The sequence below is a fragment of the Capricornis sumatraensis genome, chromosome 9, assembly GCF_032405125.1.
Source record: "Capricornis sumatraensis isolate serow.1 chromosome 9, serow.2, whole genome shotgun sequence".
Taxonomy (NCBI): Eukaryota; Metazoa; Chordata; class Mammalia; order Artiodactyla; family Bovidae; genus Capricornis; species Capricornis sumatraensis.
Genome location: NC_091077.1, coordinates 21,561,901 through 21,779,256, shown reverse-complemented (window position 1 = coordinate 21,779,256; position 217,356 = coordinate 21,561,901). Strand labels below are relative to the sequence as shown.

General features: G+C 42.8%; 5 protein-coding genes across 7 annotated transcripts; 3 read left to right on the top strand and 2 right to left on the bottom strand.

Moving 5' to 3' along the window:
• The first annotated feature begins 39,618 nt into the window (after window positions 1–39,618).
• Window positions 39,619–41,590, top strand: IL13 (interleukin 13). Its single transcript, XM_068981278.1, has 4 exons — window positions 39,619–39,792; window positions 40,730–40,783; window positions 41,026–41,130; window positions 41,483–41,590. The coding sequence occupies exons 1-4, from the start codon at window positions 39,619–39,621 to the stop codon at window positions 41,588–41,590; spliced, it is 441 nt and encodes a 146-aa protein (XP_068837379.1).
• A 17,315-nt stretch (window positions 41,591–58,905) lies between these two features.
• IL4 (interleukin 4) lies at window positions 58,906–66,589 on the top strand. Its single transcript, XM_068980881.1, has 4 exons — window positions 58,906–59,040; window positions 59,318–59,365; window positions 64,108–64,233; window positions 66,491–66,589. Exons 1-4 carry the CDS (start codon window positions 58,906–58,908, stop codon window positions 66,587–66,589), a joined length of 408 nt encoding a protein of 135 aa, XP_068836982.1.
• An 8,152-nt stretch (window positions 66,590–74,741) lies between these two features.
• On the bottom strand, window positions 74,742–154,949 carry KIF3A (kinesin family member 3A). The gene is made up of 19 exons (XM_068981022.1): window positions 154,932–154,949; window positions 154,146–154,325; window positions 154,030–154,095; window positions 150,602–150,875; window positions 134,425–134,569; window positions 134,202–134,286; window positions 118,305–118,410; window positions 94,938–95,077; window positions 94,348–94,545; window positions 93,648–93,822; window positions 88,731–88,827; window positions 81,854–82,021; window positions 81,432–81,612; window positions 80,890–81,000; window positions 80,273–80,398; window positions 78,794–78,847; window positions 78,214–78,282; window positions 77,519–77,643; window positions 74,742–75,143 (listed from the first exon to the last, which is right to left on the bottom strand). Exons 1-19 carry the CDS (start codon window positions 154,947–154,949, stop codon window positions 75,095–75,097), a joined length of 2,367 nt encoding a protein of 788 aa, XP_068837123.1. The 3' UTR covers window positions 74,742–75,094.
• A 4,137-nt stretch (window positions 154,950–159,086) lies between these two features.
• CCNI2 (cyclin I family member 2) lies at window positions 159,087–164,230 on the top strand. The gene is made up of 6 exons (XM_068980529.1): window positions 159,087–159,527; window positions 159,934–160,065; window positions 160,556–160,630; window positions 162,226–162,366; window positions 163,306–163,536; window positions 164,168–164,230. Exons 1-6 carry the CDS (start codon window positions 159,087–159,089, stop codon window positions 164,228–164,230), a joined length of 1,083 nt encoding a protein of 360 aa, XP_068836630.1.
• A 5,180-nt stretch (window positions 164,231–169,410) lies between these two features.
• On the bottom strand, window positions 169,411–177,399 carry SEPTIN8 (septin 8). Of its 3 annotated transcripts, none has more exons than XM_068980526.1 (9): window positions 177,290–177,399; window positions 176,098–176,293; window positions 175,576–175,756; window positions 174,376–174,537; window positions 173,713–173,809; window positions 173,348–173,516; window positions 173,007–173,139; window positions 172,730–172,920; window positions 169,411–169,992 (listed from the first exon to the last, which is right to left on the bottom strand). In XM_068980526.1, exons 2-9 carry the CDS (start codon window positions 176,262–176,264, stop codon window positions 169,950–169,952), a joined length of 1,143 nt encoding a protein of 380 aa, XP_068836627.1. In that variant the 5' UTR covers window positions 176,265–176,293; window positions 177,290–177,399; the 3' UTR covers window positions 169,411–169,949. The 3 variants fall into 3 exon arrangements, with proteins under 3 accessions (XP_068836627.1, XP_068836628.1, XP_068836626.1); XM_068980527.1 differs by having other exon boundaries at window positions 175,576–175,762; window positions 177,290–177,390; XM_068980525.1 differs by having other exon boundaries at window positions 169,411–170,256; window positions 175,576–175,762; window positions 177,290–177,376.
• Window positions 177,400–217,356: the final 39,957 nt, after the last annotated feature.

Below are 217,356 nucleotides of genomic sequence, written 5' to 3'. Positions count from 1 at the left end.
GCTCTTTACAAATCTAGGTAAGTGACCTCTTCCTCTTGGGACCGCAGTTTCTCCAACTAAAATTTGCAGTAGTCAAATGGGGGCTTCAGAGTTTGAAAGGAATCTTAAGTAATTTAATTTCAGTGCCCACTCTATTCCCTCCCCACATATCCCTACCAGGTAGTCCCCAAACCTGGGCTGTCTGAAGATAGGAAGTTCCCCACTGTGCACATCCATTTCTGGAAAGCTCTGCACAAAAGCAAGGCCTCCTCCTCACTGGGGTCCTGACCTGCCTTCTTGCAAGATCTCTAACTTTCCCATATCAGCTTGGCCTTACCGAGTGTCCCAACTGCTCTCCCAGTGTGCAGCTCTGGTGGGGACAGGAAGCAGGGCTTGCTCAGAGTCAACAGTTGCTCCTGACGGGATCCAAGCAGCCCTGGGAAAGCCAGCCCCGTTTTCATTCTAGATGTTGTTTCTAATACGAGCCCAGTCATAGCCTGTCCCTGGAACTACCAGCTGACAACTTGAAGCCTTTCACAAGCAGGCCACAAGAGTGCTACCAAATCACGCACTTGTGAATTAGACTGTCAGCGTCTGTCAGTCACGTGGCACAGTCACTTTTGTGCCATCTGCAACTCTAATGAGCATATGGTACAGACAGCCTTTTTCAACACAAGTCTAGAAAAGAAGCCCTAAGGCTTTCAGCTATCTGTGATAGGCTGAATAATGGCCTCTGAAGATATACTAAGGTTCTAATCTCAGGAACCTGTGAATGTTGCCTAATAATATGGCAAAAGGAACTTTGCAAATATGATTAAAATTAAGGATCTTGAGGTGGGGAAATGATCCTGGTGGGCTGAATGTAATTATGAGTATTCTAGTAAGGAGGGGCAGCGAGGGTGGGTGGCAGAAGAGAAGTCCTGACTGTATTGAGAGGCAGAGACTGGAGTGATGCACTTTGAAGGTGGAGGAACAGCTATAAACCAAAAAATACAGGCAACCAAAGAAGCTGAAAAAAGGCAGATTCTTCTCTCAGAACCCCCAAAAGTAACCATCCCTGCTGACACCTCACTTTCAGTCCAGTAAACTGATTTTTGGACTTAATGGCCTTCAGGTTATGTAAGAGAATAATACTTGTTTTAAGCTGCTAAATTTGTGCTAATTTGTTACAGCAGCAATGGGAACTAATACAGTATCCACTGTATATAACCAGTTTCTGTGCATCCGATGGTGATTATGTACCACCTTGAGAAAATTGGAAAAGGGTTCAGTTTTCAGACGAAAACCTCATCGTTTTCTGGTTCACATAAAGAACCTTGTTTGAGGAAGTCTGGACCAGATCCTCACGTAATCCCTGGAGGAAAGGGCCAAGCAGTAGAACCACCACTCCAGCCACCTGCTGCTTGTCCACTGACTATGTTCAGTCATCCCGAATAGCGCCAAAAAACTAAAATTGAGAGAAATGCAAATCAAAACCACAATGAGGTACCATCTCACGCTGGTCAGAATGGCTGCTATCAAAAAGTCTACAAACAATAAATGCTGGAGAGGGTGTGGAGAAAAGGGAACCCTCTTACACTGTTGGTGGGAATGCAAACTAGTACAGCCACTATGGAGAACAGTGTGGAGATTCCTTAGAAAACTGGAAATAGAACTGCCATACGATGCAGCAATCCCACTGCTGGGCATACACACCAAGGAAACCAGAACTGAAAGACACGTGTACCCCAATGTTCATCACAGCACTGTTTATAATAGCCAGGACAAGGTAGCAACCTAGATGTCCATCAGCAGACGAATGGATAAGAAAGCTGTGGTACACATACACAATGGAGTATTACTCAGCCATTAAAAAGAATACATTTGAATCAGTTCTAATGAGGTGGATCAAACGAGCCTATTATACAGAGTGAAGTAAGCCAGAAAGAAAAACACCAATACAGTACACTAACGCATATATATGGAATTTAGAAAGATGGTAACGATGACCCTATCTATATACAAGATGGCAAAAGAGACACAGATGTAAAGAACAGTCTTTTGGACTCTGTGGGAGAAGGCGAGGGTGGGGTGACTTGGGAGAATAGCATTGAAACATGTATATTACCTTATGTGAAACAGATCGCCAGTCTGGGTTTGATGCATGGGACAGGGTGCTCTGGCCCGGTGCACTGGGATGACCCTGAGGGATGGGATGGGGAGGGAGGTGGGAGGGAGGCTCAGGATGGGGACACATGTATACCCATGGCTGATTCATGTCAATATATGACAAAAACCACTACAATATTGTAAAGTAATTAGCCTCCAATTAAATAGATAAATTTTTTAAAAAAATAAAATTATTAGCCAGGCTAGCATGATACCAAGCGTGGTACCATGAGGAAAGAACAGCAGACCAATCCTCACTCAGGATACATCCAAGAATTCATAAGAAAGAACAAATCAATTCCAGTCATCTTTTAAAATAAATGTAATAACCAAGGTGTCTTTATCCCCAGAATGTAGGAATATTTCAGAGGATAACTCTGTCACAAATCCTTACCATAGTAAAGCCAAAGGGGAGAAATTCTGATAAGATACCCAACATTGACCATTATTTGATAAAATTCAACACCTAGCTTTAGTAAACTCAGTTTTGTAAAGAATAAAAGAATATTTTCTTAGTGTAATTTGTCTGAGTTAATTTAGTCATCTTAATAGTAAAAGATGAAATATTTTCCATTAAATAAAAATACCAGGTAACTTCCATCAACATATTTTTGAAAGCTCTAGTCACTGAAATAACAAAAAGGCAATACAAGATAAATACAGCCAATGAAACAGCTACTTACAAATTAAAACAGTACTCCCAGTTTCGAGTCTGGCTTCTTCTGAGGATGTGACTTCCTTCACAGCCCTTTGAGTGACTTTCTCTCCTGTTTCCCTCATGTCACTGGGCTTGGAGGTCGAGTAGGTGCCTTTTCTAAGCGCTTCCCCGCTGCTTCTACATTGTCCCCCACCCCTTACCCGCTAAACACACACACACACACGAAGATGGATGGACATCACAATATGGAAGTTAAGAATGCGAGCCAGACTGGCTTTAGGACCTTGGGCAAGTCATTTGTCCTCTTTTGCTCCTGTTTCCTCATCTGTAAAAGTAGCTAAAGTGGTGCCTATCTTGTGGTAGTGGTGTGAGGATTAAGTGACTTTTAAAACTGCTTAGAACACCCTGGCACATAAGTAAGTGTGTATGTATTTAAGAAAAGCATCACCTCATCAGTTTACTCTTTCTTGTTGCAGTTATCTTTAGGCCCCAGCCTGGTCACTCCCACTTAGTGACAATTTTAGCTCTCAGTTGAGAATTATTCTCCAAACTAATTTCATGACCACTGGTAATTTCAGAATCCAAATGATGGTGTAACATATTTAGACCTCTCAGCTCCTTGCTGTTTCCACCAGTGAGGAGACACTCCATAGTTTTAGCCAGAGTTCAGTCCTTTAACAACAATAACCACAACTCTCCATGTTTCCATTCTCAGCATCTACAGTGACCTCTGGTATCTTTACAGTTCACTCCTGGGATCTCCAACTCCAGCAATTCTTAAGCCCACCAAGATTTCTTTTTCTGCTATCCATAAAAACATTTATTAGCAAGCATGCACAAATGAAAGAGGTCACATGAAACTCTTCATGGAGCTCCATGAAGTCCCAGCTGTTTGTCCTCGCCAGCATTCTTAGCAAGCACCGTGCTGGAAAGGTGCACTGGAAGCCCACCACGATTTAAATCCATTGATTCTACCGCTTGTTCGGTTCTTCACTTCCCTCATGCCTGTAATTTCATGGTCTTCAAATTCCATGATCCATACTAGTATCACTGTCTTGCATAAAAACTCAACTTTCTTTTCCCTCTTCGTTCACAAGTTTTTCTCACAGAATCCAGCCCTGCCAAAGTAGGACTCTCCCTCACCCCTGCACATGCAGTTTCTTCTGCTGGTTCTGTATTTCCTTGACCTTTTGGTGTTGCCCTGCTTTAGAGCTCACCCTTCATCTGCATCTCTTTTCTTATACTGACTTATTTGGTGACATCATCCAGTCCCACAGCTTTAAAATTATCTTAGTTTGAGCTCTCCCAGAAGTAAAACCTGACACAGTGATTCAAGCGAAAGTTAACAGTAGGAGATCAGTTCAGTCGCTCAGTCGTGTTCAACTCTGCAACCCCATGGGGTGCAGCACTCCAGGCTTCCCTGTCCATCAGCAACTCCCAGAGCTTGCTCAAACTCAAGTGCATCTAGTCGGTGATGCCGTCCAACCATCTCATCTTGTCATCCCCTTCTCCTCCTGCTTTCAATCTTTCCCAGCATCAGGGTCTCTTCCAATGAGTCAGTTCTTTGTATCAGGTGGTCAAAGTATTGGAGCTTCAGCTTCAACATCAGTCCTTCCAGTGAATATTCAGGACTGAGTTCTTTAAGACTGACTAGTTTGATCTCCTTGCAGTCCAAGGGACTCAAAAGTCTTCAACACCACAGTTCAAAAGCATCAGTTCTTCGGCACTCAGCTTTCTTTATAGTCCAACAGTAGGAGACGGGGAATCACAATATATAGTGATGAGAAAGCATCCAATGAATAGTGTGTTCTTAAACCAGCTACAATCGTAGGCAATTTGGAGTTTAATCCCACAGAGAGAGTGGGAAATTTGGCAAAGCGTGCACCTCAGAATTATCCCAACCCAGGAGCAAGAGAGCTAAGGTATTTATATACCAACTCCCAAGAATCACTAGCTGACGGCTATTTCAGGGCCTGTTAAGCTACTGGCTTTCCATATGCATCTTCGACAGAGCTGCCTTCCACAGTTTAAAAAAAAGGGGGTGAGAAAAAAGCTTTCTGACAGAGATACAGAGAACAGCAGCATCTGGAAGCGGCCGGAGCACACTGGGCGCTCCTGGCACAGAGGACGGGCGCTGGCTGCCTCTTTTGTCGTCTTGTAGAGCTGAATCCTCAGATGTGCCTCCAGTCCAAAGGGGTTTAAACTCCCGACTCACACATGACCAAGCAGCTGGACAACAACTGGATATCTGGTTGCACCTGCATGGACATCTAATAAACATCTGCAACTTAAAATGGCCCAGTCTTTCCCTGAGAACCTGCACCTCCCATAGCTTTGGAGGAATGACCACTCCAGTTTTCCAACCATTCAGGAAAAAATCTTGACATCTTCTCTTTTCTGTTTATCTCATCTCACATTCAACCCATCAGCTTAATACTATGGATTCAACTTTAATATTATATCCAGAATCTGACCACGCCTCATAATCTAAACCACCACCGCTCTGGTCCAAGCCATCCTCAGCATCTAACCCAAATAACCAGGAATCACTTAGCTGCTCTTGCTGATCAGTTCTTCGGCACTCAGCTGATTCGGTCCCTCTCCTCACAATTTGTTAACAAAGCAGTCAGTCAGTCATCTTTTTAAAAGTAAATGCATTTCTCACTGAAGTATGGGTTGGCAATTTTCAAACCACTTTACATATGAAAATAAATACATACACATTTGTAGATAATAACTGAGTTTCTCATTGTTAGAGAAAGATGTTTGCATATCAAGAAAGGGGAAAAGCTATAAAAAGAACCCTATAGTGCTGGATTGAATCCGAAGTATCAGTATAAATGTATGGTTTTACTAAGTAAAGGAGTTCTGCTTTCTTCAGGGATGTAAGGAAAGGGGAAACTGGGAAGGAAGTAGGGAGAATAATGGAAGAGTAAGGTCTGCCAAAACTCTGCTCCTCCATAAAACCAATGAAAACCCTATCAAAAATTGTCAAACTTTTTCAGAATTTTGGAAGTTAAGGCTTGCAACAAGCCAATGATTGTTTGTTCAAGGAAAACAGCTGAATTTCAGGGAGAAAAGCCAGTGGCATTTTAACTTGCCCTAAACCCACTCCCTTCACCCTGTCTTTGTGGTAGCTTTGAAGATCAAAAGCCCCATAACTACAGTACCTGTGAAAGCAGCAACTACCGGAAAGAGCAGAATAGATAGGAGTTCCCCAAAATCTTCAGCTGAACACAAGTGCCAGTGTTTGACCTGTCTGGCAGCTTACTGAAAATCTCCATTCTTTATTCGGTCTGACTCCAGCTCATTCTGCAAACAGCCCTACCGGCTGTAGTCAACCAGTGATGATTGGCTGACACTGCAGCTGCCGAGGCAGCATTACTAATTGGGACCAAAAACAGAGGAACCAAAAAACTTACAGGAGATGTCTGTGGGGGCTTCAACAAGCTTGAACATAATTCCTAGGAGTTTAGAAGTTCATGTGTATGTCAGAACTTTGTGCATACTCAGGAAAGACCTAAGAAGACCCTAAGCTCTGACCGCTGACCTTGAAACTACTTATACAAGAAGTGAAGGCAGTGGGACTTCCCTCACGGTCCAGTAGCTAAGGCTTCACACTCCCAATGCAGGAGGCCTGGGTTCAATCCCTGGTCAGGGAACTGGATCCCACATGCTGCAGGGAAGACTGAGGATTCCATGTGCTGAAGCTAAGACTTGAAGCAGCCAACCAAATTTTAAAAAATTTTGTAAGATACATGTATTTTACAAAAAAGAAGTGAAGGTGAGGTTGCTGCTGTTTAGTTACTCAGTCATGTCCCACTCTTTCGCGACCCCATGGACTATAGGGTCCTCTATCCATGGGATTTCCCGAGCAAGAATACTGACCCAGTTGTAATTTACTTTCTGCAGCACTGAAGACATGACTGAACAAACCGTCTCATACAGACAAAGCCCTCCAACAAAACCTTGGAGATTTATTAGTTCAAGGCATTAAAAGAAATCTCTGTCAAATCATCAATATACCACTAAGCTAAGTCTTCTGTGACCACACATGAGAAAGAATACAGCTTTAAAGAAAAGTAAAGTCACTAATGTACTAATTAATGTCAGTAATTAAAAGTCACTATTTAAAATCCAGAATTCCAGAAAAACATCTACTTCTGCTTTGATTACACCAAAGCCTTTGGCTGTGTAGATCACAACAAACTGGAAAATTCTTCAAGAGATGAGAATACCAGACTACCTTACCTGCCTCCTGAGAAATCTGCGTGCAGGTCAAGAAGCAACAGTTAGAACCAGCCATGGAACAATAGACTGGTTCCACACTGGGCAAGGAGTGCGTCAAGGCTGTGCACTGTCACCTTGCGTATTTAACTTCCATCCAGAGTACATCATGGGAAATTCTGGGCTGGATGAAGCACAAGCTGGAATCAAGACTGCCGGGAGAAATATCAATAACATCAGATAAGCAGATGACACCACCCTTAAGGCAGAAAGTGAAGAACTAAAGAGCCTCTGATGAAAGTGAAAGACAAATGTGAAAAAGTTGGCTTAAAGCTCAACATTCAAAAAACTAAGATCATGGCATCTGGTCCCATCACTTCATGGCAAACAGATGGGGAAACAATGGAAACAGTAACAGACTTTATTTTGGGGGGGGCTCCAAAATCACCACAGATGGGGACTGCAGCCATGAAATTAAAAGACGTTTGCTCCTTGGAAGGAAAGTTATGACCAACCTAGACAGCATATTAAAAGGTAGAGACATTACTTTGCCAACAAAGGTCCGTCTAGTCAAAGCTATGGTTTTTCCAGTAGTCATGTATGGATGTGAGAGTTGGACACTAAGGAAAGCTGAGTGCTGAAGAATTCATGCTTCTGAACTGTGGTGTTGGAGCAGACTCTTGAGAGTTCCTTGGACTGCAAGGAGAGCCAACCAGTCCATCCTTAAGGAAATCAGTCCTGAATATTCATTGAAGGACTGATGCCAAAGCTGAAACTTCAATACTCTGGCCACCTGATGCAAAGAACTGACTATTGGAAAAGACCCTGATGCTGGGAAAGATTGAAGGCGGGAGGATGAGACAGACAGAGGACGAGATGATTGGATGGCATCCGCAACGCGATGGACATGAGTTTGAGCAGGCTGCAGGTGATGGACAGGGAAGCCTGGTGTGCTGAAGTCCATGGGGTCACAAAGAGTCGGACATGCCTGGGTGGTTGAACTGAACGGAAAGTCACTAAACTTAACTTTTCGTGGAAAGTCACTAAACAAACAGTAACAATTACAAACCCTGGGGATTAAGGTAAACTGATTTTCAGAATCAACACATTATATTTGTTTAAATATCCAATAGGAAATTATAAGACACGGAAAGAAACAGGAATATATGGCCCATACCCAGGAAAAAAAGCAGTCAGTAGAAACTGTCCCTCAGGAAGCCCAGAGCAAGACTTTAAATCAGCTTTATAAATACGTTCAAGGAACTAAAGAAAACCACGTCTAAAGAATTGGAGGGGGGACTTCCCTGGTTGGGGGGTGGCTAAGACCCCACACGCCCAAGGCAGGTGGCCCAGATTTGATTCCTGGTCAGGGAACTAGATCCTGTATATGCTGGAACTAAGACCCAGCACAGCCAAATAAATAATTCGTTTTTAAAGAATTAAAGTATGAGAATGAGATTTTCAGAGTGCACGCTGGGCAAGTGTGGCGAGTCTTGTTTATCTGCTTGGCTAGTGGGCCCTGTGCTTTTTCCTCTTAAGGACTAAAGACTTTCCTTTTTTTACTAGGAGGGAAAGGCTGCTGACTTCAGAATCAGCCGGAACTTCAGCAGCTCGAACTCTGTACCAGACAGCGTGGCCCATCGGCTGGAACAACATTGCTACTGGAGCACTTTCTTGAGAGCCTCCACTCGCATGTCCCAGGACACAGGCGATCAGCGGGTTACAGGGGCGGCTGCGCGGCGCTGGGGTGGCGAGCGGCCGAGAGGAGCTACCCCACGTCCAAGGGGAGGAGCGGAGGCTGTGAGGAGCTACCCCACGTCCAAGGGCAGGAGCGGAGGCTGTGAGGAGCTACTCCATGTCCAATGTCAGGAGCAGAGGCCAGGAGGAGATACCCCAGGTCCAAAGTCAGGAGCAGAGGCCAGGAGGAGATACCCCACGTCCAAGGTAAGAGAAACCCCAGTAGGTGCTGAGAGAGCATCAGATGGCAGACAGACTGAAACCACAATCACAGAAAACTAGCCAATCTGATCACATGGACGATAGCCTTGTCTAACTCAATGAAACTAAGCTAGGCTGTGTAGGGCCACCCAAGACGGACGAGTGGAGAGGTCTGACAGAATCTGGTCCACTGGAGAAGGGAATGGCAAACCACTTCAGTATTCCTGGCTTGAGAACCCCATGAACAGTATGAAAAGGCAAAAAGATAGGACACTGAAAGATGAACTCCCCAGGTCAGTAGGTGCCCAATATGCTACTGGAAAGCAGTGGAGAAATAACTCTAGAAAGAATGAATGGAATAGAGCCAAAGCAAAAACAATACCCAGCTGTGGATGTCACTGGTGATAAAAGCAAGGTCCAATGCTGTAAAGAGCAATATTGCATAGGAACCTGGAACGTTAGGTCCATGAATCAAGGCAAATTGGAAGTGGTCAAACAGGAGATGGCAAGAGTGAACGTCGACGTTCTAGGAATCAGTGAACTAACATGGACTGGAACGGGTGAATTTAACTCAGATGAACATTATATCTACTACTGCGGGCAGGAATCCCTTAAAAGAAATGGAGTAGCCATCATGGTCAACCAAAGAGTCTGAAATGCAGTACTTGGGTGCAATCTCAAAAATGACAGAATGATCTCTGTTCATTTCCAAGGCAAACCATTCAATATCACAGTAATCCAAGTTTACGACCCAACCAGTAATGCTGAAGAAGCTGAAGTTGAACGGTTCTATGAAAACCTACAAGACCTTTTAGAACTAACACCCAAAAAAGATGTCCTTTTCATTATAGGGCACTGGAATGCAAAAGTAGGAAGTCAAGAAACACCTAGAGTAACAGGCAAATTTGGCCTTGGAATACAGAATGAAGCAGGGCAAAGGCTAATAGAGTTTTGCCAAGAGAATGCACTGGTCATAGTAAACCTCTTCCAACAACACAAGATATCTCTACACATGGACATCACCAGATGGCCAACACCAAAATCAGACTGATTATCTTCTTTGCAGCCAAAGATGGAGAAGCTCTATACAGTCAGCAAAAATAAGACTGGGAGCTGACTGTGGCTCAGATCATGAACTCCTTATTGCTAAATTCAGACTTAAATTGAAGAAAGTAGGGAAAACCACTAGACCATTCAGGTATGACCTAAATCAAATCCCTTATGATTATACAGTGGAAGTGGGAAATAGATTTAATGGACTAGATCTGATAGACAGAGTGCCTGATGAACTATGGATGGAGGTTCGTGACATTGTACAGCAGACAGGAAGCAAGACCATCCCTAAGAAAAAGAAATGCAAAAAAGCAAAATGGCTGTCTGAGGAGGGCTTACAAATAGCTGTGAAAAGAAGAGAAATGAAAAGCAAAGAAGAAAAGCAGAGATATACCCATTTGAATGCAGAGTTCCAAAGAGTAGCAAGGAGAGATAAGAAAGCCTTCCTCAGTGATTAGAGCAAAGAAACAGAGGAAAATAATAGAATGGGAAAGACTAGAGATCTCTTCAAGAAAATTAGAGATCCCAAGGGAACATTTCATGCAAAGATGGGCTCAATAAAGGACAGAAATGGTGTGGACCTAACAGAAGCAGAAGATATTAAGAAGAGGTGGCAAGAATACACAGAAAAACTGTACAAAAAAGATCTTCACAACCCAGGTAATCACGATAGTATGATCACTCACCTAGAGCCAGACATCCTGGAATGTGAAGTCAAGTGGGTCTTAAGAAGCATCACTATGAACAAAGCTAGTGGAGGTGATGGAATTCCAGTTGAGCTATTTCAAATCCTGAAAGATAATGCTGTGAAAGTGCTGCATTCAATATGCCAGCAAATTTGGAAAACTCAGCAGTGGCCACAGGACTGGAAAAGGTCAGTTTTCATTCCAATCCCAAATAAAACCAATGCCAAAGAATGCTCAAACTATTGCACAATTGCTGGTCAAGAAGCAACAGTTAGAACTGGACATGGAACAACAGACTGGTTCCAAATAGGAAAAGGAGTACATCAAAGCTGTATATTGTCACCTTTCTTATTTAACTTATATACAGAGTACATCATGAGAAACGCTGGGTTGGATGAAGCACAAGCTGGAATCAAGATTACCGGGAGAAATATCAATAACCTCAGATATGAAGATGACATCACCTTTATGGCAGAAAGTGAAGAAGAACTAAAGAGCCTCTTGATAAAGTGAAAGAGGAGAGCGAAAAAGTTGGCTTAAAGCTCAACATTCAGAAAACTAAGATTATGGCATCTGGTCCCATCAATTCATAGCAAATAGATGGGGAAATGGTGGAAACAGTGGCTGACTTTATATTTTGGGGCTCCAAAATCACTGCAGATGGTGGCTGCAGCCATGAAATTAAAACACTTGCTCCTTGGAAGAAAAGTTATGACCAACCTAGACAGCATATTAAAAAGCAGAGACATTACTTTGCCAACAAAGGTCTGTCTAGTCAAGGCTATGGTTTTTCCTGTGGTCATGTATGGATGTGAGAGTTGGACTCTAAAGAAAGCTGAGCACCGAAGAATTGATGCTTTTGAACTGTGGTGCTGGAGAACACTCTTGAGAGTTCCTTGGACTGCAAGGAGATCCAACCAGTCCATCCTAAAGGAGATCAGTCCTGAATATTCATTGGAAGGACTGATGTTGAAGCTGAAACTCCAACACTTTGGCCACCTGATGCGAAGAGCTGACTCACCAGAAAAGACCCTGATGCTGGGCAAGATTGAGGGTAGGAGAAGGGGATGACAGGGGATAAGATGGTTGGATGGCATCACCAATTCAATGGACGTGAGTTTGGGTAAACTCTGGGAGTTGGTGATGGACAGGGAGGCCTGGCATGCTGCAGTTCATGGGGTTGCAAAGAATCGGACATGACTGAGCAACTGAACTAAACTAATGAGAATGATGTCTCACCAAATGGAGACTGCTATTAAGGATGTGGAAATTAGTTTTAAAAGAACCAAATAGAAATTATGGAATTCAAAAATATAATAACTGAAATAAAAATACACTAGAGGAGCTAGATGGCAGATTTAAGCTGACAGAACAATCAGTGAACTGGAAAACAGCTCAACTGAGATTATCTAGTTTGACCAACAGAAAAAGAATGAAGAAAAACGAACAGAAAGTTAGAGACCCATGAGACACTGTCAAGCATACTAACATAGCAAGCCCACCAAGCTTAACAGGAATCCCAGAAGGAGCAAAGAGAAAGGGGCAGAAAGAACACTGGAAGAACTGGTGGCCAGGAAGTTCTGACCTTTTATGATAATCATTGATCATCATGTCTGCGAAACTGAACAAACTCCAAGAAGAATAAACTCAAAGACCCAACAGCTAACATCATAACAGTGAAAAGCTAAAAGCTTTTCCTCCAAGATGGGGCACAAAATCACTCTTGCTGATTTTTTTTCTACATAGTACTGGAAGTCCAAATCTAACAGGAAAAAGTAAAACTGTCACTATCTGCAGATCATATAATAATAGAAAGCACTAAACACCATTTAAAAAAACTTAGAACAAATAAATCAGTAAAGTGCAGGATACAAAAGCAGTAAACAAAAATCTGTGCCATTCTTATATACTGATAACCAGGCTTCCCTGATGGCTCAGTTGGTAAAGAATCCGCCTGCAGTGCACAAGACCCCAGTTCAATTCCTAGGTCAGGAAGATCTGCTGGAGAAGGGACAGGCTACTCACTCCAGTATTCTCGGATTCCCCTTGTGGCTCAGATGGTAAAGAATCTGCTTGCAATGCGGGAGACGTGGGTTCGATCCCTGGTTTGGGAAGATCCCCTGGAAAAGAGAAAAGCTACCCACTCCAGTACTCTGGCCTGGAGAATTCCATGGACTGTATAGGAACTATCAGAGAAACTAAAATAATCCAATTTGCAATTGCAATAAAAAGGAATACAATGCCCAGGAATAAATTTAACCAAGGAGATGTAAGATCTTTACAGTGAAAACTGTAAGACACTGGCAAAACAAAGTGAAGCTGACACAAGTAAACGCAGCAGTACTCCATGTTCCTCAACTGGAATTAATACTGTTAAAATACTACCTAAAGCAACCTGCAGAGGCAATGGATTCCCTGTCAAGATCCCAATGGCATTCTTCATAGCAAAAGAACTAACAATCCTAAAATTTGTATGAAACCATGAAAAACTTTTAATTGTCAGAGCAGTCTTTAGAAAGAATAAGGCTGGAAGCATCATGTTCCTCCTAATCTCAAAATGTATTACAAAGCTATAGTAATCAAAACAGCAGTATGGTATTGACAGAAATGGACATATCAAGGGACTTCAACCAGTGGTCCAGTGGCTAAGACTACACACTTCCGATGCAGGAGACATGGGTTTGATCCCTGGTGGGGGAACTAGGATCCCACATGCCATGTGGCATAGCCAAAACCAAAAAAGATGCATCAATCAATGGGACAGAATAGACAGCCCAGAAACAAATGCACACATATATGGTCAGTTAATTTATGACAGAAGCACCATGCATATAAAATGGGGAAAGGACAGTCTCTTCAATAAATGGTACTGGGAAAATGGTACAGCAACATTCAGAAAAGTGAAGCTGGACTCTATTACACCATACAAAAAATGACCACCAAATGGATTAAAGAACAGAAGACCTGAAACCAAAATCCCCTAGAAGAAAACACAGGCAGTAAGTTCTCTGATATCAGTCTTGGCAATTTGGATTTTTTGGATTTGACACCAAAAGTGAAAGCAACAAAAGTAAAAATCAGTAAGTGGAGCTACATCAAACTAAAAAGCTTCTGCACAGCAAAGGAAACCATCAACACGATGAGAAGGCAGCCTAGTAAATGTGAGAAAGTATTTGCAAATCATGTATCTGACCAGGGTTAATATCCAAAATATATAAAGAACACATAAGGACTTAATAGCAGTAAAACAATCTAATTTTTTAAATGGGCAGATAATCTAAAAAGACATTTTTCCAAAGAGCAGATGGCCAATAGGATCATGAAAAGGTTCCTAATAGCCACCAGGGAAGCCCTTCATTAACCAACAGGGAAATGCAAATCAAAAACACAATGAGATATCACCGATACCTGTTAGAATGACTGGTATTAAAAAGACAAGAAAAAACAAGTGTTGGTTGGCAAGGATATAGCGAAAGGGGAGCCCTTGAGTACTGTTGGTGGGAATGTAAACTGGCGCAGCCACTGGAAAACAGTATGGCAGTTCCTTTACAAATTAAAAATAGACTACTGTGTGACCAAGCAATTCCACTCCCGGGTATTTATCTGAAGAAAACAAAAACACTAACTTGAAAAGATATATGTACCCCCACTGTTCACTGTTCACTGTATTTACAATAAAGACAGGGAAACCTAAATCTCCATCAACAGATAAACAGATACAGAAAATGTGTGGGGGGGGGAGGGGTGCGTGTGTAATTCAGCCATAAAAAGATGGAAATCTTGCTACTGCAACAACATGGATGGATCTTGAGGGCATTATGCTAAGTGAAATAAGTCAGAGACAAATACCGATCTCACTTACATGTGAAATCTTAACATGTGAAAACAGGCACTTCGCTGGTTGCCCAGTGGTTAAGAATCTGCCTTCCAATGAAGGGGATATGGGTTCAATCCTGGTGAGGAACTAAGATCCCACATGCTGTGGGGCAACCAAGCCCACAGCAGGAGAGCCCCCTTCAGCTACTGAACCCGCACACTTGGGAGACTGAGTGCCAAAGCTAGACAACCCCGCATGCCACAAGAACCAGCACAGGAAAAAAAACTTTTAATAAAATAGAAGAGTCTAGTTTAAAAAAACAACAACAAAAATTAATTCATAGATTAAAAAACCTGATTTCAGGTTGACAAAGGTAGAGGATGGGGGTGTGTGTGAAATGGGTTAAGGAGATTCTAAGACAAAAAGTTCCAGTTGTAAAATAAGTCATGAGGATGTAAGATACAGCATAGCCACTATACTTAATAATACTGTATTGCATATTTGAAAGTTATTAAGAGACTAGATCTTAAAGGTTCTTGTCATAAGAAAAAATAACCTGTAACTATATATGGTGACAGATTTTAACTGTCAGACTTACTGTGGTAATCATTTTGCAAAATACACAACTTTTGAATCATTATGTTGTACACCTGAGACTAATACAATGTTATATGTCAATTATACCTCAAAGAAAATAAATAAATAAAACCCTCAAAAGATCTAAGCTTAGATGCATCATAGCCAGTGTCAAAAAACAAAAGACAGAATCTTGGAAAGAGAAGAGAAAGCAGTGAAGAAGCCTCAGTAAAATTAACAGTTGATTTCTCCTTGGAACAGTGGAAACCAAAAGTCATACTGGGATGACATACTAAAATGGCTAAATGAAAAAGACTGTAACCAAGAATTCTATATCCAGTAAAACTATCCTTCAAAAAACACAAGGAAATAAGACATTTTTAGATAAACAAAAACTAAGATCATTTGTCTCCATCAGACTTGGCCCAGCAAGACTAACAGAATCCTTTGGGCTGAAATGAAGTAAAACTAGACTGAAATCCACATGAAAAAATAGCTTCAGTAAAGGTAAATACACAGGTAATATAAAAGTATAAATGTACTTTGGTTTATGATTCAGTTTTCCTACTTGATTTTTAAAAACTGAAAGAATAAATTAAGACACTGTGTTGATGGACTTACACTGTATAAAGATATAATTTATATGACAATAATTGTACAGGGGAAAGGGGAAGGACTGAGCTATACAGAAGCTATTGAAATAGAAATTAAGTTGGTATTCATCTAAACTAAAATTCAAGCTGGTTTTAGAAAAGGCAGAGGAACCAGAGATCAAATTGCCAATATCCGCTGGATCATGGAAAAAGCAAGAGGGTTCCAGAAAAACATCTATTTCTGCTTTATTGACTATGCCAAAGCCTTTGACTGTGTGGATCACAATAAACTGTGGAAAATTCTGAAAGAGATGGGAATACCAGAACACCTCACCTGCCTCTTGAGAAATCTGTATGCAGGTCAGGAAGCAACAGTTAGAACTGGACATGGAACAACAGACTGGTTCCAAATAGGAAAAGGAGTACGTCAAGGCTGTATATTGTCACCCTGCTTATTTAACTTCTATGCAGAGTACATCATGAGAAGCGCTGGGCTGGAAGAAACACAAGCTGGAATCAAGACTGCCGGGAGAAATATCAATAACCTCAGATATGCGGATGACACCACCCTTATGGCAGAAAGTGAAGAGGAAGTAAAAAGCCTCTTGATGAAAGTGGAAGTGGAGAGTGAAAAAGTTAGCTTAAAGCTCAACATTCAGAAAACGAAGATCATGGCATCTGGTTCCATCACTTCATGGGAAATAGATGGGGAAACAGTGGAAACAGTGTCAGACTTTATTTTGGGGGGCTCCAAAATCACTGCAGATGGTGACTGCAGCCATGAAATTAAAAGACGCTTACTCCTTGGAAGAAAAGTTATGACCAACCTAGACAGCATATTCAAAAGCAGAGACATTACTTTGCCAACTAAGATCCATCTAGTCAAGGCTATGGTTTCTCCTGTGGTCATGTACGGATGTGAGAGTTGGACTGTGAAGAAGGCTGAGTGCCGAAGAATTGATGCTTTTGAACTGTGGTGATGGAGAAGACTCTTGAGAGTCCCTTGGACTACAAGGAGATCCAACCAGTCCATTCTGAAGGAGATCAGCCCTGGGATTTCTTTGGAAGGAATGATGCTAAAGCTGAAACTCCAGTACTTTGGCCACCTCATGTGAAGAGTTGACTCATTGGAAAAGACTCTGATGCTGGGAGGGATTGGGGGCAGGAGGAGAAGGGGACGACTGAGGATGAGATGGCTGGATGGCATCACTGACTTGATGGACGGGAGTCTGAGTGAACTCTGGGAGTTGGTGATGGACAGGGAGGCCTGGCGTGCTGCAATTCATGGGGTTGCAAAGAGTTGGACACGACTGAGCGACTGAGCTGAACTGATAATCCCCAGGTAGCCACTAAGAAAATAATTCAAAAAACCCATAGCAGAAGAAAAAAAGGAACTTTAGTGTACTTGAATTTATCTACCTAATACCAAAGAAAACAGTTAAGGAAGACTAAGAAAAATAATAAAACCATGAGACAGAAAACAAATATCAAAATGAAAGACATAAATCATATATTATCAGTCATTACACTAAATGGACTAAAGACTCCAATCAGAAAGCAAAGGTTAGCAGAATGACTTTTTTAAAATAACTATATGGTGTCTGTAAGAGACATGCTTTAGATGTTTTATATAAATAGGTTGAAAATAAAAGATGGAAAAAAATTCCACACAAACAGCACTCAAAATAAAAAAATAGATTAAAAAAAATTTTTTTATGTAAACCATTTTTGAAGTCTTTACTGAACTTGCCACAACATTGCTTCTGTCTCATATTTTGGTTTCTTGGCTGTGAAGCATATGAGATCCTAGCTCCCCAGCCAAGGATCAAACCTACATGAAAACAAAGTTGTAACCACTGGATTGCCACGGAAGTTTCAGGAAAATTAAATTTTAACATAAAAATTATTACTAAAAACAGAGAGGGGCATTCTGTAATGATGAAAAGTAAATCCATCAGGAAAAGGTAAAGTGTTAAGTCACTCAGTCATGTCTGACTCTTGGCGACCCCATGGACTACAGCCCTCCAGACTCCTCTGGTCCATGGAATTCACCCGGCAATAATACTGGAGTGGGTAGCCATTCTCTTCTCCAGGGGAATCTTCCTGACCCAGGGATCAAACCTGCGTCTCCTGCATTGCAGGCAGACTCTTCATCTGAGCCACCAGGGAAGTCCTAATCCATTAGGAAGACACAGCAATTATAAAGATATGTGCAGGTAACAATAGATGCATGATGCAAAATGTATGAATAAAACCCGACAGAATTAAAGTGAAAAGTAGACCATTTCAACAGTAATAGAGCCTTCATTAACCCACTTTCAATAATGGATAGAAATAGAAGATCAACAAGGAAACAGGATTTGAACAACACGATAAACAAACTAAACCTAACAGACACCTATAGAATACTCTATCCTACAGAAGCAAGATACACATTCTTCTCAAGTGATTCAGAACATTCCCCAGAATGCATCATATGTCATGTCATAAAACAGGTCTCAGTAAATTTGAAAAGACTGGGGTTGTAAAAAGTATGTTCTCCTACCACAGTGGAGATTAGACATCATAAAGACATTTGGGAAAGTCAAAATATGTGGATATTAAAAGACACACTTAAATAATTAATAGATCAAAGAAGAAACTGCAAGGGAAAAGACAAAATATTTTGAGATGAATGAAAATGAAAACACAACACCCAAATTTATGAGATACAGTGAAAACAGTGCTTAGCGGTAAATTTATAGCTGTAAATGCTTACATTTAAAAAAGAAAAAACTGATCTCAAATCAGTGATCTAACCTTCCTAGTAAACACTGAGTGTTTGAATCCCTCAAAACTTTATGTTAAAACTTAATCACCAATATGATGGTATTTGGAGGTGGTACATTTGGGAGGTTATTAAGTCATGAGGGTGGCGCCCTAGTGAATCCGATTAGTGCCCTCATATAGAAGATCCCAGGGTGCTTCCCTTGCCCCTTCCACCATGTGAAGACATGGCAAGAGGATGGCCATGTATGAACCAGAAAGTGGCCCTCACCACGTACCGAATCTGCCAATTCCCTGTCCTTGGACATCCCAGCCTCCACAATTTTGAGAAATAAGCTATTCTTGTTTAAGTCACTCACTAATGTTAAAAATACCAGTCTATGGTATTTTTTTTTAACAGCAGCGCAAATCAGTTAAGATAGAAATAAGTACCAAGAGTAGGATGCTTATATAACAACCCATAGAATATAAAAATGGCCAATAAGCACATAAAAAGATATCCAACATCATTAATCTTTAGAGAAATGCAAAGCTACAATGAGGTATCACTTCACATCCATTAGATGGCTATCAAAAAAATAGAAAATGTATTGATGAAGATGTGAAGAAACAAACACTTGGGCAGTATTTATACAAATGTAAAATGATGTAGCCACTACAACAGTTCCCCAAAATTAAAAATAGAATTATCATATGACCCAGCAATTTCACTTCAGGATCTATATCCAAACGAACTGAAGTCATGAGGTCATACTGATATAAAGTACTTAACTAGATAAATGAAAAGAGGAACAAGGGACAGCTCTTCTTTACAGCAGAATTACAAATGACAGATGCAGAAGAAGAGAAGGAAACAGAAAAACCACCATTAGGCAAATACCACAGTAAAAATTATTTCAAACAAGATCTTGACTCACTGGAAAAGACCCTGATGCTGGGAAAGACTGAAGGCAGGAGGAGAAGGGGATGAGGTGGCTGGATGACACCCCTGATTCAATGGATATGAGTTTGAGCAAACTCTGGGAGGTAGTCAAGGACAAGGAAGCCCGGCATGCTGCAGTCCATGGGGGTCGCAAAGAGCCAGACACAACTGAGCAACTGAACGACCACAACCCAGTGACTGATGGGTGCTAATATTAGTGGACACAAATTTGAAGAAAAATAATTTATACAGTCTCAAACTATCTCAGTATATTTATTAACCAAGGAGAGAAAGTAACTTTATAGTGGAAAAACCTGGTAGAAACCAGTTTAACCAAGTGATCAAGGTCAACACCACCATAATAAGACATACTGGCATTATGAACTCGATGACATGTACTTAAGAAGGACACAATTTCATTTCTGTGATATTCTTGCCAGAAATGTATAACTTTATTTCAGTTTTGAGAAGACATCAATAGTGGTATTGAGGAACATATGGACAGTACAAATTGACGGAATAACTGATCAATACTGAAAAGCGTCCAGATTATGAAAAGAAAAGCTAAAGGCCTGTCACAGACTGCAGAAGACTAAGAACTAACACTAAATGCAGCGTGGGCTCCTGGCTAAGTCTTGGAACAGGAAAAGAACACTAGAGAACACTGCTGAAATTACAATAAGGTCTGCAGTTTCTTGGTAATAGTAAACCAATGTGAATTTTTGTTACAGCTGCACTATGATTATTCTGTACAGTATGACACACACATACACTGTTGTGTGAACTATATGCTTAAAACATGTCTTCCACACTAGGCTGAATATTTACAAAGGCGAAGATTTCATTTTTAGTTTAAGAGTGAGGTACTCATCATATACACATACACCCCCTAGAATGACTACAGTGATGCTGGATGCTGAGATTATGGGGGACTTTTCTTTCTTTGCAGCCTGCACTTTACACAGTAATACTCTTCATATATTTTGGGTGAAAAAAAGTGCAAAAATTATATAATCCCATTTTTGTAACAAAATATAAATGTGCACAGAAAAAGGACTGCTAATAGATACTGAGGTGTTATCAGTGCCAGGTCAAAAATGTGCAGGGTTAGTGTTTCCTACTCATTGCTTGTGTCCTTACTAAATTCTCTATTTTAAAAACATATTCCAAATAAAAACTGTGCAATGAACACCTAAAACTCCCACCTGATAATCCAGTAAGATGACAGTAACTGAATTTTTAAAAGGTTTAAACCCATGAAAATGGGAGATAGTAACAACAACAGCATTTTGAAGGTATAAACCAAACTGAAGCAGACACACTACTTGGCTGACCCCAAAATACTGATTCCTAAACCAGCCACAGAGAGGATGAGACCTACTCTGATGTATGGATTTCTCAGATGCTCAGAAACAGACAGAAGACCAAGTACCTCTGGACAGGGAGTGGTGAAAATAAGTCAGAACTTGGTTAAAGAAGCAGTTAAATTCCCATTTCTACTCCTCAAAGTTGAGTGATGCCACTCCAGCAGAAGATGGAAGAATTTTTTCTCTGGAGAGAATATCTAAACCAAGAAACACTAGGCACAGCTGAGTGTGGCCTAGCTCTGCTGAAATCAGGGCATTAAGTGAAAAATTAACAGACGCTGGGACCCCCTTACAGATGCTGGAACCTTAAATCTTTAAACAAAGTTTTAAGTTTGGCTTAAAACTCAACATCCAGAAAACTAAGATCATGGCATCCAGTCCCATCACTTCTTGGCAAATAGATGGGAAAACAATGGAAACAGTGACAGACTATTAACTTGGGCTTCAGAGTCACTGCAGATGGTGACTGCAATCATGAAATTAAAAGATGCTTACTCCTTGGAAGAAAAGCTATGGCCAACCTGCTGCTGCTAAGTCACTTCAGTCGTGTCCGACTCTGTGTGACCCCATAGATGGCAGCCCACCAGGCTTCCCCGTCCCTGGGATTCTCCAGGCAAGAACACTGGAGTGGGTTGCCACCTAGACAGCATATTAAAGAGCAGAGATATTACTTTGCCAACAAAGGTCCATCTAGTCAAAGCTATGGTTTTTCCAGTAGTCATGTATGGACGTGACTCTAAAGAAAGCTGAGCACCAAAGAATTGATGCTTTTGAACCGCGGTGTTGGAGAAAACTCTTGAGAGTCCCTTGGACTGCAAGGAGATCTAACCAATCAACCCTAAAGGAAATCAGTCCTGAATATTCATTGGCAGGACTAATGCTGAAGCTGAAACTTCAATACTTTGGCCACCTGACACGAAGAACTGACTCAATGGAAAAGACCCTGATGCTGGGAAAGATTGAAGGCAAGAGGAGAAGGGGATAACAGAGGATTAGATGGTTGGATGGCATCACCAACTCAATGGACATGAGTTTCAGCAAGCTCCAAGAGTTGGTGATGGACAGGGAAGCATGGTGTGCTGCAGTCCATGGGGTCGCAAAGAGTCAGACTCAACTGAGTGGCTGAACTGGGACCCCCAGGTGCAGCCCTCTACCCACCCTTGGCTGCCAAAATGCTGTCAGCCAAGCTGGAGACATGGTGAATTTTCCTGGGGAAGCTGCCCCACCTCCCACAAAATGACGTTAAGAAGCTGGTATGCGAGGGCCCCCAGTGAAACAAGCCAATAGCCCTCTAGCGAACACTGCCACCACCAGCATACATACATACACACACTCACACACACACACTCTGAAGGCTTTAAATCTGCTCTTAGACCTCCACTCTTATTAAATATGATCAGGGAATTCTATAACATGAAAGAAAAAAATCAAAACACGTTTAAAAGAAAAAACATGGAGGAAATAGAGACTACGTATGGAGAAGGAAACTTTAAAAAAATACAATTATCAGTCAACATTTCAGACTGCTAAGAAAAGATAGTCATCAATGAAAATAAGAACTTAGTGCTATTAGACATACAGATATTCAGAGAAGAGTATAACACCCTTGACAAGGAAGATAATGTTATGGAAATACCCTAGAGAAGAGAAAAATTTTGAATAAAAAAATAAGAGAAAGATAAAATTAGAGTACCAGTCCAAGAGGTATATCATCAAAAACTTGTAGTTCCAATAAGAAAGAAGAGAGATAAGAGAATTATAAAACACTAAAAAATATCCTAATCTAAGTTTTAATATAGAAATATATTCTTATAAAAAGTGAGAAAAAGCAAGGTGCAAACGTTTTGTAGGATGCTACCTCTTGCATACAAACAAGAGAAAAATAAAGCCATATATTAATAGTTGCTTATATTTATGTAAATGCACAATACACCAAAAAACTAATGAAAACTAGTTATTTGTGGGGCCTTAGGAAGTACTGGTGCCAATACAGCTAGTGAAGGTGATAGAATTCCAGCAGAGCTATTTAAAATCCTAAAAGATGATGCTATTAAAGTACTCCACTCAATATGTCAGCAAATTTGGAAAATCCAGCAGTGGCCACAGGACTGGAAAAGGTCAAAGTGAAAGTTGCTCAGTCATGTCCATGTGACCCCATGGACTATATGGTCCATGGAATTCTCCAGGCCAGAATACTGGAATGGGTAGCCATTCCCTTCTCCAGGGGATCTTCCTGACCCAGGAATCAAACCGGGGTCTCCTGCATTGCAGGCAGAGTCCTTACCAGCTGGGCCACCAGGGAAGCCCCAGAGAAAGTCAATCCTTACCCCAGTTTCCAAGAAGAGTAGGACTAAAGAATGTCCAAACCACTGGACTGTTGCACTCCTCTCCTATGATAGTAAGGCTATGCTTAAAATCCTTCAAGCTAGGCTTCAGCATTATGTGAACCAAGAACATCCAGGTGTTCGAGCTGGATTTAGAAAAGGCAGAGGAACCAGAGATCAAATTGCCAGCATTCACTGGATCATGGAGAAAGCAAGGGAATTCCAGAAAAACATCTACCTCTGTCCCACTGACTATGCTAAAGCCTTTGTCTTTGTGGATCATAACAAACTGTGGAACTGTTACAGAGATGATAATACCAGACCATCCTATCTGTCTCCTGAGAAACCTATATGTGGGTCAAGAACATGGACCCGCATGTCAGTATGGAACAACTGACTGGTTCAAGATTGAGAAAGGAGTACGATAAGTCTGTTTATTGTCACCCTGTTTATTTAACTTGTACATAGACCACATCATGTGAAACGCTGGGCTTGGATGAGTTACAAGCTGGAATCAAGATTGCTGGAAGAAATATCAACAACCTTAGATATGTGGATGATACCACTCTAACGGCAGAAAGCAAAGAGGAACTAAAGAACCTCTTGATGAGAGTGAAGGAGAAGAATGAAAAAGCCGGCTTAAAACTCAATATTAAAAAAATTAAGATCATGGCATTCAATCCCATCACTTCATGGCAAATAGAAGGGGAAAAGGTGGAAGCAGTGACAGATTTCCTCTTCTTGGGCCCTAAAATCACTGCAGATGGTGACTGCAGCCATGAAATTAGAAGGTGACTGCTTCTTGGCAGGAAAACTTTGACAAACCTAGACAGTGTGTTAAAAAGCAGACATCACTTTGTCGACAAAGGTCTCTATAGTCAAGGCTATGGTCTTTCCAGCGGTCATATATGGATGTGAGAGCTGGACCATAAAGAAGGCAGAGTGCTAAGGAATTGATGCTTTCAACTGTGGTGGTGGTGAAGACTTTTGAGAGTCCCTTGGACAGCGAAGAGATCAAACCAGTCAATCTTAAAGGAAATCAACCCTGAATACTCAATGGAAGGGCTGATGCTGAAGCTGAAGCTCCAATCCTTTGGTTACCTGATGCAAAGAGCCAACTCACTGGAAAAGACCCTGATCCTGGGTAAGACTGAAGGCAGAAGGAGAAGAGAGCAACAGAGGATGAGATGGTTGGATGGCATCACCAATTCAATGGACATGAATTTGGGCAAACTCTGGGAGACGGTGAGGGACAGGGAAGCCTGGCGTGCTGCAGTCCATGGGGTTGCAAAATGTCGAACACAACTGAGAGACTGAACAACAACAACATTTGTGGGGAAGTATGAGGCAGTTCACTTAATTTTTTCATATATTTCATTTTGAGTTTTGAGCCATGTGAATGGAATGCCTATTCAAAGTTTCTGGGTTAACCAAAACTCATTTGAGTTTTTCCATAACATCAAAGCCTAATCTGCTGGAGTTTTATCAGAGTCTAACTGGCCTAACAGAAGTGAAATTCCCATCTCCAGCTGGCTCTAGCCATTCTGTCCCACTGAAGGATGAGAGGACTGACAGGCACATGTGAAGTTCCAGGGGCACAGGCTCACTAAAAGACTAAGGCACTACTCTTAGGACTACAGAGAACTACCCAGCCCCGTACATACACAGCTTACCATCACATTACTAAAGGCCTATTTGCAGCAGCTCTTTTTACCCAGTACATCATGTCTGGCTATCAAGAAAAAAATTATAAGACATACTAAAGGCAAAAAACACAGAAGAGACAGCAAGCAAGAGAACTGGACTCAGATATGGCAGGGATGCTGTGATTATCAGATCAGGAATTTAAAACAATTATGATTAAGATGTTAAAGCCTTTAACGGATACAATAGACAAGATGCAAGAATGGATAGGCAGTGTAAGCAAAGAAATGGAAATTCCAGGAATGAACACAAAAAATGCTAGAGATAAAAAACAATACGAAAAATGCCTTTGTTTTGCTTATTAGTAGACTGGACACAGCTGACGAAAAAATCTTTGAACTTGAGGACAGCTCCGTGGCAACCATCAAAAACTGAAAAAATCAAAGAGAAAAAAAGAACAAAATATCCAAGAACTGTGAGATAAATACTAAAGGTGAAGCATATGTATAATCAGAATTTCAGAAGAAGAAAAGGAGGAACAGGAGAAATATTTGAATAATGAAGGAAAAATTCTCCTAGATTAATGTCAGACACCAAACCATAATTCCAGGAAGCTCAGAGTACACAGAGCAGGATAAATGCCCCATCCCGAACTCCTCTCTCCAAATACCCTAGGCATATCATTTTCAAAATACAGAAAGTCAAAGATTAAAACCACTATTCACAATAGCCAACAGGAAAACAACATGAAATGTCCACTGACAGATGAATGGACAAAGCTGTGGTACATTTACACAGTGGAATACAGCTCAGCCATGGAAGAACGAAACCACGCCATCTGCAGCACCATGCACGCAACTAGAGATGACCATACTAAGCGAAGTCAGAAGGACAAACACCATATGGCCTCACTTAGGTCTGGGATCTAAAATAGAACTGATGAGTTGCTGGAGGCTCACTATGGTCAAATCTGAGAGACTAAAACTCTAGGGGACCCAGTCATGGGGAGCACACACAAATGAACCTGCCTATGAAACAGAAACAGAATCACAGACAGAGAGAACGCACTGGTGGTTGCCAAGGGTGGGCGTGGGAGAGGGATGGACTGGGAGTTAGGGATTAGCAGATGCAAACTGGTATATATAGAATGGATAAACAACAAGATCCTACTGTGTACAGCACAGGGAACTATATTCAATATACTTGATAAACCATAATGGAAAAGAGTATGAAAATATATATATATATACACATATATGTATAACTAAGTCACTTTGCTGAATGAAAGTAATTAACACAACAACGTAAATTAACTATTGTTATTGTTTAGTCACTAAGTTGTGTTCCAACTCTTTCACAACCCCATGGGCTGTAGCCCGCCAGGCTCCTCTGTCCATGGGATTTCCCAGGCAAGAATACTGGAGTGGGTTGCTATTTCCTCCTCCAGGGGATCTTCCTGAGCCAAGGATTAAGCCCACATCTCCTGCACTGGCAAGTGGATTCTTTACCACTGAGCCATCTGGGAAGCCCCAAATCAACTATACTTCAATAAAAAAAGAGAGAAAACTCGAAAAGAAGCGGGGGGTGGGGGAAGGATGCCTTACCTATAAAAGAATAAAGATAAGAATTACACCTCTTTCTCTTCAGAAATCAGGTAAGCAAGCAAAGAGTAAAGTGAAATATTTTAAATGCTACAAGAAAAAAACCCCACCAACCTAAATTCTGTACCTTGCAAAATTATCCTTCAGAATTGAAGGATAAATTAAAACTTTCTCAAGTGAAAACTAAGGCAATCTATTGCTAGTAGACTGAACTTGTAAGAAATGATAAAAGAAATCTTTAGTGAGAAGGAAAATGATAAAACTCAGATCTACATAAAGAAAGAGAGCATCAGAGAAGGAATAAGTGAAGGTAAAATAAAAACACATTTTTCTTACTCATAATTGATCTGATAACAATTTCTTCAAAATAATAGCAACAATGTATTTGATTATATATGGTTATATATAAATAAACACACACACATTCACACTCCATATCCATGAGTTCTGCATCCATGAATACAGAGGGCTGACTGTAAGGGACTTCAGCATCTGTGAATTTTATTATCTAGAGAGGGTCCTAGAACCAATCCCCTGTATTGATGGATATCGATGGATAACGGTATACATACATAAGCATACAGGCTTATATATATGTGAAATGAATGACAATGGTGAAACAAGAGATGGAAGAGATGAATCAGGATTATTTTGATATTTGCTGTCACACTCCCCAGGAAGTGGTATAATGTTATTTGAAGTGAACTTGGAGTAATTGTTAATATATACTGCCAACTCTAGGGCAACCACTAAAAAAGTTTAAAAGTATAACTAATTTACTAATAAAGGAGAAAAATTTGAACCATCTGAAATGCTTAATTAATTAAAAACCATGAAAGGCAGGAAAAAAGTGAAAGGCAAAAATAGCAACAAAAAGCAAGGGTAAAACCTAGAAAACAGTAACAATTATGATAGATTAATTCAACTATAATTCAACAACAATTCATTCAACTGTATCAATAATCGGGCTTCCCTTGTAGCTCAGCTGGTAAAGAATCTGCCCACTATGCCAGAGACCTGGGTTTGATCCCTGGGTTAGGAAGATCCCCTGGAGAAGGGAAATGCTACCCACTCCAGTATTCTGGCCTGGAGAATTCCATGGACTGTATAGTCTATGGGGTCGCAAAGAGTCAGACATGACTGAGTGACTTTTACTTCACATGCATATCAATAATCACTTTGAACATCAACGCCCTAAATGCACCAAATATTTCAGAGGAGGTCAAGAAACAAGGCCTAACTATAAATCCATTTTAAACATAAATATATATATATAGAATAAAAGTATATTGATGGAGAAAAATGTACTATGACAACACTAACCAAAAGAAGGAATGGCTTCATTAACAGAAATAATGTATTAATTTCAGAGCAGACTTCAGAAAAAGGAAAGTTATCAAGGATAAAAAGAGGCATTACATAATGACTAAGGAGTCAATTCTCTAAGAAGACATATCAATCCTTAATGTGTATGCCTCTAACAACAGAGTATCAAAGTGCATGGGGTGAAAACTGTTAGAACTACAAAGAGAAACAGATGAGCCCAGTATTATAACTAGGAGTCTTCAATATCCATCTATCAGACATAGAAACATTCAGCAAGTAACACTTCAATAAGGACATTCAACAACACCATCATATATTAAAACATCTATATACTACTTCATTCAACAACAGTAGAATGTATATTCTTCTCAAGCTCACAGAGGAAGTTCACCAAGACAGACTACCATTTCAGGCCATAAAATACCTTAACAAATTTAGAATAGAAATCATACAATGCCTACTCTTCTTAAACTACAATCAAATTAAAAGTCAGTAACAGAAGGAAAGCTGGAAAACTCCCCCCAAATATGGAGACTAAACAAAATACATCTTAATAACATATGGGTTAAAGAAGAAACCTCAAGAGAATGTTTTGAAACAAAAATTAAAATATAACGTCAAATTTTGTAGGATGTAGTAAAAGCAATGCTTAGTATATGTATAGCATTGAAAATATACATTAGAAAAGAAGGGAAAGATCTAAAATCAATCATCTAAGCTTTTACCTTAGAGAACTAGAAAAAGAGCAGATTAAATCTAGAGTAAGCAGAAGAAAAGGAATATTAAGAATTAAACAGAAATCTATGAAATTGAAAATAAGAAATCAATAGAGAAAATAAAATAAAAAGTTGTTTATTTGAAAAGATCAATAAAACTAATAAGCCTCTAGTCAGGCAAACCAAGGAAAAAGAGACAACTCAAATTACTAATAACAGAAATTAAAGACAGACATCACTATAGAGTCTATGGACACTAAAAGGATAATAAAGGAACAATAGGAACAATTCTATGGCTACAAATTTGATAATCTAGATGAAATAAACCAATTCTTTAAAAGACACAATTTGCCTAAATTCATACAAGAAACAGGCAATCTGAATAGGCCTATATCTATCAAAGAAATTAAATAATATTAATAACCTTCCAAAACAGAAAACACCAGACCCACATGGGTTCACTGGTGAATTTGACCAAACATTAAGGAGGAAATGTAGAAATTCTCTTCAATAACTTTCAGAATATGGAAGCAGAATACTTCCTAACTCATCCTCTGAGGCCAGCATTACCATAACAGAAAAAAAAAAACAGACAAAAATATTAGACAAAAAGAAAAGTACAGGTCAATATCTGTCATAAACATAGATGCAAAAATTTTCAACAAAATACTAGCAAACTAAATTAAAAATTTATAAAAAGAATTATACAGTACCACCAAGTGGGATTTATCCCAGATATGACAGGCTGGTTCAATATTTTAAAAAATCAATTAATCCATTACATCAACAGGCTAAAGAAGAAAAATCACATGATCATAGTAATATATACAGAAAAAGCATTTTACAAAATCCATCACCAATTCATGATAAAAAAAACTCTTAGTAAACTAAGAATAGAAAGGAGCTTCCCTTGATAATGAATGTCTACAAAAACCTATACTTACATCATATATCATGGTGAGAAATGAAGCTTTCTCACAAAGATCAGAAACAAGACAAGGATACCTCCACTTACCACTGCTTTTCAACATCATAATGGAAGTCCTTGCTAAAGTAATAAGACAAAAAAAAGGAAATAGATTAGGAATAAAGAAATAAAATTTTGTCAATGACATGATCATCTAAGTATAAAATTCAAAAAAATTAATAGGAACTCCTGAAACAAATAAGTGATTATAGCAGGCTTGCATGATACAAGTTTAATACACGAAAGTCGATCACCAACAATGAACAAGTAGAATTTGAAATACTTTCACATTAGCTTCCCCAAAATGAACTACTTAAGTATAAACTTAACAAAACATGTACAAGATCTATATGAGGGAAACTACGAAATTCTGATGAGAGAAATGGAAGAACTAAATAAAAGCAGAGAGAGCACTCTAATGGCAGAAAGCAAAGAGGAACTAAAGAGCCTCCTGATGAGGGTAAAGGAGGAGAGTGAAAAAGACGGCTTAAAACTCAGTATTAAAAAAATTAAGATCATGGCATTCAATCCCATCACTTCATGGCAAATAGAAGAGGAAAAGGTAGAAGCCGTGACAGATTTCCTCTGCTTGGGCTCTAAAAATCACTGCAGATGGTGACTGCAGCCATGAAATCAGAAGACAGTTGCTTCTTGGCAGGAAAGCTTTGACAAACCTAGACAGTGTGTTAAAAAGCAAAGATATCACTTTGCCAACTAAGATCTGTACAGCAAGGTTATGGTCTTTCCAGTAGTCATATACAGATGTGACAGCTAGACCATAAAGAAGGCTGAGTGCCAAAGAAATGATGCTTTCAAACTGTGGTGTTGGAGAAGACTCTTGAGAGTCCCTTGGACTGCAAGGAGATCAAGCCAGTCAACCTTAAAGGAAATCAACCCTGAATACTCATTGGAAGGACTGATGCTGAAGTGCCAATACTTTGGCCACCTGATTTGAAGAGCTGACTCATTGGAAAAGACTCTCGTGCTGAGAAAGACAGAAGGCAGGAGAAGAGGGCAACAGAGGATGAGATGGTTGGAGGGCATCACTGACTCAGTGAACATGAACTTGGGCAAACTCTGGGAGATGGTGAAGGACAGGGAAACCTGGGGTGCTGCAGTCCATGCAGTCAGAGAGTCAGACACGACTTGGCAACTGAACAACAACAAAAAGTCCACGTTTATGGAGAGGAAGACTCAATATTGTCAAAATGTCAGTTCTTCTCAACTTGATCTATAGATTCAAGCAATCCCAATCAAAATCCAACAGGTTATTGTGCAGATATCAACAAACTGATTATAAAGTTTATATGAGGAGGCAAAAGCTTCAGAATATTGAAGGAGAAGAACAAAGCTGGAAGACTGACACTACCCAACACAAGGACTTACTGTAAGGCTACAATAATTAAGACAATGTGGTACTAGCAAAAGAATAAAAGAGATCAATGGGACAAAACAGAAGGCCCATAAACAGACATGTCAATACAGTTAACTGATCTTTCGTAGAGGAGCAAGGGAATTCAGTGGAGCAAAGAAAATCTTTTCAATGAACAATGCTGGTACTGGACATCTGCAAGTGAAATTAGATACACACACACATATATATATACATGGATCACAGACCTGAATGTAAAATACAAATTTATAAAACTTCTAGAAGAGGAGAAAGCATATGACTTTGGGTTTGGTGATGACTTTCTACATGCAACACCAGAGTCATGCAGAGGCAGGAGCCACAAAAAAAAATGAATAAACTGAACTTCATTATAATTAAAATTTTCTTCTGTGCAAAAGATGACTGTCAAGAGAATGAAGACAAGCCACAGACTAGGAAAATATATCTGCAAAAGATGTCAGATACAATAACCCACGCACCTACTGACATCTTATTTTTGACAAAGGAGGCAAGAGGCAAGAATATACAATGGGGCAAAGATAGTTTCTTCAATAAGTGATGCTAGGAAAACTGGACAGCTGTGTGTAAAAGAATGAAATTAGAACACTTCCTAACACCATACACAAAGATAAACTCAAAATGGATTAAAGACCTAAATCTAAGACCAGAAACTATAAAACTCTTAGAGGAAAACATAGATAGACTACTTTATGACATATCACAGGAAGATCCTCTATGGCCCACCTCCTAGAGTGGAAATAAAAACAAAAATAAACAAGCAGGACCTAATTAAACTTATAGGCTTTTGCACAGCAAAGGAAACTATAAACAAGGTGAAAAGACAACCCTCAGAATAGGAGAAAATAACAGCAAATGAAACAACTGACAAAGGATTAGTTTCCAAAGAATACAAGTAGTTCATGCAACTTAATACCAGAAAAACAAACAACCCAATCAAAAAGTGGGCAAAAGACCTAAACAGACATTTCTCCAAAGAAGACATACAGATGGCTAATAAATACATGAAAAGATGCTCAACATCACTCATTATTAGAGAAATGCAAATCAAAACTACAATGAGATACCACCTCATACCAGTCAGAAGGGCCATCATCAAAAAAATCTACAAATAATAAATGCTGGAGAGGATGTAGAGAAAAAGGGAACTCTCTTGCACTGTTGGTGGAAATGTAAATTGATAAAGCCACTATGGAAGACAGTATAGAGATTCCTTAAAAAACTAGGAATAAAACTACTATATGACTCAACAATCCCACTACTGGGCATATACCCTTAGAAAACCAAAACTGAAAGACATATGTACCCCAGTATTCACTGCAGCACTATTCACAATAGCTAGGAGATGGAAGCAAGCTAGATGTCCATTGACAGAATGGATAAAGATGCCATGGCACATATATACAATGAAATATTACTCAGCTATAAGAAGGAATGCATTTGAGTCAGTGCTAATGAGGTGGGTGAACCTAGAGCCTATTATACAAAGTGAAGTAAGTCAGAAAGAGAAAAATGAGCACTGTATATTAACACACAAAAATGGAATCTAGAAAGACAGTACTGAGGAACCTATCTGCAGAGCAAAAATGGAGACACAGACATAGAGAACAGACTTACGGACATGGGAAGGCAGGGAGAAGAGGATGGGACAAATGGAGAGAGTAGCATGGAAACGTATTCAATACCATACGTAAAACAGACAGCCAGTGGGAATCTGCTGTGTGACTCATGGAACTCAAACTAGGGGTCTGAGACAACCTAGAAGGGTGGGATGAGGGGCAGGAGGTTCAAGAGGGAGAGGATATATATACACCTGTAACTGATTCATGCTGATGTATGGCAGAAACCAACACAATATTGTAAAGCAATTAGCCTTCAATTAGAAAAAAAAGACATCAGATACAAAAAACTCTTGAATGTCAACACAGGAAAATGAACAACCCAATTTTAAAAAGAGGTCAATGCTTTAATAGACACTTCACCCAAGATGAGCAAGTAAGCCTGTGAAAAGATTTCCACATCATATGCCACCAAGAAAATGCAAATTAAAACAGGGAGATACCATTACATTTTAGTTCGCTGATTCCTAAAATGTTGATGTTCACCCTTGCCATCTTCTGTTTGACCACTTCCAATTTGCCTTCATTCACGGACCTAACATTCCAGGTTCCTATGCAATATTGCTCTTTACAGCATCAGACCATGCTTCCATCACCAGTCACACCCACAACTGGGTATTGTTTTTGCTTTGGCTCCGTCTCTTCATTCTTTCTGGAGTTATTTCCCCACTGATCTCCAGTAGCATGTTGGGCACCTACTGACCTGGGGAGTTCGTCTTTCAATATCCTATCTTTTTGCCTTTTCATATTGTTCATGGGGTTCTCAAGGCAAGAATATTGAAGTGGTTTGCCATCCCCTTCTCCAGTGGACCACATTTTGACTCTCCACCATGACCTGTCCGTCTTGGGTGGCCCTACATGGCGTGGCTCATAGTTTCATTGTGTTGGAATAACTTCAGATATGCAGATGACCCACAGAAAGATGAACTAAAGAGCCTCTTGATAAAAGTGAAAGAGGAGAGTGAAAAAGTTGGCTTAAAGCTCAACATTCAGAAAACTAAGATCATGGCATCTGGTCCCATCACTTCATGGCAAATAGATGGGGAAACAGTGGAAACAGTGTCAGGCTTTATTTTTGGGGGCTCAAAAATCACTGCAGATGATGACTGCAGGCTTGAAATTAAAAGACACTTTCTTCTTGGAAGGAAAGTTATGACCAACCTATACACATATTAAAAAGCAGAGACATTACTTTGCCAACAAAGGTCGATCTAATCAAGGCTATGGTTTTTCCAGTGGTCATGTATGGATGCGAGAGTTGGACTCTAAACAAAGCTGAGCACCGAGAATTGATGCTTTTGAACTGTGGTGTTGGAGAAGGGTCTTGAGAGTCCCTTGGACTGCAAGGAGATCCAACCAGTCCATCCTAAAGGAGATCAGTCTTGAGCGTTCATTGGAAGGACTGATGTTGAAGCTGAAACTCCAATACTTTGGCCACCAGATGCAAAGAGGTGACTCATTGGAAAAGACCTTGATGCTGGGAAAGATTGAAGGCAGGAGGAGAAGGGGACAACAGAGGATGAGATTGTTGGATGGTATCACCGACTCAATGGACATGATTTGGGGTAACCTCTAGGAGTTGGTGATGGACAGGGAGGCCTGGTGTGCTGTAGTCCATGGGGTCACAAAGAGTCGGATACAACTGAGCAACTGAACTGAACTGAACTATTACATAACCATAAGAAAGGTCAATATCCAAAACACTGATACCACCAAATTTTCATGAGGATGTGAAGCAATGGGAATTCTCATTTACTGCTGGTGGCAATGCAAAATGGTACAGCCACTTTGGAAGACACTCTGACAGTTTCCTACAAAATTAAACATACTCTTACCATATGATCATAACTTCATTCCTCTGTACTTATGCAAATAAACTGAAAACTTGTGTCCACACAAAAGTCTGCACATGGATGTTTATAGCAGTTTTATTCATATTTAGCCAAACTTGATGCAACAAGATATTCTTCTGTAGATAAATGGATAAATAAACTTGGAACATCCAGACAACAGAATATTACTCCATGCTAAAAGGAAATGAGCTGTCAAGCCATGAAAAGACTTCGAGGAACCATAAATGCATATTACTAGGTGAAAGAAGTCAATCTGAAAAGGCTATATATTGGATGATTCCAAGTATATGATTCTGGAAAAGGCTCAACTATAGAAACAGTAGAAAGATCAGTGGTAGCCAGGGGTTAAAGTGAAGATAGGGTGAATATTTAGTGCAATTAAACTACTATCTGTGTGTATGGCAGTGAATATACAACATTACACATTTGTTAAAACCCATAGAATGCACAACACAAAGAGTGAACCCTAAAGTAAACTCTGGACTCTGTGTGATAATGATGTGTTCATGTAGGTTCATCAACTGTAATGAATGTACTCTGATGGGGATGTTGGTGATGTATGTGTGAGATTAAGGAGTATACAGAAACTTTCTATACTTTCCACTCAATTTTGCCAAGAATCTAAAACTGTTCTTAAAAATAAAATTATTTTTTAAAACAGCAATGGCTTCACAATAATTTTTAAAAATAAAATAAGAAGAAGTTTAAAATTTCTTATCAGAATGGCCATCATCAAGAAGTCTACAAATAAATGCTAGAGAGGGTGTGGAGAAAAGGGAACCCCCTTCTACACTGTTGGTGGGAATGTAGATTGGTACAGCCACTATGGAAAACTAAAAATAGAGTCACCAGATGATCCAGCAATCCCACTCCTGGGCACATATCCAGAAAAGACAAAAGCTAATTTGAAAAGACACCTGCACCCCAATGTGCATGGCAGTGCTATTTACAATAGGCAGGACATGAAAGCAACCTAAGTGTCCACGGACAGGGAATGCATAAAGAAGTTGTGGTACATGTACACGTGGAATACTACTGGGCCATTAAAAAGAATAAATAATGCCGTTTGTAGAAACATGGAGAGACCTAGAGATTATCACACTAAGTGAAGTAAGTCAGAGAAATATAAATGTTATGACATCACTTAAATGCGGAATCTCAAAAACAGTACAAATGAATTGTTTACAAAACAGAAACAGACCCACAGACACAGACAACAAACTCATGGTTACCTAAGTGGAAGGATAGGGAAGGATAAATTAGGAGTATGGAATTAGCAGATACACATTGCTATACATAAATTAGATCATCAACAAGGGTTTACTGTATACCACAGAGAACTATATTCAATCTTTAAATATAGCATAATGGAAAAGATTTTTTTTAAAGAGGTTATATGTACAACCAAATCACTTTGCTGTACATCTGAAACTAACCAAATATGGTAAATCAACTATATTTCAATGTTTAAAAAAATTTTTAAAGAAAGAAAATTTCCTAAAACTTAGCGACATATTTGTTTGAAAGAGCCCACTATGTCTGGCATCACAGATGAAAACAGAGCCACATCAAGAAACATCATTGTGAAATTTGGAGCATGGGAACCAAGAAATTTTCCTACAGATTTCCAGAAGGAGAGTTAGGAAAGATCTGGATTCAAATGTTATTGGACTTCTGAACAGCAATATTGGAAGCTAAGAGACAATAGCACAGGTATTCAAAATTCTAAAGGAAAATTACTTTTCTGAAATTCTGTGTGGTTTTTTTTGTTTTTTTTTTTTTGGATGTGTTCCTCCCAAGAAAGAGGACGACCAGGGGAACAAGGAACAGGAGAGCCACAAAGGAAACAGGAGAAGGGAATTCCCACGGAAGATGCCAGTGTCCATGTCAGGGCAGGTCAGCAGGCTCTAGGGGAGGCTTTCTTGGGAAGATGAAATTGTGAGAATAACTGATTTACCCAAATCTTTTGCAAGGAGATTTATGTAAGTGGCTGAGAATTTAAGACTAAATCACTGAGAGGGACATTATGCAAACTAAGCAAATGGACAAAGACTGTTATTATTAGAAAAAAAAGTTTTGAAGAAAAAATTAATCTTAATTATATGCTTTAACAGAGAATATATTAGCATAACTATGTAAACAATAGAACTTTTGACCAACCCAAATTATGATCTATGTATCCTGGTAGAATGAGAAAAAAAAAGAAAAAAGGAATGATGCAATGGAAGAAGGATGGCAAGGAGGAGAAAGAATTAAATATTCATTGTAAACCAGATAATGCCTGCATCTGAAAACCAAGAAATCTAGAAACATGCAGGAGGTAAACACCAAAAGAAATAGTTAAGGTCACGGTTCCTCTGGAGGCCAACGAGGCGGCGGGGAATTACTTGTCAAAACTGATGGCTCTGAGATTTTTACCCCACTTGCATGCTAACCAGTCAGTGTGCCATGGTTTCATGGAGGCTGGCAGAAGACACAGGACTCCCAGATCAGAGACAAAGAACAGTTTATTAGACAAAGTGCAAGTATTAGAGTATTATCTTTTTTTTTTTTAATGTGGACTATGTTTAAGGTCTTTATTGAATTTGTTACAACATTGCTTCTGGTTTATGTTCTGGTTTTTTGGCCACAAGGCATGTGCGCCCCCTGCAATGGAAGGCAGAGTCTTACCCACTGGACCACCAGGGAAGCTCCTAGAGTATTATCTTTTTTAGGTTACCTGAACCCCAGTTCTCACAGAGTAATGTCAAGAGAGCCATATGGTACCTGTACACACAGTGAGTTGCATTACAAGATAAGAAGTCTGAGCTTAGACAACCTGAATTGCTAATAATGGATACTTAAGCCTGCCTGCTTTTTGCTTCAGAAGATGCTATCTCTTCCCAGGCTGTTAGTTATGCAAACACTTCTAAACAGACTGCAGGGAACAAAGTAGGGCACTCAGTGCCTCACTCACCAGACATGCAGACCAATGGGGGAATTCTCAAAAGTGCTATTTTTCACAATAAACCTCCTCAAATTGTTTGATTAAAAAAATTACATGCACGTATAACTTTCACTAAAAAGAAAATCTATTGTTAGGAATTTTACATTATTAAAACTTGCCTAACCCTCATTCCTACTAACGCAGAACCAAAATTGGGGGTGGGGATTGTTAAGGGAAGTTTTTCAAAACTTCGCGCAGGGTAGGCTGGTCCCAGTGAAGGGTGTCCCGACACCATTAGTCTCATCTGTGGTGAGAGCTGGGCAGTGAGGCTCGTGAGCCTGCCCTTCCCTGGCCGCAGATCTGGGCTGGCTCCTACACGCTCCTGTAAGAGCCGACCTGGCGGCCCAGCGCAGCAGTGGCTGGTGGAGAGTTGCAAGCCACATGTGTCAAGTGCCCGGAGCAGCACTTGTGTTTATTGCAACGATTCGGGAAGTGAACCGAGCCTCACTGAAAACAAAACAGCATTACGGTCCGACTGACTAACCAGCAGGGGCTCGCTAGGGGCTGAGGGCCAGCTCAGGAGGGAGGGGCAGCTCGGTTGTGTCCCCGCAAGATCCCGGCCCCAGGGACATAGGCGCCATCCCCTAGCTGGTGCGCTCAGGTACCCTGACCCAGCCTGGCGCTCAGTCCGCTTGCTCCCACCCTTGCCATTCTCTCGTCGGGCCTCCAACACGCGTGGATCAGGGCCAGGGGCAGGAGTGGGTGCTTCGCGGCTCCGCGGATAAGCGAGTCTGCACTCCTTCCCCTCCCTCCTTCGCCGGCTGACGCCTGCAGCCAGAGGGGACCCAAGCTGCGCGGATCCCGTTTATCAGCCCCATCTCCCATTACATAAGGCGGTGCCTATCTCCAGGGCATCGCTGCGACCGCGGGGCCTTCTCCCACGCGCGGGGGCGCTCCTGCCCACAGCTCCCCGCTTGGTTGTGCTGTTCGTAGCGGGGAGGGGGCATTCCACTCATCCTGGCGCAGGCCATGGTGGTTCCCCACTCCTTCCCCCAACACAGAGACCCCCCCCCACCCCCTCCGCCAGGACATGCTACTGACCCTGTTCTGCAGACGGAGAAACTGAGGTCTCACAAGCAGGTGGCAGCACTCCAGGCATGGGCAAGCCACAAAAGGCAGGGCCTGGCTTCCGGCCTTAGGGTCTGCAGTTATGTCGGGAAGCCTGGGCCTGGGAGAGAAGAGGGTGAGCACCATGTTACCAGTGAGAGGAGAGGGTGGGTGAGGCTGGGCTTTCTCTTCTGAGCAGGAGCGGCAGCCCCAGTGTCCCTTAGAGGACACTTGTGAGGAGGTTAAGCCCCACTGGCATAGGACAGAGAGGCAGCCAGAGCAGACAGAGAGGGGGCCTCGTGGGGGAGGCACTGGCTTAGGGGAGGAAGTGGGTGAAGGAGCAAGCTTGACATCAGCACCCGATAGGCAAATACTGGGGCCTCGGTTGCACAAGTTTCTGAAGGACTTCTAGAGAAATGAGGGGAGAACAGGGAAGTGGCTACCCTTCCAGTGTCCCTTCAGGGGGTGGGCTGCCCACAGAGGACCCCAGAGTGGGGGCAGACCCAGGAGTCACCTACAGCCTTCAGTCTGCAAGGGAAACTTGACTCAGAGAGCACAGGATGGTCTCACAGATACTGAGAGGGGGTCGCCCCAGGTCTCAGTGGCAGTGGGGACAGCTACTCTCCAGGGTGAAGGCTGGGTCCACCTCTTGCCAGCGCTGCCCTCGGAAGGTTTCCCAGAGAAATGAACCCACAGTGAAGGCTGGGTGTGGCACCCAGTGTCCAGGCTGCACATACTGAGAGTTACCAGCAAAACAACCTTCCAAAGGAAAGCTCCTGCAAGGATCCCCGAATCTGACTGGATCTTTCAATGGAGACCTGGGAATCTGAAATTCCACAGTCCTTCCCACACTGGGGCAACAGGGAACCAGATGGGTTAAAAAGAAATGAACATCACTCTCTTATCCTGTTTGAATTTTGTGTTCAGAGCAAGCATTGTTTTGGTAATGTAACAGAACTGTTCAGTGAAAAAACAATCCCTCCAGATTCCCACATCTGATAGACTGTGATCAGAGCACTGTCTCTCCAGCATTTCTGGTGGCCCAAAGGGATCTGCGGACAGGAGCTGGGTGGGCACTCGCTAAAAGTGCTGGAGTTCCAGCTGGCATAGTTGGCATCAGACTGCCCTCGGGGTCCTCTCGTTCACCCCTGCAGTAAGTTCATCCAGATCTCGAAACTGCCCTAGACCCTTCTCAGTAATAAGTCCACAAGAAATCAAATTCTTTCCTTTATGCGACACTGGATTTTCCACAAAGTAAAATTAAGATGAGTAAAGATGTGGTTTGTAGATAGTGCCCAACAAAGCGGAGACCAGGGTGTGAGGCGTTACCACTTGGGCCTATAAAAGCTGCCACAAGCGCCTAAGGCCACAAGACGCGCAGCTTAGGCCAGCCTATGCATCTGCTTCTCAGTTCTTCCTGTGTTGTTCTAGGCTCCATGGCGCTCTTCTTGACTGTGGTCGTTGTTCTTACCTGCTTTGGTGGCCTCGCCTCCCCAAGCCCTGTGCCTTCCCCTTCAGCCCTCAAGGAGCTCATTGAAGAGCTGGTTAATATCACCCAGAACCAGAAGGTAAGTGCCTGTGGGCCCAGCTCTGAGGGTGCAGGGGTGAGGGGCTCTCAAGGAAGAAGCCCTGAGGACTGCAAGGTGAGTCTGGCCTTGAGGGAGAGGAGCCAGGCTAGGGGTGAAGTGCAGCAATATGGACGGACCCATGAAGGGATACCGCAGAGCCCCCGGGACCACTTGCTCCCCTGGCCTGGCCCTGCCTGCCGTGGTCAGCTCCTGCTCAGTGGTTTTGGAACAGAGGAAAGAAGAGAAGAGCTGGCACCCTCCTGGAACCATTTGGCATTTGCCAACTAGATCTGAACACCATAATGGAGCCATTATTCACATCTTAGTTCAGCCCATTCTTATGGAAGAATCCATTAGTGGGGTCAGCTCCTCTCCCCATTGGTGACAGCCCACACTTTCTGAGCACTAATAATGTGCCAGGCCCATTCCTGGGGCTTTACATCTTATAACATCGCTGCCAACCACCTCAAGAGACAGGTACGATACCCCATTTTACTAAGCATCAGTGAGGTTAAATGACAAAAGTCAGATTCAGGCCAGTACTGGGTGACACCAGAGTGCCCATGCTCTGAACTGCAGTATCCCCAATTCCGAAGGCAGGCTGTTTCCAGACTAGACTCCCATCACCTCCCATCAGACTGGCCTGGCCACCCTGCCCTCACCCTCCCCTGCCCCGGGCCTTCCCTGCAGGCCCCGTCAGCCAGTGTCACCTGCCCTCCCACTCTGGCTCTGGCAAGCTTCACACAAGGCTCGTCCCTTACTGGTTGTGGCACTCAGTATTTCTCTCTCAGTTCTAAGCCCCTGGACAGTGGGAAAGGAGGCTCGGGAACGCTGAAGGTCCCAGCTCTGCCCCTGCTGTCCTGGGAGTGCCTGGTCCCTGTGGAGGCCTGGCCTGAGACCCTGCCAGCACTCAGCTCACCGTCCTTTGCTCCCTCAGGTGCCGCTGTGCAATGGCAGCATGGTGTGGAGCCTCAACCTGACGAGCAGCATGGTGAGGACCCCCCAACACCGCAGGGACGTGGCCAGGGCTGCAGCCCTCTGAGGTCGTTTCTGAGCCTCGCTCACACGACTGGGGGGTTCCAAGCAAGCTTCAAGAGCCACTCTCTGCCCCCTCATAATCTGGGCTCCCCCCACCACCCAGACCTGTCTCCACCGGGCCGCTCAGTTCCCCTCCTCCTACAGACTCACTGAACGCGCCGCCTGACTCCCTGGTGTTTCCCCCCGCCCCCACAGTACTGTGCAGCCCTGGACTCCCTGATCAGCATCTCCAACTGCAGTGCCATCCAAAGGACCAAGAGGATGCTGAGTGCGCTCTGTCCTCACAAGCCCTCAGCTAAGGTAAGGCCCCCCCTGTCCTTTGACCTGGCACCCACTTCTGCCAGCCCTGGGCTCACCCTGGGAGCCCCAGAGGAACCTGGCTGAGCACCTGAGGCATGTGTCCACAAAGGGGTGGGCCCACTGTGGAAGCAGGGACATGGCTTTGGGATTTCCAAGACATGGGCTTGATGGCTCCCAACTCTTACCTGAGCTTCATTCAGTCCCACATCTGTAAAGTATGGGTGATAACAGTACACACCTCATGGGGGCTTTTGTGAAGAATGAACCAGCCGGTGAGTGGAAAAGCCCCTGATGGATGCTGATCGTCCACACTCTGGCGTCCCACCAACACACTGGCCTCTTTGCCTTGCAGCATGTTTCCAGTGAGTACGTCCGAGACACCAAAATTGAAGTGGCCCAGTTCTTAAAAGACCTGCTGAGACACTCAAGGATCGTTTTTCGCAATGAAAGTTACAACTGAAACATGAAAAGCTAGCATTATCATCTGCAGAGGCAGACCCTGACCACCTAAGTTGCGGATTTATTTTTCTTTCAGATGTCCAAAATTTCTTGGGGAGACTAAAGGAGGGTTAGGGAGGGGGGATAAGATGTCTGTAGCTTAGACTTGAGCCTGCGCTGCCTGCCTTGAGCCTAGCCAGCTTCAGCTGCCCTGTGCCTTGATATCCGGGACTCAGCCCGGCAGGCCTCCTCCATCCAGGACTCCGAGCTCACTGGACAAGGGTGGACCTTTGCCCACATGACCTCCCCCTCCTCAGAACAAACTGTAGTGTTTATCAGACACCTGGTGGAGGAGACACCTGCTTTGCACAGGGGCAACTGAGGCAGAGAGCAGCCCAGGCACATTCCTTCCTGGCCTTATTTATTATTATGTGTTATTTAAACAAGTGTTTTTGTCTGTACTGGGGTTAGGAGGGACTGTTGCTGCCGGAACTTGGAGCCACGGGCTTGGAGACTTGGGGCTCCAGCACTAAAGCAGCGGGCGTCAGGAACCCCTGGCAGTAAGCGCTGCATGCAAACTTCTGCTACCTCACCAGGGCCCTGGGGCCAAGGCAAGGGACAGGAGAGAGGGCCAGAGTAGCCACTCTTGTCTGACAGCCAGCAGTGGGCCCTCAGCCAAGTAATTTATTATTTTTCCTAGTATTTAAATTTAAGTATTAAAATATGTTATCAAAGAGTTAATAATATATAGACGTCTAGAACACTGCATATGGTATGTGTGGACGTGGGGGGGGGGTCACTGAATAAACTGTTTCATCGATTTTGTCAAGCTAAAAGCTAAAATAAAGATGATGACAGATACCTGATGGTGTTTGCATTTTATTTTGGCCTTTTGGGGATACTGGCCTGTGTTCTTAAAACTCCAAGGAGCTCTCTGGGAGGCAGGCCAGCTGGAGGAGGGGGCCTAGGATAGAGTGGAGGGGGAGTGAGGGACGAGACCTAGGCTGAAAGAAAACAAGCAGACCCCTTGGGGAGAGGAGATCTGGCCAGGAGGAAGTTCCCCCACCATCACCCACAGGAGGCGGAGGAAGCATGGGCCAGGGTGTCGGGGTTCAAAGAGGATGTCTGGAGCAGGCAGAGACCTCGGAAGTGGTCTCATGACCACAGCTCTTGATGGGTGGCCACCCTGTGTCTGGCACCACCCACTCGCCTTCAGGTATCACCCTATGATGTTCAGGGAGGAGCAGGTGGCTTACCAAAGGTCCCACAACTGGTCAGGAACAATGCCAGGGTGTGAACCCCAAATTCACTCCAACTCCATAGCTCACACATTTAACTACCGTGCCTTCCTCTGTTTAAATGCCATCTGGCCTGAATCCACGACCTTTATGATACTGTCAGCAGCCTGTGTGGGCCCCTCCCCTACCGGTAATTCACTCCTTACGCTCTGGGGGCAGCCCACTCAACGTCTGGATGCCTCTCGGCATGAGACAGTGCACACTCACCACCTCTGTGAACAGAGCACCACTGGCTTGTGGCCCCTGGACTGTGGAGGGGCCGGGGTGGAGAGCTGAGGTCGCAGGGCCAGGGTCAGACTGCTCCCCTGAGCAGGTCTGTTTGCTTCTCCTTCAGTCAAGGCCAGCACACGGAGGGCAGGAAGCAGCCGGCCACAGCAAACCACAGCTAATGGGCATACCCATCAGCCATGGTTTACACTGTGCATCTCTGGAAGCACAAGATGCCTCTTGCAATAGGTGGTGGGTCATCAGAGACCAGTCTCAGATGCTGAGTGGAAGGCAGGCACACTTCCTGCGCAGCCCAGAACCCTGTGGGGACATCTACAGTGATGCTCACAAGTCAGTGGAGACAGTCAGTCACTCAGGAGCAGTGAGAGTTTATGCCATGCATGATTCAGGCAACAGAGACCATGGCAGGACCTGTCCAGAGTGCAGATGACCACTGCTCTGGGGACCACTCTCAAATAGAGTGAACCCCTCATTTTCACTCAGACAGAGGTGAGGGAGGAAGCCACAATCAACTGTGCAGGGACCTGGGGATGCTCAGCCCAGAGAGGGAAGACCTGGGAGTGGCCTCGGGAGCTGAGTATCCCCTGGGCTGTCCAAGGTGGGAACTGACAGTCTCTGCGCCCAAGAGGTCTCAGCACCTGTCAAGTGCCACTGCATCTGCTGAGGACTGCCTGCGGCCTGCACCTCCCCAGCCTGGGACAGTGATGACCAAGACACCACACATACTCAAAGCTCAGCAGCAGAAATAAGTCTTTAAAGAATGGGGTGCAGACCATGGAGTTGCAAAGAGTCGGACACAACTTAGCGACTGAACAACAACAAAACAGTGGAGTCTGGAGAAGGGTGCTCTACCCTGGGAGCGGGGAAGCGCGAATGTCAGGGTGGGAGTAGGCGTGAGATCTCTGCCATCCTCCTTCATTTGAAGATTTTAAAGTCAAAAGAGTATTATTTATGGAAGGTTGACCTTTTTAATGCTACATATTTATTTAAAAGTCAAAAGTTTAAAAAACACTAAACATATTGGCAAGGGTATGGAAGAACCGGAAGCCCCAAACTCTTCCGGTAGGAATACAAAAGGAAACAACCATTTTACATCACAGTATGTGCTGATATGCTAAGTTGCAGCCTACTCTTCGCAACCCCATGGACTGTAACCCACCAGGCTCTTCTGTCCATGGAATTTTCCAGGCAAGAACACTGGAGCAGGTTGCCATTTCCTTCTCCAGGGTGATTTTTTTTTTCTTTTTTAACACAACACTTGGTGATCCATTCTCTGGTGGCATCACGTTTGACCCACATCCTCCCTGCTCAAGCAGGACATTGAACTGTCTGTCCAAAATTAAGATGAAAAGACTTCCAGTGAAAATTCCATGTGAATTTTTTGAGAGCAAAGGCTGGAACAGAGGCTGACGTAGGGGAGGACCCCTTAGGGTTTCCCACACCACATAACTCAGGAGGGCCCGGCTGCAGGATGCACAGTCCCGATAGGGCTGCCTAGACCCCACCACTAGGGGTCCACAGTGCACCACATCCTCAACCGCCGCAGCTCCCTGCCTGCACCTCCTCCGAGACTGTTCCCAGAGGGGCCTGTGGTCTCCAGGGGTGCACGGTGAGCCGGAGGGTGTTGGGGGCTTCCAGGGATGACAGACCTCACAGAGCCACAGAATCAAGTCTCTGCTGCTGGCAACAGGAAGGTGGGCTGGTCAGGAATGAGATAAGGAAGAAAAGGGGAAAAAAAGGTATGTGTCAGCTCTTGCGGCCGGGAGCATCACCACCTGGGGACTGACCCGCTGGGTACTTGCTGGAAGTTTTCTCTAACCACGTGGTCTCACATCTTTCATGCATAAGGTAAACCCCAAGCAGGGCCCAGAGAGAAGGGGCATCAGAAGAGACAGAATGCTTAGTGAGTGGGAGGGAGATGTAGTGGAGGGGCCCAGGGTGGGGAGCCCCTTGGCACCCCAGGAACCCCAGGCCTGGGAGGTTTCACTAGAAGAGGGGCTGGGACTCAAGTGAGAAGTGAGACACACACTCAGGTTTCCAGCGAACTTGGTGCCAAACACCTCTGCTGCTCAGATGAGGTGTCAGAGAACATTCCGAGTCACCTCGGGGGTTTCTCTGAGGCTGGCCGTCTGAGCTGCTCAGGACCCAGGAGGACAAGGGCCTGCATCTTGCTTCCTTGTGACCAAGCAGCTTGAAGGCTGGGGTCTATCAAACCCATCAGCTTATCATTTTTTCATTATAATCAGTGGGGAAGTGCCTTCTGCTCTTGATCTGAATTTGCTGGTCAGTTTGAACAAACTAAAACCCGCTCCTCCCCTGAGCTGACTCCCTTCTAAGAAGACCCGGACAAGTCCAGGCTGACTGTGTCCAGCCAGGGCGGCCTGGCCTGGCATACACAGGCCAGGGAGCCAGCCTTTCCAGAGGTCCAAGCTGGTGTCAGAACTGTTGGCTCTATCACCCCTCCCACACATGCTGCCCACTCCTACTCTGAAAAATAAAAGTCATAAAGCCTCATTATCTTCACTCATTTCTCGGCTCCACCCAAAAGCAACAGAGCACAGGGTTTGCAACAAACTTTCCCAGATCAACTGATTTCTCGGCAGCAAGGGAGGGCCCCATGACGAAGCCATTTGAAATCCCAGAAGCAATTTTCTACTTACGACCTCACTTTCTGTTGCGTTCTCTCCCTTCCCCTCCTGAGTGTCTTCTCTTGTGGAAAGTGATTCTCTCAAACCATCGTTCAGAAACGCCCCCAGCCCGCGCTGCCTGGGCAGATGCTGCTGTGTGGTCACCAGTGACGCAGACGCCAAAATTAAATATAGCAACTCTCATCAGCTCTGCTCTCTGCATCACTTAGACCAGTGTGGGGGCCCTAGGGCTCTTCCTGAAACCTACGAGGGTGGAAAGGCCTGAGCTGGCTGTAGCGACCCCTGTAGAGCTGAGCTGATGGCCTCTGGTGGGCCAGAGGGCCCTGGGCCAGAAGGGGTTACCATACTAGAAAAGCAGTTTCTCATTCATTGCCTTTTCTTTCTTCTAATCTGTCTTCCCACATTTTCTATGAATAATGAGCATATGTTCATTTCCCACTGGGGGACAAAGACAAATATATTTAGAAAAATCAAGCAACAGAACATGGAATTGATGCCACGTCCATGAAGGAGCTAATCAAAACTGGGGCTGGGAAGGGCCAGCAGTGCACATGAAAGGCAGAGCCCAGGACCCCTCAACTCAGGTCTAACTGCTCCCTGGGATCAGCTGACTCAGGGGAGGAGGGGCCCTTCTGTAGGGGCCGAGACCCAGGAGGTCCTACACTATTGCCCACATAGGCCAGATCTTCTTGAACCAATCAGATCCTATACTGCCAAACAGAGAGGAAGATGTCCTATTCTTGGGAATCTTCACCTAGCCCAACCTGCCTGGAGGTGGGTCCAAGGGGATCAGAGCAGGAAGAGAGAGGAAAGGGTGGGTTGCCAGCCCCGCACTGAGACTGAGGTGCCCTGGGGGCAGAGGGACAGCTCCTGCAGACTCCTCAGCCGGCTTCCCTCTCTTTCAGGAGAAGGGACTGCTTTACATCTGCTTGGCAAAGACCAAGTCCACAGCCTGCTTCCCTCCTTTCCTCCTTGTCAGGGGTCCTCCTGGGTCTATACCCAGAAGCCCATCCCCCTTACCTTCTCCAAGGGTTCAGGGCAATGACTTCAGCATCCAAACAGCCCTGGTTTCAAGTCCCAGCTGTGCCCTTGACTTCCCCTGTTGTGACTTAGGCAGAGTTTCAGCTGCCCCTGTGTGAAATGGAGCTCCATTCATTCAAGGATCTCCTGAGGCCTTTATCAGGTGCTAGAAACTTTTCCAGGAGCTGGGGACTCATGGTGAAATACACAAGGTCACTTCTACTGGAGGGACAGGATGCACAAACAAGAGAACACAGGATGTGCAGGGGGCGGTGAGTGTTGTATGGGGCAAAAGAGTGGTTAGGGGGCAAGCAGGGGCTGCCATGTTGTGAGGGGAGGTCAGAGTCAGATATATACTGATATATACTTATTTGTGTATATCATTTACATCAATATTACATATGATACAGTAATTATAAATACATGTATATTATATAGCACATAAATGTATATACTAAATATATATTTAATTTTTCTATCCATATAAAGTTAAAAATCTTTTACTATAGAAAATTTTCAAATATGTACAAAAGTCACTCTCAGATATCCATTGCCCAGCTTCACCACTTAGCAATGCATGGGCTCCTCTAGTGGTCCAGTGGTTAAGAATCTGCCTTGCAACACAGGGGACACCAGTTCAATCCCTGGTCTGGGAAGACCCCACATGCGGTGGAGCAACTAAGCCTGTGGACCAGAACGACTGAGCCCGCTCTCTAGATCCCACAAGCCACAGCTACTGAGTCCACACACTGCAATTACTGAGGCCCGTGGGCCTAGAGCCTGTGCTCTGCAACAAGGGAAGCCACCAGAATGAGCAGCCCACGCATCTCAATCAAGAGTTGCCCCCACTCTCTGCAACCAGAGAAGGCAACACACAGCAACGAAGACCCAAGACAGCCAAAAAATAAAATAAATAAACCTTAGAAAAAAAAGTTAGCAACTCATCTATCTCTGCCCTACCTGTCCCATTTCTGAGCCAGCACACCATTCAATGCTGACTGCGGTCTGAAGGCAGAGATTTTGGTGGCAAACTGGGTGTAGGGCACAGCAGGTTTGCACCATGGTATGAGCACCCTGGGGGCGGTAAAGAGTCTGGCTGCAATGTGGGAGACCCGGCTTCCACCCCTGGGTGGGGAACATCCCCTGGAGAAGGGAATGGCCTGGAGAATCCCATGGACAGAGGAGCCCGGCAGGGGTCACACAGAATCGGAGATGACTGAGCAACTCACACACGTGCACACTCGCACGCGCGCGCACACACCAGCACCCTGAAGAATGGAAGTGCCGTTGACAAAGGAGGCCTATGCTTGTGGCCCCATTTAAAAAAGTGACTACTGATCATGTGTTGTCCCCCATCCCTTGCAGCTAGTACCTCAACATAGCTCGCCTTCCAGAATGTGCCCATGCCGCTGTTTCCATTTCATGAGCCCACACACTCCAGAAGCCACCTCCATGATGTCACTGACTATCTCCTATCACTAAATCTAGCAGAAGCCCTTCTGCCCTATCTCATCTGACCCTGAGGAACACGCGACACTGCTGACCTCTCACTTGTCCTCCAAGGCTCTCACGCCTGGGTTCCCTCTAGGGCGCTTGGTTGCCTACCTTCTCTTCTTCCTTCCATCCCTCCAGTGTCACTGAAGTGCCACAGTCATTTCTAGTTCCCTCTCTTCCGTTTCTGCCCACCCCAGGCAGGACTGTTCCCTTGGCATCCCCTCACTCTCTGTCTACCATGCAGCCCCTCCTCGGGTCAGAACTACAGACCCAGCAGCAGGGGCTGCCTCCCACCCACCTTCCCTCCCTCAATGACCATCTCTGCAAACCGTGGTTCCCCAAGCTAGAATCCTGGGGTCCTCTTTCTCTTCCCCATATTCAGCCAATTCTAAGTGCTATTAATAGTAATGATGATAACAATGATAAAGGTTACAATGATAGCTGGCATCTATGGGTTTCCCACATGCAAGGCACACCAAACACTTTATTACCTCAGATAATCTTCCCAGTTTGACAGAGAAGCCTGGACAGGGTCACCCTTTCCCAAGGTCACCCAGAGAATAAGTGACAGAGCTGAGACTTGGGTCCCACTGAGTCCAGAATATTCTGTTGCTGCTGAGTAACTCCAGACCCACAGCACTCCGTCTCACCCTCCATGCCGGCTCCCTCCCTCACGATGACGGCAGTGTTCTAACTGGCTCCTGGCTCCCCCACCCCACCCCCCCACCCCCCCACCCCCCCACCCCACCCCACCCCCCCACCCCCCCACCCCACCCCCCCACCCCCCCACCCCCGCCCCCGGCCCGCTGAAGGCCTCTCACTGCTACCCCGCCCTAGCACCCTCCCCTACTCCAGTCCCCTATGTATTCCAGTCTCTACTAAGCACCACCCCCTTGGAGGAGTATCACCTGTCTCCAGGAAGAAGCCCATGAGGAGCTGGAAGGGCTTTTGTGGGCGTTGTCCGGCACAGCTGACAGAAGAGGAGCAGGGCTTGGGGTGGGATGAGCCATGCGGATGGCGGGCGAGGCAGGAATCACCTGCCAGAGTCCAGAGAGACCGGGCTACTCTGCTCACCCTCCATGCCTTTCCCCTGAATGTTCTACAGCTCTCAGACGCATCTGAAGTTAGTGATAGTCTGGGTGTAACTGCTCTCCTAGAGGGAGGTGGCGGGCGGGTATGTGCAGACACCATTTTCCATTCCCGTGGACTAGGGGTGGGGAGGTAAGGTTCCCCCCTGGAGGAGTTTGTGGGTGCTAGGAGGCAGTGGAGGCTGCAGTCCTAGGATCCCTGGATGGCAGCCTGAGACATTCTTGGGCTCCCGGCCTGTAATGGCAGCCTCATGGGTAGTGGTCCTCCCTGCAGGCCATCTCTCTAGAGTTCTGAACCCAGCCTGGAGCCTTCTCTCTAACCTCCTAACATTTTTATAATACCTACTTTCCTGCATTCAAAGCTTTCTGCTTAAGGTGCCACTGCAGTATTTGTTTCCTGTAATGAATCCAGATAAATAATCAGAAGGGCCACAGTGGAACAGCTAAGAGTGACTCTCCAAATGGGAATGGAGCCTCAAAGGAGGAGATGCATCTACGAGGGACACGGGTGGGGAAGTGGCCACTGGCAAACCTCCACTGGTGCTGCTTGGACTCAAGTTTGCCTGACAGGTAAAAGCACCACAGCTTCCCAGATGACCAGAGATATGGCTAATGTTAACTAACAGCACTCACTAGGCGCTGGGCACTAATCTGACTGCTTCAAAAACGTTAACTTAGTTATTCCTCAGAACAACCTCAGAGACAAGTTCCACTATGATCCCCACCAGACAGAGGAGGCTGAGGGGCATGCCTAAGCCCACACAGCACGAAAGCAGAGCAGCCAGGACCAACAGGACTGGAGCTGGCCCACTGTGTGCCCTGGGGGCTCCAGAACAGCCACCCTCCGTGGAGTTGATTTCGGGCAGCCTCAGCCTGCAGCGGCTTGAAGCAGGGCTTCGGCTCCCTGCCAGAGACTGGGGCCAGGTAGCGGGGTAAGAGCACCGAATCCTAGGCACTAAACCAGGTTACTGACAAGGCCCTGGCATTCGATTTTGCAGAAAAAGAATTCCCACAAAGACCCAAAGTAGTGAAACGAGTAAAGCACTTACTAGGAGGACAGCAGAGCGCAGCACCACAGGTGCGCTCAGAGAGCCGCCGAGCTGTGCCCTTGTGGCAGCTTCAATTGCTCTATGGGGCCTTCCTTCCAGGTTTTCTTTGGCCAATTATTTTGATTTGCCTGGGTCACAGCCCATATTTGGCATATCTCAGGATCCTCCCACGAGTGCCTATGCATCTCTTAGCCAAGATGGATTTGACCAAAGAGGCCTATGGGTAGCCTAGGCATCACTCCCCTTTTGACCTCCAAGGAGCCTTTCTGCCCATGTGTAGTTTGGGAGGTCTCCTGACTCTGAAAGTAATAAATATGTGACCTGGGCAGGACCCAGACTCCTCTTTAAATTGCCCTGCTATTCTCATTGAGGAATTTCAGTCCACAGGAGATGAACGTCCTATCATTTTTCCATGGAAGTGGGGCCCATCTACCTCCTGCCTCAGGGTCGTGGTACTCCCTGCTGCCAACAGCTCTCTTAAGGGTCAGGGCAGCTCCTAAAATAACCACCAAATTAACCCCTTTCAAAATGGCATACAAATGACCATTCCTTACTCTGGATATGCTGACCCAGAAACCAAGGCTCATCTTAAATACATTATAAACTTGGCCAGGTCCAGAAGGCTATATAGGAATATGGCAGAAGTGCACTAAAGCCCTTTTCAGATGACAGTCCTAGCTACCCTGCTGTAAAACCTGGAGATTGGGCACTTTTAAAGATCTTGAAAAATGAGTCCCCAGGTGACCAGCGACTCCCAAAATGGAAGGGTCTTTACCAAGTCCTGCTGAGTAGGAGTTGGTAGACAAATTCCAGGGGGTCACCAACCGAGTTCATCCATCCAGGATTAAACCTGTCTCCACTGATATGTTACACGAACCTCAAGGCCCACATTCCAGTCATCCCTGTGAACTCACCCCTCCCTCCAAGTCTCTACAGGATCCAGAGGACCCAGAAGAGCCTGAAAGTTCCAGGCAGATGAGTGAGCCCCTACAAGACTTGAAGCTACTATTCAAAAAGGATAAAAAAATACTTCTGAGACCCTAGGCTAAGTACCCGTAGCTACTAACTGACTGACTGACCCTGACTGGTGCTATTACGATGCTACTAACTGCCTCAGCATCTCGATGCCTATTTCTCTTAACCTATAGGACGGACATACAACTCTCTACTCCACACTGCACAAACTCACGCTTCCTCCACTTGGTTGACTGCTGGATTTGTTTACCCAAGTTAAGTTCATCATGGGCCATGGCAACCTGTCTATCCCGTGAGGAATTTTAGCCAAGTTCCTGATGGAAATTGGTTCTACCAGAGACCCAAGGCTCGAAGCAGTAATGTATAGGATTAGAACTGTTCATTTTCCTACTAAAGAAAATTCTAATGCCTCTTGCCTAATCCTCCCCTTAGCAACAGAAGGAGAACATGAAATCAAGCTGGGAGGATGAAGAATTGGCATTAAAGCACCCCAGCACGTTATAAAGGATCCTCCTAAGTCAGAATTCCAGCTACCTATTTGTGCTCAAATTCTAACTCGCTACCTGAACAAAGGAAGAAGGGTCCACCTTACAGGAACAGGTACTGGGATGGACGTGGATGGAACACATTGAGTATATGACTGGAAAACATTTCCATTACAATAGAAATGGATGTTGCTCCGTCGCTAAGTCGTGTCCAACTGCTTGCAGCCCCATGGACTGCAGTGTGCCTGGCTTCCCTGTCCTTCATTATCTCCCAGAGTTTGCTTGAACTCATGTCCACTGATTCAGTGATGCCATCCAACCATCTCATTCTCTGTTGCCCCCTTCTCTTGCCCTCAATCTTTCCCAGCTTCAGGGTCTTTTCCAATGAGTTGGCTAGGTCCAGTTAGATGGCTAGGTCTTAAATTCTTAAAACCGTTAGTCAGTCTGCTGTGCCCTGCCAGCAAACATATGCCAAATAGATAAGAAACCATGGGCCACTAATTGCCTACACAGTAACTCCATGTCCACACAGTGTATGCTGGGAGCCTTGATTACTCCTTTCTCAATCCACTCCTTAAATGAATCCAAGCACTGGGCAAGTTCATTAAACTGTATACTCAACTAACTCGAGATTTACCTGTTGGTATCCCAGATGGACATGTCTATCTCTTTGGGTACACCTCATTACCATGGTGGGGAGTAGACGCTCACCAACATGTTCTTCAAAACATCTCTTACTGCTACAGCTAGTTCTCTTACTAGTTTACAGAAGTCTCTAGATTCGCTGGTCAAGGTGGTACCTGACAACCGTCTGGCCCTGGATTATCTGTTGACAGAATGAGGAGGAGTATGTGCAGCTGTCAACACTTCTTGCTGCACATATGTTAAGACTCCTTCCCAGGTAGAGATCGACATGTAAAAAAACTGACAGCAAGCTACCTGGCTTCAACAGACAATTCACCACCAATCCACCCAACGAATATAGGTGGGGAAATTGAAAATGATTTCTCTAACTTGTTTTCCTGGATCCCACAAGGTATTAAAAACTTTCCAAGAGGAGGTTTCCATTCTCTTATAACCCTCCCTTTTCTCAGGCATCTGCAACTAAGACCTTTCAGTCCAAGAATGAGGTCTGGGACCAATAGGTTCAGATCTTCCATTATAGAAATAGAGAAAGATACTAAATTTTAAAGCCTGAAAGTAACAAAGATATGCTTACCTTGTAGAACCAGATTCCCACCCATGCTTGAGCCTTTGATTATAACAGTCTTTTACTGGTCTTAAGTCCTTGCTTCTCTAATCTAACTATTTAGAAGCAGGAAGATGGGCATCCCCCCTCACCTCGGTACACTGATAGGAGATTCATTCCCCATAGACCAAAACTCCAAGATGAGAACAGCAGGACAATTGAGAGAGGAGGCTGGGCCCTTCCAAAAACACTTTTCTCACTCGAAGTCAGGAGACCTCCCCAACTACACATCAGCAGAAAGCCTCCTTGGAGGTCAGAAGAGGAGTGATGCTAACTGATGCCAGACTACCCATAGGCCTCTTTGGATAACTGATGTGTGTGCACAGCTGGGAAGATCCTGAGATATGCCAAATATGGACTCTGAACCAGACAAATCAAAATGATTGGCCAAAGAAAACCTGAAAGAAATGCCCCATAAAAGTAATTCAAACCGTCTCTGACGGGGGTAGCTCAGTTTTGCAGGTAGCCGTAGAAGTCCCAGTAGGGGACTGCAGATAAGAGGGGAACCTAAGAAACTTTGGGAGACCACTGTAAGTTAATGATCTATTGGAATCTCACTGAATGAAGCAGGCTTAACTGTAAAAGCTTGCTTATAAATAAAAGTATGAGATATGCCCCAGGTCATTAAGTGAAAGAAAAAAAGTCACACCACCCCACCATGAAGCAGGCTTAACTATAAAGACTGCTTATAAACAAAAGCAGGAGATATGCCTCAGGCCATTAAGTGAAAGAAAAATGTTTCCATCTCTTTACTGATTCAAATAAATGCCATGATCATCCTAGTTTGACCTCACAGGGTCAGATACTCTCCTGCCTGATATGAAGGAGAAGCTAGCAATTTAAGCCTCACGTCTACTCAAAGAAGACTATCTTTTCCCTTCCCTCACTTTCCTTTGACTATAAAATTTATTCCTGGGTTGGGAAGATTCCCTGGAGGAAAAAAATGCCAACTCATTCCAGTATTCTTTCCTGAAAAATCCCATGAACAGAAGAGCCTGGCAGGCTACAGTCCAAAGGGTTACAAAGAGTTGGACTGGACTGAGCATTAAGCACGCACATAAAATTGTAGCTCATTTAATCCTCAGGGCATAGCTCCCTCGCCTGCCCCCTTGCATCTCTTACAAGCATCCTATATTAATAAATCTACTTCTTGCCTATCACTTTGCCTCTAGTTAAATTCTTTATGCACTAAGACACAAAGAACCTGAGCTTCATTAAGTCCAGAAACCAGGTGTGTGATCTTCGTTGGAAGATTGTGGGTTGTGGCCAGGTTCGAGTCCCAGTCATGTGGATTCAAGTCCCAAACTGGATTTTGGCTGGGCTTGAGTTCCAGCACGTGGGTTCAAGTACTAATCTGAGGTAAATGATTTCACCGCAAGGGCAAGACTCAGCGGCTCTCTCTCTGAGTCCGACTGTGTGTCTATCTGCACATACTATACTTCTTTTCCTCCTAATCAGTACTTTACCCGTTTCACTACTTTCCATCTTTGTGGGAATTCTTTTTCTGAAAAGCCAAATGGCCAGGGCCTTGTCACTGACCACTGGTCTAGCGGCTAGGATTTGATGCTTTCATTGCCAAGACTGGACCTCAATCTGGTGGGAAACCGAAGCTTGGCTTCAAGCTGCTGCAAGCCGATGCCACCTGAGATCATATTTGGTGCCGAAACCTAGGAATTCAGGAAGTCAAGGTAACCTGCAGGCGCCACCCAGTTTGGGCTTGAGGCAACCAACTTTCACTCTTGCTTGCTTTCTCTTGGTCTCGACTTTGTTTTCTTTCTGAGACCTGCAAGGCACACCCTCTGTCCACTCGGAGCCTCGTGGCCCCCCCAGCACTGGGGTAGGCAGACACACTCCCCAGCCTGTGCAGATTCAGATGCTGTCCTTTGGAACATGGCACTTCGGTGCTGCCCCACCTGCCTCGCCATCCTGGCCCAGAGCTGCCGCAGGCTGGGAAAGGCTCCTTTGTCTCACAGGCCTACGGGCTGGCTGCTGTCTCCGACATGCAGGTCCCCACCTCCCCAGCTTCTGAACACCCAGCCACATGCACAGCTGCCATGGTTCCACCCTGCAAGCAGGGTGACCATTTTTAGCTGCTGCCACTCTTTGAGGGGACCTTCTGGTCACTCCTGACAGTCTGGAGAGTTTATCCTTTTTTCTCTGGCCTCATCCAACCACTGAAACAGCAAAAAAGAAGCTGTATTCTGCTTCTGAGCTATGGATACCAAATTATATTCCTTTTCTGACTCACATCTTTAACCCCAGAACCCCAAGCCCAAGGTTTGGCCCTCAGCAAAGGTTAAAAAAACAAACAACTGTTCAATATGTAGACAGCTTTTCTATTGCCTCCCACACATGCTGGGATTCTGGTGAACTCTCCTCCTCTCCAGCTCTGCCTCAAACCTCAAGTCTTCAGAGGTGCGCTCTACACCCCTTGAACCTTTTCTTTAAAAAGGACTACCATTTTACTCCAAATGACAGCTACTCTGGATTTGAAGTCTCTATCTATTCTGGAAGGAAGTCTGCCCTTCTCATTAACTCCCCCTATTTGTGTAGCAAAAAATAAACATACCCTAGCAAAAATCACAAATAATCAAAATTTAAAATGTCTAAAATTTGTATAGACACTTTTCCAAAGAAGATATATGAATGGCCAACAAGTTCAGGAAAAGGTATTCAACAACACTGATCATCAGAGAAATGCAAATCAAAACCACAATAAGATAATACCTCCCACCCATTAGAATAGCATCAACAAGAACATTGGCAAGGATGTGGAGAAAAAGGAACTCTCATGCACTGTTGGTGGGAATGCAAACTGGCAAAGCCATCATGAAAAACAGCTATACAGGTTCCTCAAAAAATTAAAAGATAAGAACTACCACATAATCCAGCAATTTCGCTTCTGGGAACGTATCCAAAAGAAACAGAATCATTAACTCAAAAAGATACCTGCATTCCCATATTCAAAGCAGCATTATTTACAACAGCTAAGGTATAAAAACATCCTGTGTTTATCACAGACAAATGAATTTTAAAAGTTGCAGTACATATACAATGGAATATTATTTACCCATAAAAAGGAAATCCTGCCATGTATGATAACAGAGATAGATGCTGAAGTGAAAACTCTAATGCTGTATAATCTCACTTATATATGAATCTAAAAAAACCCACAAAACTCATAGAAAAAGGGATCAGAGTTTTAGTTACCATAGGTGGAGGGAGGAGGGGTGGGGAATTAGATGAAGGCAATCAAAAAGTAAAAACTAGGGACTTCCCTGGTGGTTCAGTGGCTAAGACTCCAAGTTCCCATGCAAGGGGCCTGGGTTCTATTCTGGTCAGGGAACTAGATCCCACATGCCAAAACTAACACCCAGAGAAGCCCAAAGAAAGAAAGAAAGAAAGAAAAACAATTTTTTTTTTTAAAAAAAGGTACAAACTTTCAGCTGTAAATAAGAACTGGAGATATAACATAAAACATGATGACTATAGTTAATACACTAGAATGGAATATTTGAAAGTTATTGAGAGTATAAATCCTAAGAGTTCTCATCATGAGGGAAAATATTTTTTCTTTTTTTGTATCTATATGAGAGAACTGATGTTAACTAAACTTACTGTAATCATTTCACAATATATTGATATATATAATTTAAATCATTATGTTATACAGTGACATGTCAACTGTATCTCAATAAAACTGAGGGAAAAAAGAAGTATTATAAAAAATAAAAGAAGAACTTACCTAGAGAAGTTTGACCTTTGTCCTGGCTCTTGGGAGGTGACCTCTAAAACCTTTGAAAAAAGAATTTGACAGGTCTTTGTCACCAGTTCCTGGAGGTAGGCCGTAAATGCTTGGGATCTTCCAAGTTACAGGAATGTCTTTGCTATCTGTGGCAGAACCTGACGGTTCATGCTAATAAGGCCACTCAAGATGGAGACCAGTTACACTATTAAGCTGTTGCATCATCAGCCCATCCTCCAGGGAGGCAGTTGGAGGGTGAGGTCAACCAAGTGGCCATGGATTCAATCAGTCACATCTACTGAATGACACCCCAGTAAAGCTGGACACCAAAGCTCTGATGAGCTGCCTTGGTTGGCACGATCTGTGTGGAGTCACACATCAAAGTGCTGGGGAAGCGATGTGTTCTGACTCCAGGGAGAGAACAGAGGAAGCTTCGTGTCTGCAACACTCCTAGACCTCAGTCTCCATGTCTCTTCTTTTGGCTGAGTCTGACTGGTGTCTTTTTGCTGTAATAAAACTATAACCTTACATATAGTGCTTCTCTGATTTCTGTGAGTCATTCTAGCAAATTATGAATCCAAGAGGATAGTGGGAACTCAACTTTGCAGCCAGCTGGACAGACGTGAAGGTGGAATGGGGACCCCTGAATGATCAGCCAGTGTGAAGTGAGGACAGCACTGTGGAGGCGGTGCCCTTAACCTGGAAGTCTGGCCCAGCGTCATGCAGTTGGTGTCAGATGTCACTGCACTGAGCCCGGCAAATTAGCTGCACAGTCCCAATGGAAGGATCCTAAATATGGTCCAAGGACCTTCCTGTTACAATTGTCCAGATTCTTTCATGGACTACAAGTTACCACAAATAAGAGCCCAAGTGCAGGAATGACCTTAGCAGTCATCATTTCTGTATGACCTTCCAGAGGAAATCACTGGAGAGGAAGTTGAGAGGAAAGAGAAGGAAGGGCTCAGGGAAGCCTAACCAGTGGTGTGCTGGGACGCAGGCATCTGAGTCAGTGGTATGGGTGTGCAGCACCCACAGGAATTAGACTGAGGTGCCAGGGCAAGTGGTGGCACCTTGACCGGGACAACTGATTTGCAAATCTGTGAAAATATCACTCTTTTCCCCTAATTAACTGAGGTGGTATTTCAAATCCATTTTCAAAGTGATCATTCCTTTTTTAAAAATTACTTTTATTTTTTATTTTTTTTTGCCACACAGTATGTGGGATCTTAGTTCCCTGACCAGGGATCAAACCCATGTCCTCTACAGTGGAAGTGCAGAGTCTTAACCACTGGACCGCCAGGGAAGTCCCTCAAAGGAGTCATTCCTGAAACCTTGGGATAGGCATACTTTGCCTAGAGCCTCCTTGCTGTTGAAGACCTGTGGACCTGACATGGTCCTAATGAAGCTCCACCACATATTACACGTCCTTGGCCAAAATCCTAACTGTGGAAGAAAGGCATGTTTAAATGCTACAAGAAGAGAGAATCTGTGCCTGTTACTTTCCTTCTACCCAGAGAAAAGAACCACAGATCAGCTTTTCCACAAAAGGAGAGTTTCCCAGATGCCACCCATACTTGGAAGAAGCCAAGGTGAAATACTAATCAAGTCAAACTTTCTTGATATTACTCTCTCTTTCCCCAGGAGGGCTGCACTAAAACAAACTCGGACACCTGTGGCCTCTTCCTTCTATGCAAAGTAAAAAGCCAGCAGCAACCCCAAGCTGATAAGATTAATCTAAAGAGAAAATTATGGTGTAATTTCCTATGCTGATACTTTGTAGTTAATTTTAAAAAAAGGTTTCATTTTCCTACTGGTCTGATTTCACAGGAACATTTTACCTGTTTTTGTGAGGCATTTTTTCTCCTGGAAGAGAGGTGCTGATTGGCCCCAAATGACTGACAACCTGGTGTAATGAAAATTTCCAATGTAAACTTATTTTCCCTCAGTTTCAGCAATTTTAAAATCTATATATAGAGATATCTTTATCAGAATTGCATTGTTGGCGTCTCCTGGTAAACTAATTGTCTCACACTGTCAGTGCAAATAGAGATACTATTAATGGGTCTCACCTCCCAGCTGATCCCAGCGCTGGTCTGCTTACTGGTATGTACCAGCCACTTCGTCCATGGACACAAGTGTGATATTACCTTAGAAGAGATCATCAAAACGCTGAACATCCTCACATCGAGAAAGGTGAGTAAGCTATCTGGCACCATCTCTCCAGATGTTCTGGTGATGCTGTGCCTATTTCTTAGACTGTGAAAAGAACACAACAGCTCCTAGAGACTTCGTGGTTGGTGGTAGGATGGTGAGCACTGTGGAGATTTTTCCCCTGGTGTTTTTTTTTTCCCCCCCGAGGGACTATAGGAAGTTTTCTTAGTTTGAGATTGTCAGAGCTGTTCAGCAAGGCTTACCCTGTGCAGTTGAAGGTAACTCACTCTCTTGTTCTCTTGTTCCTGCCTGGGCCAAGAATTCATGCATGGAGCTGCCTGTAGCAGACGTCTTTGCTGCCCCAAAGGTAAGAGCTGTCCTGGGTCTGCTTTGGCAAATGGGTGACTTAGTGAAGAAAGCCATTCACAAGTGTTTAAACAAATTTAACAGAAAGCAAACAGGCTCAAACTAACTATAATGTATGAAATATTTTCAAAGACTGAGAGTTCTGATCTTTATTCTCGAATGCATTTTAGTGTTTCTGGTTTCACTTGACTTAGAAGATATATAGTAGAAAGCTTGGGTTTTATAATCATAATTTAGACCTCAATCAAGGAAAAGCTCTTCAAGATTTTACCCAACCCAGGTCTAGTACCTGGAATATAGGAGGCACTCAATTAATGCTGCTGAAGGAGAGAATTTTTCTGGCCCATACATTTCTGAAAAACCAAATACTCTCACAAGAACAGATATTGAGATTACAGGTTGAGAGAGCTTTCATTTTGTCTAAGAGACTTCCTATAGCAACAGAAAATGTATCGCCAGAGCCCCTCCTCTTCCGCAGCCTGGTCACCTAACAGCCCACCAGCTCCGGGCACAGCTGTCCAGAGACCCTCAGCTTTCTCTGTCCAGCAAACTCCCCTCTGGCCAGTCCAGAACCATCCTATCAGACAGGGGCCAACGTATCCCTGCCTCCAGCTGCTCCTGCCAGGGCATCTCACCTTTCCTCCTCCTGCGCCTCACCCCCGCCCCCCGATCTTCAGTGGGAGGAGATAGATTTGACAGCTGATAGTGTATTTTCTCTGACAAACACATGACTACAGCCATATCAATAGCTTTCAGCACATCAGTTCCTGTTTTCATGGAAACACACAAGTGAGAATGAAAAACCCAAAGCTTCAATTTACCAGTGGTCTCCTAACCACCTGCTTTCCATGTATACCAGTGGGTAACTTGGCCAGGGCCAGAGCGTAGGCCTGTCCTGCTCATGAGCAAAACTATTCTTCAGGCCTTTATCCAGACTATCTCATTTTGCATTAAAGATTATTCCAGGAGTCAGAAATGTAATAATTATGTAATAGCATATAATATAAACATATGTACTATATAATACATATATAATTTTATCCTTCAGAATTTTATCCTGTATCAGAAATCCTGTAACAGCAGGTTGGAAGGATTTTATATATATGTATACATAAAATTTCATATCTAGTGTATAATACTTTATATATTTAATATTTTATGTATATATCTTATATATAATACTTCATCTATCTTAATATTTTATATAGAGAGAAATAAAATAGCCCAGAGTCACTGAGTCATGCTCTGGGTTCTCCAGGGGGTGGCTCACTGCTGAGAGGGTGCTATCAAAGCCAAGGGCAAGGCCCAGCAGAAGCACTGTGAGGCTGGAAGTGAGACAGTTGGTGGCTTTAGCCCCAGCTCTGCTATTCACTATGTGGCCTTTGACAAGCCTCTACACCTCTCTGTGCCTCAGTTTCTACATCTGAAGATATGAAAGCAATTTTGAAAGTTGGTTGGAATCCAACTCTTGAGTTAGTGGAAAATGTTACTATATAACTCTTGATTAAAGGCAAAAACTGGTTGTAGAGAAGGAATCATTCTGAGAGAGAGGGGCCAGGGGTTTCAAATCATCAACCCTCCATGACTGCGAGCCCAGGGCAACCCCACTCTGGGCTTCTCTAGAAGACAGCCAATCCTCTCCCCAGCCGAGGTGCAGGTCAGTTCCCACTACCTTCCTTCTCTCTTACCTATCTCACGCCTTCCTGAACTGCTTTCCATTCCTCCTGGATTAACAATCTCGTTTCTCCATTCTCTTTTCCTCAAAGACTCAGCACTGTTTACTTACCTTTCAAGATACTTCAGAACAAAGAAAGGTTGTTATTTTCAAAACCCACAAGGGTGCATATGGGAGGAGAAGTTACTTTCTTGTGTTCTCAAGAATATCTTTCCAAAATCAAGCATACTAATTTTAGTGCTTTTAGAGATCCAGAGGCCCATGAAGCTCCAGTTAGGTGGCATCCTGCTCTTGGCAGATGCTGGAACAATGTGCTGATCTAAATGCTGGGTTCTGCAGGCAGGGCTCCCAGTGTCTGTGAAGTAAGGTGAGCGAGGTAGAAAGCAAGCAAGCTGGTAGGTCTAGGAATGACTTCTTTGGTGGACTATTAGTTGGAGGCATTTGCTACTACCAAAAGGTGCAAAAGTCCATAATTTTTCAGAGAGCTCTATGCCAAACCTCAAATGTTTTTTCAAAAGTGAAAGCAGAGGACTTTTTTCACATATAGCACTGGCTGATTAAATTTGTGCATAAGTGGAGATAATGGATACAATACATACAGGATAGATCTGTCTGTCCCAAAGAGAAGCTAGTCAAGACCCTAGTCAGAACTCTGGCAGAAACCCTGCACACAAGTCTCCCGAATGGTGTGCCACCAGTCGTACTCCCAGGAAGGGCAGGCTTCTTTCTGGCAGGAAACCAGGTCTCCCTTTTGAGCCTCTTTCCTGAGCAGTTCTGAACTGTAGAGTACACATGGCTCCTGAGAGCGTGCCCCCTGAGCCACGAACAATCTACTCCAGGCAGTGAAAGCTGGACACGCAGATGAAAATCCAGGCGGTACAGAGTGTCACCCTATTGCTACAATCCCAATGGAACTAAAACATTAAAGCCTTTAACTAAAACTGCCTTTAGAATTTATTTTCTTAAAGGTTTTCCATTTGATTCAAACTCTTTTCTATACTTATCCTAATCATCTTTAGAAATCATTTGAAAGTTCTTTAGAAGATGTTTTCTCAAAACCGAGGCAGTGTAAGTTCTAAGTCCCTAGTCAAAGAAGTCAAAGTTTTAGAAAAGTCTCATTAGATTCTGATGGAAAAATACACAAAGGATCTCTTCTCCTTTTGACATTCTTGAACCTCACTGTTCTGTCCCAAACAGCACAGGCATCTGCCTCCATCTGCATACACAGCTGGTGTCTGTCCTCTTGCCTCATCACCTCTGTTCACCCACAATGCCCCCCAGAGATATGGTGATTTATGGGAGGTTTCTTGACTCCCAGAGCCCAGAGACACCGGTGCTACTCTTAAACTTCCAGTTAGAGTCAGGACCCAGGAGGGTTCACAGCTGTTCATTATATACACGTCCTTCTAAAGGCCCTGACCATGGGCCATCAAGCTCCACAGTGCAAAGAGGAAGCTTTTGTAGTCTGGGATTCTGGTGCCTCGGTCTGGGTCAAGGTTTTCCTGGAAAAACCCTAAAAAAATCAACAGCACTTCTAGAATTCAGCCTGAAAAAATAAGAGATGAATTCAAAGATCTATACAGATGACTTGAGGCTACTGTAGTGATATAAGTAAAAACAACGCAAAGGTAGGGGACTGATCAGCTGTGGCACAAATATGCCCTACGTTCCTCCACAGCTCTCAAGCTCATGTTCTAAAATACTACTGAAGGATTTAAGGAATTGCTAGTACTATATGTGAAGCGTAAAGAGGTTAGAAAAGAATATCACTAGTTGGTCCCTATTGAAAAAAAAAGTATTAAAGAGAATCTGGAAATATAGTTACCAAGATTGTAATAGTAGTTCTCTCCGGCTGATGGTTAATGAAAAAAAAAATCCATTTTTGTTGAATGCATATAACTTTTACAGTAAAAAGCCTTGATAATCAGAAAAAATATGGGAGAACCCAAAGAGCTGCTTGGACAGAGCTCCTCATATAAATCCCCTGGAGATTCTGTGAACACAGATTGATTTAGCGGGTCCAGAGGGAGGCCTGAGATTCTGCATCTCTAACAGGTTCCCAGATGACGTCCGTGCTGCTGCTTCACGGACCTCACTTTGAGTGGCAAGGGATGAGAATAGGTCCTGGCAGAGACTGAAGACAGGTTTATCTGAGCTGGATTGGGCTCAAGCTTAAGACATACCATCCAGGCTCCATGACTCTGTCCTACAGTAGAACGAGAGGACACACCAGGCCTGACCTGGCCGAGACATATTCCCTCTCCCAGGTTCATAAAAAAGAGAAGAACCACGTGGCCAGACTCACATCAGAGCTGTCAGCATTCCAAAGAGGTTCTGACCCTGCACACTCAAGGCCAAAGGCCCCTTAGAGAAACTCCGTCCAAGGGCCAGCACTCTCAGAAGCTGCCTCTCATCTTCCCAGGCCCACCTCCTGGGGCACCTGGCCCTGATCCAGGAACTCACCTCCAGCTGTGAGGGGACATGTCTGTCTCCTCACACTGCTACCTTCCAGGAGGAGGGCTAAATGGGAGAGTGCTGGGGCGAAAGCAGCACTGTCCAGGCCAAAGGATGGACATTTATTTTCTCAATAAGCATGTGGGATTTCCAGGGAAACCTAGATTCAAAAACTATAAATTATAGGAGTTAAGAGCAGACTCTGATTATGAGCTCATGTACCTAAGATTCCCTCCACAGAGAGAAGAGCTTGCACAGGGTGAAGAGATAGACACGGGCTGTAGACAGGTAACCCTGCATTCAGACCCCACTCTCTCATTAACTTAAGTTGAGTGACTTGCTTCAGGTACCCTTTCAATAAAACCCTCCAACGGAAAAGACATTGGGAGGTTTCGGTAAAAGGCTACTGCATGTGCAAGTAACTGGGAGAGGCTGTTTACTGTGATGAGCAGCCTCCATTCACATGGCAGGAATACCTGAATAGCTGGACCACAGGTGAGCAAACTCACCTTCTCCACTTGTCCCCCTGGAAAGAAGAAATCAAAAGGAAATCTCTCTCTCCAGTGTTCAAAATCGAGCTGGCCAGTGGCTATCTGTAGCATTTCTCTTTCTAGAACGCAACTGAGAAGGAAACCTTCTGCAGGGCTGGAATTGAGCTTAGGCGTATCTACAGGAGCCACATGTGCTTGAACAAATTCCTGGGCGGACTTGACAGGAATCTCAGCAGCCTGGCAAGCAAGGTAAGCTGTGCTATGCCAACAGCCTGCCTTCCAATGGATGGCAGTACTACTTCTTAAAATATTCCTCCTTATGACTACCAGTACACTTTTAATCAGCTTGTTCATTCATTCGACAAATTTTATTTGTTGAAGAGTGTTGGCTTATAGGTACTGTTCTAGGCACTGGGGATACATTTTCTGCTCTCACAGAATGCTGTAATGGGTCAGTGAGAAAAGCATATAGCATGATGTCCAGTAGTGATAAGTGCTATGAAGAAAAAGGAGTAAAGAACATAGGGGTCAAGAGGGAGAGGGCTGATTTAGTAGCTGGCGACATCATCTAAGCAGATATTTGAATTAAGCAAGAGAGCTGGTCACATCACTAACTTGGAAGGAACATTCCAGGCAGAGGGAATGGCTGTAACAAAGGCCCTAAGGTAAAAATGAACTTCATGTGTTCAAAGATCAACAGGAGGGCCAATGTGGCTGATCTGAGCAAGTGAGGGGCTTTTAGGAGGAGACCACACAGGGCCTTATGGATTCTGCCCCACACATGGTGGGAAACTCCCACAGGGTTCTGAGCAGGGCAGAGACTACCACCTGATTTATGTGATTTTAAATGATCATTCTGGCTACTGTGTGGTAAACAGACTGAGTAGGGGTAAGCACAGAAGTAAGATGGCTTGTTGGGAGGCGACCACAGTACTCCAGCTGCAGACGATGGTGGGTGTTGCAGAGTAAGCGTGGCAGACATTGTTGGATTTGGGCTATGATCAAAAATAGAGGCAGGAGGACTTGCTGACAGATCTATGGTGCAGGGTAATGGAAAGAGGAGAAGATGGTCTCCTGGTTCCTAACCTGGGCCCCTTGGTGGATGGTTGGCGCTGTCTACAGATATGGAAGACGAGGGGTGATCAAGGCTGGAGGCTTGTGAAGATACTGACAGGACTGTTGAAAAAGTCTGAAGCTTAAGGGAGAGGTCAGAACTTGTGGTATTAAGTGAGGAGTTCTCAGAAAGATCTTTAAGTCACAGACATGAATGACACAGAGAAAGGACAAGATCCAAGCACTGAGCCCAGAGGCACTCATATAGAAGTCAGGAAGAGGAGGGACCAGCAAGAGACAGAGTAGCAGCCGGTGAAGCAGGGGGAAATCACAGAGCGAGCGGTATCCCAGAAGGCAGAAGAAACTTGTAAGGAGGGAGTGTGTCGAATGTACTGAAAGGTCAAGTAAGATTAACACTAAGAATGGTCATTGAACTCGGCGTGATGGAGGTTACTGATGGTGCTGACGCAGATAGAGATGTGGGAATGAAAGTCTGAGAAGAGTGGGTTCCATAGAGAACAGCTGTGGGGAGGAGTGAAAAGAAAGCGGTACTGAGTATGAAAAACTGCTTTAGGGTATTTTTCTATAGCGTTGCACAGAAACAGAACAATAGCTGAAGGCAGGTATGAAGTGAAGGAAGTTCTTTTAAGATGAGGTCTATACGGAGCATGTCAATATACCAGTGGGAATGACCTAGTAAGAGGGGAGAACTGATGATGGAGAGAAAGTGGCAGAGCCAAGAGCGGATGTTACCTAAGGCCAAGTAGAGGACTGGGGACGTTCATCCTCTCTCTGGGCACGCTGCTTGATTTATAAGGTAACAGAACAGGGAGCAGACATTACACTCATTGTCTCTTTTGACCCTCCTAATGATCTTAGTAAGTAGGCACTATTGTTGCCATTTTATACAAAGGAGAAAACTGAAGCTTTTATAAACTAAGCAGTTTGTCTTAAGCAATACAATTAATAAACTAGAGCTGAGATTCAAACTGAAGCAGTGGCCAGGTGGTAGGCAGCAGGAATCCTTCCCAACTTAAGTGCTGCCAACCTGTTATGTTGCTGTTTAATGGGCAGGATGGCAAATGGACTGAATCTGTCTCTCAGCAGTCCAGGTGGCCACAGAGAAGGCCCAAGATGGCAGTGGGCAGGTCTGAGCCTCCACATCCCTGCTATGCCCCTGAGCAGCACCTAGCTTTGACACACCTGTCCAGGGATGGCCACACCCTGAAGGCAGACAGTTACGGATTTACAGTGGCCATTTCTGGAACATAAGCAGCATGCACGAGAAACAGCTAAACCCGGTTAGCCTAGCAGCAGAGTCAAGCCAGACTGGCAGCCTTGGTTTGATCACCATTCAAGTGGCAAGTGCAAGCGCAGGCTTGACCTGGGTAGACTGGCACGAGCAAGATTCAAATACTTAGCAATGCAAACTAATGAAATATTTCTTTTGTAGACCTGTTCTGTGAATGAAGCCAAGACGAGTACAAGTACGCTGAGAGACCTCTTGGAAAGGCTAAAGACTATTATGAAGGAGAAATACTCAAAGTGTTGAAGCTGAATATTTTAATTTATGACTTTTTAATAGCCTTATTTTAAACATATTTATATATTTATAACTCATCATAAAATAAAGTATATGTAGAATCTGATGCATGATGTCACTTTAATGGCATAGGCTATATGTGCTTGCCAACTGTTGGGAAAACCCATTTACTGAAGGGACCAAAATTGGTGTGAGAGTCAAAAATGAAACACTCCTTCCCTCTCAAGTTTTCTCATTGGGGACATAACGCATGGTATGATTAAAGAATACAAGGCCACGTAAGATGTAAATGATGATTAAAAGAGCTTGCAGATTAAGTCCATAAGTCACATTGATTATCGAAAAATTCTGAATTGAAAAGGTGTCAACTGGATGCTTAGAACATTCTTCTCCTATTGCCACAAGGGTTGTTATATTTAGTCCACGAGCACGGGGGTGGGAGGAATAATTCTAGCACACTACACGGCACTACAGTAAACAAGGGTTAAAGTCCTAATAATGTAAATCCCTTTGATTATCAAGTCTTAGAACCAACCAATAGACAAAGCATGGAAGACTTAATTATGCTTAAAGAACAGACTGTAAATGATATCAAACTGAAAACATAAAAATAAGCTGAAAATGATTAAGAGGTAAAGAGTAAAAGAAGAGAAAGAGAGGTGCGGGCACCAATACCCCCCACTCAGGGAGAGGTCAGCAATATTGTCAAAGGTTGATGGAACATGAACAAGTCAAACATTTATTCAAATTGCAAAAGTAACAGAAGATGTAAAAATAGCTTACTACAAAAATTTGGAAAAGGGTAGTATAAATAAGGCAGACTCTCATTTTTCAATGGAGAAACCAACACAAAATATCTAAAGTTTGATAAAAACAGTTGGCATGGTGGTCATGCGTTGATGAACGTTGTAGTTGGAGAGAGGTACATGAAGTTTGGTTGCATTACTCTGCTTTTACATGTTTGAAAGTTTCTACAATGAAAAGTGGGGAGGGGAGAACAATAGTGAGTAAATCAAGAAATCCTTGGAATTACAATGGTAACCACCAGAGAAACTAAAAAAAGTGGGGGAAGGTGGATTGTTGAGGATGGGACTTGAAATAAGGAACAGTGAAAGGGCAGGAGATTCTTGGCTTTCTACTTGAAGTCTGTGTGTATGACCATGTGCACAAGTGAGAAAATGCTTTTAGAAGTTTAAGTTAGGGGACTTCCCTGGCAGTCCAATGGTTAAGATCCTGCACTGCCAACGCACAGAGTGTGAGTTTGGTCAAGGAACTAAGATCCCACATGCCATGAGGTGCAGCCAAAAGATTAAAACAAATTAAAGTTTAAAAGTTAAAGCACTAAAATTAAAAAGATAGTAACAAACATTGGTGCCGATGTGAAAAAACTGAACTATCGCACATCGCTGGTATGATTGGAAAATGGTACAGCCATTCTGGAAAACAGTATGGCAATTCTTCAAAAGATTAAACATAGCTACCATATACTCCAGTAATTCTAATCCTAGGTATCTACACCAAGAGAACTGAAAACATGCCCACAAAAAAATCTCCACACAAATGTTCACAGCAGCATTATTCATTTATAGCAAAAAAGTAGAAATACCACAACTGTCAATCAACTGATGAATGGATAAACAAAATATGGTATAGCCATACAAATATTACTTGGCAGTAAAAAGAAAAGTATTGGCATATGCTATGAAATGGATGAAGCCTGGAAACACTATGCTAGTTCAAAGGAGCCAGACAATAATGGCACATATGGTATGATTTCATTTATAAGAAATGCCCAGAAGAGGCAAGTCCACAGAGGCAAAAAGTAGAATACTGGTTGCTAGAGGCTGAGGGGATGAAGGAAGACTGAATGACTGCTAATAGATACAGGCTTTGAGAGTAATGAAAATGCTTTGATATTAGATAGTCATAATGGCTGTACAAGTCTGTGAAACTACTAAAACCCACTAACTTATATACTTAAAAGGATGAATTTTAGAGTATGTGACATACCTCAACAAAGTTGCTATTTTAAGCAATTAAAGGGCAAAAAACAAATGTCAAGTCATTGAAATGTGCCTTTAAAGACATGTCTGCAAGAATATGGATCTAGTAACAGTGAATGAGCATTCTCTTTTCATTCTTGCTCACACACATGACAAAAATTAATACTAGTACTAAAATTATACCAAAACATGTAACATCTTTTTAACCCTTTCAAAATAAGGGAACAAATCAAAAGCTTAAAGTCTCACCCTGACCACAGCCAGTTTCACCCTGCCCACATAAAATACCAGCATGCCAAGGGCAACAAGTAACTAAGAGAGTCATGGAGCCTTCTAAGGCCACAATGAAAACTTTTAATTCATTTGCATTCAATGGCTAATGTGAGCTGTAGTCTGCCACAGGATATGACTTGTGGGTTATAGTTTGTGTATGAGGCCAGGATGGTAAAAAGAAAGGCAGTCGGAACAAAGAGAACAGGCCACGGAAGGATCGTACGTAGGCTCCAGGCACGTCTGTCTGTCATGGATGGAAATATCCAACAGTAAGCGCTGGGGTTTAGCAAGGGAGTGAGAGAACATGAACCGAGGAGGACACACGTAAGGGCGAGCAGAGAAACGTCAGGATTAAGTGAAAGCTGAGATGCTAATCGCTTAAGCACGCTCGCTTAGGAAACTTAGCTACAGCCCACACCTACTTCATGGGACGTGCGTCTTGTCTACACTTGGAATGTGTGACACGGACAGCACAGGCTGACCCTACCTCCACCTTTTACCTATGAGCAGACTATCTCTAACTGGCATTTGTAGATAATAAATACTTACTGAATAAGCAAATGAAAGAAAAGGCAGTTGCTCAAATCTATAGCTGAATGATCTTCATTGAAACGCAAGCTAGAAATGCCAGCCTCTGATAAAAGTGCACCAAAGGCTCTCTTGTTGCTATTCGCCAGTGCCCTGTCTGACTTTTTCCCACCCTTCTCGGCAGGTCCTCTTGGTCAGCTTATTAGGGTGCCCAAATCACCTGAGAATGCAGAGTTTCAGGGCAAGGCGCAGGGCACAGTTTTCTCATGGCCTGGCCTCTCAGCATACAAGGTTAGCCTTGCAATTCCTACCACCTTCCACTGAGGACAAAGCAAGCACTTTGCCTAGTCTCGGAGTTGATTTCCCAGTTCAAGTGATCAGTGCAACTGGAGCTCCATTCCCACGTGGAGTTTTCAAACCTCCTAGTTAGCTGCCTTTGCCCTTGAACACTCAAATTTTCTCCTCAGCTCTAGTGTTTCTTTTGATCCATCCTTCATGTCACCTTCTTCCTTGTTCAATGTTCAGTCTCTAGGCTGTCTCTTCCTTGCTTGCTTCCTATTAGCCAGCATTAAACCAAGCATGTTCAGATGTTTTAGGTGGTGACTGCATACCTGGGTACCTGCTATGCAAAATCAGTAAAGAAAAGTAAAGATACATAGGTTCCCTCAGCCTAGGGACCAGTCTTGAGGGCAAGACAGCCAGCAAGGAGAGGAAGACATTGGCTCCTCTGGCCCATGACTGTCCCAGCCTCCAAGGCACAGGTGTGTACATCATCTGCTCTCCCAGCTCCTCCGAATCTAATCCTTCACAATCTTTTCAGCAGTTGCTTTTCTAAAACACAAACAACGTGAGTCACCCCCTTAAGATCCTTCTGTGGCTTCTCACTGCTTAAAGAAAACTCTTCGACAGCTGGATCCTGGCTTGTCTCTTTCCTCTTCAGGATCATCAGTCCCTGCCTCTTTCGCCTTACTTCAAGCAGGCCCCCAAGGCACATAAGACTCACATTACTCCTTCTGCCTGGAATGCCTTGCCGTTCCACTGCTTTAACACCTTGAACAGCACTTCCGGGGCGAACCTTCTCTGACCCTCCAGTCAGACAGACATGTGCTAGGCATTGGGTCAGTTGCTAGGGAGGAATGCTGTGCCTGGTAGCTCACCATTCACCCTCCTTCACTACAGCCCTTGACATGTCATTCTCCACTCATATGGACATGAGCCCTGCATAGGTCCACAGCAAATACAGATGACACCTGGTGATTGAGCGGCATAACCCACGATGGAATAGAAATCAAGGTCAACATATTTCTGTAATGACTCTAGCAGTTTAGGTTGGGTTAGGCAATATCCTCTTGTTAAGATTGGTATCAACTCTGAGAAATATTCTATTCAGTTGTAAAGTCCCAGTTAAATTCCTTTGTAAAGCTGGAGAAATAAAGTCTTTGATTAAAAACTAAAATTTCCCCAGGCCTCTAAAAAGGAGTGGGGGAGGGGAGCAGGTGTAGAAGAATGTCTGATCTGTCATATTCTTTAGTCAGAGCCATAAACGTGTTTGGGTAAGACAAAGTGATGTTCTGATAACATTGATAAAAGTAACTTTAAGATTGGGTCACAGGAAGCCCAAGATAAATGCTGAGAGGAAACAGGTTCTTTTTGAAGTAGCCTCTTCATAATCATTTTCCCACACATGTGTTCAACTTCCGAAGGAGGACTGAATACTTGATTTGCTTTGCAAATGAAACAGCTTAAGAATGAGACATTCAGATAATCTTATAGCTTGTTTAGAAGGCTCACTTTAAGTTTAGGCTGCAGCTTCAGAACTGTGTTAACAGTTCCTGTAGGCACATGTGAACTGAGGTACCTTAGGCTGGTACTTGGGATTTTTATTTTGCTCTGTTTTTAGTACTTGAATTTAAAAGAGACTCTCGATGGTCTTCATAAGGTGGGATGAACAATGACCTCAGCAGCATCCTGACAACACAAGCAGCAACAGGCTCCCTGAGCGTGTGCCTTAGTGGTGTTGCTTGGTGAAAGTGAGTATCTTAGCTCCAGAATTCAACTGGGGAGGAGGGGCAGCAAGTACTGATTCTCTTGCTTACACTATGGCAGGCCTCTCATCTTACTTTCATATTCTACACATGTGTAGCAGTTTTACACCAACAAGCAGTTGGGAAGAGCGAGAGCAAGATCTGAAATGACCAGAGGAGTCCCCTCTCTATACAAAAAGCACAGGGAAATCCTTTGAAACTTGGCGACAAATCAAAACTTCGTAATGTCCACTGTGAACTTCTTGTGGCTGCCTAATAATCAAAAAGTGTTTGTGAAAAGAATGCATGATTAACAATAATTCAAGCAATATTATGGCTTGAGATATTTTGAGCAAATTAAGTTTTTGAAAGAGATGATGATACCATTACCACTAAGATATGTCTTTTACCTTTTAGCGAGATACATTTTCCATACACACTTTTTTAAGTTTCTGTTCTCAAATACCTAATGACAAGGATAATAAAACTTAGATTAAATTTTTTTTTGGTGAAGATAAATTTTTATCAATGAAAAGCATTTTTAAAAACATCTCTCCCAGGTTTCTGTATCATGATGACTTCTGTTTAAAGACCCGCAACATTAAGAGTTCCTGGTACAAAACTACACAGGCTTCTCTTAACCTCATGAAATTGAGATGTCAAGCACAAAGAACCTGCTTATTAATTATTAAGATCAAGATGGACGCAAACACAAAAATAGTTGAGTAAAGAAGCAGACCACAATTACAGGCATTAGGCTAAAGATTTTTATTTCTTAAGCATGCTGTATGTATACATACAATATCAATATATACAACTTGAACAAATACAATTTATACATAAAATACAGGGAAAGTGTGGCTTTTGAAATTAATGCAACAAATTCATCATACAATTTGTAATTCTGGCCAGTATACAGTATTGTAGTAATGCTATTGAAGTTACTGATGATTAAATTAGACTACAGTAGAAGTTCAAAGGCACTAGGAAGATCTATGTTTTCTTCTAGCATTTATATCAAAGAGTAACTAAAAAGGAACACAGATGCATACATTAATAAACTGGGCAGACATTGATGTACTTAAATGTAAACTCTACCCATCCTTTAATTTACAGCCCTGCAGGAAAGAGGGGGACTTTCCTTATGATAACAGTTAAGGGAAAAATATTAAAAGATGAAAAAGAAATACAACAAACTTAAGCTATAATCATAATTTTTAAAAATGTTACAGTTGAAGTAGCACCACCCTCTCCCCGAAAGTAACCTTAAATTTCTTGCGGCAAAAAAAAGGTCCCCTCTTCACAAAAAGTAAATGACACAGCATGTGAAACTGATTCTACTTGTGGGACGAACACATGGATGTAAACCTCCCACCTTAATTACCCCTACACTTCACAAGAATCTACACAAAAATGGGGAATACTATCATATTTTAATGTCCCAGTTATTACTACATTTATTTGCAAGGTTTACTAAAGAACATACCACAAACAACATTCTACCAAGGCTCCTCTTAATAAATATTACTTTTTTAAATTAAAGAGAAAAAAATCGCCATTCACATTCAATAACCTACTTATATGTGACACTCATTTTAAATGTTTCTTATTTCAAATAATAAGCACATTTATCTATATCTTCCCATGAAACTAACACTGAAGCTACAAAATATTTCATTTGTGGACAATGACACAAAGTAAATATGAAGAAACCACAGGACTGCTATGATTGGAGCTAAGTGAACAGCTTTAACATTAGGTTCCTATGCTTTCACATGGATATTCAGGCCTGGCTCCAATATCTAATCTTGATATCAGTTCTAAAGTAACGCTAAAGCAGCCTATTTTTAAAATTTCTCAATGTTTTGACTTTTTATAGCTTTCTTTTTGTTACTGCAGTGACATGGAAAAGAAAACCTCTAAGATACTGATTTAAATTTTCCTTAATGTTTTAAAGCTTAATGCAAAAGTTATCCCTTTTCTATTAAATGGATGGTTAAAGGCTAGACCTGTGGACTTTTAAAAAGAAGACATAGTCATTTTTTTTTACTGATAAAATTAAGATTTCTCTAGAGTAATTACTAAAAGAGTTAAATGTGCATCTATAACTGCCAAGATATTCTGCTTACACAAAGCTTTTACAAGACATAAGTTCACCTCAAGTCTTCACAGTATCTAAACAATGCCCCACAAAGATAAATGTCTAACTATCTTGCACATCACAAAGAAAACGCTGTTAGTTAAATCCAATTCTTCTTACCTAGAAAATATTCACCATACACAAGATATTTAGTACATTACCTCTGAAATGTACTTTAAGTTTATGGACACATTTTTACACAACTCACAAGTATGCTACCTTCACTCTCATTCTATACATAGCTTTATAATTGTAAAACAATATTTAACCAAACTTACTAATTTATGCAGTCTTAAAACGTGTAGCCAATGTATTTCAGGGGTGACTACATAATTTTAAAACTCCTAAAAGATAAATATATATATATAGTGGTTTTAGAGTAGCATAACTTAAAAAAATAAAAATTTTTCAAGCAGCCAACAAAAAAACAGTAATTCTATCTATGACAAACTTTTCTTTTTTACTATAAAATAAAAATAATTTTTATTTTAGAGGTATGGTCTAATTGGAATTGTCAATGGAAGAAATTCAGGGAAGACTTTTTTCTTTATAAAATAAGAATAAAGACAAAACAAAGTGTTTTAAAGGCAAAGAATTAAAAGGTATTTTTCCTGCTTTGGTTGTATTTTCCAGAAAATGGAGATCTTTCTTAATTGGGAGAGACAGAGCAATTTCCCTCAAAATTTAGAAGTCAGACACAGGAAAATATCTGTTAATCAAGCTTCAAAGTGAATTTAAAAAATAATACCTACAGAGGCAAATATTAGTGACCAATACTTAGCTTAATTTTCTGTAACTGGGTGACTCCTTTATATTTAGTTACAAATTCAATGTTTCAAGAAACATGAAATCAAAATTTTTGACCTGAAGTTAAAGTGGCAGAAAAGGTCAAGAGAGGTCCAGATGAAACATATTTTCAGCTTTTGTTTCTTAAACATGTATACTTCTAGACTATCAAATCACAAAAGTGTTCTATAGATCAATAAGATCACCCATCTCATACATTAAATGCAATGAATGTGAGTATAAAAATTAGAACATATTTTAGAAGGCCAGGTGGGTGTTAGGATTCCATCATCTCTTAGCTATGCAGCCCATACATTCATATCCAACAGGAAACCACAGGACAACTAGACCTGCAACTTTCTATGTGCGAAACAGGACTTTTTCTTTTTTTTTTCTATTTTGAATATCTGTCCAGTTATCTAAATAGATAGTAGTTGAGTAAATCACTAGTAGACTTATGCATACATTTAAACTGCAACTCTCTATAGCATGAACTGCTCCTTCAACTTCCCTGCTCAGTATAAGTTGAAAAAGTAATTATGACAATTTGAACAATTACCAGTGGTACAATTTTAATGTTATATTAACTTAATATATATGGACTAAAAGATATTAGGCAAATTATTAGTTTCAGTCTTACTCCATGATTTACAAGTTGCATTACTGGAAATTACACAAAAGTCTTCAATGTTTTAATTAAATATTTTATCCAGGCATGAGAATATCACTAATTTTTATTCTGACTTTAAGTCTGTAATGTTTACTGAAGTAAAGAGTCAATTACAGTTTCAGGCTTTGCAGAACGCTTTCTGTTTGGAGAAGAGAAAAAGAAAACATGAATGCTTCCCTAAAAGACAAAAGTACAAACACTTTACATCATGCAGCAGATAATATTAAGCACCCAGAGAATCTAGAAACCAGTCAAGGTTTGACATGCTATGTTAAGAGATCAATTAATGCCTGCCTTTTCAGGCTAGGGAAAAGTCAGTTAGAGAGAGCCCAAGAGCATGGCACTGCTCTCCACCACCCACAGTGATGAGGGAATGAGTGAATGATAAATCAGACTAGACAATGTGGACAGGCCGAGTGGTCTGCATGCCTGCCAGATTTGAACTCCTTGATTATCTCTTCTGGAGTGTGCTAAAGGTTCCAGCTTATTCAGTGAAAATCAGAGCCACAAATTACCTGGAGCAACCCCTCATAGATGACTGTGTAGGAACTGATGGAAATGCTCCATTAATCTATCATGTTTAGTGCAGTTTTGCTTAGTACACTGAACTATGTGTTTCTAATGAGGAACATCACACTGAACATTATCAACTAATGTAACTTAATATCAAAAACCATTTAATGTGTATATTTGTCTATATTTATGACCATTTACTGTTTTCACAATACAGCAGGCTAATTCTGGTACACAGAGGTGCTGGGTTTGGCTCATCTAATGTTCACTCACATTTTTCTTTTTAGATTAACAAAAAAGTACATTATTTTAAAATGAGCATTCTGAAATCTGTATCCAAATACCTTATTAAATTATTTGCTTGGCTGTTTTAGGTCCACATAGTTTCTTAAAAGTGACTAAAAACAGAGACTTCATATAAATAATTCTTATTTCTGGTTTCTCCTTTGATACAGGGAGATCCAGAAACAATGGGCCCTCTTCCCCCAAACTCACTAGAAACAGGGCAGCAGCTACTCAGAGCACGCTCTGTTCCATTTTACCCCAGCACATCAATGCCTATTTTTCTCCTGCATTGAGGCCAACTGTCTTACCATTTATCATCACACTTGTCTGTTACTTTTTTTTTTTTTTTTACTAACTGCAAAGTTAGGAGGAAAATACCTCCATTAAAAGTGAAAAAGTTAATGATCTAGAGGAATTTGTATTTCTTTGAACCAATTTGCTTCATTCATTAATAATACATGCACAGCTTCCTTTGGCATATGAAAAGCTTTTCATGTCTGACATCTAAATGCTGGAGAATGTAAAAATTTGTATACTTTTAATATGCTGATTTCTCCTTCCAAAATTTATAAAAGTTAGGTTATGCCTATAAGATTATGTAACACAAAAACATTAAAACTTAAGACTTTTGAGTTACATGTAGGGTGAAGGCTATGGACTCAAAGTAGGGAAAAATAAAAGCTTATTATTACCTATCATTTTTAGGAGCCCCAAAGTCTTACAGTCAGTTTAAATAAGCTGAACAGTATTTGATGTAAGGAAGGGAGAGAATAAACAAGCTCCAGCCCAGGACTTTTATATCCTGGTTTCCCTGGGCTACATTACAATATGTTTAAACTACTCAACAGTCAAAACTAGACCACAAAGGAGAGGGAATGGTAGTCAGAGGAGTTTTCTTTAACTGGTAACTGAGGAAATCAAGGTTCTTGAGGCAATATTCATGACAGAAAAAATGAATCAGTTGAATACAATACCTTGAGAGTCTAACCTAGGCAAATTAATTGGCATCTCACCAGAAAAATTAATACAAGATTGAGGAATTTGCCTTATTACACATTTGGAAAGAACAAAGTAAATTAGAAATAAATTCTACTAGTCAGGAGGGCTAAAGAAGTTAGAAGACCTTATTTCTTTAGCCAGATCTTTATTCACTCAAATCCAAACTATATAAGGACTTGAATTATTTAGTTAAATAGTTACCATGTTAACTGGGTTTCCCTTGTGACTCAGCTGGTGAAAAATCCACCTGCAGTAAGGGAGACCTGGGTTCAATCCCTGGGTTGGGAAGATCACCCACTCCAGTACTCTGGCCTGGAGAATTCCACGGACTGTACAGTCCATGGGGTAGCAAAGAGTTGGACACGACTGAGTGACTTTCACTATCATGTTAATTAAATTTCCCTTCAATTCTGTTCAGTTGCTTAGTCGTGTCCGACTCTTTGCAACCCCATGAATCGCAGCACGCCAGGCCTCCCCGTCCATCATCAACTCCTGGAGTTTACTCAAACTCATGTCCATCGAGTCGGTGATGCCATCCAGCCATCTCATCCGCTGTCGTCCCCTTCTCCTCCTGCCCCCAATCCCTCCCAGCATCAGTCTTTTCCAATGAGTCAACTCTTCGCATGAGGTGGCCAAAGTACTGGAGTTTCAGCTTTCGCATCAATGTACCTAATTTGAAAATCTCATTGCCTTTGGCTCATGGGACCCAGTTCTTACCTTCTCCCAGTCTTTGGCCTTGCTTTTCCCTTTGAAGTCCGTGGCCTCTCTAATTTCATCAAGGACTGCCGAAGGCTCTCCTCAGTATAGGCAAGATACACATGAGAAAGGTCCACTTCAAAGGGCTATATAAAGGAAAGGAATAAGACATTCTAACACAGATTTGAGGGAAGATTTAAAATACTGAATAAACTCCTAGAAAAAAGCCAGAGACAAAACCAAATAAGTATCTACAGATATATTTTTCTAATGCCATATATTGCAAATGTATTCACCAATCATTGGTGAAGAAACCCTGACCCACTATAAATTCCTCAGTAGTAAAGAGAAACTCTTGGTTTTTCCCTAAAGCTGTTGCTTTCTCTTCTTAACCTAAGATTAGGACCAGCTTTGAGAGGGACAGACACATTCTAATCTCTAAACAAATCCCCAAGACCCAGAGAGGTGGTAAAAGAGTTTCTGAAGAGGACTCCATGCCCCTCTTGTGATACAGAAATGATAAGCTGCCCCCATGACTGCAGGTAAGTAGAACTGTCCTAATAATCACCCGATTCTAGAGCCTCTACTCTCAAAAGATTAGCCTATTTTTCAGCAGAGCTGATTTACAGATATCATGATAACACAATCTAGTGACCACATTCCTTATAAAGAACCAATTGTAATTTGTTTTCTTTAAAAAAAAAAGGCACTCTTACATCTTTCTCCTTTTTATCTGGAACTGGAGTCTGCTTTCTCATGTTATTTCCTGTGTAGGCAACACATTTCTCAAAAAAGAGAAAAAAGACAGGGAGAATTATCTTAATTAGCAATTAATACTATGAATGAGGCAAATCACTATGAGATATTCTGAGGGTACACTCATAAAACATGATTTGAGGGATTTCCCTGGTGGTCCAGTGTTTAAGAATCCACCTGCCAATGCAGGGGACGTGGATTCAAGTCCTGGTCAGGAAACTAAGACCCCACATGCCACGGGGCAACTAAGACCCAACACAGCCAAATAAGTAAATAAATGTTTTTTAAAAAAAGAACAAAACATGACTTGAATGCTGGGACACAAAGGGAGACCCAGAGGTCATTCAGTCCTACACACCAACCAATAATACCATCTCTCCTGAATATTCTGTGTTATAACCTTTAATCATCTTATCCATCCTAGTGGATGACCATCGGATTCATCCTCTGGACCAACCTCCCCACTGTGGCCAGCACAACTCCGGTCTATAGGAAGTATTCCATTAACTGTTTCATAAAAGGATGAAGGTTAATACTCACTAGCTGCCATTCTCCTATGTCTTCATTCCAATGGACATAGTTTTCAATCATTTCCTTTTAAAAGAGTCAAGGATGATCTACTTTTAATATTTAGTAACATTTAAAATACTGAGTTAAACATGGAACTAAAATCTTAATATATTAAGTGAAAAAAGTTAAGTTTCAAAACATTATGTATTGCATGATGCCCTTTTTGGGCTTCTCAGATAGCTCAGTGATAAAGAATCTGCCTGCCAATGCAGGAGACACAGGAGAATGAGGGTTCAATCCCTGAGTTGGGACGATCCCCTAGAGAAGGCAATGGCAGCCCACTCCAATATTCTTGCCTGGAAAATCCCATGAGAAGAACAGACTGCCAGGCTACAGTCCATGGGTTTGCAAGGAGTTGGACATGACTGAGCAACTGAGTAAGCACATGCGGTGCCTCTTTTATAAATTTAAAAATATATACCTTCAAGGAATATAAGTAGATGCAATTAAACTATATAAAAATAAAAAGCAAGGAAACAAAGAATTTAGGATTCAGGATGGTGGATACCTTGAGTGTGAAGAGGTAAAGGGATGAAGAGGGGAGAGAGAAACCATTTGGTTAGAAATAGGTCACTATAATGGTCCTAGATTTTGTTCTGGGTGACAAGTTAACTACAAAATAAGTAAATAAAAGAAGGCCATCCAAGGACCATCAAGGACAGTGTACCGTGAACCAAATATTAATTCTAAAAGAAAGAAAGAAAAGAAAATTAAAGAGAAAAAGAAAAAAATATTAAGCTTATATTTAGACAAATTTCTTAAAACTGTACACAAATTTAAAAGAAAATTTAAAAGGAAAAGATAAAAAATTAAAGCTTATATTTAGACAAATTTCTTAAAACTGTACATAGATTTAAAATAAAATTTAAAAATCAATGTTAAAGTCTACTAAAATGTACTAGAAAGAGATATTTGGTGAAAAGAATAATAGAGGCTCTGATTTTAAAATTATTCTAGTATTCAGAGTTAGCATCTATCTAGAGATGGATGGTAGTGATCATTGCACAATATTGTGAATGTACTCAATGAAATGTACTCTTAAAAAGTTAACATGGTGAATTTCATATGTCTATTTTACCACTTCACCTCAAATGCACAGAATTAGCATCCATAAACGGGAAAAAAAAAATTAGCACAGTTCTGTTTATTCTATTCAAAGGTAAACAATGTTGAAAAAATAAATAGGACCTATGCCTTTACATGAATTACATGAATCTGGCCTTTCTCCTAAGGAATGACAAATTCTTATTCAGATAGTTAGTTACTCAAATGGAGAATAATATATTAAGAAAAGTTAACAGCTGGAGTGAAATGTGATGGAATTAAAGAAAATTTTATCAGCAAATGACATGTAAATATTTACCACTAATTAAATTAGAAATTGCATTTCTTTAGTCCTTAACCCCAGCCAAGTGACCTAATATTTAAGTCAGAGAACTTCCCACTTACTTGATAATCCTGAGGTATAAAGTTATCAATAATAAGCATCTGAAGTCTCAGTTCCCGGCTAAGTTGTCGAATGTTCTCCAAGAGGCCTTCAATTTCCCTCTGATGTTCTTGTTGGAGATCAGCCATCTACCAGAATCAATGAAAATACTAAGGACAAGTAAGATTTTAAATACAAAACAATTTCATCTGACAGGGCAGTAGTCTAGGAAACCTTGTAAAAGCTTACCCAGTTCTCTTGCAAAAACAATGGACAGAATAATATAACACTATCACTGTTTACTCCACCACATTAATAGTTAAGGCTGAAATAAACTATTTTTACTAGCTTAACAGATGAAATTTAAAATTGCACGAAAGGCGAAAATTTCATTTCTGTAAAACTGTAAGCACACTTTATGACTCCTTTAGGATTCTTAATCATACTTGCTGCTAAGTCGCTTCAGTCGTGTCTGACTCTGTGCGACCCCATGGACTGCAGCCTACCAGGTTCCTCCGTCCATGGGATTTTCCAGGCAAGAGTACTGGAGTGGGTTGCCATTGCCTTCTCCTGTATAATCATACTTAATCAAAGCTAAAAAATTCAAACAACAATAATAGGTAATTTCTAAGAGATCAACCTCTGACTTTGCAGCCATCAGCATAGTCCAAACTTTCTTTAATTTCTTGGTCTTTCCTTGTGCTTCTTCTTGCAAACTGGTATACTTTTCTTCAATATCCAAGCGTTCTTGCTATGACAAAAAGTGGTGAACTTCAGAATAATTTTCTTCATTAAAACTTAATTATTTAACAAATGATATAAATGTTTAGCAAGTATTATCTTTCAAAGTGAAAGTGAAGTCGCTCAGTCGTGTCCGACTCTTTGCGACCCCATAGACTGTAGCCTACCAGGCTCCTCTGTCCATGGGATTTTCCAGGCAATAGTACTGGAGTGGATTGCCATTTCCTTCTCCAGGGGATCTGCCCAACCCAGGGCTCGAACCCGGGTCTCCCGCATTGTAGACAGATGCTTTACCATCTGAGCCACCAGGGAAGTCATTATCTTTCAAAGCAATCCATAGATATGCTTTAAAATTTTATTAAGATTATAGACATTCAGCTTTTCACTATAAAATTAAATACCTCAGATGAAACATCAACCAACAATAAAAATTCACATTACCTCTTTTTCCTCAAGTTCTCTACGAAGTTGCTCTGCTCTTTTTCTCCTTTCTTCCAGTTCCATGTTGGATTCTTCAAGAAGTTTCTCTTGTTCCTCAGCTTTTGCCAACAAATCAACACCACCAACAATTACCTTCTTCTCCAGTGCAGATAATTTCTCTAGCAAAGACTGATGCTCCTGTCTGTTAATTAAAATGAGAATACACAATATCCATCAATTATGTACTATTCTACTAAATTTACCCAAATGTAACAAAAATTTAGATATATAATTTCAAAATAGGAATGTAATTACATCTCTCTCAAATTACACAACTGGGTAGTATTGCTTTTAATTACAATTCAATTTTCTTGCTTATGAATACTGTAAGAAAAAAACCAGAAATTTAAATCACAAATTCATCTCAATTCAGTAATACTCACTGGGCCTTAAGAAGATCTTTTTCCCGTTTCTCTAACTCAGCTCTAGCCTTGTTTCTTTCTTCTTCTTCCATGTCAAGCTTTGTTTCAAGTGCTTTTCTCTCTTCATCAATTTTTGCTTGCATTTCAACCATCTTATCTGGGGAAACTTTCTTTTTACCTGTTTGAGTCATTTAATTGCAACAATCACTTCAGAGTCAGTATTTCAGATGTACACATTATGTTCAAAAGATACACTCCTCAAGAATACAAAATCAAATCTCAACATTTTAAGGAAATCAACTGAACAGTATTTTTTATTTCTACTTATTATGTTCCTAAGATTTTTAACTGCTAAATTCAAACTGTTGTCCAACTGTGCAATGATAACTAAGAACAAAAGTAAGTAAAAGAGAAACATGAGACGAGTAGGAAAAAATAAGAGAGAGATTAACAGGAAAACCAAATAAATAAAAAAGCAAAGACCTCTGTATCTCCAAATAATATATTTCATCAAAAAAGCAATATCATTATTTAGTTACTTTTTTCTGATAACCAGGTACAAAACCAAGTTGCTTCTCAAAACACCTTCCCACAAAATTTATTAAAATAAATGAATAAGTAAAAGTCACACACAAATAAGAGAGAATTTATATCAAGTAGTTTTTAACATTGAATATATCTCCAGAGGTTTTTAAAAATTTTACTTGATAAAATTACTTGAAAATATTTTATTTCATAGCATACTTTTAAAGGAAGTAATGCTACACTAATTATGTAACAGTTACACAGTAATTAACCAGGCATTTTTTAGTTGCTGAGCTGTTATGACATATCATCAAATCTTAAATGAACAACTAAATAACTTATTATGTCAAATTCAGGATCCTAAATCTCCCCAAGTCAGATTAAACATTTCAAGTGTGAAATATAAGTAGAAATATTATCAAATAATACAGCTAGAAATACAATTTCCAAATGACTATTTTGATTATAATGCCTAACACAATGTTTTATATATATGTATAAAATAAATGTTCATTAAAGATTTAATGAATTTCAAAATCATGAAATTAAAATGAAAAATAAAAAAAGAAAAACCAGCTTATTAAACTCGTTATGAAACCGAATTAAAGATAATTCATTTCTGGTAATACAATTTCTTTGAAATGTACTTTCCTTCAGAAAAAACAATCAAATTTTTCGTAGAACTGGTCTGAGGCTCTCCTGAAAGCTTTCTGTCATTCTTAACTTCCTTCCCAAAGGACCACAGAAGAGTGTAGAAGAATTTATAAACTGTTAATGTCTCCACCCAAAAACTAACCCCACATGCTGACAAGGAAAGAGAACTGAAAAATAAAGATGATGGAGATATATCTATCTGAATAAACTCTTTCAGGAACCACAAGATGATGAATCATTCACAGGCTTTAATTCTTTGGGTTAAAATCATATAAAACCCCCAAATGTTTAAAATACATTACCCTTCACTTCTTCAGAAATATAAGTCCAAAGCAAACTAAAGCCACAAGATGAATAAGTTAAATAAAAGAGTAAACAAAAGCACTGATCCAAATTCATGCTTTGGTGTGGTGTGATTCATTGCATCCCAAAGTCAGGATATAGACCTGACTCTATTGGCTTTTTTGGCACAATCACCTGTATTGAACACACTGAACTATACTGCTAAAAAGTAATATTAAAAAGTAATTTAACTCTTATTCCCAATGAATTCCTAGAAAGAATTTCCCATCAGTAGTAACTATTTCTCAGAAATTTGAGGGGGGAAAGTGTAAGTTCAGGTATAAAGTAAGTATTCTAAAACTATGGTGAAGAAAAAATGGCAAATACATTAAAAATTGTACATGTGAAAACTGTATGTGTATAGAGGAAATGGTCCCGTCAACACACGTACATTCCTTTTTTAGGCTTCTAGGGTTGCAACTGTGTTGTTAGTTAAAAATACACAGTTTCCAAATGCATTAAAAAGCACCTAAATAAGAAAATATAAATATGTGTAGAGATACAAAAGCACATGCCTACTGATGAACTACTACTATGCCTGAACTGCCTCACTTATTCAAAATCATTCAGGTAATATTTTCAAACTGATGTTTTAGCAGCAAAAATCTTACTGTGTTCTCACAGCATTTCATAAAAATGACCATATATACATAGTTTCAGTTTCAAAAGTCTGATATTTAAGTAATATATTATTTTAGTCAGAATTAGTCTGATGAATTGTATTTATTGTAAGCTAAATGTGGATATGTACCAACTCCACAAGGCACTTAAAAACATGATATTATGAAAAGTTACGTTTGGATTTTTTTTTTTAAGATTTAAAAAAATATTAATGAATCAAACCAACCAACCAACCAAAAAAAAAAAAAAACCTTCTAAAATTATAAAAATTTAACACAAAGTTTCAGGTAAAAAAAATCTAAAAAGAATGTTAATGCCACAGAATATTTAACTGAGCCAAAGAGGAGTGATAATACTTTAATTCCCATCTACCACATCCTCTAACCAAAACTGAGGTGGACTTCAGCAAGGCAAAATTAAAGCGAAGAATTTTAGGAACTGTTAATTGAATTAACTTCATTTCCATTACATGAGTATTCATGGCCATATATAACCAGGCATTTGAGTCCTCGCTTTAAAAAAAAGGAGAAAAATGCTCATATATGAAATCATTTATATTTCTAAAATTTGGCTTACTAGGTCTTTAAGAATTTAGAGAAATGATTATGCCATGTGGTTCTGGTGATATATTTATTTTTATTGTTTATTTTGTTAATTAGGTCTAGAATATACAATGCGTTTGTCAATGTAAAGCTTGTAGTTCAGAATTGTTTCCTTAAGAAGGTAATTTGGAAACTAAAATGTTCCTAATACCTTCGTTAATAAAAACTGAAGTAAGTTTTTTAAAAAAGAATTTAATAAAAAAGGAATTAAAAAAAGCTAAAGCTGAAAGATACTTTAAAATACAAGACAGATACTTACCTTGTAAAAAAATGAATTAAAAAATTGTAATGTGGTTAAATAACAAAGTTCTCTATAGTTTAAATAATTGTACCACGTGGAGTGCAAATCAATCACACCAACCTGCTTGATCTTTCAACAAGTAGTAGTAAGCAAATCGGAGACAGGAAGCATATGCACAGAGATGAAGAGGAAAAAAGAAAAAAACATTATTTCTTTTGTAAAACAAAGAAAAATGTATTATAGCATTTATTTATAGTTTAAGTATAGGAGTAAAATTATATACAAACTGAAATAGAGCAGTTTTATGCAAAAAGAAAAGTATATTCAACATAATCAGAGATGATAATTTAAGCAAGGATAGTAAGATTAATTTAGTCATATTTCTAATCAACCTTGACTCCCAAACTTGCAAATATAACAGCTGAGCAACAAATGGAGGACATGGAATTGGGAACCTGCTAAGACCTGGCCAAGTAATATAAAGAGCAAAACAGGAAATAAAGCCAATTTTAAAAATTAGTAAGTTAAAAGTAGCAAAAGTCACACTGTCCATTTTCAAAATTTCCCAATTCAATGACCTCTAATAAGGATACATTACAGGTGTGCCCCCCTTTAAGAAAATCGAACGCAAAACCTTCAACCAACTAAACAAACTAGAGAAATTTGCAGTGATCATGTGACTAACAAAAGCACTTAATAAATAATTTTTAAAGACAGCAATTCTCCCAATACAACTGATTTCCCAACTTGATTTATAAGCATTTTCAAGAAATGCTTATTGCATAAAGTGAAGTACACCTGTACAGTAACAAACTTGCATTCAATCTATTAGTAGACTGTTAAGGGTAATTATAATGATTGTACAGAAGTAAATGATCAATTGATTCAAGCAAACAACACCTAAAAAAAAAGGGCCATTCATATTTTTAAAAAGGAAGGTACATACATGTTACACACAGCAACCACATGCTGGGGCAACCATCTTTCCACGTCATCAACATACCCACAGTGCAACAAAAGAACTTAACATTATACACTAGGTACACAAAGAGTAACTAAAACTGCTTGAACTAGAATTCATTTCATAACAAATTTTCATGTAAATACTTTTTAAGAATTAAGGTAAAATTTTAAAACAGAAAATTATAGTACCTCCCACTCAGATATTTTCTTACATTTAGCAATGTATAATATACAGAATGAGACTTCTATGTGGTTTCTAAAGCAACGTCATGTCTTTTGAGTTAGCTTATAAAATTAATTGCCTTTAAAAAATATAAGAACAATAGAGAAAATAATTCCTAATATTCTGAGAATTCTTCCTCTAGAAAGCTAAAAGCATGAGAATAACCAAATGTTTTTGTTATTAGTTTTGGAAAGGTAAGAATATATAGATAATGCTTTAAAAAGCAGTAAGCTGCAAGCCAGTACAAGAAAGCATCAATTCTCTTTTCTTCTGAAACTAAAATATAAATAAAATTAATAATACTTTTCAAAATAATCGATTAAATTATGGTTTAAGAAAAAGCTTTAGGTTTGAAATAAGTCAAGACAGATCCTGCACAATTTCTTGTGGATCGGAATTCTCTAATCATAACATAGAAAGTTTCTTAAAATCAATCAGGTCATTCTGAAATAGAGATAAATGGTCATTTGATATAAAATACCATTCAATTTATCTTTACTTGCTTCAAAGTTTACATTTTTCTTTATTTGGGAGCTTTTGGTCTTAAGTTACCCCTAAGAATAGGACACCAAAGCATAAAATCTTTTTAACTACAAGATATATTACAATGGGCACCATTGTACTTCCAAATATAATGTGTACTGTATGAAATTCAGAATTTTGTTTTTATAGGTAGGTCCCTTGCACTGACTAGGATGTATGATGAAACACGAAAAGGAACCATAAGTTATTCTCTTATACAGCTTACTAGCTCTCTTTACATTATCTCAACTGCAAAAGCATGAATCTCTCTTCCATTGTCTCAAACATAAGCTTAAGCATATGTTTTAACAATTATGGTTAACGGGAAGCAATGAAGAGGGGAGGAAAAATCACCACATGCTTTGTTTTACTCAGAAGTCCAACATATATTCTTTAAGTCATGACAGGGAGCGGTGCAGCATTTCTCAAATGAAGCCCATGAGTTATGGAAAAGCCAAAGCTCTGTTAGAGAATTTAAGAGCTACCACTCACTAGGCAAGAACTTATCCAGAGGTTTCTCTATGACAGAACATGTGGAGTCTGAACTACTGCTGCTGCTACTGCCTGGAAGACAAAGAAATGAGCCCAACGGGAACCAAAGAAAGAGGAGACAAGAAAATGAACACATACACAGAGAAAGAATTTTAAAGGACAATCAAGTTTTGTATTAAAGAACCAAAACTTACTTTCCCTTAAAATCAGTCTTGGCAGTCTATGTAGTATTCTCTAATTACAAAGCCATACAGGGGAATTAGAAACTGTATTCCTTCAAGTATCCATTGTAGGCAAACCTCACTACTCACTTAAAGTATAGTAATTCAGAGGTTTGGAATGACAAGAATAAAAAACAAGTCACTTGGTGACAAGTAAGTCTATTTAAACCATTTACGTTGATAAACTAAAAGAACTGAGCTTTCAAGTCCTGCACAATTAAAGTCATAGGAATGATAAATTACCCTTTAATACAAACAGTTTGGGTATGTCTCCAATTTCACTCTTTCATCTCCAAAACATCAAACTAACAGATATACATGTTCAAGGTTTCACAGCAGAACTTTAGAAGGCTTACTGAAATTTTGAAAATTTCTAAGCCTGGAAGGAAGAGGTTACTATTAAATGTTTTAATATACTAAGTAAGCAGTAGCATTTTTCTAAATTCAAATTTTCATTTTTAAACAAATCTATTATCTGTCTTAGCTTTGAATAGCTTACTCTGAAAAAATAGGTATGGACACAAAACCGTTTCTCTGAATCAGGGATCAGCAAACACTTGCTGTAAAGGGACAGAAGATAAGTGCTTTAGGCTTCACAGGCCATACAGACGCATGTGAAGACGGCTGTAGACTGTATGTAAACAAATGAACATGGCTGCTTAATAAACTATATTCACAAAAACAGGTGGTGGGCTGATTTTGGTCAGCAGACTACTTGCCAACTCTTGCTCTAAATTATATTTTTCCTGCCTTTTGAAGGATTCTCTATGGCTTTTAAATTTGGGACACCTGATCAAACAGTGATGAGTTCTTTTCAGCAAGAACATTTTAATAAGACAAGCAAAATATGCACCAGCTCGAAAACAATGATCCACATTAATGGAAGAGAGTTCTGAAATAAATATTCAGATAAAAAGATCTGAAATGTAGGCCATTTTAATGTGTCTCTCTCTTTTGCACTGTCATCTATATCTTTATCACAATATACAGCTTTAATTGATACTTGGAAACAAACACTGTTAACAGATCAGTACATTTTATAAAGAAAATACATTTTACATGCTATTATATAATAGAATCCTTCTACAAATTTATTAAAAATTCAATAACTTCTAAAGCTTAATCATATTTGAAAAAAATTCACAGTATCTTAACTTCCTAAAGTATTCAGATTTCTAACACAGATAAAAGTCCCACATTAAAATCCCACATGAAATTTAAAAATGGAATATACACTATCACAGATTTTTATAATTCTAAGTAGTACAAAAAACTAGAACATACTGTATGCTGATTCATCTAGAAGTAACAGATCAGTATAGGAGGAAAAAATAATGCAAAGTTAACCAGGTATATGGCAAATCCTCTGTTCAAACTGCTACCACAATTAAAAAATGGCAAAATAAAAAGCATGTACTCAACAGCCTTAGGAATGTTAAACCATCATTAGGCAGCAATCTCATTTAATTTCTAGAACACTGAAATGAACTTACTCCTTTTTTTCCTTTTCTCTCCATCTTCTCCAACCTCACCCTCTTCATCATCCTCTTCCTCTGAACCGCTGATATCAGAGCCTGATATTTCTTCCCCTTGAACAGAAATTTAATACAATGATATTTATTCTGTACCAGGTCACTGCCTATTCAGGAAACGCCTATATCAACTTTCTTCATTAAGTTTTTGTGCCCTAAACAAACCTTATTTTAATATTCCTAGAGAGTATATCAGATATGTTAGCCTCAGAAACAGATATGATATACACAGAGGTTTTATTTTTAAAGTTCCTAAAGAGAAGTAAGACCTAGACCTATTTAAACTTTCAAGTGATTAGTTTACAGTTTTAAATGTTACATGTTAGAGGTATTATTTCAATGTTTGAAAAATATGATCACTTTTGGAAAGCATTTTTTCCTCAGTTTTCTATTTAAGATTTCATTTATTTATTTTTATAAATGCCACATCTCACTGGCTCATTTCTTTTGCTTCTTTATTTTTTGGCTGCACTGGGTCTTCGTTACCATGTGCAGGCTTCTCCAGTTGCGGCTGGCAGGCTCTAGAGCACGTGGGCTCTGTAGTTATGGCGCACAGGCTTAGTTGCGGTACGTGGGCTCTTAGTTCCCTGATCAGATATTGAACTTGGACCCCCTGCATTGAGAGCATGGAGTCTTATCCACTGGACCACCAGGAAAATCTCTAAGGCTTTAAATAATTTATTCAACCTTTTTATATTTTAAGAGCCATACAACTGTCATCTAACACATGATCCCACTCTTAGGACTATATCGCATCAAGTAATAGAAGGGCTTATTTGTACAACAAATATGTTAATTTAAAAAAAATTTTTTTAAAGGAAATTATAAAGCTAATATTAATGCAAATCAGTACTATGGCACCTTCAAAGTAGTTATTTAAAATTACCACTGTCCACATATGAAATGTCTAGGAAAATAACAATAACTGGGTGGGAGGGAGTAAAATATACACTAATCCTAACAGTTGAACCTAAAAACCAAAAAGTGGAAAGAATTCACAGTCTTGGGAGAAGAAATTCATTAAACATATATTTCTTCAGGTCCAGAAACAATAACACCCTGGCAGCAATGAGTACACCCAATGCCTATATCTTGGTTTCTAAATACCATTCTCTGATGAAAGGAACCAGGGAGAAACAGATGATTTTAAGAACAAGGTAAGGAAAATATAAAAATGAGCCCCAAACACCTGTGGTGCCAGAAAATGAAGAAGTGATAAGCAAGCAAACTGATGAGAGCATGCTGAAAGGATACAGGAACTACCCTGAAAGATCTCCTAATGGCCAAAGCTGGAACAATTTGAACAACGAAATAAGTAATATTACTGTATTATACACCCACAGACTAAAATAAATACCCATGAATCCATACTGACATTAAAAAATAATCAAACAGGGGAGAGGAGACTGATCTTCCTTACACTAAAATTCAGAACACTAAACATTAGAAAGAAAAATGGGAAGAAAACATTATCACTGAACAAATCCACAGAACTACTGTTGGATGCTAAAATTAGTGGAAGAAAAGTATGATGAGAAACAGAAGTTTTGTATAATGTCAAAAGTATATCTCCACAAGATATAAATTAATTACAAAGGAAATAATAAAATAAATTTACAGTGGAGAAAATCTGCAGCATAATTATGAGAAGTGAAAGTCAAAGTCACTCAGTCGTGTCTGACTCTTTGTAATCCCATGGACTATACGGTCCATGGGATTCTCCAGGCCGGAATACTGGAGTGCCTAGCCTTTCCCTTCTCCAGGGGATCTTTCAGTGGTGAAAATTTGCAGAATAATTATGAGAAAACTACAGATAAATTCAAATTGAGGAATATTCTACAAATATATGACCAATACTCTTCCAAAATGTCATGATTACAAAGACTGAGGAATCAGAAACTGAAGGAAATTAAACAGACATGACAACTATCAATAAATGCCATGCATGATCTATAACTGGATCCTGAACTACAAAAAAAGGGCAGTAAAGAGGAAACTGTCAAAATTCTAGTAAGAATCTATGGATTAGTTAATAAGTCTGTATCACCGTAAATTTCCTGGTGTGATAATCATCTTACATGATTATGTACGATGTTAACATCAGGAGAAGCTGGGTAACAGGTACATAGGAACTCTCCTTGCTATACTCGTGAGTTTTCTATAAACCTAAAATTATTTTGAAATAAAAGTTTAAAAGTTATTCTTTTAATATTTTTGCCTATTTTTAGATTACTCCTATGATCAACTCTATTAACTGGATTATAAGAAATGTCCTAAGAGTGTAAATAAAATGAAGTTTATTAAAAATAAAGTTAGCATTACCATATATCTAGCAACTTCACCTCTGGATATATATCCAAAAGAACTGAAAGCAAGGACTCGAACAGGTTATTTGTACACCCACATTCATAACACCATTATTCCCAACAGTCAAAAGGTAGAAGCAACCCAAGTATACATCAACAGATGGAAGGATAAAAAGAAACACGGAAGAAAATTCTGACTCACGCCACAATATGGATGACTACTGAGGACCTTATGCTAAGTAAAATAAGCCAGACACAAAAGGAGACATTGTATGATTCTACTTATATGGGGTACTTAGAATAGTCAAATTCATAGAGACAGAAAGTAGAATAACAGTTACCAGGGGTTGAGGGAGAGAGAGGGATGGGGATTTAGCATTTAATGGGTACAGAGAGAGGTTCATTTTGGGATTATTAAAAAGTCCTGGAGATGGATGGTGGTGACAGCTGCAGAACACTGCCAAATGTACTTAATGCCACAGAACTTCACACAAAAATACTTAAAATGGTAAATTTTATGTTATGTAGTATATATTTTACCACAATTTTTAAAATGCAAAAACTGGGTCAGAAATATAAAGGTATGAACTCAATACTAACAAATCTAAGAAATTTTACATCTTTGAAACATACTGACTATAAATACCACCTAGTGGTCACAGTTAAAATACCAAATTCCATTATCTAAGAGGCAGCTAAATTATAGCTCTTCCTCAATAATCTTACTCAAATTTATTGAATCAGCACCTTCTTCAAATGTTTGCGATGTCTGGATCTGGATTTTACATCTGATTTAACCAGCTTCCCCATAGACTGGAGAGAGGCAATTTCAAAGCCCTTTATTCACCAGGTATGTAAAGGAGCCCTGTGCCAGCTAGTTCATAGCATGAAGATTCAGGGAGTTACTGACCACCTAACAATGGTTGGTAAATTTCTCACCCTCATGACAAGGTCTTCAAATTTTCTAAACATCTAACATTATATCTTGTCAGAAAAGGATTTCCAAAATAGAATCTCATGTTCAAATTTAAATATGAAAGCATATTTTCAAGGCCATGCAATCAATTTTTACTTACAGCAAACTAGGTTTACATGAGCAGTCAATGCACCGATTATGTTAGAGCCTTTGTCTGTGTGGATCACAACTGTGGAAAATTCTTAAGGAGATGGGAATACCAGACCACCTTACCTGCCTCCTGAGAAACCTGGATGCAGGTCAAGAAGAAACAGTTAGAACCAAAACAACTGACTGGTTCAAAACTGGGAAGGAAGTACAAGGCTGTACATTGTCACTTTATTTAACTTCTACGCAGAGTATATCATGCGAAATGCTGGGCTGATGAATCACAAGCTGGAATCAAGATTGCTGGGAGAAGTTTCAACAACCTCAGATATGCAGATGATACCACTCTAATGGCAGAAAGTGAAGAGGAACTAAAGAGCCTGTTGATGACGGTGAAAGAGGAGAGTGAAAAAGCTGGCTTAAAACTCAACATTAAAAGAACTAAGATCATGGCATCTGGTCCCATCACTTCATGACAAATACAAGGGGAGAAAGTGGAAACAGTGACAAATTCTATTTTCTTGGATTCCAAAATCACTGCAGATGGTGACTATATCCATGAAATTAAAAGACACTTGCTCCTTGGAAGGAAAGCTATGACAAATCTCAACAGCATATGAAAAAGCAGAGATACAAAAGCAGAGGTATCACTTTGCCAACCAAGTTCCACATAGTCAAAGCTATGGTTTTTCCAGTAGTCATTTATGGATGTCAGAGTTGGACCATAAAAAACTGTGGTGCTGGAGAAGACTCTTGAGAGGACCCTGGACTGCAAGGAGATCAAACCAGTCAATCTTAAAGGAAACAAACCCTGAATACTCATTGGAAGGACTGATGCTGAAGCTCCAATAATTTGGCCACCTGATGTAAACAGCCAACTCACTGGAAAAGACCCTGATGCTGGGAAAGATTGAAGGGGGCAGCAGAGGATGAGATGGTTAGATAGCATCACTGACTCAGTGGACAGGAATCTGAGGAAACTCCAGGAGACAGTGGACAGGGAAGCCTGATGTGCTGCAGTTCATGGGGTTGCAAGGAGTGGAATGCAACTTGGCAACTGAACAACAATAACAAACAACAAACTAGGTTTACACATAACTCTGTGATTGCTTTATTTACTTCAAATAATAGTGCCTGACATCTATTACAAAGAACTCTGGTCATAATAACTAACTACATGTATGGTAGAACTCACTCATATAGAGAAAATCAAAAACTTGTTTAATAAGTGGTCTTATGAAATCTTTACAGAAGATCATGAGGACTGAGATGGAGGTTTAAATCAAATGAATTTTTAAATCACTGCACAAATATTACACAATTTTACTTGAGCTTAATGTGAAAATGCTTAATAATGTTAAGTAGCAAGTTACTTTGCAAAAATATTCCCTTAAACATCAGTATCAGAGGTTCAGAGAATTTTTAATAGGTGGTTTTATTAGAACACTTATTGGTTAAAAACACATTTTTAACCAACATTAAGATTAATATTTTCAAGAAAATGTTACCTTCTTCAAGCTTTTTTTTCAGTTCTTCTATTTCCTTCTGAAACTGACGAAGCAAAGCATCCTTTGGATCCTCATTAATTCTAGCTTTATTTTTAATATTCTTAGCACGATTAGCATACCGCAACGTACTGATGGTTTCATCATAATTGTAATCTGCTGGCCCAATATTTGCACACTGTTGAATTAGGAACACAAAGCATTTTGCTGTACACATGATACAGTTTAAAAACTTTAATTTATTTTTATAAATAAATAATATTTATAATATTATTTTTATTATTACATTTTAATTTTTAAACTTTATTTTTATTTTGGCCACGCTGCATGGCATGCATGATCTTAGTTCCCTGACCAGGGATGGAAACTGCAGCATCCCCTGCAATGGAAGCACGAAGTCTCAATCACTCACTGGACTACCAGGGAAGTTCCAACACACTTAAAATCGACACTACCACTACGCATATACCAAAGAATTCTGGAACATACTTCCACTCTGGCTGTGAAAAAGAGGGCATCACCCCATGGGTTTCCAAACAATCCAATTATAGGCTAGCACACATGGTGTGCTAACAAAAATAACCATAAATTTTAAAAAGTAAAATAATCGACAGTTTTTAAAATGTTATGAATATCAACTGCTGGCATCAATCAGAATCTTAAAATTTTCCTGATGGTAACTAAACCACCAATTAAGTCTTACCATCATGGTTTTTGAATTTCCTCCTAAGGAATCCTGAAGAAGACGAGTCAACTTAGAGTTACGATAAGGCACATGAGTGCTTTTTCCATCAACCAAGGCAGAAATAACATTACCAAGGGTGGAAAGCGAAAGATTGATTTTTGTAGCTTCTTTTAGGCGCTGTCCAGTAGCTCCAGTTTTTGCTTGTCTTTCTGAACCCTAGCAATAAACAGAGACAGAAGTAAAGCTAAAACAAAAAAATACAGAATATTCTTCCCAAAGTTAAAAAAAAGTATTTTAACAGTAAAAACTCTAATGATATCTGGAATTCACTTCAAAATAATACTGGAAGGGAAGTGGCTGAGGGTAGAGAAGAAATAGAACTGGACATGAACTGATAACTATTAAAGTTGAGTGATGAGTACATGGAAAATTATACTATTCTTTGTTTGTATAGGTTAGAAACAGTCCATAATTAATAGTAAGTTAAACACACATATAAAACATATATATATATATAAAATCACTCCTAATAACTTTTGAGTTATTACTCATTTATAAAATAAAAAGAAGCTACCAGAGTTATTCTTAACTAGCATCCTCTTACTTACAGCAAGATCTACAAGGTGAAGCTTCCCCATCCTGACATGCATGTTACCATCAACACCTTTCTCACTGCATTCTATAGTGATTGTGAAGATGGCATGGGAACGGGAACTATGTTCATTCATATTAGTTGCACCAACAGAACCTTGAATAAAAGAAGGAATCTCTTTAAAACTATTAACAACAGGGAATGCCTCTAAAAATAATATCCAAAATACTAAATTTCATCACAGCCAAAAGCCAGAGAACATGGTTAAACACAAAAGCTTAGGCGTGTTTAGCTATGAAATTTCTGACATTTATGTTGCTAACAAAAAACTAATTTTTTCACATTAAAGAAGTACTTTTAGGACAAAATACTTAATTTCATGTATTACTGGCTTAAAAATTAACTGACTTTAAAATATATGTTAAATAGTTCAAAAAATAAACTTCTATTTCAGCTGTCTCTAACAGGTATATTCTGGGAAACAATCACAGGAATACTTTCATATATACATTAGATGATTACAAAAATTGTCAGGGTAAAACCGTTTGCAACAGCAAGACATCAAAAACAATCAATAGGGCAGCAGTTAATCAATTATGTTAATAGAATAATCACACTATGTATGACGAAGCAGTCTCTTAAAAAAATAAAGTAGATCTTAATGACATGGAAAGATACCCAAAACATATGAACTAGAGAGAAAAAAGTTAGAAGTATAATCTTATTTCTGTAAAACAAAAGCATCCATTCAAAATATAGTAAGAATTTGAATGTGTATAAATGTTTTACATGAATATATTGTGCAAACAAAAAGATGCTTTCCATATGACCCAGCAATCCCACTGCTGGGCATACACACCAAGGAAACCAGAATTGAAAGAAACACATGTACCCCAATGTTCATCACAGCACTGTTTATAATAGCCAGGACATGGAAGCAACCTAGATGTCCATCAGCAGACGAATGGATAAGAAAGCTGTGGTACATATACACAATGAGGTATTACTCAGCCATTAAAAAGAATACATTTGAATCAGTTCTAATGAGGTGGATGAAACTGGAGCCTATTATACAGAGTGAAGTAAGACAGAAAGAATAACACCAATACAGTATACTAACTCATATATATGGAATTTAGAAAGATGGTAACAATAACCCTGTATGCAAGACAGCAAAAGAGACAGAGATGTATATAACAGTCTTTCGGACTCTGTGGGAGAGGGCGAGGGCGGGATGATATGAAGAATGGCACTGAAACATGTAAAATATCATACGTGAAACGAATCGCCAGTCCAGGTTCAATGCATGATACAGGGTGCTTCGGGACTGGTGCACTGGGACGACCCAGAGGGATGGGATGGGGAGGGAGGTGGGAGGGGGGTTCAGGATGGGGAACACATGTATACCCGTGGCAGATTCATGTCAATGTACGGCAAAAACCAATACAATATTGTAAAGTAAAATAAATAAATAAAAAAGATGCTTTTTTTCCACAGTGGGCATGTGTGGGTTTTTTCCTTAAATTCCAAAGTATTTTAAAAGCAATATGTTAATTTCATCCAACACCAAAATTATTTTCCTACTATACATTCATGTACAGGCCAGCTGTGATTTTAGAATTTAAACATTAAAAGGGTACTCTTTATCAGCAAACAGCTATATTAGAAGTCAGATAACTAGAATGTAAATTGCATAGATAAGGAAAAGTAAAGCTCAATGAAAGAACATAAACGGAAATCAGTGAGGGAAAATGGAAGGATTTGTGACTCCTTGTACATAATCTTTTCCTATTTTCTTTCAAATCATGAATTTTTAAAAATCAAATTTATGAAATTTTCCACAAGATATAAAAAAACAAATAAATCTAACATCACTTTGAATCATCTAATCAGAAGAAACACACTATACATATTTCCACAGCGTCAATTCAGTTCAGTCACTCAATCATGTCCGACTCTGCGACCCTATGGAATGCAGCACGCCAGGTTTCCCTGTCCATCACCAACTCCCAGAGCTTGCTCAAACTCATGTCCATCAAGCTGGTGATGCTGTCCAACCATCTCATCCTCTGTTGTTCCCTTCTCTTCCTGCCTTCAATCTTTCCGAGCATCAGGGTCTTTTCCAATGAGTCAGTTCTTCACATCAGGTAGCCAAAGTATTGGAGTTTCAGCTTCATCATCAGTCCTTCCAATGAACACTCAGGACTGATCTCCTTTAGGATGGACTGGTTGGATCCCCTTGCAGTCCAAGGGACTCTCAAGGTCTTCTCCAACACCACAGTTCAAAAGCATCAATTCTTCAGTGCTCAGCTTTTTTTATGGTCCAACTCCCACATCCATACATAGCTACTAGAAAAACCATAGCTTTGACTAAACGGACCTTTCTCGGCAAAGTAATGCCTTGCTTTTTAATACACTGTCTAGGTTTGTCATAGCTTTTCTTCCAAGGAGCAAGCGTCTTTTAATTTCATGGCTGCAGTCCCCATCTGCAGTGATTCTGGAACCCAAGAAATAAAGTCTGTCACTGTTTTCATTGTTTCCCCATTTATTTGCCATGAAGTGATGGGACTGGATGCCATGATTTTCATTTTTTTGAATGTTGAGTTTTAAGCCAACTTTTTCACTCTCCTTTTTCACTTTCATCAAGAGGTTCTTCAGCTCTTCACTTTCTGCCATAAGGGTGGTGTCACTGCGTCTGAGGTTATTTATATTTCTCCCCCCAATCTTGATTCAAGCTTGTGCTTCATCCAGCCCAGCATTTCACACTGATGTCTGCATCAAAGTTATTAAGCACACTGACAATATACAGCTTTGACGTACCCTTTCCCAATTTGAAACCAGTCTGTTGCTCCATGTCCTGTTCTAACTGTTGCTTCTTGACCTGCATACGGATTTCCCAGGAGGCAGGTAAGGTGGTCTGGTATTCCCATCTCTTTCAGAATTTTCCACAGTTTGTTGTGATCCACACTGTCAGAGGATTTGGCACAGTCAATAAAGCAGAAGTTTCTCTGGAACTCTCTTGCCTCCTCTATGATTCAACAGATGTTGGCAATTTGATCTCTGGTTCCTCTGCCTTTTCTAAATCCAGCTTGAACCCCTGGAAATTCTCAGTTCATGTACTCTTGAAGCCTTGCTTGGAAAATTTTGAGCATTACTTTGCTAGCATGTGAGATGAGTACAATTGCGCAGTCTGAACATTCTTTGGCATTGCCTTTCTTTGGGATTGGAATGAAAACTGACCTTTTCTAGTCCTGTGGCCACTGCTGAGTTTTCCAAAACTGCTGGCATATTGAGTGCAGCACTTTAACAGCATCAATTTTTAGGATTTTAGGGTTCCACAACATAGGTCTTATTTTATCTTATTTTTTTTTGCACTTAACATTATCTCTACATATATTTCCATGTTAAAAACAACTTAAAATTTTTACTAAAATTGATTGTTATTGTCTTGCTGAGAGATATTTGGAATTGCATCCTAGTTATATTTTATAAAGGAAACTATTATGAGCATCCTTAAGCAGATACCTTTTTTCTCTTTAGAATTATATCCATGGGATGTATCTTTTAAACTGGAACTACCTTATGAAAGGATAGGAACAGTTTTATAGCTATGTAATTATCCAATCAAACTATAGCAGTGTTTTAATTTAGAGAGGAAGTCTAATTTGAAAAAGTCATATTTAATATTTTAATACCTACTGTTTTTGCAATGTCAGTAAAGCATGCTACTTACGATTATGATTTTTCTCTCTTTCCGGTTATGAAAACAAACCAATGTGACAGACATTGTATCAGAAGTGACCTACATTAAATTTTACAGTGATGCTAGGAGAGAACAGCTTGCAGCAACTCAGTAGATTCAGTACCCAACCTAATGATACGGCACATAATGGAAATAAAACTAAACACCTCCATTGCTGTAATTTTTGTCAAAATGTTTAGTTTAGAATAAAAAATGAAATGTTTTTTGTTTTTCAAGATGATACAAAAAACTGATCCCAATCCTCCTCCCCACCACCCTCTCTCCTCCTCCTCGGCAATCACTAGTCTGTGCTCTCTATCTATGAGTCTGTTTCTGTTTTCACAGATAAGTCCATTTGTGCTGTATTTTAGATCCCACATATAAGTCATATTACATGGTGTTTGTCTTTCTAACTTACTTCACTTACTATGAAAATCTCTAGGTCTATCCATATTGCTACAAATGGCACTATTTCATTCTTTTTTGTGTCTGAGTAACTGAGTTTCCCACATGGCATTAGTGGTAAAGAACCCACCTGCCAACGCAGGAGATATAAGAGACACAGACTCAATCCCTGGGTCAGGAAGATCCCCCAGAGAAGGACACGCAACCCACTCCAATATTCCTGACTAGAGAATTCATGGACAGAGAAGCCTGGCAGGCTATGGTCCATGGGGTTGCAGTCAGACATGACAGAAACAACTTAGCATGCACATATGCATTATATGTACATACCACATTATATGTATATATGTATTTATATTAATATGTACATACTTTATGTATTAATGTGTACATGTGTGTTATATATACATACATGTATTACTTTATATACCACATACATATATTAGTATATACATACATATATTAATTTACAAACACACACACCCCACATATCCATTTATCTGTCAATGGATATTTAAGTTGTTTCCAAGTCTTGGATATTGTGAATATTAATGCCATGAATACTAGGTTGCATATATATTTTTTTTTTCTTAAGTTGCTCAATATATATTTTTTTAATTGAAGGATAATTGCTTTACAGAATTTTGTTGTTTTCTGTCAAACTCAACATGAACCAGTCATAGGTGTGTGTATATATATATTCCCTCCCTTTTGAACCTCCCTCCCATCTCCCTCCCCATCCCACCCCTCTAGATTGATACAGAGCCCCTGTTTGAGCTTCCTGAGACATACAGCAAATTTCTGTTGGCTATATTTTACATATGGTAGTGTAAGTTTCCATGTTACTCTTTCCATACATCTCACCCTCTCCTCCCCTCTCCCCATGTCCATAAGTCTGTTCTCTAAGTCTGTTTCTCCACTGCTGCCCTATAAATTCTTCAGAGCCATTTTTCTAGATTCCTTACATGTGCGTCAGAATGCGATATTTATCTTTCTCTTTCACTTCACTCTGTATAATAGGTTCTAGACTCACCCACATCATCAGAACTGACTCAAATGCGTTCCTTTTTATGGCTGAGTAATATTCCATTGTGTATATTTACCACAACTTCTTTATCCATTCATCTGTCGATGGACATCTAGGTTGTTTCCATGTTCTAACTATTGTAAATAGTGCTGCAATCAACAATGGGATACATGTGTCTTTTTCAACCCTGGTTTCCTCAAGGTATATGCCTAGGAGTGGGATTGCTGGGTCATATGGTGGTTTTATTCCCATTTTTTTTAAGGAATCTCCATACCATCTTGCATAGGGGCTGTATCAAATTACATTCCCACCAACAGTGCAACAGCGTTCCCTTTACTGCACACCCTCTCCAGTGTTTATTGTTTGTAGATTTTTTGATGACGACCATTCTGACTGGTGAGAGGTGATATCTCATTGTGGTTTTGATCTGCATTTCTCTAATAATGAGCGATGTTGAGCATCTTTTCATGTGTTTGTTAGCCTTCTGTACGTCTTCTTTGGTGAAATGGCTGTTTAGGTGTTTTCCCCACTTTTTGATTGGGTTGTTTGAGTTTCTAGCATTGAGTTGTATGAGCTGCTTGTATATTTTGGAAATTAATCCTTTGTCAGTTGTTTCATGTGCTATTATTTTCTCCCATTCTGAGGGTTGTCTTTTCACCTTGCTTATACTTTCCTTTGCTGTGCAAAAGCTTTTAAGTTTAATCAGGCCCCACTTATTTACTTTTGTTTTTATTTCCCTTACTCTAGGAGGTGGGTCATAAAGGATCTTGCTTTATGTCATCGAGTGTTCTGCCTATGTTTTCCTCTAAGAGTTTTATAGTTTCTGGCCTTACATTTAGGTCTTTAATCCATTTTGAGTTTATCGTTGTGTATGGTGCTAGGAAGTGTTCTAATTTCATTCTTTGACATGGAGCTGTCCAGTTTTCCCAGCACCATTTATCAAAGGCTGTCTTTGTCCCATTGTATATTCTTGCCTCCTTTGTCAAAAATAAGGTACCCATAGGTGCATGGGTTTATTTCTGGGCTTTCTATCTTGTTCCATTGGTCTGTATTTCTGTTTTTGTTCCAGTACTGTCTTGATGACTGTAGCTTTGTGGCATAATCTGAAGTCAGGAAGGTTGTTTCCTCCAGCTCCATTCTTCTTTCTCAAGACAGCTTTGGCTATTTGGGGTCTTTTGTGTTTCCATATCAATTGTGACATTTTTTGTTCTACTTCTGTGAAAAATGCCATTGGTAATTTGAGAGGAATTGCACTGAATCTGTAATTGCATTTGGCAGTATAGTCATTTTCACAACATTGATTCTTCCTACCCAGGAACATGGAATATCTCTCCATGTTTATGTTGTCTTTGATTTTTTCATCAGTGTCTTATAATTTTCTGCATACAGTTCTTTTGTCTCCTTCAGTTCAGTCGCTCAGTAGTGTCCGACTCTTTGCGACCCCATGAATCGCAGCACGCCAGGCCTCCCTGTCCATCACCAACTCCCAAAGTTCACTCAGACTCATGTCCATCGAGTCAGTGATGCCATCCAGCCTTCTCATCCTCTGTCTCCCCTTCGCCTCCTGCCCCCAATCCCTCCCAGCATCAGAATTTTTTCCAATGAGTCAACTCTTCGCATGAGGTGGCCAAAGTACTGGAGTTTCAGCTTTAGCATCATTCCTTCCAAAGAAATCCCAGGACTGATCTCCTTCAGAATGGACTGGTTGGATCTCCTTGCAGTCCAAGGGACTCTCAAGAGTCTTCTCCAACACCACAGTTCAAAAGCATCAATTCTTCAGTGCTCAGCCTTCTTCACAGTCCAACTCTCACATCCATACATGACCACAGGAAAAACCACAGCCTTGACTAGACGGACCTTAGTCGGCAAAGTAATATCTCTGCTTTTGAATATGCTATCTAGGTTGGTCCTAACTTTTCTTCCAAGGAGTAAGCGTCATTTAATTTCATGGCTGCAATCACCATCTGCAGTGATTCTGGAGCCCCCCAAAATAAAGTCTGACACTGTTTCCACTGTTTCCTCATCTATTTCCCATGACGTGATGGGACCGGATGCCATGATCTTCGTTTTCTGAATGTTGAGCTTTAAGCCAACTTTTTCACTCTCCACTTTCACTTTCATCAAGAGGCTTTTTAGTTCCTCTTCACTTTCTGCCATAAGGGTGGTGTCATCTGCATATCTGAGGTTACTGATATTTCTCCCGCAATCTTGATTCCAGCTTGTGTTTCTTCCAGTCCAGTGTTTGTCTCCTTAGGTAAGTTTATTCCTACATATTTAATACTTTTTATTGCAATGGTGAATAGGATTGGTTCCTTAATTTCTCTGATTTTTCATTGGTAGTATATAGAAACGTAAGTGATTTCTGTGTATTGATGTTGTATCTTACAACTTTGCTAAATTCACTCATGAGCTCTAGTAATTTTCTGATACTACCTTTAGGGTTTTCTATGTACAGTATCATGTCATCTGCACACAATGGGAGTTTTACTTCTTTTCCAATCTGGATTCCTTTTTTTCCTTCTCTGATTGCTGTAGTTAGGACTTCCAGAACTATGTTGAGTAATAGTGTTGAAAGTGGACACCTTTGCCTTGCTCCTGATCTTCGGGGGAATGCTTTCAGTTTTTCACCATTGAGAATAATGTTTGCTGTAGGCTTCTCATATATGCCCTTTACTATGTTAAGGCAGGTTCCTTCTATGCCCATTTCTGGAAGAGATTTAATCAAAAATGGGTGGCGAATTTTGTCAAAGGCTTTTTCTGCATCTATTGAGATTATAATATGGTTTTTAGCTTTCAATTTATTAATATGGTATATCACATTGATTGATTTGCATATAATGAAGAATCCTTGGATTCCTGGAATAAACCCAACGTGATCATACTGTATGAGCTTTCTGATGTGTTGCTGAATTCTGTTTGCTAAAATTCTGTTGAGGATTTTTGCATCTATGTTCATCAGTGATATTGGCCTATAGCTTTCTTTTTTGGTGTTGTCTTTGTCTGGTTTGGGTATCAGGGTGATGGTGGCCTTGTAGAATGAGTCTGCAAGTGTTCCTTCCTCTGCAATTTCTTCAAAGAGTTTTAGAAGGATAGGCATTAGCTCTTCTCTAAATGTTTGCTAGAATTCGCCCGTGAAGCCATCTGGTCCTGCGCTTTTGTTTTTTGGGAGATTTTTTGATCACAGCTTCAATTTCAGTGCTTATAATTGGGTTGTTCATAATTTCTATTTCTTCCTGGTTCAATCTTGGAAGATTGAACTTTTCTAAGAACCTGTCCCTTTCTTCCAGGTTATCCAGTTTATTGCCATACAGTTGTTCATAATAGTCTCATAATCCTGTGTGTTTCTGCATTGTCTGTTGTAACCTCTCCTTTCTCATTTCTAATTTTGTTGATTTGAGTCTTCTCTCTTTTTTTCTTGATGAGTCTGGCTAAAGGTTCGTCAATTTTGTTTATCCTCTCAAAGAACCAGCTTCTAGTTTTATTAATCTTTACTATTGTGCCTTTCATTTCTATTTCATTTATTTCTGCTCAGATCTTTATGACTTCCTTCTACTAATTTTGGGGGAGTTTTTTGTTCTTTTTCCAGTTGTTTTAGGAGTAAAGTTAGGTTGTCTGGTCTATGTTTTTGTTTCTTGAGGTAGGATTGTGTTGCTGTAAACTTCCCTCTTAGGACTGCTTTTGCTGCATCCCACAGGTTTTGAGTTGTCATATTTTCATTGTCATTTGTTTCTAGAAATTTTTTGATTTCCCTTTTGATTTCTTCAGTAACTTGTTGGTTATTTAGAAATGTGTTATTTAATCTCCATGTGTTTGTGTTTCTTACAGTTTTTTCTTGTAACTGGTATCTCGTCTCATAGCGTTATGGTCAGAGATGTTTGATATGATTTCAATTTTCTTAAATTTACTGAGGTTTGATTTGTGACCCAAGATGTGGACTATCCTGGAGACTATTTCATGTGCACTTGAGAAGGTGTATTCTTCTGCATTTGGATGGAATGTCCTGAAGATATCTATGAGATCCGTCTCATCTAATGTATCATTTAAGACTTTTGTTTCCTTATTAATTTTCTGTTTTGATGATCTGTCCATTGGTGTGAGTAGGGTGTTCAAGTCTCCTACTATTATTGTGTTACAGTCAATTTCTCTTTTTAGGTCTGTTAGTGTGTCTTATGTCTTATGTATTGAGGTGCTCCTACGTTGGGTGCAAAGATATTTACCACTGCTATGTCTTCCTCTTGGATTGATCCCTTAATTGTTGTGTAGTGTCCTTCCTTATCTCTTGTAATCTTCTTTAAGGTGTATTTTGTCTGATAAAATGACTGCTACTCCAGCTTTCTCTTGCTCCCCATTTTCATGGAATATATTTTTCCATCCTCTCACTTTCAGTCTTTATGTGTCTTTCAGTCTGAAGTAGGTTTCTTGTAGACAACATATATATGGGTCTTATTTTTTATCCATTCAGCCAGTCTGTGTCTTTTGGTTGGAGCACTTAATCCATTTAAAGTAATTATTGATATATATGTCCCTATTGCCATTTTCTTAATTGTTTAGGATGATTTGTAGATCTTTTTTCTTCCCCTTTATTTCTTGACTATGTAAGTCCATTTAACATTTGTTGTAAAGCTGGTTTGGTGGTATCACATTCTCTTAACTTTTGCTTGTCTGAAAAGCTTTTGATTTCTCCATCAATTGTGGATGAGATCCTTGCTGGGTACAGTAATCTTGGTTGTAGATTTTTCCCTTTCAGTACTTTAAATATATCCTGCCATTCTCTTCTAGCCTGCAGAGTTTCTGCTGAAAGATCAGCTGTTAAGGGTATGAGGTTTCCCTTGTATGTCACATGTTGCTTCTCCCTTGCTGCTTATAATGTTCTCTGTTTCGTCTTTGTTAGTTTGATTGGTATGTGTCTTGGGGTGTTTCTCCTTGGGTTTATCCTGTACAGGAATCTTTGTGCCTCTTGTACTTGACTGGCTATTTCCTTTTCCATGTTGGGGAAATTTTCAGCTATAATCTCTTCAAAAATTTTTTTATATCCTTTCTTTTGCTCCTCTTCTGGGACCCCTAAAATTCAAATGTTGGTGCGTTTGATATTGTCCTAGAGATCTCTGAGACTATCTGCAGTTCTTTTCATTCTTTTTACTTTATTCTGCTCTTCGGAAGTTATTTCCACCATTTTATCTTCCAGGTCACTGATTTGTTCTTCTGTTTCAGATATTCTGCTATTGATTCCTTTTAGAGTATTTTTAATTTCAGTAATTGTGTTGTCTCTGCATGTTTATTCTTTAATTCTTCTAGGTCTTTGTTAATTGTTTCTTGCATTTTCTCCATTTTCTTTCAAGGTTTTTGGTCATCTTTACTATCATTATTCTGAATTCTTTTTCTGGTAGTTTGCCTATTTCCTCTCCATTTATTTGGACTTCTGTGTTTCTAGTTTCTTCCTTCGTTTGCGTAGTATTTCTCTACCTTTTCATTATTTTTTTTTAACTTATTGTGTTTGAGGTCTCCTTTTCCCAGGCTTCAAGGTTGAATTCTTTCTTCCTTTTGGTTTCTGCCCTCCTAAGGTTGGTCCAGTGGTTTGTGTAAGTTGTGTATAGGGTGAAATTTGTTCTGAATTTTTGTTTGTTGGTTTTTCCTCTGATTGGCAAGGCTGAAGTGAAGTCGCTCAGTCGTGCCCAACTCTTTGCAACCCCATGGACTGTAGTCTGTCAGGCTCCTCCGTCCATGGGATTTTCCAGGCAAGAGTGCTGGAGTGGATTGCCATTTCCTTCTCCAGGGGATCATCCCAACGCAGGAATCGAACCCGGGTCTCCTGCGTTGCAGGCTGAGTGAGGTGGTAATCCTGTCTACTGATGATTGGGTTTGTATTTCTGTTTGGTTTGTTGTTTAAATGAGGGTTCCTGCACAGGGTGCTATTGGTGGTTGGGTGATGGCGGGTCTTGTATTCCAGTGGTTTAAATCTTTGTGTAAGCTCTCACTATTTGATACCCCTGGTTGGGTGATGCCAGGTCTTGTATTCCAGTGGTTTCCTTTGTGTAAGTTCTCACTATTTGATACCCCTGGTTGGGTGATGGCGGGTCTTGTATTCCAGTGGTTTCCTTTGTGTAAGCTCTCACTATTTGATACCCCTGGTTGGGTGATGCCGGGTCTTGTATTCCAGTGGTTTCCTTTGTATAAGCTCTCACTATTTGACACCCCCAAGGGTTAGTTCTCTGGTAGTCTAGGGTCTTGGTAGACCTGAGCCTTGATTTCTGGTCAGAAACAAAGATTCCACAAGTGGTTTGTTATGGCATTAAGTGAGATTAAAACAAATATCCAAAAATGAGAAACCAAAGATGAGCCCCAGACAAAAAGCAGTTACAAAATCAGGCAAATAATAATAATGGAGTATACACATATACATATATACCCATGAGCAAAGTCAAAACAGTCCAACAAAAATCAAGTACAACAGACTGACCCAGCAAACAAAGGAAATAAAAAATTATATTTAGAACAGTGGGAAAAGCAAACATGGGAATAAATGCAGAAAAATAATAACAGATTTTCAAAATCAAAATAAAGAGAAAAGGAAAAAAAAAAGGAAAACTCCCCAGAACTGCAAAAGCCCAACATAGAGGCAGAGATTTACAACAATAAAAAAAATGTGATGAGAAAAAAAAGAAAAGGAAAAAAAGCTCAAAAGCTTAATTAGATTTCATAGTGCCAATAAAATCGACAACTACAATGGGACGGGGAGGAATAAAAAGGAAAAAAATCCAAAAGAATATACAGAACAAGTCAAAACATAAGAATAAAAAATATTTTTCTTGAGTAACTGCTGTCAGAGTCCGTTCCCTGGCTGGGAGTGACAGTCCACCTCACTTCCCTAGGATGCCCTCTAACACTGTGCTGATCTCTGGACCTGCTGTAGGGGCAGCTCAGATCCTAATCCGGTCCTACTCCTCTCCGTGTTCTTGCCTCCAATGTCCACAGCTATCAGAACTAGTGTGTTTTCTTTTATGGAACCTCTCAATGACCCTTTATATATTTCACGGACACAGAGTCTGCCTAGTTGATCATGTGGATTTAATCTGCACCTTGTACAGCTGGTGGGAGGGTTCTGGGTCTTCTTCCTTAGTTACACTGCCCCTGGGTTTCAACTGTGGTTTTATTTCCACCTCTGCATGTGGGTCGTCCACTGGGGTTTGCTCCCAAGGCTGCCCTGGAGGACTTGGGTCTGTCCCAGTGAGGACCAGGTGTGGAGGTGGTGCAGTTGCTTGGGTCACAGGGGTTCTGGAAGCACCAGGTACTCAGGGGAGTCAGCGGCCAGGGGAGCAGGAAATATAGTGCTCTAGAACCGTGAACTTCCAGGTGTTCAAGCTGGTTTTAGAAAAGGCAGAGGAACCAGAGATCAAATTGCCAACATCTGCTGGATCATCAAAAAAGCAAGAGAGTTCCAGAAAAACATCTATTTCTGCTTTATTGACTATGCCAAAGCCTTTGACTATGTGGATCACAATAAACTGTGGAAAATTATTCAAGAGATGGGAATACCAGACCACCTGACCTGCCTCTTGAGAAATCTGTATGCAGGTCAGGAAGTAACAGTTAGAACCGGACATGGAACAACGGACTGGTTCCAAATAGGAAAAGGAGTACGTCAAAGCTGTATTTTGTCACCCTGCTTATTTAACTTATATGCAGAGTACATCATGAGAAACGCCGGGCTGGAAGAAGCACAAGTTGGAATCAAGATTGCCGGGAGAAATATCAATAACCTCAGATATGCAGATGACACCACCCTTATGGCAGAAAGTGAAGAGGAACTAAAAAGCCTATTGATGAAAGTGAAAGAGGAGAGTGAAAAAGTTGGCTTAATGCTCAACATTCAGAAAACGAAGATCATGGCATCTGGTCCCATTACTTCATGGGAAATAGATGGGGAACAGTGGAAACAGTACATACTTTATTTTGGGGGGCTCCAAAATCACCACAGATGGTGACTGCAGCCATGAAATTAAAAGACGCTTACTCCTTGGAAGAAAAGTTAGGACCAACCTAGATAGCATATTGAAAAGAAGAGACATTACTTTACCAACAAAGGTCTGTCTAGTCAAGGCTATGGTTTTTCCTGTGGTCATGTAGGGATGTGAGAGTTGGACTGTCAAGAAAACTGAGCGCCGAAGAACTGATGCTTTTGAACTGTGGTGTTGAAGAAGACTCCTGAGAGTCCCTTGGACTGCAAGGAAATCAAACCAGTCCATTCTAAAGGAGATCAGCCCTGGGATTTCTTTGGAAGGATGATGCTAAAGCTGAAACTGCAGTACTCTGGCCACCTCATGCAAAGAGTTGACTCATTGGAAAAGACTCTGATGCTGGGAGGGATTGGGGGCAGGAGAAGAAGGGGACGACAGGATGAGAAGGCTGGATGGCATCACCGACTCGATGGACGTGAGTTTGAGTGAACTCCGGGAGTTGGTGATGGACAGGGAGGCCTGGCGTGCTGCGATTCATGGGGTCGCAAAGAGTCGGACACGACTGAGCAACTGAACTGAACTGAGAAGGGTATGACAATACCCTTTGGCCAATATGCTCCAGTATTCTTGCCTGGAGAAGCCCCCTCACTGCCAGAGAAGCCTAGCAGGCCACAGTCTACAGGGCTGCAAAGAGTCAGACACTACGTAAGTGACCCTGCACGCAAAGGCGCAAGATTTTTTTGCCTGTGGCAGCTTTGTCCCAGTGAGAATTGAGCGTGACGGTGGCGCAGCTGCTTGGCTCGCGGGGACCCTTGCCGCGCCAAGTGTGCAGGGACAGGGACTGCCTCTGCCCGCAGGAGTTATGGCCCTACCAGAGTCTTTTTTCTAGCCTCTTGCAGCTGGCGATCAGAAGCCTTCTTTGGCCAGTCTCTCTCCGCACAATCAGGCACTGAGAGGCTTGCCTGGGGTCCTTCTCTGTTGTTCAGAGCAACAGGCACATAGAAGGGCCCCCCTGGCTGGGGTCCTACTCTGTAGTTCGGTGCATCAGGCGCTCGATGGGCCAGCCTCTCTACTGTTCAGCGGCACATGCTGGCATGGTGGGGGGAGAGAGGCTCTGGTAATGGCTCCACCCCCTACGCGAGACTCAGCAGCATGACCTTGCTTCTGTAGCTGCGCCGCTTTCCTCCACAGGCGTTTCCCACCTTAATCTCCTCCCTCACATCCCCTCTGTCTCTCCGCAGTCTACAGCAGCGCTCGCCGGGGGGGAAAACGCTCCACAATCCCTAAACTCCAGCCCCCAGCCGCTGCGCCATCTGGGGTAAGTTTGGCTGCAGCAAGGACTCTCATTCCATTTAGGCTGCCACAGATCAGCTGTTTCACTCTCAGCCTTAAATGTTTCTCCTCTGACTCAAACAGTTGCCCCGATGTGGGGACCGGACCTCTGCTTCAGCTCCCCCACCCGCCGAAGGCAGGTCCGGTCCTACTAACCCTCCTGTTTTTCCCCCTAGTTCCTTCCTCCTACTGAGTCTTGCGTACTGAGTTTTGTGTGAGTCAATATATCCTTTTCTGCCCGTCAGGTACTCCTGTCCACTCTCAGCTGGTGTTCCGCACACGCTTCTGTGTCTGAAGGTGTATTCCTGGAGAGAGATGTACGCCACATATACAGACTCCTCCACCATCTTGTTCTCTGCATATATCTTTTCACATTATACTTTTGTCTGGATATATTCCCAGGAGTGGGGCTGCTCAACTATATGGCCGACTCTAGTTTTCTAAGGAACCTCCGTACTATGTTCCATAGTGGCTGCACCAAATTTACACTGTCACCAATAGTGTGGGATTCCCTTCCCCCCTCCCACTCCACCCTAAATATTTAATTTTTGAACTCAATCTATTTATTAAGATTATTTTCCTTCCTGCTATCTTAGGTGTTCAAACCTCTTTACCTTCCTTTCATTTCTCTCATTAGAATTTTTTTTCATTTTCCTTGGACAAACCTCACATCTCAAGTTAAATTAATTTTTAAGTAGTTAATGGACAGTTTTGGTCACTATTATGAATAAATTATGTTAAATTTTTTAATTAAATAAGCAATACATGAACATATTCCTAATACAAAAAGTCTAAAAATCCAAACATACATACAGAGAAAGCTCCCTTACAGCCCTTTCTTTCAATCTTATTTCCCTTCTACTAAATGTAACCACTATTAAATGTCTTTTCATTCGTACTTCACATACACACATGTGCACACACACACACACACACAATGCCTAAATATATAATAGTTTAATAGTTTGGCTTTCTTAACACATACATAAATAGGATAATGCAGTACATACTTTGCTAGTTAGCTTTCTTTCTCACTTACATCTGTAAAGTCTTTCGAGTCTCTACATGTAGATTTAACTCAGTGTTGTTTTTTATAGCTTCATTATAGTCCATAGTATTTTTGCACCATAATTTACATAACCAATATTTCACTGATGATTAGATTGCATCAAACTTCTTGCTCTTACAAATAATGCTGCAATAAGGAATTTTTTATTCACATCAAAAAAATCTTTCTAGAATATATTCAATATATAGAGATAGAAACAGTGGGTCAAAGGACTGCATTCTTAAAATTTCAACAGATACACTTATATTACCCTTCAAAAAGGCTGTATATTTCCATCACCACTGACCATTTCTTCAGAGTATCACCAACCTGGATATCCTTTCATCCAAACTGATGAGCAAAATATCTCCCATTGTTGTTTTAATATACATTTCCTGATTACTTGTGAAGTTGAACATCCTTTCATATACTTACTGCTGTGGATAGTTCTTCTGTGAACAACATATTCACATATATCTTTTGCTCGTTTTCCTGTAAAAATTTTGGTCTTCTATTTTTCTATTATTTGGCTTATAAGAAGGCAATTGATTTTTTTAAATTTTTGCTTCATTTCCCTGAATTTACTAGATTTTAGTCTAGTCACATTATTTTTTTAAAAAAAATGTTTACCTGAGACTGGTTCAAGATGGTAGAAGGACGTGCACTCATCTTTGCCTGCGAGAGCACCAAAATTGCAACTAGCTGTTGAACAAACAACAGGAAGACACTGGAAGGCACCCAAAAAAAGATACCCCCACATCCAAAGACAAAGGAGAAGCCTCAACAAGACGGTAGGAGGGGTGCAATCATGATAAAATCAAATCTTAAACCCACTGGGTGGGCAAACCACACACTGGAGACCAGTAATACCTAGGCCCCACATCATGCTTTCCAGCCTGGGGATCCAACAAAGGGACTGGGGATTCCCCAGGTAATCTGTCTTTGAAGGCCAGCAGGATTTGATTACAGGACTCCGGGGAAACTCCACTCTTGGAGGACACAAATAAAACCTTGTGTGCACCAGGACCCAGGGGAAAGAAACAGTGAGTCCACAGAAGACTGAGCCAGATCAACCTGTGAGCGTTTGAGGGTCTCCTGCAGAGGTGTCAGTTGGTGGTGGCCCGTCACAGGAACAAAGGCACCAACAGCAGCAGTCTTGGGAGATGCGTCTCGGCCTGAGTCCTCTTGGAGGTAGCCAAGAGCCCTATCATAGAACCTACAGACTCCAGGACTGGGTTGCCTCAAGCCAAACTAACAGGGAGGGAGTGCAGCCCCCTCATCAGTAGACAACTGGATTAAAGTTTTACTGAGTATGCTCTGCCAACCAGAGCAAGACCCCGTGTTCCCCAAAACCAATCCCTACCATCTGGAAGCTTGCACAAGCCCCTTATCCTCATCTACCAGAAGGCAGACAGAAAAAGCAGTAACTATAATCCTGTGTTCTCCAGAACTAATACCATAATCACAGAAAGCTAGCCAGAATGAAAAGAAATAGGATTATGTCCCAGATAAAGGACAAGATAAATCCCCAGAAAAACAACTAAGTGAAGTAGAGATAGATAACCCTCTAGAGAAAGAACTCAGAATAATGACAGTGACAACAATTCAGGATTTCAGAAAAAGAATGGAGAAGACGCAAGAAATGTTTCCAAGACCTAGAAGAACTAAAGAACGAACAAGCAGAGATGAACAATACACTGCAAGGCATCAACAGCAGAACAACTAAGGCGGAAGAATGGATACGTGACTCGTAAGACAAAATGGTGTGAATCACTGCTGCAACAGAAAACAGAAAAAAGAATGAAAAGAAATGAAGACAGTCTAAGAGACCCCTGGGACAACATTAAACGCACCAACTTTCACACTGTAGGGATGCTAGAAGGAGAGAGAGAGAGAAAGGACCTGAGAAAATATCTGAAGAGATAACAACTGTAAACTTCCCTAACATGGGAAAGGAAATAGTCAACCAAGTCCAGGATACAAAGGGAGTCCCAGGACAAACCCAAGGAGGAACATACCAAGGCACATAGTAATCAAACAGACAAAAATTAAAGACAAAACTAATAAGGGAAAAAAGACAACATACAAAGGAAATCCCATAATGTTATCAGCTCAACAGAAACTCTACAAGCCAGAAAGGAATGGCACAATATATGCCAAGTAATAAAAGAGAAGAACCTTCAACAAAGAATACTCTACCCAGCAAGACTCTCATTCAGGTTAGATGGAGAAACCAAAAGCTTACCAGACAAGCAAAACCTAAGAGAATTCAGCACCATGAGACCAGCTGCGCAGCAAATGTTAGGGGATGTTCTCTAGGCAGGAACACAAGAGAAGGAAAAGATCTACAAAAATAAACCTAAAACAATTAACAAAATGGTAACAGGATCATATATATCGATAATTACCTTAAATGTAAATGGATTAAATGCACCAACATAGACTGGCTGGCTTGGTGGATACAAAAATAAGACCCATATTTATGTTGTCTATAAGAACCCACCTCAGATCTACAGATACATAGAGATTGAAAGTAAGAGGATGGGAGGAAGTATTTCATGCAAACGTCAATCATAAGACATCTGGAGCAGCAATACTCATATCAGAGAAAATAAGCTTTAAAGCAAAGATGGTTATAAGAGACAAGGACACTACATAATGATCAAGGGCTCAATCCAAGAAGATATAACGATGATAAATATATATGGACCCAACACAGGAGCACTTCAGTATGTAAGGCAAATACTAACAAACGTAAAGGAAGAAATAGACAGTTAACATAACAACAGTGGGAACTCGAATACTCCACTTCTATCAATGGACAGATCATCCAGACAGAAAATCAGTAAGGAAACACAGGCCTTAAATGACACTACAGACAAGTTGGATTTAATCGATATTTATAGAATATTCCATCCAAAAGCAGTAGACTATGCATTCTTCAAGTGCACACGGAACATTTTCCAGGACTGACCACATGCTGGGCCACAAGGGGAGCTTCAGTAAATTTAAGAAAATCAAAACTGTATCAAGCATCTTTTCTGATCACAATGCTGTAAGATTATAAATAAACTACAAGGAAAAGACTCTAAGAAACACAAACCTGTGTGTTTAGCTAAATAATATTCTACTAAACAACCACTGGATCACTGAAAAAAAAAAGAAGAAAAAAAATACTTAGAGACAAACGAAAATGAAAATACAACAGTCCAAAAAATAAAGGGATGCAGCAAAAGCGGTCCTCAGAGGGAAGCTGACAGCAATACAACCCTACCTCAAGAAACAAGAAAACCTCAAATAAACAACCAAACTTTACACCTAAAACAACTAGAGAAAGAAGAACGAACAAAACCTAAAGTTAGCAGAAGGAAGGAAATCATAAAGATTAGAGAAGAAATAGAGACGAAAACAGTCATAAAGATCAATGAAACTAAAAGCTGATTCTTTGAAAAGATAAAAAAATGGATAAACTTTTAGCCAGATTCATCAAGAAAAAAAAGGAAGAGGACTCAAATCAGTAAAATTAGAAATGGAAAAGGAGAAGTTATAACTGACTCCACAGAAATACCAAGGATTTTAGGAGACTACTAGGAACAACTGTATGCCAAAAAAATGGACAACCTGGAAGAGATGGACAAATTCTTAGAAAGGCACAGTCTCCCCAGACTGAACCAGGAAGGAACAGAAAGTATGAACAGCTCAATCCCAGGCACTGAAGCTGTGATTAAAAATCTCCCAATAAACAAAAGTTCAAGACCCGATGGCTTCACAGATAAATTTTATCAAACATTTAGAGAAGAGTTAATACCTATCCTTCTGAAACTGTTCCAAAAAGTTGCATAGGAAGGAAAACTTCCAAACTCATTTTTTGAGGCCACCATCACCCTGATATCAAAACCAGACAAAGATACCACAAAAAAAGAAAATCATAGGCCAATACCACTGATGAACACAGAGGTAAAAATCCTCAACAAAACACTAGCAATTTGTATCCAACAATACATTAAAAAGATCATACACCATGATCGAGTGGGATTCATCACAGGGATGCAAGGATTTTTCAACATCCACAAACCCATCACTGTAATATACCACCTCAACAAACTGAAGAATAAAAACCACATGACCATCTCAATAGATGCAGAAAAAGCTTTTGACAAAATTCAGCACATTTTTATGATAAAAACTCTCCAGAAAGTGGGCACAGAGGGTATATACCTCAACATAAAAAAAGACCATATATGACAAGCTGACAGCTAGCATCATACTCAATGGTGAAAAGCTGAAAGCATTCCCTCTAAGATTAGGAACAAAACAAGGATGTCCACTTCCACCACTTTTATTCAACATAGTTTTGGAAGTCCTAGCTACAGCAATCAGAGAAGAAAACGAAATAAAGGGAATCCAAATTGGAAAAGAATAAGTTAAACCATCATTGTTTGCAGATGACATGATACTGTAAGTAGAAGATCCTAACGATGCTACCAGAAAACTACTAGAATTCATCAATGAATGTGGTAAAGTTGCAGGTTACAAAATTAATACACAGAAATCTGTTGTATTTCTATACAATAACAATGAAAGATCAGAAAGAGAAATTCAAGAAGCAATTCCATTTACCACTGTATCAAAAAGAATAAAATACCTAAGAATAAACCTAAGAAATAAAATACCTAAGGAGACAAAAGATGTGTACTCTGAAAACTATAAGATGCTGATGAAAGAAATCAAAGAAGACATAAACAGATGGAAAAATAAACCATGTTCACAGACTGGAAGAATCAATATTGTCAAAATGACTATACTGCTACTGCTACTGCTACTGCTAAGTCACTTCAGTCATGTCCGACTCTGTGCAACCCCATAGACGGCAGCCCACCAGGCTCCCCCATCCCTCGGATTCTCCAGGCAAGAACACCGGAGTGGGTTGCCATTTCCTTCTCCAGTGCATGAAAGTGAAAAGTGAAAGTGAAGTTGCTCAGTCGTGTACAACTCTTAGCGACCCCACAGACTGCAGCCCACCAGGCTCCTCCGTCCATGGGATTTTCCAGGGAAGAGTACTGGAGTGGGGTGCCATTGCCTTCACCTAAGGCAATCTACAGATTCAGTACAATCCCTATCAAATTACCAATGACATTTTCCACAGAACTAGAATAACAAAAAAAAAATCTCAAAATTTGTATGGATTACAAAAGACCCCAAATAGCCAAAGCAACCTTGAAAAAGAAAAACAGAGCTGGAGGAAATCAGGCTCCCTGACTTCAGACTATACTACAAAGCCACAATCATCATAACAGTATGGTACTGGCACAGAAACAGAAATATAGATCAGTGGAACAAGACAGAAAACCCAGAAATAAGCCCATGAACCTATGGTCAATTAATCTATGACAAAGGAGGCAAGACCACACGATGTTTGAAGTCGGTCTCTTCAACAAATGGTGGTGAGAAAACTGGACAGCCACATGTCAAAAAATGAAATTACATCATTCCTTAACTCCATACATAAAAAAAAGCTCAAAATGGATTAAAGATCTAAATGTGAGAAGGGACACCATAAAACTCCTAGAAGAAAACATAGGCAGAACACGCTCAGACATAAATCAAGGCAACATCTTTTTTGATCCATCTCCCAGAATAATGGAAATAAAAGCAAAAATAAACAAATGGGATCTACTTAAACTCAAAAGCTTTCACATAGCAAAGGAAACAATAAACAAAATGAAAAGACAACCACAGATTGGGAGAAAATATTTGCAAATGATGTGATCTATCAGGGATTAGTCTCTAAAATTTACGAACAGTTTATGATGCTTAATAGCATCAAAACAAAGAACCCACTCAAAAAACGGGCAGAAGACCTGAATAGAGATTTCGCCAAAGAGGACATACAGATGGCCAACATGCACCATAATGTTCACTGCAGTACTGTATGCAATAGCCACGACATGGAAGCAACCTAAACGTCCATCAACAGAGCAATGAATAAAGATGTGGTACATGCATACAATGGAATATTACTCAGCCCTTAAAAAGAATGGAATAATGATATTTGCAGCAACATGGGTAGAGCTTGAGGGTGTCATACTGAGTGAAGTAGTCAGAGGAGAAATCTCATATGACATCCCTTATATGTGCAATCTAAAAAGAAATGATACAAATGAACTTACTTACAAAACAGACTCAGAGACTTAGAAAATGAACTTATGGCTGAGGGAAGGAGGTGGGGGACTCAGGGACTTTAGGAAGGTAATGCACATACTGCTATGTTTAAAATGGATAACCAACAAGGACCTACTGTACAGCACATGGGACTCTGCTCGATGTTATGTGCCAACCTAGATGGGTTTGAGGAAGAATGGATACATGTGTATCTACGGCTGAGTACTTTGCTGTTCACATGAAACTACCACAAGACTGTTAACCAGCTATACCCCAATACAAAATACAGTTTCATGTTTAAAAAAAAAAAAGTTTACTTTCTACGTTCTTATATTTTACCTCAAACTTCTAATTGCTGTTAGCACATCATTAGTACTGGGATAGGGAGGGGCAGAGGGAGATCAGCAATACTGCACAAGTTTTTCATTCTTTATAAAAAACCTGAAACTTACTAAAAAGAATGCCACTCTGTCTGCCTTCTTAGCAATAAAAGGAAGGCATTATAGTGCCAGGGTTTTTTTAAGCTGAATATGTATTTTTAATTTTTTAATTGGAGGATACTTGCTTTACAATGTTGTGCTGGTTTCTGCCTTACAACAAGAGTCAGCATGACTATATATATACATATATATATATACAAGAACTGAAGTGAAGTGTGAAGTGCAAGTTGCTCAGTCGTGTCCAACTCTTTGCAACCCCATGGGCTATACAGTCCACGGAATTCTCCAGGCCAGAATACTGGAGTGCGTAGCCGTTCCCTTCTCCAGGGGATCTTCCCAACCCAGGGATCAAACCCAGGTCTCCCGCACTGCAGGTGGATTCTTTACCAGCCGAGCCGCCAGGGAAGCCCATATATACCTATCGCCTCCCTCCCAAGCCCCCCGGCCAGTCCGCCCTCTTGGTTGTCACAGGGCGCCAGGCTGGGCTCCCTGTGTTTGGCGGCAGCTTGCCACTAGCTAGCTATGCAACACACGGTGGTACACATAGGTTGATGCTGCTTTCAAAATACACCCCACCCTCTCCTTCCCCTGTCGTGGCCCACAAGTCTGTTCTCTACATCTGTGTCTCTATTGCTGCACTGCAAATAGGTTCGTCAGTACCATTTTTCTAGATTCTATATATATGTGTTAATATACAATATTTGTTTTTCTCTTTCTGACTTACTTCACTCTGTATAACAGGCTCTAGGTTCATCCACCTCAGTTCAACTAACTCACATTCGTTCCTTTTTGTTGCTGAGTCGTTACTGCTAACTAACAGTGTAGATTCACATACTCATTCTGACACTTATTAAACAGTATATGACCTTAGATAATTTACCTTAAATGTCAGTTTTCATAGGAATTTAATACCTTAATAAAGTCCATTCTGAGGATTAAGAGACCATTCTTACAAAGCATTTGCATAAGCACTTGCCACATGGTAAGTACTCAATAAATGTTACCAATATTATTACAGCTAACAAGAGACAGTGATATGAGAGTCTCAGATACAGCATTATCAATAAGCAACAAAATTGTGGACAACACAGAAAGCAATCTGTGATATCTTTCATTCATATATCCTTTCCACACAGTAAATAATCAAAGATGAATGGTTTAAAAGAAACTAAAAAATCCAATCTTTATGGTGCAAAGTGCCATAGCAACTTTGCTTCTAAACCAGACTACTCAACATGTAACTGTTTAATCACAATTAAGCACTACACTTACGATTCTTGTGGCCCAGTGTCATAATTCTATCCATATCATCAGCATTATTGACCACATAAGCTGATAAATCCTTGATATAAACTCCCACATCAGGTCTTTCCTTAACCTAAAAAAAAATTAAAATACAGATTTTACACATATATCCATAATTCCTCCACAGGTATTTACCGAATATCTACTACATGTTGGATACTGCTAGATAGTGAGGACAGAGTGATGAACAAGGCAGAGTTTCTACACGGTGGAAGTAAAAATCTGCAGGGAGAACATACAAATAAATAATTACACACACAAGTTATTTTAACTGTGATAATGCCATTAAAAAAAAATACAGGAAACTACAGGAGAATACATTACGGAGAGACTTAAGCTAGTGAAGCAGCGACAGGAAAAGTTTCCCCAAGATGATGTTTAAGCTAAGACCTGAAGAAATAGCAGGTTCAATCTGTGTGTTAGAATAGGATGAAAGAGTACGTGCAAGAAGCCTGAAATGAGAAAAAAACAGGTAATTTAAAAAATGAAAACCAAGTAAACAAACACAAGCCAAGTAAACAGTAGGCAGCACAGGGGGAACAGGTGGGATATCTGGCTAAAGAGGTAAGCAGAAATAAGACTAAGCACAGTTATTGGACAAATTTGATTTTATTGAACTATCGTTGATTTACAATGTTGTGCTAGCTTCTGGTATACAGCAAGGTGACTCAGATTACATACATATACACACATACACACATTCTTTTTCATATTCTTTTCCATTATGGTTATTACAGGATATTGTACTATATGGTAGGACCTTGGTGCTTCTTATTCTATATATAATAGTTTGCACCTGCTAATCCCAACCCCCTAATCCATCCCTCCCGCACTGCCCCCACTTCGGCAGCCACAAGTCTGTTTTCTATGTCTGTGAGTCTGTTTCTGTTTCACAAATAAGTTAATTTTTAGCTATATTTTAGATTCCACAAAAAACCAACATGTGGTATTTGTCTGACTTGCTTCAAGTATGATAGTCTCTAGGTTCATCCATGCAGCTGCAAATGGCATTCTTCCATTCCTCTTCATGACTGAATAGTATTCCATTGCACAGATACACCACATTTTCTTTATCCATTTATCTGTCGATGAACATTCAGGTTGCTTCCATGTGTTGGCTACTATAAACAGTGCAGCTGTTTATATTCTGACTTGGACCCTCTATCCACATCCTTCTCTGCTTCACCAAGAAATTAGTGTCCACTTAAAAATATGCACAACCTAAAGTTAAGAACTGTGTTTTTATTCAGTGGACATACTGAAGATTTAAGCCCGAGAGACAGCCTCAAAGATGGCTCTGAGGGACTGTTCAGAAGAGGTAAGGGAGCATGTATATTTCCAAATTAGAGTTCTGACTGGATATATACACAGGAATGGAATTGCTGGGTCACTCTGCAACTCTATTTTTAGTTTTCTGAGGAATCTCCACAGTGTTTTTCATAGTGGCTGCACCAATTTACATGTCCACCAACAGTGCAAGAGGACTCCCTTTTCTACACACCATCTCCAGCATTTACAAACTTTTTAATGATGGCCATTCTGACTGCTGGAAGGTGATACCTCACTGTAGTTTTGAGGTGCACTTCTCTAATTATTGGTCTTTATCTTAAGAGCAATTTGAAACCACTAGAGTATTTCACACAGGTTGAGTGAAATAATCAGATCTATGGTTATCTATGTAAAAATATTATCTTTCTGTGAGTAACTTTATGAGAACTTTGACCCAACTTGAAGGTTGTATTTAGGATATGTATATCTAAAATACACATAGTATTTTAATACTAACTGTACAATATACATAGAAATATAAACCTCATTTTGCATGGCCTACAAGTCACCTCCAAAAATCAACAGAATAAAGTGAAACTGAGGTAGAGGTCTGTGGCTGCCAGGGGGGCAAGCCATTTCCACAGGTAGTAAGACCTCACAGACAAAGATGAGAAAACTTTAAAAAACAACATCAGAGACAAAGTCACAAAAGCAAATACTCTGAATTCTAGGTGTTGATTTTAAATCTAATTAGCGTGTGGGGGCTTTTTTATAAGATATATTTATACATCACAAAAACTGCCTTTTCTCTGTCATGGGATATATGTTAATTCCTAATTTTAGTAGCAGTAAATAAATGTGTTGGTCTCCATCAAGCACTGGGTTTCAGACTGTGCCCTGACAAGCACTAGATGGCCTAGTGGTGGCAATAAGGGGCCACAGTGTGAGTTTGGGGTTTTTCAGACCCAGACAAATTCTAAAGAGAACTTTACTTTCATGTATTTTATAGACTGGGCTTCCACATAAGGTCTGGTTTGATTTAAGTGTTAAAATGTTTTAAACCTTCGTTTGAATATTACTGGTCTATATCAATGCTCAGAAAATCTATGTTAAAAAATAATGTGTATATTTCTAATGTGGAAAAGTGGCATCTCTGGAAAAAAAATCATGCCCTTGGATGTCATGAAAATGTCTAATTGCAATGAAAGTTTTCAATCATGTACTTTCACTTCTATGCTTATCTTACTGCAGATGGGAAACATTCTTCAAACTGGCATCAGTCTGCAAAGTCTAAGGTCATTTCCAATCACAAGTTATTAATTCTATATACAATTATTAAGCATAAATTATATATGAAAAATGAAAAAACTGAATATGATTCTGAAATAAAGCAGGACCCTGAGAAGAGATGGTGGAGGAGAAGGATGTGAGCTCACACCGTATCAAGAAAACACCAAAGTCACAACTAACTGGTGAACCACCACCACCACCACCACCACCACCACCACCACCACCACCACCAAAAAAAACATTGAAACTTACCAAAACAGATATCCTATATTCAAAGACAAAGGAGAAGCCACAGACAGAGAAGGGGTGCAATCACAATAAAATCAAATTCCATTTGCACCAGGTGGGCAACACACAAACTGGGAAATAATTACATCATAGAGGTCCTCCCACAAGAGTGAAAGTTTTGAGCCCATATCAGGCTTCCCGTCCTGGGGGTCTGGTGGTGGGAGGAGAACCCCACAGAGCACAGGACTAAGGGAAACAGAGCTCTGCTCCTGGAGGGCACACACAAGGTCTCATGCAGAACAGTATCCAGGGGGAAAAGCAGTGACTTTATAGAAGCCTGGGCCAGACCTCCCTGGTGGTCCTGGAGAGCCTCCTAGGGAGTGAGGAGCTGCTAAGTCGCTTCAGTCATGTCCGATTCTGTGCAACCCCATAGACGGCAGCCTGCCAGGCTCCCCCATCCCTGGGATTCTCCAGGCAAGAATACTGCAGTGGAAAGCAGTGACTTTATAGAAGCCTGAGCCAGACCTTCCTGCTGGTCCTGGATAGCCTCCTAGGGAGTCAGGGGCTGCTATGGATTACTGTGTGGAAAAGACACTAGCATCAATAGTTCTGGGAAGTACTCATTGATGTGAGCCCTCCTGGAGGCCATCATTTTCTCACAAGACCCAACCCCACCCAACAGCCAGTAGGTTCCTGTACTGGAACACCTCAGGCCAAATGACCAACAGGGCAGTAACACAGCCTCACCCCTCAGCAGACAGGCTGCATAAAATCTTACCAAGCCTACAGCTGCATGTTAAACACACCCTTTAACACAGCACTGTCCACCAGAGGTACAGGGTCCAGCTCTACCCTCCAGTGGGCAAGACACAGTCCCTCCCACCAAGAAGTCTGCACAAGCCTCTTAGATCAGCCTCACTCACCAGTGGGCAGATAGCAGAAGCAATAATAACTATAACCTTGCAGCTGGTGGAATGGAAACAGCAATGACATAAAGGCAGACAAAATGAGATGGCAGGAAAGTATGTCCCAGACAAAGGAACAAGATAAAACTACAGAAAAACAGCTAAGTGAAATGGAGATAGGCACTCTAACTGAAAAAGAATTCAGAGTAATGAGAGTAAAGCTGATCCAACATCTCAAAAAATAACAGAGGCACAGACCAAAAAGGTACAGGAAATGTTTAAAAACAGCTAGAAGATCTAATAAACAGAGATGACCAACACAACAACTGAAATAAAAAACACAGGAGAAGGAATCAGTAGCAGAGTAAATGAGGCAGAAAAGCAGGGAACTAAGCTGGCAAACAGAATACTGGAAATCACTGCCGTGGAACAGAAAACAGAAAAAAAAGAAATGATAACAGTATCAGACACCTCTGGGACAACATTAAACACACTGCCATTTGCATCAGGGGTCCTAGAAGGACCTGAAAAAATATTTGAAGAGATAACAGCTGAAAATTTCCTGAACATGGCAAAGGAAACAGTCACCCAAGTCCAAGAAGTACAGAAAGCCCCATGCAGGGTAAACTGAAGAAGGAACATGCCAAAACAAAACAGTAATCAAACTGACAAATAATGAAGACAAAGAGAAAATATTAAAAGCAACAAGAAACAAGCAACAATTAACATACAAGGGAATCTCCATAAGATTATCAGCTGATTTTTCATCAGAGACTCTGCAGGCCAGAAGGGAGTGGCAAAACATATTTAAAGAGATGAAAGGGAAGAACCTACAACCAAGAATACTCTACCCAGCAAGACTCTCATTCAGATTTGATGGAGAAATCAAAAGCTTACTAGACAAGCAAAACCTAAGAGAATTCAGCTCTGGGAGACTAGCTGTGCAACAAATGCTGAAGGAAAATCCCTAAGTGGAAAAGGACACAAATAAAAAAAAGAAAATCGCAAATGGAAGCACTCACCAGTAAAGGCAAACACACAGTAAAGGCAGTAAATACCCACACACAAATGTGATATCATAATCATAAGAAGAGGAGAGCACAAAAGCAGGGTACTGGAAAGGACCAGCATCTTAAATCAATCTTCTTTATACACAAACTACTATATCAAAACCTCATGGTAACAGCAAACCAAAATCTACAACAGATACACACACAAAAATGAAAAAGGATTCCAAACACAACACTAAAATTAACCATCAAATCACAAAAAAAAAGAGAATAAAAGGGGATCAAAAAGACCTACAGAAACATCCCCAACACAGTGAGCATGCATACCAATAGTTACCTTAAACGTAAATGGATTAAATGCTCCAAGCAACACACACAGACTGCCTGAATGTATACAGAAACAAGACCTATATATATGCTGTCTACAACAGATCCATTTGAGGTCTAGGGACACGTGCAGACTGAAAGTGATGAGGTGGAAAAAGGCATTCCATGCAAATGGAAATCAAAGGAACGCTGGAGTAGCAAAACTCCTATCAGACAAAACAGAATAAAAGACTGTTACAAGAAACAAAGGACACTAACATAATAATTAAGGGATCAATCTAAGGAGAATATATAATAATTGTAAATATATATGCACCCAACACAGAAGTACCTCAATATGTAAGGCAAATGCTAAGACCAGGAGAAACTGACAGTAACACAGTAATTGTGGAAGACTTAAACACCGCACTTTCAACAACGGACAGATCATCCAGACAGAAAATCAATAAGGAAAAACAGGCCTTAAATGACACTGGAACAGAGAGACAACTGATTTTTATAGAGTATTTCATCCAAAAGCAGCAGAATATACATTCTTCTCAAGTGTACATGGAACATTTTCTAGACTGATCACATACTAGGTCACAAAGCAAGCCTCAGTAAATTTAACAAAATTGAAATTATATTAAGCATTTTTCTGACCAAAATGCTATAAGATTAGAAATCAATACAAGAAGAAAAAAAAAAACAAGCTGTAAAAAACACAAATACTTGGAGGCTAAACAATATGCTACTAAACAACCAATGGATCACTGAAGAAACCCAAGAGAAAATCAAAAACTACCTCGAGACAAGTGAGCACAAAAGCAAGAATATCCGAAAGCCATGGCACGAAATGAAAGCAGCCTCAGGAGACAAGAAAAACCTCAAATAAACAACCTAACCCTGCACCTAAAGCAATCAGAGAAGGAAGAAAAAGCAAAACCCAAAGTCAGTAGAAAGAAAGAAATCATAAAGGTCAGAGCAGAAGTAAATGAAATGGAAACAAGGATAACAAAAGATCAATAAAACTAAAAGCTGGTTCTTTGAGAAGGTAAACAAAATTGATAAACCTTTACCTGGACTCATCAAGAAAAACAGAGGTCAAATCAGTAAAATTAGACGTGAAAGGATTAATTACAATGGACACCACAGAAATACAAAGGATCATAAGAGACTACTACAAGCAACTATATGCCAATAAAATGGGACAGCCTGGAAGAAGTGGACAAATTCTTAGATAGGTACAACCTTCCAAGACTGAACCAGGAAGAAATAGAAAACAGGAACAGACCAAACCCATGTACCTGTGGTCACGTAATCTACCACAAAAGAGGCAGAAATATACAATGGGGAAAAGACAGTCTCTTCAATAAGTGATGTTGGGAAAACTGGACAACTACATTAAATAAATGAAACTAGAACACTCCCTATCACTATACACAAAAATATAAACCCCAAATGGATTAAAGACCTAAATGTTAAGGCTAAATATTTTAAAACTCTTAGAGGAAAACATAGGCAGAACACTCTGACAAAAATCACAGAGATCTTTTTCAATCCACCTCCCAGAGTAATGAAAATGAAAACAAAAACAAACGAATGGAACCTAATTAAATTTAAAAGCTTTTGCATAGCAAAGGAAACCATAAATGAAACAAATGGACTATCCATGGAAAGAGAAAAGGTATTTACAAAGTATGCCACCAACAAGGCATTAACCTCCAAAATATACAAACAGCTCATGCAGCTCAATAACAAAAAGCCTACAAATAACAAATGCTGGACAGGGCATGGAGAAAAGGCAACCCCCTTCTACACTGTTAGAGGAAAAGTAAATTGGTACCACCGCCATGGAGAACAGTATGGAGATTCCTTGAAGAACAAATACAGAACTACCATATGGGACTTCTTAGTGGTCCAGTGGTTGAGAATCCACCTCCCAGAGGGGACACAGGTTTGATCCCTGGTCTGGGAAGAACCCATATGCTGTGGGGCAGCTAGGCCTGAGTGCCACAACTAATGAAGTCCATGTACCCTAGAGTCCACACTCCACAACAAGAGAAAACACTGCAGTGAGAAGCCTGCCCACTGCAACTACAGAGTAACTCCTGCTCACTGCAACTGGAGAAAGCCCGCACACAGCAGTAAAGACCCAGCACAGCCAAATAAGTAAACGAAAAAAAACAAACTACCATATGATCCAGCAGTCCCACTCCTGGGCATAAACTCAAGAGAAAAACTTCACTTGAGAAGATGCATGCACTCCACTGTTCACTGCAGCACTTTTACAATAGCCAAGACATGGAAGCAACCTGAATGTCCATCGACAGAGGAACGGATTAAAAAAGACGTGGTACACTTGCACACTTGCACACTGGAAAATCATTCAGCCGTTCAAAAAAATGAAATGCCATTTGCAGCAACATGGATGAAACCAGAGATCAGCATACTAAGTTGAGTTAAGTCAGAGAAAGACAAATATATTTGCTTACATGCAGAATATTTTTTTAAGGTACAAATGAATGTATTTACAAAACAGAAAGAGACTCTCAGACTTCAAAAACCAACTTATGGTGACCAAAATGGAAAGGTTGGGGGGCGGGGTGGAAAGGATAAATTAAATATTTCAGCCTGACACATACACACTAATATGTTTAAAACAGATAACCAGCAAGGACCCAGGGAGCTCAACATTCTGTAATAAGCTAAATGGAAAGATAATTTGAAAAAGAATAGATACATGTACAACTCAATTACTTTGCTGTACACCTGGAACTAACACAACACTGTAAATCAACCACACTCCAATGTAAAATACAAAAGTTAAAAAAAGACAGGACCCTGCAGGACCCTCCCGTGTACAAAAGCCACTCCATGTTCCCTGTTTCTTGTTTGTACAGCAAGGATGTAGTCTGCTAGGCCTTTTCTGAATTCCAAAGAGCAGAGTGAAGCAGTCACTAATTAAGGAAGGGAAGGAATACCAAATCAAAGAAAAAGCCAAGAAATAGCTCTTTGTAGTTGAAACAACAGTTCATCTATAATCAGAGTCCTAGTTCCTCCTTGAGGAATATATTCAACAATCCCATGCATATCTTAGAACTGTTCTGCAGAAACTAAGACCCCTATCCAGCTAGAGGATGACGCCTACATGCTGACCACAAGCACTAGACCCCAGACTGGACTAAACTAGGAGGTTAATGATTAAGATTCGTAAAACATCACCCTGTTAACTTACCACCAACCAATCAGAAGAAAGTCAAGCACCCTGCAACCCTCAACACAAATGTTGCCTTTAAAAACCCTTTCCTGAAGGACTTCCCTAGTGGTCCAGTAGTTATGAATATGCCCTACAATGCAGGTGACACAAGCTTGATCCCTGGTAAAGGAACTAAGATCCCACATGCCGCAGGGCAGCTGAGCCCAAGCTCAGCAACTAGAGAGTCCATGTGCTGCAATGAGGATCCCACATGCCACAACGAGGATCCCACATGCCACAACGAGGACCCCAGGCAGCCAAATTAAAAAAAAACCTTCCCCGAAAAACAATCATTAGGGAGTTTGTGCCTCTTGAGCATGAGGTGCTCGTTCTCCTTGCTTGGCACCATCCAATAAAACACTGTGCTTTCCCTCAACACAAACCCCTGTCAATAGATTGGCCTTGCTGTGTGACAGGCAAGCAGACCTAAGTTTGATTCAGTAACAACTCTGGTGACCATGAAGGCACAGCCACCCTGAGAGGCATCTCATCACTGTACATCAGCCCCCGACTGACAGTGGCACTCAGATCTTGCCCACCAGGTGCCTGAGCGCATCTGTCTCAGGGACACCCCAAGTGCTTACCACTAATGGCATCACTGGCCCACAGTGTTCTCAATGCCCTGGTAAAGGCAACAAGGTTCTGGTCCTGGTCTGTAAGAGATCTCTAGTAAGTGGTGCAACCACTCATGTCCAGGGCATTCTTCCCCAGTGGGTTGCCTCGACTGGAATTTTACTTTTGTGGGGGGGGGGGGGGTGTAGGACTCTGTCATCTGGTTTTGAACACACTACCACTTTAATTGGACCTTCCTTTCCAGATCAAAGAGTCCCTTCACTGTCCATCACTGCCTGAGCAGTAATCGAGAAACTCCCTGTTACAGCAAGGCTCATCTGCACCCCCATTCTCATGCCAGGTAACTGACCCTGAGAAGACTCCAGATACTGATCTGCTAGTCTGTTTCTGCTAACATCACTCACGTGAAAGAACAATGGGTAATGAAAGCTATGTTCCATCTTGTAGTTCCCTAAGGTGTATTTTACAAACCTGGAAGATCTTAAGCTGTACTCCCACGAAAAGAAAGACAATGATATTTAACTGTACAACCACATGGCCCTAATATTCTTTAGGCTCTAATGAACAATGACCCCTCAATTGTCTTTAGACTGTAACACCTACATTCAACTAGAACTGTTTTTTAAAAGGGAAAGAAAATGGTATAAAATTCCTTATGTAAAGGTTTTATGGTATTGCATCAAAATGAACTTGACTTTTTTCTTGGGAGTCTCAGTACATGAGTGTGAATTCTGTTTCCTCTCTGGTTTCGACCCTCATTAGGGGATCCTGGACCTGATTTGGGAGGAGACCTCACCATGAGAGAAAGGAAATGGAAGGATTAATCATTCTCAGAGACACCCCTGACACTAATCCTCATTAGAGGACCCTGGTCTTCACCTTTGTTAGAGTCCTGGTAACTTAAATGTGGTCTAGACACTCACGGACACTAACAGTCATGAGGCTGAGTCAGAGCTGGCAAGTTTATCTAGAAGTGAGGCATGTGAACTGTGATATATAACATGTGAGTGTTATATATTACTGTCTATGACTACTATTTGTTTATGAAAGCTCTTAAAAATTGGATGGCAATCCTAGCAAAGAATTTTTATCATAAAATCAAAGAAATTTAAATTTGTATAACAAATAGCTTGTGACACCAAAACAATGGATCTCAATGAAGGCAGCTACTCCCCTGACCAGACTGTTTTAGAAACTTGAGGGGGAGTTTCTGTTTCAGTTAAGGACACTATTAGTATTTGCAGGCAGGAGACTGGGATACTGAACACCCTGAAGTAGGTGGGATGGTCACAATCATGAATGGTCCCATGCAACTTTGAATGTCCTACCAGACAGTCACATGGGTGAAAAAAACAACTTATTAATTTAATTATCTGAATTTAGATCCTAACTCTACTTTACCTATAAAGACAAAGGGCTTTCCCATGGTAATAATAATATAGGAATGCAGGAAAACTGAGGAAAGTACTTTATTTCCCTCAGAACTCCACCAAGAGCTAGATACTATTGTAAACGACCATGTCATTGAGTAACACCAAACAAGGTGTTTAGAATACCAATTCAACATACTTGTAACAGTCTGCATTTGTGGGTATTGCAGTCATAATGATTTAAATATGCCTCTATTTATATATGTCATTGAGTATGATCACATATAAACATTTATATTATATATTGAAATACCAGTACTTTTTAAAAGTAATATTATAATTGGACAGTACATTGATATCTTTAAACTTATGTGTATAGATAGATTTTATCATCTATGAATTTTATTTCAGGATAATCAAAGGGGCATTACAAAATATATGTTATAAAAAAGGAACACTGGGTCTACTGTACTTGAGAACCACTGACAAGACTGTTTCTGAGAATAAATGTGATCTATAATTACTATTATAAAAATGGAAATGTTCTTTCCAAATGGTTTTTATTCTAATAATCTGTACAAATAACAAACTTTTAAAAGGTAAAAAGCATAGAATTAAGGGATCCATCAAAACCAAAGATGACCAGAAAAAAGAAATTTATCTGTATATTTGTTGTCTATACAACATTATGGATTAAGTCTTCATTAAGGTCTAACAAATTCAAATAATATTAACACCTACACCAGTAACATATTGCTCCAAAAGTTCAGTTCATGTAGTAAATTTTTTTTTAAAAAGCTAAAATTTATTAAATACTTTATTATGTGTCAAGCAATAATCTTAAATTTTTGTATTAATTTATCTTTGGCAATAATACTATAAAGTAGATACTATTATTATTTCCACGTTCATGTGGCAAAACTAAGGCTCACAGAGGGTAAGTAATCTGCTTAAGAGATCAGAGCCAATATTCAAGCTAAGGTGTTAAAACCTCAGAAATCACCCTTTAATCCTTAATCCATTTACCTTACACAAGCAAGTCAGGAAATTCCTCTAGGTTTCATTTTTTTATATTAACAAAATTGAACTGATGAAAGGTTAAATGAAATAAGATATGAGCTACTACCACCATTCGCTACGCTAACTGCCTACTGCTGCATTGTAAGAGCTTCTTAATAATACTCTACTAGTCTACGGTTATTCTCAGTATATTCCACACTGTTCCACAACAGAGGCTACCACGATTCTATATTCTATTCTACTGTTATTCTAAACACATTATTCTCCAATTATTTTATCGACAATACAATTCCCATCAAAATTCCAATATTAATATTTTAAAGGCTAACCTTTGGTCTCATACACCAAAATCTTAATATATTTGGCAACAATTACTAGTCATCTACCACTCGATTCAGCAATCCTGTTTCAGGAATCTATTCTCAGGCAAGCCTGCACATGTATGAAATGGTGTAATTACAAGGTTAGTACAGAACTGTTTGTAAGAGCAAAAGATTTTAAACAACCCAACTGTTCATCAATAGCAGGGTGGCTAAGCAAACTAAAAGTTATGTCCATACTAAGGATTCTATGAGGCAGAAAGGGAAAAAAAAAAAAGACAAAAGAATGAAGAAGCATTTCTCTTTACTTATATGGAAAGACCGTCATAATCCATTGCTCAGTTAAATTAAAAAAAAACAAAGTACAATGAGGGGGGGAAAAGTCTTTCCAATAAATGGTGCTGAAGGACTTCCCTGGCAGTCCAGTGGTTAAGATTCTGCACTTCCACCTCAGGGGGCGTGGGTTCAATCCCTGATTGGGGAGCTAAGACCCCACACAACACGCAGTTACAAAAAATAAAAATGGTGCTGAGACAACAGGATATCTGTATGTATGAGCGAAGCTGGTCCTGTAACTCACAAGACATATAAAAAATTAAAACAAACCAAAGACCTAAATATAAAAGCTAAAACTATAAAACTCTTAGGAAGATAACAATGGCACAAATCTTTGTGACCTTGGATGAAGCAATGATTTCTTAGATACAACACCAAAAACCACAAGAAACAAAACTAAATGCAGATAAAGCAAATATGATCAAAATTTTAAACTTTTATGCTCCAAAAGGACACCATCAAAAACGTAAAAAGACAATCCATAAGAGAATATTTTTGTAAATTCCTATCATCTGTTAACAAGCTTGCATTTAGAACATATAAAGAATTGTTGGTAAGTCACTAAGTCATGTCCAACTCTTTGGCAACCCACACAAACCATGGCCCTCCAGGCTCCTCTATCCATGGGAATTCCCAGGCAACAGTACTGGGGTGGGTTGCCATTTCCTGCTCCAAGGGATCTTCCTGACCCAAGAATTGAACCCACACCTCCTGCACTGGCAGGTGGATTCTTTGTCACTGAGTCACCAGGGAAGCTCCATATAAAAAATTATTAATATTTAATAAAAAATAAAGACCCAATTAAAAATGAACAATGGATCTGAACTGAAATTTCTCCAAAGAAGACACACAGATGGTATAAAAAGATGTTCAATGTCATTAGCCATCAGGGAAATGGAAATCAAGCCCACAAATGAGATACCACTTTATACTCACTAAAATCGCTATAAAAAATGACGATAACAAGTGTCGATGAGGATATGGAAAAACTGAACTCCACAAATGAGATACCACTTTATACCCACGATAACGGCTGTAATAAATGACAATAACAAGTGTCGATAAGGATATGGAAAAACTGGACTCCTCATACATTACTGACAGGAACGCAAAATGGTACAGCCACTGTGGGAAACAGTCTGGCAGTACCTAAAGTAGAATTATCACATTATCTAACGACTGCATTCATTGATATATAACCAAGAGAACTTTAAAAATATACAGTTCAAAGATACTGCAGGTTCAGTTCCAGACTACCACAATAAAGAGTACCATGAATTTTTGTTTCCTCCGTGGATATAAAAGTTATAGTTACATTATACCATCCACAGACTATAAATGTACAATAGCATTATGTTTAAAACATGTTTGTACCTTAATTTAAAAATATTTGATTGCTAAAAGAAATGTTAACCATCATCTGAGCCTTCAGCCAGTCATAATCTCTTTGCTGGTGGAAAGTTTAAAATACTGCAAGAATTACCAAAATGTGACACAGACACATGAATTAATTAAGCAAATACTGCTGGAAATACAGAGCTGCACAGCCTTGTTCCATGCAGGGTTGCCACAAATATCCATTTGTTTAAAAAGAAAAAAACAGTATCAACAAATATAATAAAGTGAAGCACTATAATGTGAGGTATGCTTGTATTCACACAAAAACTTTTACAAGATGTTAAAAGGAAAAATGAAATACTGATCCATGCTACAACATGAATAGATCTTGAAAACATCAAAAAAAGTGAAAGAAGCCAGACACAAAAGACCACAATTGTATGACTCCATTTAAATGAAATGTCCAGAATAGGCAAATTCATAGAGACAGAAAGTAAATTACTGGCTACCAGGAGGGAGGAGGGGAATGGAGAGTGACACCTAATGGGCATGGAGTTTCCTTCAGGAATAATGAAAATGTCCTAGAACTAGATAGTAGTGATGCTTGCATAAGTTTCTGAATATACAAAGAATCACTAAATTGTATACTTTAAAAGGATGAATATTATGCTATGTAAATTACATCTCAATTAAAAAAATGATTTGAGGAAGAATGGAGTCTGAGTCCCTTCGCTGTTCACCTGAAGCTACCACAACATTGTTAATGGGCTATACCCCAACACAAAATAAAAGTTTAAAGTTTGAGGAAAAAAAAGAAAAAATACTGAATGTGAATCAGCTATGATGAACCAATCCACAATTTTTGTGATTACTGATAGTCATGCATATAATCTCACATTCCCCTTTTCTAAGATGTAGGATTAAAGTAGTGCCAATATATTACCCAAAAGTATACAAACTAGAGTTTCTCAATCAGAAAGTCTGGTTTTTCCTTCAGGTAAAAGAAAGATTAAAAACACAAATACTTGTGACAACATTCATAATTAGTATTAATACCTACATTTCTGACACTGTAAAAACTTAGTAAAAGAGTCTGCCTGCCAATGCAGGAGACATGGGTTTGATCCCTGGTCCAGGAGATTCCACGTGCCACAGAGCAACTAAGCCCATGTGCTGCAACTGCTAGCCCAGGTACTACACTCCACAAGCTGCAGCTACTAAGCCCCTGAGCTGCACCTACTGAAGCCCATGCACCCCAGAGCCCGTCCTCTGCAACAAGAGAAGCCACCACAATGAGAACCCCACACACAGCAACTGGAGAGTAGCTCCCACTTGCCACAATTAGAGAAAGTCCACGCACAACAACGAAGACCTAGTGCAGCCAAAAATTAATTAGTTAATCAAAATTTTTTAAAAAACCCACAACTTCTGACTTTAAATTCTGGAGTACTCTTGGGCATTCATACCAGAGAATGAAAACTTATATTTGTGTAAAAATCTATGCGTGGAGGTTCATAGCAGCTTTACTCATAACAGCCCCAAACTGTACGTAGCAGGTGAATGGTTGTCCTTCAGCAGGTGAATGGTTAAAAACACCATGCAATATTACTCAAACATAAAAAGGAATGAGTAATTGATACATGCAACAAGTTGGATGAATCTCTAGGGAGTTATGTCAAGTCACAAAAGCCAATTCCAATAAGTTACATATTATACACTTACATTTACATTTACATAACACTTTTGAAATGACAAAACCATAGAAATGGAAAACAGATTAGGGTTGTCGGGGTTTGGGATGGGGACAGAGGGGAGTGGTCACCAGAGAGGTGGATATGGCTATAAAAGGGCAACGTAAGGCATCTTTGAGATGGAACAGTTTAGTACCTTGTTGCAGTAGTGGATATAATAATCTACACATGTGATAAAACAGTATACAACACAAATGACTACAAGAAAAACTGGGGCATTTGAACAATGGATTCAAATGGATTATATCTGTGGATTATATCAAGATCAATATCACGATTATGATACTCTTTGCGACCCCATGTAACTATAGCCCACCAGGCTCCTCTGCCCATGGGATTCTCCAGGCAAGAATACTGGAGTGGGTTGCCATTTCCTTCTCCAGGGGATCTTCCTGACCCAGGGATCGAACCCAGGTCTCCCGCACTGCAGGCAGACGCTTTAACCTCTGAGCCACGGGATCTTCCCATTTGCATTATAGCTTGGTAAACTGTTATCTCTGGGGAAAACTGTGTAAGGGGTAATCCTCTGTATTATTTCTTACAACTGCATGTGAATCTATCTCAATAAAAATTTTAGTTTAAAAAAAGGTGCAGATCAATGTATATAGGGTGCTACATTTAGAGTAAAAATAAAATTATATTTGTATTTACATAAAAACACTGAAAGGATACCGAAAGTGGTTATCTTAAATTAGGGTGGGGAGAAACAGGGTAGGAACCAAGACTTTTCAATGTGTAAGTGTTTAAAATAGTTGTATTTTTGAAGCATGTTACCAAGTTTCCTGGTCAAAAATAATAAAATATTAAGAGTACCTTTTGTTCAAAGAAGAACTTACTTCAGTACACATTCTCTTGCTCTGGAAAGTACTCCAATTTCAATTATCCTTACCTCTAACCTCTGTGTCTGATCCTTGCCCAAAAGGTCACGAACTTCTTCATTATATATTTCCAAATAAGACACTCGAACCAAAAATCTGTAAAGAAAACATCATTCTTAAATACAAAAAAAAAAGCAAGCAGTGAATATTTATTAGAACAGTTTTAAAAACGTGTTTATAAAGGTTGTACATCTTATGTTTGTACTTCTCAATATTAGAAAATAATTATTTTACCTCGTATCACCCTCTGCTTTTGCAATATGACCAAATATGTGAGCAAAGGAATTTGGAATGATTCCTCTAAGTTCAGGAACAGCTCGGACACCTTCCATGGTAAACGTTTTCCCAGTTCCAGTCTGTCCATATGCAAAAATAGTCCCTGAAAACAATGAAGAGAATCACTTTGTAGAGTCTGATGCTACAGAACAATAGCTCTTAAAATTAGTTCTTTTGACACTGTGATGCAATTTCTAGCCTGGATTTAAAGTTTATTCTAATATAAATTTCTCCTTTATTACCAGCAATCACCATGAACTGTGGAGCACACGAGCACAGTACTGTTGAAGTTCTAGAGCTAGTGAGATAAATGTAAAATCGAACAGTTTAGCTAATCCTAAGAAATTTATGTTCATGTTAATTACTTAATGCGGACATTAAATTGGAGAAGGTAGTATAGTAAAGGTTCCAGAGTAGAAAGACTTCAGCGTGAATCCACACATTTGCCACTTTTCAGACACATGACCTTAGAAACTATCTACCCAAAGATTATCTCCTCAAAAGTACAATGAGGATAAGAATAACTATTCTGCACTGATCACATGAAACAAGTAAGAATCCCATGAAACAATTTACTTCAAGCAACCAACATGACACCTAGCAAATAGCTTAATCCTAAAATAAGTATGTTATTTCAAAATAAAAGTTTTACGTAACAGCTGTAAGGAATAGGGGGAACTAACAAAAGGAAGTGACAATATATTAAAAGTAATTACAGATACAACTTAAATTTTCTAACTATCCAAATTAATTCACTCAACAAACACTACACACCTGAGTCTGGCATGGTGCTATGCTTCAGGGACACAATGACAAAGACAAACACAATCTGTAATCTCACGGTATGTGTCATCCTGGGGAGGACCTATTAGTCAAATAATCATAACCAAGATGAGTGCTGGGAAAGAGAAACACAGAGCTCTGCATGAGAGTCAGGGACATAATTGAGGCACGAAAACTAAGGAAGAAGGAAAGGGGAAGAGGTCAAAGAAGGCTTTCCAGAAGAGTCCATCTAATATATGAGCATGACTTAGAAACAGATGGACAGCAAAAGGCAAAAAAAGAGAATGGAGATTTTGCAAAAATGCAAGGAGACCAGAATGGAAGAAACAGAGATGGAAAAGGACAGTGGATGCGGTTAGAGCTAAAGAAACTGAGGGGATTAATTACACAGGGTGATGAAGAACATGTTAAGGTTCTAGCTGCTGCTGTGCTTCAGTCATGTCAGACTTTGCGACCCCATAGACGGTAGCCCAACCAGGCTCCCTCGTCCCTGGGATTCTCCAGGCAAGAACACTAGTTTATCTTAAAAACAAACTGAAGACACAGAATGATTTTTCAGTCAGAAGAGTGTCACCATCACTGGCTATACTGTATACAAAGAACCGGAAAAAAGCATGGGAGAAGAGAAGAAACCAGTTAGAGGGCTGACATGGTTATCCAGGTAAGAGATAGTGCTGACAACAGAAGGGGATGAGAAAGATGGAAAGTATTTCACAGACATTTAGCAGTTAGAATCAAGATGCCTGGGAAAGAACTAGTCAAAAGGGGACCAGGGTGAAGGAAGAATTGAAGGTGACTTTCAAATTTCTGGCTTGACCAAGGGAATATAACGCTAAGCTATGTACTGAGATGGTGAACACCACTGGAAGAAATAACAGTTTGAAAGGGAAGATCATACACTGAGTTTGGAGGTACTGAGCTTTAAGTCTACGATACACTCAAATGGATGTGCCAAGCAAGCAGGCGGATGGATGAGATTCATTTGCCAGCTGAAGCTATGGCACTGGGTGAGATTTCCTCAGGAGAGGGTACAGTAGATAGCCTAGGAAGTGACAGCATAAATGCAAAAGGTTGCTTAACCAGTACCACTCTATTCAGTTAATACAAATGTCATCATTGTCAGACTTCTAATGAAAATAATCACAACATAAACCATTTCTATATGTGGGAATAAAAAAGTAAATTTTTTCTAACTCCCTAAATATTTCAAACTCTTTCATTAAGAATATAACTTACTACATTTAAAGGAGCTAAAAATACCATGAACTCATATACTGCATCTTATAAAAGACAAAACAGCTATCATTTACTGATCATCTGCTATGTGCTATGTCACATACTTTATATGCATTCCTATTTAATTTTCACCCCAATCCTAAGCGCTAGGCAGTATTTATATCCCCACAGTTTAGCTGAGGAAACAAAAGCTTAGAGAGGTTGAATTACTTGCTCTATGTCATTTTAATCTGAACATACTCCAGTTGGCTCCACAGCCCAAGTATTTTTTACCAGTATATAATGGCCAAAAAAATTTTTTTAACTCAAAATTAATACCTACTTAATGCAGAACTTCCTTAGTGGTGCAGTGGATAGGAATCTGCCTGCCACCACAGGGGACACAGGCTGGATCCCTGGTCTGGGAAGATTCCACATGCTGTGGAGCAACTAAGCCTGCGTGCCTCTGAGCCAACACTCTAGAGCCCGCAAGCCACAACTGCTGAGGCTGTGTGGCACAACTATCTAAGTCTGCGCACACTAGGGGCCACAAGCTCCAACTACTGAGCCTCTGGGCCACAACTAATGAGGTCTGTGTGCCTAGAGCCTGTACTCTGCAACAAGAGAAGTCACTGTAATAATATGAGGCTCACGCACCACAACAAAAAGCAGCCCCCACCTGCCACAACTAGAGAAAGCATATGCAAAGCAATGAAGACCTAGCACAGCCAAAAAAATACATAAATAAAATGAAAGCAATTTCTGTGAATGTATTAAATACATGATCATTACTAATTTTAAAAGTATATTAAGTAACTAGAGAAAGAACAAACAAAACCCAAAATTAGTAGAAGAAATCAAACAGAGGAGAAGCAAATAAAGACAAAGAAGCAGAAATAAATGAAATAGAGACAAAGAAAACAATAGAAAAGAACAATCAAACTAAAAGTTGCTTCTCTGAAAAGATAAACAAAATTGATAAATCTTTAGCCAGACTCATTAAGAAAAAAGACGATTCACATCAATAAAGTTAGAAATGAAAAGGAAGTTATAAAGGACACTGCAGAAATACAAAGGATCATAAAAGACTACTACAAGCAACTTAATGTCAATGAAATGGACAGCCTAGAAGAAATGGACAAATTCTTAGAAATATACAACCTTCCAAGACTGAAACAAAAAGAAATACAAAATACAAACAGACCAATTACAAGTTACAACAGGGATGGTCTTGATCACTGCCGCCAGTAATGTTAAAGAAGCTGAAGTTGAACAGTTCTATGAAGACCTACAAGACCTTCTAGAACTAAAACCCAAAACATTCCTGAAATGTTCACTGATTACTAAAATGCTCAATTCTCCTGCTCAAAATTCTCCAACCAGGCTCCAACAGTACATGAACCAGGAACTTCCAGATATTCAAACTGGATTTAGAGAAACCAGAGGAACCAGAGATCAAATTGCCAACATCTGCTGGATCATAGAAAAAGCAAGGGAGTTACAGAAGAACATCTATTTCTGCTTTATTGATTACACCAAAGCCTTTGACCATGTGGATCACAACAAATTGTGGAAAATTCTTCAAGAGATGAGAATACCAGACCACCTGACCTGCCTCCTGAGAAATCTCTATGCAGGTCAAGAAGCAACAGTTAGAACCAGACATGGAACAACGGACTGGTTCCAAATTGGGAAAGGAGTACATCAAGACTGTATATTGTCACCCTGCTTATTTAACTTATATGCAGAGTACATCATGAGAAATGCCAGGCTGGATGAAGCACAAGCTAAGATCAAGATTGCAGGGAGAAATATCAATAACCTCAGATACACAGATGACACCATTCTTATGGCAGAAAGTAAAGAGGAACTAAAGAACCTATTGATGAAAGTGAAAGAGGAGAGTGAAAAAGCTGGCTTAGAACTCAACATTCAAAAAACTAACCTCATGGCATCCGGTCCCATCACTTCATGGCAAACAGATGGGGAAACAATGGAAACAGTGACAGACTTTATTTTCTTGGGCTCCAAAATCACTGCAATGTTGACTGCACCCATGGAATTAAAAGACGCTTGCTCCCTGGAAGAAATGCTATGACCAACCTAGACAGCATATTAAAAAAGCAGAGACACTGCTTTGCCAACAAACGTCCTTCTAGCCAGAGCTACGGTTTTTCCAGTGAGAGCTGGACTATAAAGAAAGCTGAGTGCCCAAGAATTGATGCCTTTGTATTGTGGTGTTGGAGAAGACTCTTGAGAGTTCCTTGGGCTGCAAGGAGATGAAACCAGTCAATCCTAAAGGAAATTAGTCATGAATATTCATTGGAAGGAATGATGCTGAAGTTGAAGCTCCAATACTTTGGCCACCTAATGCAAAGAACCAACTCATCAGAAAAGACCCTCATGCTGGGAAAGACTGAAGGCAGGAGGAGAAGGGGACGACAGAGGATGAGATGGTTGCATGGCATCACCAACTCAATGGACATGAGTTTGAGCAAGCTCCAGGAGTTGGTGATGGACAGAGAAGCCTGGCATATTGCAGTCCATGGGTCACAAAGAGTCGACATGACTGAGCAACTGAACTGAAAATTAAAACTGATTTTACAACTCCCAACAAACAAAAGTCCAGGACCAGAAGGCATCACAGGCAAATTCTATCAAACATTTAGAGAAGAGTTAATACCTCTGAAACTTTCCAAAAATTGCAGAGGAAGGAACACTCCCAAACTCATTCTATGAAGCCACTATCATCCTGACACCTAAACCAGACAAAGACACCACACACACAAAAAAAGAAAATTGCAGGCTCCAATATCACTGATGAGCACAGATGCAAAAATTCTCAACAAAATTCTCAGCAAACTAAATCCAACAATACAGTAAAAGGATAATATACCATGATCAAGACAGATTTATCCTGGGGATATAAGGATTCTTCAATAACCACAAATCAATGAGTGTGATAAACCATATTAACAAACTGAAAGATAAAAACCATATGATCATCTCAATAGATGCAGAAAGTTTTTGACAAAATTCAACACCCATTTATGATCAAAACTCTCCAAAAAGTGGGCACAGAAGGACCCTACCTAAACATAATCAAAGGCCATATATGACAAACACACACATTCTCCACAGGGAAAAACTAAAAGAATTTCCTCCAAAATCAGGAACAAGACAAGATGTCCATTCTTGCCACTTTTATTCAACAGTTTTGGAACTCTTAGTTACAGCAATCAGAGAAGAAAAAGAAATAAAAGGAATCCATACTGGAAAAGAAGTAAAACTGTCACCATCACAGATGACATGATACTATACATACAAAATCCTAAAGATGCCATCAGAATGCTACTAGCACTCAGTGAATTTGGTAAAGTTGCAGGATACAAAGTCGAAACACAAAACTCTGTTGCAATTCTATATACACTAACAACAAAAGATCAGACAGAGAAATTAAACAATCCTTTACCACTGCATCAAAAAGCATATAGTACCTAAAATAAACCTAAAGAGGCAAAAGACCTCTACTCTGAAAATTGTAAGACACTGATAAAAGAAACCAAAGGTGATACAAACAGATGGAAAGTTATACCATGTTCTTGGACTGGAATAATCAATATTGTCAAAATGACTATACTACCCAAGGCAATTTACAGATTCAATGCAATCTCTATTAAATGACCAATGGCGTTTTTCACAGAACTAGAACAAAAAAAATTTTAATGTATACTGTAACACAAAAGACCCAGAATAGCCAAAGCAATCCTGAGAAAGAAAAAGGAGCTGGATGAATCAGGCTCCCTGATTTGAGACTATCTGACAAACCTACAGTCATCAAAATAGCATGGTACTGGCACAAAACCAGAACCATGGATCCATGTAATACGACAGAAAGTCCAGAGATAAACCCAAACCCTTACTGTCAATTAACCTATGACAAAGGAGGCAACACTATACAATGGAGAAAAGACAATCTCTTCAATAAATAGTGCTGGGAAAACTGGACAGCTACATGTAAAAAAAAAAAAAGAAATAAAACACTCCCTAACATCATACGTGAAAATTAACTCAAAATGGATTAAAGGTCTAAATGTAAGACCAGACACTACAGAACTCTTGGAGGAAAACATAGGCAGAATTCTTTGACATAAATCACAAGACTGTTTTCTATCCACCTTCTAGGGTAATAACAATAATAATAATAATAATAATTGTGTCTAATTAAACTTAAAAGCTTTTGCACAACAATGGAAACCATAAACAAAATTAAATGGAATGGGAAAAAAACATTTACAAAGTATGCCACTCATAAGAGATTAATCTGCAAAATATACAAACAGCTCATGCAGTTCTATATGAAAGAACCAAATAATCCAACCAAAAAACAGGCAGAAGACCTAAACAGACATTTCTCCAAAGAAGACATACAGATGGCCATAAAGCACATGAAAAGATGCTCTACATCACTAATTATCAGAGAAATGCAAATCAAAACCATAATGACGTATCACCTCACACCAGTAAGAATGACCATCATTAAAAAGTCTACAAATAATAAATGCTAGAGAGGGTGTGGAGAAGAGAGAACCCTCCTACACTGTTGGTAGGAATGTAAATTGGCATAACCACTATGGAGAACACTATGGAGGTTCCTTAAAAAACTAAAAATACAACTACCATATGATCCAGTAATCCCACACCTGGGCATTTATCCAGAGAAAACCATAAATCAAAAAGATATAGGCACCCCAATGTTCATTAGAGCATGAGTTACAATACTCAAGGCATGGAAGCAACCTAAATGTCCATCAACAACAGAACAGATAAGAAGATGTGGTACCTATATACAATGGAACACTCGTTGGCCATAAAAAAGAATAAGACAATGCCATTTGAAGCAGCGTGGATGGATCTAGAGATTATCACACCAAGTGAAGTCAGAGAAAGACAACTATCACATGATACCACTTACATGTGGAATCTCGAAAAAAATTATATAAATGAACTTGTTTACAAAACAGAAACAGACTTACAGTTACCAAAGGGGAAACTTGGTAGGCAGGGATAAATTAGGAGTTTGGGATGAACAAAAACACATACTATATATAAAATAGATAATCAAGGACATACTGTCCAGCACAGGGAACTCAATTACTTGTAATAATCTATACGGGAAAAGAATCCAAAATAGATGGATATCCGTGTAACCTAATCACTTTGCTGTACACCTGAAACTAACACAAAATTGTAAATCAACTATACTCCAATATAAAATAAAAATTAAATTTTAAAAAATTTTAAAATAAAAGGATACTAATTTACAATATTAAAACTGAGAAAGAAGAACCGCAAATCTCCTAAAATGGAATCTCATCTTATTCTCAGCAATGAGAATCCAAATTTACACTTTTTGTCACTCTTTATGTCACTTCATGTCACTCTTAATAAATCTAATGCTATCATTTCCTTCATCACTTCCTTCACTAACTTTCAAAATGTTAGTTTTTAAAAACTAAAAATGGCCTGAGATTTTACCCAGTCTTCTCATTTCTAACTATCACTAATACTTAAAATGACAGAAGGTTCATCAAAACACTGCACATGGATATTTACAGCAGCTATATATAACTGCCAAAACTTGGAAGCAACCAAGATTTCTTTCGTAGGCAGATAAAACTGTTCTACATCAGGGCAATGCAATATTATTGCTGATTAAAAAAGAGATGAGTTAGTAAGTCGTGAAAAGGCATGGAGGGAACTTAAGTGCATGTTACTATCAACCTGAAAAGGCAACATTATATATATATATATATATATATATATATATATATATATATATATAAACTCCAACTAGGTGACACTCTGGAAAAGGCAGAACTGTGGAGACAGTAAAAAGATTAGTGACTGCCAAGGTTTAAGAGGGAGGGAGGGATGAACAGGTGGAATAAGGGGTGAAACAACTGTGTATGATATTACAGTGGTGAATAACTGTCATTACATATTTGTCCAAACTCACAGAATGAACACTATCTAGAGTGAACCCTAATGCAAACTATGGGGCTTGGAGGATAGCGATATGTTAATACAGGGTCATCCATTTTAACAAATGTAACCACTGTGGTGCAGGATGCTGACAGCGGGAAAGGCTGTGCATTTTGGGACATAGGGGAACTCTCAGTACTTTGTTCTAGCAATCAGAATCCAACAACACATTAAAAAGATCATACACCATGACCAAGTGGGCTTTATCCCAGGGATGCAAGGATTCTTCAATATCCGCAAATCAATCAATGTAATTCACCACATTAACAAATTGAAAAATAAAAGCCATATGATTATCTCAATAGATGCAGAGAAAGCCTTTGACAAAATTCAACATCCATTTACAATAAAAACTCTCCAGAAAGCAGGAACAGAAGGAACATACCTCAACATAATAAAAGCTATATATGACAAACCCACAACAAACATTATCCTCAATGGTGACAAATTGAAAGCATTTCCCCCAAAGTCAGGAACAAGACAAGGGTGCCCACTTTCACCGCTACTATTCAACATAGTTCTGAAAGTTTTAGCCACAGCAATCAGAGCAAAAAAAGAAATAAAAGGAATCCAAATTGGAAAAGAAGTAAAACTCTCACTGTTTGCAGATGACATGATCCTCTACATAGAAAACCCTAAACACTCCACCAGAAAATTACTAAAGCTAATCAATGAATATAGTAAAGTTGCAGGATATAAAATCAACACACAGAAATCCCTTACATTCCTATACACTAATAATGAGAACATAGACAAAGAAATTAAGGAAACAATTCCATTCACCACTGCAATGAAAAGAATAAAATACTTAGGAATATATATACCTAAAGAAACTAAAGACCTATATATAGAAAACTATAAAACACTGGTGAAAGAAATCAAAGAGGACATTAATAGATGGAGAAATATACCATGTTCATGGATCAGAAGAATCAATACAGTGAAAATGAGTATACTACCCCATAGCAATCTACAGATTCAATGCAATCCCTATCAAGCTACCAGCAGTATTTTTCACAGACCTAGAACAAATAATTTCACAATTTGTATGGAAATACAAAAAACCTCAAATAGCCAAAGCAATCTTGAGAAAGAATGGAACTGGAGGAATCAACCTGCCTGACTTCAGGCTCTACTACAAAGCCACAGCCATCAAAACAGTATGGTACTGGCACAAAGACAGAAATATAGATCAATGGAACAAAATAGAAAGCCCAGAGATAAATCCACACACCTATGGACACCTTATCTTCGACAAAGGAGGCAAGAATATATAGTGGATTAAAGACAATCTCTTTAACAAGTGGTGCTGGGAAAACTGGTCAACCACTTGTAAAAGAATGAAACTAGAACACTTTCTAACACCGCACACAAAAATAAACTCAAAATGGATTAAAGATCTAAATGTAAGACCAGAAACTATAAAACTCCTAGAGGAGAACATAGGCAAAACACTCTCCGACATAAATCACAGCAGGATCCTCTATGATCCACCTCCCAGATTACTGGAAATAAAAGCAAAAATAAACAAATGGGATCTAATTAAAATTAAAAGCTTCTGCACAACAAAGGAAACTATAGGCAAGGTGAAAAGACAGCCTTCGGAATGGGAGAAAATAACAGCAAATGAAGCAACTGACAAACAACTAATCTTAAAAATATACAAGCAACTTATGCAGCTCAATTCCAGAAAAATAAACGACCCAATCAAAAAATGAGCCAAAGAACTAAATAGACATTTCTCCAAAGACATACGGATGGCTAACAAACACATGAAAAGATGCTCAACATCACTCATTATCAGAGAAATGCAAATCAAAACCACAATGAGGTACCATTTCGCACCAGTCAGAATGGCTGCGATCCAAAAGTCTACAAGCAATAAATGCTGGAGAGGGTGTGGAGAAAAGGGAACCCTCTTACACTGTTGGTGGGAATGCAAACTAGCACAGCCACTATGGAGAACAGTATGGAGATTCCTTAGAAAACTAGAAATAGAACTGCCTTATGACCCAGCAATCCCACTGCTGGGCATACACACTGAGGAAACCAGAACTGAAAGAGACACGTGTACCCCAATGTTCATCACAGCACTGTTTATAATAGCCGGGACATGGAAGCAACCTAGATGTCCATCAGCAGACGAATGGATAAGAAAGCTGTGGTACACATACAATATGGAGTATTAGGAGTATTACTCAGCCATTAAAAAGAATACATTTGAATCAGTTCTAATGAGGTGGATGAAACTGGAGCCTATTATACAGAGTGAAGTAAACCAGAAAGAAAAACACCAACACAGCATACTAACACATATATACGGAATTTAGAAAGATGGTATTGATAACCCTGTATGCGAGGCAGCAAAAGAGACACAGATGTATAGAATAGACTTTTGAACTCTGTGGGAGTGGGAGAAGGTAGGATGATTTGGGAGAATGGCACTGAAACATTATACTATCATGTAAGAAACGAATCACCAGTCTAGGTCCGATACAGGATGCTTGGGGCTGGTGCACTGGATGACCCAGAGAGATGATATGGGGAGGGTGGTGGGCGGGAGGTTCAGGATTGAGAACTCATGTACACCTGTGGTGGATTCATGTCAATGTATGGCAAAACCAATACAGTATTGTAAAGTAAAAACATAAAAAATAAAGAGCACCAAATAAATAAATAAATAAAAACATAACCTGAATATTCCTGTATCCATTAAATAAATTCAATCTGTAGCTTAAAAACCTTTCCATGAAAAAAATTCCAGGCCTAGTAGGCTTCACTGGTGAATCCTACCAAACACTTAGAGAAGATATAATACTAATCCTAGGCAAATTTTTCCAGATAATTAAAAAGGAGAGAATACTTCTCAACTAATTCTATGAAACTAGCATTATTCTGATACCAAAACCAGATAAAGACACCACAAGAAAACTACATTACTTACATCCCTCATGGTCACAGTTGCAAAAATGTTAAACATTTTAGCTAATCAAATCTAACATTATACAAGAGGATAATATACCATGACCAAGGGGCATGCCGATTTCACATTTAAAAATGAATCAATGTAATGGACCATATTTTAAAACTTTTAAAAATAATTTAAGTGAAAAAAACTGCATTTGGCAAAATCTGATATACACTACTGAAAAAACAACTCTCAGCAACCTAAGAACAGGCAGGAACTCACTCAATCTGGTAAAGTGTCTATGAAAAATCTACAGAGAACATCACATTGGTAAAAGTATCAATGCTTTCTCCCTAAGATTAGGAACAATACAAAAATGTGCCCCCTTACCATTTCTATTCTACACTGTACTGGAGGTTCTACTCCAGTCAGGGCAATTCAGGTAACAAAAAGACTGGAAAGAAAGAAGCCATTTTCAGATGAGCTCTCATGTGTAGAAAATGCTAGGGAGTTTATCCCCCCCCCAAAAAAAACGTCTACTAGAAATAATAAGTTTAGCAAGGTTGCAGTATACAAAATCAACATACAAAAATCAGCCGAAAAACATGAGCTCCCACATGAGAGATCACACCCACCACATTGTCTATAATCAGAAAGACAAATAAGTTTTGGCAAAGATATGTGGACATGGGATATCTCACATATTGCTGGTGGGACTGTAAAAATGGTATAGCCATTGTGGAAAACAGACTGGCAGTTACTGGTTTTTTTTTGGGGGGGGGTTGTTTTTTTTAATTGAAGGATAATTGCTTTACAGAATTTTGTCGGTTTCTGCCAAACACGAACATGAAGGCAGTTAGTCTTTTGACTCAGCAGTTATATTCCTAGGTACCTAAGAAAACTGAAAATATATGTCCACATAAAAACTTGTACAATGTTTTTGTGCAATGTTCTTGTACAATGTTCATAGCAACATTCTTCATAAAAGCTAAGAAATGGAAACAACCCAAATGTTCATCAACTGATGAATAAACTATATAGTATATCCAGACAACGGAACATCATTCGGCCATAAAAAAATAATGAAGTATGGATACATACAACAGCACGGATGAACGTCAAAAATATCATGCTAGGATTTCCCTGATCGTCCAGCTGTTAAGAATTTGCTTGCCAATCAATACCAGAGACACAGGCTCAATCCTTGGACTGGGAAGATTCCACATGCCATGGGGCAACTAGACACACATGCCCTAGAGCCTAGGCTCTGCAACAACAGAAGCCACTGCAGCTAGAGACAGACCCAGTGCAGCAAGGAAGACCCAGTGCAGCCAAACAATAAATAAGTAAGTAAATTTTAAAATCATGTTAATAAGAAGCCAGACACACCAGAATAAATGGTATGTGATTCTACACATTAGAAATGCCCAGAAGAGGCAAACTCATACACACAAAGTTAAGTGATTGCCAGGGTAGGAGAGAGAGAATTGAGAGTAACTGCTAATGGGTACAGAGTTTCTTTGAGGGGTGATGTAAATGTTCTGGAAACAGATACATGGTTGCACGTATGAAGGTACCAAAAGCCTCTAATTTGTGCAGTGTAAAATGGTTAAGATAGTGAACTTATTAGGCCTCCCTGGTGGCCAGGTTCGATCCCTAGGTCAGGAAGACCCTCTGGAGGAGGGAACAGCAACTCACTCCAGTATTCTTCGGGAATTCCATGGACAGAGGAACCTGGCGGGATACAGTCCATGGGGTCGCAAAGAGTCAAACATGACTGAAATGACTAACACTTTACCTCTTACTCATGTTATTTAAAATTTATCTCAATTTAAAAAGTCTAAAATAATCTACTGCGTTTCTATACATGAACAACATGCAATTTCCGAAAGAAAATTATGAGAACAATTCTGTTCACAATAAGCATCAAAAAAATACTTAAGAAAGTTTACCAAAAGTAGTACAAGATCTGCAATTAAAAACTACAAAATACTGATGAGAGAAATTAAGACATAAATAGATATATCATGTTCATGTATTGGAAGATTCAATACTGTCAGAATAGTAATTCAACACAATCCCTACCAAAATCCTAGGTGGTTTTGTGTGTGTAAATTGACAATGTGTTCCTAAAACTTTTATATAAAAATGCAAAGGACCTAGAAAAGTAAAAACAATTTTGACAGAGTAGCAAAATTAGAAAACATACACTACCTAATTTCAAAACATTTTACAAAGCTATAGTAATTAAAACAGGACAGACATGAAATAAGAAGACAATCCAGAAATAAGCCCACCTATTTGTGGTCAGTTGAATTTTTACAAAATTACCAAGTTAATTCAATAGAGAAAGAGCATTCTTCTCAATAAATGATGCTGGAACAATTAGATATCCACAAGCAAGATAGGGAAAAAAGGGAATGAGACACAGAAAGGAAAAAAAAAAAAAAACTCACCCTAACTTCACATCGTATATAAAAATTAAAATGGGCCAGAGGGCTTTCCCAGTAGCTCAGTGGTAAAGAATCTGCCTGCCAATGCAGGAGACATGGGTTCAATCCCTGGTCCAGGAATCTCACAGGCTATGGAGCAACTAAGCACATGTGCCACATATACTGGGCCTTGTGCTCTGCCTAAGATGCCACTGCAATGAGAAGCCTGCACACTGCAACTAGAGAGCAGCTCTGGCTCACCACAACTAGAGAAAAGCCCATGCAGCAACGGAGACCCAGCACAGCCAAAAGATAAATACAATTATTTTTAGGAAATGTAAGATCTTAAATGCAGTGATGGTGATTGCAGCCATGAAATTAAAAGAAGCTTACTCCTTGGAAGGAAAGTTATGACCAACCTAGACAGTATATTCAAAAGCAGAGGCATTACTTTCCCAACAAAGGTCCTTCTAGTCAAGGCTATGGTTTTTCCAGTGGTAATGTAGGGATGTGAGAGTTGGACTATAAAGAAAGCTGATGGGGAACACGTGTACACCCGTGGCAGATTCATGCTGATCTATGGCAAAACCAATACGATATTGTAAAGTAATTATCCTCCAATTAAAATAAATAAATTTATATTAAAAAACTGAATAATAAAAATCATATAGCCATCTCAATAGATGCAGAAAAGCTTTTGACACATTCAACAGATATTTACGATAAAAGCTCTCAATAAAGTGCAATTAAAGGGGACAAACCTCAACATAATAATAGTTTTGTCTGACAAACCCACAGCCAATATATGATGCTCAATGGTGAAAAGAAAAAAGTATTTCCTCTATATCAGGAATAAAATGAGGCTGCCCACTCTTGCTAATTTATTCAACATAGTAATGGAAGTCTAAGTCAGAGCAATCAGGCAAGATAAAAAAAAAAAAGAAAGCTGAGCGTACAAGAATTGATGCATTTGAACTGTGGTGTTGGAGAAGACTCTTGAGAGTCCCTTGGACTGCAAGGAGATCCCACCAGTCCATCCTAAAGGAGATCAGTCCTGGGTGTTCATTGGAAGGACTGATGTTGAAGCTGAAACTCCAATACTTTGGCCATCTGATGCGAACAGCTGACTCACTAGAAAAGACCCTGATGCTGGGAGGGAGTGGGGGCAGGAGGAGAAGGAGACAACAGAGGATGAGATGGCTGGAGGGCATCGCCGACTCAATGGACCTGAGTTTGGGTAAACTCCGGGAGTTGGTGATGGGCAGGGAAGCCTGGTTTGCTGCGATTCATGGGGTTGCAGAGTCGGAAACAATTGAGCAACTGAACTGAACTGAAGATCTAAATGTTTACAACTTCTAGATAAAAACACAGGAGAAAATCTTTGTGGTCCTGGGTTTGGAAAAAATTTCTGAGCTATGTCACCAAAAAAACATGTGATAAAAGAAAAACTGATAGCGAGACTTCAACAAAATATAAAACTTTTCAAAAAACATCACTAAGAAAATGAAAAGACAAGCCACAGACTGGGAGAAATATTTTCAAATCACATATCTGATCACATATATGAATCCAATATATAAAGAGCATGACTGAATAATAAGAACACAGGCAACCAAATTTTAAAATGGGTAAAATAGGTTAAGAGATATTTTACCAAGAAGATATATAAATGACCAATAAGGACACAGATGTTTAATGCTGTTAATCATTAGGGAAATACAATGAGATACCACTACTTATCCTCTAGAATAGCTACAATTAAGAAGAATGATAGTTTAAGAGTTGGTGAGAATGCAAAGAAATTAGAACTCTCATACCATGCTATTGGGAAAAAAGAATACAGTCACCACTACAGAAACCTGTTTTGCAGTTTCTTCAAAAGATAAACATACATAAACCACAAGACACAAGCAATTTCACTCCTAGGTACCTATCCAGGACAAATTTTTAAATTTATCTGCACAAAGACTTGATGTTTTTAAAAAGACAAAAGAATGTTCCTAACAGCGTCATTTTTAATAGCAAAAAACTGGAATCATTCAAATCCCCAAAGATCACAAAAGGTGGTGTTTTCATATAACAGAATAAAACTTAACAATAAAAACGAACTACTGATATAAGCCACAACATGGATGACCCTCAAAAATATTACACTAAGTCAAAGAAAGTGTTAGTCACTCAGTCGCGCCTGACTCTTTCAGACCCATGTACTGCAGCCCACCAGGCTCCTCAGTCCATGAAATTCTCCAGGTAAGAATACTGGAGAATTCTTCTCCAAAGAATCTTCCCAACCCAGGAATCAAACCCCAGTCTCCTGCACTGCAGGCAGATTCTTTACTGTCTGAGTCACAATGCTTGGATGACATCACCAACTCAATGGACATGAATTTGAGCATACTCGATGAGATAGTGAAGGACAGGGAAGCCTGGCATGCTGCAGTCCACGAGGTGGCACAGAATTGAACACAACTGAACAGATCAAAGAAAACAGATAAAGACAAAATATTGAATAATCTGATTTATACGAAATTCTAAAGAAAGGCAAAACTAGACAGAAAGCAGGTCCATGGTTGCTGGGGGTAGGACTGCAAACAGACACAGAACTTATGGGGATGATAAAACTGATGGTTTCACAACTGTATGTATTTACTACAACTCAAACTGTACAGTTCAATTATACAATTACAGTGGGTAAATTCACTGGGTATTATTAATAACTTGATAAAAAGTTGTTTAGAAGTAAACTACTCACCATTGTAGCCTTCGAGAACAGAATCAATAATAGGTCTGGCAGTTAAGTTATAAACATCTAGTTGTTTACTCTCTGGTCCAAAAACAGTATCAAAAGTAAATGTCTTTGGAGGTTCATTGGAAGAATCAGTCTTATGTACAGTGATAGTTCCCCTCATCTCATCCACACTGACAGCCTGTTTGTAGCACATTGATTTCTCTCTCTCATTGAGGGGCCGGCACCTAACAACCACCTTCACATTATCGCAGCTTTCCGGCTTCTCTGATTTATTGATCTGGTGGAGAAAATATTTACAAATAACGAAAAGAACATTTACTTTTACCTTCAACAGATTAAATTTATAACCTGAAAAGGCTACTTTGCCACCTCAGTGCCTTGCACACATTAAACATTCCATAATATTTGTTAAATTTAATTAAAGATCTTACAGATATATAGAAAAAGTTACTAAAAAGGTATAAAAATAGTTTCTTTTATAATACAAATAAGGGAAGAGGTAATTTAATTTACATTTATAGTTAATGTTATTCAGGCAGAAAATCAGAACGTGTAAGAGACTTGTCTTTCTGCACAAAGTCCCTGACTTCCTCTGAGTTTCCTGCCTATAGAAGAACAAATGTGAATGTGGTTAATAACTTTAATCAAGAATCCAGTAGTAGGTCCTCTGTGCCCTCTCAGACTTTCAACTTTCTTTTCTACAATGCATTAGTTTAAAAAAAAGAAATTAATCAAACACTATATCCACATATGGTCTACTTTTTCTATATTAGTGAAAGACAGAAAAACAGCCTAATGGCAGAGAAAAAAATGTCTTGGAAAAATTTTTTAATGACTCTACCCTCATGAACATTTGTACATGTAAAGTTTCAAACTTTGAAATTCTATGATTAAGCATCTACTAAAATTCAATCCAATTATTAAATATAATCCAATTACTATCCAGTTTAACAGTTAAGTTGAATAGATACTAAATTCCTACTCTTTCAGATACTCTTCTAAGCATCAGAGAAACAAGCATGAGCCACTGTCATTCACAAGGAATAGATGATATCAATTCAACACACTTCTTTCCATCTCTACTTTCACCACCTTATTCCAGGTTATTATCTTGTCCCGAATTATAAGAAACTCCTAACTGTACTGCTGGGCTTCCCTGGTGGCTCAGCGATAAACAATCTGCCTGGCAATTCAGGAGTCTCAGGTTCGATCCCTGGGTTGGGAAGATCCCCTGGAGAAGAAAATGACAACCCACTCCAGTATTCCTGCCTGGGAAATCCCAAGGTCAGAGGAGCCTGGGAGGCTCCAGTCCATTGGGTGGCAAAGAGTTGGACATGACTTAGCAACTAAACACCACCACCAACTGTATTGCTGCATCTAATTAGGTTCCGATATGGTCTGTTCTCTACCTGGCAGTCAGTTTCAACAAATCTAATTAAGTCACTCCCCTACTCAGAAATCTACAATAGTTTCCCACAGATTTTAGGATAAAAGTCAAAATCCTTACAGTGGTCTGTAAGATCTGGTTCTGGCCCATGTCCACTTCTCCAGCTTTATTTCACAAGTTACTGTGCTTGGCTTTCTTAGTCACAGCCACATTGGCTTTCTTTTGGGCCTTTTCTTGTCTTTATGCTTCCTCTCACCACACTCCTTTCCAGGTGCTGTTTCTTATGCCTAAAACATACTCCACCCTCTTCAATTACTTTGCAGAGCTCAGCTCAACAGCTCCTTCACCTGGGAAGACTTCCCTGACTACAGTTGACCTAATATAGGTCCTGACAGCACCATTCTTTCTTCTGCACTGGTTACAATTTTACTTTTTTTTTTTTTTTTTTGGCTTCTTATTTTATTAGTCTGTGTCTGTATCTAACTGGGAAGTTCCAAACAGGTACTCAGTCAAGGGACTAAATTTGGCCCACAAATGTCTTTTGTTTGGCTCCTATTATCTAAAAATCTTTTAAGTCAGTTGCTAAAATTTAAAAATTAGAAATCTCATTAAAATAACAATCTCTAGATTTTCTGAAAAACAAATAGATATCTGACATTTGTAAGCCAGCATTCCTACATGGCAACATTTAAACAATTCACCAGAGTCTACTTCTATCTATTGTACGCCACTGATCCACTTCACCTAGTTAAGCATCCTATCACTACGTGTGGTTTTCACCTCTGCCCTACAGGGCAAGCTTTTCTCTTCCCAAGTTCAAGAACATGGCTGGTTTGGCTCAATATTGTATCTCCAGTGCCTAGTATGTAGTTGTTGTTTAGTAGCTAAGTCGTGACCCCATGGACTGTAGCCCGCCAGACTCCTTCGTCCATGCGATTTTCCAGGCAAGAATACAGGAGTGGGCTGTCGTTTGCTTCTGTAGGGGAACTTCCCCAACCAGGGACCAAACCAGCTTCTCCTGTATTACCAGGGGGATTCTTTACCACTGAGCCAGCAGTGTGGCTGGTGCCCAGTAATAAATTGTTGAATAAATTGATAATTAAATAGAAAGCAACGAGGAACAAATATTAAGCATTTAATGCTAAAAGTCAAGCACTGTCCTTCAAGCCTCCTGCGTATTATCTTATTTCATCCTGATACCCCCATGAGGAAAAGTTTAATTATGCAGGAAAGAAGAACCCAGAAAGATAAATTACCCAGGGCCTCGCAATCGGCCACTTCTCAGGTGTTCTCCATGACCCTATAATGGACTTACGACGCCTGCTTATTAAGTGAACGATAATAACCTGTGAAATTCTACATGACGAACATACGACCATCCACCACTCACCCCCTCACGTAAATAACCGGCCACAGTTGGAGGGTTCCCCATGACTGGACTTACGACGCCCCCTTATTAAGTCACACGATAATAATCTGTGAAATCCTACAAGACAAGCATACCATCACCCACCACTCACCCGCCTCACACACAAAGACACCTACGGATTACATTCTGCATTGTCAGCTAGGGCGCCACGAGAGGAATGACAGCTCGAGTCAGGAGCCTGGAGTAGGGGCAGACAACCCGTGCTCTGCTGCCTTCCAGAGCCCGGCTCCGCGACGCAGAGCCCCACCGGGCATCCAAGAGCCAACCCTCCGCGGCCGCTCCTAGACGCCCTACCCGGAGAACAGGGCTGGGAGCGAGCGCGCATCCTCCGGCACAGCGCCTTTATGTCAAGCACCCCAGGCCTTTCTGGGTGCAGCAGCGACCAAGGTGGCAAGGGCTGCTCCGGGCCCCTCCCGGGGTCGGGTGGACCCCCACATGCCCGGGCCCAACCGCCTGGCTCCCACACCGCTTGGCCCGCGCGGCCCGGCCCGGCCCGGCCCCGCCCCGCCCCACCCGGGCCGCCTGCCTGCTCCGCGCCTCCATGGTAACGGCCGCGCTACCCGGCCAGGCCGCAGAGATGAGGAGGAGCCCCAGCGGCCGAGTGACTCTCCTTACCGGCATTGCGGCTTCCTCCCGTGCCCCGCGGACGTCCCCGCCCGGGGTGCAGTCCAGCGACGCCGGCTTCGCGGGAGAGGCGGATCAGACACTCCTGAAACACCGCCTCGGCGCACCCAAGACTGCGGCTCCTCTGGCGAGAGCTCGCTGTGCGCAGGCGCACTCCGGGCTCGCCCCGCCCCATCCCCGGGCACGAGGCTTCCTCCGCCACTTGGACTACGCCTGCGCCAGAACTTTCCGAGACCGTCTCCTAGGAAGCCAGGCTGAGGCTGCGCTTGCGCAATGCTGCCATTCCACTGCCGGTGGAAATCTGACCGGATTTGGAGGTGGGATATCTGGCTACTACGGTTGGGGAAGAAGAGGCACAACGCCGCCCATCTTCTAGCGCTTGCTATGTTCTAAATATTATAAACAACGATAGCAATTGTACATTGTGTTTCCTCAGAAGAGCCACTTTACATATGTTATTGTGCTTGATTGCCAACTTGATTATGACCTGTCTCACCATTAGCTGAGGAACTTTGTCAGTATTCTCACAGTTACCTCCAGAGCCTAGAATAGAAGCTGGCACAAGGTGGATTTTCAATAAATATTTGTGAAAGAAAGAATGACCTATCTGAACCACTCCCCTGAACACCGCTCTGCTTGGACGTGCAATAATTTCAAGTTTATTATGTCCAAAATTGAACCGTTGATTCCCACTTCCTATCGCCTACTAGTACCTACGCCACACCTGTTAAATATAAAATAAACAATTTTAAAAGTCCATCACAATAATGTAAGCTGGATGCTGACAATTGATCAGGTTAAATCACAGTCTTTTTCTCTCATACTTAATATCCAATCTTTCTACAGAACTAGAACTAGTTGTCTCTGTCTCAGAAGTAGAACCAGAATCTGACCACTTTGAGCACCACCATCTCTCGCCTGCATTACTAAACAGCTCAGAACTAGTTTCCTTGCAGTGCATCCTTGCCCATCCTAGTCTACTTTCAACACAAGAGGCAGAGTGCTGGTGTTAAAATGAGTCAGATACTGTTGATAGCTCAACGGTAAAGAATCTGCCTTTCCATACAGGAGATGGAGGTTCTGTCCCTGGGTGGGAAAGATCTCCTGGAGAAGGAAATGGCAACCTACTCCAGTAGTCTTGCCTGGGAAATTCCATGGATAGAAGGGCCTGGCGGCTACAGTGGGTGGGGTTGCAAAAAGTCTGACACGGCTTAGCAACTAAAACAACGCTGCCTTCATTCATAACCTGCCAGTGATTTCTCATCTCCCAGCATAAAAGTCACAGGCTCAGATCATAGTCCTTGGTTCCTGCAATCTTCCCTCTTACTCATCATTGCAAGCTATCCCTCTCGCACCAGCTGCACTTGGCCTCCTTGACTCATCTGACCTTGCAGTCATGGTTTCATGATAGAATACAAGGCCTTTTATGCTTGCAGTAGGAGCTAATAAAATAGTGTCAGCATACTGTTCTAAGTGCTTCAATTCCTTTTAAATTATTAATTTAATTCACATAAAAACTTTTTGAAATAGGTACCATTAGTCATTTTAATAGAAAATAGAAGGAACTATTTCACAGATTTAAAAAACTGAGGCATAGAGCCATTAAGTAACTTGTCCAAGGTCATGCATATGGGCAGCGACAAAGCCCAGATCCAAAGCCAGGCCCTGCCTAGAAAGCTCCTCGCTAAATATTGCCTGACTCCCTCATTGCCTTCAGAATATCTTTGTTCACATATCACCTCCTTAGTGAAGCCTACCAATGATCTCTCTACTTAAAATGCCAACCTTCAGATATTTTCCCAGTGGTCCAGTGGTTAGGACTCTGCTATCCAATGCAGGGGATGCAGGTTCCATCCCTGGTCAGGGAACTAAGATCCCACATGCCACAGGGTATGGCCAAAAACTAAAACAGAAAACAAAATTCCAATCTTCAGTCCCAGCCTTGTTATCTTCCCTCCCTACTTTATATAGTACTTATCACTCTCTGATATATGATAGATACAATATATATCTGCTTTATGAAGATTCACCAATTTATGCAATTCAATGATTCTTACTGTATACAGAGCTGTGTGACCATAACCACATTGAGTTTAAACATTTTCATCACACCCAAAAGAAACACAGCTATCACTCCCCCTTTCCCCTTGCAACATCCCAGCCCTAGGCAACCACTAATCTTTCTGTATCTATAGATTTGCCTATTTTGGATTTATCATATAAATGGAATTATATAATATGTAACCTTTTGTGAAATGATGTCTATCACTTAGAATAATATTTTCAACCATCATCCCTATTGTAAAACATAACAATAATCCTTTACTTTTTATGGCTAAATAATGTTCTATTGTATGAATATACCACATTTTTATCTATTTATCAATTGATGAACATTTGGGTTGTCTCTACTTTTTGGTACTATGGATAATAAGTTTTTGTGAACATGTTTCATTTCTCTTGGATATATGCTACAAGTGGAATTGATGGATCATTTAGTAACTCTAATGTTTAACATTTTGAGGAACTATCAAGTCGTTTTCCAAAGTGGCTGCACCACCAGCAATGTAAGAGGATTTCCATTCCCACCAGCAGTGTATGAGGTTTACAATTTTCTCTACATCCTCACCACCACCTGCTGTTGTCTTGAATTGCTTATTATGGCCATCCTGCTGATGTAAAATAGCATCACTTTGTAGTTTCTATTTGTAATTCCTTGATGATTAGTAATGTTGGACATGATTTCACATACTCTTTGACCATCTGAATATCTTCTTCAGAGAAATGTCTAATCAATTCTTTGCCCTTTTCATTATTAAGTTGTAAGAATTCCTTATATATTCTAAATACACGTCTTTTCAGATATATGATATACATGTGCTTTCTCCTATTATGTGTGTTGTCTTTTGAATCACTAGATGCTGCTCTTTGAAGCACGAAAGTTTTAAATTTTGATCAAGTCCAAACTTTTCTTTTGTTATTTTCTTGTATATTTGGTGCAAATCTAAGAAACCACTTCCTAACTCAAGACATGAAGATGTTCTTTTTTAACAGTTTTCTAGTTTTAGCTCTTACATTAAGATCTATGATCTATTTTGAGTTATTTTTGTATATGATATGTTATTGGGATCCAGTTTCATTCTTCTGCATGTGAATATTCATCTGTCCTATCACCATTTGCTGAAAAGAGTGTTGTTTCCCCCACTGAATTATTGTAGCAACCTGGGCAAATAACAACTTGTCATAAATATGAGGGTTGATTTCCAGAGCCTCAATTCAATTCCATGGATCTATATGTCCATCCAGTACTATATTGTCTTGATTACCATAGGCTTGTAGTAAGTTTTGAAATTAGATACTACAAAGCCTATATGTCTGCTTTTTCAAGGTAGTTTTGGTCATTCTGAATTCCTTGGTTGTTCATAGGAATTTTTTAAATACATTGTTAGTTTAGATCTATGATCTATTTTCAGTAATTTTTGTATATAATATGATATAGGGATCAAAAAGACAGCTAGAAACTTATAGGGATTATATTGAATTTATAGACAGTTCTGGAAGTATTGCTATTTAATAATTTAAATCTTCCAGCTCATAAACATGGAATGTCTCTCCATTTATTTAGATCTTCTTTAATTTTTTTCAGTAATGTTCTGTAGTTTTCTATAGCATACACACATATTCCCCAAGGGTAACTACTATCTTGACTCTAACATTATAGATCTATTCTTTATGCTTTTTATAAATGAAATCATACAGTATGAATTCTTTTTTATCTGTCTTCCAACATTCAATATCATGTTTCTAAGTAAGATTCTTCCTTACAATGTGGTATGCTAAGCTACGTGACTTCAGTCGTCTCCAACTCTGTGCGACCCCATAGATGGCAGCCCACCAGGCTCCCCCGTCCCTGGGATTCTCTAGGCAAGAATACTGCAGTGGGTTGCCATTTCCTTCTCCAATGCATGAAAGTGAAAAGTCAAAGTGAAGTCGCTCAGTCATGTCCAAATCTTAGCGACCCTGTGGACTGCAGCCTACCAGGCTCCCCTGTCCTTGGGATTTTCCAGGCAAGAGTACTGGAGTGGGGAGCCATTGCCTTCTCCACAATGTGGTATGCTGCTAAGTCACTTCAGTCGTGTCCGACTCTGTGCCATCCCATAGACCACAGGCCACCAGGCTCCCCCGTCCCTGGGATTCTCCAAGCAAGAACACTGGAGTGGGTTGCCATTTCCTTCTCCAATGCATGAAAGTGAAAAGTGAAAGTCAAGTCGCTCAGTCCTATCCGACTCTTAGCGACCCCATGGACTGCAGCCTCCCAGGCTCCTCCGCCCATGGGATTTTCCAGGCAAGAGTACTGGAGTGGGGTGCCATTGCCTTCTCCCCCACAATGTGGTATAGTATCCCCTATATCGTGTGACTATACCACAATTTGTTTATCCCATTCAACTATTGATGGACATTTGGGTTGTATCCAGTTTAGGGCTATTACAAATAGTGCTTCTATGAACAATGTACGTTCACATATGCATTTCTGTTGGACATATATCTAGGAGTGGAATTGCTGGGATTTTCATATATTCTACGCAAGCTTTTCTCTTTGCTGACTAGACTATAAGTTCCACCTCTCTTCTATTCACTGTTATGTTCCAGCGCCTAACACATTGCAGCCTTCAATAGATAACCTCCAGGGCGGCTTGCTCACCAGCCGCCCCACCCCGGCTGGGGACTCTGCGCCTGGGGCTTTAGGTGCGGAAGAGGGGCTCAGTGGGTGGGCGTGGGGTGGAGTAAGAGTAGAGAGGATCCTTCACCCACCTGCGCGCTCTCCCTCCCGCCGCGTCCCAGGCCCGCGCCCCTCACCTCGGGAACAAAGGGCCGGGAGGAGTGGGCCCCCGCGCGCCAGGGCAGTCCCAGGGTCAGGGGTGAGGGGTGGGCCAGCTGAGCCCGCTCCGCCCCGCCCCGCCTCGTGGCCTCCCCAGCTGCAAGTCACTGACGCTGGGGTAGAAAACGCCGAGCTAAGCCGGGACCCAGACCCAGGATCTGACGCATCCATGGCTTCCGGAGGGCAGCATGCGCCGCAGAATTCGGCCTCGGAGGTTAGATCCTCCCGGTGTCCAGGTAAGAGTTCAGACGAAAGTCTAGGCGAAATGGCCCTTCGCTGTCCTCTCCCCCCGCGGCCGTGGAACGTCTCTCTCTCCGCGGCAATCCGGAAAAGTTTCTCGGAGGCGTGCCTGCGCGATGCTCTGCGGCTCCCCGCGCCCTCGTGGACCAGATCGGTGCGGGGGGGAATGCGGGCTCGGCCAGCTGCAGGCCCCGACCCCGCCGCAGCTCGGGGGCCGCCGCCCGCACCATCTACGCAGCCCCCAGTCCCCAGCCCGCCCAGGCTCATGCAGAAAACCTGGGGAGGCTTCCCGGACCAGCGCCGGCTGCTCGCCTACCTGACGCAGGCCCAGGGCCGCGAGGCGCGTCTGTGGCGGGGTGGCCAACTCCAGGTACCGGTACCCACGCGGGGCCCTCCGGGAAGCACGGTCATCCCCCTCCCTCACGCGCGCACGGGACGAGCCCGGGTTCCACGTGCACCCGCGACCAGGTGAGCCGCACCCTGGAGCCTGCACCTTCCCCAGGTGCGTCCCTCTCACTCCCCAGCTTATCTCACTGAAACGGTGCTTCACTAGAGGGCTTTGGAAGAGGGCTTGTTTGAGTCGGGGAATTCAGCTGAAGACCCAAAATACGGGAGCAGGAAGGAGAGGGTCTGAATGGGGGAACAACAGGACAAAGAGAGACACTTTTACGTGACCGCTATTTAGGGTGAAGGGGCTTCTTACAACCCCTCTGGTCCAGCCACTGATGGACTGAGACCAACGACCTTCTCTGCTCTCCCCCACCTCCTCCTTCCAGCAGGCGGAGATTTGCGAAGCCTTCAGGGAAGTTGTGTTGTGGCTCCTGAGCGTTGAGAACATCTTTGACTTCTCTCAGACCACTTTTAACCTGGCTCTCACTATCTTCAGCCGCCTTATAGTTTCAGTAAAGGTAGGAGAGTTGTGAGGGATGGTGGCAGATGGGTGGTGGGTGTGGAAACTGACCTTTGTTTCCTGTTGCTACCCGACAAGGGAGCCACCCCAGGTGCTCAAACCCAACGTTATAAATTAAGTCAATGGCTCCAAGAATAGAACTTGAATTGGAAAATCCTACCACCTTACCTGTCTGGCTCAGTGTTGTGTGGCCATCAGTGGTTAGCCTGAGGCCAGCAGGGGGCTGTGTGTTCCCGAGATGATGCTGTAGTTCCCATCTCCAGTCCGTCTTCTAACAAAGAGCTATTCACTAGTCATCTGTGGTTCTGAAACCAGGAGGTTTTCACTGGTCACATCTAAAAATGGGGCTAAATTCCTTGCAAATAAATACAATGTCTTTTTTAAAAATTAAAAAAACTAGATTTCTTAAAAACAACAGAAAACCCACAGATGCTTTATGATTAGTCTCTGACACTCATATTCTCAAATGTGTCTCTTCCATACGGCAGATAAAAAAGCATTTACTCCATTGTGTCACAATTACTTCCTTGAGACTTGCTACAAAAGTTAATGAAGAAGAGGAGGTATGCATCCCTGGAAGCTGATTAAGGGCTGCTTTTGAAGTTTAGGGGTGTATAACATTGGAAACTCAAGTTTCCTGAAAGGTCTGTGGTCTTGGGAATGGGCATTTTGGAAAAGTCACACCTCCCAGGATCTCTGCTGTCCCTTCCTTGGGCTTGTCAGACGCTGGTGGTGGTGGTTTAGTCGCTCAGTCCTGTCCGACTCTTGCGACCCCATGGACTATAGCCTGCCACACTCCTCTGTCTGTGGAATTTCCTAGGCAAGGATACTGGAGTGGATTGCCATTTCCTTCTCCAGATCTTTCCAACACAGGGATCAAACCTAGGCTCCCTGAAGGATTCTTTACCCATCTGAGCCATGGGAATTCTGGTACCCCACAAATGGGAAAATAGAACAGCTGAATTGTCCTGGTCCAGCAAACCCAGAAGCCTGACCTCCTGGCAGATATATCTTGCCTCATTGATTGATGGAAGATGCCACCTCCCACTAAGCAGAGGAAAGTGGCCTCCCAGACCATATGGCCTAATAGCTATCCCCCAGAAACTACATCTAAGAAAGCTGCTTGAGACTTAAGGACTTGCCTGTGTCAAAGAAACTGGTCTTCAGGGAGTCTGGGACCCTCTTCTGGGAGGGGCAGGAGGGCCACGAGCAGTGGGTGGAAGAGAAGCCCCCGTAAGTGCTTCAGGCTTGCTTGAATTTCTCCATTTCACTATGGCTTCTGTTCAGAAGATCCTCTCCCAGTATCCTTCCCAAACCTCCCTTCCTACTTCCCTCCCTCCAACCTCTCCCTCTTTGTGGAACCACTGCCATTTATACAAGGTCCCCTTAGCTGATCTCAAGGTCCAAGGGGCCAGAAAAAGGCATGGTGTGTCCAGTTCCAAACCTGCAATAAAAACTATTTTAACCCTGTTTGTTAGAATGTAATGTGTGCCCTGCAAAGATGCTTTTGTCCAAATAAGAACCAAGTAAATAACCCTTAAAAGAACTATTTCTAGAGGTTATATAATACTTTGTTTTTCTAAAAGAGTAGGACCAAGTCTTCAGTGCACTTGGTACTTGAATGTTTACTCATAGACAAGCCTTATAATTTCTCTGGGGAAAAGTCATAGCCTCCAATAAAGGCTGAAAGGAATGTGTTTGCAGCTATGGTGTTACCTGGTTCTGGGAGGTTTTATCAGTGAGTCTGTCTGATGCAGACCAGGAAACTCAAAGGCCTACTTCTATGACTTAACAATCATGGTAGTGATTGGAACCAGGAATGGGTAGAGTCCACAGCTGGGAAGCTTTGGGTGAGTTCTTACAGGTCAATGTGGGAGACGGCACAGTCGCAGCCTCCCAAAGCACCTTTGGGTAGGAGTTGCCGTGCAGTTGGGGATCGAGAGCTGCTCGCAGCATTTACTACGCACTGTCACAACTACCTGGGGACTTGACAGATAGCCAAGATCTGGTTTGGTTTTTCTTTCAGAAGCGTTTTCTGTGGTGGGTCACTGGAAGACAGCTCTCCTGGGGTCATGGATGCCCAGTCCCCAGCAATAAGAAAACAAAAGCTACTATGACATAGTGTAGGGCTTTGGCCTCTTTTATTTTCTTTTTACAGTTAATTCCACGCATAAAAGACTTCATAAAGCATTACGGCTCTGGCTATTCCCCGAATGAGCTCCTCAGGATGGAGCTGGCTATTCTGGACAAACTGCACTGGGACCTCTACATCGGGACGCCGCTGGACTTTCTGTCCATAGTAAGTACGAGGAACTTCCAGAGCCTACCCTGGACTCATTGTGCCTTTGGAACAGCTGTTCACAATATAGGACGGCAAAGCACACGTCCTTACACACGCAGCACAGTGACGTGACCCACAAGGCTCACGACATAACGGCAGAGTGAAATATTATCTTACATCCAACACGGTCCCGCCAGACTCCCGCTTCTAAAGGACATTAACTTTACAAAGATATTTAGACGGCACTATTATGGTGAGCTTCTCTCTTAAATACACACTGCAAAAATATTTAACTTTCCATTCTATGAATACTGTACATAAAAATCTGTCTGCTTTTGCTGCACTTTACACACATTCACTTAGCTGTCTTTTATTCACCTACACACAATCCTTACTGAGGCTTTAGACCGTATTGATCTGGCACTTAAAAATGTCATGTTAGTTTGTATTTGTTTTAGTTAGAGAATGATGGTCATCCTTAAGGATAGGATTCTGTTAGTAAGGCAAAATTATGTAATATGGAAATGTCATGGGGTTTTGGTCTGTTATGAAGTGTGACGATTAAATCACGAAGGGCTGTACCATTATAAAAACTGACCAGTGTGGCCAAGCATTTCTTCTCATGTCGAGCACATATAAGTAACTTCTCTGCTACCTTAATCTTGAACTGTATGCTTCTGTTTTTCAGAACTGAAACACTGTCAAGTGGGTACTTTAGGCTCTTAATGACCATGTCACAAAGCAGACTGTCTTTTTCTCACCAGGGTTGAAGCATAGCTTGGCCGCACAGTGGGTATTAAGCCTCAATCCCCTTCTGGGGCCATGGATGGGATCGAAAAGGGTTGGGCAACATTTAATGTTCCCTGATGAAAATGTAAATTGTTTTTTGCACTTTTGGTCATTGATCTGTGAAAAGTATGGGGTTTTCTGTTCTAACATAAAAACCACGGTCTCCAGTTCCACGCCCTGGTGGTCCTGGGCTGGCCCCACGTGAAGGAGCTGATGCCTCAGAGGAATCCTTCCCTCCACGTCGCGTCCCTGACCAGGCAGCTGCAGCACTGTATGGCGGGCCACCAGCTGCTGCAGTTCAAGGGCTCCACACTGGCCTTGGTCATCATCACCTTAGAGCTGGAGAGGCTCATGCCCGACTGCTGCACTCCTACACCTGATCTGCTGAAGAAAGCACAGGTAGACATCAACTTTGCCCCACACCAGGCTCTGTTTCGCCCCTTCAGCTGACGCACTCTGCCCCCAAAAGAGCACCTGTGGCCCCTTCTCGGCCCTTGTGGGCTCCAGGAGATACTCTGGCTGTGATGACTCTGAAGAGGCTTCCTAAGGGCTAGGCTTTCCACACATGGCATATCCTCTGGACTTGAGTATTAGGTACACGTTCCCTTCACCACAATGGGCTTCTCTGACACTGAGCGAAGCTGTATCTCAGTGGCAGCCCTAGTAGTCAAGAGGATGTGGGGACATGTTGAGCTCAGGAGGAAACAATGCTGAGCTTAACACTGGGGAGTGTAAATTTCAGACCCTTTACCCTTTATATGGTACCAGGCACCAGGGTACTATGAGGTAGGTACGGGGAGGTCAGAATCACTCAGGACGGACAGCATAACATGGAATGCAGTTAGAAAAATGACAGTTTTTACTGAGGTTGAAGATGGGTGTCCCTGAGATGGTGGGGTTAATGTTCTCAAGTTGGGTGGTTGGAACTTCCTGGAATTGCTCCATGCTGACATTCTGGCACTCAGTTGCTCATTGTTTAGAATTTTTAAATGGTTCTGCCTCAAGGATGACCACTCCGTTTTAATTACAGGTTGGTATTGGGCAGTGGAACCGCTGCAGAGAACTTGTAAAGGAGCAACTGGCAAGCCTTTAGTCACCCTCCTGCACGGACACTTTCTGGCTCGCCTGCCAGCGTCTGTGCCCTACCCCCAGAGCCCTTTACAGCATAATGGCAAATCTGGACTTAGACTCCTCTATATTCTAGGCTTTATGGATCCTATAACAAGAGAGCAAGGCCTTGAAACAGCAACTGAGAAAAGACTCCTGATTCTTCAGGAAAAAAACAAAAACAACAAGGGGGCAAAAAGACAGGTCAGGGTCCCTAAAGGGAAAGGTAGTCTGATAAATCAAACTCAGACTCCTGCCTCTCTCGCAAACCTGGGCCTGAAACCAGGGAGAGGGAATACGTGCTCATAGTGCAGCTTGCTTTTCCTTCCTCATCAAGGGCTGTATCAGCCTATAAGATAGCTGGACGATGAGGTCAGAGGCAGGCCTTGCTCAGGGCAGAAGGGCCAGGCTGGTGCTGACAGACAAGTTTCTGCTGCTCCACCTGCCAGAACTGGCCGGGTCTTTCCAGCTTCCCAGGCCTGTACCAAGAGCATGTGAAGGCTTCAAGTCCCAGGTACTCTGCTGGCCTTTGCAGAAACGGGATTTACCCCGACTTGCCCAGCATCTAAGTCTTTTCTTTGTAAGAACTCGATAAATGTGCTTTATTTCATACACAGTAACCAGAGCAAGCTGTAGGCATATTTCTACTTGGTTACTTAGTTTACAGGCTTAACTAGAGGAATTTTTATGTTTAGAAAATGACACTTCGAGGTGATCCTTGTGTTGGGAAGGCACAGCTCCCCGAGTTTTGGTTGAGATGAGCAGGTCCTGAGGCTGAGCTCCCAGTACTGCAAGGAGGAGGGAGAGACCACTAGCATGGCTGTGAGGGAGAAGCCAGCTGCCCCTGGGAAGCAGTGATACTATGGAGCCATTCTCTAGGCAGCGGAGTCCAGCTGACAGTGATGCCAGCTGGGACTGTGGAAGCAGCGCTGGGGATGTGAATGGCTGAGCCACACATTTAGAGGTCATCTGTGAAGTCCCTCCACAGTGAACAGTTTTCTGTAAATGTTCAAATACACTTCCTTTCAGTCCTTTCTGTGTCTTATTTTACATGTACTTGATACCATGCCGGAGAAGGCAATGGCACCCCACTCCAGTACTCTTGCCTGGAAAATCCCATGGATGGAGGAGCCTGGTAGCCTGGTGGGCTGCAGTCCATGGGGTCGCTAAAAGTCGGACACGACTGAGCGACTTCACTTTCACTTTTCACTTTCATGCATTGGAGAAGGAAATGGCAACCCACTCCAGTGTTCTTGCCTGGAGAATCCCAGGGACGGGGGAGCCTAGTGGGCTGCCGTATATGGGGTCGCACAGAGTTGGACACAACTGAAGTGACTTAGCAGTAGCAGCAGCAACAGCAGCAGCAGATACCATGCATTGAGATTTGACAGAGTCAAACACACATGAAATGCAATCTCTCAAACCCTATCAGTAACTGTCCTCTGCTGCTGCTGCTGCTAAGTCACTTCAGTCGTGTCCGACTCTGTGTGACCCCATAGACAGAAGCCCACCAGGCTCCCCCATCCCTGGGATTCTCCAGGCAAGAACACTGTCCTCTAGCCCAGCACAAATGAACGTGCTGGGGGGCAGCCTGCTGCTCATGGCCTCAGCTTCCTCTGCCTCCTTTCTTCCACTGTGAGCAGCACTGTCATTGGTGGAACAGAGGCTAATCCTGAGGGCCCACGCCTACTCAGGCTATTTTTGACTTCAGAAAACAGGTAGGAATTACCTGGACCCTCCCCCCGACCCCGAACCAAGTAGTTCTGGATGTAAGCTTCATTCCCCAGAGCTAAACCAACTCTCCATCTCTTGGGAAAAGAAGAAGGTAGACCTGTGAGCCACAGTATGGGGGTAAGGGACAGCCTTGTTGCCTCATCTTTCTGTAAATAGTATTCCCTTCTCTGGGGAAGCAAACTTTCATACTGCCAAAGTACCACTTGTGAGGGGTTTTTGTTGTTTGTTTTTAAGTTTTTATGTTGTTCAAGCTTGCCTTGGAGCCCTAAGTTCTATCTTACTCTCCTCTAACATTTTTTCCCTGCAGTTAGGAATTTCTATCCCACTTCAGATTAGAGACTGGGGTTCACTGTGATGGAGAAATAAGGACATGATCCATCTTCCATTTGTCACCATTTACGTAGGGCAGAGATTGGTAAAGGGCTGTGACTGCTGAAAACAGAGACGGGACAGGGCTCAGAGGCAGATGGGCTAAGAGAGAAACACAGTAGATGAGTATCACAGACACATCTTAAACTTGTCCATATATTACCTCCCCATTTGGGTTAGCCAAGTTCCTTCCACCAAGGTGGCCCTATTTCCCCTGGATTCCTGGAAAGTCTTGGTCCTTCAAAGCTTGGTGAAGACGCTACCTCCCTGCACCCGCCTGCCCAGGGGCAGAGTTGTGTGGTACCTTCCCTGGGGAGGCCAGCATGCCAGTCTCCCTGCTGGACCTAGTCCTCCATCTCCTCATTTCGGTCTTCCCAGAGATTAGCCTAGTGTCCAACAGAGAAAGCACCTCGACAAATGGGCCCTGGAGATTGCCATCCCTTCCTCAACCAAATATTTGCCTACTTCCTACAGCATCCCACCTCAGCAAAACCTTCTTAGGTCCACCAACCTACACTGTCAAACTGCACAGGAAGAGGGGTACAGGATAGCAATATTTAAACCTCAATTCCTCCAGTTATGAGCTGTGTGACCTTGGGTACCTCTCATGCCTTGCCTATAAAAAGGAGAAATGGTACCTAATCATAGGATTATTGTAAAGATTAGAGGAATTAATACATGTAATGCACTTTAGAACAATGACTAGCACACAGTAAGAACTCAAATGTTAGTGGTCCTATATGTCAAGCCTCCTCCACAAGGATGTAAACTTTTCAAGGGCAGGGTCTGCCTTCTCTCGTGTCTTGCCTGATAAAGATCCTTTGACCACAGGCTGCAACTTCGCTTTCCTATCTTGCCTCCATCCCACACCCATTCGAGAGCTGTTCACAGACGCCCGTGGCAGGATTCACTATTAAAACATAACTCCTATAGAAGCTGATCAACCCCACAAAGTTCATGGAAAAAACAAGCTGTATTTTACCACAGCTGTAGGGATTAATAGAAGAAACATTAAATCAGAAACGCCACTGCCCAAAAAAGACACCACAAAAACTCAAAATAAATGCAAAATTTAATGAAAAAAATGAGTACAAAGTGAATGGAAAGGAACAAAAACAGTCAATGAATGAAGGAATAAATGAATTAACAAGTGAAGCAGTTTTAGAAAAGCATGTTAACGTAACAGACTAGCAAGCCACACTTCCCTTGGGCCTCTTACCCAGTAACAGGAGCCCCACTTAACAGAGAACCCACACAAAGACATACACAACATATATGGAGTCGGTCTGCACAAGTACAGACCACCTAGACTCAGGTTACCCATAATTCGGGGGACCATACCTCCCAGTTTGCCTGAGACAATCATGGCTTATGCACGTCGACTTGGCATAATTATTAACAAAATCTCCTTTCACTCTCAAAAGTCTCAGCTTGGGCAATAAATTATATGGTGATTCTACCCCAAAATCAACTTGGTTCATGAAAGACATGATAGTAAATGCCAGCGATCCCACTGACAGCCCTAACAATGCCAACAGATGATACGGAGACAGAAAATGAGGGGGAATCAGATCCTGCAGACAGGGGTCACGTTCCATGAGGCGGGTAGCTTGTTAAACAATGAATGGTAAGCTTTTAAGCTCACCTTGTGCACCAAAGATTAATTTGGTCTCAGCTAAAAATGACAAAATTCTAAACACAAACAGCATGAGAGAAAAGTGCAGTGAGCCTCACTAAAGTCAAAGGGTCCTGTGGAGGCAGCCCAGACCCCAGAAAATGTAACAAGGACAGGTCTCCCCCGAGATTCCTGGGGCCTGCAGGCAGATAACCAGCCACAATTCTAGCCACCCAAGTATGCCCTGGGTGCAGCCCCATTCAAATGGGGATGGATGGGCAGCAGGATCTGCCCGCTGTAAGAGTCCCCAGATTGGCCAGGAGTCCTCATTTCTTACATAACTGAGCCTGCTGGGTCATTGAGGCTTATCTTCAGAAATACACTAGCTGACAGAGGCTATTGTAAAGGTCATACTTCCATCCAACTGGATACACTTTCAGACATATAATGACCCTAGAGTTAAGCCACTTGCAGTCCACATCTGCCTTAGATATGCTGATTTACCTTTTTAGGTACCCACACTGAAGCATCCAGTTACCAGTTACAACCACAAGTGGGTTTACTCTAAAGCTAATGAAACTTAATTCTCAGGGCCTCTTCCAAGGCCCTGTACCTGATTTTATACTCATGTTCTCTTAAGAAGGCTTCTCAAGTAGTTTGAGCCCTTCAAAAATCTGTATCCACCCGTGGTCATGGCATAACTTTGGAGAATTTTCACTTTGAGTCTCAACAAAATCTGCTCTGCTCCAGGTGAAGCGAAAAAGACCACCTTTTCCTGGTCATACCTCAGTGGATACATACAGCTCACCCTCCACCCCTCTCTGAATGGAACATGATCTGAGAAGGTCAGGAGGGAGCCAGAACCTAGCCTTGGAAATCAGTAAAGCAAGCCAAGGCAGGAAGAAGGAAACGAAGATGGGAAAGAAAATGAAGGACATAAAAAACAAACCGCCAATCCAACAATGTATTAGCACAGCTTCCTAAGGCTTCCAACTAGGGAGTGCACTAGACTGTGAGCTCCTTGAGGGCAGAGCTGTGCGGTGCTCTGGGTAGCCTGTGCCCAGCACAGTGCTTCATCAACATTAAGTGGAATCCTTCATCTATTCATTTTTTATGTCCCATATTATCAGGCCATACTTTCAACCCTGATAGTCTCAGTGGCTTGCCAACCAACAGGAACAGAGAAGAATGCTGTACTTTCCTAGAAGGTTCTCTTTAAGAATGCAGCTGAAAGGGAAAAAGCTCCTCTGCTGGTAGTTTTTTTCTTAATTGTTCACATACATCAGGCACCTTCACCTCTTTCCCTGCACCTCAGCCAGGAAAAAGGAAAGAATGACCCAGAGAGAAACCTGTTCCCCCTGAGCACTCTTTGCATTTGGAACAGGCAGGGTTGGGCTGGGGGCGGGGGTGGGGGTGGGGTGGGGTGGTGGCGGTCTTAGTTGAGGGTCAGACATTTAACACACACTCATGGGGTTGGTCCCTGTTCACAGGCAGCACCTGGGTGGGGGGGAGCTCAGAGATAACGGCTGCGGGCTGCTGTTCCATTTACACTCACAGTAACAGCACTGAACGTGGCCTTTTTCATGATCCACTTTCATTCATAAAGAAATCCCAAACACTGTCATTACAGGACGTTTATTACCCACCTCTCCCTATATTTTATAGGGATACTTTATACATAAGAAAGGTTTAGAGATATTTTTAGTTTTTAAAAATCAGGGAATCTGTTACGAAAATAACGGGAGAGGGTATTATTTGTCTTTACGCTCGTGCCAAAATAAAAATTGAGAAGTGCTTTAAAAGTTATTGAAATTAAGCTCTAGGTTAGAAAAATTAAAATGAAGGGGCGTGGGGGGAATTCTGCAGCATGTATACCACACCACGTGGCCACACCTAGGGCACTGCGTGAGTTGCCATCTTGACGCTGAACAATTAGGCCGAGCATCGCCGGCTGGGGCCTCTGCTAGAGCGGCACAAAACTGCTCCGTCAAGGAATAGTGACACTGTAAATGGAAGACCAGCCACTGGCTCTGAAAAAAATAAACCTCATCAGTTTTGGATTCCAGCAGTCATGGCTTTCACAAGTTTGCATAGAGAGGGTGGCCCACCAGGCCCGGGCAGCCTGGGGCACGGGGTGGGGGACAAAGCAGGGCTGTAAACACTGGAGTCTGTACCGGCTCCCAGTCCGTCCTCACACCATGATATGGGAGAAGGGTCACAAGGTGTAACTCAAGCAACTTAACACATGAAAGTCTAAAGTCCGCTCTTGACAAGTAAGTCTGTGCGTGCGTTAACTGAAAAATAAAAATAAAACAAACAGAACAAAAACAGACACATTAAAAGATACACAGACGACCAAATCAAACAGAAGCAAAAGACAGCAAGATGAACACTGGGAAAGGACAGTCAGTTTGGCACTTGTGACGCGTAAAGCAGAGAATTCACTTCAGTTTATGGCATCCCACGCTGAGGGGTCAAGATCTGATTGGGAAGTGATTTTGTAAAAATGAATTAAAATTTAAAGAATAAGTACAATCAATCAGAGCCATTCAACTAAATGGTCACAAAACAACATCCCCCCTCCAAATGTACTCCTGACCCGTCCCAACCAGAGCAGAGGGAAGGGGTGCTCCCAGCCAGCCCACCCACCCCACTCCTGGCCTCTGCAAGCCCAGCTTGGGAGGAGAGGGCTCTCTCCCAGAGGCCAAACTGACTGAAGCTTTCTGGAATGTCCAGCAAACAGAAAAGACCTGTTCTCCAGGCCTACATCACATGAAAAAAAGCAAGGAGATCTGACATCAGTGATGAGCCCCACCCTGAGTTGGCCTGGTGCCCCAGCAGCCGGCCTGCACCCCACCCCCACTGGCCCTCAACACCTTGACCTGGCCACAGGTCCTTGAGCTGCTTTTGAATGGCTTCTCCATAGCTTACCTCCTAGGGGACTCTGCCTTTTTTTTTTTTTTAAAGAAAAAGAAAAAAAAAAACCAAGATGGCCTGGGCTAAGCTGGCAGGGAGCAAGGCAAAGTGTCTTTGGGAGCCAGCACTGGGTCATGGATAGCATACCACTTCCCAGGAGAAACCAGATTTCTGAGCTACCAGCTCAGAATCCACATGGGTTGCAATTCACAGAGCCTGCATGCTCACCAACATCTAGACAGGCACCAGGGCCGGAAGCAAATGCAAAGCAGAAGGGAAATGTGCACAGTTGAGAGGAGTGTGGGGCTGGGGACCAGCAGGGGCTTATCTGCTGCAGCAGGGCCAACGGCTGGTGGGGGCAGAGGGAGGGGGGACCAGTCAGCAGGATGGGAGAAACTACAGGGTCTGTCCCAAAGCAGGAGACAGGCCTCAGGAACAAGAATTAGCATCCAGTTCCTAAATGCCTGCTTCTGTCCCCCTGGTCTTCCCCAGGGAGAAGCTTTTTAAACTTCGATGTGTCTGTGCCTCTGTGCCTGTGTGTCTCAGAGACTGTGTGTGTTTAATGGAGATGTATCTGGATCTGTGTATGTGATGGGCCAAGAGAGAGCGAGACAGTGTACATGTGTCATGCATGTGTGCAGCATTAGGGAACGCAGTACTGGGGGGCAAGGGGAGGGCCAACGCCACAAGCAGCACCCCGGGGCCACAGTTAGCTATGCACTGACTGCATGGCCCTAACCACAAGGCTCCACTGCCACCAAGGAAGGAACGGCCTGAACACACATGTTCCCAAACATTCAAGAAGGAACTGGAATTCCAAGAGAATAAGAATGAGGGCCAAGGTGAGTATACCTGCTTAGTTTCCAGGCTGGCAAGAGAAAGAAGGTACTGGACACAGACCAAGGGCAGGGAGAAGCCGGGGCAGGCAGGATCCCCATGGGGAGATGCTCTGGGGGACACTGAATGAAGTGGGGCAGGGAAGGGAGGCACCCCCCACCCCCACCCAGAGCCAGGGCATCTGGGATCCAGCTGTGACCATGGAAACAGGCTATGCCAAGGAGAAGAGGCTTAGAGCAGCCCCCACCATGCCAAGGTTGACTGCACTCCTGGAGGCCGGGAAAAGCCTCCTCCTCTCCCCCATCACTCCATCTCCTCCCCTCTCCCATCACTCTCTCTCCTCTAAGGCTACCCTTGGAGCCACAGCTCCAGCCTCTGCCTGAGGAGCAGCTCCTCTCTTCAGTAGGACTCACACACCCCTCCAGGGAGCTGCTGTCCTTCCTTTAGCGGGTCGTGACCACCGTGTCCGGGGATCAGTGCTGGCTGGGCTCAGGTCTCCACTTCCCTCAGTTACCACCCACCAGCCAAAACGGGACCCACGTCCACAGCCTCAGGACTGCGGGGGAGGCACCACGGCTGTCCAACCAGAAACCACAGGAGCATTTGGAATCTGTCTGGAAAGGCTGACATTCCCAAGCCCTGACCATCTCCTGGCCTGAAGGACCTTCCCTGGGACCCTAGGACCCTCTCAGGGGCCACTCCCTGCCTGTGTGGCCCAGCCTTCTCCACCCAGCTCTTGAGGGGGCTGCAGGAGAAAGAGAAAAAGAGACAGAGAAAAAAACAGAGTGTGGGGTGGAAGAGTGGGGGGAGGAGCCACTCGTGCACAAACACAAGAGTGGGCATGAACGCTTGATACCTGAAGATGTGAAGATCACCACTGAAAGAAGAAAGGTGAGCAAGAATGAGGTGGGAGAGCGAGTGAAAGGAGACAGCAAAATGGCGAGCCAGCGAGAATGAGTGAGAGCGAGCGCGAGCGCGAGCGAGCCAGAACGGGGCAGGGAGCCCACCACCTACTTCTTCTTGTCCTTGTCCTTCCTCAGAGGCTGCTGCGAGGTGGCGTGCAGGGCCTGAGACTGCAGGGCCTCCACTGCTGCCTTCCTGCGGTTGAAGGCGTTGGTCTCCTCCTCCAGTTCCCGGCGCTTCTCCTCCACCTTGCGCTTCTCCTCCTGGTGCAGCCGCTTGAGGTGCTCGAACTTCTCGTGGAGCTGGGAGCAGAAGGTGGGGAGGCCGGCTCTGTGTGGGCCCTCCTGGCCTGGCCTTGCCACACACACCCCCCGAGCCCAGCACACACCTCTCTCTCCTTCTCCTTCAACTCCAGCTCCGTCTCCTTCACTTTGTTGACAAACATCTGCCTCATCTCTTCCTCCTTCCTCTGGAGCTCGCTCAGGAACTCCTTCCTCTTGGCCTCGTATGTTTCCTGGAGGCTGTGGAGACCCAGAGAGAAGAGGCCAAGGAGGGGATCACAGTGAGATGGGGCTGGCCAGAGCCAGAGGGGTGGAATCTCGTGGACACATGGGGGGTCAGGGGAGGATGCTACTGTCCCAGTAGCCTCTCTCCCCACCTGGCCCCCAAGCCCCTGGAACAGATGCTGGCATGGCAAGTCTGGCTGTGGCTGGGGAGACGGGCTGTCACCTGAAAGGCTGGCTGTCACCATCACTGTCCTGGAAGCCCATCTCCTCCAGTTTGCAGCGCCGGTAGAGCTCATAGTGCCGACTGTGTGTCTGCTCGCGGAGGTCCTCCATGTTCACCCGGATCAACATCTCCCGAAGCTTCACGAAGTCGCAGTGATTCTCATTCTCCACTGGAAGTGGAGGGCACGCAGGCATCAGACAGGGACCCAGCCACCAGCACAGAGGGGACAGGGTGCAGGACAGCGGTGGGGTGTCAGAGGCCAACCCCAGAGGGAAGGCAGGCAGCAGATGGTCACGGGGAGGACACGGGACAGGGGACTGAGTCCAGGCGCCCAGCCAGGGCTGAGCTCTCACCGCCACACTCACCCTGCACCACGCCCCAAGGGTACTGCCGCGCTCGCACCAGTTTGTTCCCCACTTTCACCTCCTCGGTGCTGCCCACCACAGCAAAGGGCAGGTGTGCCTGGAAAGAGGCCCAAGTGGATGTGAGCACTGCGCAAACATGCGCTAGTGGACAGACCCACCCTCACTGCCCCTGAGCCCCAGGGAGGGGTTGCTCAGACCCAAACAAGGCAGGGCCAGATGCTCACTTTCAGGCTCTCCTTTAGGGAATTATCCTGGGACCTCCAACCAAGGGAGTAGGCTGAACCCACAACCCTGTTCCTCTTGTTATAGGGTATTCTTTCAGCCCTTGGGCTCCCCAGGGGCCAGTAAAAGCTCCCTCAAAAGACCTCTGGGCCTCTCTTCTAGGTTCCCAAGTCCGGGCATCCTGCCTGCTCAATCCTGCAGGTTTCACGTCCCTCCCTTGAGTTCATACCTTGGGGTACTTAAACCTGGGGAAGTTCCAGCACCAGCCCAATACCCGATTCTTCCCATCCCCTGTCCAGAGGATTTAGGACTGGCCAGCTCTTGGTGCCCAGCCATCTTTCCTGGAGAGCTAAGGCTAGAACCCAGGGAAAAGACAGTGGCCAAGGGGCTAGCTCCAAGCCCTCCAACCCCAGAGCCCTCAGGCCCTTGCCCAGTGCTCACATTCATGACTGCATTAATCTCGGCAACAGCCTCGTCATCCGTGGGAAACTGGTAGATCTGGACCCCATTGCTGACCAGCTCACCCATGATCTTGATCTTGAACTTGTGGAGCTCACTCTTGGAGATGGTGTCAGCTTTGGCAATGATGGGAATAATGTTCACCTGCCAGGATTGTGGAGAGGGGTCAGGGGTGAGTTGCTCCCTGACTGTGGATAGCCCTTCTCAGGTCACAGCCCTGGGCAGAGGGGCAGGAAGCCAAAGAGATGGAGCTGCTCCCAAAGCTCCCCAGTGGAGTCCCAGCCTGAACCCAGCCAGGTGGGACCATTCTGACAGGCTGTGACAATTGGTTGCAGTGCTTCTTACAGCCCCTCCCTGCTCTGCTAAACCTCCATGCAGCCCCAAATGTGTCCCATGGGCATACCCAGCTTTGACCCAGAGTGTTCTGAAGGTCTTAGCCAGTGTGGGGCCTGATAGGGGTGGCAGTAGGGGGTTGCACCCCTATACAAGTTAGATGACCCATTAGCAGTAGCCACAGGAAGACCTCAATATCTCCCAGGCCAAAGTTATCTCATTGTTTACAGTGAAAATTAACTTCTGAGATGGGGACACATGAGAGCTGACAGGTGACCCTGGGGCTGTACACCCTCCACAACCCCCCATCGCTCCTGTCATTCCCATGAAGTTGCCTTGTTAATACACACTCCTCATTCCTACTCCAATTCTGGGGCTTAACTCTCCTCTCTCTGCTGGCCTCAGGAGGACCCCAAGGGAAACTCACAGAAGGAAAGACAGGGGAAGTGAAGGGAGCAGAGGAGCTAGGAATTGAGAGAGAGAAAGAGCAGAGACTTGGCACGCTCTGGGGAGCGGAGGTCAGGGGGCAGAGGGACGGGGCGAGGTGGAGAGGTAACTCTAGGGGGACGGGGAGGATGCCAGGAGCCACCAGGCTGAGAAGAAGAATCATCTCAGCTGGAGGGAAGGTGCCCAGGGCCAGAGGCAAGGACAGAGCTCTGAAGAGGTCAGATCAATGGGGGCCGGCTGGAGCCACAGGGACAGACACAAGAGAAGACAGCGAGAGAAGCAAGCCAACTCTGCAAGCCCCCAGCCCCAGTCCCCGGGGACTGCAGTGGACAGTCACAGGCAGCCAGCACGCCCGGCCCCTGGGGACAGGGCGCCCACAGACTCCGCCGGAAGGGGCCACACCTTGCTGTCCAGCTTCTTCATGGTCACCAGGTCCAGGGACTTGAGGGAGTGCCCTGTGGGCGTGATGAAGTAGAGGCAGACGTGGATCCTCGTGTCGTGGTAGTCGAAGAGCGAGCGGCGGATCTTCAGCTCCTCCTGCAGGTAGCTTTCAAACTGTGCGTCGATGTAGTCGACGATGGGCCTGTAACTGCAGACAGCTCCGTCACAAGGAGGCAGGCAGCGCAGCCGCAGCCCCGGGCCCGGAGCCCAGCCGAGCGGCCCACCAGCCTTCTCTCTGTGAGAACAAACAGCTTCTGCCTGGGGATTCCTGCCTGGGTACAGGTGGCTGACCCCTTCTCCTGGTTCCCCTCGGGGGCCTCAGGACCTTAGACATTCTCCAGGCAGCCCCTCCCATGGACCTCATGGAGTGCGGGCTTGGTTACTTGTCTGGGGGCAGCAAGGAGTGCAGAGCGCTAGGGCAGAGTGTTAGAACCACGGCCAACATGGAGGGACGGGGAAGACACAGCCCTTCCTGCCTCTTGCCTCTCATCCTTATTGATCTGATCTCCAAAGCCCACGGCATCCACGATGGTCAGCTTGAGCTGCACGTTGCTCTCGTGGAGATCGTAAGTCTGGGGCCGCAGGCGCACACACTCCTCGTGGTGACTGGCTTCCTCGGTCTCGAAGGTCGTGTTGAAGAGCGTGTTCATCAGTGTGGACTTGCCAATGCCAGTCTCCCCTAGGGGAGCGGGGAGTGGGCAGAGGGGCTGTCACAAACTGGAACTGGGGCTGTCCTGGCTCCTAGCTGGGCCAGGAGGGGCTCAGGCACCCTTGGTCTCCATATAAGAGAGGGGCAGGCCTCCCACTCCATCCCTCACTGTCCCTAACCCCAAGAACCATCCCTTCTTAGTGGCCTCAGAAATAACATGTGGAAGGAAGAGCCAAAAGGCTGGCTTGGACTTAAGACGTGGCTATGTGGGTTGTGTAAGATGTTTCTGCTGGGAGTGAGAAGAGGCAGAGCCAGGCAGCTGGGAGACACCAACGGACCCTGGCCTCTTCTGGCCTCAATGGACCTGGTCACCTGCTCTGCATGCCGTTCCTCCTGGGCCTAGGAAGGCCACGGGGCCAGCAGGGCCGAGGTCTAAAGGCACCAGTGGCTCAGCCCACCTGTCATGGGTGGCCTCAACTCCATGAAGCTTTAACCGGGGCGGGGAGGTTCAGGAGAGGCTGCTTTCCAAGGGGTTCCCAGAGCACCTGTGGAGGGTCTGTCAGAACTTTGTGTGGCCTGAGACACATGGAACCTTCCAGTGCCTCCCTACTGGGGGGTGTATTTGTTTAGATGAGTACTGAAGTTCTTACTACATGACAACATAATGGAGAGAAAGTCTGGTTTACCACAGTGTCCTTGACACACGGGAAGAACAACAATACATGTTTTTTAAAACAAACAAATGGATCCCAACCACCGTGATAAATACTCTTAGTTTACAAAGCACTTTCAGGTACCTAATCCTGTTTATTCTTCATGGCAACTGAGTCAGGCCCTGACTCCAACTCTATCCTTGACCCTGGCAGAGACACACACCAAAGCCTCATCCTGACCCCCCAAAGTGTCACTCTGCCTGGGAGGTCCCCTTGCAGCTCATCAGGTAGTCAGGACAGCAGCATCTCATCTCCCAGGAGGGCTTCGTCCTTCCTCAGTGGAGGCTGTCCCCTGGCCAGGCATGACACTCACCCACACAGAGGATGTTGAAGCTGAAGCCCTGAGTGACTGACTTGCTGACCAACTGGTCGGGGAGGCTGTCGAAACCCACATGACCGCCCAGGGAGAGGCTCCTGGGCTCCGGCTCTGCACTCTGCAAAGAGAAAAGAAGAGACGCAGTGAGCCCGCTGCGGAAGAGGTGTTGAGAAGAGGGGAGGCTAAACCTGAGTCAATACACCCCTCAAACTTGTCTCAGTTCTCAGCAAATCTCAGGACACATCGTTGAGGGCACTGGAACTCCAACTCCAGGCCAAGTTTCCACACAGGGAGTCCCACGGGCCTCAGGACCCATGACTCGACCTGGGAAAGGCCCTTTCCCCTGGGGCCCTGCATCTTCTGCTGGCAAGGGACGCCTCAGCCTGAGGTGTCTCCTGGCAGAAGGCCCCATGTCCACGGCTGCTGCCCCAAGGGCTCACCTGCCTGCCTGCCTGGGAGGCCCCAGATGTTCCCTAGATCTTAAAGATGTCAAAAGGCCATGCTCCTGGGGCCCTCTCCTGCTGAAGCAGGATGCAGACAGGGGCAGGTCTGGCTTGACCCCCTCACACTCACACTGTTGGAGGGCCCTCCCATCAGGTGGGCTCACAGTCCTCCATGGGCACCCCTTGCTTCTCATGCACCCAAGCATGGAATGCACACATGAGCCCTGCTAAAGGAGCCAGTACTCGCTCAGACCCACCACTGGGTCCCAGGACTGGTCTCGGGGGCATCATGAGCCCAAGGCCGCAGCGGTACTCTCTAGGCACTCCCAGGCTCTGGCTCATGCCCCCCTCCCAGCCCCGCCCCAGTCCTGGTTGCTTAGATAGAGGATTCTGGGTGAGAATGTGGAGGCCTGCCCAGAGAGGCGGGCAGCAGGTCCTGAGCGAGCATGGGTCACTGAGCTGGCCCACAGCACTATAAAAAGACCCAGCAGGACCCTAAACAGAGGGTCAAGGTCAGGCTCCAAGTTGTGTGGATTCTCTGCTTCCCTGGGAATGGGGGTGGAATGTTGTCCTGAGGGAAGGTTCCCAGGCTCAGCCTTCCTGGGTCTGGCCCCCTCGAAGACAGACCCCAGAAAGCTCCGTATAGGGCAGAAACACACCTCCTCTGTCCCCTAGGCCTTCTGCCCTGACTGCCAGCCAGTCAGAGCAAGGACAGGACAAGATGATGGGTCTGAGTCTCATCCTGCCATTCAGCCCACAGCTCCAGAGGGGAGGAAACAGGCCCAGCTGAAGACAGTCCCAGGGGCACAGATCAGGACAGTGGCAGCCCTTATGTGGGTGCAGGCCCAGGGGGCAGAGGAGGCTGAGGACCAGCCAGTAGGGCCCCGGCTGCCTGCCCTCCAGCGCAGGGGTCTCCGGAGCATCTGCGGCCCCTCAGTCTCTCTGCAGCCACAGCCTGTTGTCTCAGCCTGAACCCTCCAACCATTCTTTCCTCCCAACCAGAGCCCCTCGACACTTAAACCCAACCCTCTCTTCTTCATTAACTAAGTCCTCCTGCCTCTTCCCCAAGCCCTTTCCCCAGCTCAGTCACAGTATGCCCGCATCAAAGACTCCCAAGTGTGCACATGGCAGCCTAGATGTCACATGGCCCCTTGGGGAAGCTCACAAATCAGAGTTACCCCTAAGCTCTTCTCTCCAATGACCCTCTTTCCACAGAGTCTCTGCTCTCAAAGCTGGAGTCCTCTATCCGCAGGGAACTGAGTCACAACCTTCCCAATCAAGTCCAGGTCCCTCCAGGGCTGCAAACATAACAACAAAGAGGCCCCAAAGGCAGCTTTCTCTCATTGGTAGCCACAGCAAAACCAGTAAATGGAGCATAGGATGGGCTGGGTCAGGTCCAAACTCCCTAGCATGGCATTCCAGGCCCTTTACCATCTGAGGCCTTTTTCCCAGGCTCGGTTCCTGCACAGCTGGTTAGCTCTGGATATACTTTTCAAACTCGGCCCCCTCCCTGGGCTCTGGAGCTCACTACCTTTTCCCTGGCACCTGCCCTGACCTGGCCCCTAAGTACTCCCACTGCAGACCCTTCACTTGGCTGTGACCCCATTTCCTCGCACTACTAGCTGCCCTGATATGCACTGTGACTTTCAGCTCTTCCATGAGCTCCTCAAAGTGGGCCACAGGCTGGGGGAGGTCAGTGTTCCCATTCTTCCCACCCTCCCACCACCATGGCCGACGTGCTAGACAACACTACCATTTATAAATCACAGCACGGCTTCACTGCCGCAGCATCGGGCACATCTGCCCACCTTACACAGAGCTTCATTTTTCCATCTCTGTCCCACCTGCTCATGGCAGCTTAAGGATCAAATGGAGGACAGAGCTGTTAGTCTAGAGCTTTTTTCTTTTCGGGCGAGACTGAGAATCTCCAAAATTTAAGGCGTGCTGTGCTTGCAGAGAAGGCTATGTGTTTATTCATCCTCTTCTTCCAAGGGTGACACAATCAGGATGCAATCCAACATCCTGTAGTCTGCCGCCAAAACCCACCAAGTCGGCTGTGTCTGGAAGCCACACGCACGCGCACTCCCCCAGTTACAGAGTCCTTGCAAAGATTCAGAAGCTATCCTACTCCTGAGTTTCCCCAACTCTAACAGCAGCACTCGGGGGTCTCACACAAGTCCGCCTACCTGTGTTCAGTGGGCCCTGCCTTCCTTCCTCATGCAGCTGGGCTCTCCGGAGAAGTGTGTGGAATACAAGGCAGTCTCCATCCCCAAGCTGTCGCCGAAGCTGTGCTGTCAATCCAAGGGCCACACACTTAGGGTAATCGATCCTGCTCAGGAGCCTCAGGGATCCCTGGAGCATCAATCCCCAGAGCATGCGCACACACGCACACAGAGAATGGCTGCTAGTCCTCATGGGAACAGAGTGTTTTTCTCCGGTCTTGAGAGACTGCCCTAACCTCCCAGCTCTACTGAGGTGTGACTCCCACTAATGCCAGCTTCCCTGATCCTACATTTGGCATCAACAACAAGTGACCCAAGGTGCACCGCTCTCTCCAAGGTGCCTGCCCAGGTGTGTCTGCTGACTTGCATGAGGTCTCAGCCCAGGAGGAGCCAGGAGCCTACAAAGCACCTCTGACACAGCTACCACAGCTCAGGAAAGAACATCAGATTTCCCACTGGTTACCTGCAATTTGTCAGGGAAGCCCTTAGCTCCAGCTCCAGGGCTGGGTCCTACTAGTCCTGAGCCAATCAGCACGATCCCACGATGGGTACAGGCAGGGGCAAGCGACCCTGACTGAACCTTCACGACCATCCTGTAACCATCAGGGGAGTCAGCCTAAGACTGAAGCCCACTCACTGAGGACTACAGAGCCAAGCACATCACAGAGGAGAGACAGCCAGCAACCCCCACCCCAGTTTCTCCCTCTACCCCAGCCACATCTCCCCTCTACTGCTTAAGCTAGCTGAATGCGGCTATCTATTACGTGCAACTGAAAATATCCTGATGCTACAGTCCCCAAAGTGAAACTCTGAACATAGAGGAACAGAGAGAAAGCAAGGAGAATAAAGACAGGGAAGAAAAAAGTGGTGTTACAACCACAGGAAAGAATGAACATCAGATGATGACACCAACACCCCGCCAAGGACACCTGTATGGGCTAAGCCAAGTGACTTGCACAGTCTCCTATATAGCCCTTAACCACCCTGTGTGGCGGACACTATTATTATGCCCATTGTACAGGTAAGGACACTGAGGTGCACCTAAGCTAAAGAACTAATCAGGGTGGAGTAGGGATTTGAGAGCAGCCAAGCCCATGCTCCAGAACACTGAGCTACACAGCCCTCTACTCTTAACTATGCTCCCAACTCATTCATTCAGCCGCAAAACACAGGCTCACTGGTCACATCCACTGGGTGTCAGGCACTGGAATGGCAGCCAATGAAAAGACGAACACACCAGATCCTTGACCTCAGGGGCCCAGTCTAATTCAGTCTAGACTCAAATGGCTGTGGCGGCCTGGCAGGTAGTGTAAATGGGTGAAAGACGGTAACAAAAATGGCAACAACCCCACGGAACAGGTATCACCTGCTGACCAGCTATGACTCTAATCTCACTTAGTCCACACATCAGCCCTGTGAGGTAGGCTGTATATTATGCCCACTGTATAGAAAGAGACAGTTGAAGCCCCAAGAGATGAAGTAAGTTTCCCAAGATCACACTGCTCAGGAGGGCGAAGGCAGAATCTCAAGGGTGATGGCGTGACAGCACGAGCCACACTTCTAGCCGCGTCACTCCGCTCTCTGCTGGACGAAAGCCCCGGTGACTTGGCTGAGCATGGGGCCCTCAGGGAAAGGCAGGCGCAGCGGGGAACTGCAGAGGCTGGGCTCGGTCCACGGTGGCTATGGTCCCGTGACTCCAGCCAACTGTGGGAATGCAGGCCTAGTGCTGCCAAATCTTCCAGTTTTTAAAGAGAATCCAGAAATCCAGATTTTTATGTGAAACGCACTAGTTTTCAAAGGTTGGCAACAACTGCCAACGGAGAAAACCATTAGGGCCCAGGTCAACATGTCTGAGGGCTGAACCTGATCCATGGCCTGACAGTCTGCAACCCCAGGACTGGCAAGATGGTGACCTGGAAGGACAAAACACCCAGGGTGCACCCGTGGGGCAAGGAGACCTACAGGAGGCTGCTCTGGGGGAGGACCACTCAACCTGGACTCTGATGAGAGGCAGACCTAGCTGCTTCTGACTCTTTCCACACACCCAGCTCCCAGGGGGCCAGTTCAGGGGGCTCAAACTGTACTCAAAGCTCCAGGATAGAGAGCTGGCAGCTCTGAGCTCTACACACACAATGGGAAACTCCACAGGGCCTTTATCCCCCTTCTAATCACTAACAAGCTTCTGGCTCCTGAGCCAGGCTCCAGGCTTCTATGTCATCATTTCGTTGGCACATCAAAGACAACAACCAAAATAATAACTGCTCAGGCTGACTGCGTTCCTCCATGCCCGGTCACCCAGAACAAAGTGGAGAATGGCATTTTGTTATGCAGCCCGGTGGATAAATAGGACGTCCTTTTCCTGACCAGGAAATGCTGTCTGAGCCTTCTGGAGCAGCCCCAACCGCCAGCTGAAATAAGCCGCCCCTTTTACCAAGAAGAGAGGTGGGATTTGGGGGGAAACCATGTCTTGCACTTGCCCACACAGAAAGAGGCTTTTATCCAGAAGGAAGTGGAAATCTGCTGAATGTCTGAACCAACATAGGCAGAGAATCTATGGGTGAAAAGAGCCCCTTGAGAACGAACCTCCCAAATGAGGATAGTTGTTGGGGTAGCAGTAGAGGCGGCACTCTACCGTTCAAGCGTTTGGCTCCTAAATCCTAGGCAAAGAGTAGCCCCACTCAGGGCTTCCACAGAGTTCCCTCCAAGAGCATCAGACTTCGGACTCTTCTCTCCCCTCAGGCTCCCGCCACCCTGAGTACCCCACAGGCAGGCAGGAGAAGGCTTGGGCACTTGGGCCCCAGGAGGCCGCCAGTCAGCTCCAGGAGGCCCTACAGAGTCCTTGTGCAGTGGACCCAGGAGTCACTGTGCCATTGGGAACCCCCTCCACCCATGTTCCTGGCACAAACCGCCCTCCCCTCGGCTCTCACCACTCTCAGCAGCCTGGGCCTTAAATAGCCAGAGCAGAGGCCTCTGGCCAGAACCCGTGGTCACGGCGCAACTGTCCTTGAGTCTGAGAGGAATCCTAGGAATTTTCCCAGGAAAGGCTTAGGCTCTAGTCCCAGGATTCCACAGCAAGCCTCTAAACCCAGGTCAAAGGTTACGGGAAATAACCACAGGGATGTGCGTGGGGTAGGGGTGGTGGGAAGTGGGGGAATACTGCCACCCTGGACCAGGAGAGAAGAACAGAGACAGGATATACCTGTCCCCACTCAAGAGGACACTAGAGAACCAAAGAGTCTCTCTCCTGTGGCGGCAACAAACCTGGGAAAAAGACACAAGCCAGGATCAGCCTTCTTGGTGCCAGCACGGTAGCAGAAGAGGCAAGAACGGCAAGGTGGCAGCTGGGCTCCAGGAGAAGGCTGCCAGTCACTCTCAAGGCCCGCCATCCTCTCCCCCACCCTGAGAAGTGAAGGGACCTTGGAAGCAAAACTATCCCTAGGAGTCTAAAGCCACCCAGTGCCCTGACCCCAAAATTTCAGTCTCCCTGCTCCCTGTTTCACTGAGGGCACTTTCCTCCCTCTTGCTGCACACAGCCAGCCAGGACTGCCACTCAGGAATTTGGGATGGTTTGTTTCACACTTCCCATGTCGAAATCAGGTTTCCAAGAAGCCAAGAGCCCAGTTATCAGCCTCTGGGCCCACCCAGCCCTCCCCAGATCCAGGACACAAAAATGCTCCTAGGCTTTGTGGTGTTGCGCCTCCCGTGGGAGGGAATGGTCCATCCCACCACAGAGCAGATGGGGAAGGCACTCTGGGCCACAGAAGGTACTGGAAGCCCAGGTGTTCATACTTTTCCACTTGGGACTTGGGGACTTCCCTGCAGCAGGGATGACCACAGGGGTCTAGACATCGTGGGACGGAGGTGGCCTTTGTTCCACCCAACTTCAGAGAGAAGAATGTGGGCGGCAAAGGTGATCATGCCCCCCCCGCTCCTACCCCAGGATGGATGCCGATGCTGGGAAGAAGCAGAGAGCTACATGAGCACCAGCGTGAGTCAGCAGGGGCTCAGGGCAGCACGGCGATCCTTCTCTGTTGCTTGCACCACTTACCCCAGCACCAGGCAGAGTGTCACACTCGCACGCAGGCCCCACAGCCAGATCTGGTGAGTGGACCTGGATCCATGGCCCACAGCCCGTCTCGAAGCACAGCCCTCAGGTGGCCTAAGCCCAGGAGAGCCTTCAGAAAGAAGCCAGCACCTGTGATCTGAAATAGGCTCTTACTACTTCCTCTCCTGGTTCTGTCCCTCTAATGCAGCTTCCAAGAGAAAGACCAAGAACCATCTGCAAGCCATGTGTTCTGAGGAGAACATCTAATTTGCCCCAGTGCCATCAGGGGCGATGGATGTTACAGCCCACACGCCCCGTGCTTCGTCGTCCACCACCTCTTCCCAGCCACGGGTCCTCACGTGAGCCCTGAGGATGCAGACAGCTCCAGTAAAGAGCACCCCAGCTCTATCATGAGGGCATGTCGACCTTGGGAGGCATCCTTTCCCCAGGCACACGTGTCTCCCTCCTGCCTGCAGAGCTCCGAACCTAGTTGTCTGGCAAAGCCTGTGCCTTGGGGGCCAGGACTTGGGATCCTGAGAGAAAATCAACCTGGCAGCAGAGAGGCAGGAAGACCGGAGAGGCTGCAGGGGACACACAGAGGCCAGCCAGTCCTCAGGCCCTTTGCTCCGTCATCCTGCTGCAGCTTCCCTCTGGGAGCTGGACCAGAGCCACAGAAACCTGCATGGTGGTTATTGCCCCAAACACATACCTCCACCTAGCTCATCTTTGGGCTCCAAACTCAGAGGGCTCCACCCTCTCTTGTCATCACAAGGGGTCCATGGGGGCTGAGGGCAGGTCTCAGGTGAGCTGCTGGCATCAGGATGATGGACACAAAGCACCCAGCACCCTCTGTGCCATCCAAAGCTTTTGATAGATATCCGGCCCTGGGTTCCCAGCCTCCATCTGTTCTCCTGCACTGCCAGCACTGTGGCCAGTCTCCCTCTTACCACCCTCTCTGCTCCTACTCTGGTCAATCCCTTGTCAGGTGCCCCCTTGGATCACCAGCGCCTTCTCATCAGTGTCCCTGCTCTGGTCCATGCCAATCCAGATCCTGGGCAGACCTTCCTAAAGTGAGCACCCATAGCATGGTACAATGCCCATGGGGGGCAGAGCAGGGTGGACCAACCTCCCGGGGAAGGGCATGGAGCTTCAGCTCTGCAGGCGGTGCCCATGTATGACCCCTCCCCACCCCCAGGCACTGAGAGCTGCACAGACGTCCCTTGCTCAGTTCTCACTTCTCCTTCAGAGCAGCTCAGCAAAGAGGTCTCTGGCCATTTTGATAGGATAGGGAGACACCCTCTGTGACACCCCCACTTGAGTAAGGGGTTGCTGTCTACATTCCTTCCCACCAGCTCTTGCCTTGAGGACAGAGTAGGCATTCCCTGGATAGCCTGCTTCTTGGGAAAGTGTCAAGATTACAGGGGTGACAACGGAAGTGACAGATGGTGCTGGGGATAAGTGGAGATGGGGGTGGGGGGAGCGACTGGCTGGGAGGAGTGCCAGGCTCCAGGCTGCCATGCCACACGCTTCTTCCCTCTCTCCCTCAGATCTTCATTTTCTCCAGCCCCTCCTCAGCCCTCCCCAACCATGGAGTTTGAACCCTGCCCCATGAGATTCTGACAGGAGAGGCACAGGAGATGGCCCCTGGGGCAGAAAAAGAGTCTGGGATCCAGCAAGAAGGAAGGGCAGAGGAAGAGTGGATAAACCCTAACCCTAACCCTAACCCCAGAGGGCTGTCCCAGACATGCACATCCTAGGAGATTTTGATCATAACCACAGGGCTGATCAAGGATTGAGCAAGGCCCAGTCAAAATGTAAAGGTCACTCAGCCTGTGGACAATAGGAACCCAGCACACACTGACCTCAAAGTACCATTCCAGGGACCTCCTTAGCAGTCCAGCGGTTAGGACTTTATGCTTCCAATGCAGAGGGTGTGAGTTCGATCTCTGGTCAGGGAGCTAAAATCACACATTTCATGCAATGTGACTCCCCCGCGCCCAAGAAAAAGTATCATTCCATATGCTTATCTAAGCTCCAGGTTGGGACAATTCCCATGCCCTCCTGAGCTGGTCTGACCACCAAGCTAGCCTGAGGAACAGTGTCAACCTGCCACAGCTCAATCAAATTATAACTTCATGGCTACTGCTTAACACCCAGTTCAACCCTGCAGCTGGTAAGACAACTAAACATATCTCCAAACATGTCACAGACTGCAATTATCTTCATAAACGCTTTGAAGAGTATCAGTAGGGTTGTTCCACTTTACAGCAGGAGAAAGGAAGAAATCATTTTCCCAGGATGACAAGACAGAAGAGGAGAATGGAGTCCAGACTCCGAGATTCAGGCCAAACCCAACCCAAGGTCTCCACCCAAATTCAACCATGTCCAAGTCCTCCCAGGAGGCTGATGGCTCAGAGCGTGGAGGGTGTGGAAGGTATCCATCCTGAACTCAGCCTGTACATCCTTACTTGTGTCAGTTCCCTCTCTATGCCTCAGTCATTATTACCAAGGTGATAATACCTGAAGTCTTTACAAACACAGGAATCTAAGGGGAAGAGCCTTTCCAGCCCATTGCCTGGCATTGCAGCTAGACTCCTCAGCTCAGCCTCTGAGGATAATCTCTGGGTGGGTAGTAGCGGGGAGCCCCTAGGGAGGGCGCCCTGGAAAGAGCAAATTCATTCTCTGCTACCTTCTTACACAGAGGGGCAATCTTCACATCCATACAGGTGCTAAGTATCATGTATCATTTACCGTGTCTTCATCATGTGCCAGACACTGTTCTAAGTACCTCATCTGGACCCTCTCATTAAATCCTTCCTATAACCTTAGGAGGGACGTAGTATTTTTATCCCGTTATACAGATGAGAACACTGAGGGGTTAAACAACTTGCCCAGAGTCACACAGCCAACAAGTAGTAATCTAGGATTCATGTCAGGCAGTCTGATTCCAGTTACTCTACATACCACTCCTACCTGCAAGACCAACTGTTAGAGCAACCTCTGGCCACAGAAAGACAAGACCCAGACATAACTTTCTGGTCAGCTGGGCACAGAAAATGCACACAAGCATGCAGGCAGAGATGTGCAAACACACACAGGTCTGCTGCTGGTCTCCAGCTAACCAGCAGGTCTGCTGGGATTCATGCACAGCCCTCCTGGGGTACATAAATTCTCACTCAGAGTGCAAGGCTGGGGTGAATCTCTGATATGCCCAACCTCTGAATCTGCTCCTCCTGTATTTAAACTCAATGAACTGACTCGCAGCCCCCTCATAAAACATTCAAGTCTAAAATTATGACACCAAGAGTTCCTGCTTTAGTTACGCATGTTTCCAAAATAGCCCAACAAATGTATTTTCAGATTAAAGAGAAAATTTACATATATAAATTCAGATGACAATATTTATAGCATTAATTACGTAAGTCCTGAATCCCTTATTTAGCCCCAGAACCAATACTTTATCAGTCACATATTTAGCATTTACCCCCCTACCCACAACATCCCTGGGCCCTCCTCCCTCCCCCTTAGCACTAACCAGGGCCTCACATGCTGCCAAGAGGACACAGTTTCCTTCACTGTCACAGCTCAACCTCCCAGACACACCCAAATCCAGCCTTAGACATTGGGGGACACGCAGATACGATCCCCAAAAGGCCTCTCTCCCTGGGGGGAGTGGGGTGGAGGGGCAGACCATAAAAGCCTTTGGGAAGTTGGTTATTGGCTGGCTCAAGTCCAGAGAGACCTCTGCAGGGACCACCAGAGATGATACCCCTGCAGGAGGCATACCCGGACTGGGGCCCAAACAAACATCCACTGGGCTGAATGTGGAATCGCTCCAGTTCCTGGGGAACGGCTGCCTCAGACCCGACCACTGAGGCACCCACTGGAATCACACCCTGGATCCTGGCGCTTGGGGGAGGGAGGAGGGGCGCGGGGGTTGCAGCGGGAAGGAGCAGCAGGCCTGGGTCTTCAGGACCCAAGTCTGCAACTGCCCTGAGCTCATCCGAGGGCCTTCCTAGGATCCCTAGGGCTTCATCCTCACCGACTGTGCCCATCCAGCAGCACCTGCGCGGCCAGGAATCTCCCCAGCCGTGCAAAGAACACTCAGGGAGAGGGGGCTCCGGAGAATCCTAGATCTTTCCTCTGATCCGCGGGGCCCTAGTCTGTCGTCACACCGGGCCACAACCAGGCGGGTATTTCTCTGCTCGTTTCGCGAAAAGGGTCTGCTTTTCTTCGCCCAAGGAGGGCGACCCCGCCAGCCTCCCGGCTAGGCGCCCGCGCCCGACGCCCCGGGACCCGGGACCAGCGCCGCCCAGAGCCCGCTCCAGGGTCCCCCGGCTCGCCTGGCATCCAGGCCCGGCCGCGCGGCGCTGACAGCCCGGCTCGCGCCCCCGGCCGGCAGCAGGGCGGCCCCCTCCCCGCGCCCGCGCCGCCCGCGCGCGCCGCGGCCCCGCAGGGCCCTCACCGAGAAGCGCTCCAGGTCCGTGGCCGCCATGGCGAGCTCCGCGCCGGGCGGGCGAGCCGGGGCGAGCGCCCGGGCCGCGACGGGGACAAGCCGGCTGCGGGACGCGCTCCGCCCGGGCGGCTGCGGCTGAATGGATCCAATATGGCCACTTCCTGGAAACTCCCCTTGGCGGCGGCGGCGGGAGAAGCCGCGGAGCCGCCCCCGCCCCCGCCCGCGGGACCGGCCTCCCCGCTCGGCCCGCTCCGGCCGCGAGCGCAGCCCCAGCCCCTCCGCTGGGACAGCCGGGGGTCTCCGCTGCGAGGCGGGCGGCGCCAGCGACGGGGACTGCTGGGACTTGTAGTCTCCGCGTTGGGGGCCCGGAGGGCAGTGCCTGGTGGCCGGGACCGGGGTCTGCTGGCCTGCCGCGTGTCCCCGAGAGGCTGGGGCCGAGCCCCGGAGGGAGAGTCCGGCTTCCGCGCGCTGGGAAGTCCGTTCCGCCCGGAGGAGACTAGGGTGCCGCGTGCGCCCTCAGGGTCTCCCCCACCAAGCCGCTTCCAACCGGTCGGCCGGAGTCTGCAGTGCGCTGGGACCACCGGCCGGAGTGTCCACCGACTGCCCGCGGCCCGTGCGGTGCAGGAGAGGCGCCTCCGCCTCCGATGACCGGTCCCTGGGCCCCACCTGAGGCTCCGGTCCGAGCCAGGGCGGCACACAGGGCGGGACCCGCGCGTCCGGCCGGGCGGCCTTCCCGGGCCAGGGACCAGCCTTCAGCTTCTTGCGCAACGAACGCTCAGGATGCGCAGTTCAGTCTCGGGATTCATGCAATAGGAAAGCCGAGCTCGACAGTCAGGACATCAGACTGCAAGTGACTGTCACCCTTCCTGCCCCCAAGGGTTTGGGAAAATGTCTTCATGGAATCTGGGCGCTGTGCAGAAAGGACTAGGCTCCCTAAGCATGCACATTCTTTCTGCTAATCTCACTGCTCAAAACCTGTGCAAAACGGAGAAAAACGAATACCTTTGCCCAAGCCAGAGGCCTCAGGGGGTTCTGGACCTTTTCACTGACTGACTATATCAAATCCATCTCTAAATGCTGTGATATTCTTTTTCTTTCCCTTCTCTCTGCCTTTCTCTCTGCTCTCTCTTTTGGAAATATGTATAGCAAGGCTTGCCTCCTGCTCCTCCAGTGGCCTCACCCGGGGTGTATCCACCCTCCACACCCCTCCCACCCACCAACAGTTTCCTGAGAAACAACCCAGCCTGTCCCTCTGACTCAGGAAATTGTCCTGGTTGAAGGTGCCCAAGGACCATATGTGGACTTGGCATACCTGGCTTTAAGAGGAGCCCCTCCCTGTCCCATCTGCTGACTTTCAGGTAGTTGATCCTGTCACCCTGAAGTGGCATTCCCCTCCCTTCTCTCCAGGGCTAACACTCACTAAGGTGAACCGACATCCTGCTGGTCCTTTCTGACTCAGTGTGTTCACTTTGTTCCTCCCTATCGTGGTGCTTCACAAGCTATGTTGTAGTTATCTACAAGAACTGGGCAAAGCTGTGGTTAAAGAAGCTGGACTTGCAGCAAACTGCCGGGGTTAGAGCCCTGACTCTATCCCTTGCTATCTTTTTAACTTTAGGCAGTTTACTTACCTATGCCTCTCTTTCCTCATCCTAAAATTGAGAATTAGGGCTTGCTTCTCTGGAGGCTTAGCTGGTAAAGAATCCGCCTGCAATGTGGGAGTTTAGTTCAGTCACTCAGTCGTGTCCGACTCTTTGCGACCCCGTGAACCGCAGCACTCCAGGCCTCCCTGTCCATCACCAACTCCCGGAGTCCACCAAAACCTGTATCCATTGAGTCGGTGATTCCATCCAACCATCTCATCCTCGGTCGTCCCCTTCTCCTCCTGCCCTCAATCTGCAGGCATCAGGGTCTTTTCCAATGAGTCAGCTCTTCGCATGAGGTGGCCAAAGTATTGGAGTCTCAGCTTCAACATCAGTCCTTCCAATGAACACCCAGGACTGATCTCCTTTAGGATGGACTGCTTGGATCTCCTTGCAGTCCAAGGGACTCTCAAGAGTCTTCTCCAGCACCACAGTTCGAAAGCATCAATTCTTCAGCGCTCAGCTTTCTTTATAGTCCAATTCTCACATCCACACCTGACCACTGGAAAAACCATAGCCTTGACTAGACGGACCTTAGTTGGCAAAGTAATGTCTTTGCTTTTTAATATGCTGTCTAGTTTGGTCATAACTTTCCTTCCAAGGAATAAGCGTCCTTTAATTTCATGGCTACAATCACTGTCTGCAGTGATTCTGGAGCCCAGAAAAATAAAGTTATCCACTGTTTCCACTGTTTCCCCATCTATTTGCCATGAAGTGATGGGACCAGATGCCATGATCTTAGTTTTCTGAATGTTGAGCTTTAAGCCAACTTTTTCACTCTCGACCTGGGTTCAATCCCTGCGTTGGGAAGATCCCCTAGAGAAGGGAATGGCTACCCACTCCAGTATTCTTGCCTGGAGAATTCCATTGACTGTGTAGTCCGTGGGGTCTCAAAGGGTCAGACACGACTGAACGACTTTCACTTATAGTACCTCTGCCACAGGATTAAACACAATAAAATAAGTAAAGGGCTTTAAACTATATTTGAAATAAAATGCATAATAAAATCTTCCTGTCAAGATGACAGATGCCTTAATATCAGAACCTAGAGAGGGTGTGTGTGTTGGGGGGTGGGGGGCGGTCACTCGGTGTTGAGTTGATCATCCCAGACCAGATCTGTTATTTCCTTTTTCTCCAATGTAACTGGCAAGAAATCTGTCCCAACTACCATTTTCTGCATCACAACTTTCTGAGACCTGCCCTAAATTATTTCTAAAATGATTCTTCCCACTAGCCCCCAGTGGGTCGTATTTCAAAATGATCTACTTCTGGCAGCCCTAGTTGCTGGCTGTAAGAAGGAAGAGCCCAGATTACAGCTGACTTCCTTCTCTTGGGATATGTGTGCTCAGCTTTACTGGGAAAATTGACATCTACCCCCCCAAACCTCAGATTTGTTTTTCTTTCTTCCTCTTGTCCTCTCCTCCTTGTCCCTCTTCTCCATCCTTCCCCGCTTCTTCATCCTCTGCTCCTCCTCCTCCCCTCCCCTCCTCCTCGCCTTCGCTCCCTCCATCACATTCTCCTCCTCCTCCTCCTTTGCCCCGTCCTCCTTCAGTGTTGCTGCTGGTCAGAACTACTGAAGGAGGGCGAGTTATCTGTGAAGGTGCAAAGCTGAATACAGCAGTCATTGCTCACATGAGGCGAAATGTTATTTCTCAAGGCAGCATTTCCTGAGAGTGATAGTGAAAGCCACTTTAGTCGTGTCTGACTCTATGCGATCCCATCAGCTATACAGTCCATGAAATTCTCCAAGCCAGAATACTGGAGTGGGTTGCTGTTTACGTCTCTGGGGGATCTTCCCAACCCAGGGATCAAACCCAGGTGTCCTGCATTTCAGGCAAATTGTTTACCAGCTGAGCCACCAGGGCAGCATTTCCTAGTGTTTCTTAGAAACCCTGGAGAACTTCATAGCTGTTACACACACATATACACACAGTGGTCCCATAGTTAAACAACTGTATGTATGGAAGGCTTAGTTCCATACAGGAAAATGTTTCTGTACAAGTCCCCAGAGCTTTTGATAAGGCAATATGCATCATTACTGTCGGAGTGGTCAAGGGAATATGCAGCCCTCCTCAAACTTAATTGACCATCTCTATGCCCCTACCCCACATACACACTGAACTTGACCTTGACAGTCCTCACTGTTGCTTGTCTTTTACTTTTGTTTATAATTTTTTTGTCATACAAAAGTTTACAATGTTGATGTTGTAAATTTTACCTGTTATTTCCTTTATGGTTTTCACCATGAAATCTCCTTTAAGACGGATTCTTTACCAGCTGAGCCACAAGGGAAGCCGCCTTTAAAAAAAAGTCCTTCCCTATCTCAAATGCATGAAGATATTCTCTTTGTATCTTCTAATGAAACATTAATTTTTCTCACATTTAGATCCTCAGTGGTTTGTTTATGTGTGTGCCAAACCTACTGTTTCATCACCACTTGATGTACAATGCAAATGGTATCAAAGACTAAATTTCTATTTGTGTGTGTAGGTCTGTGGCTCAGTTAGGATAAGGTTTACTTGTTTTAATAAGGTGGATATTTCTTTCTCACATCATCCAGATAGGCAGTCTTGGTGATGTGACATTCTGTCCACGCCTCCTCTGTTGCTTTGCTTTGAAAAGCCTGGACCTCATGGTCCCACGTGGTGGAGTCAGCATTCCAGACAGTGGGAGGGAATGGAGGTAATAAAGAACAATGAGCAAACACTCCCAGATGGTTCCAGAAACTGCTACATGGCACGTCTGTTTATATCCTATTGGCCACTGTTGGGAAATGGGGTCTTTATTTTGGCCATCATGTGACAAGCTAAAAATTCCATAAAATGTTAGGAGAGTAGACTTTGGGAGATGGTAGCAATCTCTGCTAAATCTGTTTCTGAATGTGTTGAGTAACATGCCCGAAATTTTTTTCTAATTCTTTAATTTTTAATTTATTTATTGAGAAATGAAAAATTTGAAAAATGACAAGAAAATAACCAGCTATATACACCTTTCAGAATCAACCACAGAAATGACCTTAATATTACATCATTCCAGAAAACCCACTATGCCTAGTTACATACAGGAGAAAATATCATAGAGATAATTTTGTAAGAATTGAACAATAATAGAGATGCCATTTTAATAATTAAATTTAATTTTGCTCAAATTTAAAAGAAGTTTAATTTAAAGAAGTGAAACTGAAGGAAAAGTTGAGCTTCAAATAATGCTTCTTCACCACAAGAGAGATTACTTCCTAAAAGATACCTCTGAGGTTAAAGTAAAAACCGTGAAAAACATTAAGAGGCTGGAGTCAGTTTTTTGTTTTTTGGTTTTTGCATTTCAATTGCACATTTCTGTATGTGTGTGTGTATTAGCTCTCATGATTCTTTCCATCTTTCCACAGCTCTTGACCCTGCATCCTGACTTTTGTTACATATTGTTACATTGTTCAAGTTTATGAAAATCATATTCTATTCTAGTTACTTAGTATACATTCTAGATTTAAATAAATTCAGTGTTCATGACTGGTCCTTTAACTAGTATCAAAGATTCTCCATTTACGAGGTCTTTATTTCAATTCATCTCTTAATGGACTGAATTTCATTGTTAAGCTGTTCTTTCGAGAAGGGTTTTGGATGTTTAAGCATGTCTGTCTGTTGCTTTTACACTGGAACTACATCCTGGCTGGATAAAATATTCTTAGGTCTCACTTTTTTCCCCCATAGAATGTGCTAAGTTTTGTTCCTTTTTTTCTAGGAAGAAGTCTGAGGCCAGCCTGAATTTTCCCCCTTGTGGGTGACTTTTTTTTTCCTGCTTGTGTGTCTAAAGCAGTCACTCTTCATCCTTTATTTTTTCCAGTTCAGTAACTTAACTAAAACATGCTTTAGTATTAACCATTCTGAATAAAGCTTTTCTGGAATATAATGTCTTTCAACCAGAAGTTTTAGTTTTGATTTTTCTGCATTAAACATTCTTTTTTAGCTCTATTTTTGGTTTCTCTTCTTTGGGGATACCAGTTAATCCTTATATTGGATCATCTTTATCTGTATTCCATTTCTATTCATTCTAATTTCTTAAATCTGTTTACCTTGTTTAGTTACCCCAACTCAGTAATTTGAACTTCTGTGGGGTCAATTCTCTTTCTTGTTAGTTCTTCTGATTTGAACTTCCCTGGGGTCAATTCTCTTTCTTGTTAGTTCTGATTTGAACTTCTGTGGGGTCAATTCTCTTTCTTGTTAGTTCTTCTGATTTGAACTTCCGTGGGGTCAATTCTCTTTCTTGTTAGTTCTTATGTATCTATTTGTTCTATAATGATGCTGTTTTGTCTTCATTTCTTTGCCTTTCCACCAATGCTCTTATTTTATCATCCCATCTTTGAGCCTCTAATTTAAGTTCATATTCTTATTAAGCTGCTTTATATATGAAGCCATTGTAAGAAATTTCCTTTGGGGAGGGGGAGAGGAGCCCTTGGTTTGTTTGCTTGTTTGTTTTTGCAGTGTTTTCCTTCTATCACTTATCATCTATCGTTCGCTACTGTGTGTTTGCATCCATTTCTTTTCATCTTGATTTGCTGGCTCTGTCCAGACCTTCTTTATGCTGCTATAACTTGATGGAAACAGAGGGGCATTTACTGACCATCTCCCCAGGTTTGGGACCAAACCGTTTTTCCCTCTGACCTAAGCAATAGGCTGGGGATTTAGCCTGTACACTTTCTGGTCGTCTGAATGGTCGCGGGGGAAGAGGGGCACTCAGCCAAAGCAGGGTGCGGTGTTTGTTGGAATCGCTGTGCGTGTTCCTGTCCTGAGGTTCTGATTAACGTCCAGCCCAAGGCTCATGTCAGCTGAATGGGGATGAATAGGGGGACACCATATACCTTTTCCAAGGAAGGAGAATAACTCGGGCTTTGGATCAGTTTCTCAAGCTGGAGTGTTGTTTCTGGAGCCTTTATTTCCATTTGCTGAGTCAGCACCATGGATCCTACTCCAAGCTTCCCCTGTTTCTCCCCAGTACACTCTGTAACCCTACTCATTCAGGAAAGGAAGACTAGGAGAGCAGGACTCGTATCTGTTTCTTTTCAGAGTCAGGAGAACTGGGGAGATCGTTCAAGGTTTTGTCAGTCTCTGGGCACTGAGGACAGGGTGGAGAGCAGAGATGTGCTGTGCCACCTCTCGCCACTCCAAAATCTTCCGGCTGTTTCTTTGGATGTGAAATTTGAAGTTCATTGTATTTGCTGACAGTAAATTTCCCCTGTGATTTGTATCTACTTTATTTTATTTTGTTAGGAATTGAAAAAGAGAAATCCTATGGGGAAGCTTTCATCCACCATCTACATCTAGAAGTGCCCCTGCCCATTTTTAAAGTGGCATTGGCCATCTCTGGCTTTCACACCTGCCTTGTTATCGAGGGCTATGAAATGATCCAAGACGAGAGCAGATCCAAGGAGCCTCCTGGGTCCTAGGCACAGAGTTCACAAGTCCCAATTTGTCCCAGCCAGGCAGGCTAACTCTTCCATTTTGCAAACCATGACTCTTACAAGCCAGATTTAGGAATGATAGTCAAATGGCAGTACTGCCAGGCTGAGGCCTAGGCCAGGAGTCCGCTGTCCTGGAGGAAGCAGCCACGTTCCAGCTCCTTCCAGGAGACTGGTCAGAGTTTGCACCAAGGCTGGATGCAGGAGTCACGTGCCATAGGGGGAACGACCGGCGGGAAGCAGCCCTTCCCTGGCCGCGTGGGTTTCTGGCTGTCCTCTACCTCAAGCCCCACAGTAGAGACTGCTGGATGCAGGCGGAACAGGAAGCAGGTCAGAACTTAGACCTCCCTGCCTTCCACCAGAACATATGGCATGGATGCCTCATACACAAAGTACTTGGAAAGCCCTGGAGATGGGGGTCTTTGCCTTTTTAAACAGAAGAGCCTCCTATAGCGCATGAGTCCCTGGGTCTCTTAGGAGAACCCTGAGACCATGGTTCCCAGTGACACATCCAGGCTTTATAGAGCCTGAAGCTTATAGAATGTGGAAGGCTTTCTTTGAGAAAATAAGATACACAATTATAAGCACAAGTTTGGAAGTAATTGAGTGAGAAAAGAACAAGACTTGGAAGGGATCCATATAAGTGAGAGGCCATATAAGTGTTTCAGGAGGTCCAGCGTGTCCTGGAACCACAGGAACAACAGACTGGTTCCAAATAGGAAAAGGAGTACGTCAAGGCTGTATATTATCACCCTGCTTATTTAACTTAAATGCAAAGTACATCATGAGAAGCGCTGGACTGGATGAAGCACAAGCTGGAATCACAATTGCCAGGAGAAATATCAATAACCTCAGATATGCAGATGACACCACCCTTATGGCAGAAAGTGAAGAAGAACTAAAGAGTCTCTTGATAAAAGTGAAAGAGGAGAGTGGAAAAGTTGGCTTAAAACTCAACATTCAGAACACTAAGATCTTTGCATCTGGTCCCATCACTTCATGGCAAATAGATGGAGAAACAATGGAAACAGTGACAGACTTAATTTGGGGGGCTCCAAAATCATTGCAGATGGTGACTACAGCCATGAAATTAAAAGACACTTGTTCCTTGGAAGAAAAGTTATGACCAACCTAGACAGCATATTAAAAAGCAGATACATTACCTGGCCAACAAAGGTCCGTCTAGTCAAAGCTATGGTTTTTCCAGTAGTCGTGTATGTCAGAGTTGGACTATAAAGAAAGCTGAGTGCAGAAGAACTGATGCTTTTGAACTGTGGTGTTGGAGAAGACTCTTGAGAGTCCGTGGACAGCAAGAAGATCCAACCAGTCCATCCTAAAGGAAATCAGTCCTGAATATTCATTGGAAGGGCTGACGCTGAAGCTGAAACTCCAATATTTTGGCCACCTGATGGGAAGAACTGACTCTTTTGAAAAGACCCTGATGCTGGGCAAGATTGTAAGCAGAAGGAGAAGGGGATGACAGAGGATGAAATGGCTGGATGGCATCACCAACTCAATGGACATGAGTTTGAGCAAGCTCCAGGAGTTGGTGATGGATAGGGAAGCCTGGTATGCTGCAGTCCATGGAGTCACAAGGAGTCAGACACAACTGAGCAACTGAACTGAACTGAGGATGTCCTTAGTAAAGGGGCCACAAAGACACCCACAGGTGCCTAGTCCCTGAGTCCACAGGGACTTCTGAAACAACCCCCATAGTCCAGAGCTGCCCAATGGGGAGGAAACCCCACTCCAAACCTGGCCTGGAGCCAAGGACAGGGGTTGATACCAACTTTACAAGGGACTCTGTGTGACTTGTCAGAAGATTCCTCCCATGGTTCTGTCCCTACCTCCCCCTACTTCCCCCAGTAGGCACAGGCTTCCCTATAATGGAAGCATTTCAGCTCCTCCAAGGTAGCTGTGACCACAAGAATCCTCTTGGAGAAATATGCTGACTGTCCAGTGACCAGAGAGCTACAAGCTGTACAAATGTTAGACTTAAGATGCTCACATATGGAACAGCCAGTGATAAGCAGCTGGCTGGCCAGCCCATTTCAGCATGTGCTCCATCCCTGCAGCCACGAACAGATGAGATACAAGCAGGTGAGAGGCAGCTCCACATAGTGATATGCAAGGCAGAGGTGGGGAAGTTAAAATATTTTGCAGTTTTGGAAAAACATTACTTTCAAAGGCCATGTGGGAAGTGGAGAGAAAAAGAATGCTTCCTTCTGGCCAAGGTGCCAAAGGGAGACTTCAGGAAAGGAGACAGTTAGCTCAGGAGAAGCAATGGCAGGGTACAGCTTAGAACAGGAGGGGTCTGCAGAGCAATGGTCTTCAAACTGGGCCCAGAGGGGCCCTGGGGAAGAGTGGGGAAGAAAAGGCTCTGCTGCTGCAGCTGCTAAGTCGCTTCAGTCGTGTCCGACTCTTCGCGACCCCATGGACTGCAGCCTACCAGGCTCCTCCGTCCATGGGATTTTCCAGGCAAGAGTACTGGAGTGGGGTAGAAAAGGCTCTACCCCCTTCCCAAACTGCTCCATTCCATCTGCTTTATATATTGGGTTTTCATTTCAACAAAGGATTCTTCTGCAGCTAAAAATAAGTCTGAAAACCACATCTCTGGGGGGGGAATTTATTCAGACAGACAAAATGGGTCTGGAAAAGGCTGCTGCTGGAAGGGATCCAAGGGAACAACTGAGTTTGAGTCAAGAGCGCTGAGAGGTGGAGTCTTACCTGGAACCAAGGGGCTGGCCAGGGAGACTGGAAGAATGAATCCGAGGGGGCTGAGAAAAATTACTCCAACTTGTTTTAGGAGCAGAAAATAAGACTGACTTAGCAATAAAGAAAACACAGAGAGAAGGATGGGGCCAGCTGATCGAGGAACGAAAATAGAATGAAGGGCCTGATTAATGTATAGACCCTCATCCAGATGAGCCAACGGCCCACCAAGGCCCCATAACTCGGGTGTTTGGCTCCTACTGCTGCTTTGCCAGATAGTCATCCTCCGTGGGGAGTGGCAAGCTGGGGTGGGGGGCAGGGACAAGACAAAAAACTTCTAAGAAAGCAGGCAAAGACTTGCGGGGACACTCCTCCATTCCATTCCACGGCCCTCGTCTTCTGTGAAGAAAATTCTCCCCAGATGGCCTCCTCAAAACTCCCCCTGGGGTCTCACTGACCCCAGAACTGAGTCACATGGCCACACAGAGGTTTGGGGATTGTCAAAGGTTGGCTCAGACTAATGTAATGTGTCTGGGTTGTATCACTGAGAATGTTTAAATCTCCTGTAGAATGGAAGAAAAAACAACAACAAAAAAAAACATGCAAAATTGATAAGATCTGTTAAGTATAGATAGTAAGCTGGTAACTTGTGAGAAGTGCTAGATTTAGAATAAATGAAACATATGGATGTTGAACATAGATAAGAAGGATACAAGAACACAAGAGTGTTATTTGCAGATAGAAAGGGATGGGAAAAGTAAGTTATAAGGTAAGGACCCTGTTAATGCCAGATTGACAGCTGTCCTCCCCAAATTAACTGTCTTGGTGACACCTATTATCACCCCATCCTGGCCCATTCTGCTCTTCCCCGGCTCCCGCAGGGTTGTCTGCATGCTACAGCTGTAGCCAGGAACACTTGCCTGGTAGAGCATGTGTTGGCTCCAGGCATCTTCTGTTTGCTAAGGCCCTTTATTCAATCTCAACTCTGGTTCTCATAAGCACACTGTCAGTGGGCAAGGATGCTGGGGGAGAGAGAGAGAGAGAGCATGTGAACACCGGGACTCAGGATTCAGGCAGTGTGCGCCTTCCACTCTACATACACTGAATTCGAAGTGGATTTACCTACCCCGCTTCTTTCCCCTTGTTTATTACTGCAAGTCTTAAACTGAATCCTTAAGCTGAGTGATTCAACCATCTTAAATTGATTTATGAGTCCTTCTGTTCATGACCTCTGGACAGCTTCCACGATAAAGCACTCGGAAGCCACATGGAATCAAGATAATTTCCCATGTGATAGACAATAATGGTCAACCTCTAGGACTGGGTGCATTACTATCTAAACAAAATTGGAGTCCTGTTATAAAGAAGGGGAGAATGGCTGAAGTCAGCTGTTTGAAGTCACAAGAGTTCACTTAGTCTAATCTTCTGACTCGAGATCAGATATACTGAATTCATTTGAGACAGGGTATATTTTTCTGATTAAATTACAGACACAAGGCCTTCCGAATTTGTTGTCATCTATGAAATCCTCTTGGAGGGAAGGACTGGCTCACTTCTCAGGGTCCTGCTGGTCCAGGCTATTATGATTTTATAAGTTCCTAGACTGGCTAAACACTGAGGTCATTTCATCATTTACACGACGAAGATTTCCTGAGCACTTCCCATGTGCTGTGGCCGTGAAGATAACAAGGTGCAGTTACTGCCTCCCGGAGTTCAGAGTTCAACAGGAAAGCAAAGTGTTTAAGATAATAACATATAGCCAAACTTGGCCACCCCTTTAAGAATCTGCCGTCAGCAAAGCAGTGTCGGGGTCCAATAAAAGGCACAAGCACCAGCATCCTGAAGCCCAAATCCTGTACCCCCATGTGCCAACAACCTGCTCTAGTTTCTTACTGCCAGTCTCCACCGCAGCCCAGGCTTCTGAGTGGGACTCGAGGCACCCCCTGCCAGGGGTCCAGAGGATGTGAGGATGGAGAGGGAAGAAGTCTTCCGGAGATGACATTCAGACGCAGGAATCTCCGCTGGCCCCGGAGATTACTAACACAAAGGATGAGCCCACCCTAGGCAAGCACACTGTCTAGGAATGCAGCCAGGGCCTTTGGGGAGCTACAGTAGCTCTTCCAGGCCTCCACTGAGAGGATGACAGCAGGTCAGCTCACATTACAAAAATCCCATCTGCTTTCTCGGCATGCTCCTGCATGGCTTGGGGTTGTACAAAAAAAAAAAAATGTAACACAAGCTCTGCTGCTGCCTGACAGCACTAGCTCCTGGTGGTGCCATGCTCAGCAGACCCCCAGGGTTGCTTAGAAATCCCATGCTTGTTTCCAGTCACCACCCTGGCCCATTCCCCACGGCTATGGCTCCAAATAGCAATCACTCCTCCCCACTCCATCCCCCTTCACACTCAACTGACACTTTGACCTCTTCTTTACAAAGACAATCCATTCATTCAGTCAACAGATACTAACTCGAGGTCTACAGTGTGCTAGAGCCGTGGGGATACATCAGGCCTGGTTCCTGCCCTCCTGCAGTACAGAGGAGCCAGAGAAACACAGACGGGCCAGATACAAGTGAGGGTGCTAAGCCAGCTTCCCAAGCCTTGATCCCACACCCCACCCTCCAGGACTCACCCAGCCCAAAACATGTGTCCATCGCTGCCACCTGGGCATCCAACAAAGCAGGGCCCTGACCCTTCCCCGGGGCATTCCCTTTTATAGCGTCACTTTTTCCTTCCTTTTCCCACATCCTCAATCTCTCCCTTCCTCCTCCCTTCTCCTACCCTCTTACCTAGCCAACCCCCACCAGTCACCCTCCTGCCTTAACCACCTGCCCTCTTGTGTCCCCTGCTTATCTCTCTCCTTCCCTGTCCTTGAAGGAACAATCTACTTGTCAACTCACTCAGGCATCGCGTATTTCCTGTCAGCCTGTCTTTTTTCTCCACATCTCCCAGGAAACTGTGCTTGCTGAGGCTATTACTGACCTCTTAGTGTCCAAACCCAGTGGCTTCTTCTCAATTCTGATCTTACTGCTCCCACACTGCATTGAGCTCCTGTTACGTTCTCCGTGACACCATATATGTCTGCGCGTGCTCTGACTCTTTAAGACCCCATGGACTGTAGCCTGCCAGGCTCCTCTGTGCGTGGAATTTTCCAGGCAGGAATACTGGAGTGGGCTGACATTTCCTACTCCAGGGGAATCTTCCAGACCCAGGGATCAGACCTGCATCTCTTGCATCTCCTGAACTGGCAGGCAGATTCTTTATCACTAAGCCACCTGGGAGAGAAACAATACTGTATATACTCATGGTGAAACAGAGCCGAATATATCAGAAGTGCATAAAGAAGCAAGAGTGGGAGGCCCCTGCCCCAGCCTCCCACTCCACTCCCTGGGTCGATGCATGGCTTTCCAAATATTTGTCCAGGTATAAACAAAAGTAGAATTCATGCACAGTTAGAGATTTGAGTTTTCAGAAGAGCAAACATAAGAACCTCATTCTACAAGGTCCAGCCCAGCCCTGACTTCCCACCGTGGGCCAGGCTCTAGTCCCCCAAACTTGCGAGGAGTGTTCTTACCTTGGCACTTCACCAAAGCCCGGCTCCTGGGTATCTCCACTGCCTCTGGACTTTGAAGCCATCAGGTCTGTGATTGAGCCTATGGGTTTGTGTTCTGTTTCTGGCCCATGGAAATGTTTATCTTGTTTCAGTGAAGCGCCAACTTCTGAATTTTCTCCTCCTATACTCTATCTATCACTGTGTTGGGCTTCAAAGCATGAACTCTCGATACCGGTTCTCTTGCTTAATGTGTGATCAAGTTAGATCCTACCACTGCCATTGTCAAACCTGCAGAGCCTCCTGCCTCCCGCGCTCTTATCGTGGCCTGCAAGGTGGAACATGGCATAAGCTGCTCATTACTTCTCTGACTTCTCCTCTTGCTCTCTGTGTGCAAGTCACAGTAGACCCCTTGCCATCTTGAGCACTCTTTCCCCATTCCTTTCCTTCTTTAGCCATCTGCCTATGTTCCAATTTTGGGAAACACTTTCTTCCCTTGGATTTCCTGCCTCTCTATGCATTCTCTTCTCTTCTCCTCCATAGACTGCTCCTTGCCTGCCCCTTCAGGACAGGTTCCCCAGGGTTCTACCCAGTCCTTTCTGCTCTTCTACACCTTCTTCCTAGCAGGGCTCTCCCACACTCTCACGTCCTCCATCACCTAGAAGCTCATGACTCACTCCCATGTCTCCAGCCCAGACATCTCTCTTGAGCTCTAGATCCTCATTCGCAGGTACCTTCCAGGTGATACACAAACACCTCTTAACTTGAAACCTCAGCTTGTCCAAACCCAACTTGCATTTTCCCCTTTTTTAATCTTCTTATTTCAGCAAACAGCAACACTGCTTTCCTCTTCTGACAAGACTCAAATTTTGGAATTATCTTTGAATACCCGTATTCCCTCACCTCTGTTTGGAGGGTCACCAAATCCTGATTGCACCCTCAGAAGCATCTCCTCAGCCAGGCTCTCTTCTCCACCCTTGTGTCACTGCCCTAGTCCAGAGCTTTTCATCTCCTATGGGCTCCAGCAGTAGCTTCCTCTTTGGTCTGACCAACCCGGCTCTCTCCAGCTGCTCACCATGTTGCCATCAGACAGCTTGCTAGGAGCCACACTGGCCACACATTGACTTCTTGTTGCCCACACATAACTTCTCTGAAGCAGGATTGCCACCCTGAACAAGGCAGATGAGACTTCAAGGGCCTCAGAGTCTGAAGACAGGCACTGAACAAGCCACGACTGTAGATGGGGCCACGTGGTGATGGGGGAAGTACAGACTGTGAGGGGAACGTGTAAGAGGGCGCCCGATCCCGCGAAGGATCAGAGGAGACCACGCTGGGGCCCGGGCCAAGACGGAAGGCGAGCAGGAGGTGACCAGGCGCAAAGTCCGTGTGGGCTGTGAGGTGACGCGAATATCCTACTATGAAACAGCATTTAGAGAAAGAGAGGCCCATGCCAGGAGCTGAGAGGAGCTAAAGGTCAGGGGAAGAGCGCTAGGAGACCATGTCAAGCCTTCCAGTCCATGTTTAGCATCTCTTTCCAATTTACAATAATTGTAAGGAAATTTTTATGTATATTTCTTTCTGCTACATTACACAAAAGAAGAGGAGGAGATATTTGCAAAGAAAGAATTTCTCTTTGAGGAGGAGGGGAAGGAGGAGGAATAGGAGACCACACACAAGAAAAATGTCAGAATGGTATTAGACTTCTCATTAGCAGCACTGGTTTCTTAGAAGAAAATGGAACAATGCCTTCAAAGTTCTCAGGGAAAATTATTTTCAGCCCAGAATCCTATGCCAAGTGAAGCCGTCAATTAAATGTAAAGGAGAATAAAGATATGTTTAGACATTTAAAAAAGAACAATGCTTACCTTCTGTTGAGTGTGGGAGAAAGGAAATAAAAGATCCTTGAAGTTAAATAAAATTCCTCAGTCTTCAACTTGATTTACAAGTTTTAGTATTTTGGGATTATGATGTATTTTTTCTCTTTAAAAATTAAATTTCCAGCTCTGTCTACTGAAAAGGACTAGAAAAATGACCGATCCAGTAACAGTGAGAAATGATTTATTCCAGATCTAGGAGCGTATATACATAAGATGGAAATGAAACATCTTATTTCAGATATCAAGGAAGAATGAAGTCAAGAGGGTCAGGAGCCAGCTGAACAAAGTTCTCACTGACAAATAAGACACAAAGCGAGTATCATTGATAACAACTGTAACAAACTGAAGCTCATCAAATATGTTTAACTTCATGAGTAAAATTTTCAAAACTCACAAGTTGCCTTTGGAAGATGCTGCTGCTCCTGCTGCTGCTAAGTTGCTTCAGACATGTTTGATTCTGTGCGACCCCATAAACGGCAGACCACTAGGCTCTGCCATCCCTGGGATTCTCCAGGTAAGAACACTGGAGTGGGTTGCCATTTCCTTCTCCAATGCATGGAAAGGAAAAGTGAAAGTGAAGTCGCTCAGTCGTGTCTGACTCTTCAAGACCCCATAGACTGCAGCCCACCAGGCTCCTCTGTCCATGAGATTTTCCAGGCAAGAGTATTGGAGTGGGGTGCCATTGCCTTCTCCACTGGAAGATGCTAGGGACCCATTATTTTGAAAAATTCTAAAAGGAATTTAATTTATTGATCGCCAACAAGGTCCTATAGCACAGGGAATTCTGGTCTACAATATGTGGCAGTCTGGATGGGAGGAGTTTTGGGGACAAGGGATACATGTATATAGATACATATATGGCTGAGTCCCTTTGCTGTCCACCTGGAACTATCACAACTCTGTTAATCAGCTATACTCCAGTATAAAATAAAATTTTTAAAACTCAACACACTAGGAATTAAAGGAATCTGCCTCAACATAGCAAGAGTCATAGATGAAAAATCCACAGCTTACATCTTACATACACTTCTTGCAGTTTATGAAAAAAAAAAGAAAAAGAGAGGGAATTTATTAAACGTTTTCCATAGAAACCTCAAAGTAACTAAATAGTAAATGAGGGGAAATCTCTCCCTAATATAGATCTCTTCCAGCTAGTCAATGAAGGAGTGACAAAGTATCACCATGCTGAAATCCCCAGTAAAATAAGGGATCCGGGCAAGGGTCATCCGCAACTGTCCACATTATAAAAGAGAGAAAAGTAGATGTGATGTGCCTCCTCTCGGAAGTACAAGATGCCACCTATGAAACTACACCCGCAATAATCAAACTTGAATCTGCTCAAGACTCTATTTTTAATGACTGACCCATGAAAGTACAGGAGATAAAAGACTGTGTCAAATGTCACAACAGGAATGCAAGGAGCAAAATCCAGATTGTGGGAAATTTTATAAGGAAAACAAACAAAAAATTCTTTTTCAACAAATAAATTGTAAGGAAGAAAGAGTTGGGGGAACCATAGATTCAAAGACTCACGAGGTGTCTCAAACAGCTGCAATTGGATTCAATTCAAACCAACAAACATTTAGGTACATCAAAATTTGAACACTGACTGATTATTTGATGATGTTAAGAAATTATAGCTAAATTTTAGATGTGTTAATAGTATGGTAATTATGGTTTTTTTAAAAGAATCCTTACTTTTTGAGATATATACATAAATATTTACTGGTAATAGGATATCTGGAATTTGCTTCAAAATAATCTGGGAGTGTAGGAATTGACTGAGGTTTCCCTGTGGCTCAGCTGGTTAAGAATCCACCTGCAATTCAGGAGACCTGGATTTGATCCCTGGGTTGGGAAGACCCCCTGGAGAAGGGCACGGCAATCTGCTCCAGTATTCTGGCCTGGAGAATTCCATAGACTGTACAGTCCATGGGGCTGAAAAGAGTCAGATATGACTGAGCGACTTTCACTTTTCAATTTGTAGGAAGTGACTAGGAATATGGGTGAAATAAGATTGACCATGAGTTGACAATTTTTGGAGCTGATTGTTGGGTCATGTAACCATCATTATGGGCTCATTTTGTTATTTTCTACCCTTGAAGTTTTCCATAACAAGAAGGTTAAAAAAGAAAAAAAACTACCGCCTAAGCATCTTCTGTTAGGAAGTTACTTGATAGCATGCTTCAGCAGGTTCCGAGAAAGAGAGAAAGGTATGACGCTCAGAAACAGTGTGTGCAGGCCAGGAGAGCACTCCAGCGGAGTCCCGGGATGAGAGCTGGGAGCTGTGCAGCAAGTCTGGAGTCCCCAGGCAGACTGGCCAGGGGGCTCTCGGAAAGGGGCTGTGAGGAGGGATCCCATAGGATGGAGAGTATGACTGATGCCCTGGAAATGCACAGAAGGCAAAAAAAAAGGCAATTATACTCCCAGAAAAACAAACAAAAAATAGATAAGAAAGACAGGACTCAAATATAAAGCAAAATGAAACACAGCACAGAAGTGAGCTGCAGTGAATGGGTTTCCATGGTTATTACAAAATTTTTTAAAATTGTTTTGCCTTTTAGACTCCACTTAAAAAGAACTCATGGGGCTGGGGGCTTCCTTGGTGGCTCGGTGGTAAAGAATCCACCTGCCAATGAAGGAGACACTGGTTCGATCCCTGGGCTGGGAAGATTCCATATGCTGTGGAGCAACTAAGCCTGTGTGCCACAACCACTGAGCCTGTGCTCCATAGCCCAGGAGCTGCAACTACAGAGCCCACAGCAAGAGAAGCCACCGCAATGAGAAGCCCGTGCATCGCAACTGGAGTGTAGCCCCTGCTCCATGCAACTAGAGAAGAGCGCACACAGCAATGAGGACCCAGCACAGCCAAAACTAGTGAATGAATGAATGATTTCAAAAAAGAACTATGGACAATTTCACTACAGTTAAATGGACTGTAGATGTCATCAGATGACAAACGTGTAAGTCAAGGCGTAGGCAAGAAATGGGGCTTGGAAGGCAGAGGGTAGGGTGGGGGCCCTAATGTTCCCATCTTACAGCATGATACATTAGAGGTAAATCTGTCCTAGAATGATAAAGAAAGAAATTAAGGCTTAAGTATATTTTTTGAGGTTTCAGAACAGATCTGAGAAGGAACCAGGAATAATCTGGGGATGGAGAAAGGAGATAAAAAGTAATAGAAGTCAATTAAACCCTTATTTATTATACCAGGACATTCATGACTGATAAACCTAGAGACTTCAGCACAAGCATAAAACTTCAGATGTGGATGTAATCACCAGAAGTACAAAATCTAGAACTAGCCAAATGAGTTTCTGCAGGGAGAAAGCCCGGGGATAGAGAGTGTCACGTCAGGGCGCTGGTGCAGCCATTCTATGCTCCTTTGCGCATGGGTTGCTTTGATTGGAAGGTATATCACAGAGGGTTTTGTGAGCCACTTGAAATAGTTTTGAGTTTTACAAAGACAACCGAGTGACATGGCTGGGTCAGTGTTCTAAATGGATTTCTGGCTGCTAAGAGAGTTGGACTGGAGAGCAGGGCAGACTGGGAGCGAGAACACTGAGTGCAAGGGGGCGAGAGGGCCATCACAGGTGTCCAGGCTGGAGGTGATGGCAGCCTGGCCTAGGAATGGAGAGAGCTGGATGGGCTCAAGAAGTAATAAACGGGGTCAGGAAGAATCACACCCAATGCCTGGCTGATCGTGATTTCTGTGTTTCTGCACTCGCTCACCTCCAATCTCACCCTACTCTCTTGCTACCCTGCTGCTGCTGCTGCTAAGTTGCTTCAGTCGTGTCCGACTCTGTGCGACCCCAGAGACGGCAGCCCACCAGGCTCCTCTGTCCTGGGATTCTCCAGGCAAGAACACTGGAGTGGGCTGCCATTGCCTTCTCTAGTGCATAGAGGAATTTCCTGCTACTCCATAAACTGACTACATGTCTTTGCCTATGCTGATGCCTCTTTTGAGAATGCTTTCCTCTCCCTTCTCAGCTTGCAGAGTTCCAGGTCATTAGCACAAATCTTTTGTCTCCTCATAAATCTTCTCCCAAGGAGAAGTGCTCCCTCCCCTGGGTGCCCCAGGAGGCCAGCAGATCTCTGTTTGGCCCTAAGCACGCTCTCCTATAGATCTCCATTTATGGGTCTATCTTCTCCCCCAGGCTATGGTTTATAGTACAGAGGAACTGTCCCTTATTATCCTTTATATTTTTACCCCTTAAACTAGAAGCATGAAGATATTTCATCTTGTTTGCCAGCGCTCTTAGCTTGGTGATGACAACACGGATGCCACATTGCAGATGACTCAAAGGGGAGCAGGCACTGAAAGGCGGTGGTGGGTTCCGGGAAAGAGAAAGCCTGTTGGGGGAGAGGGGACAGAAGCCAGGAGTTCAGCGAACGAACTGACAAGAAACACCCCTCTCCAACAGAGCGAAAATGCCATGCTGGTCTACCATTCTATCACACAAAATACCTCGCAGAATGAGGAGCGTTCCTCCAGGTCTGGATACCTTTATACTGTCGAGGAATTTCTGCTCCCCAAATTTGATGTATGTATTAGGACTTGACAACTACAGCCATGGGTTTTAGTTGAGACATGCCTGGGCCAGATCGTTTCACAGCATGGGGTTATCTGAGTCCTAGAGACCTGAGGAATGCTACTTTAGGATGAAATCTTCCATTCCAACAATGTTTGGATAAATCCACCGGGTCCTCCTAACCTTCTAGATTAGTTTTCTGGAGCCGCCATAACAAATTACCATGAACTGGGTGGGTTAAAGTGGCAGAAGTCTGTTCTCTCATAATTCTGGAGACCAGAAGTCTAAAATCAAGGTGTCGGGAACCCCCTGATGGTCCAGTGATTAGGACTCCAGGGCCCAACGCCCAGGATTCCATCCCTGGTCAAGGAACTAACAGTCTTCAAGCTATGTGATCTGGCAAAAAAAAATTAAAAACATAGAATAAACAAATAAAATCAAGGTGTCATCAGGCTGTAGTCCCCTGAAGGCTGTAGGGGAGGATCTTTCCTTAATTTTTCCAGCTTCTGGGGACTGCAGGCATGCCTCGGCTTCCTTGACTGCACCCCTTCAGTCTCTGCATCAGTCTTCACATAGCCTTCTCCTCTTCTGCGACTTCTGTCTCTTACAACGACACTTTTCATTGGATTTAGCACCCAGCTGGATAATCCAGGATGTTCTCATCTTGGGATCCTTAATTACATTCACAAAGATGCTTTTTTCCAAATATGGTCATATTCACAAGTTCTGGGATGTAGGTATATCTTTGGGGGTGGGGGTGGGCGTCCACTCTTCCACCTACTTCATCTTCTGAATAGACTATAACAAAGAGGATACAGAACGTGGTAACCCTGAGATGTAAACAGTTTGTCTTAGTGGAGACATACACAATGTCCTTTAAAAACTTAAGAGAGAACAGTGAAAAACTCACAAAGAAGCGGCCGCAAACAAGCCCAATCCGAAGCAGCAACATTAACGTGATTGTTTTTGCCTTTGCTGTCACAGCCACACAGAAGGCTCTATGCAGACTGTGGTCTTATTGTCTCTCCCCTGGAAACTTTCTAAGGCCCAGTATGTTGAGCTCTGAGGACATCAGAACACTGTGACATTATGCCAGATTTTTCCAGTTAAAAAAGAAAGGATTATTTTGCCCAGGAAATTCTATCGTCGTTGCCAAAGAAGAGAAGATGGGGGAGAAAGGAGAGGAAGGAACACAGCACAGACATGAAGAGCCAAACTGCAGACTCCAGCCTTTTCCACAGAGACAAACCCTCGATAGTTTGTTTCAGAGCCTGCGTGGGGAAGCAGAACCTCCCCTCTCGAAGAGCACCGCAAATTCCTCTGCGTTTCTGTTCCTTGCTCTTGCTCCAGCCATTCTTATCTGAAATCGAAGTTTCGCAAGGACAGCATAGATGTTTGTATTGTTTGCTATGCCGCACTCACCTCCATTTGATCAACATCTGGGAAGGTAACCAGGAGTTTACATTTGCAGAAGTCCAGGAAGGCAGCCCTCTCCACGGTATCACTCCTAGCTTCTGAAATCACGTGGCCAGCAGCAGTGAGCCATGATAACCTGCTGTAACATATTCAAGGTGTTTACTGAGAGTCAGGGATGTAGACAGTCACCTCTGACTCCACTTTTGAAAAGAAACAGCCAAAGGGATTGTTGGGACCAGACCTGAGCCATGACAGGCTCCACAGGGCACACTAGGCCTAGGCCTCAGGTTCTTGTAAGCATGAGTCATAATTCTGGGAAGCCCCACCAAGGTCCCCAATGACACCAAGGTCCCCAGTGACACCAAGCTCCCCCCCCGCCCCCGATGACGCCAAGGTTAAGTCAATCACCACGATGACCCAAGGTTGAGTCAATCACCACACACCAACTACACTATTGCTGAGACAAAAGACCGCCTGTATATAAGCAGCTGTGATTCAGAGCTCGGGGCTCTCGTCAAGATTCCACTGTGCTGGATGAGACTTGGGCCCTAGCTCGAGCTAGCAATAAACCCCTTTATGCTTTAGCATTGCTGTGGACGTCTTATTCTCTCAGTTTTGGGGACTCGGACACGGGGCATAACAGGGATGAGAGTCACTACCAAATGAAAAGAAAGAGCCAAAGGGATGAGAGTTATTACCATACGACAAACTATTACTGTTTTGTCATTATCAATAGTTATTGAACGTATTGAATAAGTACTGAATAATTGCTGTAGACAGCGCCCTCTAGCTCCACTCTGATAAAGAAAAATCAAAGCAGTGAAAGTCACTGTTGTGTGACAAATTGTTGCCATTTTATCACTATCAATATTAACTGAATATAGAGCTATATCTGAACTTATAAGGATACAACGTCTTTCTCCTGGGAGCTTGAGCCATTGTGGGCATAGGTTGATGAAAAGAGACATATCTCATCCTTGTTTTCAGTTAGTCTGCTGGCATTTTACTAATGCCTAGATAAGTAAAACCAGTATTAATGACCTCTTCCCCAGACCGCAGAGCCTCAGAAGTACAGTTCATCTTCCTGCTTCTTGTTTGTTGCTCAGTATCACCAATTATTACTCTGAAGGCTGTTAATAATATTGTTCAATATTTTCTTAGCTGATGGTCTCAAAGTGGCAAACATGCAGACCTCCTGAGGACTGGGAACTAGCCTTTGGGCTGCCTGCCCACCCCACCCCCCGCCCCTTGCTGCTCCCTCAGTTACACAGACCTAAGCTAGACCCCAACACATTCCCTCTAGGAGGAAGGGGTCTCAGTCAACATATAACTTTCAGTCTTTTCTTATCATTTACTTCAGATTATTGTATTTTCAGCTCTCTGTTCTTGAGCTCTAAGAAACAGTGACTAGGAAGCTAGATAAGTTGATCCCTAAGGATTCTTTCTACCTTTACCCATGCTGTCCCATGGAAGGCAAGAAGAACATGGTGTGCTTGTACAATAAAGGTTTAGGGAAGGATTGAGCTGCTTCTGCCTGTCCATCTCTAAGGCCAGATGCTATGGGCAGGTTTCACATTTCCAAACATGTGGTGCTGTCATCTGCAAGCCCATCTGAATGCGTAACCATCATGGAGTGGAAGGCTGGCCTCTGGGTTGCTGATCTGTCCACCTTGACCTAAGCAGGGACTCTAATTTACAATTAAGAAAATGGTTAAAACAGCATTTTGCAGGCTTCTCAAACTAAGCCCTCCTAATGTAGACACTGACCCAGGTGAAAGCCCCTAAAGGTCTCTCTGGGGGCTTAAGAAAAACTTGCCTATGAGGATAAAATAGCCCACAAAGGGATGACCAAAGGCAGCAAAAGGCATCCTCTTGTGCTGCGCTTGGCCAGGACACAGCTTTCTAGCTCTCACAGGCCAAGTCTCCTGTTTCCTACTGAGCAACCAGGTAACAGCATGAGGAGTTAGGAAAGCAGCCTGAAAAATGAATTGCAGATATGAAAACTCACAGGTGAAGGATCTGACATTTGTCACTAAGATTTAGAAATAAAGTTTATTTGAAGCTCACAGAGGATGGCCTTAACAAGTCATAGGCATGAGAAAAAAGAGGCCCCTCTTGGCTTCCCCTGGGCTGGTAAGCAAGAACAGAACATGATTTGTTCCTGGAGTCAGGACCACAAAAGCCTGGTATCTGAACAAAGTCCCTTTTACAGCCATTCTGGGTGGCCCATCCCCCTCATGTCCCTGAGGCTCCTGCCTACTGGGGCCCCAGACACTCCTCTTCCTAAAAGATAAGAAGGCACTGGTGAGACTGCAGGGGCAGAGGAGACAGGCTGTGGTGGACTAAGCCTAATGGGAGGGGCCTATTGAAGCCAAGACAATACAGTTGCAAACATAAAGCCTCTGCCACAGCTCTCTGTGGGGCTCAGAGCACAGTGTGGGTTGGAATAGGCAATGTAACATAACAACCTAGCATCATTTCACTTCAATCGCTCAGTCGTGTCCAACTCTTTGCGACCCCAGGGACTGCAGCACGCCAGGCTTCCCTGTTCATCACCAAATCTCGGAGCTTGCTCAAACTCATGTTCATCGAATTGGTGATGCCATCCAACCACCTCATCCTCTGTCCCCTTCTCCTCCTGCCCTCAATCTTTCCCACCGTCAGGGTCTCTTCCAATGAGTCAGTTAGTGACGTTCGCATCACGTGGCCAAAGTATTGGAGCTTCAGTTTCAGCATCAGTCCTTCCGATGAATATTCAGGACTGATTTCCTTTAGGATTGATGGGTTTGATCTCCTTGCAGTCCAAGGGACTCTCAAGATTCTTCACCAACACCATAGTTCAAAAGCATGAACTCTTTGGCACTCAGTTTTCTTTATAGTCTTACATAATATAATACAGTTATGAAGGATTTTAATTTTATATTGATTTAATAATGTGACTTTAAAAATGCAAAGAGCTGTCTGCCCTGACCTCCTCCAAATTTAGGATACTGAGATAGGAACCAAATGTCCCTCTTATTGCTTTCTCTCATGATCAAAACACTATAGAATTTTATCCTTGGTATAAGTATATGTTACATATTTGATTTTCCTGGGAAATGTTTACTGGGAAACTGCTGGGTCACTAGAAGAAATGATTCAATGGCTTCATTGGCAGCAGGGCACCAAAATTTAAAAGCAGACTGGGGACCTGGATGTCATTGGCATTCTCATCCTAATGTGTCCTCAAACTGTAAATGAATCACTTAATATATCAAAGCAGAGTATGTTCAGATGCACAGCTATAAATTATATAAGCTAGATTTTTATTTGATGACTTCTTCCCTAGTTTATTTATTAAACATACAAAACATCAATTTCAAGCACTGGTGATCCAATTTTGCACTGTAAATGAGCATGAGCTTTGGAATCAGACAGCCTGGGGTATGAGTTTGGGCTCAGCGAATTATTAACGGTGACCTTGGGCACATTTCTTTGTATAGCTCAGAGCCTGAAGCCTGTTAAGCACTGTCAATAAACTTTGCTTGTACCAGCAATTCAGTACAAGCAAAGTATTTAATTCCTGTCTGTTCTTACAGATCATAGAATGAATTCAAACCACATAAATCAATAACGATCTTTAACAGGGGAAACTTCTCCCTCCTTCCCTTGCACAGAGGGGGCAGTAACAAAATTCCAAGTTGAGTGAGGCTCCACTACCTATGAGATCATGAAATGATTTTTTTCAAGGGACCCAGCATTTGTTCTGCAAAAGCTAAGAAAACAAAATATTAAAAGTAGATGCTGAAATGAAAATTGCAACAAAGGAAATGTGATTTTAAAAATGAAAACCAGCAATATAAGGCAAGCTCCCCTCCTGAAACATCTTTGTCGTCCATCCTTGTCTTTCTGCCCTCGCCGGATGACTCTCACCATCTCTCACAAAGACCCTGTCATAACCTCCCCAGGGCCTCCTCCTCCACCCATTCACCACACCAGCACTGGTTACAACGGGAAGAAAGGGAGAATCGGTTATGGGACAGTTAGTGGTCTAATTCTATCTGAGTAGAACGGTATATATGTATATATACGGTATATATGTATCTATGGATATAAAAAGAAAATCTCACAAAATAAACCAAAAAATATTAGGAGTGGTTCTTTAACATGTGTTCTGTTCTTTACATATTTGGGAAACTACTGAGAATTGGGAAAACATCACTAATAGTTTCATAATCATGAAATAATCTCAGCTACTTTTTAAAAAGAAGAAAGTTTTTAATGGCATCCTACCACAAAGGATAAAGTCCAAACTAGCATATAGAGACTTCCATCCATGACCCCAGGTTACTTTTTGAAAATTATCTTCTTCTGTGTCTCTGACACATATCCTAAATAGAAAACACACTAGGCATTCTTTACCCCAAATTCCATCTTCACAATCCAACTTCCAAGCCCTTTCCTACCCTGTTCTCACAGCCTGCCTGTGAAGATTTTCCCAGGTGCCTCTCCCAGAATCCACCTGTTAGAAATCACAGAGAGCATTCATTTCATTTGGACATGTAACAGACTTGTGTTTTTCTCTCCACTAAGCAGTAAGCTCTTCAAAGGCAGGTTGTGTCTTCTTCCCAGAAGACCTGGCTCACCGCCTTGCACTTAAAGATAGCCAATAGATGTTCACTGAAATAAATTAAAGAAGAGTGAAGAGGATGATACAGCTGGGGCAGCTGCAGAAGACTGGACAGAGTAGGACTTGAGCCGGGTTTAAAGAAGGGGTAATACTTAGAATTGATAGCAGATTACGGTTATAATTTCCAGGTTAAAAACACAAGGGCTTTTCCCAAGGGCATTGTTATTCTGTTGTAGATTGCTTGTTGCTATAGAGTAAATTGATGCTAAAAGTTTTCCTTTACAAGGGAGATGTACCTTCTTACTTTTCACTTATATTCTTGAGTTAAAAGGATACAATATTTGCAATTAAGGACTAGTTGTCTAAAAATGAAAGTGCCATCAGAAAACAAAATTAAAGGACAAATGACAAAGTAGGAAAATATTTACAATGTATATAATAAAAGGTTAATAACTACACAGCAACAAGAAAATGTGGGTAAATGTGGGGGGAAAGCAACAAAATCACAAAAGAACAAATCAAAGACAATAAATAAGAGGGGGAAAGTTTAACTTCATTAGTAATAAGTGGAAATTAGAATGAGATGCAATTTTTTTTTTTTTTTTTTTGCCTTTCAAAATGACATACTGAGAGATACTACCAACATCAGCGAGGGAGAGACAAGGGAATTTCCTGGTGTAACTTTTCTGGAAAACAAGTTAGGAAGAAGCCTCCAAGGGACTTCCCTGGTAGTCCAGTGGTTAAGAATCTGCCTGCCCAGCAGGGGACGTGGGTTCGATCCCTGGTATGGGCAGATTCCACATGCCCTGGAGCAGCTAAGCCCGTGCCCCACAGCTACGGAGCCTGGGCTCTAGAGCCTGCGAGCTGCAACTCCTGGGCCCACTCGCCACAGCTACTGAAGCGGGCTTGCTCTAGAGCCTTTGCTCTGCAACAAGAGAAGTTACTGCAATGAGAAGCCCTCTCATCACAACTGGAGAAAGCCTTCACAGCAACAAAGACCCAGCACAGCCAAAAATTTAATAATTAAAGAATGATTTTCCAGTAGTCACGTATGGATGTGCGAGTTGGACCATAAAGAAGGCTGAACACCAAAGAACTGGTGCTTTCAAACTGTGGTGCTGGAAAACACTCTTGAGAGTCCCTTGGACTGCAAGATTAAACCTGTCAATCCTAAAGGAAATCAGCCCTGAATATTCATTGGAAGGACTGATGCTGAAGCTCCAATACCTTGGCCACCTGATGCAAAGAGCCAACTCCTTGGAAAAGGCCCTGATGGTGGGAAAGACTGAAGGCAGGAGGTGAAGGAGACGACCCAGAAAATAAAGGCTGACAGGGTTTCCACTGTTTTCCCATCTATTTTCCATGAAGTGATGGGACAGATGCTTGGACCTTAGTGTTTTGAATTCTCAGTTTTAAGTCAGCTTTTCACTCTCTTTCACTTTCATCAAGAGGCTCTTTAGTTCCTCTTCGATTTCTGCCATAACTTTCCCTAAAGTCACTCAGTCGTGTCCGACTCTTTGCAACCCCATGGACTATACAGTTCATGGGATTCTCCAGGCCAGAATACTGGAGTGGGTAGCCTTTCCCTTCTCCAGGGGATCTTCTCAAGCCAGAGATCGAACCTAGGTCTCGCACATTGCAACCAGATTCTTCATCAGCTGAGCCACAGGGAGGCTCTCATGGCCCCAACTATAACCAAAATGGGGCACTCCCAGCCTAGGGAGTAAGTGGGATGAGAAGGTGCCCAACCTTACTTAGGACTGAGGTGTCCTAACCCAGAGTTGCAGTTCTTTCTCTTTTTTCTGCATCAAAAGTGTTATGCGAATGGTATAAATGTATATATATTCACAATGTATAAAGCAAGATCTTCCCAGATGTATCCTCCATCAGCTGGGTGTATGTTGAAGGCCCTGCTTATCCCAGGAAGAAAGTGAAAGAGGAGAGTGAACAAGTTGGCTTAAAGTTCAACATTCAGAAAACGAAGATCATGGCATCCGGCCCCATCACTTCATGGGAAATAGATGGGGAAACAGTGGAAACAGTGTCAGACTTTATTTTTTTGGGCTCCAAAATCACCACAGATGGTGACTGCAGCCATGAAATTAAAAGACGCTTACTGCTTGGAAGAAAAGTTATGACCAACCTAGATAGCATATTGAAAAGCAGAGACATTACTTTGCCAACAAAGTTTCATCTAGTCAAGGCTATGGTTTTTCCTGTGGTCATGTATGGATGTGAGAATTGGACTGTGAAGAAAGCTGAGCACGGAAGAATTGATGCTTTTGAAGTGTGGTGTTGGAGAAGACTCTTGAGAGTCCCTTGGACTGCAAGGAGATCCAACCAGTCCATTCTGAAGGAGATCAGCCCTGGGATTTCTTTGCAAGGGATGATGCTAAAGCTGAAACTCCAGTACTTTGGCCACCTCATGTGAAGAGTTGACTCATTGGAAAAGACCCTGATGCTGGGAGGGATTGGGGGCAGGAGGAGAAGGGGACGACAGAGGATGAGATGGCTGGATGGCATCACGGACTCGATGGACGTGAGTCTGAGTGAACTCCAGGAGTTGGTGATGGACAGGGAGGCCTGGCGTGCTGCGATTCATGGGGTCGCAAAGAGTCGGACACGACTGAGCGACTGAACCAAACTGAAAGGTAGGACTTAACACTGCTGCCACCTTGTGGACACTTTCTGTACCTAAAACTTTATCTTTGGTGTTCAAGGGCACCTCAATTCACAAGGCCTGGGAGTCTGTTAATGACAGATGCACTCAGGAAATGCCCTGGGGTGTGTGCTGGAGAAATAAATTCCAAACACACCTGACTTTCAGGAACCCAACTGTCAAAGTGTCCCGACACCCTTAGGAAAAGAAAAAAAAAAAAAAAGACAAAATAAACCTCCACAACAGGACAAGATGCTAAGGATCCTGAATTCCTGCCAGAATGCCAATCAAAATGACAACAGGAAATAAATCCCACCAGTCACAACCACCATCATCACAAATCTACAAACAATAAACGCAGGCTGGAGCCTGGAGGAAAAAGAATGCCCCTAAACTGTCTCTGAGAATATACACTGGAAACAGTCAGCATAATGGACAGTCTCTGAAGGCCTG

What these genes read in the sequence shown, in the direction of transcription:
- CCNI2 (XM_068980529.1), top strand. Translation starts at nt 159,087, where the DNA reads ATGGCTTCCGGAGGGCAGCATGCGCCGCAGAATTCGGCCTCGGAGGTT. An exon ending in GCCTTATAGTTTCAGTAAAG is followed by an intron (nt 160,066 to 160,555) that starts GTAGGAGAGTTG and finishes TCCATACGGCAG; the next exon opens with ATAAAAAAGCATTTACTCCA. An exon ending in CGCTGGACTTTCTGTCCATA is followed by an intron (nt 162,367 to 163,305) that starts GTAAGTACGAGG and finishes CACGGTCTCCAG; the next exon opens with TTCCACGCCCTGGTGGTCCT.
- IL13 (XM_068981278.1), top strand. Translation starts at nt 39,619, where the DNA reads ATGCATCTGCTTCTCAGTTCTTCCTGTGTTGTTCTAGGCTCCATGGCG. An exon ending in TCAACCTGACGAGCAGCATG is followed by an intron (nt 40,784 to 41,025) that starts GTGAGGACCCCC and finishes CCGCCCCCACAG; the next exon opens with TACTGTGCAGCCCTGGACTC. An exon ending in CTCACAAGCCCTCAGCTAAG is followed by an intron (nt 41,131 to 41,482) that starts GTAAGGCCCCCC and finishes TTTGCCTTGCAG; the next exon opens with CATGTTTCCAGTGAGTACGT.
- SEPTIN8 (XM_068980527.1), bottom strand. Translation starts at nt 176,264, where the DNA reads ATGAACACGCTCTTCAACACGACCTTCGAGACCGAGGAAGCCAGTCAC. An exon ending in AGATTAATGCAGTCATGAAT is followed by an intron (nt 173,810 to 174,375) that starts GTGAGCACTGGG and finishes GCCTCTTTCCAG; the next exon opens with GCACACCTGCCCTTTGCTGT. An exon ending in CCCTTGGGGCGTGGTGCAGG is followed by an intron (nt 173,517 to 173,712) that starts GTGAGTGTGGCG and finishes CTCCACTTCCAG; the next exon opens with TGGAGAATGAGAATCACTGC.
- IL4 (XM_068980881.1), top strand. Translation starts at nt 58,906, where the DNA reads ATGGGTCTCACCTCCCAGCTGATCCCAGCGCTGGTCTGCTTACTGGTA. An exon ending in ACATCCTCACATCGAGAAAG is followed by an intron (nt 59,041 to 59,317) that starts GTGAGTAAGCTA and finishes GCCTGGGCCAAG; the next exon opens with AATTCATGCATGGAGCTGCC. An exon ending in TCAGCAGCCTGGCAAGCAAG is followed by an intron (nt 64,234 to 66,490) that starts GTAAGCTGTGCT and finishes TTTCTTTTGTAG; the next exon opens with ACCTGTTCTGTGAATGAAGC.
- KIF3A (XM_068981022.1), bottom strand. An exon ending in CAGAGGAGCCGCAGTCTTGG is followed by an intron (nt 154,096 to 154,145) that starts GTGCGCCGAGGC and finishes TCTCCCGCGAAG; the next exon opens with CCGGCGTCGCTGGACTGCAC. An exon ending in GAAAAAAAAGCTTGAAGAAG is followed by an intron (nt 88,828 to 93,647) that starts GTAACATTTTCT and finishes TTTCTGTTCAAG; the next exon opens with GGGAAGAAATATCAGGCTCT.